The sequence below is a fragment of the Eublepharis macularius genome, chromosome 5, assembly GCF_028583425.1.
Source record: "Eublepharis macularius isolate TG4126 chromosome 5, MPM_Emac_v1.0, whole genome shotgun sequence".
NCBI lineage: Eukaryota > Metazoa > Chordata > Lepidosauria > Squamata > Eublepharidae > Eublepharis > Eublepharis macularius.
Window position 1 is genome coordinate 3,546,059 of NC_072794.1, and position 206,595 is coordinate 3,752,653.

General features: G+C 47.7%; 4 protein-coding genes across 10 annotated transcripts; 3 read left to right on the forward strand and 1 right to left on the reverse strand.

Annotated features, from left to right (window-relative positions):
- The first annotated feature begins 72,453 nt into the window (after positions 1–72,453).
- Positions 72,454–158,199, forward strand: PDE4C (phosphodiesterase 4C). Of its 4 annotated transcripts, none has more exons than XM_054979651.1 (15): positions 72,454–72,620; positions 108,313–108,504; positions 109,932–109,968; positions 110,821–110,894; positions 111,144–111,196; positions 124,179–124,291; positions 128,448–128,541; positions 131,355–131,533; positions 132,039–132,137; positions 139,224–139,388; positions 139,833–139,932; positions 149,070–149,224; positions 151,312–151,434; positions 152,275–152,457; positions 153,326–158,199. In XM_054979651.1, the coding sequence occupies exons 1-15, from the start codon at positions 72,592–72,594 to the stop codon at positions 153,869–153,871; spliced, it is 2,142 nt and encodes a 713-aa protein (XP_054835626.1). In that variant the 5' UTR covers positions 72,454–72,591; the 3' UTR covers positions 153,872–158,199. The 4 variants fall into 4 exon arrangements, with proteins under 4 accessions (XP_054835626.1, XP_054835624.1, XP_054835625.1 ...); XM_054979649.1 differs by lacking the exon at positions 72,454–72,620 and adding an exon at positions 101,897–102,365; XM_054979650.1 differs by lacking the exons at positions 72,454–72,620; positions 132,039–132,137 and adding an exon at positions 101,897–102,365.
- Positions 158,200–161,259: 3,060 nt separating this feature from the next.
- Positions 161,260–174,671, forward strand: RAB3A (RAB3A, member RAS oncogene family). Of its 3 annotated transcripts, XM_054979655.1 has the most exons (6): positions 161,296–161,341; positions 168,707–168,800; positions 169,932–170,159; positions 170,375–170,493; positions 171,749–171,873; positions 172,668–174,671. In XM_054979655.1, the coding sequence occupies exons 3-6, from the start codon at positions 169,932–169,934 to the stop codon at positions 172,856–172,858; spliced, it is 663 nt and encodes a 220-aa protein (XP_054835630.1). In that variant the 5' UTR covers positions 161,296–161,341; positions 168,707–168,800; the 3' UTR covers positions 172,859–174,671. The 3 variants fall into 3 exon arrangements, with proteins under 3 accessions (XP_054835631.1, XP_054835630.1, XP_054835632.1); XM_054979656.1 differs by lacking the exon at positions 168,707–168,800 and having other exon boundaries at positions 161,260–161,341; XM_054979657.1 differs by lacking the exons at positions 161,296–161,341; positions 168,707–168,800 and adding an exon at positions 166,661–166,740.
- Positions 174,672–174,890: 219 nt separating this feature from the next.
- Positions 174,891–179,577, reverse strand: MPV17L2 (MPV17 mitochondrial inner membrane protein like 2). The gene is made up of 6 exons (XM_054979659.1): positions 179,361–179,577; positions 178,957–179,175; positions 178,356–178,526; positions 176,301–176,377; positions 176,093–176,221; positions 174,891–175,297 (listed from the first exon to the last, which is right to left on the reverse strand). Exons 2-6 carry the CDS (start codon positions 179,141–179,143, stop codon positions 175,226–175,228), a joined length of 636 nt encoding a protein of 211 aa, XP_054835634.1. The 5' UTR covers positions 179,144–179,175; positions 179,361–179,577; the 3' UTR covers positions 174,891–175,225.
- LOC129329911 (HAUS augmin-like complex subunit 8) lies at positions 179,487–197,794 on the forward strand. 2 transcript variants are annotated; one of them, XM_054979653.1, is made up of 10 exons: positions 179,487–179,864; positions 180,059–180,114; positions 184,530–184,626; positions 185,906–185,980; positions 186,950–187,035; positions 192,439–192,513; positions 192,633–192,791; positions 193,140–193,281; positions 195,269–195,410; positions 197,470–197,794. In XM_054979653.1, exons 1-10 carry the CDS (start codon positions 179,552–179,554, stop codon positions 197,600–197,602), a joined length of 1,278 nt encoding a protein of 425 aa, XP_054835628.1. In that variant the 5' UTR covers positions 179,487–179,551; the 3' UTR covers positions 197,603–197,794. The 2 variants fall into 2 exon arrangements, with proteins under 2 accessions (XP_054835628.1, XP_054835629.1); XM_054979654.1 differs by having other exon boundaries at positions 184,533–184,626.
- The last annotated feature ends 8,801 nt before the right edge of the window (positions 197,795–206,595 follow it).

Below are 206,595 nucleotides of genomic sequence, written 5' to 3' on the forward strand. Positions count from 1 at the left end.
TAGTCACGATTTGAGAATGCTCCAGTTCAGACAATGTATACATGCAATAAGCAATGCGTCATAAAGGGAGGGGGAAGAAAGCTGCCTGAAAACTTTCCAGGCAATTAAAGGAAAAATTATCTGAAACTGCAAGTCCCTCCCTACAGAACTGTTCTAGTGTGTCTGTTCCTTTTATGAAAATGCCCACCTGAGTGTTTTTCAGCAGTTTTGGGAGGCTTTTATACCTTGTTATACTATGTGGGGGCCACAGCAGGAAACTCAGCTATAGGCAGCTGCTGCTATTGCCCCTTTAAGAAGCTCCTTTGCTCTGGAGAGTAAAGCGATCAGTCCAGGGCTTTTTTTCTGGGAAAAGAGGTGGTGGAACTCAGGTGGGTTGCCAGCACAGGGGGCAACTCCTGGCGGGAGGTGGTGCCCCTGGTACCACATGTGCGCGCACAAAGTGCACGCATGCTGCCAGGGCCAATGACGTTACTTTGGGTAAGCTGGAACAAGGGGGGAGTTTTTTTTAAAGTTTAAATCACCAACAGCCTGGAAGGCAATCTCAACTCCCCTCTGTCTGGAGATCAGGGGGCGGGGCCACCAGCCATGGGACCATTTTCAAGAGGTGCTGGAACTCCGTCCCACTGTGTTCCAGCTGAAAAAAAGCCCTGGCTATCACAATGGAACACATTGAAAAAGGCAACGCTGTAAAGGAGCGGGTCTGGAATGCTAAGGTCTCAGCAGGGTCTCATGCCCCCCCCCCACCATTCAATGGGCTTCAGCTGGCTCAAGAGCCTAGGAGTTATACTGCATGCAGTATTGTTGCTGGAGAACCATGTTAATTTCTGCTGTGAAAAATGCTTCCTTCCATCTTCAGTTAGCGTAGATGGTCTCCCCCTAATCTGCCCCTGTGGATCCAGGCCATCGCAAAACTTGAGGCTGGACTGCTGTAATGTGCTCCCTTGGTCTGCCCCTGAAAACCATGTGACAACTCTACTTGGTAAAGAATGCCACAGCTCATTTACTCCTGGAAGCTCAGTGGGGTGCCCCAGTCAGGAGGCGCGGCTTCCCTGGGATTCAGGTTCGCTGCTCTGCAGCTTCTCTGTACCTTGCATGTCTGCATTGTCCCGATCTGCAGCACAAAAGCGTGTTTGGAACTCGGTAGGGGGGGGGGGGCTGAATAATTATTGTACTAACTTGAATAATGATGGTGCACAAGCAAAGAGGTCAATTAAAACCAGATGGGGAATTTGAGCCTGTTCCTCCAGGAGGGCAAAACATTTCCTGAACGTTTGCCAAATAGGGTGTGTGTGAGAGAGAGAGGATGGCCCAAGAAATACATTGGTTGCTATGGGCGTCAGGGCACTATTGTTTAAAACACACACAAAAGCCGAGTATTATAATTCTGAGGAGCCAAAATGCCATAAAAGCAAAGCAAAACCCACCTTCCAGGCCCTGGTTTTCATTCCCCTTTGTTTGCATCCAGCCGGGTGTCAGTCGCAGGCTCAGGTGGCTTCAACGGCCACTCGGTGTGGCTGCTTGATCATCCCTGCCTTGCTGGAAGAAAAAAGACTGATTACTTATTTTAGATACTTATCATTTATATTCAATGAGGATGCAATGTCATTTTCCCCTCTTCCATTTTATCCTCCCAAGAACCCTCCAGGGTAGGCTAGGCTGAGTTCGTGACTGGCCCAAAGTCACTCAGGGAGTTTCCATGGCAGAACAGAGATTTGAACCCGCGTCTACCGGATCCTAGATCCTGAGGAGTTAGCCGTGTTAGTCTGTAGTAGCAAAATCAAAAAGAGTCCAGTAGCACCTTTAAGACTAACCAATTTTATTGTAGCATAAGCTTTCGAGAATCAAGTTCTTGAGAACTTGATTCTCGAAAGCTTATGCTATAATAAAATTGGTTAGTCTTAAAGGTGCTACTGGACTCTTTTTGATTTTACCAGATCCTAGTTAGATATACCACACTGACTCTAGAAACCCAGCGATTGGTCAAATGTGTCTCTTCATTGTGAATTTAAAATGTGTTCAGCTGGGCGGAGAAGAGCCAGCACTGACTGCCCCCGGTCTATGCGAAACAGCAAAATTTGCACATTCTGGGGATTGAAAATCCAAGTTTTTCATTTTGGGAGGGGGGATTTCAACACAATTTTTCTTGCATTTACAGCTCATTTTAAATAATAGTAAAATAGCAAAAGTAAGCAGGAAAGATGTATTCCAGCAAAGAGCTTTTTAAAATCTAGAGCAAAAGCTCAAAGCTAAGAGCTCAAGCCTGGGGGCTGAGCAAGGAGGCCCAAAACTGCTTGCTGAAAGCTGGAGACTTAACCATGAGAAGGGTTTTTTTTTTTAGACGTAAGCCTGCAAAGAGAGGTAGAGAAGGGGTGCCCTCCAGTGCCCAGTCTTGTCTCTGCATCATACTGAGTGTAGGAAGCTGTGCAACACCCACTCAAAGCTTGATGACGTTCGCTCTGTCTGGCCTCCCACTGGAATGGCTGTCTAGGGTCTCAGACAAAGAGGGGCTTTCCCCCAAACCTCCTGTCTGAGCGCTTGGAGCAGGAGGTGCCAGGGGCTGGATCCATGACCGAGGCTCTGCCGTTGAGCTTTGCCTTCTTCCCCAAATAAATGAAGCTTCCTTGTGCAGAGTCAGACCCTGACTCCCCCTGGGTCGGCATCATCTCCTCTGACCAGCAGTGGCTCTCCAGGGTCTCAGACAGAGGAAGGTCTTTCCCAGCACCGGAGAGCCTGTGATTTGTAGGCTCCAGAGGCTGAGCCAAGGGCTGCATGCTTGCCTAGCAGCGCTCTGCCGTGGAGCTCCTGGCCAGAACAGGAGTCCCAGTGGTGTGCACCTATACAAAGAGTCGGGCCCTTGGTCCTTCTGGCTGAGTCTGGTCTCCTCTGGCCACAACTCTCTGGACTTTTAGGCAAAGAAAGGGCTTTCCTAGCACCTGCCAGGAGAGATCTCTCCACTGGAGAAGGCAGAAGTTGGACCTCCCCCAAGCCAAGCAGGTGTTCATTCGCCAGTGAATATTGTTTGTTTTGACCAGATCTGGGCCCCTTTGCCTGAGGTCAAAGAAAAAAAAGGGGTCCCGAGTGTGTGTTGACTAGAGGAAGGCAGATTTCCTCAGAAGTAAATCCTACTCTACCCCTCCCCCATTCCTGCAATTCCTCTTCAATCTCTGTTGCCTCCACAAAGTCCATAGTCAGACTCGGGGCCGGATCTAGGGTTGCCGGCACCCGGGGCAACCCTAGTCCGACCTCCCGGCGCGGCGTGATGGTGATGTCATCACGCAGGGTGGCAGAAGCAGCATGCGGGGCTGGGAAGCCGCCTGCGCCATTCGCCTCCCTGCAGGCGAATGGCATGGGTGGCCTTGCAGCCCCCGCGCTGCCTTTCGCCTGCCCCGCAGGACAGGGGGCGGCTGGCTTGCCACACACACCCTGTCCTGCAGGGCAGGCAAAAGGCAGCGTGGGGGGCTGCGAGGCCGCCCGCGCCATGCGCCTGCCCTGCAGGACAAGGGGCGGCCAGCTGCCCCCTCTCCTGCGGGGCAGGCGAATGGCATGGGTGGCTTTGCCTGCCCTGCAGGATGGGGTGCACAGCAAGCCGGCCGCCCCCTGTCCCGCGGGGCAGGTGAAAGGCAGCACGGGGGGCTGCAAGGCTACCTGCGCTGCTGCCCGCGCGCTCCGGCAGCTGGCAGCTGCTCCCAGCGCCCCCTCCCTGGCGGTGCCGGGGCAGACTACCCCCCATGCCCCCCCTCCATCCGGCCCTGGTCAGACTGCAAGCTTGGGGGGGGCAGGGATTTCTCTCCTTCTCACTTACACGATCCTGCAAAGTGCTCTGTGTTTTGAAGGCACTCTGGGAATGATCTTTTCTGCATGTCTGGACCCACCTTCCAAAATGCCTATGTGTGCTACAGATCTGACATTGTTGTTTTACACATATTAACAGTTAGATTATTATTTGGTCATTTTCCAAGCTTTTGGATGGCAATCTTGGACCTCATGAATATGGCCTTGATGATTTAGCTCTTGGTTGTGAACTTCTGTTCTGGGTTTTTAAAGCTTTGGCTCTGTACCTGACCAGACCCTCTTCAGACCCATCTCTCCTCAAATGCCACAGATTTTCTGAGAAGTTCATCCGTAGCCACTCCAGTCTTCAGTCCCAGTGGCAATGAAGTCTCAAGCCATCCCTTGGTCATATATGCTCCTTCAAGCACGGTTGCCAAATGACCAGAAACAAATGGCCAGTTTAGTAGCAGCTTGAAATTAGCAGCTTATATTTTGCATAGCATGGAGATCAGACATCACTCGAGCTGTGGTTCAGGAGCACGCCAGCTCTAAAGTGGTTTGGAAGAATTGGAGGGGTCACTTTGCAATTGTAAGGCTCAAGCTTTTTGCATTCTCTGCACAGGTCTAGAGGTGCTGCAATACCTATTTGCATTCCCGAACTGCCAAAAAGACCCACATGCCATCTTATCCCGGGGGGAGCTTAGTTCTGGCATTCCTTCGCCTGACCAGCAGAGGGAGCTGCTCTGGGTTGTTCTCTTCCAGGTAGAGTCAAGCTGGCTTCGGAAGGTAACTGCCAAGGCTGCTGCCTTTCGGAGTTGGCAAGGCAGTGGAGACATGGACCTCGTGGGGTCCACAGCGGCTTTTCCCCCTAAACCCATCAGGAGAAGAGGAGCTCCCCAGCATGGCCTTGTTGCTGGTAGCACTTGAGCAAAGTACGCATCTGTGGGTGGAGTGGCTCCTAGTGGTGGCAAGCAGCAGCAACTTCCTGCCGAGTACAGCCAGTGCAGAAGGGTGGTAAGGCTTCTGTGTCAGCCTTTGGAGGACACCCAAAGTGCCCTGAATGTCTAAAGGAGCAAGCGGCCCGCTTCTCATGTGGCTTCTATAGCTTGTGAGCATTCGCAGCTGGTTCTGTCTAATCTCGTGCCTGCTGTGAATCCTTGAGAGGCTTTTACACACGGGATCAAAACACAAAGCAAAACTCCGGGAGCTTTTAAAACGGACAGTGTGTGGTGAGTGTCCTGTAGGTAAATCAATCTCCACCTTGCAGGCAGCTGGGGAAGGTGCAAGAGCCGGCCTGGCAGAGGTTCACTTCTCAGCTGGCCTCAAAGCACAGCGGATGGTCTCCCTCTTTGGTCAGGGAACACAAGGCAGTAACCTCCAGGCAAGGGGAAGCAGTTTGCTGGCATTTTTATGAATTGACATATTTAATAAGAACGATCCGTACATCCTGAGGCTATGAACAACAGAAAAGATCTCTATCTCTGTTACCTTTGCCCATTTCTGGTGAAGTAAGCCCTCTTCCTTAACTGCCTCTCCCAGCAACCCTGTGATGCTCTGATTGGTCATTTGTGGGTCCTGGGCAGCACTCCAGTGGGGCAATGCTATCGAGCATTTTATTGGCAGGGGAAACAGCTGGTGGGGCACTCTGTCTCCTTTGGGGAAGATCTGCGGTCGGAGGCAGAGCTCCTGATTTGAGTGCAGGTTGGTCCTGCTCCAAAGGGTCTCAGGTACCAGGTGCTGGGGTCAGAGGTCCCGGAGAGCCAGTGCCAGGCTTAGATGAACCGAGGCCGTTTCAGTGCTGCCTTTCGGTTCTGGTCTTTGCAGCCAGGATCTTGCTCCCTGGTGCTTTGTGTGGGAATGGATGCAATGGTCAACTAACGTAAAATGTTGCTACCTGGGAGACCCCCTGCCTTTCTTTACAAGTCCAACTGCCAATGCCAGAGGAGAGGACCCAATCAGAAGGAAAAACAGTTGGTCTGCAGATTTTTATAATCTGTTGTACTTCGCCCTGAGCCCATTTGTGGGAAGGGCGAGTTAGAAATGTAATAAATAGAAATGCAAACAGTTGGTTTGCAGATTTTTATAATCAGTTGTACCTCACCCTGAGCCCGCTTGCGGGAAGGGTGAATTAGAAATGTAATAAATAATCTTACTATATAATTGAGTTAAGCGTATTTCAGACAACTCACTTTATACCCTGGTGCACCACCAGAGGGCGCTGCCACGGAGGGAAACCTAGGCAAGGTACCATGTCCCTCCAGACGACGTGCCATGGTGGGAAGCCCAGGCCGGGAGCAGGATGGGAGCAGGTGGCAATGCCCACCTCCCGCTTTCACCCAGCTGGTATTAGGAGTGAGGCAGGTGGCAATGCCCACCACCCAACTTAACCCAGCCGATATTAGGAGTGGAGCAGGTGGCAATGCCCACCCCCTGCTTTCACCCAGCTGGTATTAGGAGCAGAGCAGGTGGCAATCCCCCCCCCACCTTACCCAATTGGTATTAGGAGGGAAGCAGGTGGAAATGTCCTCTTCCCGCCTTAACCCAGCTGGTATTAGGAGCGGAGCAGGAGGCAATGCCCACCCCCCACCTTAATTCGGTATCAGCAGTGCAGCAGGTGGCAATGTCCACCCCCTCAATCCAGCTGGTATTGGGAGTGGAGCAGGTGGCAATGCCCACCCCCTGCCTTAACCCAGCTGGTATTAGGAGTGGAGGTGGCAATGCCCATCCCCCCCTTCAGCTAGCTGAGATCAAGAGTGGAGCAAGTGGCAATGCCTGCCCCCTGCCATAACCCAGCTGATATTAGGAGCGGAGAAGATGGCAATGCCCATCCCGGACTGTAACCCAGCTGGTATTAGGAGTGGAGCAGATGGCAATGCAGTCCCCTGCCTTAACTCAGCTGGTATTAGTAGCAGAGCATTTGGCAATGCCCACCCCCACCTTAACCCAGCTGATATTAGGAGCAGAGTAGGTGGCAACGCTCTCCCTCTGCCTTAATCCAGCTGGTATTAGGAGCAGAACAGATGGCAATGCCCACTCACTGCCTGCCTTAATGCAGCTGGTATTAGGAGTGGAGCAGGTGGAATTTCCCCTCTCACTTTAATACAGCTGTTATTAGGAGCAGAGTAGGTGGCAATGCCACTCCTGACCTTAACCCAGCTGGTATTAGGAATGGAGCACTTGGCAATGCCCACCCCACCCCCATCATCTAGCTGGGATCAGAAGCAGAGAAGGTGGCTTTGCCCACCCACTGCCTTAACCCAGCAGGTATTAGGAGCGGAGCAGGTGGCAATGCCCACCCCCCACCATCACCCATTTGGGATCAGGAGTGGAGCAGGTGGCAATGCCCATCTCATGTCTTCACCTGGCTGCGATCAGGTGCAGAGCAGGAGGCAACGCCCTTCTTCCCTTCACCTAGCTGGGATAAGGAGCAGAGAAGGTGGCAATGCCCACCGTCTTCAAACTACTGGACTAAACCACTGAGCAGGTGGCAATGCCCACCCCATCTTCACCCTGCTGGAGTAAGGAGCCAAGCATGCAGCAATGCCTGCCCCCCCTTCCACCTGCCAGAATCAGGAGCAGAGCAGGTGGCAATGCCCACACCCCCTTCACCCAGCTGGGATCAGGAGCAGAGCAGGTAGTAAAGCCCGCCACCCACATTCACCTGTCAGGATCAAGTGCGGAGTGGGAGGCAATGCCTGTTCCTCCCTTCACCCGGCTGGCGTCAGGCACAGAGCTGGCGGCAATGCCCCCCCTTTACCTGGAATGCATCACACATGGAGCAGGTGGCAAAGCCCACCACACCTTCACATGGTCAAGGTCAGGCAAATCAGGTGTGGAGCAGATGACAATGCCCACCCCCTCCTTCACCAGCTGGAATCAGTGACGGAGGAGGAGCGAATGCCTGCCTGCCCGCCCTCCCCTTTCTAGAGCCCATTGTATTTTTTCCCCCACAACGGGCTTTGTTGCTAGTAAATAATAATAATAATAATAATAATAATAATAATAATAATAATAATAATAATAATGTGGCAGCCAAGACAGCGAATGGCCCTTCTGTTCAGAAATGGCCCTTCCGTTCAGAACCTTGTTCTGAACGGCATCCCCCTTGCATGGTCAGATCAGCCTTTCTGTGAGGCTCAATCCAGAGGCTCATCAACTGAGACCTGTTTAGTGCACCCAAACCCTGCCAGGTAACAATTGGTGACTTCAAGGTTGACAAAGAAATAAATACTGCGGTACTGTTGAGACCTTGGGACAGTAGAAGTTCAAATGGGTTTTGAACCTGGACCGAGTGATTTCTGTGCCTCTGGCTTCCCTCAAGCAGAGCCTGGGCTCTGTTTCCTGAAAGCATCTTCCACAGTCAACTGCACTGCAATGGACGGCAGGATTTGGGCGAAAATATTTGTGCAAATTGGCCCTGACCTGCCACGTCCAGAGAAATGTGGGTCCTTCTTTTGGAATTACAGCATTCTTCTGTCTGTTGGCAAATCAGTCCTGTAAGGAGCTGCCCAGAGAAGGCAACTTGCCAAGAGGCCGACCCAGAGAGGCCACGGATGCTCCAAGGACCCTGCAGTGCTGTTGCCTCGCCCCTAATGCCCAGGCTAGCTTTGTAAGCTCACCAGGTCTGCCTGCCTGGTTTTGGCAAGGCTTCGGGCAACGCTCAGGCGTGGGAAACTGAGTAGAGGAGCCTCTCTCTGGGCCTTGGTGGGCGAGGCGGGGCACTCTGATCTCTGGGGCAGGCACTGCTTTTCTCAGGCAAGGAAGAGACCACAGCAGGAGAAACAGCCCTCCAGTTCAGGCCTCTGAATAGCCTTCGGGACTGGCAGTGCCTGCACTACGGACCTCAGCCAGGTATGCTCCGTTCACTACCCTGGCTTCCACCTAAGGAACCCTCCCCCAGTGACTACGATTGCCGAGTTCTTTGGGGGAAGCCAAGGGCACAGAGGTATTTCGGTCAGATTTGCAAGTGGAACCCAAGCAAGGATTCTCTTGCCTTTATTCAGCCCAGGCAGCTCCCAAGGAGCCTGCTTCAGTGGTCAGGAGGGATGACTCTGATGTTCTCCCCATTGCTGGCTCAAAGGGCAGCATTCTGTGAGCATGCACAGAGTTTGTTTTTTCACAGGGACACCAAGAATGCATCAGCCTCGAAGAAAATCCATGCTTTGAAGGGGGGAGGTCTACAAATGGATCCCACACCCAAACGCTCGGCAAGGCAGGGTGGGTGGGAGCCCGAGCACGGCTGGGACTGCGCCTGTTCCTGCTCCCCCCAGGCACTTCCTCGCTCCACGGGCAAAACCGCTGCCCAAGGCCGCCCCTCGAGTGGTGAGAGTTGCCATGGCGGTCCGGAGGGAGTGAGGGCGGCTGGACCCACTTGGCAGCACTGTGGCCCGGGACAGTGGATGGCACCTTAGAGCAGGCTGGGAGAGCTTCTCATTCCAGTGCTGGCGCAGCAGCTTATTCAAGCAGGAGGACAGCCAATGGCGCAAGTGGAGCCTCCCTGCCCAGCAGCAGTGTATCTTTGAATACTTCCTGTGCCGGGGGAGGGCTTGGATTCACTCCAGTGGGGCTCTTCTGAGGTTCAAAACCTGTTCTTAGCGCCAGCTTTCAGCCTCGGAAAATGCAAAGCAATAGCGAAGGCCATAGCACCCCTGAGCACGTACAGAGTGCCTTATGCAATCTCCCTCAGGCAGCCCACAGCTTCACTTCACATGAGCCATCAGAGGGCACTGAGGCCAGGGAAAATGCCCCCATGGCCTCCTGTTTTAAGAAACCGTAACTCGGACTTATGCATGTTTACTCAGAAGAAAGTTCCACTGTATTCAAATGCTTAGAGTTGCAGACAAAAGCTGAACTCTTAAGGCAGCTCCTGCCTGTCTACTTGCCCCTACACTCCACGCTAACAATGCAGTCCTCAGGAGACTCACAGCCTTCGAAGCCCACCGAAGTCAATGGGTTTGGAAGGGTGAAACTAAGATTGCACTATAGGAAACCAGTGAACTCATTCCTCTCTCACTTGGGACTAGAAGTTTGCTTTTTTCGCCAGATGAGATTCACAGGGAGTAGAATTCTGTGCCTGCCGTGCTCCTGAAGCACATATTAGCACAATTTCCGATTTGCATAACTTTTCCTGATTTTTAGTCATGGGAGAGGCGGCAGGCACTGAAGCCCGTCCTTGGAAATCTTTATGCTGTCCTTCCTCTCACTACGTATCACATGCATTCCCCAAGTGTATCTCAGGAGCCCAGAGAAGCAGAAACTGGTTCTTGAAAGAAAGAAAAATTCTCAATCGTGTCCCAATAGGACCTGCCGTCCTCTTGCAATGCAGGAGGTGGATTCGGACCATCTGCTTCCCCCCCCCCCCAGCTGTTTCTCTCTCTCCCACCACCTGGACCCCTGAAGAGCCTGAAGACCCCATGGAGGTATTCATGTTCACTTGTACCAGACAATTTCCTGATCAGATCAAGTTCAAAAGAAAAACCTCACCACAACATTCAGTTCACCACTCGGTTTCTACAAAGCTGGAACACTTGGGTGTACGATCACCAAAAGAGTGTTGTCTGTCCCTCGCCAAAGAAAAGGTCAGGAAGACCAAACAGCTGGCCGAGACTGTCATCAGAGTGCAAAATCACTTCTCACGACACTACCCAAACGGATGGGTTTGCTACTGGCCAGCAACAAGGCGATACCTTGGGGTCGTCTACATGCAAGACCATTTCAGACCTTTCTCAGATCTTACTAACAACAGATCATGGAGAAGACAGATCTTCCCATTCAGGTACCACTTCAGATCAAAACCTGTCTGAGCCAAGGTCACCAACCCAATGCAAAGCAAAAGATTCATGCCTCTTGAGAACAACAAATATTTACAGATGCAAGCATCACAGGTTAGGCATGTCTTCTATCAATGTCTTGGAACTGTGAGCTATTTGTCTGGCCCTGCTCCAGTTCAGAAATCAAAGAGTGAAATCACACATCCTGATTTGTATGGACAAGGTTGCAGACAAGACATATGTAAACAAGCGGGGGGATCCAAGACCTCAAGGCAGCACAAGGAGGCGGCAAGGATACTTACCTGGGAGGAAGGTCACTTAGCCTCGATCAGAACTGAACACATCAAGGGCATATTTAATGTCCAGGCAGATTGGCTGAGCAGGCAGACCATTCAACAAGGGGAATAGTCCCTTAAGAAAGATCTCATCCAATGGATAACATCGCACTTCACAACATCTCTCATGGACCTGTTTGCATCCTAACACAACCATTAACTACCAGGGTACATGACAAGGTTTGTTCCACTCACAAGCAGATGCCCTGACATCGCAGTGGCCATTAGGCCTCCTCTACACATTACCTCCCTTACCAGTAATACCCAAACTCCTGAGAAAGGTCAAGGAACAGGGAGAGAAATGCTAGTGGTTGCCTCTTGGTGGCCCCACAGACTGTGCTTTTCCACACTCCAACAGAAGGTGATATCTCCACCTCTCATCCTTCCCACCTCTCCGGTCATGCTACAGCAGGGACCGATTTGGCACTCTCATTTAGACTCACTCTGCTTAACTGTGTGGAAATAGAAAGGAACACCTTCCTAAGATGGGGATATTCCCGAGAGATGGTCAACAATCTCCTAGCATCCAGAGGAAAGGAGGACATCTTGCCCTCCACGGATCTTCGTCCTCCTCTCCCCTGCTGCTTCATTCTTCTATCTTCTCTGGGTTATGTTTTATTTACAGTACCTGTTAATGCAACAGATGTTTTTCTCTCTCAGTACTTGCTGAATGATAAATTCAGTGTTCAGGTGACAATGTGGAGTCACCTGACCTGAAGAGAGGGAAGACAGGAAGAGGAAGAAAATTACTTCCTGCCTCCCAAATTGAACAGTGAGAATCATTCTCTGCATTTTTGTCTCCATCCTGGTGATTGGTACAGTAGTGGTACTAGATCAAATCAAGCTGGAATTCTCCATAGAACCTAAAATGACAAAACTGAGGCTATCGTACTTTGGTCACATTATGAGAAGACAAAACTCTCTGGAAAAGTCAACAATGCTAGGAAAAGTAGGAGGCAGTAAGAAAAGAGGAGGACCTAAAACGAGATGGCTTGACTCAATAAAATAAGCCACGTCCTCCAGTTTGCAAGATCTGAGCAAGTCTGTTAATGATAGAGCGTTTGGGAGGTCTTTCCTTCATAGGGTCGTCATAGGTCGGAGCTGACTTGATAGCACACAACGCACATCATCCAGGATACCAATTATACCACACCAAAGTGCCTTCTTTGCAGTGACTGTGTGCACACTTGTGTGAATAAAATGGCTGCCAGATTTGTCCCCCTTTTCTCTCCCACTTCTTTGTCCCCTCTTCCCCTTTTTTCTCCCACATTTGTATCAATGGCAGGATTAATGTGTCCCTTCTGGGTTCTTGCAAAGTTGTTCCTCTTTGTTGTTGCTCCGTGGTTGCAAGGGATATCTGGATGGTCACGTGGGCCTGATGTCCTGGCAAAGAAAATTCATTTACTTTATTTATACCTGCCTTTCTCCCCAGCAGGAATTCAAAGCAGCTTACATCATACTTCCTTCCTCCCAGCAACTCTGTGAGATAGGTTAGGCGGAGAGAGTGTGACTGGCCCAAGGTCATCCAGAAAGCTTCCATGGCAGTCGGGATTTGAACCCGGGTCTTCCAGATCCTAGTCCAACACACTTTAATTTTAAAAAAAAATATTTGTACAAGCGACAACAAAAAAAAAGGAAAGAAAACAGCAGAAGCTAAAACCCAAAACAATACTGGTGAATCTATCCATAAGCATCTATAAAAGCAGCCAAATATCTAAAAGTAAGTCCATACATAATTGTCATCTATATGTGATACATTCAAATGTTGATAAATTTATAAGGTCCTCAATCCAATGAGTTGTGGGAAGTGGGCTTTTGTCTTTCCAATGCTGTAGTAAAAGACTTTTGGCTACAGTAAGGGAATAGAGGGTCAATTTCCATTGACCATTGATTAGGTTCCATGAGACAGGCAAATAGTTTAAAAGTACATAAACATCCTCAAAAATAAATGGGTCTTCTAATACAAAATTAGTATGAGTAATTGCTTCCTTCCAAAAGGACCAAATAATTGGACACGTCCAAAGGATATTCTTAAGAGACCCAGCTTGTAAATTACAACGCCAAGAATTGGACACTGTACTTAGTCCTTTACGAGAAAGGCGCAGTGGTGTCCAGTATACCCTAAACATTATTTTATTGCTGAATAAGTCCCAGCTTGATAAGCATAGCAGCAACAGGTGTAATGCTTAAAGCCGTGTCCCATTGCTTTGGCAGAAATGGACAATTTAGCTCACTATTCCAGTCATCTCTGAGACTCTGCATATCATATTTATTAATCAATATCAAATATTTATCAACAAATATTTTAGGTTTCATTTTCTTTATTGATTCAATAAGACGTTCTGAAAGTGGGGGAGATTGTGAAGCACTCAAAACTGCTGGGTCGTATTTCAACAACAATAAATGTTGCAATTGTAAATATAGTAATTCAGTAGAAGTTGGCAAATCGTATCTAGACTAGACATGGGCACGAACAGCATTACGAATGGAAAAAACCAATGAACAGGCCGCTTGGCTGCTTGCCAGGTGGTTCGTGAGGCACCATTCCAGCCGAACAGGTGGTCGTCGCAAGCCTTGTTCGTTGTGCTCGGCCGCCATTTGGGAAGCTAGACACTCAGGCGCCTTCAATCAATTGCCTCGGCAATGGAGGGAGGGACTGCCTGAACTCTGTCTGCACTCCCTCTGTCGCCCCGGACACCCCAATCAAAGCCCAACTTAGCTTGATGGGCAGGTCTTCCTTCCAAGCGTGGAGTTGCAAAATCAGTTACAATCGGTAACGTGGGAGCAGACACCTGGGGAAGGGAGGGAGGAGGGGGTGTTCTGTGACCATGGGAACTCCAATCTCATCCCTACAAACCCTGTTAGGCAGTTCTGACTGCCAACCACAGGCCTCCGGTGTTTCTCAATGAGACCTCTGCCTATAAAAGGGCACTGCACTCCCAGTTCTGGCTTTCACTTTCAGCAAACAGTGCAGTGGGACAGAGCTCTTGATAGCCTTTTGGGAGAGAGCGAGGATGCATTGGAGGTGGGCTTTTTTCTGTGTGTGGTGGGTGGGATAGGGAGCTATCCCCTCTGGATCCAGGGTTGCTGCCAGGCCCTGGGGCCAAGCTCAGTGGGCACCTTGGCTGAGGGCTCACAGTGTTCTCTCCTTTTCTGTCCTGCTTAATTCTACTTTGGTGGCACAATGAGTCTTCATGTTGTGGTGGCAGCCACGGGTGGTCGTGGGGTGAAGTGCAAAGGCAGTCCTCCTGGTTTCCTCGTGGCAAGCAGTACTGGGCGTGGCTCGGCAGCAGAGAGTACTCCCCCTCCCCCAGATTCACCTGTGGGGGCTGTGGAGGAGGCCAAAGAGGTCTTTCCGCTGGGGGGAGAGGATCTCTCTCAACATTTTGAGGAGGGGGTGGGTGACGGATCCCTGGAGGAATGGTTGGTGTTTTATGAAACATCCCTCCCATCCCAAACTCTTGGTGGTGTCCCCACCTGCAGTCCACCCCTCACTCCATCGTCCGTGGCCAGCTCTGCCGCACAGCCTGTAACCGTTTGTCCTCCTTCCCCTGGGACAGTTAGTGGTCCACATTTCAACGCCTCTGTATGGAGGCACTTTTGGGCCCTTCCTAATGACCCCCGTGTAGTGTGGTGCCGTGCCTCTGATGTCCTGGTGCGCAGGGGCAAAAACCCGAAGTACTTGTCGTCAACGGCCCTGAATCGGTACCTGAAGACGCACCACCCGAGCCTGTGGTCTCCGTCCTCGCCCAGCAAAACATCCGTTGGGGGGAGAAAGGGGGTGACCAGCTCTTCTGAGTGGGGATCAGTGGGAGGGTCACCAGAATCCACCCCAAGCAAGAATCCTTGCCCTGAGGGTGATGCTGGTGGGAGCGGAGCGCTCAGGCAGGCCGTGCTCATGGAGGTTGTCCCCTCGGGGCCTGGGACAGCGCCGCTTAGAACGGCAAAGTTGAGAGCTCAGGAGGCGGGCCTTCACATCTTGGCAGAGACGATTGCCCTACATGGCTTGCCCATCTCCATCGTGGAGTGCTTGGGGTTCCGCAGGCTACTAAAGCATCTTGCCCCTTGGTTCGCCATGCCGTCACCACGCACCCTTGCCCGTCGAGTCCTGCGGGTATCTCGAATGAGGACTGGCATGTTTGGGTCAGGTTTAGCCAGGCCCACTCCCACTGCTAACAGGCTTCTGAGGCTTTGCTAGGCCTTCCTGGCACAGCCAGATCATCACGACATCTCCTTTCTGCGAAGGCAGGGAAGTGGGTGATGCTGGCGGCAGCCTCCTTTGGGCACTTTGCTAAGGAGCTGTTGCACATGTAGTTGAGCCGCACAGTGGCCCTATCCATTGCAAACGCTGTGCCCTCTGAGCAGGGGGGAATGGGTCCCTTGACTCATGGGCCCTCTTTCTACCTCTCCCTCTGTGGAACCATTCTGACCCTTATGAACGACCTCTCCTGTCCTGCCCATCCCCTTCTTTCCGCGAAGGCAGGACGGCAGGTCATGTCAGCCGCCGCTTCACGAGGGACTATCATGTTACTGCTCCCTCCTTGGTTATGAGGGACAGCTCGGCTGCGATTGCACAGCCGATTGTACTGTACAGGGATACAGCATGGTTGCACAGCATGGTGGCTCCCCTGTCAATGGGACTCACTGGAACCCTTTGAGCCAGGTGGGAATGTGTCTCGCGACTCCCGTCCTTTCCACGAAGGCAGGAAGTTGGGTGATGGCAGCTGCTGCTGTCAGGATCTAATATGTTGTGAGATTCCTTGGCCAGAGTTACGCCATGTTTAATACTGTAGTCGTTAGCCTTTCTCTCCCTCCAGGTCCAGGTGTTATTTTGACCGCGTTTTCCATGGGAGAGAATATTCTTATCTCTTTCTACCGCCAGAGACCTTGACAGGCCGAGCCTTCCCACAGCAAAGTTCCCATCGCCCTGGAAGATGGGGGGAGGCTGGGAGTGAAGGGTTTGATGTATCACCAGTTTCGTTTTCTTCTCTCATTCTCAACAATGTATGTTTTCAGCCAAGATCCTTTCTAGGCCTTGGAATATGGATACTTGTGTCAGAGCCTAGTCTTTCAATAAACCTTTTGAAACCAAGACATTGTGCTTCTTGCAGAAGGGGGAGACGAACTCTAGATAACAGGGATTCCATAGTCTGACATTTTGTTGAGAACCTCGTTTTACTCCCCCGACCCCTCACCCAGGGAGGATGGATACCAGCGGGAACCTGATTGATCCATCTGTGCCTGGACAGGAGGGTGCCGGGACTAAAGAATTGCCTGCCGGTGGTACCGGGCAGGACAGAGCGATCCTTGAGGGAGCTCGACCAAAAATGAGTAGGATCTGTGGACGTGAACAGCTGATATCATTGCCAACTCCTTGGCAGTGGGGCTCTAGACCCCAGGAAACCAAAGGCGAGTTGGCACCATGTTTTCCCGCTCGATGATTGATCTAAGTAGGATTGTCGGGTCGACGGAGCAGGAAGCAACGGGAGGACCTGGTTGGGAAATGGGTCACTTGTCCACGCTCTCGGCAGGCGCTACTCGGACCAGCTCCCAACAGTGGTTCAGATGGGATGTGGAGGCTGGGCGCCTGGTGGAGGATGTCCACTGAGGGGAAGCCAGCGGGCCTCAGAACTGGGAGACTGCGCGTAATGAACTCTTATGTTGGGATTATACCGATGTGGATTCAACTGGAACTTGGGACATTGGTGCAGGAGCCCAAGCCTCAGACCCACATTGGAACTGATTACAAAATCAAGCCCACGTGGTGCAGTATGGAATACTTGCAGTTACGGGAATGGCTAAGGGTTGGATGGTGAGTGCTGCGGAAGAGGAAGAAAGCCCCACCATCCCCAGAGCGATGGACAGTCCGAAAGAACTAATCAAGTGCTGGAGCAATTCCTCTGATGCTATATTAATTTCCAACAGGATAATTGGACCCAGCTCTTGCATCTTGCCAAGTACGCTTACAACAACGCGGTACACAGCTCAATAGGAGAGACTCCCTTTAAAATTGTCCATGGCTACGAGGGAGTAGCATTCCCCTTTGAGGTGCAACCTCCCAGCACACGTTCGGGGGACTTGAGCGAATGGTGGACCGCCCTGGCAAAACAGTGGGCGGAAATCCAAAAAACTTTGAACAAAGCCAAAGCTGACTACAAGAAGTATGCAGATTGCCATCGTGTGGCATAGTGGAAATTACAACCCGGAGATAAAGTGTATGTCTCCACCAAAAACTTCAGAACAGAACAACCTAGTAAAAAGTTGGGCCTGAAATACTTGGGACCCTTCCCAATAAAGAAAGTAATCAATGATGTGACTGTAGAACTGGAATGACCAAAGAATCTACGCCAGGTCCACCCAACTTTCCACGTCAGCCTGCTCAAGAAGGCCCCCCCCCAGATGAGTGGCATCCCAGCAGATTGGTGCCACACCCAACCATGATAGAAGATCAAGTTCACTATGAAATTGAAGAAGTCTTGGATTCCAAACGCAGACACAACAAGCTCTTTTACCTGTTTAGGTGGAAGGACTTTGAGGAGGGGTTTCGTGAGTGGGTAGAAGCTTCTCATGTAAATGCTCCTAGACTGATTGCTAAGTTCCATAAAAAGTACCCAGAGAAAGCAGGAGCAGAAGGGTGAGGGGAGAGGTCTTAAGGGGGGCAGAATGTCAGAGTGTCAGTTTACTAGTCAGTTCTCAAGACAAAGCTACGCCATGTTCTCATGTTATAATCTGTAGTTGTTTAGTTCTCTCCCTCCAGGCCCAGGTGTTGCCCAGGCCGCCTATATCCATGGGAGCGAAGAATTCTTATCACCCCGTTCCGGCCGACCTTGACGTCCTCGCCTTCCCAGGCCTTCTAGACAGGACTAAGGGGGGAGGATGGGAAGGGGTGTTTGAAGTGTTGTTACTTTCATTTTGTGTGTCATTCTCAACAAAGCTTTCGTTCAGCCAAGGCTTTCCTAATCCTTGGAATATGGACACTTGTATCCTGAGCATTGTCTTTCAATAAACCTTTTGGAATCAAGAAACTTTGTGCTTTTTGCAGGAAGGGGTGGGGGAGACGAACTCTAGATAACTGGGATTCCACAGTCTGACACTCTTGCTACTTTGCCCAGATGCTGGGAATGTATGATTGTATACTGAATATCTAGCCGTAACTAAAAAGGGTTCTCACAGGACCCGTGTAGACTGCACACCAAAACCTTAACAGTTATTTGAGTGTGGGAAAATCAAGTATAACATAGAATTGCTTGCCTTGCCTTATCACTTCTACCAAGCTCCATGATGGAGTGCAGACCTGAACTGTCAAATCCTAAATAAAGTTTTTCTACTGGAACCAATGCATGTTCACTGGAGAGGGTCTGAGGGATCGACCTGCCAGGAACTGACATCCACACCATGCCAACAGCTCTGCTTGCTGGCTTTTTTCTGGAAAACTGATTGACTCACCCTTATGGATCTGTGGAGCTCGAGCTCTGGAGAAAGTCAATAGCCTCAGGAGTGCTCCTGGATTCCACACTTTCTACGGAGGCCCAGGTTGCAGCCACAGCCAGACCTCCATTTTTTCATCTTCAACAGGTCAGGCAATTGGCACCCTCTCTCTCCTCCCAGCACCTAGCTTCAATAATCCATGCAACAGTCGCCTCTAGACTAGACTACTGTAACTCCCTCCACGCTGGGCTGCCTGTGGGCTTGACCTGGAAGTTACAGCTGGTCCAGAATGCAGCAGCACACGTCCTCAGGGGCGCATATCCGCCCTGCGTTGTGCTGGCTGCACTGGCTTCCAGTTGAGTTCCGGATCCAGTTCAAGGTACTGGTTCTAGTATCCAAACCCTTTCATGGACTGGGACCTGCATACCTACAGGACCACCTCTCCTGTTATGTCCTCTGCAGGGCCTTGCACTCTGCAGATAAGCAGCTCCTGGGGGTCCCTGGCCTGAGGGACATTCAGCTGGCCTTGACTAGGGCCAGGGCCTTTTCTGCCCTGGCCCCAGCCTGGTGGAACACTCTCCCACTGGAGATCCGGGCCCTACGGAACCTATTAGAGTTCAGCAGGGCCTGCAAGAGGGAGATGTTCCGCAGGGCCTTTGATTAGGGGCCAGCTTCGTATCCCCCCTTTCTGACCGCCTTGCCCTCCTTTTGCAGCTGCCCTGGATTTACATCATAGTGGTCCCTGCAGCTTGTAGTGATTTTATAGTAGCCTGGATTGATCAGTGGTGCCTGAATCTTTTTATCTGGATTAAGTGCTTTTAATGTTTTTATTGTATTTATTGAAATATTGTTGGAAGCCGTCCTGAGCCTACTTGCAGGAAGAGGGGGGCATCAAACAAACAAGCAAGCAAGCAAGCGAGCGAGCGAGCGAACGAACAAACAAACGAACAAACGAACAAACGAACTCCTTCCTTTCTGTTTTGCACCCTTTCCTTAGAGCCTAAAACCAAATTTCTAGGCTCTAAGTTTAAGCCAAAGGCTTTTCTTTAGAATCAGACAAGTAAATTTTCCTCTTGGATACTGACCTGTCTCATACAGAATGTTGTTTGCCTTGCAGCCAAGAAAATATGGGTTGCAACTCAAAATAGTTAAAGGTTGATAACTATTACACAGTCTTTGCTAAATCAAAAAGAGTCCAGTAGCACCTTTAAGACTAACCAATTTTATTGTAGCATAAGCTTTCGAGAATCACGTTCTCTTCGTCAGATGCATGGAGGGCAGAAGGAAACCGGTCAAATATAGAGGAGGAGAGGGGGGGAGGGGGAGGAGGAGAGGGGGATGTAAACAACTCCTTTGATATGGAGGTGCAGACAGCTCCTTTTGGTGTGGGGATCAGTTTGCTTGTGTAAAGGTTCAAAGGAGTTGGCCATGTTAGTCTGTAGTAGCAAAATCAAAAAGAGTTTAGCAGCAGCACCTAGACTATCGAATTCCTCTGGATCTACGGTCTTTGCTGCCATCAAGTGGCCAAAAGGAAAAACAGCACAATTTACTAACTGTTTAATTACTGGACTGTTAACAGCTTGATCAATCTTATATGTATAATATATATATTGAGATCAAACACACTAACAAGTCAACATTAACATCCACATTTTCCCTTCTTTTTGCCATTTCTTTTTTTCTTCTTTTATTTTATATTTTTCTTGCTTGTTCCTGTGTTAAATTAATATTTTTACTTTGTTTTTTTAAATTAACACCTTTCTCTCATTTTTTATTTTTAAAATCTTTAAGAGCCAATTGAAATAAGATTATAGTATTTATAGCAATTAAGTAATCAAAAATATTAGAACTGCTAATGTTTAGTATTTGTTGCAAAAAATGTTTCTTCAAAGTAAATGAGATGCTTATATGAGATATTTGTAGAAAGGAGATCACACAGATTAGAGAAAATGACCTTGAGAAGAAAGAAAGATAAGGACAACCTCTCCTGGACTTTCTTACAAAAAATAGTACAGAATTGTGGACCAAGATTTAAGAATTGGATACAAGGAATCTATACAAAGCAAAAGGTTAAGATTTTAATCAATGGGGTATTAACTTCTGGATCTCAGTGGGTCTATCCCCCCCCCAATTATCTTTTACGTGCCCACCACATATGAAAAAAGGGACTGTCTGCTTCCTTACATTTCCAACATGGCCCTACATATTTCTTATCCAGGGCTTTTTTTCAGGGGGAACGCGGGGGAACTGAGTTCCGGCACCTCTTAAAAATGGTCACATGGCTGGTGGCCCCGCCCCCTGATCTCCAGACAGAGGGGAGTTGAGATTGCCCTCTGCGCCGCAATTTAAACTTTAAAAAACTCCCCCCTTGTTCCAGCTGACCCAAAGTGACGTCATTTTGCAGTCTTGAGTTCCACCACTGAGTTCCACCACTTCTTCTCCCAGAAAAAAGCCCTGTTCTTATCCATTTGTTCCACACCTTTTGGTGTGATGTACCATTGAAAAAACATCTTGTACCAATTTTCTCTCAATGTTTGGCTTGCTGTAAATTTGATGCCCTCAGTCCATAAATTTGCCCACTGTTGAAATGTTATTTCTTCTCTCAAATTTTGCATCCATTTTATCATACAGGTTTTAACTTGTTCTGTTTCTGTATCATATTGAAGTAGAAGTTTGTAAATTTGGCCCAAGATGTGATTCTTTTTCTACATAATTATCTTCTCAAAATCAGTCAGATCCCTCAATTGGCTTCTGTAATCCTTCAGAGCTCTCTTTAATCTGGAGACCGCCTGAAGATATATCAGCCATTGTATTTCCTTTCCTTCGTCACAGATTTTTTGCCATGATTTTATCTTCCCTTGTGAGTTTATCATATCTTGATAAGTTATAAAGTCTGGTTCTTATCACAAAAGGCATAAATTGGTGACAATATTAGGGATATTGGAGAACTTGCCCTCATTCTTACCGAGTCCCAGATTTGGATCAAGCTGTTTCTTATCACATGGCTTTTATGTTGTGTCCATGTTCTTCTCTTCACCCAAAGGTAATTATGTAGCCCTTCAGACAAATCAGCCACTTCCAGGGCTTTTTTTCAGGGGGAACGCGGGGGAACTGAGTTCCGGAACCTCTTGAAAATGGTCACGTGGCTGGTGGCCCCGCCCCCTGATCTCCAGACAGAAGGGAGCTTAGATTGCCCTCCGCACCGCTGAGTTATCTCAACTCCCCTCTGTCTGGAGATCAGGGGGCGGGGCCACCAGCCATGTGACCATTTTCTCTGAGGGCAACCCACTGAGTTCCACCACCTCTTTTCCCAGAAAAAAAGCCCTGGCCACTTCTAATGGTAGTAATCTATCCCTTGGATTTTTAATCCAATCTGTAATCCAAACCAAACCAGCTGCTTCATAGTATAACTTTGGTACCGCCAATCCTTCTTTTTTCATCTTGTAGTACCTTAAATCTTATTCTTGTTTTTTTGCCATTCCAAATGAATTGATTTATCTGTCTTTGCCAGCTTCTCAGTGTCTTATCTTTTATACTGATTTGTAACATTTGAAATAAAAAGTTAATTTTTGGTAAAATATTAGTTTTGAAATTCTTCCTATCCAGGACAACTTTAACTTAGACCATCTTTCAAGATCTTTTTGAATTCTCTGCCAAAGTACTTCATAATTATCTTTAAATAATGTTTCCTTTTGTCCTGTTAAATTTATGCCCAAATATTTCACTGGATTTGTTCCCATTTCACATGCTGACAGTTCCTCAATTTCTTCTTCTTGCCTTGTCAAAAACTTGGAGATATTTTAGGGTTTTTTCCTATTCAAATCCTGAAAAAGTTCCAAATCTTGTACGGTGTTTCATAACATGTTGTAGTGTCTCGTGTGGGTTCAAAATCATCAAAACAACATCATCTACATTGCATTTCAGTTCAAATTCTTCATTGTCCTTTTTCAAACCTTAACTTTAGAGTCTTGTCTTAATTTTGAAGCAAAAAATTCCTTTGTTAAAATAAATAGTTGTGGTGACAGTGGACAGCCTTGCCTAGTCCCCTTTTCAATTCGTAATCCTTTTGATTTTCAAAATTGATTTTGCCATGAAACCCCAGACTATATTGTTGGGAATAATACCGGATAATGTTGACAGAACGCTTCATGAACTATTTAGGTATTTGTTGATGGCGGCAAGAGCAGTAATGGCAAGTAAATGAAAGAAGAAGAATGTCCAACCAGGGAAATTTGGAAAGACAAAATGTCAGAATATGCGGTGATGGCAAAACTGATAAGTTATATAAACAGAAGGCCAATTAAAATTTTTGAAGAGAAATGGGGAAACTATTATGCTTACAATGGATAAAACTAATAAGATGTTTTAGCTCTGTAAATTTGAATATGATTGTACATGTATGTGTTTCATAATTTGACTGTAAGATAATGTTAGGTAAAGATAACTGGTAGAATAGAATGTATGATTTATAATTTTGAAATACTGGTAAAAAGTCAACATTGTCATTGTTAATAAATATATAAGTAAAAGGTAATGACAAAATAGGGGAAATAAGTACTTTTTATTTTCTAAGATAAGGAGTAGAAATAGGTTTGAATTCCCAAAATTATTTTAGTATTCTTAAAGATTGTGATAATTAGTTGTATTAAGAGATCAGCATTGTTATTGTTAAGAAAAGGTAATGATAAGATAGGAGTAATAATGGAATAATGAGTTTTTTATTTTTTTAAGATAAGGATTAGAAATAGGTGTGAATTCTGCATGTGTTGTTTATTTGAAAATATATACACTAAACAGTTTTAATTATTATTCTAACACCTTTAAAGGTTATGATTTTTGTATTATGTACTTTAATAATCCTTGTAGCACACAGCTTTATATTTGATTTTCTTGTCCTCCTCCTTTATCCCTCTTTTTCTGTATTCTCTTTTTGTTATAATAAAATAAAATATTTTTTAAAAAAGGAAATATGGGCTGAAGTTGTATATATAGGATGTGGTTTCCCTTTTTAACATGATATGCACTCTAAGGTTTTGTTGTTCTAACAGTTATTTATACTTTATGTTTTATGCTTTTATGTTTGATTGTAACCGCCTTTGTCCACATACAACCCAGGTCTCTCCTCTGCTCTGAGGAATTACTTAAATCCTTTTTCCTTGAAGTCATGTTAGCCAGTGGCCACCAAAACATCTTGTGATAGCGAGTTCTTTGGATTAATTAATGTGGCTAGAAAAATGGAATCCCTCAAAGTGTACCCTCTCTTGCTTGTTTGCCCCCCAGTAACTTCTATTCCAAGTTAGATTGCTTCTGAATTTGGAGGTTCCATGTAGCTATCATGGCTAACAGCCACTGAGAAACAACTTCTCTGTAAATTGGTTCAGATCTCACCCCAGCTACAAACTTAATCTGTGGCTGCTTCAGGGGACTTGCTGTTCCTTCCTCACACCCCCACTCCGCAATTTGAGTGAGCCGTACAGGTAGGGTTGCCAGCCTCCAGGGGGTGGCTGGAGATCTCCCGGAATTACAACTGATCTCCAGGTGACAGAGATCAGTTCCCCTGGAGAAAATGGCTGCTTTGGAGGGTGGCCTCTATGGCATTATACCATTCTGATGGCCCCTCCCCTCCCCAAAGCCCACCCTCTCCATGCTCCAACCCCAAAATCTCCAGGAATTTCCCAACCTGGACCTGGCAACCCTACTTACAGGGCTATTGTAAGGATTTCTGAGATAATATGCGTGAAGCATTATTAAAAAGAGTCCAGTAGCACCTTTAAGACTAACCAATTTTATTGTTGCTACTGAACTCTTTTTGATTTTGCTACTACAGACTAACACGGCTAACTCCTCTGGATCTATGAAGCATTATTGTTGTTGTTACAAAAACGGTACGATTTCGAGCCACGTGTAAGCCGCAAGCCCATTTTAGAGGCATGGAGAGGATGCCTTTTCACAGGTGGCCCCTCCTGGCAGTTGTTTCATGTGAGATTATCGGGATGACGGGTGGGCAGAAGGAGAGCTCATCTGCCCAGCATCCTTCAGTCCCACTCTGTAGCTGGGGATGTTTGTCACTTTGAGAGTGTCTCACCTCGTTGCTTCCAAGCGGGAAGCCTTGCTCGCTCACGGAAAATTTGCAGGGGCCTACCTACACTGCCCTGCAGTGTTTGCCTCATGCCTTCCCCACAATCCAATCACTCTGCCCCCTGAGGAAACACAATTCCTAGGCATGCAGGGAAGTCTCTATTTGGTGCAGGAAGAAGAGGCTTTAGGTTTTCCCTTCCTGCTGTTTTCCTGACTGGAAACTGCCCCTGGGGGTGCTGTTGGGCTCGTTGGGGAGACCGAAGTGTAGCCCACCAGTCCACACGGAGCAGCCCCCAAGGAGACAAAGGGCAACTGTTTCAGGTCAGGAAAATGGCACACACCTGGAACTGATTTACTGTAATGCGCACGTGCACGCATCACACAGGCCACGAAGCTGAAGTTAGTTCCCAGTTCCTTAGTTCCTAGTTCCTTATTTGGAAATCCAAACACACATGTTGAAGAAAATTTAAAAGCTTCATATACAGGACCTCAAGGTGGCCATCGCACCAGTCCTTATATCCTCTTGTGGCAGCCTTTTTTGGTGGGTCTTTCCCCTCATAACCCCTCACGGCGGCCATTTTTCCATGGGCTGTCTCTCTCCACACACCCCTTAAGTCCTCCGTTTCCCCTCATAACCCCTCACAGCGGCCATTTTTCTATGGGCTGTCTCTCTCCACAGACCCCTTAAGTCCTCCGTTTCCCCTCATAACCTCTCATGGCCGCCGTTTTCTGCAGACCAACACGATCCCTCTCCCCTTCACGCTTGACAGTTGTAAAACCTCAGCGTGAGGCTCTCACCTCCCAATAGGCAGCCACCAGGCTAATGTGTAACGGCCTCCAACAGTTAATTAGTTACACTAATTGCCAGGCCCTCAGCAATGTTAGTGTTTGTGGGATTTGCCCGATATTGCTGGCATGACGAGGGAAGGAGAGTGGCTGACTCGGTTAAGAGCCTAAAGGTCAGGGCATTTTTTCTGGGAAAAGAGGTGGTGGAACTCAGTGGGTTGCCCTCAGAGAAAATGGTCACATGGCTGGTGGCCCCGCCCCCTGATCTCCAGACAGAGGGGAGTTTATATTGCCCTCTGCGCCGCTCAACGGTGCGGAGGGCAATCTCAACTCCCCTCTGTCTGGAGATCAGGGGGCGGGGCCACCAGCCATGTGACCATTTTCAAGAGGTTCCGGAACTCCGTTCCCCCGCGTTCCCCCTGAATAAAAGCCCTGCTAAAGGTTATACTAGACCCAGCACTGGTGCTATAGAAGCAAGTAAATGCAGCTGCAAAAAAGGCCTTCTAGCCTGAAAGAAGCCCCCTCCCCCCCACACACCTTTACATGGCTGATTTGGCTTCCTGGATTCATGGCACAGTAACATCGCAACTAGGGTCGAATCCACATTACTCATTCTAAGTCGCATGTTCCCCGCATTCCCCACGCAATCCTGAGTGCCGGTCACATTACCTCATTAAACAGACGCATTTCATTCGCGTTTCTCCCGAATATGTGGTCACAGGTTTTCAACGGGAGTTTCACGGTGGCCGTGAACAGGCCAACGCGCAATTTACGTGTTTTTTTTAAAAACCACCCCCCTTCCTGTCTCTCCGGCCGTTCCGAGAGTTCCTATTGGCTGATTCAACTTGCAAGTGCTCCGTAGTCTGCAAAAGACTGTTTTTGACTTCATAGCATTGGATTTATTGATTATGCTGTTTCTGAATCAAATCTGGTAGTTTGAAAATCATTTTGGGGTGAATCCATCCTCAGAACGGACTCGCAAAACTTCCTTTTTAACTGTTTTTTATTTTTTTTATTTTATATTACTGTAATATCGAAATTACGAAATATCGAAATAATGACACTCCAAGGAAGTGAAACTTCAGTAAAATTCAGGCACTGAACTGTCCTGCATAGGAAATGCCCACAAAAGCTTCCCACATGCTTCCAAATTTCCAAAAAAGAAACAGGAGAGAGCCATCAGTGCTGTCAGTGGGGGAAAGAGAGGCATCATTATCTTCAATGATGTTTCTTTATAAGGCAAGATCGAAATAACGGAAAAGTGTGCTCAAAAAATTTTTAAAAAATGGGCGGGGAAAAAAGGTCCCGCCCAAAAAAGCGGTTTTCGAGCGGCTGTGTGACCAGAGGGACGCGCGAGAAAGATGGATTGGAAGCAGGAATGTGAATGAAGAGGAAAAAATCGCGGATTGGAGGCAAACGGAAGATATCCGATAAACATGCGGGTAATGGGTGAATGTGGATTTGACCTAGGCTACTGTAATACATTCTACATAAGTCTCCTCTTAAAAGCTGACTCAGAGACTCCAGCTGGTGGCAGAACACTGCAGCTCGTTTACTCTCAGGAGCTAGACGCAGCATGCCTCCATCAGCTACCAGGCTATCAGATTCAAAGCCCTTCGTGGCCTCGACTTCTCATACTTGTGCGACTGCCTCTCCCCCTATGATCTGCCATAGCAGCTGTCACTCATCTGGTCAGGGCCTTCTGCAGATGCTAATCAACAAGTGCCCACACACGTGCCTTCTCTGTGGTGGCCCCCACTTTATGGAGCAGCCTGCCTGAAAAGGTCTGGAAAGCTCCCAGTCTTCTGGCTTTGCGCAAATTATCTGAATTATCCAGAAGGGCTTTCTGCTCAGATAATATGGAGAAGAAGTCGCTCAGAAAGATGCATTGGTAGGGACAGGGACTATACGCTACTCTGTTGGGTAGTGTCTGCTGATGTAGACATGTGCCTGCTAGGGAGTTTCTACATTGCTAAACGTGCCGTCTTTCAGGCTTGATTTGATCTAGTACCCGCTTATTTGTCTTGCTGGCCGTCCGTGGTATCCGCATAACTCTCCTCCAGCACCACATTTCAAATGAATCCATTTTCTTCTTGTCAGCTTTCTTCACTGTCCAGCTTTCACATCCATACATCGTAATGGGGAATATACACACACACAACCCACACATGCTTGTTTTCAGACAGATTTTATCTTTGCTTGGCATTATGCTTGTTTTTTCAAATTTTCTGCTATCATACCCTATTGTCATAGATCCAGAGGAGTTAGCCGTTTTAGTCTGTAGTAGCAAAATAATCTTTACTATACCCTATTGTATCTTTTTCATTGACTATCCTAACTGTTGTTCATTTTTGTAGCTGCTCAATGGATGTCCTAGCTGTTAAGTATATTGTATTTTCACTCATACTGTGTAATTCACCTTGGATCTCAGTGAGAACGGCAGACTATAAAGACATATATAAAATAAAAATAAAGCAACATCCAACCCAGCTGGTTTTTTCCCAGTGAAGTGGGGAAGATGGTGGCTGAAATTAATATTTTGTGAGCCTCAAGACAACCAGCTGGACACCGTCTGTGTCCTGCCCATAGGAAGGAGTCTGTTTTTAATAAACTAAAGCATGTCCTCCTCTCCATTTCCATCTTTCCCCCCCTCTCTGCTGGTGAAACTCTGGAGGTACCTTGCACAAATCCCTCTTTGTTCAATACTTGGTGCATATGCTGTCCCTCAGTGGTGCAAATAATGCCACCAGAGCCATTTTGTGTCAGGAAAATAGTGCTAAAGCCCTTTCCATGCCAGTCCCGATCAAATCAAACCCAGCAGCACTTGGGGAAGTCTGACTGCAGAACATTTGCTCTTCTCTAGTCTGAGACTCTGGTTTATTAAATGAGTTCCATACAAAGTTGTCCACTGACTATTAAAAATGTTGTCCTGTTCTTGTGCCTTTAATATGTATAGAAACTAGGAATAAAACTTTTAACGTTCTGATGAAGATATAAACATGATCTCAGGCTATGCAGAGGAAATTGCTATTGATTGCTATTAAAACTGGTCCCAACGGTGGTGATTTGATTCCATGTCTAGAAGAGGAGATATTCTTTCGGCTTTTTCCATTTCAATACAAAAATGTCTAAGGCTGGCAATGCCATGAAGTAGACAGTGATCCGCTTGAAATGCCACATGGATGTGTTCAGAGGTGCCTGGAGAGGTATGCCGACAGCATACCCCTCATGCCTTTTCAAGCCAAAAGATTCCTTTGCACCAGACCGCTGGTCTTGCACAGATGGAGACTCCCTCTCTGTGTACAGTTTGTGAGCCTGCTGCCCAGGGCACTGCAGAGCACGCTGGGAACATACGATTTAAAAAATAAATGATTAATTGTTGTGTCGGAAAATTTACCTCCTGCCCCGATGTCCTGTGACTCTAGCTACTCACATGTAAAGTGTGTGGGGAAGGGAGGAGGGAGTAATATACCCAGGGCCAGCGTTGCTCAGCCATTGCATTGTTGGGTTTGAAACTTTCTGTCTACCCCAGGAACGTCTGGGCTGGCCAGGGCTCCCTGATGGCGAGGGAGATCTATCTATTTATTTAATTAAAATGCTTTACAGTAAGATTTTGATGTCACAATAAACTATAAATGCACTCTGCAGGTGCTTGGACCTTCCCAAGTGCCTGGTTTGGCCATGGTGACCCAAGCCAAGGGAGATCTGCCTGTCAGTGTACTGGGGGGGGGCGGGAATCGGTCCCCTCCTCTTTCCACCCGGCACTGTTAGGAGGAGAAGCAGTCTGGCATTTGTTTTTCTTGGAGGGGCTCCTGAAGATTAAACTCAAGGCAAAAATCCAGCAGGGGGGAAGCTTTCCTTTCCTTCCCTTTCCTTTGCATCTCCCTGAAGGAGCCCTGAGCAGAAAGGAAGAAGGGCTCTTCCAGAAGCAAATGTGAGCAAATCTGCCTTTGGAGAGCCTGTGTGGTGAGGGCGGTGGTCGAAGTGCTTAGCCTAGGCTGTTGGAGACGCGCTCTGGGAGTTCACGGGATAACCTTGCACAGGTCACTCTCCGCCTAAACTTATCTCAAAGGGTTGGTGTGAGGATAAAACGGAGAAGGGGGGGGGGAACGTTGTCAGCCACTCTGGGTCCACACTGGGGAGAAAAGTGGTGTACGAATGAAGCAGACTCCATAAAGGAAAGCAAGGCAGCGCCGCGCCTGGACTACAGCCGCCCGCCCGCCCGCCCCCAGATCAGGGCTCCGGAGCAGTCAGCGCTCGTGCGGCGGGGCCGCTGTCCTCTTCCAGGGCGGGAAGGCAAGCATGTGGGCAGCCGCGCGGCGCCTTGCGGGGCGCGGGAGCCGGCAGGCCTGGGGCACCCCCCCCCCGCGCCCGCGCCGCTCGCCCCGCGCAGCAGCCTGCTCTCCCCCCCCCCCCAGGAGCCGGCACGTGCCGCCGGACGCGGAGCGAGGCGCGGGGAGAAGGGCCGCGCCTGGACGGTCGGCCGTCGGACGAAAGGGCCTCCCAGGCAGGGCGAGCGGGCGGGGCGCATTTCGGCCAGGGCAGGGCAGGGCAGGGCGGGCAAGGTCCGCCGCCTGCTCCGCACGCAGCTCTCCCGGGCGGCCACGACGGGGCTCTCGGCCCCGCACCTCCCGCGTAAGTCCGCGGGAAGCCAGCGGGGCGTGCGGGCCCGGGGCCAGGCGGGCTTCTCTCCCAACCGCCCGCGCTTCGGCCCTGGACGGCAGGCACGCCGGGTCGTCGGAGGCTCCAGGCGGGTGGCTCCAGGCAGTCGAGCGGGGCCGGGGGGGGGGGTCGGCACCTGGGCGGGCTGCTCCGAGGGAGCGGGCGGGCGCCGGCCCCCTCTGCCGAGAGCCTCGCGCCCTGCCTTCGCGCCCCGCCGGCCGCCGGGCTTCTCTGCGGAGGGCGCGCGGCGAGGATGGCCAGCGGCTGCCCCCCGGCCGCCGCCTCCGGTCCCGGCGGGCGCTAGGCTGTCGCCCGTCGGTCGCGTTGCTGGTGTTGACCGAGGAACCGGCGTCGGGCCGCAGAAGGAAAGGTGTGTGGGTTTTCAGAGGGGCGTCTGGCCCCGGCGCGATTCTTCCCCCGCCGCTCTGCGGATGCGGCATTTGGGGCTTGGCAGAGGGGCAGCCCATCACCCGAAAAAGCCCAAAAGAGCCGAGGGGGAAGTATGAAGGAAAGACAGATCTACTATGCGGTGGGGGGGGGGGTCAGTAGGAGTTAAACACAGTGAATATCCTTGGATAAATGGACAGAAAGGGCCGTCAAATAGTTATACCACCCCACCAGCAGCCACAAAACCCCGAACCCAATGCATCACAACATACTTAATCATTGCTCCAATATACAATTCAAAACCCAAACCAGCAACTTACTCCTGTGTCAAAAATATGTGGAAACCATAAAATTCAGACATGCTATAAATATATGGATGATGGTCCTTATTTCCATAAATGTTTTGTCCCATATTCCTTCGCACCTCTCAAAAGGGGGTTCTAAGGTTTTCATTACAATCCCCTGCGAATCCATTAAGCCCTGCTTAGTTGAGCAGAGATGGCTCACAACTAGGTAGTGCTTTAAGCCTAGTGTTTAATTTTTTAGGCTTCTCCCTTGAATTTGTGAACAGGGCCTCTGAACATGTGATGAATGTCTTTTTCTTGCCTCTGGTTTTAAAGTGTAAAAGTCTTTAAAACAAGTGCAGGTTGGTGAGCTTTGGTGGTTCATTTCTGGGCACCAATAGCCAAAGTTCAGTGGAGCCCGCAGCCTCTGCTCCAGAGGGCTTGACTCTCCTTTGCTGGTGGTGAATCTACCCTTGGCTCATGCCCAGATGCACTCTGTCATCTTGTATTTCATGCATTCCCGGGTACAAAGAAAAGTAAAATTAGGCATAGTCTGTACCTGTGGGATAAATGAGATCATGATGCACTGCGTGCATTTTTAAAAAGGGTCAGGTTTAATGACGGTAATAACATTCCAGAGGGATAACTGGGTGAGGACATAGCAGAAAAAATAAAAGGGCCTTGTGGCATTTCATAAATACATATTACATGGATTGAGACCAAAGGTTTTGTGGGCTACAGGCCACGTAGTGAGAGACCTGGCAGATATTGTTTACGTTGTAAATCTGTTGAGCCAGATCCAGGTCCAATAGCATCATAAAGACCCACTAGATTTCCAAGGGATGAACTTTTAATGACAGTTTTGACAGGTATCAGTATATAAAAATAATAATCAGTATTCACCATTAATGCTGTAATCTTCTATTGACTGCTAAAGGCACTTCCTTGCCAATGAGAAGGCAACCTCTGGGGGATGCTTTTGGCTTAGTTCACAAGATTGTCTCACAGAAGCAGAAGCCACCCTGTAGGGTTTTGGTATGCTTTGAGTTCACATTGGGAGCCAAATCTGTGTTAAAGAGCCAAAGATCCAGAGGAGTTAGCCGTGTTAGTCTGTAGTTGCAAAAGAGTAAAGAGTCCAGTAGCACCTTTAAGACTAACCGACTGTATTGGAGCATAAGCTTTCGAGAACCACAGCTCTCTTCATCAGATGCAACTTTATTGGAGCATAAGCTTTCACAAACCAGAGCTCTCTTCATCAGATGCAACTTTATTGGAGCATAAGCTTTCACAAAGCACAGCTCTCCTCGTCAGATGCAACTGACGAAGAGAGCCATGGCTCTCGAAAGCTTATGCTCCAATAAAGTAGGTTAGTCTTAAAGGTGATACTGGACTCTTTACTATTTAAAAAGCCAAAGTTGCTTTTGAAACTGGCCCTTCCAAAAGTTATGTCCTCACTGGACAACTTGTCTGTGTGAAAGAAACCCTTGCAGATCAGCATCCATGGACAGAATTCCCACATCGCCTGGGAGGCCTTATTTCTGTCCACGGAGTAAGAATAGGGTGCCTGGAAAGGAGGACTCTCTGCATACGTGTGACTGTCTGCTCCTGGTCTCTCTGCTGCAGGGTGAGGGACCGTGCCCCTCCGGAGGTCTTGCCATGATGCGTCGCAGTCGGACTACCATGTCCTTTCTAAGCATGGAGGTAAGAAAAGGCTGGGGATGGGGGTGCCTCTGGGTACAAAGAGAGAAGAAGGGGGTGCCTTGCGCCATCCTGCTTGCAAGATGAAGCCAGATATCTGGTGGGACGTCAGGGTTAGAAGCCTTCAGATCTTGCAGGGGGACTTTTTGTGTGTTGCTCTCTCTCAGCCTTCCCACCTGCAGTAGGGAGAGAAGGCTTACAGGGATGTGAAGCAGTCAGGGTAAGAGGCCGGGAGCAGTTACTGAGAACCTGCATGCACGGCCAGCAAGATCTGGATTTGAATTCTTACCAAGTTATGAAGTTCACTCTGTGATCCAATGGGCAAAGGAGACCTTGGAAGACGGATCATAGATCCAGAGGAGTTAGCCGATTTAGTCTGTAGTTGCGAAATAGTAAAGCGTCCAGTAGCACCTTTAAGACTAACCTACTTTATTATTGCATAAGCTTTCGAGAACCACAGCTCTCTTCGTCAGATGCATCTAACGAAGAGAGCTGTGGCTCTCAAAAGCTTATGCTACAAATAAGTTGGTTAGTCTTAAAGAAGCTACTGGACTCTTTCCCATTTTGGAAGATGGGTGTTTTTTAAAAATAAATTACTGCCTTGGACCTCTACCCTGCACAGAAGTGATTCATTAGCCCCGATCTCTTCCTCCCTCTCAGCACATATTGGAACCTCCTACCTTGGCTCACAGTGGACAAGCCCCAGCCTGCTCAGTTGGTGCTTCAGCAAATTGGTGTTGGGGCCACTTCTGTTTCAGGCCCATGGTTCCATGGTTACGGCTGAACTGCTCCGGTTCTTTGCTCTTCAGTAGCGGAGGCCTGGTTGAAACTTGATGCTGGGCGAGCAAGGAGGTCTGGCCCATGTTGCATTTTGCTGTGAGTGTGCCGGAACGGAGCCTGCCTGGACTCTGGGTCCTCAGCAGGCCAATGCTGCCTGCACAGGCAAACACAGAAACATGGAACTGTCCTAAGAAGATAGTAAAGAGTCCAGTAGCACCTTTTAAGACTAAGCAACTTTATTGCAGCATACACTTCTGAGAACCACAGCTCTCTTTGTCAGATGCATCAGAGCTGTGGTTCTCGAAAGTGTATGCTCCAAGAAAGTAGGTTAGTCTTAAAGGTGCTACTGGACTCTTTACTATTTTGCAACTACAGACTAACGTGGCTAACTCCTCTAAGAAGAGTTACTCCGGTCTAAGCCCATTGATTTCAGTGGGCTTAGACTGGAGTAACTCTTGTTAGGATTTCACTGTTAGTCCAGGAAATTCATAGCTGCCCCCCACCCACTACCTCAATGACCCCTGCTCAGTGCCTAGAGGAAAAGAAAAACCCCTCCCAGATCCCTGCCCCTCTGCCTTGGAGAAAAATTCCTTCCATGGGCATTACTCTGGCCACATGAGAAAGGGCCATGAGAGCTCAGCTCTGGCTCATCCCTTCCTGCCTCCCTTTCACAACTGATCTGCCCAAATTCGTACTGAGTCACAGAATCAGTATTGCTGATTGTCAACCATCTTGCCTCTGCTTAAAAACCTCCAAACCACCACATCCCCAGGAAGTCTGTTCCAGTGAGGAACCGCTCTAACCGTAAGGAAGTTCTTCTTAATGTTGGTTTAATTTTAACCCTTTGTTTTTAGTCCATCCCTCTGGAGCAACAGAAAACAATTCTGTTCCTCTCTGTGACATCTCTTCAAATACCTGAAGAGGGCTCTCATATCGCCTCTCAGTTGCCTCCTCTCCAGGCCAAACATACCCGACTCCTTCAGTCTTTCTTCTTAGAACTTGGTCTCCAGACCCCTCGCCGTCTTCGTTGCCCTCTTTAGGATGCGGCCCAGCTTGTCAACATCCTTCTTAAACTGTGGAGTCCAAAACTGAACACAGTGCTCCAAGTGAGATCTAACCAGAGCAGAATACTACCATCGCTTCACATGATTTGGGCACCATACTTATGTCGAGGCAGCCCAAAATTGCATTTGCCTTTTTAGCTACCACATCACACTGCTGACTCATGTTCAGTGTATGGTCTACTAAGACCCCTAGATCCTTTTCACACATACTACTGCCAAGACATGTCTCACCCATCCTATAATTATACTTTTGATTTTTTCCTACCTAAATGCAGAACTTTACATTTATCTCTGTTGAAACTCATTTTGTGAGTTTTAGCCTAGTTTTCCAGCCTGTATTAGCTACCCTTCCCAATTTACTACCACCTGCAAATTGAGCATCCCCTCTATTCCTTCACCGTCATTTACAAAAATGTTGAACAACACAGGGCCCAGGACAGATCCCTGAGGCTCTCCAGTTGTCATCTCTCTCTGAGGGGATGAGAAACCATTTATAAGCACTCTTGAGGTGTGATCTGTCAATCAGTTACAAATCCACCTAACAACAGTAGCATCCAAATCATATTTTACCAACTTGTCAACAAGAATATCATATGGAACCTTATCAAAAAGCCTTACTGAAATCAAGATAAATTACGACCGCAGCACTCCCCTGATCCAACAAAGTAGTAACTCTCTCAAAAAAGGAGATACAGCTAGTCTGACGTGATGTTCTTAAGGAACCCATGCTGGCTCTTTGAACCACAGCCGCCTTTTCTAAATGATCAAGGACTGATCGCTTGAGGATTTGTTCTAGAAGCTTTCCAGATATGGACATCAAGCTGACAAATAGGTAGTTACCTGGATCCTTCTTGAAGATAAGGACAACATTTGCACACCTGCAGTTTTCTAGCACCTCACTTGTTCTCCAAGAATTCTCAAATATTATAAAGAGAGGCTCCAAAATTACATCAGCAAGTTCCTTTAGTACCTTAGGATGCAATTCATCTGGCCCTGAGGACTTGGTCAAAGTACCGCCCTGTGCCTGTTCTCGGCTGCAACTCCCTTCCTTCGTCATGTACTCATTTTTTGCCATGTTGAACACAGTTTCCCTTGTAAAAGAAGACCAAGGCAAAGTAGGTGTTGAACCTACTCTCTTTCCCACTTTCCTCTCCCTGCAGTGAGCCTACCACTTCCTTGTTCTTTTTTTGCTCCGAACATAACCAAAGAACCCCTTTTTTGTTGTGTTTAGTGCCTCTTGCTAGTCTAAACTCATACTGAGCTTTAGTCTAACACTTTCCCTACAAGCACTGGCTATTAGTTTATCTTCAACATCAGCTCTTTGGAAAGCTGTTGATGGAGTCACCCTGGCTTCTATAGGTGCCTCCCATTTTTCTTTCTTACTGGGATCATTTGTGATTGTGCCTTTAGTGTCTCATTTTTAAGAAATTTCTACCTCTCTTGAACTCCCTTTGAACAAGAGGTTAGGCACATGATGTAGCACGGCGGTTAAGTAGATGGGCTGTGACTCCCACGCCTGCCATGAGCTCAGCAGGTGGCCGTGGGTGAGCCCCCCCTCTCAGCCCAGCTCCCCACCTGTAATGTGGGGATAATGATAACACTGACTTAGTTCACCGCTCTGGGTGTGGCATTAATTGTCCAGAAGGTCAGTATATAAGCACATTATTATCGTTATCGTTGTTATTATTATTAGTCATAAATCTGTTTTATCTCATGCAGCAGCTTAAAATGAGCCTCTCAGTCACCCCCAAAGAGGTGCGATATTCAGGTTATACATGTGGAGGGGCTGGATCCTGAACTGACCTCTGGCTGGTCAGTTTGGGCCACAGTTTTCAGGAGCTCATTCAGAGAGAGGCCTTCCTAGCTTTCGGGCAAAGAGTGAGCCTGGGACCCCCCTGTATGCTAATTGGTGCTCTGCCCTTAAAGGAAGGAGGCAGTTTCCAGCAGCCCCTACCTCTTGTGTTCTTGCAAATTGTTTCCCCAGTAAGATTTCTTGCGATTATGAAAACTGCCAGTGAGGGGCAGCCAAGCAAGCTGGACCTTTTGCTGGGGAAACCGTGTCTCAAAGCAAAGTTTGCCAAAATCCAGTATAGTAGCTTGCAAATGTATGCCTGGTCCTGGTGGGGATGCCAAGGCAGCAGAGAGCTGGTCCAGGTGGCTCGGTGAAGGATGCTGGTCCTGATCCCTCCGCCGCTTTGCTAGCCCTTCCTTTCTGCTGGCTGGAACTAGGCTTTGCTCCCCTGGGAAATGAACCTGTAAGGTGACACCTGCTTTGAGAATTGTGCCCAGACGGTGAGGCTGCCAATGAGCAAAGAAGCAAGGTTAATTGCCACACACCAGGCTGCCAGTCTGAACGCCCTGGCAGAAGCAAGCTGGCTGCCTCCTGAAGATGTGCTGGTTATTGAACCCCTTCCCAATCTTTGGTGATGGGGAATGGTTTTAGGGAGTTTGTAAAACGCAGATGCTCATCCAGCAGACATGAGTAGTCCTCCTGGGGCTCGCGTGCTCTATGGTGTGTGCTCTCTTTCTCTCTGAAATCTCAGCAGTGCCTGGCATCAGTCCCCATGAAGACAGCTTGCCCGTGGTCATGAGACAAGTCCCTCATCCTTTTAATGTGAAACATGAGCTTGCTTTCTTACATGCTCTGTGTTCAGTATGATTTTTGGTCTCTCAAGCCCAGGCTGCTCAAGCAGATTCCTTTCTACACTCTTTTCTACACTCCTTGTTACATCACAAATTTGATACCAAATGGTATGTTTCCTTTTCTAACACTTGAAGCAAGACTTGGTGCTTGGAGGTATAATCAACCTCTTGTGGCTCTGACATAACAATCCCGGGACTAGCTGCTGACACAACCCAGACCTTATAACCTCCCCAGACCTTTTGTGTTGTGAGTCAAAAGAGGGGAGGCATGCTTTGCAGGTGCATATCTGGTCCATATTCTCCTGCTAACAAACACGGTAGGCCATGGGCTTTAGAGCTGCACCTGGGACCTGTTTTCTGTTTTTAAATAGTACAGGGGTGTAGGGTTTTTTTCCCCTAAAAGGAGGGGAATAAAATTTCAGACTAGAATTTTCTCTGCCCTGGCAAATACCAAAAGTCACACCTCATAGTGCCTTTCTTGAATGAAATTGCACGTTCGCAAATACTCTTAATGCAGGATAGAAAGTGGAGGACAAGCCACCGGGCTGCAAGAACAGAGGACGCGCTCTCTGCTGGGGTGATTTAACCAGGAAAGAGACTAGCACATGCCTCTGGGAGAGCCACAAGCCAGGTATAACAGCAATGTTTTCCCTCTGTGTGGTTTCACCTGGAAAACTTCATAGGTGTACTGTAGCTGTCTGTGGAGGTTCCATTTAGCTGTGTTAAATTCTGGCTTGTTGGGTTATATTACAAATCAAGGAAATGCAGAAGCTACTCTAGGATCCCCTTCTGGGCCCTTCTGGTGTCCTTGCTCTGGATGACCCCCCCCCCCTGTTTTCTTGCAGGTGTGTAGCAATTGGATTCTTTACTCTCATACACACACCTCCAGCCCCCCACAGCCGCCGGACTTTCCCTCTGTCTGTCACTCTCTTTCATTCTGGACCTGTGAGATCTTGCTCCCCCATCCTTTCTTCCCTCGCGGACTAAACCCTTTTTTCTCCACTTGGTGCCCCCCCACACCAATGTTCCTTGGAGGTGAGTCATTGAAGGGTGAGTGCCGGAGGGAGGAAGGCTGTGGCGCAGTTGGACAGAATGATTGACTGGCCAAGCACAAGGGCCATTAGCTGCATACATGAAGCCTAAATAGCCCCATTATTTTACACTGCTGCCCAGTAACGTGGGGGGTGGGTGGGTGACAGATGTTCTCCATTTAGCTGGAGCAAATACACCAAATCTGCCCCCCCTCCTGCAACTACAGAAGCAGTGAAGCTCAAATCCTGTGTCACGGTGTCAGTGACTCTGTTTTGCATGCATAAGGTCTGGGTTCAAACATCTCCTGTTGTTGTTTTGTTGTTGTTGTTATGTATTTATAGTCCACTTTTCTCACTGGGGTCTAAGGTGGATTATGCACTGCAAGCAAATACAACATTATCAATAGCAGGGATATTCACAGAGCAAAAATAAAATAAGATGAACAGGACATTCAATGAAAACACATGCAATAGGATATGATAGCCACAAAAATGAAAAACCAGCAGAAAGCCGAACTGATAGATGAAGCCTTTCTGAAGTAAAGCGTAAGTAATTAAAATGACATCTTTAGCAATGTTGAACTACCTAGTAGGAATGTATCTACATCAACAGACAGCACCCAATGGTCTAGTTTATAGTCTCTGTCCCTTCCCAAGGTATCTCTTTGAGCTATTTGTTGTGACACAGCCTTATAATTTGAGCAGAAAGCCTTCTTGAATAATTCAGTTAGAAGAGCTCAGGCTGGGAAGGACTTTACTTTATCTGAGACTCTGTAGAGCTGCTTCCAGTTTGTACTTTTAGTAGTTTTTAGTTTGTTTGCAGAAGTTTTGCTGATAAAATATGGATATGCTCTGAGCTGGATGCTGGTTGTACCATGGGTCAGTCAGAAGAAATGCCTAATACACCACCTGGTCTGTTTATTGATCATTTCGACCTAAGCTCTAAGATGGATGTTGACCAGATCCTGAAATGTGTGAAGGTCACCACTTGTACCCTAGATTTTTGCCCCTTCTGGCTGCTAAAATAATAGAAGGATTGCATCAATGAGCCCTTGCATCATAAATCAATCACTAACTCAGAGCACTTTCCCTCAGCCACTCAGAGGCAATTATCCATTCACTAGTCTAGTTGTTAAGAGTGGCAGGACTCTAATCTGGAGAACCGGGTTTGATTCCCCACTCCTCCGCTTGAAGCAAGCTGGGTGACCTTGGGTCAGTCACAGCTTCTTGGAGCTCTCTCAGCCCCACCCACCTCACAGGGTGATTGTCGTAAGGATAATAATAACACACTTTGTAAACCGCTCTGAGTGTGGCATTAAGTTGTCCTGAAGGGTGGTATATAAATGGAATGTTGTTGTTATTTTAAAAAAATCCCTACAGAGAAACGATTTGTGCAATTATCAACAAGCCTCTAATTTCTCCTTTCTGGGCAAAATGATTGATAGAGCAGTTTCTGACCAGCTCCAGGTCTTCTTAATAATTCATCTGCTCTAAACCCTTTTCAATCTGGCTTCATGCCTAGCTATGGGATGGAGATGGCTCTGGTGGCTTTAGTTGATGATCTCCGCCTGAATGCAGACAAGGGACCTACTTTTTTGTTGCTCCTCCTGGATATATCTGCAGCCTTTGATACAGAAAACTGTGCCATCTTGTTGAGGCATTTGAGGGCAGAAATGGGTATCAAAGAATGTGCCTTGAACTGGTTTAAATAATTCCTTATGAACCTGTCTTCGAGGGTTACTGTTAGAAACTTGTCACCGGCAGGGCTTTTTTTCAGCTGGAACGCGGCGGAACGGAGTTCCGGAACCTCTTGAAAATGGTCACATGGCTGGTGGCCCCGCCCCCTGATCTCCAGATAGAGGGGAGTTGAGATTGCCCTCCACGCCAGCGGAGATTGCCCTCCCCGCTGTCTGGAGATCAGGGGGCGGGGCCACCAGCCATGTGACCATTTTCTCCAAGGTCAACCCACTGAGTTCCACCACCTCTTTTCCCAGAAAAAAAGCCCTGGTCATCAGTATGGGACTTGTCCTGTGGGGTTTCACAGGGCGCAATCCTGTCCCTCATGCTATTCAACCTCTATGTAAAGCCCTTAGGACAAATCGTTTGTAGTTTGGGGGTTGTCTGTTATCGATATGCTGACACTCAGCTCTATATTTCCTTTTCCAAATCTCCTGGTGATAAGATAGAAGTCTTGAATAGCTTCCCTGGCTGCTGTGGTTAATTGGCTAAGAGTGAACAAATTGAAACTAAATCCTGACAAGACAGAAGTAATGCTGGTTGGGAATCCAGGGATCTTGAAGGAAAATGTGCTTCCTATTTTTGGCAAGATTCAGCTGATTCTTGCTGAGCCTAGGGGTTATGCTGGATCCAGAATTACTGTTGGAAAAGCAAGTTAATGCAGTGGTGAAAACACTCTTTCTTCAAACTCTTTGCTTTTCTGCACGCTTGACTTATTCCTGATTTACTTAGCAGTTGATCCACAAGGATTGTACTCGGCTTGCGTACAGGTCTTCTGCCCACCTGCCCTTCCTCTGCATTTTTACAGTCTCACTGCTAGTCTTGCATAGGGAAGCCTGAAAGGGAAGAAGCGGCACCACCCATATCTAAGCACCCCCCCCCATCATTCAAATTGGAGAGCTCCGTCCAGGCTGACCCAGAGCCAGGAGGCAGAGATGGGCACCGGTGGAGCAAACTGACATCTCTTAGGTCGGAGCCTGAAGCAGCAGCTGCTGTGTGCTTTTCAAACCACGGCTTTCGGCCTACCATTGTAATAATAGGAGCAGCAGGTTCTCTGAATCCCTGGCTTTCATTTTTTTTAAAAGTTAGAGCCAAGCTACAAGTGACGCCTTACACAGGTTGGACACTTGTTAGCTTCCCTCAAGTTTTGATGGGAAATGTAGGCGTCCTGGTTTTACAGCTTGGCTCTCCATTACAGCTGCAAGACCAGGATGCCTACATTTCCCATCAAACCTTGAGGGAAGCTGACAAGTGTCCAACCTGTGTCAGGCGTCACTGGAAGGGGCTGGGCACTTTTTTAAAAAAACTAAAGCTGGGAATTCAGAGAACCCATTGCACCTATTATCACAATGGTTGGTCAATATATCAATAAGAAACTGATGTGTTTATTTTTAAAAGGATGAAAAACAAAACCAGGAGGGGTGAAAGGAAGGTCTGAGGAGGAGTGGTTCAATGCAGACAAACGTCCCTTCATTGGAAACTGGGTTGGAGGTTGATGGGAGTGGGCAGGACAAACAGAACTGAAAGAAACATTACACACGAGGGAAAACCTAACTCAAAATTGGCTTCCAGAAAAAGATCTGGGTAAAAGTGGTCCCCAAAAGACTGGAAAATAACCTGGGGGTAGGGGTGGGAGCAAAAACTAAAGGCAAAAAAATGTGTGCAGAAATCAGGAGATAAACCGAAGCAGTATGGGGCCAGAATTGACCAAAAAAGAGCACAAAATCCCTCAGTCTAGCCTGGAAGATGGCTCCCTGCATTGACACAGCCACTCTGGCCACCTGGATCCATGTCATGGTAACATTAATATTAGACTAGTGCACTCTACATATGTCACCCCTCACAGTCAACTTGGATACTCCATTTGATGCAGAATGCCACAGTTCGGTTATTAGCAGGAACCAGGCCAAGCATGCATACTACTCCCACTCTGCAGTCACTCCATAAGGTACTGGGTTCAGTTCAAGGTATTTCCAGTCCCATATAAATCCCTTCATAGCCTTGATCCCTCGTATCTGCAGGACCTCCTCTCCTCCTCTGGTCTGCCCTGACAGCTTTGCTCACCTGAACAGGATCTGCTGCCGGTATCACCTGGTAAATGGGCAAAATCAACAGCTGTCCATACATAAGCAAACACTCTCATGGCCCCCACCTTCTAGAATGGCCTGTGCAAAACTGAATTATTTAGGAGGGTATTTTTGCACAGATAATAGGTATATTATAACGGAACGGTTCAGAAAGATGCTTTTATAAAGGGGTGGGGACTGTGGACTACACCACTGTGTATAGTACATACTATTTGTTGCTGTATGCGTGGTCCTGCATCGTTTCACATGTCATGTTAATACTTCTACTTTGGACCATTACAGATCATATGCCCTCTGGAGACTGTGCCCTGTGAAGGGAAATAGAGTTTGTAATGATTTTCTTATTGTTTGTTTTTAAACCTCTGCCTTTGGATCTTTAATTCAGGCTTATATCTTAGGAACACCTTCCCTTTGGGGTTTGAACCCCACTGCTAACATCACCTGGGGTTGTGTGACCTACGTATTGCTGCCTCCCTGACTCCCTCGAAAGGTTTTCACTGGCATGAAAGGCTTTTGCCTTAGGCCTCCTCAGTTTAACTGATATTATAGGAAGGCCTGTTATAGATGCTAATTCGACAGAACAGTCAGCGTGTGAGAGTGGTCGTGAGGTAAAAAAGGGATCCTCAGAGGCCTGCATTTAAACCCTCAGTAACAATATATCAAAAATCCCACATTAACCAGCAAAAATAAAATATTCAAACTGAATTACATGCAAAATATTGCAGTATTCCCCAGTTCAAAGCCTGGTTTTGGCACTGAGAGTTTAAAAGTGGGGTGCCCTCTGGAGTCCCATAAGATTCTGTTGCAAAGATGTGCTAAATAAATAGCTGGAGCAGCTCCGTCCTTTTCTGCTCTCCCATACAAGCTTTTGACCACCTGAAATCATATACCCCGGATCCCGTGAGCAGACATAGGCTTCATCCTGCTCCAGACCCATGTTTTTAGCAAAGATCCAGAGGAGTTAGTCATGTTAGTCTGTAGTAGCAAGATAGTAAAGAGTCCAGTAGCACCTTTAAGACTAACCAACTTTATTGTAGCATAAGCTTTCGAGAGCCACAGCTCTCTTCGTCAGATGCATGAAGGGCATGAAGAAACTACCAGAGATATATAGGTGGTGAGGGGAGAGGAGAGAGGGTGCTCTTTACTATCTTGTTTTTGGCAAAGTGATCCAAAGTATGGTGCACCTGGGAATCCAGGAGGTTTGCATTGTTAAGAAAGGAAGCACGACTCATTCTGGGCACCTGTTCCATAAAATGAGCACCTTCCTGCACTGTAACATTGTTGCTTTCTGGAAAATGGTCTTTTTAGTTTGTTTATTTTTTGTTTCTCTAAAAATTACTATACATACAATATGAGTTCTGGATCACACTTTAGAAGAAGCATTGATATTTTGTTCCTGGGTGATGCACAACAACAGTGTGGTTGGGATAACAAGGATCCTTCCATGTGGGTGCAGGATACATTCCTTACAATTGGCGGGGGGGGGGGAGGAAATCAGATTCAGAGCGGGAGTGCAGAATGCATGCAGCTGCCCCACTTCAGCACATCTTAGCAAAAGAACTGTGTGGGATTCTGGGGGAGCCCCATGTTCCAGCTCTTAGAGCCCAAGTCCTAATTTTCTCCCCGAGACGCTTAAAAATTGACACACAGCTAATAGGAGTCCAGGCTAGCACTGACGGGGCCGTCAGGAGAAAGGCTCTCTCACTGAGCCAGAGATGATGATGCTGCCTTACCAGGATGGAGAGATACTTTGATATCCTGCTGCTTTGCCTGGGGAGGAGATTTGGTCGTCCTGAGGCTACGTACTACTTGGGCAACAATGGGTTAAAGGTCGAGTGCCCCTCTGGAGAGAATTCTGTACATGGATTTTGCATTGAGTGAAGGATACCTCACCAGTCTGTAATCTCCTTCCAGTTAATTTCACTGCCCCCCCCCCATTTTAGTGTTAGAGGAAAAAAATGTCTGTTTCCTTGCTGTACGCCATGCATAATTTTATTTTTTTTAAAACCCTCTGGTATTGCTCACACAGTTATCACCTTAAGCCAGGTCTTTTTTTCAGGGGGAATGCGGGGGAACGGAGTTCTGGAACCTCTTGAAAATGGTCACATGGCTGGTGGCCCCGCCCCCTGATCTCCAGACAGAGGGGAGTTGAGATTGCCCGCATGGCGGGCAATCTCAACCCCCCTCTGTCTGGAGATCAGGGGGCAGGGCCATCAGCCATGTGACCATTTTCTCCAAGGGCAACCCACTGAGTTCCACCACCTCTTTTCCCAGAAAAAAAGCCCTGCCTTAAGCAGAGATTAAAATGGGAAAATTTTTACTCAGTAATATTTCTCTGATATTTAATTATTGCATCTGTATATTTTGCCATGGAAAGGGCAACGGAATCATTTGTATCTGATAATAATCACGTCACCTGGGCTCTCATATTAGGTAGTTCCATATTTTTAAATAGAGGGGCGATTAAGCCAATCCTCAACTCATTAAATGTGGGACACTCTATAATAATATGTTCAGTGGTTTCAACTTTATCATATGGGCATTTGCATGTTCTGTTAGTATATGGTACTTTCTTGTACCTACCCTCCAGAACTGCTGAGGGAAGAGCATTCATTCTTGCCTGAGTTAAAGCTTTTCTGAGCTTTGGTACTCTCAAATAATAAAAATACTTTGACAGTTGCATTGGGAGAGCAGATACTTAAATAAAGAGTTGAACACACCCTCCGTGCTCTAACAGATGTACTCATAATATCCAACTTCCTAACATGCATTTTTATTTACCCGATTATATCTTCAGTCTCAGTAATCTTGACCATGTTATTCCTAGGCATTTCATTTTCTTTCCCAGTGGTGTTCCCATTGACTGTTATGTTTATCTCTCTGGATGAGTTCAAGTAAAGTAGATCCTCACTCAGATTTTAAAATCTTTACTTTAAAAAGAAATACTTTTTACCATGCCTTAGCGACCATTGATAATTCGCCCAATTCAGCTCTTAGCGCCAAAGCTTTTTTTCAGCTGGAACGTGGTGGAACGGAGTTCCAGAACCTCTTGAAAATGGTCACATGGCTGGTGGCCCCGCCCCCTGATCTCCAGACAGAGGGGAGTTGAGATTGCCCTCCACACCATGCGGCACGGAGGGCAACCTAAACTCCCCTCTGTCTGGAGATCAGGGGGCGGGGCCACCAGCCATGTGACCATTCTCAAGAGGTTCCGGAACTCCGTTCCACCGCGTTCCAGCTGAAAAAAAGCCCTGGGTATTCTGCTAGTCTACCAACCACCTAGCTCCCCAGTAAGCAACCTTTCTGAGCTGGCTGAGGTGCTCTTGGCCATGGTGTGGGAGACTCCTAGACTGATTGTTCTCAAAGACTTCAACATCCATGCCGAATGTCCCATGACAGGGCTGGCCCAGGACTTCATAGTTTCCTTGACGGCCTTAGGCCTCTCAAATAGTGATGGGCCCCATACGTGAAAAAGGCCACACTTTGGAATTAAGTTTTTGCTCTGAACCTTTGAGAGGGGATCGGAATTGGGGATACAGCCTGAACCATGGACTGACCATTACCTGCTTAAGTCAAGACTGAATGTGGCCCTCATATTCCACAAAATGGGAGCCCCAGCTAAAATGGTACGCTCATGAAGGCTCATGGATCCTGGATTTCAAAAAGCGCTGGGGGATCTTAGAATTCCAAACTGAAGCTATATTGAGGCTGCCGTGGAAGTGTGGAACCTGAAGCTCCTAGAAGATATTGACAAGATTGCTCCTTGCCAACCTCTTCCTCCCTTGCAGTCAAAACTAGCCCCATGGTTCACCACAGAGCTGGGTGATCTTAAAATGACTGGAAGACGTCTGGAAAGATGCTGCTGGAAAATTTGTGCTGAAGCTGATAGAGCATGTTGTAGAGCCCGTTGGAAGACTTATGAAGCAGCGGGGATAGCAGCAACGAAATGTTACTTTTCTGCAACCGTTGTAATGGCAAATTCATGTCTATCCCAACTGTTCAAAGTATTTCAGCATCTTTTGAACCCTAACTCTGAACCTTCACTGGTTCAAGGACAGACAGTTAGCTGTGACACCTTTGCAACGTTCTTTGCTAATAAGATAGCTCGAATACGCTTTGATCTGGAGGCCACCTGTAATATAGGCAAGCCAGAAGCAATGCTTAACACACCGTCTGGTCCATTTCTGAATCATTTTAGTGTGGTCTTCGTGACGGATACTGACAGAATTCTTGCATCTGTGAAGGCCAATAATTGTAATTTGGATCCTTGCCCATCCTGGTTACTAAAATCTTGTAAAGACCACATAAAGGAGCCCTTGATGTCCATCATAAATCAGTCACTAACTCAGGGCACCTTCCCTCAGCCTCTCAAAGAGGCTGTCATCCACCTGGCTACTTTAAAAAACCATCCTTAGACAAAAATGATGTAGCCAATTAGCGCCCAGTCTCTAATCTGCCCTTTCTGGGCAAAGCAGTTGAGAGAACAGTAGCTGACCAACTCCAAGGCTTCCTGGATAACTCTGGTGCATTGGTTCCTTTTCAGTCTGGTTTTAGGCCAGGCTATGGGATGGAGACAGCTCTGGTGGCTCTAGTTGATGACCTCTGCCTAAATGAAGATAAAGGTCACCCTTCATTGTTTTTCCTCCTAGATCTATATGCAGCCTTCAGCACAGGAGACCATGCCATCCTGTTGAAGTGTTTGGAGGCAGAAGTAGGTATCAGGTGATAGGCCTTCAACTGGTTTAAATCGTTCGTCCTGGGACGAATTCCAAGGGTTGCTATTGGAGACCAGCTGTCTTATCCTCCAATGTTACCCAACCTCTATGTAAAGCCTTTCAGAGAACTCATCCATAGCTATGGAATTGGATGCCAGTTTGGTGTAGTGGTTAACAGCAGCAGGACTCTAATCTGGAGAACGGTTTGATTCCCTACTCCTCCACTTGAAGCCAGCTGGGTGATTTTGGGTCAATCACAGCTTCTTGGAGTTCTCTCAGCCCCATGCACCTCACAGCCGTGGTGAGGATAATAATCATAAACCGCTCTGAGTGGGCGTTAAGTTGTCTTGAAGGGTGGTATATAAATCAAATGATATTATTATTGTTATTATTATGTAGATGATACCCAGTTTCTAAATCTTTTTATCCAAATCCCCTGGTGATGCAGTAGAGGTCCTGAGTTGGTGCTTGACAGATGTTGTCAATTGGCTGAAAGCAAACAAATTGAAATTAAACCCAAACAAGACGGCAGTGGTGCTGGTTGGAAAAGAAGAGATCTTGAAGGACATTGTGCTTCCGATTGTTAATGGGGTTTAGTTGACCCTGGTGGACTCAGTTAAGAGCCTATGGGCCATACTAGACCCAGCACTGGTGCCAGAGAAGCAAGTAAGTGCAGCTGCAAAGAAGGCCTTCTCCCAGGTCAGACTAGCCTGGAAGATGGCCCCCTCCCTTGACATGGCTCACCTGGATTCATGACACAGTGACAACCAGACTACTGAAGTGCACCCTACATAGGCCTCCCCCCCTCAAAGTCAACTCGGAGACTCCAGCTGGTGCAGAATGCTGCAGCTCCTTTACTCTCAGGAGTTAGACAGAGCATAAGAACATAAGAGAAGCCATGTTGGATCAAGCCAATGGCCCATCCAGCCCAGCACTCTGAGTCACACACTGGCCAAAAACCAGGCGTCCTCAGGAGGTCTGCCAGTGGGGAAGGGACACTAGAAGCCCTCCCACTGATTGTCCCCACCCCCAAACACCAAGAATACAGAGCATCACTGCCCTAGACAGAGAGTTCCATCTGTACCTTATGTCTAATAGCCACTGATGGACCTCTGCTCCATGTGTTTATCCAATCCCCTCTTGAAGCTGTCTATGCTTGAGTGAGCATGTGTATCACTCCCATTCTGCGGTCTCTCCATTGGCTTCCCCTCAGTTACCGGGCACAATTCAAGTTCATGGCTATCACATTCAAAGCTCTTCATGGCCTTGGCCCCTCAAATCTGTGAGACTGCCTCTCCCCCTATGTTCTGCCACGGCAGAATCACAAATTGTTGATTTCAAAAGGTTTATTGCAAGACTAGGCTCTGATACAAGTATCCATATTCCAAGGTCTAGAAAGGATCTTGGCTGAACACAGTCATTGTCGAGAATGGGGAAAGAAAGCATAACATGTGATGTTATGTGCTTTTTTCAGTAGGCTGATGTGAAACGTGGGGTGTATATGGCGTAGATTCTTTGGGAGTTCAAGTTCTGCAGTCACCCCGTTTATGACTTTTTTGATTGCAAAGGGACCCAGATATTTTAATCCTAATTTTTTGCTGGCTTGCTCTGTTCTAAAGTTTTTGGTGGAAACGTAGACTTTTCCCCCAGGCTGCAATTCCCACTGCTCCACACGATGGTGATCAGCATACTTTTTATAATCCGCTTTCGCTTTGGCCAGAGTCTTTTGAATTAATGTCCATTGCTTGGAGATGGAGGTCCACCAATCTCCCAAGTCTCCAGCTTGTTCGCTTTCTGGTTGTAAGTCAAATGGAAACGCCACTCCTTCATATCAATGCACAATTTTAAAAGGTGTTTCTCCCATGGAACTGTGGACCGAATTGTTATCAGAATATTCTGCTAAATGGATCAGGTTGGTCCAGTTATCCTGCTGGAAATTAATGTAACACCTGAGGAATTGTTCTAACACCTGATTTAATCTTTCAGACTGCCCATCGCTCTCGGGATGGTGGGCGGAGCTTAATCCTTGTTCAATGCCCGCCAGTTGTAAAAGCTCCTGCCAAAAGTTGGCAACGAACTGTCCACCGCGATCCGAAATCACCTTGGAAGGAAAAGAGTGCAGTTTTATAATATGTTTCATGAACAAACTGGCCAGCTTTCTAGCTGTAGGCACGGTGGTGCACGGAATGAAATGAGCTTGTTTGGAAAACAAATCCACCACTATTAGAATACAAGTACAACCTTTAGAGGGGGGTAGATCAGTGATAAAGTCCATAGAGATCACCTCCCAAGGCCGATTGGGAACTTCCAGGGGCTGTAGCAGTCCAGGAGGCTTCCCCCTTCTAGGCTTGGCCATAATGCAAGTAGGACAGGAAGACACATATTGTGACACATCCCTTCTCATTCCTGGCCACCAAAATTGCCTTTGAACCGAGTGTAGAGTCTTTAGATAACCGAAATGGCCTGCGGTGCGGGCATCATGACATTGCTGTAACACCTCTTTCCTGAGGCTAGCGGGAATATAAAGTTTGTTTTCCTTAATCCAGTCTCCCGCTGCCGTTTAAGACATTTTTCCTGTGGGCGCTCGCTCCCCCTCCTTTTCCACCTCGTTTTTCACTTTAGCTCTCCACCCACTTGGCTCACTCTGCTGTTTGGTTGCTTGGCTACGAGTGGCGACCACACCTCCCAACTGACAGGGAGAGAAGACAGTATCAATAGTCTCCTCCCTTCTGCTTTGCAACTGGGGCATGCACGAGAGAGCATCCGCTAAGAAGTTGGATTTGCCTGGAAGAAACTTTAGGGTGAAATCAAACTTTGAGAAGAATTCGGCCCACCAAAGTTGTTTAGCATTAAGCCTTCGGGGGGTGCGTAAAGCTTCTAAGTTTTTGTGGTCCATCCACACCTCGAACCGATGATGTGCCCCCTCCAGCCAGTGCCTCCGTGTAGAAAGGGCTACCTTGACTGCGAAAGCTTCCTTCTCCCAGACATTCCAATTACGTTCAGCTTCAGTGAATTTTCTAGACAAGTATGCACAGGGCCGTACTTTTCCATCCTCCCCCCTCTGCAAGAGGACTCCTCCTACTGCCGCATCGCTCGCATCGACTTGCACTATGAAGGTTTGGTTTTCGTCTGGGTGCTGGAGGACCGGTTCGGAAGTAAATTGGTCCTTTAGTTTTTCAAATGCCGCCTGCCACTCTGGCCCCCAGCTAAGCTTGCTTGTGGGTTTAGCTGTTTGCTCTCCCCTCCCTTTCGTCTTTAGTAAATCTGTTAATGGGAGGGCGATCTGGGCAAACCCTTTAATGAATTGTCTGTAAAAGTTGGCAAAGCCTAAGAAAGATTGTAGTTGCTTTTGGGTAGTAGGGGCTTGCCATTCTTGCACGGCTTTGATTTTAGCCGGATCCATTTTTAAACCTTGCCCTGAAATGCGATAGCCCAGGTAGTCCAACTCAGTCTACCATGAAATTCACATTTGGATAATTTGATGGGGAGTTTATGCTGTATCAGGGTGGTCAAAACTTCTCTGACCAACTTAACATGTTCCTCTTTGGTTTTTGTAAAAATTAACACGTCATCCAGGTAAACAACCACTCCCTTATATAAAAATTTATGTAGCACCTCATTGATCATGGACATGTAAACAGCAGGTGCTCCAGATAAGCCAAAAGGCATGACAAGGTATTCATATTGGCCTAATGGCATATTGAACGCGGTTTTCCATTCATCCCCTTCCCTGATTCTAACATGGAAATAAGCATCTTTTAAGTCCAACTTTGAAAAGATCTTACCCTGCGCCACCACACTTAGCAGGTCCCGAATCAGGGGAATTGGGTAGGCATTGGTCATGGACACCGCGTTGATGCCTCTGAAGTCCGTGCAAAGCCTCAAGCCCCCATCCTTTTTCTTTACGAATAACACCGGTGCGGCATGGGGGGAGCTGGCTGGGCGGATGAAACCTCTTTCCAGGTTTTTATCTGTGAATTTTCGGAGCTCCTCTCTCTCAGCTGGACTCATGGAATAAAGTTTCCCTTTTGGCAGACATTCTCCTGGGATCAGTTCAAATGCGGTGGTAAGCTGTCCGCCTCTTCCTGACTAAAAGCTTGTGCTAAGTCTCTGTATTCCACTGGAATCAGGTTGAGTTCTTCCGCTGAGAGCAACGCTACTTCTAAGTTCAACAAGGACTCTTCCTCCCAGTCCTTTTGCCAATGATGATTGCTGCAATATTCCCGATCGAACACAATCATGCCTTTGGCCCAGTTAATGTAAGGGTTATGGTCCCACAGCCACCGACTGCCCAGGATGAGGGGATATTTGGCCACTTGGCTAACGATATAAGACCGGCTCTCCCAATGTTCGCCCATTCCCGTGGGTACCAGCTCCGTTTCTCGGACAGCTGGGTTCATATTTGAACCGTCCATTTGTTCAAAGATAATTGGACTTTTAAGCTCCCAGGTTTATAGACCCAAGCCATTTACTAGGGCGGGTGCAATAATGTCTCTTGAGCAACCTGAATTGATTAAGGCTTGCACCCGGATATGAGTTCCCCTCCTTGGATTAGTTAACATTACTGGAACGAATAAAATGGCCCCTCTCTCACCTCCGCTGGGATGGACTCCTTTGTGATCTGCCATTGGGGCCTCTTCACGACAGATCCATCTCGTTTCCCGATTGCGGACTGGGCGCATCTGCCTCTGCCAAATGGACATCAAGTTCCATCTGCACTTCTTTGGCTTCTAGCCCTTTGTCTAGGCGGCCCCGTCTTGGCATTCCTCTACCTCGACTTGTTCTCGGGGCTGGAACTGGGTGAGTAGTTGAGGGAGGTGGTTGGGCTTGCGCTCGAAGAGGGCACTGGGCTGCGAAATGCCCGCTGTTTCCACACTGCAAACAAAGGCCCTGCCTCCATCTGGTTTCTGGAGCTCCCCTAACCAGTGGTGCTCCATGAGCCCCTCTCACTACGGGCGGTGGTCTTCTGTATCCCATTGCCTGCTGCTGCTCCACAAGGCGGACTACTTGGGTACAGTTTTCCACCTCACACGCCAGTTGTATCCATCCCATCAGAGTCGGGGGATCATCTTGCATTAAAGCTCGATCGAGCAACCTGGGATTCATTCCATTGTGGAACATCACGATTTTTGTCCCTTCCTCACAATGGGGGCACTTGGCTGCAAGTTGATGAAACTTGGCTGCATACTCTCTCACAGGTTGAGACCCTTGTCTGAGGGTCTGTAGCTCGGTACGTGCTCTCTCCTCCTCTAAGGGATCTTCATATTGGGCCCTTAGTGCTGCAATAAAGTCCTGTGTCCAGTTCCGGAGCCCCCGAGTAATATAGAGTCACGTACCATTCTGCTGCTCTGCCTTCTAGTCTGGACACTAAATGAGTGACCTGGCTCTCCTCGTCTGGGAACAAATAGCCCCACCGATTGAAAAACTGGAGGGCTTGTACTACGAAAAATCCCAGTTTGTGGATATCTCCGTCAAAGGTGGCCTCCAACTTAATCCACCCCATAGGTAACTCCGCTCCACCTTGCCGTCCCTGGGCTAGTGGCGGAGGTCCGAACGGTGGTGGCTGTTGCGGCTGTGGTCGGAGGGGAGCTGGCACTCGACCTGGGATCTGCTGAGGCCTAGGCGCTGGTCCCGCTGGCCCCCCCAGCGCCTGCCCGCCTGGTCTAGCCGGTCTCCTTGGAGGCCCCAATTGCCCTGCTGGCGGTTGCGGTAGCGAGCCCGGGGTGGGTAACTGTGGCAGCGGCAGAGGCTGCGGGGCTGGCGTGGGTTTTGCTGGTGGTGGCGGCAGCAGAGGCCGCGGGTCTGGTGCGGGTTGCACCGGCGCCAGCAGCGGCAGAGGCGGTGGGGCTGGTGCAGGTTGCACCGGCGGTGGTGGTGGCAGAGGCTGTGGGGCTGGCGTGGGTTGCACTGGCGGTGGTGGCGGCAAAGGTTGAGGGGCTGGCGCAGGTTGCACCGGCGGCTGCTGAGGTAGCAGTTGTGGGATCGGGGCCTGAGGTGGTGGTGGCGGTTGCTGTGGTTACGGAACCTGAGGAGCTGGTGGCGGTACTGGTTGGTGAGGCCCTGGCTGGGCTTGCACCGGTGACTGGGGTCCTGGAGCAGGCAGTGCCAGGGGCGGCTGAGCTCGAGCACATGCCCCTCCTGCCTCCTGGACTTGAGAGCCCTCACCTTGCACCAGCAGGCCTATCAGATAGATAGCTTGTGCCAGGTCTCCTTCCATCGCATCTAACCGGCCTTCCAGCCGCTGGTAATGGGCAGGAGTGCCGTAATCCACCTCCTCCCCCTTGGCTGGCCCAGTCTGATCTGGCCGGAGCAGGATCTCTTCCCAGTCGCGCTGCTGTCTATTCGCTTCTTCCGCAGCATCACCTGAAATCCCCGGTACCCAATCTTCACCGGCCGAGGTCACCTCCGAGGTTTCCCTTGGGCGTTCCTGCCCTTCCACAGCACTAGCCATCCAGCCCTTTGCCATTCCCGTAATGGCCAGTATTCCATACTGTACCACATGAGCTTGATTTTGTAATCGATTCCAACGTGGGTCTGCCGCTGGGGCTCCTGCGCCAGCATCCCAAGTTCCAGTTGAGCCCACATCAGTGTAATCCCAACTTAAAAGTTCATTGCGCGCAGTCTCCCAGTTCTGAGGCCCACTGGCCTCCCCCCATTCGACATCCTCCACCAGGTGCCCGGTCTGCGCATCCCATCTAAACCACTGTTGGGGGCTGGTCCGCGTAGTGCCCGCTGAGAGCGTGGATAGGCAACCCGTTTCCCAAACAGGTCCTCTCGTTGCTCCTTGTTCCATCGAACCGACGGTCCGACTTAGATCAATCATCGAGCGGGAGAACATGGTGCCAGCTCGCCTCTCCCTGGATTCCTGGGGTCTGGAGCCCCACTGCCGAGGGGTTGGCAACGATAGCAGCTGTTCATGTTCACAAATCCCACTCGTTCTAGGGCAAGCTCCCTCACGAGCCGCTCGATCCTGCCCGGTGCCACCGGCTGGCAGTTCAGTAGTCCCGGCACCCTCCTGTCCAGGCACAGACGGATCAGTCAGATTCCCGCTGGTATCCATCTTCCCTGGGTGAGGGGTCGGGGGAGTAAAAGTAAGATTCTCGACAAAATGTCAGACTATGGAATCCCTGTTATCTAGAGTTCGTCTCTCCCTTCTGCAAGAATCACAAATTCTTGATTTCAAAAGGTTTATTGCAAGACTAGGCTCTGATACAAGTATCCATATTCCAAGGCCTAGAAAGGATCTTGGCTGAACACAGTCATTGTTGAGAATGGGGAAAGAAAGCATAACATGTGATACATCAAACCCTTCAATCCCAGCCTCTCCCCCATCTTCCACGGTGATGAGAACTTTGCTGTGGGAAGGCTCGGCTCGTCAAGGTCTCTGGCTGTAGAAACACATAAGAGTATTCTCTCCCATGGAAAACGTGGTCAAAACAACACCTGGACCTGGAGGGAGAGAAAGGCTAACGACTACAGTATTAAACATGGCGTAACTCTGACCAAAGAAAATGTTAGATCCTGACAAGCTTTACTCATCTGAACGGGGCCTTCTGCAGATACCCTCTTGCACTTGGGCAAAACCAACAGCTGCCTGCACACGTGCTCCCTCTGTAGTAGCCCCCACTTGTGGAATGGCCTGCCTGAAGTGTGCAGGAAAGCCCCTACTCTCTTGGATTTCTGTAAACTATGCAAAACTGTATTTTTCAGAAGGGCTTTCTACCCAGATTACAGGACTGAGTCATAAGAAATAGCTCACTGAGATGCCTTGGTAGGGACGAGGACTGAAGGCTTCGCTATTGGGCACTGTCTGCTGATGTAGATATGGGCCTATTAGCAAGTATCCATGCTGCTAAACATGCCATGGGAATGAGTTATGCTTTGTTTCAGATTGATTTCATCTCTGTGCTCTGCTTTATGCTTGTTTAAAATTTTTCTGCTGCCCTTCCCTATTGTATCTGTTTCCCAGAATGTCCTAACTATAATAAGTATAATAGTTATTATACTTTGCTCAGTGAATGTCCTAGCTGTTGATTATATTGTATTGTGGCTTGCACTATTGTGACCCACCTTGGATTTCAGTGAGAAAGGCAAACTATAAATAAATATATATTTTTTAAATGGCAGTCTCAGAGGGTGGTTCCTCCCCTCCTCAAAACCCACCACCCCCAAACTCCCAACTCCCTTATCTCCAGGAATTTCCTAACCCAGAGCTGGCAGCCTTAGGTTCATTCCATGGGGCCAGACCTACAAAAACTCCTTCTTTTGGCTCTTATTTTCCTATGAAAAGCGCCATGTAAGCTGTGTTATGCACATGGGCCAGTCCATGCATCTGTATATCTCAGCCCTGATCGGGAGCAACTTTCAAAGCCGTGAGCTGGCAAAGATTCAGCTTGTCTCCAGAGCGCTGCCCCCTCCCCTCCAGCGTCTATAGTTACTGGCTCATGTCGCCCAGCCTTCTCTCCTCTGAGTGGCAGCAGCTCCCCAGAGTCTCGGGCAGGAAAAGGGGTTTCCCCCACTGCCTGTGACCAGCCTTGATGGAACAGCAAGGCTGGAATCTGAGACCTTCTGCAGGCAGAGCAGGTGCTCTGACACTGAGCTATGATCCCTTCCCCACGGCATGGCAATGATGCTACATGAATTATAAATAACAATTAATAAGTAAGTATAGCTTCAGGGCTGTCTGTTCTGCTGTGCAATTGATGGATGTGGTCAGTAGAGGGGGCTATAATTCATCCTTGATTCCTAGTTCTCTGCTCTGCATGTGCATACCAGCTCTCTCCCTCTCTCCAAATCCAGTACTGTTTGCAAGCTAAAGGTTGAAAGTTCTTTTCCCTTTCCCCAACATCCATTCTCAGACTGGTGTTTGAGAGAGGCCTTTGGGAACTGTGCAATGATTATTCACCCTATAAAAGTGGTGAGGACTAGAATCTTAAAGCTGGCTTTGGAAGAGCATGACCAGGAGAACAGATGTATGTAACGCCATGTGCTCCCATCTCCCCCTGAGTGGCAAGAAGTTTCAGGGGGAAGCCCTCACGAGTTCCTCTTCCTTTGGATGAGATGGCGGGTGTGTGTGTGTGTGCTGGGGGCCTCCTTCTGGGATTCATTTGCTTTGCCACCTTGCAAGGAGAGCACAGGTGGAGGCAAAGAGGCAGGAGACACATGAAGCTGCCTTAAACGGATCAGACTTTTGGTCCGTCAAGGTTGGCATACCACCTGCCAGGCCACCCAAACTTTCTCTTCCCCAGCCTAATGGGGACACCTCCCCATTATAGTGCGCCTGGCCCCCCCCGTGGTAGCCAATCCCCTGTGTACCTCCCAAATTCGCTGGCCCAGCCAGGGTGGTGGCAGCAGAGGGCTTTGGCCAGGGCAGGAGGGTGGTGACCACCCCAAGTCCGATGCTGCTTGCAGCTGCCTCGAACATCTAACATATGATTTATGTATAAATTAAAAAGTAATGGGGCTAAAAATCAACTTGTCATGCCCCTTTTGAGGTTTTAACTGACTTAATTGGCCATTGGCCATGGACCACCTAATCTGATTGTCACGTGCTCTCCCAGGTCCTCCTCACAGTAGTGGGAGCCTCTCTCTACTCATTGGTCCTCTTCTCTCTTCCTGCTCCACAGGTGCTGCCGTGCTTAGCTTTTGCCCTATATTCCCTCGTCCCACCTCCTGCTCTTCCCCCCCCCTTTCCTTAGTGCCCAGCGGCAGCCTTCTGTGTGGGTCCACTACCCGCAGGTGCAGGCTCTGGCCTCCCCCCTCCTGACAAGGCCCCTCTTCATCGGGACTCCTCGTCTCAGCAGTGCTGCCCTGGGTGTCCTCTGCCTGGTAGCCCTCCGGCTGACACACACACACACACACACACCCCGCGTCCCATTGCTTGTCATCAGGAGGGGTCTCGGCCTTGCTCTCCTCCTCAGCATGGGTGCTGCTGCCACTGCCGCTGCTATGTGTTCTGGCTTCTGCTGCCTCCGCCGGCGTGGAGCTGGCCCCCGGCCACTTTCCTGCATGTCCCTCCCCAGTAGCCTTTCATGGCCCCTTTAAGTGTTGCACCACCTGGTCTTGGCTCCAGCCCACCATCAGCATCCTGTCACTCCTTCCGGCCCGCCCCTGTTTACCTCCAGTCAGGCCTTTGGGGGCTGGGGAAGCCGTGCAGCCTCCACGGAGCCAGCCAGGATGTTGGGGTTGCCACACTGACCTTTAAGTGGTGTCTGTGTACAGGCCTTTAGTATGCTCTAGCAATCTCTGTTCATATTAATTAATTTTCTCCACAAATGATAGCTTGTGATGGAATCAAACATGGCTTTGAGATTGATAAATGACCTGTATAATTGCCTAAATAATCCATTTGAATATTTATTAATAAGATGTTGCAAAAAGGGACAATAGTCCAAGGTTGAAAGCCCCTGTCTAAATCAGATTTGCTCTGGCACTAACAAGTCATTGTCTCTTACCCGTGCCTCCACCTATAGTAGAAGATACCTTGCACAGAGATTCCCTGTCATGCCCAGCAGACTTCCTGACCTATAGTTAGCTGGACTGGCACATCCTCGCAAATTAGCACAATAAGAGAATGGGCCCATTCCCAGGTGGACTTACTAGACCTCTCTGTGCAAGTAAATAGGGTGGCCAAAGCAGGCCCCTCCCCAGGCCTGAGAAGCTTTAAGCAGGTAGCAGGGGATGCAATTTTTGCCCGAGGCTTTATTATTCCTGATTGCAGAATTTAATTCTTTTATTTCACTAGAAGATACAAGTGGCCACTCAGGTAGATCGACTGATGGATTATAATGGGAAGTTCAGCTATGTCATCCTGGGCCGATTCCACACGACTTACCTGAACCCGGGACGTTGCGCTACGTTGCGGATCATGCTGGGGAAAACGCGATATTTCGCGTTTTCCCCGGCATGATCCGCAACGTAGCGCAACGTCCCGGGTTCAGGTAAGTCGTGTGGAATCGGCCTTGCTGAGTTTAATCATTAAATAGTTTTAAAAGTATTCTTTACAGCTATCCTTAGATATAAGAGTCTAATTAATGGCCTACTCTACCTTCTGAAGTTGCATGTGTGCACCAAAACTTCATTAGCCTTTCTGAGTTAAGGCCAAACTGAGCTCTTGCCATGATTTTCTTACTGAGGCAAGTTTCCCCCCCGAACTACGTGTTTATATTTATCACGAAGCTTGAAGGTGTACTTAGGCAAGCAGTTAATTTGGGTCTGCTTATACACTCTTAAGAGAGCATGCCTTCGTGGTTTGGTATCTGGAAAGAGGCATGCTGCCTTTGAACATGGAGGACCCACTTATGCGGTGGTGGAAAGTGGCTGACTTATGTGACCCCAGTGGGGTTTTCTTGACACAGATGTGGTTTGCCGTTGCCTGCCTCTGTAAGCCTGGTCTTCCTTGGAAGTCTCCCATCCAACTACTGACCAAGGCCAACCCTGCTTAGCTTCTGAGATTTGATGAGATCAGGCTGGCCTGGACTATGCAGGTCAGGGCCCCACTTGCCTAAAGAAATGGATAGTTGTAAGGGTCAGGGCTTTTTTTCTGGGAAAAGAGGTGGTGGAACTCAGTGGGTTGCCCTTGGAGAAAATGGTCACATGGCTGTTGGCCCCACCCCCTGATCTCCAGGCAGAGGGGAGTTTCGATTGCCCTCTGCACCGCTCAGCAGTGTGGAAGGCAATCTAAGCTCCCCTCTGTCTGGAGATCAGGGGGCGGGGCCACCGGCCATGTGACCATTTTCAAGAGGTTCTAGAACTCCGTTCCACCGTGTTCCAGCTGAAAAAAAGCCCTGGTAAGGGTAGAGATGGTGCAGTCGAGGCAGCCTCCCCTGGGAGTGTTCCATTTATCTCCTCTGTCCTATTTTCCTAGAGATCCCGAGAGCCTCTTGAGTTGGGGCCATGTATTGGGGCATCCTCGAGCAGTGAAGTCAAACGGCGCTTTTCTGGTACTCCTCTGCTCCCACCCCTGGCATACAGACACGCAGCCACTGAGGATCTTAGCCGAGAAGCAGAGCGTGGCAGGGTCGTTTTTACCATTGAAGAGAACACTTCCAGAGTCACTGAAAACTACAATGTTACCAGGTATGTTTTGCTTAATGAAATGCGGAGAGGTGGTGATTCTGGGGCGAGTTCATGTTTATAGTCTGTATCACGTGGCAGTGAGTTTCACAAGTTTGTTACATGCTTTTTGTCTTTCTTGAATCTTCCAAATACCGTTTTCATTAGATGAAAGGGGAAAAAACTCTTTTTTTCACAAGCTGCAGAAGAATGCATGGCAGAATTAGCACCCCTCAGCAGTGTGGGAGGGGGTTAGCCTAGAACAGTGACTCATGCAGAGATCCTATGGGGAAACCTCCTCTGTGTTTGTGCTCTGGAAGCAACTGGGCCACTCAGTCAAAGGTGTTATGGAGAGATGCAACAGGATTGCCTGATCTTAAAGAAGCCTGATTCGAAAATATGAATCATACAGAGATGCAACACGGGGCCTTTCTCTGTTGGGAGATACTTGGGGTGATTGTTTCCCCCAACTTAAGTTTGTTCAGTACTCCAGCAGCTGACTCGCAAAACAATTTGGGGATTGCTGTAGAATCAGAGATGAGATGGCCAGGCAGCTTTGCCTGTCCGGCTGGCGAGTCTCTTTCGGGGGGCTGGTTAACTGAGCCTTGTGGAGGGACAGAGCTGGCCTCTGACCTGAAGAGCTTTGCAAGGCATCTCCCCCCGCCCCATTTCACACTGCTCATGACCACCTGGTATCCCCTACCTGTGGGTGCCACCACCCTGCTTTGCATTCATTCCTGGCAACTGCTGGTCCCAAAATCTGTCACGGGGCAGGGTGTGTGTGCTTGCAGCTGATAGGAGTACCTTTGAGAGCCAAATCTAGAGCCTTTGAGAGCAGCCCAGAGTTTGGAGTGAGAGGGCAGGAGTGGCTTGGAGGCTGTGTGAGTGAGTAAGTAATGGGGAAACAGCGCTTGTTTCCAGGGCCAGGGCTCAACTCTTCCAACAGGCAGTAGTATATCAAATTATGATGAGAAAGAGCCCTGTGAGATCAGGCCAAAGGACTGTCTACTACACCCTCCTGCTTCCCACAAAGATCACCTAGGTGCCCACAAGTAAAGGCAAGGGAGCAAAGCTGCCCCCAGTCCCCTGCCCTGCCCCACAACTGGCATGAAGAAGTACACTGCTTCTGACCACTGAGGTTCCATTTGGCCATTTATATACTTTTCCTCCTCTATGAATTTGTCTATTCACTTTTTAAAATCCAATTAATTTATTGCCCATCACTTCACCCTGTGGCAGTGACAGCCATAAGTCAGTTTTGTATTAGTGAGCGAAAAATCTCTCTGAAAATATGCAGAGTATCCCTAGTCTCTGCCAGATGCTGCCTCTGCATCTGGGATTAAGAATCTGCAGTGTGGGGGCATCAACCTTCCCTTCATAATGGGGGGGGGGAACTCCTGGTTTATTTAGAGGGCAGCTTTGAGGAATGCTGAAATCATGAGTTTGAACCTCTCTCAGTACAGGAATGGATGCTTCTTTCAATATAAGAGGGAATGCTTCTTCTAAGGTGTTATGTTCCCCCCTTTTCTCTTACGATGCAGGAGGAATTGCCGCTTCAAAGACAGCAATCCCTGACTGCCATTTTTATAATACTTTAAAAAAATATTTTAAAATCCACTGCTTTGTTAATGGGGGTGGGGGTTGCACCTTTTTTAGTGAACCCAGGGCTTTTTTTCTGGGAAAAGAGGTGGTGGAACTCAGGACTGCACAATGACGTCACTTTGGGTCAGCTGGAACAAGGGGGGAGTTTTTTAAAGTTTAAATCACCCGCAGTGAAAATGGTCACATGGCTGGTGGCCCCGCCCCAGTCTCCAGACAGAGGGGAGGGTAATCTCCGCTGGCGCGGAGGGCAATCTCAACTCCCCTCTGTCTGGAGATCAGGGGGCGGGGCCACCGGCCATGTGACCATTTTCAAGAGGTTCCGGAACTCCGTTCCAGCTGAAAAAAAGCCCTGAGTGAACCAAAATATATCAAGGTTGCAATCTTGTGCACACATACATGAAAGTAAGCACTGTTGAAATTAGTGGAACTAACTTCCAAGTAAAATTGGGCTTGGGTTATGCTATACATCAAGAAATTCAATGCATAGGGGGGCGCTATGTATAAGAAAGCTGCTTGTAACCCCCACTCCTTTTGATTATGCTGAGCTTACCTGTTCAAAACAGCCTCTGCGTCCATTTGTCTCAGCTGAACATTTTTCTCTTTCCTTGCACACCTTTTTGCATGTGCTGGGGCAGTGGGGGGAGGAGAGAAAAATTAATTGTTCCTCCTTCTCTAGCTCTGAAGCCAGTTCCCCCATCTGGTTTCCTATCCTCTGGTGCAGTTTTGATGTCTGGCCTCTTTGAAGCAGGAAGATGAATAATCCAATTTTTATTGTGGTTGTTGATGCTGATGGTGTTTTGCCAGTGTCTGGTGCGGAAGGAAATAACATTGCAGGAGGTTTGTGCAAAGACTTCTCTCCTGTATTTATGAATGTTTGAGGGACGGGAGAGTAATGGAATAGGCTGAGCCTGTCACTAGCTGGTAAGGGAAGGCAAAGAGGAGGCCAGAGATAGCCCAGTGAGCTTTTAGGGCTGGGGGCAGGGCGGCCCTGGGCCCCTGCCATGCTTTGACTACAACTCTTACTGGTTCTGGTTTGGGGAGGGGAGCATCAAAGGCACAGTTGGTCAAAGGCCCAAGAAGATTGGGTCAAAATGGGCACTCAAGCTTTCGGTTTCCAACAACTATTACAACAACAAAAACAACAGAACGATAGAATGCCACTGGTGGTCACATACAGCTCTCCGCTCAAACCAGTTCAACATCATTAACGACTTGCAACCTATGCTGGACAATGATACTTTTCTCTCACAAGCATTATGTGACAAACCTTTTCTTCCTACAGATATCCCCCTAATCATAAACAACTTTGCACTCACAATAATGTACTTCCTAACACGGAAACAGATTCTGGGACCAGGTCCTGCAGTAAACATAGATGCCAACTATGTCCCCATATTCACTCCAACAACTTGATCACTGGACCTAACAACACCAATTATACCATCTCAGGTTCATTCACTTGTTCATCTTCCAGAGCTATATCCTACTATATAAAAGGCAAGGCGTATTGGTGACAACTCACTTTTAATTGTCCTGCAGGCGCATTGCCAGTGACTCTGCTCTTGAGGCCCCTGCAAAATTCCTGCTTGCTGCCGGGACTGGGGCCACTGAATCGATGGCCCAAGCACTCCTCCCTGCACCTCCCCTCAGCGCCCTCCTGCTCTGGCCTCCAGGCCTCTGCAAAGTGCCTGCTTGCTGCCGGAAGGAGTGCTCAAGCTGTCGATTTGCTGGGCCCCCTCGCAGTGGCAAGTGGGCACTTTGCAGCACCTCCAGGTCACCACAGGAAGGCGTTGAGGGGAAGAAGAGCAGGTGCGTTTCTGGAAGGTGCGTTGCTGGAAGGTGACCCGCTGATTTGACGGCCTAAGCACTCCTCCCCGTGGTTCACCTGAGGGTCGCTCTGGAGAAGGCAGAAGCCCTGGCAGTGCTGGATGCCTGTCCGCGCTTGCCTGGGTCCTTATGCGCAGGCAAGCCCGCGCTTGCCTGGATCCAGTGGAACTTATTCTCCCCTCTCTAAAGAAGCCTGGCTGCAACCTTGAAGGCAGTTTCCTCGGAGTAAGTTTTGTTGTCCATGGACCAGAGCTTGGTAAGTTACTTCCTAATTCCAACAAAAGCCTAAAGAATAACATTCAATTTATATACTGCCCTTCAGGACAATTTAACACCCGCTCAAAGCAGTTTACAAAGTATGTTATTATTATTCCTACAACAATCACCCTGTGAGGTGGTTGGGGCTGAGAGAGCTCTGGAAGAGCTGTGACTAGCCCAAGGTCACCCAAGTGGAGGAGTGGAGAATCAGATCCGGTTCTCCCGATTAGAGTCCTGCTGCTCTTCTTAACCACCACACCAAGCTGCTCTTAACTACTACACCAAACTAGTTTACAAAAAACACTGTATACAAAGAAATCTTTCACCCTTGATGACTGGTTGTTATATTTCATGAAACATTAAAAAAATGACCAGCAACAGTTTTCTAGAGCCTGTTGTATTTTTTCACACAATGGGCTTTGTTGCAAGTATGCTATAAAGTGTCAGTAATGCCCATCCGCTCCCTACATTAGACAAGCAGGTCAGTCCCTATGTAAAAGGATAAGTAGACATACACCTGAGATTAAAAATCACAGCACTTAAAAACCACTGGAAAAACTTAAGAATTTTCCAGGACATTCCATTCCTGACCTAAAAGTGGGCTGCCCTCCAACAAAGAAACTTAAAGGAGAGATTACAGTGTGAGATTGCTGACCTTGAGTTCATTGGCAATCTCAGAACAATGGACCCCCCCTCCCCCGGAGAGGGCTGAATAGAGCCCTAAGAGTCTTATCTCATGACAGATGCTAATTTCTGCTCTAATCGAGCTGCACTGGACCTCTGCATCCTGATTCCCTTCTTTGCTTCACCCCTCCCACCTCCTGACTGGGATATAAATGCTCAGGGATCTCCGCTCCTCCTCATATCTGAAGAAGGGAGATTTTGACTCCTGAAAAAAATTATACCCTGAAATCTTATTGGTCTCTAAGGTGCCACTGAATTCAAATCCTGCTGTTTCCAGCAGTGGCCAGGATGCTCATGAAGAACTAGCCAGTAGATACCAAAGCAGAGACCAAAGACTCCTTCTACCAGAAACTGTGGTTAGCAGCCTCACTCCAATCCCCCACCCCCAGAACTCCTCCTCCATGCATACATTTATCAAATGGGTCAGGAAATGTTGGAGCAAACTTTTTATTCAATAGCAATTTGACTTGCTGTGTCTCCGTGGCAGTTCAGGTGTTGGTCAGCTGATGCTCTGCCTGTTGCACCGCTGTGTGAAAGACACAGGAGTCCTTCCATAAAAGTTGGTTGGCAGCTCTTTGCACTTCCTCCTTTCTCTATTCCATTTCCCCATACAGTAGCCAAACGCCCTGCTCTCTGCCTTGAACTGCCAGCCAAGGCGCAGAAATCCAGCAGCCAGTGCTGTTTTTGTGGCAGGATGGAGGTGCGGCCTGCTAAATACCCATGTGGCATGGGCTGCTTTTAAAGACCAAAGGCAGGAACCAGCATCAAATGTGTTCTGTGTTTATCCAATCTCTCAGTTGATGCGATGTGGAAGAGAGTGGGGTTCACTTTCTGGCTCCCCAACTTTTCTTACTGAAGAGGAGGTTAAATTTGGGGGGAGGGGTTGACAAACAGTAGTTCCATTGTCAGTCTTCTGTGCTGTCCCACATGGGACTGCGCATGCGCAGGCCTGCCGATCGGAGGGGTTTTTGGTAGCTTTTGACCACTAGAGGGTGTCTGCTCCCTCCCAGAGCACAGGTGCGGCTCTTTTCCTGCTGAAACAGCCCTCTTCTGGGAGGTGTGGCGCCCTCTACCCTCAGTTCCTGAGAGCCAAGCTACAAGCGACGCCTTACACAGGTTGGACACTTGTCAGCTTCCCTCAAGTTTTGATGGGAAAATGTAGGCATCCTGGTCTTGCAGCTGTTATGGAGAGCCAAGCTGTAAAACCAGGATGCCTACATTTCCCGTCAAAACTTGAGGGAAGCTGACAAGTGTCCAACCTGTGTCAGGCGTCACTTGTAGCTTGGCTCTGAGTCTTTTGCTGCTGGTCGAAGAGGTTCAGTAGCATTCTTTCTTCAATAACGGCAGTGGCCTTCACTTTGCCTATGGGACAGAGAGATCAGTGAGTTGAATATGGCCGAGAAAGCTCTTTTTAAATGATGCACTCAGTGCAATTTGGAAATGACCAAGACTGATGGAGATGCACTTTGTTTGCTCTGTCTTGTTGAAGTGCATAACGTCAGTGCCCATAAGTATTGCGAAAGATTCACACCGAAAGCTCAGGTAGAGAGAGCTACCCAACTTAAGGCCACCTGGTGGGAGGGCCCTCTCGGCTACAACCAGCCCTACCACCGTGGCTGCTAAATCATCTGCGATCGCAGAACTGGCTAAGCGTTCAGAACCAACCACTCCCCCGGCTCCGACAATCAGATCCGAGCCCATCAGATTCGATGACATCTCGGACCGGACAACCCTCACTAACATGCGAGACATCAAGTCTATCCAATCCAACATGGAGCAGACAACACCATTCGGTGCCGAGATCGTCATCTCACTCAGATCCAACTCAGCCTTATCGGATTCAACGCTTAAAGTCGAGGGAATTTGGTCTCAGCTACTCATTTGTATTAGAGTATGCATGAAATTCCAGCTGTAGAGGAGGCAATTATGGAACCCCCTAGTAAGAAAGCATTTTCCAAATCTAAACATATGTCTAAGGGAAAGGACACCACTAAGAAAGTGCCCAGAGAGCCACTCATATCAGACATGGAAATAATTAAATCTCCCCACATGCCTTCGATATGCTCGAGATCTCCTATCTACTCTTCAGAGGAGGAGGGAAAGATTAACAGAGAACATGATGTGCACCCGAGTCACATACAGGGCGCTCAGCACAAACAGTGGTGCTCTCACAGGTGCTCTTCATGGTTTCACCAAGAGATGCCCATTGACTACGGAATAGATCTGGGAGAACCCCATCAGATGGAGTCGATTGATTCTACCAGGGAATTCTCTGATAGACAACAACACCATAGGCCGGCTTCCCTCTCGGTTTCGGTTTCCGGAACCGGAGCCTGACACCTACCAGGCCAAAGGGAGCCCCAGTGTTCCATCAGATCCATCCCTGGACGAAGCAATGGGTGGTACAGGTTCAGTCTTCCCTACTGATGATTTCAGAGTGGACTCTGAGCAAATGCTTCGAATGGCCAGTCACTGGACACTGATGTTTTGTCCACGGAACCGAAGCCTAAAGACAAAATTTTACAACTCTATTTGGGGACTCCCACAAATACAGCCTTTTGTATAATAGAAGGCTTTGTAGACCTTATGAACTCTCTCTGTGCGAAACTAGCATCCAACCCACCAACATCCAAGAAGGCGGAGGGTCTATATAGGACCAAAGAAGACACATGTCTGTTTCTCTTTACGCACCTGCCGCCCTTGTTATGGAGGAGATGCAAGCCAGGCAGAGACAGGGCCCACACTCAGCCCCGGCAGATAGAGAGGGGAAAAACCTGGACGGCATTGGGAGAAAAATCTATTCATCTGTGGTGCTCAGCATAAAAATAGCAAACTATGTGGCCATAATGGGCGCATACCAATTTTTTGTGTGGAACAAAGTAGCCGCCTTCAATGAACGCTTACCTGATGAACAAAGATCCTTAGTTAAGATCAGGGCTTTTTTTCTGGGAAAAGAGGTGGTGGAACTCAGTGGGTTGCCCTCGGAGAAAATGGTCACATGGCCGGTGGCCCCGCCCCCTGATCTCCGCGCTCAGCGGCGCGGAGGGCAAACTCAACTCTCCTCTGTCTGGAGATCAGGGGGCAGGGCCACCGGCCATGTGACCATTTTCAAGAGGTTCCGGAACTCCGTTCCCCCGCGTTCCCGCTGAAAAAAAGCCCTGGTTAAGATGATACAGGAGGAGGCATTAAGGTTGTCAAAACAGCAGATGAACGCAGGGAGAAACGCTGCAGACGCTTCTACCAGAACCCTGGTGTCAGCTATTGTGTTGAGGAGACATGCATGGCTTAAGTCAACAGCATTACCAGTGGAGACCGCTAATAGGGCAGAAGACCTTCCATTTGAAGGACACTCTTCTCTTAAAAAACAAATGAGTATTTATCACAGAAAAGAAAGGACAGACAAATGGCACAATCGTATAGAATCCTGCCATCAAACCAGCAAGATCCAGCAAGCCTCAGGAATTGTTCCTATAGGTACCAACTTTATCAGAGCTACCAGTATCTTCACAATTGCCCCCCTCAGGGCAATCAGGGGAATTTTCAGAGGAGAAAGCAGGCGCACAGATCCAGACATTACATATTTCGGGTCTTGGCAATGTCACTGCAGACAGTTTGAGCAGGATGGATATGGACACCCAGAAATGGGAGATAAAACAACTCATACATCTTACCCATGTTCCAAATGTGGGGATTCCCAGACATGGACCTTTCTGCCACAAGGGCCAATTGGAAGGCACCCCTATTCTGTTCAAGGGGCGGAATGGACCCAGAATCTTTGGGAGATGCCTTTCAGCTAACTTATTTTACGCTCCCCCTCCTCAATAGCACTGATAGCCAGGGTAATAAGATGCAAGCAGAAGAGACAAAAGCTATAGTGGTTACTCACTTTTGGCCTTGACAACCATGGTTTCACCAACTATACCAGATGGCCAGCACAGAATTCATCAGCTACCCAGGGAACCAAATCTATTAACCTTTCACGGGATGTAGTACCGTGATACAAGCAGGCTCAAACTGATGGCCTGGCTGGTGGAGTAGTGGGAGATTGGTCCGCAGGGGTGGCAGAAGTCATTCTGAATAATAACAATAATAACAACATTCAATTTATATACCACCCTCCAGGACAACTTAATGCTCACTCTGAGTGGTTCACAATGTACATTATTATTATCCCCACAACAAAACACCCTGTGAGGTGGGTGGGGCTGAGAGAGCTCTGAGAGAGCTGTGACTAGCCCAAGTCACCCAGCTGGCTTCAAGCGGAGGAGGGGGGAATCAATCCCAGCTCTCTAGATTAGAGTCCCATGGCTCTTAACCACTATACCAAACTGGCTCTCATGCTGAGTACCAGAAAATCTTATGCCCTTAAATGGGAGAAGTTTGTAAAATGGGCGAGGAATAAGGATCTCAATGCCTGTAACTGTCCTCTAGCTCAAATCCTTGAGTATTTATTGAATCTGAGACGGGCTCTCTAACTCGCCAATAAAAGTACCTGGCTGCCATTTCAGTCTTTCACACCCTAATTGATGTCAAGACATTGTTCTCTCATTACACACCCAAGTTGTTCCTTAAGGGTTTGCAGAATATGTTCCCACCTGCTGCAGAAATTGTATTGTCAGCAGACACCTTTGTCAGGCACTATGCTTTGGATGTCCTCAACAAGAGAGAAGCAGTGGTGGGCTTGGCGGTTCTACAGTCACTATTCCAGTACCCACCTCCTTGGTAAGTGGACTGCACAGAAGACCGACTATGAAAAGAGGGTTGCACTTACCTGTAACTGTTGTTCATCAAGGTCTTCTGTGCAGGCACACATGCCTTCCTCCTGCCCTGCTGGATGTCCTTCGCTACTTACCTGGAAAGTGTGGTGGCGAATTATGTACGGAGGGTAGGGGGCCCCACACCTCCCAGAAGAGGGCTGTTTCAGGGCCAAGCTGCAAGTGACGAATGACACTTGAACGGCAAGTGAACAGACTCACGTGTATCCTTCCCCATTCACTTGCGCTCCGCTTGATCACATCAAGTGGAGCGCAAGTGAACAGGGAGGAATACACGCGAGTCTGTTCACTTGCCGTTCAAGTGTCATTCGTCACTTGCAGCTTGGCCCTCAGTGGGAAAACAGCTGCGCCTGTGCTCTGGGAGGGAGCGGACACCCACTACTGGTCAAAAGCTACAAAAAAATCCCCATTGGCAGGCCTGCGCATGCACAGTCTCATGTGTGCCTGCACAGAAGACCTTAATGAACAACAGTTACAGGTAAGTGCAACCCTGTTTTATTTTCATGTCCATTAGAGAATGAAGACCATGGCAAGTGAAGAGACATTTTCACAGGACTAACCAGTACCCCAGATTATGCAGGCTTTCAGGTCACATAGCACCATTTGTCTTCCCACGAAGATGCCCTAGCTAGAAACGCAAAGGCGAAGGTGCTGTGTTCCTTGGCTGATGTCGTCTGAGTGAAGCCTGTTCTTTCAAAGAGCCAAGGAGTGAGAACAGTTTGCTTGTGTTGGCAGTGAAAAAGCAAATTAAATGCTAGCAGTTTATTAGAAAAATAATTGAAAATAAACAGCCAGTTCCAAGTATAGTGCTATAAACATTTACAGTCTGGTCACGTTTCAAACACTGTATGTCTTAATCTCTGAAGTTTTCCAGGTTCAACAGATCTAGGGAAGGTGACTGAAATTAAATGTGTACTATGTGGACTGGCGGAGAACTTGGAAGGGCTGGAAATTAGGGGGAATGATGGAAAAAACCAAGGAAAGTAGGGAACCAGGAACCTGGAGGAGTATGTGAGGGTTTTGCTTTTCGCAACACTAAATCAGTAAGAAGACTGGACTACGGGCCTCGTACAGTGCAATCCTGAGGCCTGCTGTGCTGCCGGCCCGTGTGTACCTTCAGTGTTGCTCATCCACTCTTTAAGGACTTTCTCAGGAGAGCTAAGCCGACTACCAAGCCTGGCAAGCTGCAGCAAGGCCTCTGCTGAGAGCGCACACACCCTGCCATTCCTCTGACAACCCTGTCAGCATCCCCCAATGGCCGGACTGCCCCCATGACAGGCGCAGGAGTGCCAAGCAAAGAGGCAGACAATGCCACTTCCCTGGCGTGCCAAGGCCGAGGACTATCCCCAGGGATGTCCCGAGGGACTGCCCCAGGAGGGAGTGGGGGGAGCTACTGTGGTCAAGCAATGAGGCAGGGAGGGACTAGTTGTTCGACACGCTTTATTGAACTGACAGCAGCGAAGAGAATGTCTGCCTGCATGTTACCAATTCCCCTTGGCCGGGATGGGAGCTGCACCTGTTTGCGCAGTGGTGGCAGCCACGAGGGCTGTTCCTCATGCTGCCTTCTCAGTAGTGGGGTCGAGTCGTGGGCTGCCCTGGGAATGGCTCCGTGGGTAGGGCTCAGATGGCAGCTAGGAAGTATCTCCGGGGGGCTGAAACAGCCACACTGTCTAGTCCCACTAACATGTCGTGACCTGCCTGAAAGAGAAACAGAGACATGTGTTGTGAGTGGCTGGGCTTTGCGCAGTCCATGGCCAGGTCTACCACATGGTCGGGGGTGGCAGCAGTAGCTCCATCGACACAGGTGTTACTGGCAGCCAGGTGATGGTGGCCCCATACCCCTCTGGCAAGACAGTGCTCCTTGCCTGCATCTGGATGTTCTACTTCCAGGTGGCTGCTTGGAGCTCTGATTCTAAGAGGGAGACAGTCATGGGGATGGACACCCACCCTAGCAGGGGAGTTATGAGAGCAAGTACCCAGTCACCCCGACCCTGCAGCCATGCTCTCTTCTTTGCCCAAGGGCAAGGGAGCCCGGCCAAGGGAGTCTGAACGGAGCCCCGACGTGGGCTGCTGGAGGCCTCCCTGGAAACAGCTGTGTTGAATGTGGCTCCCTGGGCAACTGCCTCTGTGGCAGGCATGGTCTTCACCAGCTCACAGGCAGGGGCCGTGCCCCCCCCCCCGCGAGCCTTAACCGTAGAGGCCAGTGTTTGGGGATGTTTCTCATACAATGGGCACTTATGGGCTATGCTGTCCATTTTTTTTTGGCATAACTTTCTGCCGCTGCTGGGGGCATTCCCGTGCCTGGAACAGTTTAGGGAGTTGACTAACTCATGCCCTGTCCCCCGCGCTGCTTACACCCGTTATGCCCACACCCAGCCACTGTGGCAAGACTTGGGCAGAATGGCACCAAGATGCGGTGCCATTGTACGGTGTGTGTGTGTGCTTGCGTGCATGCGCGTGCCATTGTAAGTCCAGGATACGCTAGCATAACTCCTAGCTGGCTTCCAGGGCGCTTTCGGGGGGGCCCCACCCCAGGATTGTACTGCAAACCGTATAAAACAGGAATCCCCAGTTAACAGGTTAACATATTAAAATTTATCAATATATTTTCAATACAAAGTGTCAAGTGCCATCCTTCTCTCTTGGGCTCCGTCTTGGAAGAGGCTTCCCGCACGGCCACTTTCTTACCCAGGAGGGAATGGTACAATGAAGCATCCTCTTTCTCTCACAACACATGAGGCAATGCCTTTTCTAGAATTCTGCCTGTATGACCCATGTATGCATCGTCTAAAAATATAGGAACTATATTGTAGTTTCTTCAGAACTGGTTTACTCATGTGCAAATGTATGTGATAATTAATGCACTTTTTTTTAACTGGGCGGCAGCCCTGATTTTTTTTTAAAGAAAAATATATGTATATACACACACACACTGTGTATATGGTGTTTAGATAACTCACATATATTGTCTTACGATAGCCCTATAGGCTAGTGTTTGAGGGGGGCTGTGAGTGCTATCCGACGTTGCCAGAGGCGGCGTCTTTGCCTTGCAGTGATAGACTTCCTTTTCACAATTTGTGAGTATGTGTTTGTGTGTGCGTGGGTGTTTCCCGAGGCCAAAGTGAAGTAAAAGTCATTTCTGGTTTCCCTGCCTTTTAATGTTCCCAACTGCTCAATGTTTCTAGCTGCAGGTCTGTAAATAGTTTTCTCCGGAAAGCTTGAAAAGAGGGACTGAGGGGATGTGTATATATCCATTTGAATCCTTTCTTCTTTTTTATACAGATGAAGAATAGATTGCAGTTAAGATGACTCAGCCAGAGGCAGTTGCCACCCCCCCCCCCGAAGAACAAGCGTGGGGGGGGGTTTTGCTTGAGGAACTGGGTGGGAAGACCTGATGGGGAGATTCAGTCTGGGCATGCCCAGATTTCTATCCAAGCGGCTGTAGAAGGGTAATGAAGGGGGGTGTGGCACAGCAGAAGAGTTTTTTCTTGGCATGTAGAACGTCCCTGGTTTGAAGCCCGGACAACCCTCTGAGGGAAAAACTCTTTGCCTGAGACGGCCAGTCAGAGGAGTCGTGCTGGACTCTGATGGCAAGAGGGGATGCCAAAGAGCAGGGGGCTCTGGTTCTCTCACATCCATTAAGGCCCTGATAGAGGCAGCAATCATTACGAGAGCCTACAAAGAGAGGGTCTGAGACATCCAGAGAGAAGACCATTACTGGGGGCCTCATGGAAATCTTGCATTCACCCCTCGTTTCCAGAATGTAGCATCTGCAAAGTGGTGTCCCAGGCCATCGAGGACTAACAGGCCAGCTACTCTTAAAACTGCCCCAGCTTGGTTGTCACCAAGGGATACGAGTGGGCATGCAACAGCTACAACTGCTGCAAAATGCTGTGGTTGTACACCATTTTCAGTCAGTGTGGTTTGTGGCTGTCAGGGTCCCATCAGTTCCCTTGCTGAGGTGCCCACTTTTGTATCTGGCTAATGAAAACTTTGAATGTGGAGATCTGGGGGGGGGGGAAGGCATGTGTGAAGGAAGCTGGCTAGGATTTGGGGCCTCTGACAATATCTCCCTCTCCTCCTTGCCTTTACCCTTCTTGATGGACCCTGCAGCTGGGTGGCTTTTACCCGCATATGCTGTCCTTGCCCACAGTCGAGGCCAGAATGAAAAATCTGCTGCTGCTGAGCTAAATTTGGAGAAAGAATCCTGTTTTCTGAGCAGGAAGCAGAGAGAGACACATTTGGATGTATTTGTTGGGCATTAGAAACATTTGTCTGATATTTCCTGTTGTTGACTTCCGATATTAATGGCCTGGCTTTTATTTTATTTAACTTTTTGTTTCTGCAAAATATTTTTGCTTCAATGTACAATGCATCTTGGGATTTGTAGTCTTAAAAGCTGCACAGTCTTAATTTCATTATAAGAATGTTTGCTCAGAGCACCGCCTCATGTTATCCAGTGGCATTTACTTCTTGATGAGAAGATAAAAGTACGCCTGCTGGAACAGACTAAAGTCCATCGTCTGTGCCCATTACTGTGTTGTGGCTAAGAGACACGCACAGGAGTTTAGTTCACCGCAGAGCCTCGCTCACCGACTCCTCTGCGCTAGAAGCCGTCGAGGCATCTTGGGGCGGGCCGTTCCGCAGGTTGAGGGGCGCGAAGAAGGGCGCTCCTTTCGGCCCTCCTGAAGGCGTGCTTGTCAGCCTCCCCCGAGAGGGAACGTCGCGGAGCTTGGGGTGCCTCCGGCTGCTTGAGGAGGGGAGCTGCCCCGGGCGGCCCTCGCTTGACTCCGCGCGAAGCCGTGCCGGGCGAGGCGAGCGGCGGTCTGGTCCGGTCCGGTCCGCCTCTCCTCCTGCCCCCGCCCGCAGCCGGCTCACGAGCCACCAATCCCGGCAGCGGCGCGCTATATAAGCCAGCGCCAGCGACTGGGGACCGCGGGCAGCCTGGACTCCAGCCTTGCGACGGCCGCGCCATGGAGCGGAGCCGCCGAGGGGCCGGTGCCGCCAAGGCGCCCAAGCACCTGTGGCGCCAGCCGCGGCCCCGCATCCGCATCCAGCGCCGCTTCCACTCCGACACCGAGAAGTACTTGCGCGGCGGCGAGGGCGCGGCCCGGCCCGCCCTGCGGACCCCCCGGATGTCCTGGCCCTCCTCGCTCCACCGCCGGTAAGGGGCTGCGGGGCGGGCTCCGCTGCGGCCGGAGGGCCCCTGCCTGGTCGCGCTTTGCCTGCTCTGCGCGCGTCTGTTGCGTGACCCGCCTGAAGCGCGCGCACGCACTTTGGCGGACCCTTCTCGCTTTCAAGCTCTTGCTTGGCACATGCTCTGCAGAGCAGAAGGGGGTGCCTAAATGGCAGCTTTGGGGGGGGGGATGGGGATCACTTCCAGGGCTCTCCGCTCTCGACACAGGGTTAGGTCTGCATCCCATAAGCTGCTGATGCTCCAGCAGACCCACACGTATTCTTCGTGGGGGAAGGGGGTGGGAGGTAATGGTACTGAAAGGCAACTCTGCGCATGTATAGAGTGCTTTTCCTTCACCCCTGAGCACAAGCAGCCCGCTGAAGAAAGGAACGGGACCGACTGCAAGCCGTGGAGCCCAGCAGGCCACTCTCTCTGCTCCCCCCTCCCAACTTTGGCAATGGCAGCACAGGCTCCCCCCGCCCCCCTTTTAGAGGCCTGAGGGGTGCGGGACTTTGCACCCCCCCCCCCTTTTCAGCCCTCCCTGCTCTGTGGAGCGCTTAGGAGTCTGGAGGCCCTTCCGAGCCTTCCAGAGGCGAGTTCTTTTCTCCACTCAATCCGGTGAGTTGCTTTTCAGGTAGGCTTTGTTACCAGATTACAATGGGGCTCAGATGTTCCAATCTGAGCCTGGTAGGAAGTACAAGAATAATGGAGGTGATTCTGTTGCTTTTTGTAAGGAGAATAAAGGTGCTGCTGCTGCTGCGTCCTGAAAGAGGGGTGGGGGTGGGGGTGGGGGTGGGGAAGAAACTTGCAGGCAGAGCTGTGAGAATGGGCAAAGCAGCAGGAAAAGGCTGGCCTGTTCCTCCCCTCCGCAATCCAGAGGTGGGGAGGAGATTCCACCCCCACCCCTGCCTGCCGCTGCTCAACTCTACCAGCTGAGCTGGATTTGAAAGCCCAAGAAGCAGAAGAGGGCTTTGAAATGGGGAGCAGCAAAGGCACCCACTCTCTGGATCCAAGCTTAGCCGCCCGAAGGGATGCCTGCTTGTTTCTGGAGCTGAATCCTGGAAGCCGCCTTCTGCAGATTCCACCCGTCCTTGCAGCCCAGGACTGTCTCCTCCAAGGGGGAGGGGCTCTTTAGGGTTTTCCCCAGCACCTGAGATCCTTTAGCCAGAGGAGCCAGGGATCAAACCAGGGAGGTTCTGTGTGCAAAGCAAGAGAGGCGGTGGAAGGAAGCCCCTAACGGGGGTTGCTGTTGCCTGGTGTGGAGGTCTCCAGGTGTCCCAGGCTCCTTTGCAGCTTTGCAAGCAATAATGTTTGTCCGAAGGGCCACTGAACTGCCAGAGGTGAATCTCCTCCTCCCCCCCTCCCCACTTGCCATCTGCATAACAAGCATGTGCCCACCAAGAATCCCCTCCTCACCCGGCTTCTATTTGACCTGGGCCTGCACCACCTCTCAGCAAGCCAAGGGAGTTCTCCGTGGCTGGCTGGCATTTGCCGCCTCCATGGGAGGGTTTCACTTGCCTTGTTGACAGTGCTGAGCCCCACCCCCCATTTCTTTTTAGGAGAGCAGCGCTTGACTGGTGCCTTCTGCTCCCGGCTCTGGTGATGCCCACAGATGGCAGAGCAGTTCATATTTTTTCTGGGCAACAAGTCCTGAATTTAGAATGAGTAGGCAGGCACTTCCTGGCTTCTTACAAAGAGTAACCCTTGTCAGGGGAGCCCACAGCACCTTTCTGCACATCTTTCAGTGCTTTTTCCGTGGAGTGGAAGGTGCCAGAAGAGGGCTGAAGGTGTCCTCCCATCGTGCTTCTGTGCTTGGCCCCCCTGCTTGGGACCCCTTGTAAGCCCGGGCCCCTGACTGTCCCACTGGCCTGAGCACTAGGGAGTGCTATTCCATTGCTCCACCTCACCACGCCCTACAGTCGCATGCCCCATCATCTGGCCTTGCCGGACACTCTGCCTCTGAACATGGCCGCTCTAGGGGGCCATCACAGTCAGCCAGTCCCAGCAGACCCCCACTTTAGGAGTGGTGTCTGTTCTTAATGGGGATATAATGTTCTTGCTAGGTTTGACCCAGGAGTCATCTAGTCCAGTTACCAGTTCCCAAAAATGGCCAACCAGGTGCTGCTAGAGAAAGCTCACAACTTCCCAGAGGTAAACTGCCTCCAAAAATGGAAGTACTATTGAGCTGTCCTGGTTAATTGTAGAGGTGTACAATATTACAAGTTTAAATGACTTAATTATAAGGATTTTTTAACCTTTTAATATATTGCTTTAAACGCTGAGCTGAGCAGACCTCTGTGTGTGGGCACAAGTGGGCAGGCAGAGCTGGCAAGGGGAAGATTGATGGTATCCCCGCTGTGGCTCTGCCAGCGGGCAATTCCTTGTCTTCCCTCAGTGGCCTGGCACCAAACTCCTCTGAGGCTTCTCAGAGTAGATCCCCTTTTTTCTAGGTCCTTACTCCCTGACTTTTCACAACCCACCTCCCAATCAGATGGAGCCTGTAAAAAGGAGTTAGGTCTGGAAGCTCTTTGCAAAGGATAGATTTTGAGTTTGTTAATGTTTAAACGATAACGTTTCGTAATAGTTTAAAATGGCTGCTTTTGAAAATGAAATTCACATGCCTATTCAATCGCTTTCTATACACCTTTGCTCCGTGAATCTATCTAAACCACCTTGAAGGTTATGTTTGTCTCCACATCTTGTGGCAGTAAGTTCCACAAGGTAGTTATGTGTTAAGCTGGAGAATGCTTGCTTTTTTCTTGCTCTAAACCTGGTGCTAAACAGTGATGAAGATTGTTTCTTTTCGTACCTCAGTTTTAGAAATGTCTGTCGGGGCACTGGCTTGTCTGTACGTCCTGGATGGATTGTCCTTAGAATATGACTTTCTCCCCCCCCCCGCCCCCCCCCCACTCACCCATGGCTCCATTGACAAGCCTCTGCTGGCCATCACCACAGACCAAACCTCTTAGCCCCAATCCCGTTGGCACTCAGTGCCTCCTGCTCCTGAGAAGACCAGCCGTCCTCAGCCAAACTCAGAGCAGATGGTCTCTGCAGCATGTCCCAACTGCTGCTCCAAAGCAAAACCATCTATTTTTAAGACCAAAGTCTACGTGATTGATGCTGGCAAGGGCTAGGTGGAGAGCTGGCAAGGGCTAGGTGGAGAGCGGCATGTGTGTGTGTGTATTCCCAGTCTGAGCAGCGTTATTTTCTCTTGGAACGAGCTGTTTTTATACCATCTGAAACTATAAAAGCAGGCCTGGCTCGGCTGATACCAGGGAGTAAGAACTGTTAATTTTTTTAAATTGTTCTTTTGACCTGGAACTGGAGAGAAGGAGAAAAAGAGCTCATGCGATACATCTGGCGATACATCTGACAAGTGGCCACCCCACCCTATGGGATCTTTTGATGTTGAGGGATCTGTGCGATATGTGCGCTGCTGTGTTTTATTGATTGTATTGTTGTAGATTTTATTGTTATGCTACCTGTTTTTATTTTTGTACTGTATTTACTGAAGTGATCTGCTTTGAGCCTGTTCGTGAGGAAAGCAGGCTATAAATATAATTAAATAAATAAATGCATGATGGGTGTGTGTGGTGTATGTGTGTGAATTTCAGCACCCCAAGATGCTCTCAGGCGTGAGAGCATTTTGAGCGGTTGGCTATGTGGTGCTGCAGAATGAGGATCTGGTGGCTTGTCTCAGTTGCCCAGAGGAAAAAATTCTGATCTGGTATCGTAATGCCCCCCCCTCCAAAAGGCATGCCTCTAACCCTAAGGCCAGGAGGATTATGAGCTATGAATTTCTCTGGCTGGAGCCCCCCCTCAACCGGCAAACACTGCCAGAGCTTGTAACTGATCCTGATTTGAACCCTCAGGCGCTGAGAATTGCAAAGCTAAATTTGAGCTAGGATAAAACCTTCGGAACTTCCTGCCACAGGAAATCCATCTGGTTTCTTTCTTCTTGGTCTTCCAGAGATCTATAAAATCTGTAGCTGTTTTTAGATGACATTTGTTAGAGTCTGAACCCATCCTTTCTCCTGCTGACGGATCTTCATTTTGTTCTGAAAGAGGTGCTTTGAATAAGTTCTTTTTACTGTTTTTAGTATTTATGCTGATTGTTTTTTTAATTGCTGCTTTTGTATTTCTAATTTTGTTCTGTGATGCTGGTTATGGGGCAGTGTGTGTGTTTTTTAAAAAATAAAACGTCTGTATATTCTAATTTTGTGAGCTTCACTGAGTGCCATTTTCGGTAAATGAGCAGCCCGATCCTGAGGGCGGCTGTCGTGGTGGCGCCCAGCAGCAGCCACAGCTGTGATGCTGGTGGCCTGTTCCCTGTGGGCATTCCACAGGCTGCATAGAGAGCACACCGGAGTACCTGGCAGCCCTCACAACACCCACCATTCAGGCTGTGGAGCACACTGACATCCTTCTGAGCAGCAAGCACAGGCACAGCCAACCCACTGCCTTCCACGACCACCACACACCTCCCCAACACCATGCCCACTCCAGCAGAGGGATGGAGGGAAGGGAGGAAAGGCCTAGAGACAGCGCTACCCCACCACAGGCTCCTGGTGAGAGCGGCCAGTGCCCCAGAGCCAATGCACCCCAGGGAGCACCCACAGACGAGCGCCTGAGTTCCAGCTCCTAACCAGCCTGCTGTGTGCCAGGCAGGAGGATGGCAAGCCAAGCATTGAGGCACCAAGAGCACCCCCCCCCTCCACTAGGGAGGGACACTTGAATGTCAGAGGGAACGCATGGGCCTGAGCTGGAGGGGACTGGGGATGGCAGCCAGAAGACAAAGTGCACCCATTCTCCTGGCAACAGCCCGACCGGTGCCCTAAGCATTGAGCCAAGCAGGAGGAGCCCCATCAGGCATTAGGCATCCCACTGCAGCACTGATGTCGCCACCAGTCGTGGAGCTCCGGGCAGGAAACATTGTAGAGACAGGCATGGCCCAGTGGAAAGGCACTGGGAAAGCACAGGCAGGAACCCTGCTCCAGTTCCCACAGGGGGAGAGGCCAGAGGCAGGCCAGCAGTGCGTAGCCATTTTGCCTCCCAAGGGGAGTGGGTGGGACAGCCGAGCCACTGGGCTGTCCTGGACACCCATTTGGCTTACACGCACCCTCGCACCCCACACGGAATGCTCCCATTACTGCCATTGGCCTCCTTGGGCCCCTGCGCAACCCCTACCCTGAGACATTCCCCCCACACATACATGCCCTACCAAGCTGCACGGCTTGTCAGATACCAGCAGTGTTGTGGGGGACAGTGAGACCCTGAGACCTTCTGCCCCTTGCTCCCTCGGAACACCCCCCAGCCCACTTCCCATGTGAGTTGCACACATCCGCCAGTGGACTGTGTGAATGGGAAGGGGGGTGGGCTGCAGGGGGCGGCCGTGTCAGCCTGTTGCAGCAAGAGGTGGGCCACAACTCGCAAAAGCTCATCTTGAAAAACAGACTGTGCAAGGGATACTTGGATCTTTATTATATATATATGTGCAGCACTGTGAAGACAGCATCATTGATCCCAGCATGGGCTTTGAAAATGTGAAGGGCAGATCGTTCTGGGAAGCTCCCCTGGGCTGGGGCAGAGAGTGGCTTGGTGGGAGGGGGTTAGGGTTAGGGGCCAGGGAGCAAGCCTGACCCATGCAACAGGTGGGGCCACAGCACTCAATAGCTCCAGACTTTACTGAACGGCAGCAGCAAAATAGTGCCAAGAGAGGAGGGGGGCGCTGGGTCAGCGGAAGAGCCCCTGCTTTGCCTGCAGAAGGCCCCAGGTTCAGTCCCCAGCATCTCCAACAAGGATCAGAACGGAGGGGATGGGAAAGAGCTCTGCTTGAGACCTGGAAGGAGGGTTACAAACAGAAGATGCAGAATTGCAGTAAAGGGGGGGTGAGCATTGTAAGCATTGTAATCTACTATGATACTATTCCTTATAGAGGCAATTCCTGAGCTGATCAGTTATACTGTAGTAAATAATAACTGAGTTTATATTCCGCTCTTCCACACAAATTAGTGCCCATTCAGAGTAGTGAACCAAGTGTTATTTTTATCCCCACAGTGCAGCTGGGGCTGAGAGGCGTGGCTTTCTGTCTCAAGGCCACCCGCTGAGCTCATGACAGGAGGGGGATTCGCAACCCAACCACTTAACCCCTATGCTACAGATCCCTCTACAAGAATGCCTTCTGGAACAATTCTGTTTTGCGCAGAGAAGTGAGGAGGGGGGCTTTTCTAATATCCTCAGGGAGTCTGTTTTACATTGTAGAAACTACCACAGAGAATGCACGTGAACAGGCAAGTTCCTTTGGAAGGTTTTGCTCAGATGAATTTAGCTGTTGTGGTGAACCTCATTTTAAAAATCCCTAGATGCAAAAAACTAACATGTAAGGAGAGGGACTCCACCCCAGCCTTGGAGTGCTAGATTTCTATGTGCATTTTTTTTTTTTGCATTCATTCCTGTGAGCTCCCCTCTGCAGTCTGGAGTACAGCTCAGATGCAGGTGAATTTTCTCTGTTATAAACAGGGGTACACAGAGGCTGTTTTCATGGGGGTGATGAGGAAGAACCAAAGCCTCCCATTGCGGTCTCCTCTGAGGCCTCTACTTTGACATCTATCCAATTAAGCCCAACCTGTTCAGCGTAGGATCCAATTTCCAGGTTCCCTTGGCAGGCACTCTTAACCTGTCTATGGACTCTCCACAAAAGAGAATTCATTTACATTGGTTTCTGTTGCTGTATCACACTGAATCCTGCATAGATCTGGGGAAATGAATGCTTTCTACCACAGGCAAACTTCTGTGGTAATACTGAACTCGTGGCCTTTTGTACCTTGCTCAGTGTCTGCTGATCAGAATACGATCTCATATAGCTCCCTCAGCCATTCCCAATCATAATGAACATCAGCTGGTTACCTGAAAATCAGAATTGTACATGTAACTTAGTGCCACCCCCAGAATTTACAGCTTGCTCCTAAGTAGTCAGGCTGATGCTCAGAATAAATTAGATGCCGGGATAACAGTATGGTGTTTGGTCCAGAACCACAGCAGAGAAAAGGGAATTCTGCCAGCTTCACCGGTCATAGGCATAAGCTTGTGTGTGTGTGTGTGTGTGGTGTGTGTGTGTGTGTGTGAGGGACAGTTACACAATGGCAGCTGAAGCACAGGACTGCTCACCCTTCCTGTTGTAAAATCAAAAAGAGTCTAGTAGCACCTTTAAGACTAACCAATTTTATTGTCGCATAAGCTTTCGAGAATCAAGTTCTCTTCGTCTGACGAAGAGAACTTGATTCTCGAAAGCTTATGCGACAATAAAATTGGTTAGTCTTAAAGGTGCTACTGGACTCTTTGATTTTACTACTACAGACTAACATGGCTAACTCCTCTGGATCCTTCCTGTTGTATCATATTACAATTTCGATGATTCTTTGGGGCTTTGTTCCTGTTTGTTAGTATGCATTTGTGTGTTTATTAAGAATTTATAATAACAATTTACAAATAAATATTACAGAAGAATTAAAAGACTCTGAAGGAAGATACATGGTTTTGAAAATCAGGTTCCCAGAAGGCAAGATTTACGGTCTAGCAACAATATATGTCCCAAACGATACAAGAGGAAAATTTTATGAAAATGTTTTCCAATCCATTTTAGATTTTCAAGAAGGAAAGATAATGATCTTCAGATACATGAATGGGGTAATGGATGTAAAAAAAGATAGGTTAGAAAAAACCCAAAGAAGGCAAACTTCTCAAAAATGTGTTTAATTATATGGAAATGTTACAATTGGAAGAAGCTTGGAAGATCAAAAATCTGAATACTGGAGGCTGTACTTTCTTTTCTGACAGACACCAAACATATTCAAGGATTGATGTGTGCTAGATGTAAAAAACCTTAGTTATTAGTCTAGAGAGTGCAAAGATACTCCCCAAAACCTTTGCAGATCACAATCAGTTAGTAGCAGGGCTTTTTTTCAGGGGGAATGCGGGGGAACGGAGTTCTGGAACCTCTTGAAAATGGTCACATGGCTGGTGGCCCCGCCCCCTGATCTCCAGACAGAGGGAAGCCAAGCGGCACGGAGGGCAATCTCAACTCCCCTCTGTCTGGAGATCAGGGGGCGGGGCCATATTTGCTTGGCTTCAGTTTACATTTGGAACATATTTGCTTGGCTTCAGTTTAAATTTGGGGAACGTTAGAAGAGGAGGACTTAACACTGTCCCTTCCCTCAGGTTTCGGAGGGGGACAAACGAGAGGGTTAGAAGGATAAACAGGTTAGGGCATCTGTTTGCGCCTTTATTGCCCTGATCCATCCTCTGATGTGTAGATTGCTAATCTTAGGATTTCCTCCATGTGACAACCTTCTCTTTCTCCCTTCTTGCACCATGGATGCAGGACGTGTTCTGCCATCCATATCCATCTTTAGACTAGATAAGTAAATAAGAATCTCTCCACTTTCCTGTCAAAGTATGGAGTGCCTATAAGAACTCCATACACTTGCCTTAGGTTCTTTTCTAAACCTAAGGCAAGTGCAAGTTTGTTATTTTCTTTCTCACAGCACGTTACAACCACCCATCACGTTTTCTCTGCAATCAATACTACTCTGTTAAGGACCAGTTTCTGTTCCTTTTAATGGGGGAAAAGTGAATATTTTATTTTAGTTTGCAGTTGCGTTGTCATTACATTATATTTTGAGAATGTAACACGGGGAGGGTAGAGCCTATATTTCCTTGATGAAATAGGTTTTTTTGTTTACTTGCTTTTTTGCTTGCTTGCTGCTGCAGTTGATTTTTGCTGGGTATGGGGTGGGTCTATATATCTTTGATTGAGAACAATAATTTTTTCGTGGTAGTGAGAGGAGGGCTGCTTCAGCCACTCCTAAGCTCTGCTTTCAATTTCCATTTCATTTTTCAATGGTGATGTGGTATCTATTGAAGAAAAGGACAATTCCTAAAATGACAGCCTGGGTGCTGTCTCCCTGAAGCAATGAGAAAACCCATCTGCATTGACAAGATTGCGGGGGGAGGGGGGGATACAGATCAGAGGCATTTTTAAAATTTCCTTTTGCCCTGGGTGCAGCCTGGAGAGAACATTGGCAACGAAGGTGTGCTCTGTACATGTTCATGCTCTTTATATTGCTGTTATGTAAATTGATGTGGTACAGTTTCAAACTGGTAGTACGGGGGCAATCAACTAATTAACTAATGCTTAGAGAAGAAATTGAAAAACACAGTTGAGTAGCACTTTCAAAGCTGCAGCGAATGTATTGCTATAGGATTTCAGGATTCTTTTGGTAGATAGATATTTTGTGTCTTTTTCAAACCTGTGATTTCCTGTTTTTGCTGAAGTGGATGCTGAACCAGTTCCTTTTTAAAGTTAATTAATGGCCCCAGCAAGCCTGTTCAGCATTCTTTTAAAAATGTCTTCACTCTAAAGAGTTGGTCAAGTGGGTTGTAGGTGTGTATTGACAATTGTTCGCCACTTAGGCAGCTACAGCTAACATGAATTGGTTTCAAGCATATAATAGTATTATTGCACTGTGGCTTACTTTGCCTGGTGGTCGTTTGGATAAAAACCTATAAAACACTTTGGCAACTTTGACATGCTATGACAAACAGTTTGAAGATGAAGGGATTACAAGCTGCTTGCACAACCCAGGCATGCCTGTCCCAGCAGACATTCACACACATTTGCCAAGGACCTAAATATCTGATGTGTACTGGCCAGAATATTCAGACTGTCCAAGATTCCTTTTTATTTTATTTCAAAATAAAATAATATAGTATATCTATTATTTGAAAATGTGCTTGTACTTACTTATAGGATATGAGTTTGAAGTAAGAAGATTGCTACTACTCTGTACATTGCTCAAAAACTGAGTGCACAGCAACTGTTTTGTATTCTGCCCTGGATCAGAGACTTCAACCATGCATTTCCCAAATGAAGGCATCTGTGATGCCATAATTTAGTAAATTAGGAATAAGGCAGAAACAAGACTCCTGCAAATGAATGCCCACGAAAACTTAAAAAATGCTATCTTACAGGCTTTTCTGTGTTGCCTTTCTTAGTGTCAGATTTGGGATCATTAGTTTGTTCTATGCACATGGTATGTATATTTGTAGATAAGTGACTATCCTGAGAGTAAATTTCAAAAACAGGACACAGGAGATTGCTGAGATACCACTATAAACGCTGGCCAACTCTCACCTTTTCCTAGCAGCCCAGAAGCGTTGTTAGGGATGCCCAGGGTTGCCCAGGCCCCCCAAAATTTCTGGTGAGTCCCTCCCTAAATCCCCCATCACCCCACCTCCAGACATCCTCCTCCCTATGATGTCACTTATAGACCCAACCACTCCCCCGAGGAAATTGGAAAGTCTACATCCTTGTCACCAGTTGTATTTGAAGAATACCTTGTCAGATATGCAAGGCTCAGTCTTACGTATATATCTGCTTCTGGTGTGCCTCATGTCATATCTGCTTCTGGTGTGCCTCATTGTTGTGAACATGAAAATAAGTGATGAAGCACATTTTCTTAATTGCTCTGCATGTCGGAGGTGACTTGATGGCACATAATGCACACATGTTTTCATGCAGTTATCTTTACAAGGAGGACTGGAATATTTGCACAAGGCAGGGCAGAACGGTCGCCCCCTAAAGCTGGAAAGCTGGTGGCAAGGAGTTCCACTTCCAGCTCCCCTCCTTCAGAGGGTAATGCCAGCCTACCTTACAGGGTTGTAGAACACAAACATTGACAGCTAAATGTTTTCAGTGTCTTGGTGGGGATGGACAGACAGACTGCCTTGCCACGCCACACCACTACTGCAGCAAATGCTGCCATAGTGACAGTGAGCATTTTGCTGGTATAGACAGAAAACACAAGGCTGCACAAGTGCAACGGGTGTCAGAGTCCTCTGGAACATATAATGGTGCCTCATGCCAAGTCCAAGCAGCCCAGTATTGTCTAGGGTTGCCAGGTCCAGGTTGGGAAATTCCTGAGATTTGGGGGATGGGGCCTGAGGAGGGCAGGGGTTGGGCAAGGGAGGGACCTCAGTGGGAATATGATGCCACAGAGTCCACCCTCTGAAGCTCCCATTTCCTCCAGGGGACCTGATCAGTTGTAACTCCAGGAGATCTCAGGGCCAAGCACGTAGTGATCGAGTGCAGCGCAGGTGAACAGGGAGGAATACATGTGAGTCTGTTCACTTGCCATTCAAGTGTAACTTGTCACTTCTAGCTTTGCCCTAACTAGCAGCAGCTCTCTAGGGTCTTGGACGGAGCGAAGTCTCTGCTCTTCAGGACCTGCTGCTTGTGATCGAACTTCAGCCTCTGGTTAAGACATGCAAAGCAGGTAGTCTGCTTGGTTCCAGGTCCCCTTAGCCCAGCCTTGGCTCTGCCATCTGACTGGGCCTCCTGGGTCTGAGTCCAGCACCTTTTCCAGTGGAAATGGATCTTCTTTAAGGAAAGAGCTTCTTTGGGGCCAGCTTTTCAACTGCCATGGGAAGTTAGCTTGCACCAGCTCCTCCTCTCTGCTCCCACACAACCTTGGCTGCCGGCTTCATATCTGGGGGCACAGCTGCAGAATTTAATTCAAAAGCACTAAATTGCAAAGGAGCCAGAATGCACTGGAGGGGAAATAAAGCTCTTGGAGAATGAGGTTTGAAGCAATATTTCCCTATTCATCCACAAAAATGGCTTTCCTCCTGTTTGTTTGGTCTGTGACTCACTGACTAATAGATCTGCAGTCACTTTTTAAAGAAGACTGTGTGTGTGTTTTTCAGCAAAACTCCCATTTGGCAGTCCTCACTGACTCAGCTCCCACGGTTGGCTGGAAAGGGCTGCCTTGGGCCAAGAGGGAGCCCATCCTGCACTTCCCAGAATCCTAAGAAAGGCTATCCCAGTTTCTTTTCCATTTGCCCTGATTTGGACGTGTGTACTTTGAGAAGAACAAACAATGGCATTGTCAAGGGGGGGGGGGCGGGGAAATCACCCCTCCATCCTCATAGTAGCTTCTCTGTTTTGTTTTAACTTTTATATAAGCAAGAGTTGAAAAAAAATGGCTGTTTATTATTGATTTATTTAGTACATTTTATCTCACCATTTCTCCAGGGGACTCAGGAGAACATATTTATTTACTCTGTTTATTTACTTCATTGATACCCTGCCTTTCTCCTCAATGGGGACCCAAGGTGGCATATGTCTCCTCCATTTTGTCCTCAGAACAGCCCTGTAAGGTAGGTTAGGTAATATGTGTATCATGACTGGCCCAAAATCACCCAGTGAGCTTCCATGGCAGATGGGAGTTTGAACTCGGGTCTCCTAGTGTGAGAGCCAGTTTGGTGTAGTGGTTAAGAGCGGCAGGACTCTAATCTGGAGAACTGGGTTTGATTCCCTGTTCCTTCACTTGAAGCCAGCTGGATGACCTTGGGTCAGTCACAGTTTCTAGGAGCTCCCTCAGCCCCAACCTCCTCACAGGGTGATTGTTGTGGGGATAATAATAACATACTTTGTAAACTGCTCTGCGTGGGCGTTAAGTTGTCCTCAAGGGCAGTATATAAATCGAATTGTATGCCATTAAAGGTATTTGAATTGAATTGAAATATAAATCAAATGTTGTTGTTATTTAGAGCCTAGACCAACACTCTATCCCCTAAATCATACTGGTTCTTAAAGTCTGAGCGTGAGCTGAGGTTTGGAACTCGACAGGGAGTGGAATTCTTACTGCCTTTTGAAAGCTTTGAGGGGCAATGAGTTATATAACAATCCAAGAGGCCATTGGAAGACCTCTGCACTTTTTAAGGGAGATGCATTTGCTAATTCAAGGCATGAGGATGAGAGAGAAATGAGCTCTTTGAAGCTTGCAGCTGTGCCAGTGGGGGCTGGATCAAGGCTGCTTGTGGCTGGAGAGGCTGTGTGGATTGGCTGTTTTGTTGACTTTTTGCTGCCTGTTGTTGGCTTTTCTTTCCTGGTGGACCTCAAGGTGACAGATGGGGAAGGGTCCCCAGGGAGTTCCTCCCAGCCAGGCATTGACCGTTCCCAGACCAACTGAGCTTCAACTAAAATGGCATTTCCATTTGGAGCTGTCAGACTGTTGGCCAGTCTGGCCCAGCCTTCTCTGTTATCCACGGTCCCAGGCAGAGAAAGCTCTTGCAGCCAAAGGGGCTGGGGATCCAGATTTGGATTTCTGCTTGCAAAGCATGTGCTTCACCACTGTGCTGTGGGCTGCCCAAGAAATTGCACTATAAATCTGCCTTCTGCTTCCTTGCAGCACAATTTTTCTTCCTGGCAGTTGATGGATGACTGCCAGGAAGCTCCATTAGGTGTTTCTCTGGCTGGCTCGGCTTCCTGGCTCAGAGGAGTAGGACCAGGTTTTCCTTCTCATGGCATGGTGGTGGTGGTGGAGAGTGCCCTCAAGTCATAGCTGGAGATGGGCTCCTCAAAGGTGGGCTGACATTTGCCATCCCAGCCCTGCTCTTGCCATGCTGTGGCTATTACTGGGAAATTAGGTTATCTTAGGGAAACTTTCCCAGTTTGTGACCAAAGAGAACTAAAATTACCCTTTGGTGGGAGGGGGTGAAATGGCTTGGAAATTAGCACCACCCTGTTCGCAAAAGCCACAGTTGTACATTAACCTCCTAGCTTTGTTATTGAGCACTGGCACAAGAGATGCAAATCGGGCTCTTCCTGGTTGGATTTTAAGCAGGTGTTAGAAAATTGCAGGAGCAAACTTGACTCGGGGGAGTTTTCAATTTACCTTTTCCAAGTTACCAAATGCCCATCGCCTCCTCCACTTGTGCAAAGCTTTTGCCAGCTATGCGGCAGGATTTGAATCCAGCGGCACCTTAGAGACCAACAAGATTTTCAGAGTGTAAACTATTGAGACCCAGAGCTCCCTTCTTTAGACATGAGTAGGAATGGAGATCCCTGAGCCCCTATATCCCAGCCAAAGGTGGGCGAGGTGCTATAAGGAAGGGCATCAGGATGCAAAGGTCCAGTGCAGCTTGATTAGAGCAGAAATTAGCATCCACAGTGAGATAAGAATCCTAAGTCTCTGTTCAGCCCGGGGGGGGGTAGCATTTTTCTGGATCTTACCTGGATCAAATGGATCTGCTGGATCAAATCAGTAGCCCAGCTAGCCTAGAATCCAGCCAACCAGTTGCCCTCTGATGTTGCCTCTTAGGGCTGGGATTCAAAGGCTTACTGCCTTGGTGTCTGACAAAGGGAATTTTCACCCTTGTAAGTTTATACCCTGAAAATCTTGTTGGTCTTTAAGGTATTAATGGACTTGAATCTTCCTGCCTCTGTAAGTTTTCTTTAATCAAAAAAGCCACCAAATGGTTGAAGGAAAAGGGGAATAAGCAAATCTACTTTTTAAAAGCAATGATACATCAACTTTAATAACAAATTGTAATATCAGAAAGTCAACAAAATATATAAACACGTTCTGTGTTAGAATAAAACCAAGAGCCAAACACAGTTTCAGAATTCATTCGTGGTTCATTATCTCTAAATAACAATGCAATATATTTCTGTGTTAAAGAATGTGCAAATTCACAAATATACAACAATGATCTTTACTATCAATAAATCCTTAAAGTGGTAACCACAAAATAAAGGCTGTTTTCACATGTCTTATCGGCCATACAAATTGCGCACAACTCCCAGATTGACAGCATCTTCCTGGAGCAAGTTTCCATCATGACAGAAAATCGCGCCAGGAAGACGCTGTCGTTCCGGGAGTTTTGCATGATTTTTCACGACTGGTAAAACGTGTGAAAACGGCCAAAGTGAAATTCCAAAACTTCTGTTTCAAAACTAAATATTCTAGCTGAGTTACTTACTCAGGTAACATAAAGGAATAAAAATATCTCTTGACAAACTGGTGACACTGTTTTGCTATCACTTAAAAAACAGAAGACCAACAGAACATCAAGGCCAAGGCATGCCCTAGTGCTGATTTCTGCCTCTGACATTCTGCCTTTGAGTGTGGAGGATCGGCTCTGATAGACTCGACCTCCATGAATCTGTCCAACTCCCTTTTAAAGCCCTCTATGCCCATGGCCATCACTACAGCCAATGGCAATAAGAACATGGCAGTAAGTTCCGCATGTTAATCACAAAGAAGTACTTCCTCTTCTCTGTCCTAAATTCATTGCCCATCAGTTTCATTGGGTACTTCCTATTTTGGAACGTGGAGAAGCAGCTGCCTCTATCCGCTTTCAATACTTGGTGCATTATTGAAAAACTTCTGTCCTTTCCCTTTTTAGTATTTTTTTTCCTAGACTGAAAAGACTTAATGCCTTTCCTCACAGGGGAGATGCTCCAACACCTTGATCAATTTGGTTGCCCTCTTCTGGAAAGCTCTGCAATGTTGTCTTTGAGATACATTTGCCAGATATACAATTCTCCCAATGAACCTCACCATAGATCTGCACCAGAGCATTACAGTATTGGCTGTTTTATTTTAAATTCCTTTCTTAATAATGCCCAACCTTTTTCAACCCTGCTGCACACTGGATTAACATTTCCATTGAACTATTCACTTACAATCTCAAAATCCCTAACCCTCGTGGGAGCCCGTTGCAGAAATTGTCCATGTTTCCTATCATGTAATCCATTTTGAATCCGTAAGGAGACCCATCCTCTTATTCTCGGACTGCTAAACTTACTCAGGAGGAACCTTGTCAAAAGCCTTTTGAAGTGCAGGTATGAGATGGCTACTGGATCTCCCTTATCTACATGCCTGATAACCTGCTCAAAAATCTCCGGAAGATTGATGAGGCAGGATTTCCCTTCATAAAAGCTGTGCTGAATTTTCCCTCAGCAGGCTTTGTTCCTCAATGTGCTTCATAATTTTCTCTTTTAATGACAGTTTTTATTAATTTATCTGGAACAGATGTTAGGCTAATTGTCCTGAAATTTCCTGGACACCTGGGTTCCTTTTTCAAAATTGGTGTAACATTGGCTCTTTTCCAGTTTTAGCAACAAGTTACTAATACTGGTTAGTAGTTCAACAAATTGCCATTTGCTTAAGAACCCTTAGGTTCTTAATAATGACCCTCTGAACCCAGAGATTTATTAGTTTTCAATTTGCCTATTAGTCTTGGAACTTCATCTTTATTTGACTTACAGCCAAGCCACAAGTGATGCCTGACACAGGTTGGACACTTGTCAGCTTCCCTCAAGTTTTGATGGGAAATGTAGGCATCCTGGTCTTGCAGCTGTAATGGAGAGCCAAGCTGTAAAACCAGGACGCCTACATTTCCCATCAAAACTTGAAGGAAGCTGACAAGTGTCCAACCTGTGTTAGGCATCACTTGTGGCTTGGCTCTTAATTTCTCAGACACCCTTCTCCAAAACTACGGCCTCAGCATGCCTACATGGCACACATTTTCTTCAGTTAAAACAGAGGTAAAAAATTAATTAATTTTCTTTGCCATCTCTCTGTCCTCCCAAAGTAATCCTTTAATCCCAGCAGCCAAACTACCTCCTTGGTTGATTTCATGCTCCTGAGATACTTAAAGAAATATTTCTCTTAAAAGTTTTTTTCCCCAATCTTCTCCTCAAATTCTTGTTTTTCTCAATTTAGTGTTAACTTACATTTGTTTTGTCAAAACCTGAGCTTTTTTTTGTTCATCTGATTTGGGCAGACTTTCCCACATTTAAAAGGAAACCCTTTTGCCTTTTATGGCTTCCAAGACACGGGTTCTTAACCACACAGGCATCTTTTTACACTTTTACTGTTGGTGGTGCCTTTTCTGACCTGAGGGATGCATCCTTTAGTGTGCTTTTAAATCACTTCCAAGCATCCTGTGGGGATCTGAGTCTCTCCCTTTCAGCTTCCTTCTGACTGATCCTGTTTTTTTTTTTATAACATCCCCTCTTTTGAAATCAGATGAAATTGTTTTGAACTTTGAAGGCAACTTTCCATTGACAGGAATGCTGAACTTAAGAGATACCACATATATTTTCTTTTTAAAGGAAAAAAATCAAATGGTAATACGATGCTTACATCCGGATAGAAGTGTGTTTCCTTCTTCACAAAAATGGACTAGACAAATGCATGAAGATATTCACCATGACGGTTAAAATGGAGCCTCCCTGTTCAGAGGCAGTCTACCAGTGCTTGCTAGCAGGCAAGAATAGGGTGATGCATTGCTTGTTGGCTTCATAAAACATCTGGTTGGCTTCTGTGGGAACCAGGATGCTGGTCGAGAGGGATTCTCCTTGGACTGATTCAGCAGGCCTCTTCCGAGGTTCTTGTGCCAGGTCCAAACCATGGCATTGATTTAACTTGTTTTATTTGTATAAGTCAAAACAAAGTTGTGTGTGATACTTTGGATCAGATCCATCCCATTTTTAAAACAAGCAGGAGCTTTATGTTACTTTAAACCTGAACATCTGTTGGTTTTGAAGGTGCCACAAGAATACTGTTTGTTTTTGTTGCAGTTAGTGAAGCTCAGGACCTTTAACAGTTCGACCCATTCCTTCTCTGCCCTGTCTAGCAGGATTGTAACCCCAGTACAAAGCGTCAGGCTAGTTTTTTGGTTTTTAATTTCAGATGCTGGCAGAGTAATGGGCTTATTTGTATTAAATCCATTGATGATCCTCCAGCCTCCCCTGGCTAAAGAAGACTTGAGGTTATTGGAAACCAATGGATTGCCCTCAGGAGTTTAATTGTTCCATGAAACCAGGGAGGTGAAACAATTAAATGCCGCTAAATGAGCTATTCAGTCTGCCCCCGCCCCTTTTCTGTGCTGAGTTTCCAATAGTCTTTCTTGGCCAACTTCATGGTGCTTCAAATCTGAGTTTAAAAAAAGAAGAAGAACCCCTAACATTGGTTTATGGAGGTGGCTTATGCTTTTTATCAAAGTCCCAGAAGACGGCTGCATTCAGTTTTGCTCAATGTTGGACTTTTGCTGATAGCAGAATTCTGACAAAACCTTAGTTTTGAGGCAACTGAGAAATAACAGATACGGGTTAAAATTTATCTCCGTGGTTATCCATATCTCGCTGTGTGTGTGTTTAAACAGTTCAGGTTTAGCAGATCTGTCTCAGAAATATTTCAAACTGGAATTAATGATAAAGCCCCTGTCTCTGTGTGCACGTTGATGGCCCTGTGTGAACAAGGGGGTCTGTACAAATCCCCCACCCCCTTTTCGTAAAAACATACGTGCAGCGGCACTTGGTCAGATGTGGGAGGGGGTCCTTCTAGTCCAATCTCTTGTTTCCCACAGTAGCCATGGACCGTCAGAAGCTTCCAGGAAGCCCACCAGCCAGGCGCGGAGGGTGTGTTTCACTTCAGCTTTTGAGAGTCTTTTTGTTTGGCCCATTTCTGCTGCTGCTGTTTCTGACTGGATTGTTTCTTTTATAGTATTACATACAACTAGGCTTGCCAGGTCTCCAGTTTTCGCCTGGACAGTCCAGTATTTTAGAGTATTGTCAGGGGGAGATGAAGTGAAAATACCAGACACCTGGCAACCCTGGCCCGGGGGGATGGGGGAAGAAACTGGCACAGGAAAGATGTGGGCCTAGCTGCCCTGGACTCTGCAGCAGAGGGGGCAGGCTCAACTTTCCCCACCACCTCACGAGCTGCCCCTTTCCTGCAGCTCCCCCATTTGTTGGCTGGTGCCTCCTCTGGTCTGTGACTGAAGGAGCAAACAAGGGAAGAGGGGTTGAAGGAGAGCTATCCTCTGCCATGGCGACGTGGATTATTTGTGGGCTTTTCAGGCAAGGGGCCATGTCAGAGCAGCCCCTTTGGCCTTGTCAGGGCTTGGCTCAGACAGCCTAGCCCCTTGCAGTACCGGGCAGGTAGGCATTTTCCGCCCAGGATTGCCAACTCCAGGTTAGGAAATCTCTGGCGATTTAGGGGTGGCGCCTGGGGAGAGACCTCCGTAGAGCCCAATGCCTTACAGTCCAGGCTGTGAAGCGGCCATTTCCTGTTCTCTGTTGTATGAAGATCAGGTGTATTTCTGGAAGATCTCCAGGCCACATCTGGAGTTTGGCAATCCTTTCCCACCAGTCAAGCTCAGACAAGCAGAGCACCAGCAGGACTGTATTTCTGCACAATGCAGGCAGGGAGGGCTGGGGTGGAGGCTAGCTCCTGGTATTGCTTCGAGAGTTGAAGCAAAATCTCATCTCATCCCCCTCCGGCTATCTCCTTTTAATCAACTTAGCTCTCACCGGAGATGAAGTTTCTTTTCACACAAAGGAAAATAGTAAGCTGTGTGTGTGTGTGTGTCTGTGGCGGGGGAGAGCTCTGTAAAGCAGACCCTTCCACTGGGGTGCCACCGCCATGCTGGAATCAGGGTCCCTAGCCCCTGCCCCCCATCTCCACTCACCTGCTGACGGGGGAAGGCACGTATGCAGAACTCTTGTGTGAGTCCCTGTCATGCCGAAAAATGACATCATTTTCCAGTGTGACAGGGAACCCCCCAAATTTAGTATTACATTTTAAAATTAAAACTAAAACTTTTCATTAAAACTTTGTAAAAACAATTTCAAATGATTTTTAATGAATCCTCACCCCCATCATGACCCATAGCTTCCCTGTCATGCCAGTAAAAGATGTCATTTTCTGGTGTGACGGGGAGTGTGCCCACATAAAGTGCATGCACCCCACTGTCTCCCCCTCCCCCCGCCTTTTGGCTCCAGGGGACCTGGCGACCCCAACGTCCCCTGATTCCATGAGAGGTTGGGAGAGCTTGAGCTGGGCTGTCCAGGCCTAACAGTTGAAACTAGGGTGACCTCTCTGGGCTAGGGGACCTTGCCACAGGGCAGGTGTGATTTCTTGTTGGGAAAGCAACACCACCACCCCTGCTGGACGTGCAGGCGGTCCCATGTTCTATCCCCGGCAGCATTGCCAGTGAAAAGGCCCAGGTCGTAGGTGACATGAAAGGTCTGGAGCTGAAAGGTGCTGCCCACCAGTAATTCAGGACCCTTTTCAGCTTGGATGCCGGGGGGGGGGGGCGTCTCTTGCAGCCAGCCCCGTTAACATCTCAGCTTTTGGCCCTGATTGCTTGGAAGCGTACCCAGGACGTCTCCAGGGCTAAATGGGCAGCTGGTAACAGGCTCCTTCATTAGGCCAGAATGGAGAGGCAAGTGGGTAACCCAATTAGGCCAAGCACCACCCGCTGATGTGATTTGCAAGGTGGCGAGAGGACAGAGTGGACGCTGCGTTGTCGGCCAGGCATTTTGAGATGACTATTAATAACAGGGCCCTTAACCTCCCTGCTGGCCACACTGTGAGCCCTGCCAACCAAACAAAGGAGTCTCATCTGTTGGAAAGAGCTTTGGGCCTGCCACCCAAGAGACATGGGTTCAACTCCTGACTTCTGGGCTGGCCAGTCACTGCATCCAATCTTAATGCCCTGGGATTTATTGATAAAGAAGAAGGCACGTGCAGAGGGTTTTTCTGTCTCCCCTGAATAACTGGAAACAACCTATCTTTGCCATCCCTTCTTATAATCTTTTGCAGCTGCCCAGAGAAGCCGAAATCACCAATCAATAGTGTTTCCTCCAGGTTTGGGGGGGGTGGCATTGGGGTTTGGGAACCATTCTCCCTTAAACTCTGTCATGCCCTACCTCTGAATTGGCAGATTTCATAAAAATACTCCATAGTCCTTTTCAATGCAGATATGTAAGGGATATAAGCAAGGAGCTTTGTCTAAGGAGGTAAGATCCTAGGGCTGGGGGTGGGGGGTAGGGAGCAGAAAAGTCAGCACCCAGTTTCACTCAGCCTGATTTTAGTCATTGACTGCAAAACCATCTTCTTGTAAGTTGCTCTTGTAAAGGAATGCACACCTCTGAGCACGTACAGAATGCTTTTTACTCACCAGTGAATAACCACAGTCAAGGTATCACCCCTCCTGCCAAGTTGAGGATAAGGGCTAGAGAGGCATAATGCTGAGGCAGGTGTAAACCCAAGAACTGTTCTCAGCACAGTCAAAATGCTTTACCACAGGAGGCAAAAGGGCTGAGCGGGCATAATATCCAGGCAGTTTTAAACCCTTTCACCTCTTGCAACAGAGAAATACAGTCTTTGGAAGGGTCTAAATAAATCTGTGCCAGGAAAAAGAAATTATCTTCATGCTGAGACTGCAAATACTTACCCCACATGTGTATGTAGCATGCATGTGCTCCCACCGCTGTCTTACGTGCCAAAAAATGTCATTTTCAGCAAAATGTGAAAGTGACAGGTCATGATGGGGGCTGATTCTCTAAAAGCTGGCCCAAAACTTTGTGCTTGGGGGTGATTTTTAGAGAATTGGCACCTGTTGCTTCCTCATTGTTCTGGAATGACATCATTTTCTGGCATGACAGGTGAGCACGTGTGCATTTCCTGCACATGCCTCAGTCCTGCTTCTGGTCTTTCCAGGTTTCTTCCCGCCTGCCAGCCAGGTGAGCAGCAGCCTGTGGCAGAGGTTGGAGGAAGCTGGGGGGATGATGATGATGATGACGACGACGATGATGATGATGATAACTGTACTTATATGCCACCCTTCTGGACAGATTCATGCCCACTCAGAGTGGTGAACAAGTTAGTGTTATTATACCTGCAATATAGCTGGGAGCTGGGGCTGAGAGGAGTGGCTTACTCAAGGGCACCTGCTGAGTTCATGGCAATAGTGGGAATTTAACCAGCAGAGTTCTGCTTCTCATCCCAACCACTTAACCACTATGCTACAGCAGCTCTTGAGAACCTGGCAAGCCTGCAAGTTGACGGCACCTTCCTCATTTCCTCTTTGCTTGCCCCCTTTTTTCAATCTGCTTTCAGTCAGGTTCTAACCAAGTGTGTTCCCAGGCTCCACGATGCCCGGCCTGTGTGTGATGTATTTTTAGCAAGAGCAAACAGGCTGTGCTGACGCCTCCAAAATGACCTGCTGCCATCTGGTGGGGCCCATTGGAATGACAATCCAGCAGCAAAACCAACAGGGGTGGAGAATAGATCATTTTTTCCCTCCTGACAGACATCCTGACAATGGAGGGCTGTTGTCCAGCAAGAGAGAGGAGGATGTTATTCTGATTGAACAAGAGGACCTGTGAGCTCTGAACTACCTCAAGTCTGGTTTTGTTTTCTTTTTCCAATTTAAATTTATAGGGAGTTTTTCCTGCCGGAGTCTGTGAAGGGCAGAAAAGCTAAACAAGCCAACTCCCTAAGGCAGCTGAACTAAGGACCCTCCTTTAAATATGTGTGTGTGTGTGTGGGGGGGGGGTTAATCCATATCTAGTCGTTCATCATCGGTCTTCCTGTGCAGGCCCACATGGGACTGCGCACGTGCAGGCCTGCCAATTCGGAGGTTTTTCTAGCTGAAAGCCACCAGGGGGCAGTCCCACTTCTATCTGTGCATGCATGGCTATTTTCCTGCCAAAATGGCCCCTATAGAGGCGGGGTGGCCCCAGATACCCCCAGTTCCTCTCTTGCCACTGTCGCAGGAGGTTCTAGCTCTTCTCTTCTACGGATAAGTAGCTCTTTTTTTCTCCTTTGTGATTGATCATATAAGCCACTATAATGTCAGAAAAGGCCCTGTTTAAACACTGGTCTGCATGTAATGACCCAGACTGATGGGCATTCACATTGTTTGTTGTGCTTGGGTGAGACTCACAAAACTCCGTCTTGCAAGCATTGCCGAAGTTTCACTCTGAAGGCCAGGGCTGAGAGATCAGGCCACTTAAAGGCGTCACTTTGGCAAAGGGCCATGGAAGCAGCTGAGACTCCGGCAAAGGTACAAACACCTACCTCGTCCGGTACTCCAGGAGCATCGGATCCGAAGCCTGTGCCGACTTCGAGACTGCTGTCAATCCCGCACTCAACTACAGGCTCCAAGACTTCTTGGAGCCAATCGTCACCAGCTCCTTGAGTTTTGGATCCAGTGACTGAAGACCCAAGCACCTCTCGGATCCAAACACCCATACCCAAGAGGTCTACTCCTGATTCAAATTGATCTGGCTCGAAAACTCCTCGGAGCTGAATGCGTTCTGTTGCACCTGGTCAAACCCCTCTGCTTCCTGATCTACCAAGCTCGAAGATTCCTCGGAGTTGGATGGCCTCGACGTTTGAGCCACCAATGCCTCAGCAATCCATGTCTAATCCGAGATCGCCTCCTAGATCTGATCCAACTACTAAAAAGCACCATCCTTCTAAAAAATCTAAGCCTGTGACCTTGACAGGTCCTCTGTTGGACCCTTCATCTATACCTACGACTTCCGCTTCCGAGGGTGAGCCATCTAGGAAAAAGCAGAGGAAATCTAAACATCTCTTGTTGGATCAATGTGCATCACCATCCTCCAAAGAAGGGTGGCTTGAGGAAGAAGTCATTATACTGGACCTGCCTCCTACACCCACTGGGCATCCTAGGTCCCCATCAGCGAGACAATTCCATCACCATGTTTTATACCAACAAGCAAGAGGGCACCATGTCCAAGGTCCTTTGCAGAGAAGCCATAAAAATTTGGAATTGGGCAATAGACCATGCAGCTTGGCTTCAGGCCGTGCATATCCCTGCGGAAGACTGTGTTAGCAGATCACCTCAGCATGTTGGGAGGAGACTCCCGTGAATTGGTCCCTAAAAGACTTTTACTTAGATCTCATCCTCACAAAGTGGGGTCTCCCAAAGATAGACATATTTGCCTCAGAAGAGAATTGAAAAAACGATCTTTATTGTTCAAGAGGTGGTATAGTCCCATGGGTCTTTAGGAGATGCATTCCAGCTCCACTGGTCGGGGCATCTTTACTACCTGCTCCCACCTATCCTGTTGTTGACTAGGGTCGTGAGCAAGCTTCAGTCAGACAAGACAACAGCAATCGTGATAGCTCCCTTCTGGCCCAGGCAACTCTGGTTTCATGGGCTAATGAGGTTACAGACCTAGATCCATCACTTACCAAAGGAACCAGATCTCCTCTTGTGGAGAGGGGTTCTCTATCACGACATTCAGAGACTCAACCTGACGGCTTGGTTGGTGGTTCAGGAGACAGTTTCTCTAAGGAGATAGCGGATGTCCTGCTAAATAACTAGACGTTTGCCAACACGACAATCCTATGCCCTAAAATGGGAAAAATTCAGTGCTTGGGCACAGGATAAAGGTTTAAACCCTGTTAACTGTTCTCTGCCTATGATATTAAAGTTTTTGTTAGGCCTCAAACAAAGAGGGTTGTCTAATTCCTCAGGTAAGGTTTATTTGGCAGCCATTTCAGCCTTTCTTCCCCCCATTGATAAGAAAATGGTCTTTTCTCATTATACTTCTACGTTGTTTTTGAAGGGTTTGAATAACTTATTTCCACCGATTACTACAGTGGTTCCACAATGGTTCTTACCCTTGGTTCTGACGAAACTAATGGCAAAGCCGTTTGAACCGTTGGCTACCTGCCATTTAAGACTGCTTTCAATGACAGTTGCTCAGCTAGTGGCTGTTACTTCAGCTAGACGTGTAAGCGAGCTAGCCACCTTAAGTGTTGATCTTCCCTTTTTAAAAATCCACCCGGAAAAGGTGGTACTTCGTAGGAAGGTTGAGTTCCTGCCCAAGGTCATGTCCAAGTTTCATATATCCCAAGAAATTGTATTACCAGTGTTTTTTTGTAATTAAACACCGAGGCAGAGAGGCCCTTGCAGACTTTGGAAGTCCACGCTCATTCCACTAGATTGCAGACTTCTTCCACAGCATTGATGAAAGATGTCCCACTTCATGATCAGGGCCGGCGCATCAATGGAGGCAGGTCCGGCAATCGCCTCCAGTGCAGAGACGCCAGAGGGGGTGCGGCGGCATGCACCATGGAGCAACTGAGCGGGAGGGCTGGGAGGACGCACGCATGCCAAGCATTCCCCCCCATCTCCTGCCTGTTGCCTCACAAACTGGAAAGGAGCGGAGGAAAAGTGATAAGTTTGTTTTGGGGGACTGGGGGTGGGGGTGGGGATGGGACGGAATAATGACAGAAGAAAGCAAAGGGGAAGGGAAAGAAGAAAGCGGGAAGGACCTAGAGAAACAGCTGCGCCTCAGGGTGTGCTTTGAATTAGCTGCTGAAGACTCAAATCCTTCTTCCAGGCACAATCCTGCTGGACACGAGGGCACCCAAAGACCATTCTGGGGTGGGCTGCTGCTGCTCTCTTCCAGGATGCTCTCGCGTCAGGGGTGGGGAGGGGGGGATTGTTCCTGGAAGAAGGATTTGCGGCTTCAGCAGCTCATTCAAAGCGTACACCCTGAGATGCAGCTGTTTCTCTAGGACCTTCCCGCTTTCTCCTTTTCCTTCCCCTTTGCTTTCTTCTGTCATTATTCAGTCCTATCCCTCCAAGAAAACTTGCACGACCCACGTCTCGTTTGGTCCGGCTCTAAGTTGCCCCGTGCCGCTGCCACTGCTGCTGCCACACAGATGCAAGCCAGGCGCAGCAGGCGGCCAGGGCGGTGCGGGGCAACTAAGCAGTCTGGGTGTTCGTATGTACGCAGCACAGGGGCGGCAACAGCCCTGAAGCTGCCCTCGGCCTCAGGCACCAGAAACTCTGGCTCCGTCTCTGTTCGTGATATTTGTGAAGCTGCTACATGGACTTCGCCCAACACGTTCATTAAAACACTATGCATTGGACGTCCTTGACAGGAAAGAAACAACAGTGGGCACAACAGTCTTGCAGTCGATCTTCCTGTGAAAGAGAATGGACTCCGCCACCCAGGTAAATAGCTTGTTAATCTCCCATGTGGGACTACACAGGAAGACCAACAATGAAAAACAGTGTTTCACTTACCTGTAACTGTTGTTCATCGAGGTCTTCCGTGCAGGCACACGTACCCTCCCTCCTTCTCTGCCTGGACTTCTTTACTTACCTGAGAGTATGGTGGCGAAAGAGGACTGAAGGTGTCCGAGGGTGTCCCGCCTCTGTTGGGGCTGTTTCAGCAGGAAAATGGCCGTGCATGTGCAGATAGAGGAGAAAGCGCCCCCTGGTGGCTTTCAGCTAGAGAAACCTCCAAATTGGAAGGCCTGCATGTGCACAGTCCTGTGTGTGCCTGCACAGAAGACCTCGATGAACAACAGTTACAGTTAAGTGCAACACTGTTTTTCTAGACCTTTCTAGGAGGTTCTAGGGCTGAGAAACAAATTAAAACTAATAAATCTCTGAGCCTGGATGGCATTCACCCAAGAGTGCTCATATGTGAAAATTGTTGACCTGCTAACCAGTATATGTAACTGGCTGTTAAAATCAGCCTCCGTATCAGAGGGCTGGAAAATAGCAATGGGTTTGAAAAAGGTGTCCAGGGGGAATCTTGAAAGTTATGAGCCAGTTAGCCGATCAACTATTCTGGGTAAATTTCTTTTAAGGAAGGGCTAAAAAGTTGGGGGCATTGGGACATAATAGACCACTGGCATCCACACAGCCCACTGGCCAAATGTGGACTGCCCGCTCCAGGGTGTAGCCCACCTGTGGGTCTAACTAGACATGATGATGTTCGCATGGCTGCCACAAGGACCACAATGCCATCTAACCATGCTGCAAGGGCAGCATGGTGCTCTTGTTTGCCACCCCAGAGCAGCTGGAGGAGGGGTGCAACTGTTTTGGCACTTTATAATGGGGTGTGTGTGTGCAAGAGCACCTCAATCCTCTGAGCTGTGGGCACGATCAGAATTGGACCCTCACAGAATTTTAAAATGACTTTAAAATAGTGGTTGTGTCTTCGTGGCAGCCACGTGGATGCCGTCACATCTGATTTAGCCCTGAGATTTTTAGGGAATTCTACTACACTTACATCATGAACTTGGGCATTATGAAGAATTACCAGCAAAGGGAAAACAGGTGTGAATAAAGCCTCCAATGCACTTAATTTACATTTGAATCATGTCTCGTGTTTGTATGAAAAATGTGTATCCTCTCACTTCTGGTGTTCAGTGTTGGTGTTCCATATTGGAGTTATTGGGGTGGACTCATAGAGCATGCAGCCCGCTGTTGAAAAACTCGGGTGTCGCTGTAATAGAGGTTTCTAAAATGACAAACAGGATGGAGAAAATACCCAGTTTATCCACTAGAGAAAACTTCCTCTCCCTCCCCCATAATATTAGCACTCAGGGCCCCTAATGAAGTTGATGCGCAATAGATCCAGGATGGACAAAAGGGAACATTTCCTTATTTAACAAGTAATTGAATTGTGGAGGTCACTGACTGGGCAGGAGCAGGAGCAGGGATGGCTTTAAATGGCAGATTCATGGGGGAGAGGTCCATCAATGGCTGTTGCTAGTCATGGTGACTAAACCTCCATCTTCAGAGGCAGTAAACTTCTGAATAACTCTGCTGCAAGGCATCATCAAAGAAAGGCCTCCCATTTCTACACCCTGGTTGTTGGCCTTCTCTCCACCATGCTGGACTAGCTGGACCCTCATTGGTCTGATCCAGAAGAGTTGCGCTTATTTTGAGTGGCACTTCTAGCCCCAGGGCTGTCTCTCTGACTGGTTCTCCAGGGAACAGGCAAAGAACCTTTCTCTGGCCTGCTATTTGTATTCCTCTTAGCTGGGGACTAAATCCGCGGACTTCTTCATGCAAAACGGGTGCTTCAGCACTGGACTCTTTTTAGTGCCAGTGATTTAAGTTTCCAACTTCAGTCTGTTTACATCTTGTGTTCTCTTCTTTAACCCCACACTTCTAAAATCAGTGTGGATACTAACTGAAAACAGAAGTCTCTCTCCATCCTTCTCTGGTGACTTCTTGTGCTGTCCCTGCCAGACTCTCTAGTTCTACCTGATTTGTAGGCACTTTTCAGCAGGTGACTCCCTTCCATCTATTCAGGGTTTCTGGGATGGGGCGTTGGCCACTGTTCCAAGCAACGCGGAGGCCAATCTAAGCTCCCCCCTTGTCTGGAGAGCAGGGGGCGGGGCCACCAGCCATGTGACCATTTTCAAGAGGTTCCGGAACTCCGTTCCACCGTGTTCCAGCTGAAAAAAAGCCCTGGTTCTCTCCCACGTCTCTGTGCTTGTGTCTGCATATTAATTCCAAAAGGGCCCAGCACGGGACAGATTGCTTACAGGAGTTGGATTTCAGGCACATGTCCCGCTGCTTTGCCTCTGCAACCCCTGGCAATGGACAATGTGACCGGTGGTTAAGGGGAGTCGGGTTGAGACACCCTCAGACCTGCGTTTGAATCCCTCGATTGTTTCTCATCCTGGAAAAGCCTTTTTCCTGCTTCAGTCTATTAGACTCCGGCCAAAGGACTGCTAGATTCACATTGAATTATTTTGATGGCCACTGATGTTGTTGAGGAGAACAGCAAGCGTGTTTTAGTATGCTTGAGACCATGTTTCCCTATTTGTAACAGTGCGGCATCCCTAGCCTTGAGTAAATAAAAGAACCCCACCAGCACCACCCCAGATACTGTCCCGTTCATTCTCCAGAGGTGAAGTGCAGAGTGAGTGCCCCCCGAAGCCTCCCTCCCAGACCCCAGGTGGGCTTTTGGGCATTCTGCACTTGTTCAGAGATCCTCCGTTTGCCATTGGTTTTTCAAGCCTTGTGGGGAGCATCACAGCCCCTGTTGTGGGGCTTTGTGTGCTGAAATGCCCCCATTGCATCTTCATCCAGGTGGGCGGGGAAAGGAGCTTGGGGAGGTGTTGCCCCCTGTGGGGGCAGACAGGCCACGTCCAAGGCCAGTGGGCCTTGGGCAAATGAGGTCTCCTCCTCTGGCAAGCAGCTGCTGAAGCTCACAGGTTAGGAGTTGGTCTGCCCCAGCTCTGCCACTAGGAAGCATTTTTTGCCTGCTTGCTGTCCCCTTGGCCTGTGACAGATATTTGCCAGCGGCCCAGAGCAATGAAAGGTCAGAGCAAATGTTCACATTTACCGAGGAAGGCTTGCAGCATAGATATTGCTGGTCTAATCTGGCTGTCGGTGGAACTGGACCTGCTGCCTCGCCATGCCGTAGGTGCAGTCTTTGCCAAATGAGACCAGCCCCACCCTGGGGGGCCTCTGGCCTTTGTGTTGACTGAGGTGAAGCCTGGCCCTTTAAATTCCCTTGTCAGGTTGGGGTGCATTGTGTGCTGGAACATAACAAATGTGAGTGGACTTGGGTGCAGGGGGGCGGTGGGGGGGGACTGATCGGCACAAGGCCAGTTGCTCTGTTGTTCCCCCAGCTCACCTCTAACAGACACGGTGAAGAGACAGGAACTTGGCCCGGGAGTCAGTTGACAGTTGGGTCTGAGCCAAGCTGTTTGTTTGGCTTCCCAGTGAGGGGTGGGCTGTGCAGCAGAAAGTTTCCTGGGAGCAGCTGGGCTGGGCGGGCCAGTGACATGTGCTTCTCACAAGAGCCGCAGCTCAGCCTCTGGAAAGGGCCGCGATCCGGCTGGTGTCCTAAGGTATCCTTGCGGTAAGCGCCTTTGGACCCGAAGAGCTGCCCTCAAGAAGCAGCTGAGAATCAGAGGTAGGCAAGCGAGAGCAGGAGTGGACCAAGAGCTGATGCAAGGCTAATGGTGATTACCGGCGGGCAACGGTGCTGGGCCAGGCCATGTCCTCCAGTGGGGCAGTGACTGTGGCTGCCAGGCTCCAAGGGGCTGCAAGAAGCAACATCTGCGTTGTGACATTCGTGCTGCGAGAGCTTTTATCCCTGCTGCCACACCTGGGCTTCTGCCCAGGGGGAGGTGGCCAGGGCCTTGGGATGCTGCCCTCTAAGCAGTGCAGCTCCCCAGCAGTCTCACCCAGCGCCTCGCCTCGCAACTCTCCCGTCCTCTTCAGGAAGCTGATGATGAACCAAAGAATCCGGCTCCAGCGGCGCTTCACCGTGGCCCACCCTCTTTGGTAAGCACTTGCAAGGGAGGGGATCAGGGGCTTCTGCAGAGATATGGAAGGCCCCTTTTTTCTGCCAGTCCCACCAAAGCTGGCTGGTTCATAAAAATGGTCTGTCTAGATCAAACACACTCTTGGGGTCTTGAGCGTTCTAGCCTGTTCTCCACCTGAGAACAGGGGGCCGCGGGCAATCTTGCACCCCACTAGCCTCACAAACAGCAGCTCGGACAGCCGAGCTCCCTGAGCTGCGTCAGACCACCATGATCCCAAACCAGAAGTAAGATCTTGGGGTGGGGGAGGGTTCTCCCCACCACTGCACTTTGTTAATTTGTTTTATTATTTGTATATTGATTTTAGTTCTTGTTTTTATCGATTTTAACTGTTCACCGCCCAGAGCCCCTGGGGATGGGCGGTATATAAATTGAAAAAATAAATAAATAAATAAAGATGCCTTCGGGTAGCATGTAAGTGATGCTTGGAGCTGGAAGCTCTTATGTTTTGCCTACAGCATTGGGTAGACTGCTTTTGAACATGGAGTTTCCATCTTGTGGCAGTCTAGCATCTGTTCTGTGAATTGATTGCCGATCAGTTTAATTGGCTTCTATGGTTATGAGAGAGGGAGAAAAAATGTCCGTCCTGTGTTTTTATAATTTTATAAACTGCTTGTACGAAAGGTCTGATGGAGCGTGTTTGGTGGCCATTGGTCTCCTGCCTCTGCTCAGAGGCTTCTTTGAGGCATCCGGTTGGTTGCTGTGGGACAGCCTTTGGGGTGATCCTGTGTAGGGACTTTTACATCTCTGCTGATGCCTCCAATGTCAAGAGATTAATTTCATGCATGGATTATGTTGGCTGTTAGCCAAAAGGGAAACCTCCATGTTCAAAGCAAGTCTACCTCTGGCTACCAGATGCTGAGGACAAGCAACAGGGAACAGTTGCTGCTCACTTTTGGAAACAGGGTTCTGGGCTACATGGCCCTATTTTAGTCTGATCCAGCAGGCCGCTTCACACCTGAAACTGGAGAAGCGGTTTAGGGGCTTAGGAATGGCAAGAGAATTGCATCCACTGAAGTTCTGGATGTCAGTCTTTTTCCTCTTCCTCCTTCCAGCCGTGTCTGAAGTGACAAATTACACTTGAATGGCAAGTGAACAGACTCACATGTATTGCTCCCTGTTCTGGTGATGCTTCTTTGTGATCGAGTGGAGTGCAAGTGGAGTGCAAGCGAACAGGGAGGAATACATGTGAGTCTGTTCATTTGCCATTCAAGTATAATTCGTCACTTCTAGCTTGGCCCTCATTTGAGGTGTGTGTTTTGGGGGGCATGTCTCAGTCACCTTCCACAAACATACAGCCCCCCCACCCCCCATTACTGCTTCTCTGTCTCAGCCTCTTCCAGCAGCAGCTGCTGCTATTTATAGGCAAGCGTCAGATTCCCAGCTCAGTCCCCCTGACAGGGTCAGGAACTTTTAGAGCAAACAAGAAATGGAATGAGATTTTTTTAAAAAAAAAATCTGCAGGGGATCTCTTGCCAAGGGCTGCTTGCTCTCCCCCTTTCCTTGGGGAATGCTTCTTAAACCCAAATGTGTTTTGGATACCCCCTCGACACCCTAAATTTGCTGCAGCCATCTTGGGAGCTTCTCTTTTCCAGCATGGCCAGGCATGCCAGTGAGACCCACAGACGACAGTGTTTGTGCAGCCCAGGCAAAGATGACACTGCCAGATTAGCAGCAGCCCCCACCCTCTAGGGCAACAGAGGGGGCTTCCCATGCAGCTTCCCGTGGGACCCCCAACCACCCCCTTCGTCTCTGTCCTCAGCAGCTTGAGAGGGGCCCTCTGCTCTTGGGGTTGTGGAGCACTGTGTGCCTGTCCTTTGTACAAGGGGCTGGATAATGGAGGCAGCCCCATCTTGCCCGCTGACTTATGGAAGCAGCCCTGCTGGAGGGTGCCCCAGCCAGAAACATGCCAGGGTTTGGGAGGGACCACGTTTTTGAAAGCCAAGAGTATTATCATTTCTGGAATTAATTTTTTTCCCGTCTGTCCTTCATGGCATGCTTCACCCCCATTTTATCCTCACAATAACCCTGTGTGGTAGTTTAGGCTTAAAGAAAGAGCAAGTACCTGGTCTGAAGCCCCCTGGTGAGCTTTCTGGACATGTGGATTTTAACCGCAATTCGAACAGGGCAAACCTGGTTGATGCCTAAGGGGTCTCCTGCGCTACAAACAGCAGTGGGTCCACAAAGAGGCCCCACTAGGAAGGTTTCTTGCGGGCCAGTTTCATAACATCATCTTCAGTGTCTGGTTGAACCTTTCCATGAGGCTTTCAGTCTGGGTGTGCTAAATAGTGGTAAAGATCTGGTGGATGCCCAGAGTTTGGCACAACTGTCTTGTGATGGAGGCTGTGAACGGGGCCTCACAGTCTTTTAGTAGCTCTTGTGGGAGACCAACTTGGGCGAAAAAGGAGAGCAGAACCCAGGCCACTCCTGTGGCCTATATCTTGTGGAAGGGAACAGCTTCAGGGTACCAGGTGGCATAATCCACTAGGACGAGCAAGTACCAAAACCTCCTGAGGGTCCACAGAAGAGGTCCTACGAAGTCCATGGCCACCCTCTCAAAAGGTGTCTGGATCATCTCCTTTTTTAAAGGGGAGGATGCGGCGATTCAGATGGTAGGTCTCAGGCGTTACCTTAGATCTGTCCAGAATTGTGGCCTTTAGCTTCTCATAGTCCAGCCCCTCCTCCTTGGGCAGGGCCTTAAGAACTGCTTGGGCTTCCCCAGTGAAAAAAAGATCCTACGATGAACACCCACTGGTCCTGAGGCCAGACGGCTGCTTTGGCGGTGCGCTCAAAGGCCTCCAGGATGGGGCCCACATCATCCACCACCTTGAACTTCGTGAGGTGCAACATGGGGGCACCTACCATCTTTGCAGGTCCAGTGCTGGTGGCTGCCTCTTTGGCCGTCTGGCTCTCTCCCAAGATGCGGCAGACATCCCGCACAAGTAACACCTGGGATTTCTGATGCCTCTAAGTGACGTCCCGCACTATGCGTACTTGAGCTTCCAGTTGGCCCTGTGTCACTTCTTGCAGCAGACGGTCTTGGTGTTCCGCCAGCCATTGCCCAAACTGGGTGAAATGCACGGTCATCTCAAGCGCCCCACCAGTGGTATCATCAGCAAGCACTGATGTAGCACTGTGATGGACCCTTCCATCACAGTCAGGGGATCGCAGTGGGAAGGAGGAGAAAACCTGAGGGGCTGATGTACAGGCTGACGGCTACTCCATCCTGTGCAGGCGGAAACACGCAGCAAGGGCTGTGTTACTGTGGGTCGAGTCCCTGCATTCTCCACCATGTCTAAGCACTCTGGATGGGCACGGGCCGGCTTCCGGCTGTCTGCTGTCCTGCTTCCTGGGTCCCCAAGGGCTCCTCACAGGCCTCAGATGTGGGAGAGTGGGGGTCCCTTGGCCCTACTGACTCTCTGGGAGATTCGCCTCAGGTGCTCGCTTGTCTGCTTGCTCGCTCTCTCACTGGCTGGCTGGCTCCCCTCTTCTCCTCCCCGGCCTGCTTTCAGAGCCCTCCTTTTATCCCCGTCCATCATCCCCAGCCTCAAACCCCCCCCCCAATTCTCATCTCCAGGACCTGAGCCAGTCCCATGCCAAGATGCTGGGCAGCCAGTCGGTAGCTGGGCTTCAGTGGTGGCCTGCCCCCCACCCTCGACGTGGGAGCCAGGCCACGGGAAGAGGCGGAGGCTGTGCCCCTCTCGTCGTCCAGCCGAGGCCTCCTGGGGCTGTTGCCCTTGTTCCCCCATTGTTGGGACTGGCCACAGTGCAGCTGTGAGGGGGCGGGGGGGAGCGAGGAGACTGCCCAGCTGGGCAGAGGCGCAGTGCCAGGCTGTGCTGGGGCAGAATGCCTGAACCATGCTGGAGCCACCTGCCTGTGTTGAGGAGAGGCTGCATGTCCCGGCAGCAGGCATGCTGGGTGTCTGGGTGGTGTGGGGGCCTTTTGCCTGGGTGTGGGGGATGCTGCATCCCCCAGCGGTGAGAGGGCGACTCGGCCTGGCTGGGCATAGTCGGCCTACCTCTGCCATGGGGGAGTTGTCTGACCAGCCCCTAACCTGGAGCCGCTGAGGCAAGGGCCAGCTTTGCATGGCTGGTGAGGGCAGCCGCACTCCGCGGGTTCCAAAGCTGTTGGTGAATGTTGCCCCTCCTGGGGCTGTGAGAGGGCAGCAACATCTACCCTGGAGGGACCGATGCCAAGTTTGGGGCGCCAGTGCCTGGCATTCCTGGACAACGGCATAATTAACCTAGGATTGAGTTTGTTTATTTCTTTGTTTATACCCTGCCTTTCTCCCCATCGAGGACCCAAACTGCTCACATTCGTCTCCTCTCCTCACAATACCCCTGTGAGGTTGGTCCGGCTGAGAGTGGGTGCCTGGCAAGGCCCAAGGTCACGTGGCGTGCTTGCAGGCCAGAGTAGGGGTCTGAGCTGAGACCGCACAGGTCCTAGCCCCCACACTCAGCCACCATGTCATGCTGGCTGTCAGCTGGGGACTTTTCAGTTTAGAAAAAAAATCGCTGTGGGGAATGAGATGAAGCTTATAAAATTGTGTCTGGGGTGGTGAAAATGGTGGGGAAAGGAGGGTTTTTTCCTTCTCCCATAATCCTTGGATTCAGGGGCACTTGATGGAGCTGTAAGTCCAGGACAGAAAATTCATATCCAAAATAGGGGTCTGCACTGTTCAGCCTTGCGAGAATTTCCCTCATTAACCCGAGCAGCAGTAGAATATCTCTCTGATCTGTGTGAGATAAAATCTTGGAGAGAGACTTCTATAGTACAATATGATACGAGAGGTCGAGGCGTCTGATCTTCAGCCGACAGAGAACTTCTTTGAGTTAAGGGTTTTATTTAAAAGGAGACAATTCTTTTTAATAGATGAGAACTTGACAGATGCTAATTGATCCTCAGAAAAAACTCAAGCAATCAGATCTAACATTTCTCAAACTGAGCTAAATACATGAATTAAAGCAAATCAGGTTTTAGCTCATGAGCAAGATGTTTTGAAGCCTCCCAGAGAGAGAGAGAGAGAGAGAGAGAGAGAGAGAGAGAGAGAGAGAGAGATTTCTTACCTGAAATCTTCTCTGACTGGAAGCCACCAGTTGAAGCCTGATTCGGCTCTTCACATGACACTTTTTATAGAGATGGTGACAGTTAGAAACAGAGATCGATCTTTCTATCTTTAACACTTGATTGCCCACCAAATAAAATGATTGGTCCCCAGAGTGTTCATAAAGGTATGCAACAGGGGCATCCAGTATACATCTAGATAAAGCTCTTAATTTCTCAAAGCAAAGTTATAAGGCTAAAACATGGCACATGTTAAAAATCAATAAATCTACTATTTCTTCAGCTATAATGATGAACTACTGTCAGGTTTAAAGGTGGCCCTTGTACTTTAACCAGTTGCTGAATGCTACAGAGATTATGAAAAATAGATAGGAATACATATGATTAGTATGAATACCTGTAATTAAAATCATAGATATGCAACAAAAGGGACCAGACAAATTCATGAACTGTCAACAGCTGCTAGCTGTGATGGCTAAATGAAGCCTCCATGCTCAGAGGCAGTGTATCTTTGAATGCCAGTTCTTGTGGGACAATGGCAGGGGAGACTTGTTACCTTCATGTGCTACTTTTGGGTTTACAACAGAGGGGAGTTCTTCATACAGCACATGCAATTAACTTACGAAATTTCCTGCCACAGGTTTGGGGTGATGTCCTCTGGTTTAGATGGATGTAAAGAACCAGATTTGACAGCTTCACTAATAGATCTGTTATGAGCCATGATGGCTAAACAGAACCTCCGTATTCAGAGGCAGTATACCTCAAAGCACCAGATGTTCAAAGGTAGGCAGTAGAGTGAGGCAGTTTTGTGTCACATACCACTCACCGTTTTCTCCCTCCACAGCTTTGACATCGAGAATGGCTTTTCTCCAGGCCGGAGCCCCTTGGATTCCCCAGCAAACCCAGGTCTGGGGCTCATGCTACAAGGAAACACCCCACATAGCCAACGCCGGGAGTCCTTCCTCTACCGCTCAGACAGCGATTATGACCTCTCACCCAAAGCCATGTCACGTAATTCTTCTGTTGCCAGCGACATGTAAGTGGGGTCTTTGGGAAGGGTGCAGATTGCCCCCCAGTCTCTTGCCAGTTGGCCCCCAGTCCCATCCCTTCACCTTTTCTCTGTTTCTGTTGGTTTTTTTATAGCATTTATACATGAGTGACAGATAAATAGGCAGTGCTTTTATCAAATGTCATATTTTGCAGTGTCCCTCCTGTTTGTATTCTTGGTGGGACAGGCCACCACTTCCCTGGGGGGGTGGGGGGTGGAGGGAAGGATATTGCATTGGTTCTTGTGGCCGAGTAGTTTTATCCAGGAAGGTTCCATGTTTGCAGTCTGGTTTTTGTAAGGGATGGGGAAATCGTCAGCTTGGGATTAAAACACACTCATGCCCTCTAGCTTTTGAGGGTCCAGGAAGATATCTAGGAAGAAACTCCAACTAGCAGGGGAGCTAAGAGAGAAGGGGCCCTGAGACAAGGGGGCTGATAAGGGGGTACAAAATTGGGCATGGACAGAGACAGGGGGACTTGGCCAGAAATGTCACATATCCTTGAAATAGCTGGCCAATTTTATTTTTTCTATTTTTTATTTTATGGCTGCTGCTTTGAGGGTAAGGAGGCCATCAGAGAATGTGATCAAGGTTCAAAACCCAGTGCAGACAACAAATGGGAAGAAGATAATTTTTGCAGTGTTTCCCTCCCACATCTTATGTTGGAGATCGACCGTTATTTTCTTGAGATAGTCAGTCTGCAAAGAGGATCACTGTCCAGTATGTGTGTAGAGTGTTGGACTAGGGTCTGGGAGTCCCAGGTTTGAATCCCCACTTTGTCATGGAAGCTTTCTGGGTAATCTTTCACCAGTCACGCCCTCTCAGCCTGGCCTATCTCACAGGATTGTCATCATGAGGATAAAATGAAGGACTCCATCCTGGATGATCAATACATGTAAGGGGGAATCTGTCAGACAGTTCTCACGCCATCAAGTTCTTGTGTCTCTGTTCTGATGTGGTCTGGGGTTTGCGTGTTGGGAGCTAAATTCAGATTGAGGCTGTGGCTGTTAGAAGTTGGGAAAACATTGAGGGGAGGAGGATTAAGCCCCTTCTCTCCCTTCATGTCATAGTCCCAGTCTGAATCAGGGCCGTGCAGTCCTAGGCATTCAGTTCTGAGCAGGGAGCTCCAGGAGCATGTCTGATTGACAGGGCCACCCATGGCAGTGACGTGGGGACTGGCCCTGAGTGCTAGCATCTTGAATAGGCTGACAGTGGGACTGGGCAGGAGGCACTTCCGAAATGGCAGTTTTCTCTCTCCCTAGCCATTAAGCCAAACTAGCTCTCAAGCAAGATGATTGTGCTAGATGATAATCTCAAGATACCCCCCACCCCACAGGTGGGGCCCCACCCTCTGAGGCCTGTGGCAATCCAGCACTGGACTTAATATCTCTCACCTGCTTTCCTTCTTCCCTTGCAGGCATGGAGAAGACCTGATAGTAACCCCATTTGCTCAGGTAAGCAACCAGGACTTGGAGACTGGAGAGGCTGGTGAGTCTGTCTGCATACTTGATCCAGGATGCTGTGAACGCCCCCCCCCCCCTTCCTATGACAATACCCATCTTGCATCAGCCTTTTTGTCCACCTCTAAGAAGGCAAACCGGTTCTCATCTGTGAAAAGTGGCACCCCTTTTTGCATAGACTGATCTCAGAGTTGATGGGGGAGGGGGTGGAATCTACAGTGAAATGCTCCTTAGATTAGAAGCAGGGCCTTTTCAGTGATGGCTCCAGTGTTGTTTGGTGCCTTCCTGCAGTTCCATGGCAGAGCACTTACTTGGCATGCAAAAGATCAGAGGTTCACTCTTCTGCTACAGGTGTTGGGGGAAGCCTTTCTCTGCCAGAAACCCTGGAGAGGCTCTGGGAACTGAATGGGTCAGTAGAACAACTTCATGATGTATAGTGCTCGAAACATAAGACCGTTAGAAGAGCTCTGCTGGATCAGACCAGAGGTCCATCTAGTTCAACATCCTGTCTTATACAGCAGCCAGTCGCTTGTCTGGAGGGCCAACAATGGGGCATAAACGTTGAGGCCTTCCCCTGATGCTGCCTCCTGGCACTGGGATTCGGAGGTTGACTGCCTCTGAATGTGGAGGTTCCCTTTAGTCACTGTGGCTCGTAGCCACTGATAGACCTATCCCTGAATTTGTCTAATCCCCTTTTGAAGCTAGCAGTACCTGTGGTTGTTGCTACATCCTCTGGCATCCTCAGATTTATTGGTAGTCAGATTTATTGGTACCAGGGTGCATGTGCAGGTGGTGGGAACACAAGTGCGGGGCCGATTCTCAGGGGCAACTTCCTCCCCAAACCAGGTCCTGGCCAGCCTACGGACAGTGCGCAGCAATTTTGCCATTTTGACCCACCTGCAAGAGCGCATCTCCAGCAAGTGAGTGAATGACAGAGTGTGGGCTGAGGGATGCCAGGGTGGATCAGAGGCTCAGCTGGATTATACTCACCCACTGGGAAATCCCAGTGCAAATGCGGCTGCAAAGAAGTCTTTTGCCTTCCTTCAGCTCCCATTTTTCATGCTCATGTAGGAAGTCAGGGCTGGGCTGAGGAAGGAGCAGAGTTGGGAGGGAGGAACTCAGTGCCTCTGACTGGGCCCATAACTGCCCCCTTTCCCTGTATTTTGCAGGCGAATGTCCAGCATCGCCATGCCTTCGTCCACATGCAAAGGAAATCTGTCAGGTGAGTGTCTCTGCCTTGGCAGGCACACCAGAGGAGTACAACAGTCCTAACAACACCCCTGTGCAGTAGGTCAGTGTCTTTGTGCCTATACTACAGTCTGGGGCTTACTCCCAAGGGATTTCAGTGAGCTTGCTGAAGTCAGTTGGCAGCAGGAGTAAAATTTGAACAAGAAACACTGAGATTGTTTTTCCAACAGGGAGAAAGGTGCAGTATTTTGTTAGCAAAAACATACACCGTCTCTTTTTGGAAAACGATAAAGAGGATTTCTTTTAACTTATGCAGAGCAGGAGGGAGATTTTTTCCAGGTTTGTCCTTGCAAAACCAGGGCTGCCCATCCACAGAACATCAAAAACAAATCGTGGAAACCCACAGCTGGGAGTGGATACTATAACACAATTCTCAAAATTGTTATAATTAAATAAGTGCAAAGTGCTATGTGTTAAGCACGTATAAATACAGTATAAATACATTTGCAATAAATATCTAAAAGACGTACGAAATATCCACAATCCAACTTCATCAGGGTGTGCCGAATGCTGACATACAAGAGTCTCCATGTATGTCAGTGAATGCAGGGTGGACTTTATGAATATCCCCTGGTGAAGTTGGTCCAATGAAACAAGGCACATTAGCCGGCCCTTGTTGGGACTGTGGAACTTGTTTCCTGTGATTCTGGTTCCACCTGCAGCAAAAAAAAAAAGAAAAAAGAATTAATAGGAATATGTAAGATTAATGACCATCCACAACGCTTACCTGCAGGGCTTTTTTTCTGGGAAAAGAGGTGGTGGAACTCAGTGGGTTGCCCTCAGAGAAAATGGTCACATGGCCGGTAGCCCCGCCCCCTGATCTCCAGACAGAGGGGAGTTGAGATTGCCCTCTGCACCGCCAAGCGGCGCGGAGGGCAATCTAAACTCCCCTCTGTCTGGAGATCAGGGGGCGGGGCCACCAGCCATGTGACCATTTTCAAGAGGTTCCGGAACTCCGTTCCACTGCGTTCCAGCTGAAAAAAAGCCCTGAGTACAAGCAATATGTAATACATTCTGTTGTCAAAATAAGAAGGCGGACAAGTTGACATATCTGGGGATTGTGTGAAAGGGAAAGAGAGAAAGAACCAACTGCGAACTCTCTGCTGGATGCCAGTTTCATATTACATATTCTACAGGCTTTATTGCATATTTAGAAAGGAAGAGAGAAAGAATGAACCACAAACTCTCTGATGGATGTTAGTTTCATATTACCATCTATGGAGTTAGTTGGGCTGTAATATTGTATTTATTGGATTGTGGATGTTTTGTATGTCTTTCAGATATTTATTGTAAATGTATTTATACTGTACTTAATATAGGAAAATATAGCAGAGTTTGTGCAAAGATTGTGCATTGGAAGTAATGAGAATAGATTCACACACACACTCCAGTGTAGCTCTGTAAGAATACTTTACTAAAAGATAAAAATAGGGTTACATCTGGAGAAAATAATAAATTGCTAAGCTGACTACATCGTGCTAGAAAAATAACTTAGAGAAGACTAGAGACTAGTAGGACAAAGAGCAACAAAACTTCAGTATATAGCATCACTTAATTGCCCCCCCCCAATAAACAAGCTGCCCAATAGAAAATCCTAATTCTACTTCATTATGTTTAGTGACTCCCCTTTCTGGCGGGAAATTTACTGGAAGCCCTAATGGTAACATTCAAAGTAAGTTTACTAATTAAGTAGATAACAGAAACAGTTTTAACTCTTTCATGACTGAAATGAAAACACTTGCGAAAATCCCAACAATCCCCTTCTCAGGTGTTGGAGTGGAAGTCACGAAGGTTCATCTTCTTGCGTAGGTGTTCAAGCTTTGCTTTGGTGAGCGGCTTGGTCAGTATGTCAGCAACCATCTCATCAGAAGGGCAGTATTTAATGTCTATTAGTCCTTGCTGTTGCAGCTGTCTTACTTTGAGATGTTTCACTACTACATGTTTGGTTTTTCCTTTGATGTTTTCACTCTTGGCTAATGCAATACAAGCTAGGTTGTCCTCAAATAGACTGATGGGTCTTGGTTCTTCTATTCCAAAGTCTTTCAGTAGGTTGATAATCCATCCAAGCTCATCACAGTCTTGTGCAGAAGATACATATTCAGCTTCAGTGGTTGATGTGGCGATGAGAGTTTGTTTCTGGCTTGTCCAGCTGATCAAGTTGTTTCCATAGAAGAAAAGGTATCCATTGGTTGATTGGTAGTCGTCTATCTCCCCAGCAAAATTGGCATCCATGTATCCCACTAGGATTGGGTGATCACATGGTGAAAATACTTGTTTCAGGTTTGCTGTCCTAGTCAGGTATCTGACCACCCTTTTGACTGCTTCCCAATCAGCCTGATTGGGTGCACTTGTTTTTCTGCTCAGGATCCCAACCTCTGCACATATATCTGGTCTTGACACTTTACTCAGATAGTGAAGCTTTCCAATTATTTCTCTGTATTGGACATTGTCTCTTAGTGGCACTCCATCATGGTATTTGATGTAATTTTGATCCAATGGTGTTCCTTTTGGTCTGGTATCTTGCATCTCTAATGATTCCATGAGTTCCATGATCTTGTGTCTTTGGCTTAGAAGAAAACTTCCATTCTGGGTTCTCTCGATAAGCATTCCCAAATAACTGCAGGGTTCACCCAGCTGCTTAATCTCAATGTCCTTATTTAGTTGATTAACAATTTCTTTGGCTTGTTCACTGCTGTTACAACAGAGTATCAAATCATCCACAAAAGAAAGCAAATATTGATATTGTCCATTTATAATCCTTGTAAATAGGCAGGGTTCAGCGTCACCTTGTTTAAAATTCAGTTGTGATAGTAGCTTTCTTAATTTCTCATTCCAAGATCTGGCAGATTGACGCAGTCCGTAGATGCTTTTGTTGAGTTTACAAACTAAAGTCTTTTTGCCTTTTTCTTTAAACCCTTCTGGTTGAGTCATGTAGATTTCTTCATCCAGTTCTCCATTGAGAAAGGCTGTTTTAACATCAAGGTGTTCAATATGTAGACCTCTGGAAGCTGCTATGCTTAGTAGGATTCTTATTGTTGAATGCTTTGTAACTGGAGCAAAAGTTTCAGAAAAGTCGATTCCAGGTTTTTGTGTATATCCTTTGGTAACGAGGCATGTTTTGTACTTGTCAATGCTTCCGTCTGCATTGTGTTTCACTTTGAATACCCATTTGCACCCAATGGGTTTCCTTCCAGCTGGCAGTCTTGTAAGAGTCCAGGTTTGGTTTCTGTGAAGTGAGTTGAACTCTTCCTTTGCAGCCTTAATCCATTTGCCTTTTTCATGTTCAGGCAGTTCAAGCATCTCAGCCCAGTCTGCTGGTTCACATGCAGTTTGCACTTTAGCACAAGATTCGTGTCTCACTGATGGCACCCCTTTGTTTTCTCTTGCTGAATGCCTCACCTTGGTTTCTGTGTCATCTGGCCAGGTTTCACTTGTCTCCTCTTCTGGTGGCAGGACTCCTGCCTCTGCTCCTTCTGATGGTGAGGCTTCTTTGGGTTCCTCCTGGAGATTCGCATCAGCATCAGCAACAGGCAACCTCGAAACCAGATCACAGAAGAATGGACCTTCTATTTCATGGCTTGGTGGTGCTGCTGAGTTAGGTTCTTTGTTCCCTGTGAACACACACTTCTCATCAAAACAAACAGTGTTAGCAACTTTTATTTCAAAGGTTTTGGGGTTTTAGGATTCTGTACCCTCGTGGTGCATACCCCACAAGGATTCCCAGTTCTGCTCTGGGTTCCAAATTTCTCCTTCTTTCCCTAGGGATGAATGCATAAGCCTTAGCACCAAATGATTTAATATGCTTTAATCCTGGATTTTTCCCATACCAGTGAAAAAATGGAGTTTGTCCAGTTACTTTGTGTAGCATTCTGTTACACAAGTAAGCTGCAGTCATTACTGCTTCTGACCAGCATGAGTCAGGGAGCTGTGATTGAAACAAAAGGCTTCTGGCCATGTCCTGTAAGGTTCTATTGAATCTCTCTATTGCCCTGTTTTGGTAAGGGCTAAATGGAACAGTTCTCTCATGATTTATTCCTTCTTGCTCAAGAAATTTCTGGAATTCAGTGTTACAGTATTCACCCCCATTATCAGTATGCAAGATTTCTGGAGCTTTCCCAAACTGATTTCTCACAGTAGCCACAAAGTTCTTAAATTTATCTATTGTTTGATCTTTAGTCTTTAACAGGTAAACGTTTGCAAAACGACTGTGGTCATCCAAAAAGGTTAAAATATATCTATGTCCATCTATTGAACTCTTAAATGGACCGATTAAGTCTGAATCAACTCTTTGCAGGAGTCTGGTAGTCTCAACTGTCTGATGCGGCTTGCCCTTTGGCTTGGTAGCCTTTGCCTGTAGGGAAATCTCTCAGGCTTCCTCAATAGCCTTGCAGTCATCATATACAATTTCATTGTTATTTAACAGCTTTTGAACAGAGTTAACATTCTTATGAGCGTAACGATGATGCCAACCAAAAATGCAGTTTTTATGCTGACAATCTTTCTTTCAGGCTTGCAACTTTATCAACTTCTGTTCTCAAGTACAAACAATTTTTCAACTTCACGATAGGAATTTCAGCATCATGTCCCTTTAAAATAACCTTTGAGGTTCCGGTACTGCTCATTTCCATCTGAATTCCAGCACTGAGCATCTTGCCAAACGAGATGATTTTCTCTGTGGCCTGGGGCACATATACACAGTCTTTGAGAGTTAGGAAATGAACATGTCCATTAAGATCAGTTAGTCATACATGATGAAAGAACTTAAGGACACGAAATTGGAGCTTATTAAAGAGGTCAAAGAAGTTACACAGACAGTAAAGTCGGAGCTGTCAGAAGTGAAAAAAGGCGTGGAAACGATTAGCAGTGAATTACAAGGAACGAAACAGAGAGTCAAAACAGTAGAAGACGCGATGGAGAATTTAATAGAAACGCAACAAACAGAGATGAGATTGGTAAAGGGGAGGATGTCAGTTGCAGAAACTAAACACATGGAGAAGCAGCTTCGTTTTCGTGGTCTGCCAGAAGTTGAAGGGAAGTCAGCGCAAGAACAGATGACTGAGGTGTTGGCTGAATACCTGGGGAAGGAGGAGGAGGAAATTATGGCTATCCTAGATGTGGCGTATCGTGTGAACTCGAGAATTGCAACCCAGAGGAAACTACCAAGGGATGTGATCGTGCAGTTTACAACTAGAAATATGAAAGAGAGGATTGTGACAAAACAATTTCAAGATCCATTGGAGATTGATGGCAAGACGATTATCATAATGAAGGAATTGCCCAGATCAGTGTTACTGGACAGGAAAAAATATAGAGTGATAATTCAGATTTTGAAGGACATGAACATTAGGTACAGATGGGAGTTACCGGAAGGAGTGTCCTTTGAGTTTGGAGGGGCAAAAAAGCGTATCAGATCTGAGCGGGAGATGGAGAGATTTATTAAGGACAATGAAAAAGACTTACCAACAAAACCATGAATATGGAGTGTAAAGTATTATCTTGGAATGTAAATGGACTAAACTCACCGAATAAGAGAAAAAATATTTTTCATTGGCTACTAAAACAAAAATGTGATATTGTTTGTTTGCAGGAGACCCATATTAGAAAACAGGATGTAAAATATTTAAAATCTGGAAAATTGGGCAAAGAATTTGTAGCGGCTTCCAACAAGAAAAAAAGAGGAGTGGTGTTGTATATAAAAGAGGAGCTGCAGCCAAAATTTGTTATGAGAGATGTGGAAGCTAGATTTGTAGCAGTGGAATGTAATTGGAACTTAAAGAGAGTGTTGGTAGTCGGACTTTATGCACCTAACGGTGCAAAGGAAAGCTTCTTTGAGGACTTAAGGAAGCACTTAGACGATTTTGTATATGACCAGATAATTCTTGCTGGAGATTTCAATGGAGTGACAGATTTGGAACTAGACAAAAAGACTACAAAAGCACAAAAGAAAAGAGGACTATTGCCAAAGCTTTTTTTTGAGTTGATTCAACAAGAGACTCTCGAAGACGTATGGAGGAGAGAATATCCTAAAACCAGACAGTTTACTTTTTATTCTGCAAGGCATCTTACATTATCAAGAATTGATATGATCTGGGCCTCAAAGGACTTAGCGTTATGGACTAAGGAGGTAGAAATAATGCCGATGGTAGGCTCAGATCACAACCCAATTATGTGGAAATTTGGAAAAAGGAGAAAAAGGAAAGCCTGGAGAATAAATGAGGACTTGTTACAGGAAAGTGAGAATATGGAAACATTGAGAAGAGAGACTAAGTTTTTTATACAATACAACGTGAATAAAGAAGTACCAACCAGTAAAGTTTGGGACGCGTATAAGGCGGTTGTAAGGGGCATACTAATGGACTTAAATGGTAGAGCAAGGAAAAAGAAAGAGGAGAAAAGACAAGAGATTGAGGAGAAAATAAAGGCCAAAGAACTACAGTTAAAAAAGAGACCAGGGAAAAAGAAAATACATCAGGAAATCAAAATTCTTCAAGAACAGTTAACAGCAATGAGTAATAAAGAATTGGAGTGGAACCTTAAAAGACTGAATCAAAAAGCTTTTGAGGGTGCTAATAAACCTGGGAAATATTTGGCATGGCAATTGAAGAAGAAAAGGGAAAAGAAAATAATACATAAAATCTGTGAAGAAAATAAAACGTACCTGGAGCAGACTACCATTAGTAGAGCCTTTTATAAATTTTACGCTAAGCTGTATAATAAAAAAGAAGTAAACAAAGAATCAATAGCATCATATTTGGAGAAAACCAAACTTCCAGAGATCTCGGAAGCTTGGAGAAATAAGTTGAACAGTGAAGTAACTGACGAGGAAATAAGTATGGCAATACAATCCGCAAATCTAGGAAAGGCGCCAGGGCCAGATGGACTTACGGCTAAATTTTATAAGACAATGGCCAACGAACTGGCACCATTCCTAAAAGAGGTGATGAACGGAGTTTTTAGGGATCAAAGAATTCCAGACACTTGGAGCGAAGCGAATATATCATTGATCCCAAAAGAGGGCCAAGATCTGACTAGCGTGAAAAATTACAGGCCTATATCATTACTTAACAATGATTATAAAATTTTTGCAAAGATATTGGCGGAGAGACTGAAGGGGTGGCTCTCGGAAGTTATAGAGGAAGAACAAGCAGGTTTTTTGCCGGACAGACAAATAAGAGACAATTTAAGGACAGTGATCAATGCTATTGAATACTATGACAAGCGTTGCGATAAAGAGGTTGGTTTCTTCTTTGTAGACGCTGAAAAAGCGTTTGACAATTTAAACTGGGATTTTTTGTTTGCCACTATGGAAAAGCTACAATTGGGAGAAAGATTCATCAGAGCAATTAAAGAAATATATAGGGACCAGACTGCAGCAATTGTAGTGAATGATGAACTGACCAAGAAATTGACGATTAGTAAAGGAACAAGACAAGGTTGCCCGTTATCTCCATTGTTGTTCATATTAGTATTGGAGATTCTGATGATACAAATACGACAAGACGAGGAAATACGAGGAATAAAAATAAAGGACTATTCATACAAGGTTAGAGCATTTGCAGATGACATAATGTTAATTGTAGAAGATCCATTGGAGAACATGCCAAAAGTGATAGATAAGATTAAGGAGTTTGGTGACTTGGCAGGTTTCTTCATTAATAAAAAGAAGTCAAAGATACTATGTAAAAACATGACTAAGCAGAAACAACAATTGTTAATGGAAACAACGGACTGTGAAGTAACTAGTAAGGTGAAATATTTGGGAGTTGAGCTGACTGCAAAAAATATAGATTTGTTCAAGAATAATTATGAAAAATTATGGACTCAGATAGAGAGAGACTTGATCAAATGGAATAGACTGAATTTGTCATGGTTGGGCAGGATTGCAGCAGTTAAGATGAATGTGTTACTAAGAGTAATGTTTTTGTTACAGACAATACCAATCATCAGAGACTCTAAACAATTTGAAAAATGGCAGAGGAAAATATCAGATTTTGTCTGGGCAGGCAAGAAGCCTCGAGTGAAAGTAAAAGTTCTACAAGATGCAAAGGAGAGAGGCGGAATGCAACTGCCCAATCTGAGACTTTACCATGATGCAATCTGCCTAGTTTGGCTAAAAGAGTGGATGACATTAAAGAATAAGAAACTATTAGCCCTAGAGGGATATAAAAAAATTTTTGGATGGCACGCATACCTATGGCATGACAAAGTAAAGGTCAACTCGATGTTCCTGCATCATTTTGTAAGGAGAAGTCTATATACAATCTGGAAGAAGTACAGAACTTACCTACAAGAAGGAACCCCCTTGTGGGTGGTTCCATATGAGGTGATAGATCCGAGAGCTGTGGATAATGAACAACAATGTTTAACGTACAAAGAAATAACTAAGATTGAAGTATCTAAACTTAGAATAAAGACGCAAGAGGAACTATCACCTAACTATGATTGGTTCCAGTATAGACAGATTAGAGACTTATATAACTCGGACTTTGCAAAAGGGGGCATACGAACAGAGAACTCGGAACTAGAGCAGACCCTTCTTAAAGAAGACAAGAAAAGAATATCCAAGGTATACCAAGTACTGTTGAAATGGTATACTGAGGATGAGATAGTTAAAACACAGATGGTGAAATGGGCTATAAATTTCAATAAAGAAATAACAATGGAGGCATGGGAATACTTGTGGAAAACTACAATGAAGACAACGACATGCATTAATATTAAAGAGAACATTTTCAAAATGATCTATCGTTGGTACATGACACCAAAGAAGATTGCGCTAGGGAACTTGAATACTTCTAATAAATGCTGGAAATGTAAGAAACATGAGGGCTCCCTCTATCATATGTGGTGGTCGTGTGAGGTAGCTAGGCAGTTCTGGGGGGAAATAATAAGAGAAATGAGTGAAATTTTACAGTTTCAAATCAATAAGAACCCAGAACTCCTGCTGCTAAACTTGGGAATGGAGGGAATTCCAGCCCATCATAGGACGTTGATTTTTTATATGACTGCAGCAGCTAGACTTTTGTATGCGCAGAAATGGAAAGTACAAGAAGTGCCAACTATTGAAGATTGGATCTACAAATTGCTGTATATGGCTGAAATGGACAAGATGACAAGAAAACTGAGAGATCTGGACTCAGGGCAGTTTAACACAGACTGGGAGAAGCTGAAACAATATCTGGAGAAGAAATGGGAGGTGGGAGGAAAACTGTGGCAGTTTGAGAACTACTGAAGTATAATAAAAGTATAAAAGAGAGGGGTGACTTTACCGGGGGAGGAAGAGAAATGTGAATTTATAAGCAGTTAGATTAATTGATTGAGATATATATAGATATGTATAGGTTAACTGATAGAACATTGATAGAGAATAATTAATGATAAGGTTTAAACATGAGGATTGAGTAAATAACAATATTTTCTTTCTTTGATAAGATTTATATGCACCAAACTGAATGTACAGAAGAGTTAAATTGATTGATTATGCGAGGAGTTATATAGAATTACCATAAAAAGTTGAAATGAGTAATATATAGAGAACAAATCAAATGGTTTGATTTAAATGTGGGAAATTTTTATGGTTTATGATATATAGGTTTATATAGAAATATTCAAAACTGGAAAATGGGATAAATTGTTTATCTAAAGACGTATAGTTTGGGTGTATAATAAGTAAAGGAGTTAAAGATGTACTGCTTAATATAATGGAGAATGTATATCTGTTTTAGACAGAGGAATTTAATAGAAGTAGGGGAAAAGGGACAGAGGGTGGGAAAGCTGTTGGAAGTCAACAAAAGGGGGGGAAAGGGAGGGGGTTAGAAACGAAAAATTAGGGGAAAATTGACTGTAATGTAAAAATAAAAATGTTCTAACCCAATAAAAAAAAATTTCAAAAAAAAAAAAAAGATCAGTTAGTCATAAATTCACAGTACCAGTGGCTTCCACTTTGAGCGCCCTTCCATCAACTTGGTAGAGACTAAGTTTAGGTTGATCATTAAAATTAATAAAGCAATCAAGGTCAGGGCATAAGTGATGGGCGGATCCACAGTCCAGTAACCAAACATTGCTCAAATCAGCATCATATTCATCATTAATCATACAAACATTGTGTCTAGAATTAGAATTCCATCTTTCTTTGCTCACAGAAAAGCTTTCTCTGCTTGACCCTCTGGCTGCATTGTGACTTCTAGCTCTCAATGACACTCGACCACGTGGCTCTTTGTAGTGATAATGGCTATCTCTTTGTTCTCTGGGTGCATCTTGGCCTCTGGGCAAACTGTCTCTCATCCTGCATTCTTTTGCAAAATTTCTCTTGCAGATATTACAAATTACGTAGTCTCTATTTCCTCTCTCTGACATTCTGAAAGCACGAAAACTTTTGTTCAAGCTGCTAGCTTCCTTTTTTCTTGCTGCATCCATCAGACTCTTGGTAAGAGATGGAATGGTCAAATTTGGTATATTTTTGGCTTCCCATTATAGCAGCAATAATTTCAGATTTCGGCACAGTACTGCCTGCCGCCTGAAGTGGACTGACAATCTGGAGCATTCTATTAATATGAGATTCCATGTCTTCTCCATGTCGGTATCTGACTGTGTACAAAGTTAATCTCATGTCTCTAATTTGGTCATCAGTTTTGCCAAGGCTTTTCTCTTGGATTGCTTCATACAGCTCCTTTGCAGTTTCACACTGATCAACTAATGGACTGTAAGTTTCATTTAGGGCGGTAACAATCATAAACATTACTTTTGTATTTTTCACTGAGTATTCCTCAAATTGAGGATCATCTCTGGGAGGCAGATCTTTAGTTAAAAGATCAAGCATTTTGTTTGCCTTGAGGGTGAGCTTTAGACTATTATTCCAAATTGTAAAGTTGGTTTGATTCAAATTAGGTATTTTAAAGGAATTCATCTCCTCACCAGTCTTCAAAGTGGCTGAAGCTCTCGGGGTGATTCCTCAAGTTGGCTCCACAATACTCCACAGCGAGAGGGAGTGAGCGCAAAAAAAGAGGAGACCTTCAAACTTACAAAAGCCAAAAAGGAATAGAATATTTCTTTTAGCTAACACATGGAGTTGTTCTCATTATTATATATGGAGCCCATAACCTTGTAGGAAAATATAGCAGAGTAAATGCAAAGATTGCGCATTGGAAGTAATGAGAATAGACACACACACACACACACTCCAGTGTAGCTCTGTAAGAATACTTTACTAAAGGATAAAAATAGGGTTACATTTGGAGAAAATAATAAATTGCTAAGCTGACTACATCTTGCTAGAAAAGTAACTTAGAGAAGACTAGAGACTAGTAGGACAAAGAGCAATAAAACTTCAGTATATAGCATCACTTAATTGCCCCCCCCCAATAAACAAGTTGCCCAACAGAAAATTCTAATTCTACTTCATTATACTTAGTGACTCCCCTTTCTATGGCGGGAAACTTACTGGAAGCCCTAATGGTTACATTCAAAGTAAGTTTACTAATTAAGTAGATAACACCAACAGTTTAACTCTTTCATGACTGAAATGAAAACACTTGCTAGATTCCCACACTTAACATGTAACACTTTGCACTTATTTAATTATAAAAAACAATTTTGAGAATTGTGTCATAGTATCCACTCCCAGCTGTGGGTTTCCACTATTTGTTTTTCATCCGCAGACCATGGCATTTGATCCAGGCCGGCTTTCTGCCCACTCTACCCTTCTCCAATCCTTTTCATGCCACCTTAGTGGCAGGTGGACCGTCCCTGATGGATGTCAGAGAATCCATTATTCAGAACTCTCCCTGTAGGCAGATTCTGCAGCCTCCAGGCTTTCAGCTGAACTGCTCACTCTCCCTCTGTCTTCTTCTGAACTTGGGCTAAACCTTGAAACCTAACAGGAGCCCAGACAGTTGGTGTGGAATCTCTCCCTCACTGCTGTCACCCTGGGCGCCTTGCATTGGGGAGGGCTGGCATCAGCAGAGGAAGCGGTCTGTTGTGTCAAGGTCTGGATAGGGGCACAGCCTGGGCAGCGACCAAAGGAAGAGCGGCAGAATCAACAGCCCTTTGCTCCATCAGCAGATCCTTTGGAGCAAGATATCCTTGCACATCAACCTGGGATTTCTGAGCTCCCGACTGATGGGGCTGGGCAGGGTTTGTTTGCTTCTGTTTTGACCTTTTTGTCCCTTTCCCCAGCCTACCCCCTGAACTTTTTTTCCCCCTAAACTTTAAAATGTATGCTCTTTTGGGGCCTGGTCTCTCTTCCTCCATCTGGCTACGCTGTTTCTGGGAAGTGTGGTTGCTCATGAGACATGGGGCTTGCCTGTCACTTTCTGGGTTCAGTGTCTTTTGCACGCACATTGGGCTGCATCTGGAATTTCACACAAAGTCATTGCATCCCACCAATATTGTCAGTCTTATGACAGTCTGGTTAGGTTCTCCATATTACAGATTGGGGCAGAGGGGAAGACTTGGCTTGCCAAAGGACGCCATGTAAGTTTGCAGCAGAAGGGAGATACAAACTGGCACCTAATCAGCCACCTGGTTTCCTCTAACTTTTTTTAAAAAGAATTTAGAATTCCTGGCGTGCCTGCTGTGCATCCCCCACCCCCACACAATGGGGCTGCCACACAACAAACATGTCCCTTTCACCCCTTCCCTCCTGATTGCCAGATAGATTGATGCCCATCTCTCCTCATCTTCACAACAGCCCTGGGAGGTAGGCTAGGCCTCTTTCCAATTGCATCTTAAGTTCTGCTGCAGCAGCTTAAATGGCAAGACTTGGCCAGGGAATGAGAGAGGTGGGAAGAAAGTTAGTATGGTAGGAGGAGGGTTTTTTCTCTGCATCAGAGCCATTTTCCGGAGCAAACCCCTGCCTGGATGTGCTCTCCTCCTCTGGTTGCTGCTGACTCTGGCCTGAGCCTTTTGGTGGTCTGGGGGAGTTCTAATGTCCAGTCCTTGCCTGTTGCTCTCTGCAGAGGATGCGTCACAGAAACTGGCCATGGAGACCCTGGAGGAGCTGGACTGGTGCCTGGACCAGCTGGAGACCTTGCAGACCCGCCACTCTGTCAGCGAGATGGCCTCCAATAAGGTACACCAGTGGGAGAGGCAGTGGTTACAGTGCAAGACCAGACTTAGGTTCAAATCTCCCACTCAGGGTCAGTGCCCGCCCGCCCCTGCCTGCCTTGCAGGTTTCTTGTGTTGAAGGCTCATGAGATCGGTCAATGGTACCCGGATCCGACCTGTGTCCTGGCAAGGCTGCTTACCTGTCTATCACAAGATTTTTATCCTTCCCTGCCTGCTAAGAGATCAGGGTGGTCTCCCCTTTCCCCTTTGTCCTCACATCAACCTTGTAAGGTAGGCTAGACTGTGAGAGAATGACTGGTCCAAGGTTACCCTGTGAGCTTCATGGCTAAATGGAAGTTTGGACCCCAGGTCTCCCTGCTCACTGGCTTCAAGCTCTTTTTCAAGAAAAACAAAATATTAAAACATACTCCTGGCAGTCACTGCCCTAAGAAAACATCCCAAAACGTTTTATCAGAGGTTCTGATCGCCATCAGCAAGAGCCCCTTTCGCAATCATCAAGCAAACCAATACGAATTTTTTCCCTGGAGTTGAACACTAGAGAGAGACCACCGGTTGTGCTGTGCAGACTCACCATGCTTTTGCCTCAGAGCAGGTGTTTTACGCTTGCCAAGCCTGCAACCGAAAAGAAGTGTGTGGTACAGACAGGGAAGCCAAGGGTTTCTTGAACCACTTTCAGCCCTCTTGAGAAGCATTGGAGTTTGTCTCCAGTCCAGCATCATTCACAAAGGACCAGCCTTCCCTTTTCTTCACAGGAGGGACGCACAACATTAACAACATCCAATTTATATACCGCCCTTCAGGACAACTTAACACACACTCAGAGCGATTTACAAAAGTATGTTGTTGTTATCCCCACAACAATCACTCTGTAAGGTGAGTGGGGCTGAGAGAGCTCTGAGAGAGCTGTGACTGACCCAAGGTCACCCAGCTGGCTTCAAGCGGAGGAGGGGAGAATCAAACCCGGTTCTCCAGATTAGAGTCCTGCTGCCCTTAGCCACTACACCAAACTGGCTCTCAAGAGGGAGATGGAACATGCCTGAAGTCTGCCTGGCACCAAGCAGAGTATTTAGACAACAACTGCTGTATTGATCCGTAGAAGAATGCCCAACACTGATTTGAAAAATCACCAAACAGCCTTTGAAATCTTCAAGCCCTGGTTTAGGAGAGTTTGGGGGATGTTTTGGGGTCCTCCAGAGTTAAAGCCAGGCTTGCATCCCTGAGGTTTAGCCAGCCAATCCATGGGCAAAACTTGCTCCTGTCCCTGTAGAAGCATCTTCTGATTGAGTAGTTACAGATCGGAGACGTGCCCGATATCAGTGCTGGCATGAGCAGGCATGTGCACCTGTGATGGGGGAGACCCAGCTGCCTCCTCCCCGCCTCCTCTGTTGGCTCTGAGCTTTGCTTGGAGAGGAAGAATACCTTTGCTTGTTGGCACGTCTGATGTTGCAATGCCTGACGCCAACCCCTTGCACTCTGCCTGCCAGGGCTACAAGCCCTCCCCTTCTCCTGGATTCATGGCACCTCAAGAGAGTGCAGTGGTCTGGTCGCCTGAAAGGACAAACTTTTAGAAAGTGAAGTTGGCATGGGGACCATGTCAGTGCTTGCCTGCCTGCCTGCCTTTGCTCAGAGCCCCAGGCTGGGTACTTTGAATGCACCTTTAACATGTTTTCACATCAATGCAAAGTTTTCCAAAGGGCTCACTGAGGCTGTGACTTGGCCAAAGCCATCCAATTAGATTTACAAGTGAGGAGGGATTAATCTTGTGGCTCCCTGCTCTCCAAAGCATGCCATTGCTGCAAAATAACCACTTTCTTAGGACCAAGCAAAGTTCAGCAGGCTTTGGAGTAACACTGAACACTTCTTCACCTGAACAGGATAGAAATGTTTTCACACATGCACGTTCGTATACAGTTTTAGCCGGGTAGCCATGTTGGTCTACAGTCGAAGAGCAAGATCTGGGTCCGATACCACCTTAAAGACCAAGTAGATTTCCAAGGTAGGAGCATTCTGGAGTCAAAGCTGACTCTCGAAAGCTCATACCTTGGAAAGCTAGTTGATCTTACACATATGTATGTGTATATATATATATTTAAGCTTGGGTACAAAAGGTATTTCTAGGAAAGGGCATAGAGCTAACCTCACTTAACAAAACGGGTTGGTTCTGAACACTATGTTCCCTTACAGATTTTCCCTTTTTAAAGTGTAATATCCAGTTCAGGCTCAGTTTCTCTTGGAAGTCCAAGTGCATTTAGGTTCTTCTTGTAAGGATCTGCCAGTTGAATCTGAATAACTTCACTGCAAGAGTCCAAGACTGCATGAGTTAAAGATTTACTGATGATCCCCAGTTCAGCATCCCAAAATATTCTTTGTTAGGAATAAAGTCTGGTTCTCAGTACCCAGAATATATAGACATTTATGCACAGCCCCATTCCCCCCTTCTATCTACAGCGAGTTTATCTACAGCAAATAGGAAGGAATCTAGCTACAGTAGATAGCTACAGGAATGCGAGCTAAGAGAATGTTTTTACGGATCTTTTCTTGGTAAAAGTTCAAGCCAAGTTACAAGTGACAAATGACACTTGAACGGCAAGTGAACAGACTCACATGTATTCCTCCCTGTTCACTTGCACTCCACGTAGTCTAAAGCACGGCAGGGGCTGACTATGAAGCTGGGCTTATGGTGGGGGCCCATGACCCTGACACTTGTTTCCAGAGTCTAAATAGCACTTATTCTTAGCGATGCATTCTGTTCTAAATTTAAAAGCTTTTCAAAGTCTGGTTTTAGTATCTGACTTTTCAGAATACAAGAATTGACCTGGCAAATGCTAACACCTCTCTGTTGTGTGCTTTTTGTCCCCCTAAAACTCCATAAATCCAACCACATTTGCAGTTAGATATCCTCTAGCACAGGGCTTTTTTGGGGGGGAAAGAAGTGGTGGAACTCAGGACCACACAATGATGTCACTTTGGGTCAGCTGGAACAAGAGGGGAGTTTTTAAAAGTTTAAATTGCCCTCGGAGAAAATGGTCACATGGCCAGTGGCCCTGCCCCCTGATCTCCAGACAGAGGGGAGTTTAGATTGCCCTCCGCGCTGCTCAGCGGCGCCGAGGGCAATCTCAACTCCCCTCTGTCTGGAGATCGGGGGGCGGGGCCACCAGCCATGTGACCATTTTCAAGAGGTTCCGGAACTCCGTTCCCCCGAGTTCCTGCTGAAAAAAAGCCCTGTTCTACCATAACTGATTGAGGAGAATATAAAGTTTGAACTTTGGCAGTTAAGTCAGGAAAATATGCCTTCATACAGCATGGTTAATTTGCACCCCTGGAAAACCATTATGGCAGCTGTGTGTGTGTTGGGCGGGGCAGGGGGGGGAGGTGAGGCCTTGTTGGTGAACTGCAGCTATAGGACCACCAGTGTCTCTGGGAGCCTCCCGGATTGTGCATGCCAGTCAGCAGGCCAAAGCTTGCCCGGGCACAGATGCCAACATGCTTCTTTTCTAGGATGTGTTGCTCAGACTATATGACCTGGGGGGCCCTTCCCTCTGACACAGCAGGGGATCAGAGAGAGTCTTCAGAAAATGGAGATGGACTGTACTCTCTACTACTGTGTATTTTCTATTGCTCTAAGGATGCTCCTACTGGGTAGTTTCTATGTAATTTAGTATGTCGTGTCAAATTTCATCTGTTTTGTTTCAGCATTGTTTGTAGCTCTGTATTAGGATTTATACTTGTTTTTCAAATTTCTACTCTACCTATCCTATTGCTTTGTTTATTGAATGTCCCCGCTGTTGATCGTATTGACTTACACTTTGTGATCCACCTTGAGTCTCAGTGAGAAAGGCTGACTACAAATAAATAAATAAAAAGGAAAGGGACGTGGGGCTCCATGCCCATGGGCTCTTTTCCTCTCCCCAGGCACTTTTCTCTGGGATCTTGCAGGCTAAGAACACATTTTTCCTAGCCACCAATCTCCTACAAATCTCCTGCCATGCTTCATGTTTGGCCAGGTTTGGATTCTTCTGCTTGCCAAAAAGTCAGGGCTGACTCCTTATAGGACCCTCGGGTTTATTTATTTATTTTACTTACTTACTTACTATATTCTGCTCTCTCTGCAGAGCAGACTCATTTGAGCTGCCCATCTATTTCCTTTTCTTTGTTACCAGTTCAAGAGGATGCTTAATCGGGAGCTGACCCACCTGTCGGAAACAAGCCGCTCTGGGAACCAGGTGTCTGAATACATCAGCAATACTTTCCTTGGTGAGCCCTTGTTTGCGTGGCCAGGGCTCCCCTTTCCCTGCAGTCATGGACAAACTTGAGCATGTGAGCTCCTTGTGGACAGGGACCCTTTGCATGAAGCACGGCTGAGGCTGTGTCTGCAGTTCAAGGATCTCCTGTAGCAAGTGCTGGGAAGGACTTTTTTTGCTAAGGACCATGGAGAGCCACTCAGTGGAGGACAGACTGCACCAGAGGGACCAAGGACCCGACTCTGCAGATGGCACCTCCAGGTGGCTGCACATTACCGGGACTCTTGTTCTGGCTGGGAGCTGCTGCTCCACTGGAGAGTGCCTCTTTTGCATGCACACAGTCCTTGGTTCAGCCACCGGTGCCTGTGAATAACAGGCTCTCTGGTGCTAGCAAAGACCTTTCTCTGTTTGAGACCCTGGGGAGCCACTGCCAGTTGGAGGAGACAGTGCTGACTTAGAGGGGCCCAGGGTCTGGCTTGACATAAGGCAGCTTCATAAGACTAGAAGCAAAAAAATCTAGTTGGAGGAGCCGTAGCCCATTGACAGAGCACCTGCGTTGCGTGAAAAAGGTCTCTATTCAGCCTGCGGCATCTCCAGATAAAAGGATTCCATGAAGCGGGTGCTGAGAAAGGTCTGTCTCTACTTGAGTGCCTGGACAGCAGTTGGCAGGAAGAGAAGACAGTATTGACCGCAGTAGGCCAAGGGTCTGACTCACCCTAAGTGGTAACAGTGAATGAGGATGGTACCTCATTTGAGATGTACTGATTTTCCTAGGTTAAAAAATGCAGGAACAGAAGCAGTATCTGCCTGTGTGTGGTTGGAATTTGCCTTCCTTTTTTGGAGTTTGCCTTTAGGTGGAAAAGGAAAAACCAGTGCTTCACTAAAAGAAAGCTATAGAGGAACAGCTCTTGACTGTAGGCAGGAGCCCCGGAGGCACATCAAACTCATAAAGAGCACTTGGAGGGTTCAGTAATGTCCTCTCCCCCGCCCTCAGCAGCTCCCTCGCCTGCTGCGCTCCTGTCTGCCCAGCCACCTCTGCCCTGGCCTGCCTCTCCTGGGGGGTGGGGTGGGGGGCTGGATCTCAGGCTGCACCTGCAGCTTTCTTTCCCCCTTCTATTTCCCAGACAAAGCTAAACCAGTGGCAGCAGCTGCCTTGGGCAGGGCCTTAAATGACCCCAGTTGTTGCAGCAGTCCTCCTGGTGGCCATTGTCCTAGTAGGCTTCTCTGTTTTATTTATTTACTTAATTGTTTTAATTCATTTCTACCCTGCCTTTCTCCCCAAAGGGGACCCAAAGTGGCTTGCATTATTCTCCTCTCCTCCATTTCATCCTTTCAACATCCCTGTTAGGCTGTGTGAGTGGCCCAAGGTCACCCAGCAAGCTTCCATGGCAGAGGAGGGGGTGCAAACTTGGGTCTCCCAGATCCTAGCCTGACATGCTAAACATTACAGCATGCTGGCTCTGTTGCCTTCACAGTGGGCTGCTGAGTGACCACCCCATGGCTGCAGGATAAGGCCAAGTGCAGATTGGTGATGGGGGTGGACCCACTCCTAGGAAGCACTATAGAGCCCCTAGAAAAATTGCATCTGACGAGGAGAGCTGTGGTTCTCAAAAGCTTATGCCTTAATAAAGTTGGTTAGTCTTAAAGGTACTACTGTATTTTTTATTACTTAGAAAAATTGGCCCTGACAACTGAACACCCTCCTTAGTCCAAAATTATGGCTTGAACCAATAGCGCCTTCAATCAGTAATTACTCCAGGGATTCCTTCAAATAAAGATCTATTTTAAAATGTTGGAGCAAAGTTGCATAGAGCTCAAAAAGTAATTGGGGGTTTCCACCCTCCTCACAGGTGTGATTTATTTTGTTTGTGCATTATACAACTGTGTATTTCAGATAAACAGGAAGCTGTGTTGGTCTTCAGGAAAAAAGCAGGATTTAAATCCAGTGGCACCTAAGAGACCAACAAGATTTTCAGGGTATAAGCTTTTGAAAGCCAATAGGCAGCTGAAGAAGGGAACTTTGACTCTCAAAAGCTTATACTCTGAAAAATTTGTTGGTCTCTTAGGTGCTGCTGGACTCAAATCCTACAAGTGTGTGTGCATGTTTGTGTGTGTGCATCTGAGAGAGAGGGAGGGAGGGAGGGAGGGAGAGAAGTCTGTTGGACAGAGCAAGAAACCTGATCTGTTCTGTGAAGCATCACTTTTCCTGGGATGGACCAACATTCCACCATGCATGGTCTCCTGTTGCCATGGCTCCAGTAATATTATTAGCCTCTGCTGACGTCAATTCTTGTGTCTCCATCATACTGGGGGGGGGGGTTCCCTTGGAACAGCAGGACACTCGTGTAGGGTTTGCAGGCTTTTTCCCCAGCACATGACTTCAGAGAAGCGGCTCTAAGGAAGAAGATCCACTGCTTCTTTGGGAGCGTTTCCTCCTGGAGGGAACTTTGAGGAAAGGAGTGTGATAGGGCTTTGAAAAGGGTCAATTTGTCACTGTCAGCAGGGAGATGGATTTGGTGAGTCAAATGTTGCTCTTCGGCAGTTTTTATACTCTTTGCCTCCTGAGAACCCCCTTTCCTACTGACTCGGCCTGCAGAGGCACCACTGTATTTTGCCAAGGATTCTCAGGCATGTGCACAGCCTGTTTGCGGAGAGCGTAAGCATGCCCAGTGCTCTCTTGCATCTGTGCTTGGCAAGGGCAGGGCTTGAGCAACCCAAAAGGAAGGGCCTCTTCCAAGGCTCTCCTCTTTGTCAAGGACCGAAGCTTCTTGGGGTTTCCTAGGAGAGGTCTGGCCTCATCACAGGTATGTTCTCTGCCCCCTCCAGACAAGCAACATGAGGTGGAGATTCCAATCCCAGCCTCCCGGGAGAAAGGCAAAGACGAAGCAAAGCATCCGATGTCACAGATCAGCGGTGTGAGGAAGCTGAAGCACACTTCCAGTTTCAGCTGCGCTGTTATCCCACGCTTTGGGGTCAAGACCGACCAGGAGGGGCCCTTGGCCAAGGTGAGCAGGCAGCAAGCCGGGCAATCGATGATATTGTTATTCCTCCAATGCAGAGCATAAATCGTTCTCTCCTCTTGCACTTTATCCTCATGGCGACTTGTGAGACGGTTAGTCTGGGGGAGGCCCAAAGGCCATGTAGAGAGGTTTCTGGAAGGCTCCAGCCTGAGTTTCCGTGCTCTTGTCTAACACTCTTAACAGCTACCCCAGTGACTTCTGATGAGGAAACTGGTATCTCAAGTGTGTGTGTTCTGCTGAATGCATCAGCTTTCATTTTTTCAGACATAAATCCTCATGTTTCTAACCCTCAAGGCTCAGCTGTGTGTGACTATATCTTGTGAAATTTCAGAGGTCAGAGGTAAATAAGATTTCCAGCAGCCAACCCCACCCCAGACCTCCGGAGTGACTTGCTTCATGTTTGGGGTTGTCTGTTACGTGGGAAGGTGTGGTCAGTGTTGAAATGGCCCCCACTGGCCCCAGTGACAGCTTTGCCCTTCCCCCACTCCAGGAACTAGAAGATGTGAACCGGTGGGGTCTTGATGTGTTCAAAATCTCTGAATACTCCGGCCACCGGCCACTAACTGTTGTGATGTACAGCATCTTCCAGGCAAGTCATCTTTTCCTGCAGAATTTTGTAAAGGTGTCGACGAGTTATCTCTGTGCTTTGCGTAGAATTTCAGCCAAGTATTTTGGGGAGGGGGGCAGTTGTGTGTGGTTGAGTCATTCAGGACAATGAGAAAGAGCTATGATTAAGTTTCTTCAACTTAAAAGCACTGTGTGTGTGCTGGGTTGGGGGGTACCTGAATGGGCAGCTACATTGTAGAAGACTAACCCTTGACCCACCCAGTTGCTGTTTTCCTGATCTAAACCACCTCTTCAATGCTGCTATTAGTTCTAAGGGGCAAAATACACAGTTTGGTGTTGGTGGTGGTGGAAATTGAGATCAGAAAAATGACATGAGGAAATGGTTTAAAAACTAGGGCTTTGGAAATCCCTGGAGATTGGGGGGCAGGGGGAGCATGAAGGGGGCGGAGTTTGGGGAGGGAGCTTAGAGGGTATGTGATTCCATAGAGTTCTCCCTCCGAAGCTGCCATTTTCTCCAGGGAACTGATCTCTGATGCCTGGAAATCAGCTGTAATTCCAGGAGAATTGCAGGCCCCACCTGGAGGTCAGTGACCATGTTAAAAACCTTCTTCCCCAGTGATCCAGTTCAGGGTTTCTCTCAGCTGCTTCTCAGAGCAGAACCACAAGTGACAAAAGGCGCAGATTGGACACTTGTCAGCTTCCCTCAAGTTTTGATGGGAAATGTAGGCAGCTTGGTGGAATGTTGGACAAGTGACAGTTGAAAAGTCCATTGGTCAGCAATCGGAGAACCAAGCTGCGAGACCAGGATGCCTACATTTCCCATCAAAACTTGAGGGAAGCAGACAAGTGTCCAATCTGTGCCTTTTGTCACTTGTGGTTCTGCTCTCAGTTACTCTTTTTGCAGCTTTTTGTTGCTTTGCTAGCCTCTATGAGTCTAAGCATATAACAAGAGTATAAATATTTTAAAAACACTTTTGTAAAAAGAAAACATAGAGAGCTCTGACCATGGATCTCCCCCATCACATTTATTTCAGCCATTTGTTCTCAGAGGAAATTGCCCAAATGAGCAGTTTTCTCAGCCCAGGCGGCTGCTGTGCCTCTCCTGGTAATTCTGCAGTACTACTTATCAGCCACCTGCCACCATGGCACTGGGGACAGGAAAGGCGATGGAACCAGAAGTTCATCTACGGTCTTCCTGTGCAGTCCCACATGGGACTGCGCACGCGCAGGCCTGCCAACTTCGGAGATTTTTACAGCTCAAAAACACTAGGGGGCGCCCTCGCCTCTCAATGCGCATGCGCGGCCGTCTTCCCGCCGAAAACGGCTCCTAAGAGGTGGGGTGCCCCTGACGTACCCTCAGTTCCTCTTTTGCCGCCGACTTAAGCGGTTCTTGCTCACTCTATTTCTTCGGAGAATGTTTTGTGATCTGTAAGGATGTCAGAGAAAGCATTATTTAAACGGTTTACTTCTTGTGATCGGAAAATGACAAAATCCGACGGTCACTCCACTTGCCTGTATTGTTTAGGGGAAACCCACAACACACAGGCCTGTAAGTACTGCCTCACCTTCACTCCGAAGGCTAGGGCAGAACGGGCGGGTATACTACAAGCTTATTTGTGGCGGCGTGCCATGGCGGTTACCGACCCTCCTTTACCGGGTAAATCTCCCGCGCAAGGAAAGGCTACCACTCCGACGTCGAGGTCTTCTGAAAAATCACCTTGTCCCCGCCAGTCGCCCGCCTGCCCTAGCTCATGACCGCTAAGCCCGACAATACTGGTTCGGAGTTCTTCAGAACCGACCGCTCCTACCTTGTCGGATCTGATTTCGGAGTCGAGACCAGCCTCGGAACCACCGCAGGTGACTCCGGGTGATCAGTCTCGGAGGGATAGCTCCAGGACACCTAGCCTTTCGGAGCCGAGAACTCCCCGGAGTGGATCTAAGTCGGATCATCACAGTGGCTCTTCACGGAAGGCCTCGGTTCCGACGGGTTCCTCGGAACCATCTGCACCGAATCTGGAAAAGAAAAAGAAGAAGAAATGTCTATCCTCTAAATCTGATAAACAAATTCTGGAGAGTGTCATTGTTCTGCAACAAACTATGGACCAGCAGGTTCTACCCGGATCTGAGCCGCCAGAGAAGAGGCGCCATGGTTCCACAGACAGAGTCTCCCTTTGGGGAACTCCGAGGTCTGACAGGTCTTGTGAGCCGGATGTCATCCTGCTCGAGAAACCCCCAACACCATCAGGGATACCACGCTCGCCCTCTCGTGACTCCTGGTCTTCACATTCTTCTCGCGCTGCAAGGGGTCGTACGGAGCTGACGGATGTCTCACGTCGTGCGGAGGGGTATAGCCCTTACTCTAGACGGAGGCATTCTGCGGTGAGCCCGCCACACCGTTACTACAGAGAGGGTTCCTATGGTTCGGACCATGGAACCAGGAGACAATCGAGGTCGCCTTCTGTGCATGCCGGTTCCTCGGTGGGTTCCAGAAGGACCCCTGGACTGTTGGATACCGAGTATGAATCTTATACTCAATATGAAAAGTCCTACGACTCTCCTTCAGATTCACCCGACGGAGTGATCGGTCCATCAGAGGAGGCTTCCCCAACAGACGATTTCCGCGCCTATAACGAACTCCTTCAACACATGGCGAAGGCGCTCGAGATCGAAGTCGCGTCTACGGAACCACGCTCGACAGATAAAATACTGAAGCACATCTACTCGGGTTCGACTCCAACAGTGGCCTTCCCAATGATCGAGGGTTTCGTGGACGTCTTGTCAGGCCTGAATTTAAAACTAGCCTCGACTCCTGCCACTAATAAAAAAGTGGAAAATTTGTACAGAGTGAAAGATGACCAATGTCCATTCCTATCCCTTCACCCACCTCCGTCTTCACTTGTAACTGAAGACATGCAAGCGAGACCGAAGCAAGGTTCCTTATCGGTTCTGTCGGATAAGTAGAGTAGGAAGATAGACTCCTTAGGAAGGAAAATCTATACTTCGGCAGCATTTGGCATTAAGATTTTGCTGCAATGATGTCTGCCTACCAGTTGTTATTCTGGACGAAAGTAGCAACATTTGTACCTCAGTTATCTGATGAACACAAAGCTTTTCTTAGAGTTATACAAGAGGAGGCGGTTTGTCTATCACGCCACCAAATTAATGTGAGCAGAAACATGGCGGATACTTCAGCCAGAGCTCTTCTGTCAGCCTTAGTTTTACGCAGATTTGCTTGGTTGAGAACCACTGCCTTACCAGCGGAGACTAGAAACAAGGTTGAAGACCTCCCTTTTGAGGGACAGACCCTTTTCTCGGACAGAATGGATGACTACCTGTCCAAGAAACGCAAGGACAGACTTACGGCACGGTCTTAAGGTGTTCTGCATCAGCATCAACCATCTCGACCTCAATATAAGTTGTATGCTAGAGGCCGGCAGCACCGATTCCACCCCTACTATGGGTATGGCTATCAAACACAGCGTTGGTATCAGAGCCCACAGTCTACCTTTTCGAAGAGGAGGCAGGGCAATAAGAACAGACAGGGAAATAATCAGCATCAACCTAAAGATCTGGCGCATTCTCAGAAACAGTTCTGACAATTACAGGGTCCTGATCCCTTGTTTGGGGACAGGCTGTCTGCATTTTTCTCTGAGTGGTGCCGTGTTACTTCAGATGTTTGGGTTTTACAGTTAGTAAAAGTTGGTTATAAAGTTGAGTTTTTTCAGTGGCCTGGTCTCCGGCTCCCAATTTTTTCTTCACAGACACCTCAAAGTGGAGTAGTGCCCGAACTCTCTGCCCTTCTCAAGAAGGGGGCTATTGAGGAGGTGTTGGATACTGCCTCTCCCCTTGGGTTTTACTCAAATCTTTTCGTGGTAGTAAAGAAGGATGGGGGTCTACGCCCTATCTTGGACCTGCGGGAATTAAATAAATCCATAAGGGTCCGGAAATTCAAGATGACCACGTTACAAATGGTCTTAGCTTTACTACCCACTGGTAGTTGGTTTGGGGTTCTTGATCTCAAGGACACATACTTCCATATATCCATCTTTCCGGAACAGAGAAAATTCCTTCGGTTTATTTATGGCACCCGTATTTTCCAATACCGTGTCCTTCCCTTTGGGCTGTCCACAGCCCCTAGGGTATTTACCAAATGCATGGCTGTGGTTATTGCATTTCTTAGAACACAAGGTTGATGTATTTTTCCTTACCTTGATGACTGGCTGATTGTTGGCCAGTCAGAGGAGGACGCGAGCACTCAAATTTCTATCACTCTGTCTACCTGTTTAAAATTGGGGTTATTTGTTAACCAAAAGAAATTGAAACTCCACCCCTCTAGGGTTACCCAGTTTATTGGTGCTATTTTTGATGGTATACGGGATGCTGGCTTTTTACCCATTGATAGGGCGCTTAAGATTAAAGCACTTGTTACAAAGTTTAAGAAGTGCAGATTTCAACCAGCTAGGCTTATTCAGGTGCTTTTAGGATACATGGCTGCTACTACAGCCGTAATCTCCTTAGTGAGACTTCGTATGCGGCCTTTACAACTTTGGTTTTCTAAGTCTTTTTTCCCTGAGAGGGATTCCCAGAACAGGAGACTTAGTATTCCCCGGAGGGTCCTCCCTTCTCTGGACTGGTGGTTGCAGGATTCCAACCTATTTGGAGGGATCACTTTTGGCTACAAACAGCCGGAGATCTCGGTTACAACAGACGCATCTACACTAGGGTGGGGTGCTCATTGTCAGGGATCCTATGCTCATGGCATGTGGGATGAATCGGAGTGCGAAGAACACATCAATCTTCTTGAGTTGAGAGCTGTTTATTATGCCCGGTTTTGTTTTCTGATATGGTTCAGAATAAGACAGTTCAAATTCTAACTGATAACACCGCTACAATGTTTTATCTGAATAAACAGGGGGGTACAATGTCTCAGGTGTTATGTGAGGAATCGGTAAAAATTTGGAATTGGGCTATCAACCATTCGGTTTGGCTCCTGGCAGTTCATATACTGGGCATTGATAATGTCACCATCTTAGTAGACCATCTTAGTAGACTTCAGGGGGACAACCATGAGTGGTCCCTTCATGACGAGTATTTACGTTTTCAGAATGGGGATTCCCAGACTTAGACCTGTTCACATTGGAGGAGAACTGCAACTCCCCGTTATTGTTCCAGAGGAGGCGTCGGCCTCGAGTCTCTTGGGGACACGTTTCAGTTAAACTGGTCCGGTCGGCTTCATTACGTTTTCCCTCCGTTTCCCGTTAGCCAGAGTACTCTCCAAGATTCAGATGGACAGAACGTCGGCCATCCTAGTTGCCCCTTACTGGCCGAGGCAGCCATGGTTTCATGCACTTCTCAGACTCCACAGCCAGATGCACCGTTTCCTGAACCAACCAGATTTACTGTCGTTCCAGGGGGTGCTTCATCACAGTGTGCATACACTCAAACTGACGGCGTGGCTGATACTTCAGGACGGGGTTTCTCTGAAGGAGTAATGCATGTACTTCAAAATGCCCGTCGATTGTCTACTCAACAGTCATACTCTTTGAAGTGGAACAAGTTTACTGAATGGTGGAGGGGACAGGGGAGGGTCGATCCTTTGGCCTCCTCCCTCTCCGATGTCCTGGAATTTTTGTGGGGTCTTAAGCAGTCTGGTTTGTCCAACTCATCTGTTAAGGTTTATATGGCTGCGGTATCGGCGTTTCACCCCCCAGTTGATCGTCGGACAGTGTTTTCCCATTACACGTCAAAACTGTTCTTGAAGGGCCTCAACAATTTATTTCCCCCTGTATGGGTGTTAGTGCCTCAGTGGTCTTTACCCTTAGTATTGACTAAGCTTATTTCCAAGCCTTTTGAACCGCTAGCCACTTGTCCACTGAACTTACTTACCTTTAAAGTGGCGTTTTTAGTTGCTGTCACGTCAGCCAGGAGGGTGGGCGAGTTGGCAGCCCGTTCCTGTGAGGCTCCTTATTTGAGTATCCATCCGGAAAAGGTGGTGCTTAGAACAAAAGTGGAATTTTTGCCCAAGGTGGTGTCCAAATTCCACCTGTCTCAGGAGATTTCCCTGCCTGTATTTTTTAAAGATTACTCGTCAGAGGCAGAGAGGTCCCTTCATGCCCTAGATGTTCGTCGGGCTCTACAGATTCCCACCTTTTCATGAAAGGGATGAGAGCTAATCCTCAGACTTTGGCTCGCTGGGTAGTTCAGGCAATTCTGTTAAGTTATAAATGTGCTAACTTACCTTGTCATCTGGAGGTACATGCTCACTCCACCAGGTCTGAAGCAACTTTTGGCAGCGCTCCTGAGAGGTGTCCCTCTGCAAGACATCTGCAAGGCTGCGACTTGGGCTTCGGCGGACACGTTTGTCAGGCATTATGCCCTGGATGTCCTAGACAGGAAGGAGACGATAGTGGGTACAGCTGTCCTACAATCAGTCTTCCTGCAATGATGCCACAATGCCTACCGCCCAGGTATTTATGCTTTGTAATCTCCCATGTGGGACTGCACAGGAAGACCGTAGATGAAAAACAGTGTTTCTTACCTGTAACTGTTGTTCATCTAGGTCTTCCGTGCAGGCACACATACCCTCCCTCCTTCCCTGCTAATTCTCTTGGCACTTACCTTGTAGTGCGGCAGCGAAAGAGGACTGAGGGTACGTCGGGGGCGCCCCGCCTCTTAGGAGCCATTTTCGGCGGGAAGACGGCCACACATGCGCATTGAGAGGCGAGGGCGCCCCCTAGTGTTTTTGAGCTGTAAAAATCTCCGAAGTCGGCAGGCCTGCGCATGCGCAGTCCCATGTGTGCCTGCACGGAAGACCTAGATGAACAACAGTTACAGGTAACAAACACTGTTTTTTCCTCTGCCACAGGATGAACAGGGTGAGGAGTCCATACCTCACCCCATGCCAGGCAGCTTATACTGTTGTCCATAGCAGGCAACTCTAAATGGAATAAAAAAGAATCCTAGGCTGTTTTCACACGGCTTACTGGCCACGGAACATCGTGCCGAGCTCCTGGAATGACAGCGTCTTCCTGGAGCGATTTCGCACAAGAACAGCTGTAAGCAGTGTGAAAACAGCCTTAGACGCTGATGGTTCTCCCTGCTCTTTCAGGAAAGGGACCTGCTGAAAACTTTCCGCATCCCATCAGACACTTTCATCACTTTCCTGATGACCCTGGAAGACCACTACCATGGTGATGTGGCCTACCACAACAATATCCATGCTGCTGATGTGGCCCAGTCGACACACGTGCTTCTCTCCATGCCAGCTTTAGAGGTGAAGAGGAGTTCTGAGGGAAATTTTAAAAAGCTTTTCTGAGGAGCCCTGGAGGCAGGGGAAAAGGGAGGAAGACCTGGGGATTTGTGCCTTCTGGTTCTGATGTGAATACCAGGATCCAGGGTTGTGTCACCATCACCAACTATTCTTTTGCCAGGATTAAATGGTACTCAGCCCCTTCGCATCATAAAGCATGGCAGAAAAAAGTCTGTTTCATTGTTGAAATATCACAGACTAACCATCTTATGGGCGGTAATGGGCTTGCAGCCAGAAACTGGTTCCCCAAGTCCCAGTAAAGTGTATTTGTTCCCCATTACACACACTTGGATCCTGAGTAGATGCCCCATGGCTCAAAGTGTATATGCCACAACTGATGGACACTGGTTTAGTGGTGACTCTTTCTGCTCCAGTGATTCTCACAACCTCCCTTTCTGTCTCCGCCAGGCTGTCTTCACAGACTTGGAAATCTTGGCTGCCATCTTTGCAGCTGCCATTCATGATGTGGACCACCCAGGAGTCTCCAACCAGTTTCTGATCAGCACCAGTGAGTGCACCACATTTGCCAGCTAACATTGCTGCAGCTGTTTTCTTACTCCAGTGTTGCCCCTCTTCTTCCCCAAGGCTGTGAAGGAGCATCGTGTTTGAAACAAGGCAGCTGCTGAAAGAGAATTCATATAGATCATGGCAGGGCTAGGTTAACTTTACTCTTGCGTAGTCTTCTTTTTTGTTCTGGGGTGTGTTGTTAATTGTTGTAGATTTAAAACATGTAAGTGAACCTTGGGGTTTCTAATCAAAAGAAGTCTGAACAAGGCCTTACATCTACTATGTGGACTAGTAAAAAGTCCAGTAGCACCTTTAAGACTAACCCACTTTATTGAGGCATAAGTTTTCGAGAATTGCAGCTCTCTTCATCAGACGCAGATGTATCTAACGAAGAGAGCTGTGGTTCTTGAAAGCTGACAGTGCATCTGACGAAGAGAGCTGTGGTTCTCAAAAGCTGATGATGCAGCTGACGAAGAGAGCTGTGGTTCTCAAAAACTTATGCCTCAATAAAATTGGTTAGCCTTAAAGGTGCTACTGGACTTTTTAATATTTTGCAACTACATACTAACATGGCTAACTCCTCTGGATTGATGACTATGTGGACTGGCAGTCATGCTCCCTCTGCGAGTTCTTTGGGGGAACTCCATTCAAAAGCACCCGAAACAGCCCCAAGGGTGTCATTTGTCCTGTGTGTGAGGGGGACACATACTGTATTCAGTATTCACAATAAGCTAGACAGCTCTTAAAAGGTAGAGCCAGCTGTGTTGCTTAAGCACCTCTTAGCAGAATCTGACTGAGGGTCGCTTCTAGGCAAGAATCTCAAGAACTGGCAGGCACTGAGGGGTCCTGTAGATCAGTGGTCAAGCCGCAGGCCATGACCTGCCTCCTGTTGTGGGCTGTGGAAGACCAGGAATCTAGGAGAAATGGGGCAGTCTAATCTCGGGAAATGATATCAGCAACGTCAGAAATTAGAGCAAGATTCAGGTCTAGTAGCACCTTAAAGACCAACTAGATTTCCAGGGTATGAGCTTTTGAGTCAGAGCTTGCTTTGTCAGATAGATGGAGTAGGAAAAGGTAGGAGTCTTTTTAATCCAGGCAGAAGGTGGAAGGGGTATTGTAAATTAGAGTGTCAGGAAGCCAGTTGTAATACATGTTGTAGTCACAAAGTTCAAAAACCAGTAGGAGAACATTTCAAGCCGCCAGGACTTTCCATCCCTGACCTAAGAATAGCAGTTCTTAAGCAGAGGAACTTCAAAGGAAAACTACAACGCGAGATTGCTGAAATTGAGTTCATTTGCAAATCTGGAACAATGGATCTTCCAGGACTGAATTGGGAATAGGATTTTCCTCACATTACAGACAGAGCTGGATCTGGGGGGGAGAAGGGGGGGTCACTTGCCCCCAGTGCTGCCAAAGAGGGGGCACCTGCACGGCAGGGCCCCCCAGAAGCGTGCCACTCACACTGCCGCTGCAGGGCAGGGAGTGTACAGCAAGCTGGTTGCCCCAGCACATGGTGCACCACAGAGCTGGCGGCGGCAGCGCAGGTGGCTGAATGGAGGGCTGAGAGGCTGCCCGTGCCGTACGCCTCCCGCACATGCTGTCAGCAGTGCAGGGTGCTCCCCAGAAGCATGCTGCCCATGCTACCTGGAGGACGGAGCATGCGGCAAGCCGGCCGCCCCATCAGTGGGGCAGGCGAATGGCGCGGATGGCCTCTCAGCCCTCCACTCAGCCTCCTGCACTGCCACCACCAGCTCCACGGCTCACCTTGTGCGGGGGCAATCGGCTTGCCGTGCAGTCCCTGCCCTGCAGAGGCAGCACGGGCAGCACACTGCCGAGCCACTGCATGATGACGTCATGGAAATGATGTCATCACGCAGTGTCAGCAGCGCACGTGCGTGCGCCCTTCACACACACACAGGAGTTATGCCAGGCTTGAGTTGATCCAGGCGCTGGCAACCCTAGATCCGGCCCTGATTACAGATGCTAATTTTCTGCACTTCATACCCAGCCTCTATCAAACTAACTACAACATATATTATAGCTAGCTTCCTGACACTCTAATTTGCAATACCACTCCCACCCTCTGCCTGGATTATAAAGACTCCTTCCTTTTTCCACTCCTTGTATCTGATCAAAGGAGCTCTGACTCAAATGCTCACACCCTGGAAATCTAGTTGATTTTGAAGGTGCTACCTGAATCTTGCTCTTCTTCTACAGACGAACATGGAGACCCACCTGAAAATGTCAGAAATTAATCCACACATGACAGAGGACACAGGTTGGATCCTCTACCCTGACAAGAATAGCGGGTTCATCTTTGTGGCTTCTGTGCAGGCACACATTGGAACTATGCATGTGCAGGCCGGCCATGGAGAAGATTTCTAGAGTTTTCTAGAACAGTAGGAGTGCCCTCCTCCATTTGGTGCTTTCCCGCCAAAACCACCACATGACCAGGAGGAATTTTCTCAGTTCTCTTTGTTGCCACAGAGAGAGGATCTCCATTGCTGTTCTCCACTTTTGCCTCACCTCATCCTTGAGGCGGAGGAGAATTATTTCTCTCAAAAAGTTTTTAACTATCAATAGTTATTCTAGTGAGGAATAAAACTACATTTAAAGAAGAAAAGTTTCTGTCTTTCCCTTCGTGGTTACAGCTCAAGAGAGGCCTCTTCAAGATGCTTAAAAACACCAGCCTGATTAAAGACCAGAGAAGATGTGTGCTCCTTCCTTTTTACACCCATGGTAACTGAAGAAATTTAAAATAAGGCAGTGCTAGGGTCCTCACTTGACTCCTTCAGAAAAAGAGAGTAGGAAATTAGATGGCCTGGGAAGGAAAACGTATTCTTCGGCAGCTTTGAACATAAAAAGGGCCAACTATACTGCAATCATAGGAGCATACCAAGTGTTTCAATAGAACAGGGTGAACTCCTTCATAGACCATCTATCAGAGGATCAGAAGGTCTTGGTGAAGGTAATAATGGATGAGGCGTTAAAGCTCTCTAAACAGCAAATTAACACCAGGAGAAACACGGTAGACTCATCCACTAGAGCATTGGGAAAAACTGAAGTCCTACCCTTTGAAGGACAAACTTTATTTTCATCCAAAACTGATGAATACCTGTCACAAAGAAGGAAAGAGGTTGATATCTAGATTGTACGAGGTACTCCCACCCAAACAACAACCCTCTCAAAGATACCAATATTTTCAACAACAATAATACAGGAACAAATTTTATCGTTTTCAACCATATAAGCAACAGTATCCTCCTTACAAACAAAACCAACCATATCAGAGCCAGTACCAACAGAGGCATCCTACTAATAGAACGTGTCATGGGCACCAAACCCCTCCTGGGAAAGACTCACAGAATCAACAGAAACAATTCTGACTATGCCTGGAACAGCCTATAGTGTTTGGAGATAGGCTGACCAATTTTTTTCCCATTTGGGAAAGCATTACTACAGATTCATGAGTTTTAAACGTTATAAAAGTTGGTTATAAATTGAATTTCACTGTTCTCCGACTCAGAGCCCTTCTAATTTATCTCAGCACACTTATTCTGAAGGCTTCAGCTCTTAGCAACCTTACAGAAAAAAGGGGCCTACCAGAAGTACCGAGGTCTGATTCCTTATGAGGATTCTATTCCAGAATGTTTCTGGTAGATAAAAAGGATGGTGGTGTTAGACCCATCCTAGGTTTGAGAGCCCTCAATAAGTTTATATACATTCACAAATTTAGAATGGTAACACTGAATATGGTTTTGCAACTGGTACCCCTTAACACATGGTTTGTGGTACTAGATTCGAAGGATGTGTATTTCTGTATTACGATCCACGCATAACATAAAAAATACTTACGATTCATCTGCAATGGAAAAAATTTCCAATACAAGGTGTTACCCTGTAGTTCAGCCACTGCATCTAGAGTCTTTACTAATTGCATAGCTGTGATAATAGCCTACCTGAGAACTTTAGGATGCTCCATCTACTCTTACCTGGATGATTGACTGATTTCAGCACCATCAAGCAAGTTACTGCAAGAACACGTTAAGTTAGTGATGGACACCTACCAAAAATGAGGCTTGGCAATAAATTTTTAAAAGTCTAATCTTATAACTTCTCGAAGAGTGCAATTCATAGGAGCAGTCCTAGATAGTGGGACGAATAAAGCCTTCCTCCCAATAGAAAGAGCTCATAGAATAAAAAGCACGGTCAGACATTTTACCAGGTGTAGATTCCAATCAGCATTAGCCATCCAAACCCTTTTAGGCTTGATGGCTGCCACCACAGCTGTAATACTTATGGCCTGATTACACATGCACACCCTACAACTGTGGTTTCTTTCTGTACATAATCCAGTTGCTCAGACACAAAGCAAAAGATACTCAATACCTAGACCAGTCATTAAATCCTTGGACTGGTGGACCCAGGACACCTGTTGGCAAATGTAGACTTTGGTATATAGTGGGACAATTTGGATGTTATACCTTTGTTGATACATCTCAAGCTTATATTCTCCTTTTTTGCTGCTACATCACACTGACTGCTGACATGTAGTTTCCCATCCACCTGTACCCCAAGATCTTGTTCACACACGCTGCTACCCAGAAGTGTATCCCTCATCCAGTATGCATGTTTTGCATTTTTGTTACCCAGGTGGAGAATCCAGCACTTATCCACGTTAAATCGCATCTTATTCAAATCTCGTTGAATTCTATCCCTGTCTTCAGGGGTATTTACTACTGCTCCCAGTTTGGTGTCATCTGCAAATTTAAAGAATAATCCCTTCACACCCTCATCTAGATCATTTATAAAAATATTGAAAAGCACTGGGTCCAGAACCGAGCCCTGTGGCACTCCACTGGACACCTCCCTCCAATCAGACGAGATGCCATCAACATCTATGCTTTGGGTGTGGTTATACAGCCAGTTCCCTATCTATCCAACCATCCTAGAGTCCAGTCCGCAGTTCTCTAGTTTACCCATCAGATCATCATGAGGAACCTTATCAAAAACTTTACTGAACTCCAGATAAACTACATTGACAGCATCCCCACGATCCAGTAAGCCTGTCACTGAGTCATAGAAGGAGATGAGGTTGGTCTGGCAGGACCTGTTGGGGACAAATCCATGCTGACTCTAGTGGGATTCCCTAGAAACCCAATTTTGGGTTTCCCAAACTTATTCTTAAAGGTTACACCTACTCAAGGCAACATAAGTGGCAAAATCAAGTATAAGTTTATTATATACGTTTATACTTATTTCACAATCTGGAACATGTCCAAAGGAGGGCAACGAAGATGGTGAGGGGTCTGGAGACCATAGGACCAAGTCCTATGAGGAGAGGTTGAAGGAGCTTGGTATGTTTAGCCTGGAGAGGAGACGACTGAGAGGTGATACGATAACCATGTTCAAACGCTTGAAGGGCTGTCATATAGAGGATGGCGCAGAGTTGTTTTCCGCTGCACCAGAAGGTCGGGCCAGAACCAGTGGCTTGAAATTAAATCAAAAGAGTTTTCGGCTAAACATTTGGAAGAGCTTCCTGACAGTTAGAGCGGTCCCTCAGTGGAACAGGCTTCCTCGGCAGGTGGTAGACTCTCCTACTCTGGAGGTTTTTAAGCAGAGGCTAAATGGCCATCTGACAGCAATGCTTATTCTGTAAACCTGGGCAGATCATGAGAGGGAGGGCAGTAAGTCAATTATAGAAAAGTCGCTGCAACCTGCAGTGTTACCTTTGACACTCTTTCTGCTACACTATGTTATCTTTTGCATACTAAGAGGGGCACATGGTGGAGAGAGACAGGAGAGTACAGGCACCTCAAAATCTAAACATCTGGTTGATCTAGAGGCAGTCTCCTCACTAACACTAGCTAATATGCAGAATCTGCAGGGCCATTATAATCTAGGTAAAACAAAGGACACAGGGAGGGAGTCAGCTAAGACTCATCCCTTCATTCTTTGGGATGAACCAAAGTTTCCAGTTTGAATACTACCACTAGGCCTGAAATTCCTTAACACTGACTTCCCCATATCACCATGTTGTCCATGAGATGCTTGCAGATTGATGCCTTTAATATCTACTCCAGTATCTTCCCTAGGACAGAGGTCAGGCTGACTGGCCTGTAGTTCCCTGTATTATCCCTTTCCCCTTTCTTGAAGATTGAGATGACATTTGCCCTCCTCCAGTCCTCCAGCACATCACCTGTCCTCCAAAGGGCTTGGAAGATGACTGACAAAAAAGAGCCCGGCAGGCTCTTTTGAAAGTTCTTTAAACACTCTCAGGTGTGCCCCATCTTGCCGAGGGGATTTGTACACATCCAGTGCAGCTAGGTGCTTCTCAGCAACTTCTCTGCCCATGTCAACCAGGAGCACCAATGCCTTGCCTTGCCTAATACCACTTCTAGGTGGGCCGATTCTCTTCTTCAGGGAGAAAACTCAGACAAAATGGGCATTGAGCCTTTCTGCCTTCTCTGTTCTCTGTCAGAGTTTCTCCATTTTCACCCAGCAATGGGGGTATTGCCCTCTTCACCTTCCGTTTTCTCCTCACATATCTGAAGAATGTCTTGTTGTGGTGAGCCCCTCTGGCCAGTCTCAGGTCATTCTGATCTTTGGTTTCTCTGACGGTTGCTCTACAGTCCCTAGCTACCCCTAGATACTCTTCTTTAGATGCATTTCCTTCCCTCAGTTTCTTGAACATCTTCTTTTTTCTTCCTTAGCTCATCACAGAGCTCGCTTTTCATCCCTATTGGCTTCTTAGATCCTTGGAAATGTTTCCATCTTACTGGAATGGTGATAGCTTGAGCCTACAAGAGCTTTTCTTTTAGGAGAGTCCACCCTTCGCTCAGTCTTTTCCCTTCCAGCATTTCTATTCATTGAATAACTCTCATCATATCTCTAAGTTCATTAAAGTTTGCATTACTAAAATCTAACTTACATGTTTGGCATAACATACATAAGAGCCCCGTGGCGCAGAGTGGTAAGCTGCAGTACTGCAGCCCAAGCTCTGCTCACGACCTGAGTTCGATCCTGGAGGAAGCCGGGTTTGGGTAGCCGGCTCAAGGTTGACTCAGCCTTCCATCCTTCTGAGGTTGGTAAAATGAGTACCCAGTTTCCTGGGGATAAAGTGTAGATGACTGGGGAAGGCAGTGGCAAACCACCTCGTAACAAAAGTCTGCCAAGAAAACCTTGTGATGTGATGTCCCCCCATAGGTCAGTAATGACTTGGTGTTTGCACAGGGGACTACTTTTACCTTTACATGTTTGGCTACAAACTCCCTTGGTATCCCACAGCAAAAAGAATTCTAGAGGACATGATCACTTCTCCCTAAGGTTCCCACATGCCTTTACCTCATCAACCAACTCTTTCTTGTTGGTTAATATTGAGTCCAGTTAATATCTTGTTGGTTAATATCGAGTCCCTCATTGCGTCCTCCACCATTTAGAAAGGAAGTTGTCAGCCAGATAGGTCAGGAAGTTGCATGACCCTGGACAGTCTCCCAACACACATCAGTGAAGCTGAAGTCTATAATTACAAGCTCATGTTTCTTGGATACCTATTAAGCTGCTCATGGAAGGCAGACTCCACCTCATCTACTTTTAGAGAGCTCCCTGCTTCTTTAGAAGCACCTCTGGATTGATGTCAGTGAGACGCTGAGCATCTGTTGGGAAGGTGGCCCTCCATAGTCTCTTTCTTTGAGAGCTTCACACCCACCTCCTTCAGTGAGTGGGCTTGCTACTCTCCCAATGTGGGACTGCACAGAAGCCACGCAGATGAAAACAGGGTTGCACTTACCTGTAACTGTTGTTCATTGAGTGCTCTTCTCTGCAGGCACGCATCCTTTCCTCCTGCCCCGCCGTGCACTCTCTGGAACCTTAGTTTCCGGGGGGTCTCCAGCAGCAGCAGGGAGATAACTAAGGGAATAGTGTCCCTCCTTTTGGCCCTGTGATGTTTTTGGCAGGAAAGCTCCAAAGGAAGGAAGGGTGCTCCTAGTCTTCTAGAAAGCTCTGGAAGTCTTCTCCATGGCTGGCTTGTGTGTGCACAGCCCCAATCAAAAAGAGTCCAGTAGCACCTTTAAGACTAACCAACTTTATTGTCTTTATTTAACTAACTTTATTGTTAGTCTTAAAGGTGCTACTGGACTCTTTTTGATTTTGCTACTAAAGACTAACACAGCTAACTCCTCTGGATCTATGACCACAGCCCCAATGTGTGCCTGCACAGAAGACTACTTAACAGACAACAGTTACAGGTAAGTGCAACTGTGTTATTTCTTCACATGTGCAGTGCCAGATTTGGCACATAAAGAGGAGGGTCTTAAGCTCCCCCCCCCCTGTCTTTTGTCTGCTATTTGTCCTGTTGCAGTACTCCAGCAGACTAAATAGGGCCCCCGCCCCGCATTGTTCCAAGTCAAGAAAATTGTGCCACGGTCACAGTCTGAATCTGGCACTATACATGTGGGAACTGAGGAAAACCTGCCACTCACATGTGACTGTTACACAGGACACCTGGTGGCCCCTCACTGATGGCCCTGGGAGGGGAGCTAAATTATCAGGCTTTATGTTTCTCATTTTCAGGTGTAGTGATGCTTCTTTATTTGGGAAGGGGAGCAGTTTTAGGTTGTGTGGCTGGGTTTTAGTTAAGATGTGTCAAACCCTTGTGTATCTTTTTTATTTGCTGTTTTCATTTTTTTTTTGCTTTTGATTGTATGGGTTAAAAAGTATTATATTTCATGCAAATGGTATTTTTTTCTTACTATAAGCCACCCAAAGTGTTCTTTTTAGTAGAAGGGCAGCATATCTTATCAATAAATAAAGAAGACTCCCTGCACGAAAGGAAGATGTCACCAGTGACATAACAGATCTATAGGATCTTGAGAAGGGGCTGTGGCTCAGGTGTACAGCCTCTGCTTGATGTGCAGAAGGTCCCAGGTTTAATCCCCACCATCTCCAGTTGGAAAGACCAGGCGATAGGTGATGGAAAAGGCCTCCACCTGAGACCCAGGGTCTGCACCTGAGTCCCTGCCAGTCTGCCTTTGATGCAGTGTCATGTGTCCACCTGTTAATCCGTTTCCATGCTAGGCACAATGCTGAACTGTCACACCAGTGATACTTCTTCTGTTCCCACCTTGTTTGGTGCCCCAGACTCAGAACTGGCTCTGATGTACAATGATGCTTCCGTGCTAGAGAACCACCACTTGGCCGTGGGCTTCAAACTCTTGCAAGAGGAAAACTGTGACATCTTTCAGAACCTCTCCAAGAAACAGCGGCAGCTGCTTCGCAAGATGGCAATCGACATGGTGAGCGCCTGGGTTTGGAGTTTGGGGGAGGAGGCAGGTTCCCCAAGGGATTTGGAAAGCCTACTGATTCCAGTGGAGGGCAGGCCCAGATACAAAATGAGAAATTTTTAACCAGCACAATTGATTTTTCTTTAGAGAGCAAGAGGCAGTTCCAGAGAGGAGCCCCTGTTTGTAGTCTACATACTCAAACTACTTTTACTGCTGGCCAAACAGGTTTATGTGTACTTGTTTGAAAACCTACACTACCTATTCAACCAGGGTTGAAACTGAGACAAAAGGAAATGTAGGTATTCCATGAGAATGCCGGGCCACAAACCACTTTCAGCTCTCTCAAAAGAAATGTACTGCATGAGATTGAGAGCAGACATAGAGATTGGATATACTAAATAAAACAAAAGTAGTGAATGGAGCCAGGGAGGAGTGGGGAGGCAAGGTTTTCCTAAAAATCTGGCCAAACCCTTCCTGATTCAAATATGCAACAAGTTACAAAATATCTGTTCTGTTCATGGTGGATTACAGAATACAGAAGGTTGAAAAAATGTAATCATACCATGTAGTACATTGAATGAATAATGCAACAGGGCTAGGAGGACAAAACTGAATAATAATGCGAGCAGTTATGTGAACATATATCCATATAAAATATATACAATGACAATGCAAATAAACAATGCACCAGGACTAGGCATACAAAATTAAAGGACAATGTGAACAGCCAACTTCCCTGGCTGGCATAGTGCAAGCAGTGCAGAATGTGGGATTACAAAGGCACGAGGTAATGCCCGCTGTTGCAGGTGGGCATCCTTCTGGACTGTTCTGCCCTGTTACAGATCAATTTCATTACAAGAATGCCCCCTTGAGCATTTCCATTTTGCACATTGTGAGGAATGATAGTACTGTGAGAGCCTTCTGGGGGACTCCTCGGGGAGGCCATTCCCCAAGGTGGATGCCATCACAGAGAATGTGTGTGCGTGGGCAGTTGCCAACCTTACCAGTTTGAATGGAGGAACCTTCAAAACTTTCTGTTCAGGCAACTGAAGCTGCTGCAGTGGAGCATTGTAGAAGAGGCCGTCCTGTAGGTCTGTGGGTCCTAGACCATGAAGGGCCATGTAGGAGATCACAAGTACCCAGGGCTTTTTTTCAGCTGGACTGTGGTGGAACAGCGTTCCGGAACCTCTTGAAAATGGTCACATGGCTGGTGGCCCCGCCCCCTGATCTCCAGACAGAGGGGAGTTGAGGTTGCCCTCCGTGCCACATGGTGCGGAGGGCAATCTCAACTCCCCTCTGTCTGGAGATCAGGGGGCAGGGCCACCAGCCATGTGACCATTTTCTCCGAGGGCAACCCACTGAGTTCCACCACCTCTTTTCCCAAAAAAGCCCTGCAAGTACCTTAAACTGTGCCTGGTAGCTAATTGGTAGCCAGTGGAGTGACCCCAGTGAAGCCTAGGATGCCCCTTCCAACTCCTAGGACTCCATGAGAAGTCATAAAATATTTTCCAGTGAAAGTGCGATCCTAAGGCAATACATGGGAAACACAATCACCAGGTACTGCTGCTTTCTGCATGTTGAGCTCCAGACAGAAATGTCCCAGGCCTATGACAGCCCTTTGCATTGCCTGTCCTCCACCATCCCAGGTTTTTCTCTGTCCTCATATACATTCCAACTGAGACCCATCGCGTATGTGGGCTCTAGTCCATAAAAGGTTTTGTCACAAAATGCTTTTTATTTTTTAATATCCATGGTACCGCAGGACTGGTGGTTGCCATGCTATGATTAATGCAGGTACCTCCATTTTTTCTTTTTTTTAAAATTATTTTTATTTTATTACAACAAACAAAAATTAACATGGACAACAGATATTAAAAAAATAGGAAGGGAGGGAAGTGGGGAGGAAGACATACCAATTAACACACTTTATAGAACTTGGTTAAACTCGTTACTTAGTCAATAGTTCTTTTGTATTACTGCCATTTTTTCTTTTGTCAGACCATCTGACTCCATTTGAAATCCTGTCTGTTGTTCATCAGACTTCATCAGTTATGACAACATTCAAAACAGTAGGAATTTTTTTTTGTGGGTTCTGACAGGTCCTGGCAACAGACATGTCCAAACACATGAACCTTCTTGCTGATCTGAAGACGATGGTGGAGACCAAGAAAGTGACTAGCCTGGGCGTCCTCCTCTTGGACAATTACTCAGACCGCATTCAGGTGACTTTTGTTAGGGAGAAGATGAGAAAGTGAATTCTGAATAAGAGCAGAAATTTTATTTTGGAGGGGACAGGAGAAGAGAAGTACAGTTGAGCTAAGCCCCCAAATCTGTATTTGGGCATCACATTTTTGCCATCAAAATCTGAAACAGACCAGTAGTGTTCAGAGAAAGGGATGAGTGAGACAGCTATAGATGTTGACTGTATACATAGTTTTTCTTGGGCTTGATTCTGGACCAATTTCTGGGCTAAGCAATGGATGAACGGAGAAAAGACAGAAGGCAGATGAGCGACAGGGTCAGCAGGGACTGATTCTGATTAGACCAGCTGGAGTGCAGGCCAGAGCAGGACCAGAGGCAGAAGGCACAGTGGAGGACAGGCCAGAGATATACTCTGAGAAGCAAGCTGTGGGGCCAGAGGCAAAGGGGCAAACAAGGGCACGGTGGAGGCTGAGAAGGGCCAGAGGGTGGAGGGGCAGTTGAGCATAGGCCAGCGGTCAAGTTTGAGAAGGAAGTAGTGGGGCCAGAGGCAGGAGGGGCAATTGAGGGCCAGCTGGAGGTTGAGCATGGCCAGAGGGCGATGGCACAGTTGAGAATGGCCAGAGGTTGAGTCTGAGAAAAAGCAGTGGGGCCTGTATATGCACTCCTGTGAAAGCCAATGTGAATATTTGCCCACCTTTTCACATATTGAATAAATGCACTTTTACATTTTTGAAAACCATATCAAAACTGCTCTAGATATGGGAGGAGGGGAGAAGATATTGGGACGTCACCCCTGACCAGTTGCAGTCTGCAGCATCAGCCTCTAAAGGTGCACCCTTGCCCCTGTCTGCACCCCTCAGGTCCTGCAGAACATTGTCCACTGCGCAGACCTGAGCAACCCCACCAAGCCGCTAGAGCTCTACCGTCAGTGGACAGACCGCATCATGGTGGAATTCTTCCACCAGGGAGACAGAGAGAGAGAAAAGGGGATGGAGATCAGCCCGATGTGTGACAAGCACAATGCTTCAGTCGAGAAGTCCCAGGTAAGTGCAGTGAGCTGTTGTCTGGGCTTCTAGGCCGAAAGGAGGGGGGGGGGTTGTTGAAGAGGGGTGCAGTAATCAGGTACAAGAGTCTGAAATAAACCCATACTTTCAGGGGCAGCCTGACCTCTTAGGTGTTTGCCTAGGATGCCAGCCTAGGCAGGGGGAATCCTGCTCCCTCCTCCTCTCAAAGGGGGGGGGGGGTTAGCAGAGCAGGGGCCGAAGATGGCATGTGCCATCTGTCACATCTCCCCCTGCCCTTCCATGGCACGGAGGGAGGTGTGGGAGATGGGCGCTGCCTTCCTGCCTCCTATGGGGGAGCCTTGGGCACCCTGTGTGCCCCCTTGCCTAGGATGCCCAGAGTTCTTGGCCTGGGTCTGCATTCTTTATGAAGAGGGAGAGCACAGTGGTGGCAGGAAGAGAAGCAGCAGCAAGGATTCCTGGGACGGGGAAGCACTCTGGAGCTATGGTTTCTATTTTAAAGGGTCTCTGGACCAAGTGTTCCAGCACAGAGGGATCTACTGTGGGCATAGGAATGGCTGGTTTTTCTTGGAAATGAAAAGCTAGGTAGGAGGTTCACAAATGGTACAGGACCCAATAGTTGGAGGCAGAATATTTAGGCAAATCCAGCAGATGGAATCAATTGGCTCAGTTACACAAATGTATGTTTCCTCTAGCATATAGGTTGTGTTTTGCAAGTACATGTCGGGAAGAATAGACCCAGAGGAGGGATAATTTGTGGTTGTCCCTCAGAGGGGAACAAGAGACACCTTTGGAGGCAGAAGAGTGTTGGTTGTGTGTATGTATGCTTTCACAAGGCCTGCCCAGGCACCATCGCATTACAGCCTCCTTTGACTTTTTGTTCTCCCAGGTGGGATTCATTGACTACATTGCACATCCACTGTGGGAAACCTGGGCCGATCTGGTGCACCCAGATGCCCAGGAAATCCTGGACACCCTGGAAGATAACCGGGAATGGTACCAAAGCATGATTCCCCATAGCCCCTTGCCCCCCGCTGAGGAGCCAGGGTCCAAGAACAGTGGTGGAGGCCCCGACAAGTTCCACTTTCAGCTGACCCTGGAGGAGGAGGAAGGAGAGGAGTCAGACACTGGGCCTGAGACTGAGAGCCCCCTGGAGGGGGAGAGCAGCCAGCCCCAGTCCATGGGCACCACCGAGGACTCAGGATCCGCCAGTGAGCAGCCGTCCCCCCTCATGGACCGACCAGGCAGCCCCTGCAGGGACACCCTGGGGCCGCAGAAGGAGACTTCGGAGGTTGATAACCAAAGGACACTCCCAGGAGGCAATGAGGGCTCAACAGCAGCCCACAGCGGACTCACAAGGAGGGGGGGCACGAAGGTCACAGAGCCAAGTCTGGATGCAGAAGGAAACGTCCCCTTTTTACCCCTTGGGACATAGTGAGGGCAGGCGCTGCTGTTGCTCCGTGCTGGCAGAGCCAGGGGGCGTTAAGAGAGCCCCCCAGATCTCGCTGACCCCCACTGCAAGAAGCTGGGACTGTGAATCCTTCTTCCTGCAACAAAATATGTGGGAGAATGTCAAGTCTGAGTGGTGGGAGAATTAAGGGGCAAATGACCAGGCTGTGCCTCCTCATGTGACGTCTTCCCTCCAGTGCTCATGGCAACTGTCTTGTGCCAAGCCCAGCCTAGCAGAGAGAGACTCTTTCTCTCCCCCTCCTGTCAGCTTCACAACATGGCTACTTCCCAATCTGGCTTCCAGTTGAGAAGAACTGACTTTTTGCTTTTTGACTGTTTGGGGGACAAGAGCTCTCTGCTGTCTTTCTGGAGGGGTAGATGTGGTTTTCTTGACGTAGCCAGTGGCTATCAGTGGCCCCCACCAACAGTGTTCACCCTAGAAGTCACCTGCTGGTTGCCTGGCTTAGGCAGGAAACTAAAGGCCCCTGGCCTGCTGTATTTTGCTGTGCTCGTCTTCAGGGCCCTTCTGTCAGATTCAGGTTACCTGCGTGTGGCAGCTGAATTGGGGCGGGGGGAGGGGAGGCTCCATACCGTCTTTTCTTCCCCTATGGAAATATTTATAGAAAGCTACAAAAATTACTTCTCTGTCTCTGTTTCGAGGTAAACATTTTCCACTGAGGGAAAAATTCCAGTATTTTTCAAAAGATTGCGAAAGCTTTATAGAAGACGGCCACTTATCTTTGAGTATCCAGGATGGGGGAGACTTTCTTCATAACTAAAGGGAATCAGTGTGTTGTAAGGTTTAATTAATTGGATCCTAGTACAAAGTGGCTTTAATAACAGCACATAACCCATCAATCAATTATTTATTGGAAATAAACCACAGACAATTTGGCCCTTCTGAAAATAACAATTTTCTGGACTTTTAAATCCTTGATTAAATCATTTCCCCTTTTCAGTGATGTCTCGTAGGTGTCCAGGATTTCCCTGCTGGCCACTGTGAAGAAGTGGCAGGGACTGCGTGTACATCAGATGGCCTGTGGGCGAGGTTGTGATTTTTTTTTTTTTAAGGAAACTGAACATTTTCCTCCCCAAATGGCAAATGTTTTAAAGCCAAGTGTTTTAATTTTGTTTTCTAAACACAGTATTTACTTTTAAAAATTCTGCCTGAGGTTCTGAAATACTGGCTTCCCAGTACAGAGAAGAAGGGTTGTTGCCAGGCTGGGCCACTTTCAGGATCCTCCCCTACCCGGTTCTTTTCATGCCACTAATGCTACTTTCTTGCTTCAGTGGAAGACTGCCTGTGCCTTCTGCCTTATGAGTTTCCACTTTGTGTGACTTGCCTCTTTTACAAATTGAGACTCGCTGCTACAAATGGGATTTGTGGTGCCACTGATTCTTGCCAAGCCAGGGGTTCACTCAGTTCCCTTTGTTCCATATCACTGTGCAGTGCATTTTCCACAGAGATGTCCCGCAACGAAAAGTCGGGTTCTTCCTAGAGCACTTCACAGCACCATGGGATGAGGCAGCCCATCTCTCGACTTGCTTTTCTCGCATAGTTGCTGCTGGGGGTGTCTTAGAGCACCAGTTTTGTAGAGCATCCTAAGGAGACTAGCTGGATGGAACTGATGGTTCAGGACCCCTGAAAGGAGCAGAGAGAAATGCAGGTACAGCAGCAGAAGAACGGGAAGGGAAGACTGAGGCCTAGAGGTCGGACAGGCTTACTTGGGGGCACAGCTCGTGATCCAAGAAAGCTCATGCCTGAGGGATGGGGCAGGTAGCCTTGCACCTCCTTTGCAATTGAAGCGCCAGAAGTATGGAGGGCATCACTTCACCCTATGTATCTCTTGTTCAAAAATCCAAATGTCCCACCACTGTCCTTCCATATGGAAGAGGATCCCCAGATCCCTGCTAGCAAGATTATCTATGATTTATTGTGGAGAAGGGGGACAGAGCTGTGTCATTTTAAAGAAATGTTTATAGTTTGATGTGTAATAATAAGCAGATTGACAAGTCATGACCTTGGCACCAGTTTGCTCACACTCACGTTTCATTGTTAGAAAGTGGCATCACTGTGAATTGCACTAGGAAATGGTGCCTACATTTTTCACTTTGCACTTTGAGTTTGCTGCTCTGTTGCTGGGGGGCAGGCCCAACAAGTTGGGTTACCATGTCTTTGTGGAATAAGCACCATCATTGTTATAGGGGGGAAAGAGTTTTGTTTTCTCTAGTGTTTAAATTTCCTTCCAGTATTAACCCTTTTCTCACCACCATTTCTTCACTCTTTTGCAGTGTGATTCAGTGTATAAACATGCACATTTCAATCATCATATAAAAGATCTGGGACTGAAATGGAAACGCTGACCTCAGGCATTTTCAAAACAATAAAATTTACAGTGGAGGGAGAAAGCGGACAAAGAAGGAAGGGATAACTTTTTAATGTCATCAAATGCAATTATATTAGACTTTTGTTACAGTTCAGAAGGAAGAGTGGTGTGTGTATGTGTGCACATACTTGTACATGCAGGTGTGTGTCATGGGAAGGTTTTGAGGAGAAATTGAAAACTGAGCTAGCATTGTGTATGTTTACTGAGAAGGAGGCTGATGGGCAAAACTGGGCTGGAAAAATGGAGACAGAAAGAACGAGTCACAACTAAGGAGAGATTTGAGGTAAGGAAATTGTGCTAGATTCTTAAAAACCTTGAAACTCTTGTTAAAGGCCATTGGCCAATTGGAGTAAAAGCTCCACTAATCTTGTTGGCCCATATTTTTTGTTCTACTGTCTAGTGCAAGTCCTGAAGCTGGTTAAACCTTGTATGGTGTACATCCCATGCACATCTGCCATGTGTGAAGTGTGACACGATAGTGCTGCCAAACAATGCATTTGTGCAAAGATTCACTTGCATTTCTTCATGCAGAGGCCTCTTTATCTGGTGTGCCCTCTCCTCCAAAATGTATGCAGCTTGGCTTTGCCATCTTTTGAGTACCCTGAGTTATATCGGGAGGGTTAGGGTTGGCTGGCTGACTCTCTGGGGTATGAAATGTTCAGGCAGTTCTCCTGAACTGGTATTGCCTTGGCTGTCACTTGGCTGGTGTTGCCTTTCCTCCCTAGAAACGTATCACTGACACACTAGACTCCAAAACAATGTAAATATTTAATTCAAAGGCATGCAGCTGTCTCTCACTTCTGTTCCTGTCTGTTTCCTGCTTGTCCCTCAACTTTACATAAACATCTATCTGGTCTGGCAGAGAACTCTTGTATCCTCCAGGATTTATTGCAAGCTCCGGGCACTACCTGCCAGCAACAATTCCTCGTCTAGTTCCTGCACCATTTCTAGATGGTGTGCTTGATTCCCACACTGTGTTTCTAGTCCTTGCCACAGGTTCCCAAATCCATCTTGAGAAATGTTTGGAGATTTGGGGGCGTGTCTACGAGAGGGGGAAATTTAGAAAGGATTTAACCTAGAATTTATGGTATACTACAGAGTCTGCCGGGAACTGATCTCTGTAGTCGGGAGATCCGTTGTAATTCTGGGCCCCATCTGGAAGTTGGCAACGCAACATATTGCAGAGAAGCCAAGACATCGGCAACACCCTAAAGGGAAAGGCCAAAAGTCCAGCCTTTGGGCTGCACCTGTCAGGAGTTTGGGTGTGGCAGAAGAGATGAGAAAGATGATTTAACACAGTCTGTCCAAGACTGTTGGGTCAGCAGACTAGTTGAACTAAAGATCTGACACAGTCTAACGGATGTGCAGATGAGATAGCAATATCGGAGTCCAGTACCTAGATCCAGTCATGTGTTTGGTGTCTAACAGAGCCTGAAACAAATCTGTTTGTTGATTTATTTTACATTAGGTGGCCAAAGGGGGAGGCAGGGGCCTCAGATTGAGTGGTAAAGACGGGGAGAGCCCAGTGGCGATGGATTTACAGGTCAGCTGAGATAAAGGCTAGGTCAGCTCTGGAACATAAAATAAGGAACAGAAGTGAATCTGAGCAGCTGCAGACCACCTTTCCCCTTCCAGCTGCCTTTTGCTGTCATCATCACAGCCAGTCTGCCCATGATAGAATCGGAGGCCATGGCAAGCCAGCCACATTTCCTTTTTGTTTTTTCAGCATCAACTCTAATTTTCTTCTGCTGTCCAAAATCTTGCAGGAAGGGCCTGTAGATTTGAACTGTGATGTTGTGTTGCCATCTAGTGGCAACAAAGAAGCCCTTGAACTATAAGATTTTACTCCCATCAAGTGCATGATGCTAGCTCCCAAAGATCTGTTGATATGTCTGATATGAATAAAATGAAAATGATTTTAACTCAATGTCTATAATTCAGGGTTTTTCCCCCCCTCTTGCTTTCCAAACCCCACCCCCCACAACAAGATCTAACTACTACTTTGGGTATTCTATGCTATGGACATCATTGGATGATCTTGGGCCAGTCACACTCTCTTGGCGTAAGCTACCTCACAAGATTGTTGTGAGAAGAAAATGGACAAGAGAAAAATGATATACACTCCCCATTGGGGAGAAATGGCAGAGTATAAATGAAGTAAAATAAAATTATTCTTCCCATTGAACTCCCAAAGGCCTTCCCCCTTGCTTCTTTTAACACGTTGCCTGGCGGGAATTTTAGATTAAGGCCAGTTGCCAGGTATTTAGAGTTCTGCTTGCATTTCAATCACTGCCATTTTCGTTGTGCTATAGAAAGGTTGCAGGTGGGACAGCTGCAGCGCCATGCCTGTGAGTGAAGAGAAGGCAGCTTTTGTGGCCAGAGAATGTACATTGGCAGGCAGTGAAGTTCCCCTACCCACTAGCTGGTCTCCCCACCCCTTTTCAAATAACTCTGGGGAGTCTTGAGAGTGTTCAGCCCCCACACCTCAGTTGTTCAAAGGCGTTTTTCTCCCCTTTTGAGTAGCCTGTATGGAGGACCAATTTAATTCGACTTGCCCACAGGTACTCCTTTTGAGTAGCATGAGTGCAAGCAAGCTGATCTGGATTGGCCCTACAGGAAACCTTTTACACGGTGGCTGCCCTCCCCCTCAGCAAGAATTTCGCCTTCCCTAAAGTCAGCAACCCTATTTCAGAGTCACAAGGAGAAAGGCCAGTGTGACCAGAGCTGGCGCTGCTGGTGGTTTGAAGCCCTTTCTAAGGTGGCTACATTGGCAAAGTGCCTCCCTGATCCCTTGCCTGCACTGCCTGGTTGATGCTAAACATCCTCTGTGGGGTTCTAAGCCAGGCCTCTCTGTCTGATCATTGCAAGAAAGTGTCCGGGTGGCTTCATATGGGCAATCTTTCAGGGATGGTGTTGCTTTCTGGGAACATGGACCCATAATGCACTTCCCCTTTCAGGGTCCTGAAACAACAGTGTTCTTTTTACCTTAATATTTTAATATGTGCAAAATGCTGGAGAACCATTCTGTCCTGACCTGCTGCTATGTTAACAGTGAAAACATATTCCAAATTGCCTTAAATCAACAGCTGTGTCCACAGAAGATGTTGGTGTTGGATTCTTCCTGCCAATGTAGAAAATACATCATCTGGTGTCATAAATGAACTGGAATGAGGAGTGAGACAAGTTTGCAGATGACTTAAAAGTGCCCAGGATGATGAAAAGCAAGGCCAACTGTGAAGAGCTCCAGGAGGATCTCCACAAATTGGGTGAGCGGACAACAATGTGGCAAATAAGCCTAACCTACCTCACAGCGGAAAAGAGCAAGAGTCCAGTAGCACCTATAAGACTAACAAAATTTGTGGTAGGGTATGAGCTTTCATGAGCCACAGCTCACTTCTTCAAATGACTCACAAAAGCTCATACCCTACCACAAATTTTGTTAGTCTTATAGGTACTAATGAACTCTAACTCTTTTCCACTGCTACAGACAGGTTAACATGGCTACCCATCTTGATCTACCTCGCAGGGTTATTGTGAGGATAAAATGGAGAATGATGTAAGCTGCTTTAGGTCCCTATTAGGAAGAAAGGTGGGGAATAAATAAAATAAAAATAAATGAAGTTCAATGTAGGTAACTCTACAATCTTAAAATATACAATCTTAAAGTGTTGCAATCTTAAAGTATACAGTCATAGGGTCTGACCTTTCTGAGATTGAGGGAAATACACATTGCAGTCATAGTGAATAGCCCAATGAAAGTGTCAACAGCTGTGAAAAAGGCAAACTCTGTGTTAGGGATTATTAAGAAAGGGGTTGGAAACAAAAGAACCAATGTTGTAATAGCCCTGCAGAGATGAAGGGTGCGGCCTCACTTGGAATCCTGCGTGCAGTTCTGACTGCCCTCTCTCCAAAAGGCCATTGCGGAGCTGGGAAAAGTACAGAAGGGGGCAGCCAAGATGACGAGGGCATTGGAAAAGCTGTCCTACCAGGAAAGGCTGGAGAAAGTCTGGGACTTTTTAATTTCGAAAAGAGCTGGCATGATAGAGATGTATAAAATTATGTGCAGACTAGAGGGTAGATGGAAAGAATTTTTTTCCCATTCAGAGGCAGCCAACCGCTGAGGCCCAAAGCTCTGAGACGTTCTGGGTAGGCCTCCGCCACTGGGCCCTCCACAGCAAGTGCTGCCCACTGTGCCAGACAGGAGGCTGGCTCTCACCCAGCCTCAGCTGTTTCAGTGCCTGAGGCAGAAAATGCTTCTCTAGCCCCTTTACAGAAATGGTCATAGATCTAGAGGAGTTAGCCCTGTTCTACTGTAGCAGCAAAATAGTAAAGAGTCCAGTATCACCTTAAAAACTTTATTGTAGCATAAGCTTTCGAGGGCCACAGCTGTCTCTGTTGGATGCAACTTTATTGTAGCATAAGCTTCTTCGAACCACAGCTCTCTTCATCAGATGCAACGTTATTGTAGCATAAGCTTTCGAGAACCACAGGTCTCTTCGTCAGATGTGGTTCTCGAAAGCTTATGTTACAATAACGTTGGTTAGTCTTAAAGGTGCTACTGGACTCTTCTATTTTACAGAACGGAATACCCTATCACTGAGAACACACACCCCTCCCGCGAGCCTCTGTGAAGACGGCCTTTGCCTGCGTGGCCCTCCGGGAGAACGCTGGGAGTCCTCGCCGTCGCTTTCCTCTCCTCGGTCCATTCAGAACCAGCCCCGGCGGAGGGATCGCGGGCCCCTTCGCTGTCACGTGACCGCGCTTCCAAGCGGCAGCAGGCTCCGAGAGCCTTCAGAACGAGGCGCGGCTGAAACCAAAACGCTGATTGGCCGGGACTGAAATGTCCCCTAAAGCTTCGGTCTTGGCCAATGGCGGGGCGAGACGGAACTTCGAGAGCCCGCCCCCTGGCTTCGGGAGCAGGCGGTACGTGTCTTCTGGCGTCACGACAGATTTGCATTCTCCCCGCCCCTTCGGAGCGCCGGTGACGTCAGCCCGGGTTCTGCAGGCAGGTGCTGTTGCCTCGCGCGCTGCGGCTGCATTTGCTGCGAGACCGGGAGCGCGGCCCCGAGGTGAGTGCGCGCCGGCCCGCTGCAGCCCCCTCCCCCCCCCGGCCCGTGCATCGCGTCGCCTGCCGGGGCTCGCCCGGGAGACGAGAAAGTGCGCGGCGGGGGGGGAGGGGTAACCTTCATTTGACACACGCGAAAGACGCGCGGGGAAGGGGCTCGGTTGCGCCGGGGGGGGGGGGACCTGCGCTGCCTTGTAAAGGAGGGGATGCGAGCCCCCTCTCGGAAAAAACCTGCCAAGGAAAAGGCGTCCGGGGGCTGCGCGTTCCTGGCCGGCCGTGCAAAGCCGCCGTCGCGCTGCGGCTGGTAAACAGGCGGCGGGGATGCGGAGCTGATGGGGTTGGGGCGGGGGAGCAGCGCGCCCGCAGCATTACAAGCCGGGGGTGGGGGAGCGGCACTCACTCGGCCCCGCTTCCCCGGCCCCGCTCTGGCGCCCGCGGCCCTCCTCCGCCGGCCAGCCGCATTGGCCACCCGAGCACCCGCCTGCGCCGCTGCGCCCGCCGGCTTCGCAGCTGCGGACGCGTGATGGCCGGCCTGCCTTGGGGCGGGGGTGGAGAGGAGGCCGGTGCCCGCCTGGCTCAGCCCCGCCTGGGTTGGAGCTGGACCCGGAGGCATCCCGGAGGTATTCGGGAGCCCGTCCTCCGCTCCCCTCCCCGGTTCGTGGCGTGCCCGGGCGACCCCGGGATGGTGGGGTCCACCGGTCCGCCCAGGTCGTGGGAACGGCAAGGCCCTGCCAGGAGGCGAAGGAAGCCGCGGCCTGCAGGGCTCTGCTCGCGGGATTCTCTGGGGTGTCTTCGGGGCGGAATCTCGCCCGGGAGGGCGCTTAAAAGAGACCAGCCGGATCCACAGGAGGGGAGTCCATGATCTGCGATGGATTGGAGCCTCCATGTGCCGAGGCAATAAAATATCCCCTGGTGGTGCTGCCACCTGCATGCCCGTCATGCCCGAGGGCATCTAGCTGTGCTGTTTGAACCCGGGTGCTGAACTAGATGATCCAGCAAGCGATGTTTTGGCTGATGATATAACCTTGTTAGCCACAATAACGAAATGAGCTTCTGCACAGAGGGGCAGTCTACCTCTGGAGACACACCAGGACTGTAACTTCCATGCAGGCATCTGAGCTTTGGGGTTGGTTTTTATGTTCTTTCCATCAGGAGCTGTATGTGCTTTAGGGCTCTACATCACTATCCTTTTTGGGAAAGAATTGAGCCACCCCAGGGTGGCTAGCTGTGTCTTGGTGCCCTTGGGTTTCCAGAAGGGGCTCTAAATACGTGTTCCTGCAGGTGTGGATTTAAAAGGTTTTCTCAGTTGCCCTTCTCTCACCATCCCCACATCCAAATTCTGACCTCAGAATAAATGAGGAAAATACATAATTCCGCTTACGGAGATAAACAGAATAAAAACACTGTCTGTGCTATATAGCCTGAGATTCTGAAGGCGTTTGGGGAGGGGGAAAGACTGCCAATATTATTTCAGGAATGAGTATGCAGGGGGGGCGCTGTCTGTAACAGGACTTTGAAGCTCTGTTCATGGAGCTTCTTGCAAGCCCTTAGTGGATGCTTTCAAGAGGGCCCCCACAATGAGGTCTAGAGACTTGATTGGTTGTTAATGTGGATTTTAAAGGGGATAAGACTGAGATAGATATGTCAGGTCACAAACCATTTTGAAGCATGTGCAAATCTATAGCTTTCTTTCTCAGTAGAGTGGATGTCTTCTGTGCGGAGGGGCGGGAGAAAGGAAAAGATAGGCCATGCGTGGGTGCCTCTGTGTTGGAAAGGACAGAAGAGAGCTGTTTTTTAAGATTTAGGGGTCTGGGTGCTGCTTACACCACTGAGGGGTCCCCCCCTTATGAAGACAGAGTTTACATGTTACAGGCAAAGCTTGTTTAGAATTATTTATCGCAGAGAATACTAAGAAAGCTTGACACCAGCGCTACAGCCATGGCCTGCCAACATGTCACAGATTCACACACACATTCAGATCCTGCAGGCCTTTGGATTCATGGCTGAACAAATGTGGATTAGTTTCAGGGGGATAGCTATGTTAGTCTAGCATAGAAAAAAATGGAGTTTTGTGTGCCTTCTAGAGGGACGAGTTTTAATTGTCGACAACAGCCCGTGCTGACCCTGTGGCCCAGATTTCTAAAATCCTGATTCCTCGCTCCCAGAAGCTGTTTTTCTTTAGCTTGAAGCTGACGGAGGCTGCTGTTGAACTAAGACTGAGTTGACAATTTTTTGTTCAAAAACCCACGGCTGCTTAGAATGCTCTGCTGTAGGGCATATACTTGAACTTTATTTCTAGTTCACCTTTCTCACTGAGACTCAAGGCGGATTACACAGTCTAAACCGTACAAGAGGGTGAGACCAGAAATTTGGAAACAAGCAGAAATCTGAAACAGCCTGGAACAAATGCTGAAACAAGGCATAAGCAGATGGATATGATGTATTAAAAAATGTAGAACTATCCAGTAGGAGCATACTTACAGCAACAGGCAGTACCCAGTGCTATGCTACATCTCTGAACCATTTGCTAAGAGCGCGGCGCTATTACCTGTTTAAGAAGTCCTTCCTGTGTGTGTGTGTATAAACACACCCACACACCATTTTTACTTGGTTACCAAATAAAATGGCTTACGTTTTATAAATTGGTATGAGATCATTTTGGAGGCTTTGAGGCCATACTCCTATATTGAGTGTTGCAGGATTTTATTTCTAAATTATATACAAAAATGATATGCAAACTACCAGTGTCCAGCTGGGACCGTTTAACTAATTAAATGGCCTGCTGCTTGCTTCGGCTGCACCAAATGATGGCCGTATTGCGCGGTTCCAGTAGGACCAACAGCCTCCCCAGGATTTAGTTGGCAGAAATCACACCCCCTCCATGCCCATGAGGTGGGTTTCCTAAACAGCTTCCAGCTCTGGACAACTGGACTGTGTAGCTAGGACTTGCCGTTCTGAGTTTTATTAGTCAGGATTGTGGCCTCCGTTCCCATGGAAACACTGAATGTGTTGCACTGCCAGCTGCCAGGAGTTCCACTGGATACAGCCCACCTAGCCAGTCTGCTTTGAACAGCTCCAGCCTTGAGTCTAAAACCAGAAAGACAAATGAGAAAACAAGGTTAGACTGATTAAACCAGAGATGGCTGAGGTCTGGATGCACATCTGCGATGTTTTCTTTCTAGAACTTAAGGAGCGATCTGAAGTAGTTCTACTCAGAAGCAAGTCCAATTTTCATCAGTGGGCCTTAATCCTGTTAGGATCGCACTGCCCTTTAATGTTAAAGGAGGGAAATTATGAAGGGGTTAGGCCTTGAGGGCTGGGCCTGGCTCAGCTTGCCAACATGTTCCGCCCCTTATCTGATCACCTCTGCTGAGCTCAATGACTTCCAGGTGACGAGGCAAGGGTGGTTTGGTGTTTATTCATTATTCATTCGCCTTTCCCCTGACCGAGTCGGGACCCAAGGCGCCACCACAACATGGCTCATTTGAGCAGGGCCTTCTGCCGGTGCCACCCTGCACATGGGTAAAATCAACCACTGCCCCTGCGTACACACTCTCTGTGGCAGCCCCCACCTTACGGAACGGCCTGCCTGCGGAGGTCAGGAAGGGTCCCGCTCTCCCGGCTTTCCCCAAATTATGCAGAACGGAATTATTCAAGAAGGCTTTCCTGGGCAGATAAAACTGTGCAGAATGCTTTTGAAAGCTATTTGGGAAAAGGTTTAGGAACTGTGGTTTGTACTATTGTGTACAATTCGTTGCTGTAAGTAGGACCCTCCTGTGGCATTCTCCTGTGTTGTTTAACATGTCATGTAAATATTTTTCACTTCAGTTCTATTTTCAGATTTCTACTTGATTCCACATTTCTAAAATACATTTCCTATTGCATTGTCTGTTGGATGTCTCACCTTTTTACTGGGTAGACTTTGTGTAATCTACCTTGAGTCCCAGTACGTAAGTAAATAAATTAAACATGGTAAAATCATATAACAACAATTAAAAACATTAAGTGTTTAAAAATACATTTAAAACATTAACCACAACAACTTTTAAAACACCGTGTGCACCTCTGTCTAGTGGCCAAGGTGCAGACTGTTTCAGATGCTCTGTGGAATAGTTCTGTTCTATGGCTTTTCCAGAAAGCCGAGAAAGGGGAAGCTCCTCCGCCCCAGGAATGGAGCAGTCACGGAAAAAGCCAGAGCCTGGCCCATTGCAGAGCATGCTCCAGGGAGAGGCAGCCCTTCCGATATATGGGTCCTGGTCCAGGAAGGGCTTTCAGGCTGAACATCAGCACCTTGAATCGGATCTGGAAATGAATAGGAAGCCAGTAAAGGGACTTTAAAATAGGAATGATACGGTCCTGTTGGATAGCCCCTATTAACTGCATTTTGCTTCAACTGAAGTTTTTCAGTTGTCTTCAAGACCAGCCTCATGTAGATTGTTCGACAGTAATCTAGCCTCAAAGTTACTGAATCATAGATCAGTTTGGCCAAACTGGGCGTCTGCCAACAGGGATCCAGCTTCCTAATTAACTGAAGCTCAAAGAAAGAATTTTCACTGTCCTGGTAGTCTGACCCCAAAGGACTCCCAGGCTCTTTCGAGTCTTTCAGGAGAAGTTGTCCTCCCCTGGCCAGCAGCTGCCCTTCCAGCCTGCATCGGCTCTGTCTGTTCACCTTCAGTCTGTTCTTCCTCAACCTCTGGACAACCACATAGAGACACCAGGTCAGGACAGAGACAACCGCAGTTCAGAATAATGTATAGCAGAGTGTCATCAGCATAGCAATGACACGGCCCACTGCAGAGCTCATTTCAGAAATCTCATTTTGGTGACTTGCGTAGATCTTTAATGACATGGGAGATAATGCAGAACCTCTTTTGTGATCGGTCTGATACGAGAAGAACAAGGACCACCTGCTTTACCCAGACCTACCCCACATTTTAGGCATCTTAGCAGTATGTCACGGTCCACTATACCAAAGGCTGCTGACAGATCAGATCCCACAACAGCAATAGAGAAGGGAAAGGTTACCTACCAGCAGGGCTTTTTTTCAGGGGGAACACGGGGGAACGGCGTTCCGGAACCTCTTGAAAATGGTCACATGGCTGGTGGCCCCGCCCCCTGATCTCCAGACAGAGGGGAGTTTAGATTGCCCTCCGCGCCAGGGCAATCTCAACTCCCCTCTGTCTGGAGATCAGGGGGCGGGGCCACCAGCCATGTGACCATTTTCTCTGAGGGCAACCCACTGAGTTCCACCACCTCTTTTCCCAGAAAAAAAGCCCTGCCTACCAGCACCACTAATGCCACCTCTCTCCCAAATCCAGGTCTGCAGCCAGATTGAAAAGGATCGAGCGCAGATGTCTCTGCCATTGCCTGTTTGATAACCATTCCAAAAATGCAAGGTTCGAGGTCTGTAATTAATCAAGACCTGCTGATCTAAAAAAATTGCTGAATTAGGAGTCCAATTATGCCTTTTTCGGGAGTTTCCCTTCTACCAGAGAGGCATTAACAATCCTCTGCAAAAAATTTGCGGGGGGGGGGGCATCCCTGCAAGACTTGACAAGCTGGGAGGACACAGATCTGAACTGCCCATAATGGCCTTCACAAGGAGACTAAACTGAAACGATACAAGCATCAGTGACAAGAGGTTGCTACAGAGACCTCTGCCATCAATTAAATGGGCATCAGATCATTTCATTTCATTTGTTAAACTCTCCACCAGCAGGCTCAGGGAGGGTTACCATTTCAGTAGACTTTATAGGTCAGGAACAAAACCTTGATTCTGATCCGGAAGTCCATGGGGAGCCAGGGTAGCTGCTGCAAGACGGGAGTGATATGCGCCCTATATGGGTGTATATGTAAGAGCGCGTGTGGCAGTGTTCTGGACCCTTTGTCATTTCCAGATCAGATCGAGGGGAAGCCCTGCGTAGAGCACGTTACAGTAGTCCAACTTGGAGGTGACAGTTGCATGGATCACAGTCGTCAGATCATGGGTTGAAAGGGAGTGGGGGCAGCAGCCTGACCTGCCGAAGATGAAAAAAAGCAGACTGGGGAACTGCTGTGACCTGGGCCTCCATTGGCAAGGTATCCAATGTCACTCTCAAACTCCTGACTGCCGGAGCAGGCACAAGCTGTGCCGCATCAGAAGCCGGGGACCGGATCCTTGATCCCTGCTGCCCGCTGTCCAAGTACAGGCCCTCTATCTTCATGGGATTCAGCTTCTGTTGACTCTGCTTCACCCATCCAGACGTGGCCTGCAAAACTCTAGCTAGGTCATCTGTAGCAGACCCAGGCTGGCTGTCCATCTACAGATACAACTGGGTGTCACCAGTGTACTGATGACAACCCAGTCCGAAGCTTCATACCAGCTGGGCAAGGGGGCGCATATAAAGATTAAACAGCAAAGGGGGGGGGTATTGCCCCTTGCAGGATGCCGCATACCAATGGATGGTGTGATGATAACTTCTCCCCAAGCACCACCCTCTGTCCCCAACCGTGGAGAAAGGAGACAAGCCTCAAATGAGAGCAGCAAAGAAATGTTATTACTCTGCGGTCGTTGCATCTGCTAGTTCACAACCATCCCAGCTGTTCAAGGTACCAGGGCAAGTTCTGACTCCTAAAATTTAATCTTTACAGTCTCAAGAACTGACAATTAGCTGTGAGGCCTTTGCAAAGTTCTTTTGCTGATAACATGAACATGATCCCGATGCCAGCTGTAATATAGGCAATGTGGAAGAAATGCTTAATACACTGTCTTGTACATGTATGGACCACTTTGAATCAGTTACAACAAATGTTACTGATAGGATCCTGGCATTTGTGAAGGCAACTACCGGGGCCCTGGATCCTTGCCCATTTTGGTTGTTAAAGGACCACATAACATTACCAATTGCTGCCAATCTATTCTGCGCTTTCTGAGCAAAATGGTTGAGAGAGCGGTAGCTGATCAGGCCGTCTGGGACATCTCTGGTGCTCTGGACGCTTTTCTGTCTGGTTTTAGGCCTGGCTATGGGACAGAGTCGCTTTTGTTGATGACCTCCACTTGATTGTAGACAAAGGCCATGCTTCACTGTTGCTCCTCCTGGAACTATCTGCAGCCTTCAACACAGTAGACCATGCCATCCTGTTGAGGCATTTGGAGTCAGAAGTGGGCATCAAGGGAAGTGCCCTAGATTGGTTCAAATTGTTTCTCATCAAACGGTCTGAAAGGGTTGCTATTGGAGACCAGCTGTCTCCAGAGTTGCGTATGTTGCAGTTCCACATGTTGCAGTCTTACTCCCTGTGTTATTCAACCTCTTAAAGTCTTTTGGAGAAGTCATTTGTAGGTACGGATGCCATCAATAAGCAAATGATACCCAGCTCTATATCTCAACAGCCAAAACACTGCAGGATGCAGTAGAGAGCTTGGGTCGCTGCCTGATGGCTGTGGTCAAATTGCCTGAAAGTGAACAAATTGAAGCTGAACCCAGGTAAGACAGAAGTGATGCTGGTTGGAAAGGCAGGTTTTGAAGGACATCATACTCCCCACTTTGGATGGAGTTAATCAGACCTTACAGACTCAAGAACATAGGAGTTAAGGCAGCTGCAACAATGACATGGACCATGGCCGATCTGGCCACCTGGATCCATGTCATGGTAACATCAAGACTGGACTACTGTAATACACTGTACATAGGTCTCCCCTCTAAGTTAACTCAGAGACTTCAGTTGGTGCAGAACGCTGCAACTTTGCTATAATCCGGAGCTAGGAGGAGCATGAATATTACTCCCCCCTCTCCCCATTCTGCAGTCACTCCATTGGCTAACTATCAGTTACTGGGCTCAAGGTATTGGCTGTCACCTACAAAGCCATGGCCTTGGTCCGTCATATCTATGAGACCATCCCTCTCCCTATATTCCCCCACAGCAGCTTTGCTCATCTGAACAGGACTGTCTGCAGGTGCCACCTTGCCCTTGGGCAAAATCTACAGCTGCCTTCACATATGCACTCCCTCTGGTGGCCCCCACTTTATGGAATAGCCTCTCCAAAGAGGTTAGGAGAGCTCCTACTATCCTGGTTTCCCACAAACTATGCAAAACTGAATTATTCAAGGGGGCTTTTTTAACTGAGATAGAGTTGTAAGATAAGGAAGCAGTCCCAAAGCGTTGCATCAGTAGAGGGATTGGGAGTGACTATGGACTTTACGACTGTTACTGTAGGTATGATCCCACAGGGTAGTAGTTCCTACGTTATGTCCTGTGTGCTAAGGTAGTGTAGAGTCCAGAAGTTTGTCTTTCTTAAGTATTATATATACCTGCAATTTTTCTTATAGAAAACAGTTATTTATACTTCTAAATTCTGTAAATATGCCAAATAGCAAAATGTTATCTGCCGAATAGGTTCTAAATGATGCATTTTATGTTGTTAAATCAGTAAAATAAGTTTAGGTTTGATAGGAAAATAAGTATTGCATATATTTCATTTCCCCCTAGAATTTCTGTTTTTCCTGGAGTTGGTGGTGCAAGGAACCCCCCCCCCCCCCGTCATGGCTTCAAAACGTCCAGATATTTTCCAGTTACAGTCCCACCAGCTAATGACTGTCTGCCTCTCCCATTCCTAGATGGCTTCTGCGACAGACGCTCGCTATGGTCAGAAAGAATCCTCAGACCAGAACTTTGACTATATGTTCAAAATCCTCATCATTGGCAACAGCAGTGTGGGCAAGACATCCTTCCTCTTTCGGTATGCCGACGACTCCTTCACCCCGGCCTTTGTCAGCACTGTCGGCATTGACTTCAAAGTAAAGACGATCTACCGCAACGACAAGCGCATTAAACTGCAGATCTGGGTGAGATGGGCATCCTACCTCGGAGGGCGGCTTTGTAAGGATTGGGGAGACAGAGAGAGAGAGAGGCAGGAGGATCTTTGTTTTTAGTCTGACCATCAGAACAAAAATCTGAGCCAGCCTGGACCATTTGTTAAATTATGGATTTGACAGACAGTGCCCTGGGCTAAAAAGCAGGCTTTATAAATAAATGAAGACAAATCTCTCTCCTTTTCCAGGACACGGCAGGTCAGGAACGATACCGGACCATCACCACTGCCTACTACCGGGGCGCTATGGGCTTCATCCTGATGTATGACATCACCAATGAAGAATCATTCAATGCTGTCCAGGATTGGTCAGTTCCATTGGGTGTTCTTTGGGGTGGGGGGGCAGAAGTTGCCCTGGGGTGCAAAGGAGAAACAGGCACGTGAGCTTAGAAATAGCCAGTGTGTTCATGCTGTTTGTTGGGCTGGTCAGGTGCTTCGAAAGGAAAAAGCCCCCCAAAACTTTTAATGTCTCATCCTCAGATGTGATACTGAACTGACAAAACAAACAATTGAATCTCACTAGTTCACAAGCGCTAGCTGTTTTTTAAAACAAGGGTTTCCACTGAGGGGCAGTCAGGGCAAGTGGTCAATGAGAGAAGGGTATAGCCAGGAGTTTTTTCAGGGGGAACGCGGGGGAACGGAGTTCCGGAACTTCTTGAAAATGGTCACATGGCTGGTGGCCCGGCCCCCTGATCTCCAGACAGAGGGGAGTTGAGATTGCCCGCATGGCGGGCAATCTCAACTCCCCTCTGTCTGGAGATCAGGGGGCGGGGCCACCAGCCATGTGACTATTTTCTTTAAGGGCAACCCACTGAGTTCCATCACCTCTTTTCCCAGAAAAAAAGCCCTGGGTATAGCCATTCCACTTTTACATGCTGGCACCCAGCATGGCATCTGTGTATGGGGGCGGGGGAGGAAGACCCCCCAGGCAGGCATTGCATGGCTTTAGCAAGGGGGCTGCATCCTCCACTCTTCTGCAGCCGTTGGTTCTAGAATAAGCCTTGAGAATGGGTGGCTGCCCCCTCCACAGCGACAGCCATGGAATAGCTGACCCCAGACTCCTAAGAGGGTCACAGCTGGTGCTGTTGGACTGGTTGACTGACCTTCCTGGGAGCCTGGAAACCTTCTTCTGGGCTACTGTGAATTTAATAAAACGTACTTGGGTATTTGAATGGGCAATAAATAAAACTCTGCATGCTGCAAATCAATTTGATGGGGAGACTCCTCTAAGGTCTTTGGTCCTCTCTGTTAAATCAGGGTTTTTTTTGTTGCACGTGTGGATTGTTTTGCCCGCTTCTTGCAGGCACCCCCCCCCCTTTTATCTCCCTTTGGAAGATAGCCTGGATGAATGGATGGGGGTTCACCCCTCTTTCCTGGCCAGGTCCACCCGATGCAGTCGGTCCAGGAAAGTTGGCCTCATTGTGGAACTCAGGCACTTTTCCTGGACTGACAATGCCTGTAATGAGATGCCCACCAGGGGCTGGCGGTGCTGAGCGCAGCTGGCATGTGTGCTTGCGCTGACTGGCAGAGTCTCCCACATCTCCCCACAATGTCTCCCGTTAGGTCAACCCAGATCAAGACCTACTCATGGGACAATGCCCAGGTGCTGCTGGTGGGCAACAAGTGCGACATGGAAGACGAAAGGGTGGTGTCTTCGGAGAGAGGTCGCCAGCTCGCTGAACATCTGGGTGAGTGGGGAGAGAGTCTGGGAAGGGGATTTCCCTAGCTGGGGGGCAGGGGGGGGTGCCTTGCCTCTGCAGCAACTTGCTTCTCCCTATAAGGTGCAAGATGAGAACAAATGATGCAAGTGAAGCCAATTTGTATCATTGTACAAGTCACAGAATTCCCTTTTTTTGTTGACAAAGAATTATTAAAAATGACTTTTAAAGCAAATGGTCCCCTAGAGAGCAGCTCAGCTACAGAAAAGGACCTGCAGAGCTAACAAGCAAAATCCCTGCGATGGTTGAGTAAAAAGACATCCCAGCACTAGAGAGGCGTATCAGGTTATGCATAGAGAACTTTTCTTCCTCAGCCATACTTCAGGGTCCCCTGCAAAGTGGGTGAGCAGCAAGTCTAGGGGAAAACAGAAGTGGAACTCACTGCCATGGGCTGATGCCCCTTAACTTAGATAGCTTTATAAGGGGATGAGGAAAAAAATTAAGGCGACGAGGTGAAGTTTATCATGACTGATGGTTTATTCATAGGCCAATCAGATTAAACCTCCATGTTCATAGGCAGCACACGTCTGAATGTTGGTTGCTGGAAAGACAAACGGGAAGGGGTGGGGTAGGGTGGGCAGCTAGGCTGCAGCGAAGCAAGGTGCTGGTCTCCCCCTGGCTGTGATCCCCCAAGTCAGTTCTTGTGAGTTGCCCCTTGGAACCACCCACCACTGTCTGCTGGGCTGGGTCCCTTGCCCCAAGCCTCGAGTTTCACACTTTCCCCTCTTCTTCCTGTCTCTGTCTCCCCTTCCTTCCTGTGCCAGGATTTGAGTTCTTTGAGGCCAGCGCTAAGGACAACATCAACGTGAAGCAGACCTTTGAGCGGCTGGTGGACATCATTTGTGAAAAGATGTCCGAGTCCTTAGATGCGGCTGACCCAGCAGTGACCGGGGCCAAGCCAGGTCCCCAGCTGACTGACCAACCGGCCCCCCCACACCAGGATTGTGCCTGTTAAGAGACTTTGGTGTGGTACCCCCAGCCCCTCCCCCGCCCAGAGCCCATGGCACTTGAACTCCCCCCCCCCCCATGTAGTCGCCCCAGTGCTTATCCTTTTATCAAGCCAGAGTGAGGCTGACCTGTTGTTTGGGTCTTGTGGCTCTGTCCTTGTATTGAGGGGGAGGGAAATGACTTGTGTGTGGGGATGCCCCCTTCCTTTCTCTTGTGGGCCCAGCAGAGCAATCTCGTTACGGAGAGGAAGATCTTTTAACTGTTAGACTGATTTAGTTTATTTATAGGGTTTTTTTTAAAAAAAAAAACCTCCCCACACTTACCAGTTGACTCTTCTTCCCTGCAGTTTTTCTTTGTACTGCCCCCCATGGGTTGGTATTGGCAAAGGGTGACTTGACCTCTGATTATCATACTGTTGTTTATGTCTAGCACAGGAAGAGGATTTTCTTGGGAATGGTGTCCCCTCCCCCCCCTCCCCCATCTAAAGGGGAAGATATCCATAGCTGAGGCTTCTCAAGCGGGAGACAAGCCAGGTTTCCGAAGCGAGGCACATTTGGGCAAGCAAGGTTATCTTCCAGCTCTGGCCAGTAGCTCTGGCCCTTCCTCTTGCTGCCTTCTCTGTGCGTGCAGCCTCCCTCCCCCTTGCACCCCTCTGCCAGTAGTCAGCTGTGGGCTCCATCTGGTGTTGCAGTGACTCCCCAGGGGGACCCTGGCAGTTGTTAGCTCTGCTCGTTGAGGGTTCTGCCATGCAGACTGTTAGCCCGGCTTGGTCAGGCTCTACCACTCCAGCCTGCAGCTGACAGCTTGTGCGGCTGAATGTCCTTCAAAGTGTCCGTGGGATAAGGTTAAATTTCAGCATTCTCCACACCGCCTGGTGGTCTTGTTTCAATCAAGGGTTTCCCCTCTTACTTTTTGAGGGGAAATGTTGCTGGCTGCCCAGTTGGCAACTACACAGCCTGCTCTTTCACCCTGGCTTACTGAACCTGGCAGGGAACAGACCTATGCCTTGTTCTTTGCTTTCCAGGCCAATTATGTTCTCCCCAATGGAGGCTAGCTCTGCTCTTGCCCCTTCTTGGCCTGTCTTCCTGTGTTTACAGAAGGGGGGGAGGAAACAATCTCTCTATATTCCCTGTAAATAAGATTCTGTGTGTGTGTGTGTATTTTTTTGGTGTGTGTATGTGTGGAAGTCCTCATTGCTGTGCTGTGGCCGTGCTGTGCTGGTGGTGTTTATTTATGATTTTTTAAAAAGACTGCTGGTTTTTAAGTTGCTTGTGAGTTGTCATAAAATATATAATATAGGAAATATATTTAACAGGGAAACTGTTGGGGGGGCACTATTGGCCACAGCGGCGCAGATGGACAAGGGCCCACTTCTTTTTTGACAATGACCCCACCCCCAACCATTTGTGCTGTTCCTGGAGGAGGGGGCTGCTGCTTGTCCCTAGCCCCCCTGTCCTGCCCCCTCCCCATGCCTGCATACATTTTTCTTGCCTAGAAGTGTGCATTCAGTGGCTGAATCCTCTTGATGACCAACCCCACTGTTACAGACTCCTTGCCCTATTGTGCCCCCCCCCCAATATTTTATTCCTACAGGGTTTTGTTTGTTTTGTTTTAACAGATACTCCAACACAAATTGTATCCTTCCCTGCATACACACCCCGTTTGGGGGCAAGTTTACTTCTATGGAATTAAAAAAAACAGCTGTACTGTATTTAAGAAACTGTCAGAAGTGTCAAAATCAATTTCCTAAAAAACAATATGACAAAAAAAAATCACTGTACTAAGGCGATATTGTGGAGAAATAAAACAGCTGATTACAAGAGTTTGGCATTAAAATCCTTGCAAAAAGTTGGGGCAAGAGGAAGTTAAGAAGTCCCTCGCTCCAAACCTGACTTTATTACAGGCTAGTATATAGTGGTGGGGTGTGTTTCTTCCCCCTGAGATAAAATAATCTGCAATGGCTCAAAAACACATAAGGTGCAACCTGAAAGCTGGAGGGAGCTGCCCTTGCAATTAAAAGTCTGTCAACAGATGAAGAATAAGGAATCACATTTGTCTTTTAATTGAGAAAAACAAAGACATGGCACATCTGGTCACCTCCTGAATAAATTAAGCCACAACAGGCAGGATTAGTTGGACCACACCTCAGAGAGGCCACTCGTAGGCCTGAGCGGGACAGTTTTTGCTGACCGGCAGGCTGGAAGGGGGCATCCCCCCATGCTGCTCCCCAGCAACAGTTGTTGGTTTAGGGCTGCTCCCCCAAGCACCACGGCCAGTTGGCTTGAGTCCTGTGTTTCCTTCATGCGTCCTTTGACGCCTGTCCCCACGGAAGCACAAACCAAACCTCTTCCTAGCCACAAGAGTCATGATGGGTTCAGCTGGTAGTTTGGATCTCAATGGCACAGGGTTTGGAATCTTCTTCCGTGCTGAGGGTTGGCTGTTTGGGCTGAAGAAAGAGAGAGAGAAAAAAGCTGACCATCACAGCCATCTGAGACCATTTGCTTTCCTGCCTGCTTTCAAGAACCCTTGTTTATGGATGAAGTGAGGGCAGAGTTGAATCTTGCTGAGGGTGAGGGGAACTTCCTTGCTGAGGGTTAGAGGCAACTTCCTCACATACTGGGCACAAGCCCACCACAGGAGGCAGGGCCTGTTTGTGGACTCCAAGGAAGCCCGTGGCTGGCCACAGCTGAAACCAGGAAGTTGGGCTGTGGCCTTTTTCTCCAAGGAAGAACTTTTGTCTAGACTGCAAGGGGTCATAACAACATTCGATTTATATACTACCTTCAGGACAACCTAACGCCCACTTAGAGCAGTTTACAAAGCATGCTGCTATCCCTACAATAATAATCACCCTATGAGGTAGGTGGGCTGAGAGCTCTGAGAGAACTGTGACTAGCCCAAGGTCACCCAGCTGGCTACAAGCCAAGGAGTGGGGAATCAAACCTGATTCTTCAGATTAGAGGCCAGCCGCCCTTAATAACTACACCAGACTAGCTCTCGACTGGCATGGGGTGGGGGAATTGACAGAGAGGATTTATTTCCTTTATATGCAGCTTCGGCCAGGAGAAAGGGATTTCTTTAACCTAGGGCTTGCCTTTGGCCCAATCTACCTGGCGGGTCAATTTCACGTTATCTGGAATTCATCTGGGAAGAGGAGGAGGAGGTAGGACATCCAGTTCTCCCTCTGCAGAACAATTCTTCATCCTCCCCACCTCCACAGCTTACAACAGGCCCCACTTACGCGATGCTTAAGGTAGGAGAGGTATGTATCCCATCCAAGTGTAATGACATTCATATATATCACACGGTACTTTGGGGGAAGGTACAGGAAGTTGATCAGCTGTGCTGGTGGCCAGATACACCAGTCCATCTACAGAGGGAAAGAGGAGAGATCAGTTATCCTACCAGCAGAAGAAAAAGGGGGAGGGCTGAGGGGGAGCCAGGCTGACCTTGTAGAACGCCCAGAAGTTGTCCTCTAGATCCTGCCAGCTGCGAGCCAGAGTCTGTCCCTCCAAGGACCCCATTCCTTCAAGAGAGAGAGGGAAGGGTCAGGGCCAGGGCAGAGATGTCTCCTTACCTAAAAGGATCTCAAGAGCCTTTGCCTCCAGGTCATAAATATTGAAGACCTGCACACAGAAGAAACTGTGTGTGTGTGTGATGAAAATCAAGCATCAGGTGGCTACGCTATGATGAAAACAGAAGGGAGAGCTTTCGGGGCGGGGGAGTGTATATGCCATTGCTCAGTAGTATTCTGATTAAAAGGACCTTGGGATCTCCCAGGACTTGACAGAGATCTTATTGCCAGTCAGAGTGGACAATTCCAAGCTAGACAAATCAACAGCATGGTTTAGTATATAAAGCTGCACCCAGGATTTGGGGGATATCCCACAAGAAGAGCACCTGCCTTGTAAGCGAAGTCCCCATGTCTAATCCCTGGTACTTCCAACTAAAGGATCATAGCAGGTGAAATTGAGGAAGACATCTTGGCTGAAAACCTGGAAAGGCCCCTGCCCATCCAAGATGACAACACGAAGTCACATGGGATTTAATGGGGCTTAAGAACATCAGAAGAGGCCTGCTGGATAAGACCAGTGGTCCACCTAGGCCAGCATCCTGTTTTATACAGCCTTCCAATATGTGTCACCTTATACTACTGAAATTCATTTGCTATGCTGTTGCCCACTTACTGAATTCACAAAGATTTTCCTCTTCAGTTGGCCCTGGTTTTCACTATCCACTACAATGCTCATCCCCAAGTTCAAATCATTTCTAAATTAAACAGTACCAGTCCAAATACCAATCATTGTGGGATCCACTACTAACTTCCTTCCACTGCAAGAACTGTCCACTTACTCCTATCCTCTGTTTCTTGTCATTTAATTTTAACTGTCAATTTTTCATCTATAACAGAACTATTTCTCTTATCCCAACTGCTAAGTTTATTCAGAAGTCAGCATCAGCAACCTTTATTGGCATTACATCCATGTTAATATTCAGAAGTCTTTGATGACTTCAAGAACCTTTGGGAAGTCCAAGTGCGTGATGCCTACCAGATCACTCTTAACTACATGCTTAAATCTCTGAAAAAGAACTCCAAAGGTTAGTGAATCAGAGCTTCCTGTTGCAGAACCCATGGCGACCCCCACCCCCAGCTTTTATTAATTTACTCAGATGTTACACTAACTGGCTTTTAGCTTCCTAAATCCCCTCCAAAAATGGTGTAATGTTTGCTACTCTTCAGCCCTCAGATACATAGGCTAATATTAGCAACAAGTTACCGAATCTGGTTAGTAGGTCAACAATTTGACATTTGACCTGTGTGCCATCCATACTAATTAGTTTTTAATCGGCCCATCAGTTAGAACTTCATCTCTTGTCACCTCAGTCTGACTCACTTCTTCTGACTCCCTTCCTGAAAACAACATCTCCAGCATGTATTATACCGCCCAGTATTTCCATGGTGAAAAGAAGCTCAAAAATGTAATAATCTTCTCTGCCTTAAGTAACCCTTTTGTTCCTTTGTTGTCAAACAGTCCAATAGTTTCCCTAGCTGGTTTCCCATTCCTGATACTTTTGAAGAAGGGTTTACTGTTTGTCTTAATGTTTTTAGCAATCTGCTCTTCACTTTTTCTATTCATAGTATTTTCCACTTACAGTTGTTTTGCCAGAACCTGACCTTTCTAAGCACCTGATTTGGGCAAACCTTCTACTTTTAAAAGGAAGCCTTTTTGCTTTTTACAGCTTCTATGATGTGGGCTGTTAACTACGCAGGCTTCCTTTTAGACTTGGAGGTACTTTCCTAATCTGAGGGATGCATTCTAACTGGCACTTTCCTTTCCTTTGCCTAAGACCCTGGAGAGCTGCTGTTAGAGCGAGAAAACCACAACCAAGATTTTACATAAAACAACTTCAATTTTTTTCTACTGCCCCCATAAAAGATACCTCTTTTTGTCTTGAGCAACAGGTCACTGAGGGTGGTGACAGTGGCTTGTGGCTAATCTTACCTAAGAAATACCAAACCCCCAGAACGGGAGAGGCCACTATCTGGTCAATGAAGACCTTTTTCAGGACAGATCTGATCCCACTGAACCCAGCAGCAGGGAAGGCACGGTCCAGCCAGAGGTACCAGTAGTGCATCAGGGGGCCCATGCTGCAGCCGATGGCAAACATCCGAGCTGTAAGAGAAGCAGCCTCAGTTAGCGGCACACAAAAAGAACAGAAGGCCCTGAGGCACGGAGAAAGCAGCAGGAGCCATGACCAAGACTCCCCCCCCCCCCACACCAGTTAAGTCTGGCCAGTTGCAGGTTTCCTTGAGGCCAGGAAGAACTGATGCCACGTCATGCTGCCAAGAGACCAGAGGAGTGTGTGAACTTTGGCCTCGGAGGCAGCCTGGCAGACAGAATGGAGGTGCAAGGATTGTTCACCTTGACACCTGACTCTCCCGAGGCTGGCTCAAACAAGAGTCTGTCGGCTTGGGAAGCCGGAACAGTGCTAGGGACTCATGCAGTCGGTGATGAGGCACCCGTCCCACGGGAACAACACCACACAGCCTCACGCTGACACAAAAGAGGCACAGGGGAGGTCTGCCTGGCTGACGCCGCTCACCTGTGCGGGCCAGGTCCCGCTTGCGCCGCGGTTCCTGCTTCCTCTCCCAGGCTTGCTGCAGCGTGTCCCCAGCCGCCAGCAGCGACCCGCAGCTGAAGGTGTTGGTGACTAGCAGGAGGCGGCCTCTGAACAGCGGCTTCCAGTACACAGCGACGCCCGCCACCAGGGCTCGGCCACGAGACAGCATCGTCCACCCCAGGGACGCCACAGCCTCAACGACTGGAGGGAAGGAGCGAGAAGACGCAAAGAGCTTGGCAAGGCGCACGGGCTTTAAACGTCTAGCAAAGCCGGGGCGGAACTCTGCCCGTGCTCAGAGAAGCTCCCGCCACCCTCTCTCCGCCCCGGGGCGGAATGCCCTAAGCGCCCCCCCCCCCCGGGGTCTCCCGCGTGATCTTTGGCCTCACCTCTCCAGTGGCCCTTCAGGGAGCCCAAGGGGGCCACCCCCACCGGCTTCTCGGGGCTTCTCCCGCAGCGCTCGGCGCGGCGGAGAGCAGGAAGGACCGGCCGCGCCAAAGGTGGGGGCGGAGAGGGTCACGTGGGCGGCGGAGGGCGGCCATGATAGCTACTGAGGCAACCCTACACCGGAAGGGCCGCCATGACTGTTACTAGGGGAAACTCTCCCACGCCTCGCAAAGGGCGAACAAAGCCAAAGGCGCGGCCCAGGCTCGGCGCCGGAGACACGAGGCCGCCGCCGCCACCGCCTCTCCACATCCCCCGTCCGGAAGGCGTAACGGGCGAAGCCGGAAGCGGAGACTTTCTAGCGCATCACTTCCGCCCTCCGCGACATCTCGCTGTCTCCCCGGCCGGGCCAGTGCGCATGCGCTTTCCTTCAAAGTGCGGCGGGGCGGGAACCGGGCGCTGGTCGGGGGCGGCCATGGCGGAGGCGGCTCCGAGCCCCAAGCCCAAGGGTGAGGGCGCAGCGCTGCGCACGCCCTGTGGGGGGGGGCTTGTTTTCTGGCTCTGCCTTGGAGCGCTTCGCAGCGCGCCGCTTTGCGCTGACGTGCTCCCAAGGAGGCCCTGCCCGCCGTGGAATCACTCTGCACGCGCTCGGGGGCATTCCCGCGCAACGCCCACCTCCTTACTTCTTGCTTCTTTTTTTTAGGAGGAAGAATTGTGCCATCCCGTTACTTGCAGTATGACAGAAAAGTTGCTGGGAAGGTGAATTTTGGGCTAAAAACCAATTCCGCATGCAAATGACAGTATTATCGATTAAGGACTCAATAAGTTTTTTAGGCTGTGGTGAAGAATATGGTTTAGTATCAGACTATTGGGTTAATAACTCCAGAATAGAAACGTCAAGGTTAAATGTGGATTACGAAACTAAACATATTTAAATGAGCTGAAATAGAAGTATTATTATTATGATAGAACATTTGGTGGTTTTGTGCCCCTGAAATCTGGCAAACTCATAAACGAATATGTTTCATATCTCACAAGTAGGAAGAACAGCAAGCTTGAAGATAGTATTTATATTGTAGAGCGTTCCAAACTTTGAGAGTTTAAAAAAACAAAGGATAAAAAGCAACGTCTAGTGTACTTTTTTGGTCAAGTAAGGAAAAACAAGAATATTGCTTTCTATTCTTAAAAGGCAAAATTCAAAAGAGGTCTGATGTACCCAGACTTCAGGAAAGATGATGATAACTTTGCACTTTTTTTTACAGATGGTTGTGTATCGCTAGAGACATACCTTGGTTTGTAAGTTCCATTAGGAAACTGGTAGTGGTCTTGTGATAATTATAAAAAGATATGCAAAGGCTGTTTGATATACCTGAATAGTTTAACTGAGGAAATTTCTGTTGCTGTGGGTCAGAGATGGCACTGGTTGCTTTAGTTGATGATCTTTGAATGTAGTCAAGGGCGAGGAGAAGGGAGTGGTATACAGCTACTGTAAAACCACAGCTGCTGCAGAGGATGTACTAAAACGAATGACAGGATTGCCCATTGAAAATAATGAGAGAGGCTTGAATGCCTATTGGAAATAATGGGAACCTGGAATGCCCATTGACTTGCATGGGCTCCATTGAAACACATTAGAGCAAAAAAAAAGGTGCAAAGAAAACGTGGAATGGATTTTGAAGGAAAGTGTCTGGGCCCAGATAGACTGTTCTGGGACTGGATTGACAGGCCTCTACCTGGAATCGCATCCCCTGGTGTGCCAGACTATGTCTTGGATCCTTACTAATGCTATGTCTTTAAAAATGTATATATTAGCCTTATGGTATTCTCAGGGAACCATTTGTAGAAAAAGAACTGCGGGAACTCATTAGCATAACTCATTAACATATGGCACACCCCTTGATCGGGCAAAAATGGCCAGGATTCGGCTGCTGCCAGATGGAGAAGTGTTCCCCAACCTGGCTGTGGCCCAATTGGGGCCGTTTTGCCCACAATCCAGGCCAAAACAGGGCCAAAATGGGCATTTGGGGCATGTTTTGGCCTGGATCAGGCCCAAAACGGCCCAGATTGGGTTGGTGCTGGGAGGGGAGGGGTCCCCCACCAGGCACCAACCCAATCCTGGCAGATTTGGTCCTGACCCCAGCCAAAAAGGGCCCCAAAGGGCCGGAAATGGCCGTTTGGGCTCCGTATGGGCCCAGATCACGGCAGAAACAGCCTGGACCAGATCAGTGCTCCACCTCGCCCTGACCAGATCCCGTCAGTTCTGGCCCCGATCCCAGCAAAAAATAGCCCAAATGGCTGAAAGTGTCCATTTTGGGCCTTTTGGACCAGGATTGGGGCCAGAAAGGACAGAATCTGGTTAGAGCCAAGCGGGGGAACCCTCCCCTGCCCAGCACTGACCCAGTCCAGGCCCCCTTGGCCCCAATCTCGGGCCAAAACAAGCCCAGAACATCCAAAAATGGTCATTTTGAGCCCGTTTTGGCCAGGACTGGGGCCGAAACAGCCAGGACCATGTCCGTGCCGGGTGTAAGAAACTTCCTCCACCTGGCAATGACCCGATCCGGGCCATTTTTGCCCCGATCTAGGCTGTTCTGGCCCCAATCCAGGCCGAAACGGCCCCAAATGGCCGACAGTTGCCATTTTGAGCCCGGATTGGGGCTGAAACAACTGGGGCCGGGTTGGTGCCAGCCGGGGGAGGCTTCCCTTGCCTGGCACGGACCCAATCCAGGCCGTTTCGGCCCCGATCCGGGCTGAAATGGGCAAAAAATGGCCATTTTTTACCCATTCCAGCCCGAATTGGGGCCGTAATGGCTCGGACTGGGTTGGTGCCGGGCGGGGGAGACTTCCCCCGCCCGGCTCCAACCCAATCCTGGCCATTTTGGCCCCGATCCGGGCCGGAATGGACCCAATCCAGGCCAAACTGCCCCAAATGGCTGACAATGGCCATTTTGGGCGTTTCAGCCCGTTTCGGGACTGAAACGTCCCAGACTGGGTCGGTGCTGGGTGGGGGATGCTTCCTCCACCTGGCACCGACCCGATCAAGGCTGTTTTGGCCCCCATTTTGGCTCCAATCAAGGCCTAAATTGCCCCAAACCTTTTAAAGTCAGGTGGGCAAGGTCACTTGACTTGGGGGAACTAACGGAATGGCCTTCCGGTGCATTCCCCCTCAAAATGAGCCCTGAGTATTGTATTGAAATGTACTTACTTGATACTGATTGTATTAACCTCATACTGTGTAATCCGCCTTGAGCCTCAGTGAGATCATTTATAAAGTAGCTTACATGTGGCGCCCTATGCCAGATAAATGAAAGAGAACAGGAGACCACTACTGATGCCAGAAATACGGGGTTTGTTGTCTCAGAGGCCCCATGTGGTGGTTGGGTCCTTGTAGTTTGGAGGAAAGTCATAATTGAAATTGACAGTATCACTGGTTGCAAAATTCCCAATTCTTTGGTTGGGCAAGTTCCTGCTGTAAAGAGAAATATGACCTGACTGCTTTAGCACTGCAAAAAAGAAAGCAAAGAACCTGCATAACACCAAAAATTTTGAATATTAAAATGCAGTTCAGAAAGTGTAGTGGCTAATGAAACTGCCTAGATGAATGGAACTTGTGGGGCTTTGAGTGCTTTTTTTGATTTTTAATAGTGGACATTTAACATTGGACTTTAATATTGGACATCGGACATTTGACTTAATTTTTTTAAATAATTGTCTATCTGATATGATAAGTAGTGTTATGTTGACGAATTTATAAAAATGAATTCTTGTTATTTCTTGACTTTTGACTGTGGTTTGGTCTCTGGTGTAATAGAAGCCAAATTCCCTTTAAAAGGGAACAGCTGTTACTCGAATTGGTCACCTTGCAAGTAGGGGAAATTAACAGCAAGGAGAAGGCTATGCGAGAGGGGTAACAAGCGAGATCTCCACCAATTTTTACAGGGTTCCCTCCCCAAGGCAACTGATGAGACTAGTTTTCTTCAAAACAAAAGAGTAATTTTTATTTAAAGGGGAAAACTCACACATACAAGAAGTAACTCACAACCACACATGATTCCTAGGAAAGCAGTGATGAAAATTGGAATAGGTTTCAGGGATTTTCAGGAGACAATTACCTATCCGATGAGCAGAGTAGTCCATTGAGGAAGAGGTCTTCAAATGGCCCACATTCTGGCCCAAGAGAGGCTCAGAGAGGGAGACTCTGAGGGTACAGTGCTCAGATCCGAATAAGTGTACACAATTTGAATGGGGCGAATCTCGGATTCTTACAGGGCAGATCAGGCCCTGGGGTTGGAGAATACTTTAGCCATTAAGACAAAGGACCTTAAAGGTCACCTCCTGGGAATGACAAAGGTTTGAGTATATCTTTGATTGGTTCTACCGGGGTTTGACAAAGGATTTAGATTAATTACTCCTGGTGCCTTACAAAGAAACAGCAGTTAATTAAATGTTTCCGAAGCTTGGCTGACAAATTTAGAGTTTTGATTAAATGTTCCCAAGAAGATTTTTAAACTTTTCAGAGCTGATTGATGGCCCTCAATTGCAGGACAGGATTTAATCAATGGGAAGAGGGGAGTTTGGAATGCTCAGGGTGGTGACTCACGAGCACCTCTGTTGTCAAAGATAGCACGTTCCGCAGCATGGGGAGGCAGGAGCCAATCATGCCTAATTTCTCGGCTTGTATTCACATTCATTCATGTCTCATTCTCCCAGTGTGGGATCCAGCAACATTTTGCTCAGCTAGTTTGCTAATGCGAATTAAAGCACATCAGATTCACTGGGTTATGATTTTTATACCTTAAGCAGCTATTAAACAGTGAAGGCTGGGCTGACTGCTCACACAGCCACTTGGCAGACTTCCTGGTAGGTTTAAGAGTATCAAGTTAAATTAATCAAACTTCCAACATGTATCATCCAATCACCTTGCCTTGATGGTGATCTCTTTGATCTGTGTTTGTTATTCTGAACATGGCTATTTAGAAGTTAAGCCCTTTTAATATGGGTGTGGCTTTCTGCCATGTAAAGATGTTTAGGATCTCCCGTATAAGGATTGGGGTGCAAACCTTGGTTTGGCTGGGCAAGTTACTGGAGCGTATCATTCCCCACTCCAGTCTCTCTTTAATGACCATCTTGGAGGAACAGTGTGGGGATTGCTAACTTCATTCCTGTTCTTTCATTAGCAGGTGGAGAGTTGCCTGTCTGGCACTAAAGGGTTTGAGAGGGCAGCCTCTGCAAAGAGACCCCCTGTTCAGTTACAGAAGCAGAAAGCTACCTCTGGTGAGTTTAGGATTTTGTGCAGTCCTTGGCAATCAGTCTGTGTTTCTTAGCATGGATGATTTGTCCTCTCTGTATTAACTTGTCTGTCTTAAATGCCATGCACATTGCAAGAAATTCTGCAAGTTGTTTAAGGGTGTGCACACATAGTCCCTGTATGAAGACGGTGTGCTTCAGCATGTATCCAGTGTTCCCTTGTAACTGCATACTGGTCGGTACCAATGCAGCAGTGAGCAAGATTAATTGGTTAGATTTCTTCCACCTGTACAAGGTGGCATTAGTACTCTCTACCTGTCCTAGCAGTGGTCCTTGAGAGAGTGACTGGTAGTCGTAATTTGAACCCATGTCTCCCTGTGTCTCATCTAGCCCTACACCACAGTGGCTTTAAAAATGTTGATATTTTTGCTGGTGGAGCCCTGGATGCTATCTTCTTGATGAGCTTCTCAGAAGGTTGCATTTTCACCTTAATTTTTCAGCAGAAATTGTATTATAGAAATTACAAGCCAATATTTTTATTTATTTTTTATTTATTTTGGATTTTTATTCCGCCCTCCCTGCAAAGCAGGCCCAGGGCAGATTCCATTAAGTAAAAAAAAAATCCATATAATTTACATCCTAAAAACAATTTAAAACAACAGTATCAAAACAGTACAGTATAAATAAAAATATAAAACAGTTGATATACAAGATAGCAGCCGTCAAATTCACCACTTGGAGGCAGTTGGTCTGGCAATCGGGAAAACTGGATGGTGGACGATTCTAATAGGGAGGGCTCAGATCTTCACTTTTCCTCTGACAGGTCCGCCGAAGACTGGCATAACCTCAACCATATGCCTGGCAGAACATCTGTGTCTTACAGGCCCGGTGGAAGGATAGTAGACCCTGCTGGGCCCTGGTCTCACTAGACAGAGAGTTCCACCAGGTCGGAGCCAGGACCGAAAAGGCCCTGGCTCTGGTCAAGGTCAGGCGGGCCTCCCTGGGGCTGGGGACCACCAATAATTTCTTATCTCCTGATCGGAGTGTCCTCCCGGGTACATACGGGGAGAGGCAGTCCCGCGGGAACGCTGGTCCCAGTTCACATAGGGTTTTATAGGTCAATACCAATACCAATGTGAATAGAAATACAAATATAAATGTTCTTGGGAAGGGAATGTTCAGTGATGTCTTGGTCTAGGAATGGTGCCTGGAGGTTGCCTCTTCTCTCCCACGTCTTCAACTAGACCATACTGAGTTTTGGTAGGGAGATCAATGCCGGTTTGTCTCTCAATTTCCCCTCCTCCAGAAACGATGCTACAGTCAACTCTGCTGGAAAATCATGGGAATGCTCGACTTGACCTGGAGTTCTCTGCGATTGATGGTAGGTGCCCTTTTCTGTCTGGGATCCGATTGACCTCGTAGTTACTTCTATTTAACTGGTGGAGAGGGCTAGCATCTTGGCTGGGTGCGTCTACCTAATGACAAATCCCCCTTTGCCAGATAGGTACAATTGAAGGGAGGCTGCAGTTCAAAGAAGAGAAGACTGAGTGTGCATTCCTTGGGTACACTAATCTTTTCCGCCAGGTCCCAGAAAATTATCCTTCCTAATCTGACTTTCTGCCTTGCAAAACTTTCAGATGGTCCAGTATGAGTATCGAGTTATTCCTAAAATCTTGCTCTGTTTCATTCTTCATTGCAGTTAATGTTGTCTCTCCCCCTGCTCCCCCCGCATCCTTGAGAATACCACCCAGTTTAGGGGCCAGTTTACCAAATATGATAATCTTGTATCGCCATTTCCAAGGTTTGTAAATTCTTCCCCCCTGGCTTACCTGGTGCTTTGCATCACTTCATAGCTCTTATCCCCTGAACCTGACTACTTGCATAAATAATCCCATATACCACCAAAGGTGAGGTGGGTGAGAGACTTACATCTTCCTTCCCCTTGTTTGTACGTTCTGTGTCTCTTGGAGAATGCCTGGTTCTCATCAGGTCATTGCTTCTCTTGTTAGAAGTCTAGAGCCGTATTTTCTGCCTATCTGAAAAAATGCCTGCCTTGCCTCAGATTGGGGGGAAGGGATTTGTGGAGAAGGGCCTCCAGAAAGGATCTCCATGAACAGGTTCTGTGATCAAAATGTAGGACCTGCGTGTTCTGTTTCAGGACTTGTGCATCCACGTGCCACTCTGTACGCGGAATGTAACCCTCAGGGCTCTTTGCTCTTGAAAGTGAGAGTCCTCTTACGTTGGCCTGCCAAAGCCCTGTATTATGTCAAATGAAATGGGTTCTTGAGCCATATTGTTTTCCCTGTTGTTGTGCTGAGTAAACCCTGTCTTCTGTGTCATATTGCTTGAGGCCGTCCAGACAAAACCCGCCTTCAGACACCACTCTCAAAGGCAAATGCTGCCGTGAAAGGCGCCTCCAGGAGAGAGCAGACCCTGGTGAGTGAAGCAGTGTCAACTGAACAGAGGGGACTTTGGGGCTGGGGGGGGGGGGGCCATGAATGAGTGAGTTCTGTGCATGCAGCAATATGCCCCATTGCCTGACTGCCAAATGCACCGACCGAGACCTCCAAGTGCTGCCGAGGATTTCCCCTTCACGTCTGACTTGGCTGTGTGGGGGTGTGATGGCCGCCCCTGCTAGAGAGATCCTGCAGGTGGTCATGTTCCCCGCTGCCTTCTCCCAGCTCCCAGAGGCCTCCTGCAGTCTGAACAAGGGGATCGTCCGGGATGGCCTGGGAACCCAGTCAGTGGGGGCCCCCAGCCCTCCGGCTAACGCGCCCTGCCTTGTGAGCCGCCTCCGGGTTCTGGTTTTGTCAGTGATGCTCTTTATATTTATATGAGTATTTAAGGGACCACTGAAAGAGTGTTCAGAGCTTTGGGTAGAGACGTTAAAGCCCAGGAAAGGACTTCTCCATTTTTCCTGCGGAGAGAGGGAAAACTTTGGGAATACTGGGAGAAAAATAACCTCCTTTGCAGTATTTTCTTTTTGAGAAAGTATTTTACACTTTTACAAGACTGAGGACTTCTTCAGTTTTTCCAGTTGGAAAACTGACAAACAGTGCAATCCTGAGTTGGGGGAGGACTAAGGGGAGGTCTGCTTAGGGAGCAGACTAAGGGGTCCGCCACCATAGCTCGCACTTGCCCAAGTTTAACCCTCCGCCGCCGCCAGCAACCAGGTGAGGCACACCTGCGGTGGCCAGGACAGGCAACCGGATAGAGGTGTGAGCAAGGCGTAAGTCCTGGCGCTGGGGGGCGGACCACAACTTACTTGACTCCCAAAGCCGCTCCAGGCCCAGGCACGCCCACTGCAGCAGTGGAAAGTTATACTTCAAAAAACAGTGGTGTAGTCCATTGGCAACCATTGTACCGGGAAAACTCGCTCGCGTACCCAATGCCCGGCCCTGCCCAAGCAGCTCGACAGAACACAGGATGTACCGCCAGGACCAGTCCACGTGCGCCCTTGTCCGGCTGAGCCCCCTCCCTCCCACATGCCCAGTCAGCTCACCGTGCACCCTATATATCTTCCGGACGGCGTGCCCATGAACCCAGGTAAGTAGGGAGGTGGCTGGAGGCCCTGCTCAGCAGCCCCCAGGCATGGCAACTTAGAGTGCGAGGCGGGAGAGGGTGCTCACGGTGGTGGTGCGCAAGTTCACTTGGGGGACTTTGAGGAATCAGGGAGTAATCTGCACTCAAAGGAAGAAGAACTAAGTCTGGAATGTCTGATTAACAACTACCACCCAAGTTTCTTTGCAGGTTATCTGACACCTGAGTCCCGGCTCGTGATGGGGTAATGGAGCACTGACAGGTAAGAAAGAGCTGGGGCAGCGTTGCGCTGGCTCGCTGGTTTGCACCGGCTCCTTCCCTCCCCTCACCTGCTCTCTTCTGAAGACCAGCCTCTGCAGGTGAGGCTCGCCACTGGGGGGCAGCAGCAGCCCCTGCCTGCCATTGAAGCATTTGCCCAGGGGACCGCCCTCGACACAGCTTCCCATTTGGGGGCTCTGTTCAGATCCCCTCAGTTGGTGCCCCCCCCGCCCCCCGGAGAGAAGGAAATGGGGCTGCAGGTTGGGTTGACTGGGTGTTCGTAGCTCCCTGTTGGTGGTGGGTGCACAGCCCCTCTTCTATCACAGGGCCAGACATTATCTGCCTGTGGGCTGCACTGTGACAATGGAGCTGCCGCCGCTGCTCCCACCCGTGGACACCCTCCCAGAATGTGGCAGCCTGGGCTGGGGCTTGCACAGCACCAGGTCCCTTGCCTCACATGTGTCTGTTTCCCTTTCAGATAGGTCACGGCCCAACAGGGAGGCCAAGGAGCACGGTTGTTCCAGCCCCCACCCCGTGATCCTCCTCACCTGCCATTCAAGGCCGGCCCAAGGAGTGGTTCTCCAGGCAGCCTGCATTTCTACCTTGCTCCTGTGAGGGCAGCACGAAGAATGGATTCCGCAGCCTTGACAGTTGTGCAGGCTGGCTTTGCTCCCATCCTGGCCGGTCGACATTGGGAAGACGTGTGTCCAGATACCCTCTTCCCTTTTCACAGTTCAATAAAATTTGTTTTGAACACCAACCCCTCTCCAGTCTATTTGCTTGCCTTTGGATTTCAGTAGGCCCTCTCCACTTCCCCAAAAGACTGCCATTCCACACCTCGAAGCGAATGCTCTCTTACTCTGGGTTGGGACAGGTGGGGTGGCTCTAGGTGGCTCTCTGTCTTTGTATGGCTCTGCAGGCCAAAAGAGCAGGTGTCCAGTTGCACCTTGGAGTCTTTGGCCCTGGCCAAAGTCCACTCTCCCAGCAGTGCAGGCTCAGAGTGGATCACAACCCAATTAAAACAGTATAATATACAATAACATATAGCTAAAAACAATTTAAAACTGGCAGCAAAATTTAAACAGACAGGGGATTTCACAGTCCTGCAAGATCACTGGGTCTATGGAGGCTAATACACAGCAATGAGCTAAAAACCATGGGGGGGGTCTGGTCCCCCCCCCGGTAGGAGGCCAAGAGAAGGTCTGCTCGCCTCAACCACCAAAAGCCTGGTGGAACATCTCTGTCTTACAGGCCCAGCGGAATGCTAAAAGATTCCGCTGGGACTGAGTTGTCTCAGACAGAGTTCCACCAGGTTGGGGCCAGGGCCAAGAAGGCCTGTGCCCTGGTTGAGGCAAGATGGATCTCTTTAATAATAACAATAATAATAATATTTGATTTATATACCACCCTTCAGGACAACTTAATGCCCACTCAGAGCGGTTTACAAAGTATGCTATTATTATCCCCACAACAAAACACCCTGAGAGGTGGGTGGGACTGAGAGAGCTCTGAGAGAGCTGCGACTGTCCCAAGGTCACCCAGCTGGCTTCCAAGTGGAGGAGGGGGGAATCAAACCCAGTTCTCCAGATTAGAGTCCCACGCTTTTAACCACTACAACAAACTTGGGCCAGGGATCTTAAGAAGATGTTTGTCTTTTGAGTGAAGTGCCCTCCGGGGTATATAGGGTGAGAAGCGGTCGTGAAGGTATGCTGGTCCCAGTCTGCTAAGGGCCTTAAAGGTCAAGACCAGCACCTTGAACCTGATCTGGAACTCCACTGGGAGCCAGTGCAGCTGGAGCAAGACGGGTCATATGAGCCTGGAGCAATGGCCTGGTCAAGAGCCGCTGGGAGTGCTGGGGAGTGGGATAACGGCCCCCAGAGCAGATTCTCTGGTCCCGCAGGCCGTCATTCTATTCGGGGGGTGGGCAGCATCCCAGGACTGGAGCATGGCTCGTGAGGTCCACCCCACATTCTTAAAACTTTTCAATGTGGTAATGTGTAATGGAGCCACTGCAAGTCAATGAGCATTGCTTACGCCCATCACATTCAGTGGTCCTTCCAGTCTCCCCGACGGTCTCCAGTGGGCAGCAGTGTTGGTTGTTGCAGCACCTACTGCCCTGCTCGCCTCTACATAGCTGCCTCTCCTGGACTTTGGGGAAGTGGGGGCTGATCCTGGGTCCCTCTTCACTCTTTTCATCCTTTCTGGCCCCACTTTTCTCGTGGAAGGGGGCGGGATTTGCAAGTGGGCGAGGCTGCAGCCACCAATCTGGCCCTCATCAGAAATGGGGGTTGGACAAGCAAGAGGGTGGATGCCCTGTCTGCACCTTTAGTGTTACCTCTGCCCCCCTCCCCTGGGCAGGTATGTGTGTTGCTGGGCAACAGAGATTGCAGCCTCCCCATTGGCTGTGCCGCTGCTTGCCCCTTGCATGCCTGTCGGGAGTGGTGCGACCATTGGCTGGTGCAGGTGGGATTGTCGGGAACTGTGGGTGGGTGCTGTTGGCGACGGCTGCACCTCGGCTTGTTGAGCTTGGGCACTGGTGTGGCTCTCCCACTAAAGTCCATAGGAAGTAGCAGAGCGGCACCACTTTTACGTTGATGTGCGGGAGTTGGCATCAGGGAAGCCCTTAGAATTGGGCTGAAAAACTCCTATGATTTCTCCCCATTTTGGAATGAGTGAAATAAAAACAATATTTTACTCAAAACGTATGAACATTTTAATGTAAGGATCTACAGCTTTAAGTAATGATAATTGCTATGCATGCTGTACACTTGCACCTCATTTTCAAGGATTTTTTCGTTTAAATATAAGCAATTTGTGCAACAATATGCCACGAGGTATTTAGTTCAGTGTTTCCATTTTTTTAGAGTTTAATATACAAATATACTATTAGTCCTACTTGTTGTGACTGTGTGAGAATGTCTCTGCCCAAATAATACTTTTTTTGTTTACAGCTGGTTCATGCTTTTGTAAGATCATAACTGGTCTACTGTAGCACACTCTACATTGGGACACCCTTGATGACAACCTGGAAATTGCAGCCGGATCAGAATGTGATAGCCCAGTTGTTGTCATGTGCTGACTATTGGAAAAGCTGTTGCCTGTTTTAGAATGGCTTCATTGGCTGCCAGTTTGTTTCCAAGTTCATTTCAGGGTGTTGGTTATGACCTTCAAAGCCCTTCCTGGCCTGGGTCCCGCATATCAGAAGCACTCCCTCTCCCCGTTTGTCCTTGTGCACAAGCTCCATTGCTACCTTCTGGCTGTTCTCTCATTAAGGGTCGCCTGCCTGGTGTTGATGAAGGTTCATTCTTGTTCTGTTGGTGCTCCTGCTTTGTAAAGCAGGCACTGCAAGGAGATGTGAGGGGAACGTCCTCTTTGGAAACTGCAAGGTGTTCTCTTCACCAGAGCTTTTAAGAGAGTGAAGATTGCAAGCATTTGATAAGGCTGGGTGTAGTTGTGTGTGTGTGTGGGGGGGGTTATTTCTTTAACTGTGTATTGTGTATCTCCTTGAGCTGTAGGCAAAGGCAGGGTATAAATGTTTTAATAAATACAGGATTGGCCAAAGGCTTCATGGAAAAGGTGGAAGGTGGGTGGGCTCATACAGGTATTTGGGGGGGGGGGGATTATCCAGGCATAAAGTGCAGTGAGGGAGCCTGGATGCCTTTGCGTACCTGGGACAGGTAGAGTTGGAAAGAAAAAAGGTTCCAGGCAGAGATGTGCCAGGATATCTCACAGCATAAGAGGCTAAAGAAAGCTCAGACAATACAAATGACGAGTTTGTACTTGACCTGGGCATGAAAGGAACCCTCAGTTGGCATTTAGAGAGGAGCAGGCGTGAAAGAATTCCAGCCATTAAGAGCAGGAAGGGAGAAAGGGATCTGTTGACCGTGAGGGTCGTTTGAGGAAAGAGCTTGCAGTTCCTTAGCAGACCAGCAGTGAGAGACCTGCTGGGAGGAGGGCAGAGAGTCTCCTCCGCTGAATGCTTTAGAGACACGACCGTGTTCATTTTTAAGGGCCTCTCACTCCCTTTTTGGTTTCTTCCAGATATCCACTGATCCAGACGATTTGACTGGAGTGCTGGGATCTCACGCACTGCTTTTAACGTATGCCTTAATAAAGGTAAGAGATCGTAGGGAAAATGCAATCTTTTTGTTTTGTTTCTGCTTTTAAAGGCCCAAACTTGCAAGATGCTCATTCACCAGTTTTTGGGCCCATTTATTGTGCTGCTGGTGTAACAGATGGAGAAAAACCTTGCCCTTCTGGAGCGGGAAGCGGAAAGGAACTTGCTAGCGCTCTCCGAGGAACGGGGGAAGCTTCAGGAGGAGGCACACAGGAAGAAGCGTAGACTTCTGCGGCTGAAGAAAGAACAGGAGCTCTTGGATACCCTGGACAGACAGGTTGGGGCCAGTCAGGGTATGGTGCAAATGCATCCTCCCAGCCTTTCCCTATTCTTGCCCATGGCAAGGGATGCCACCCAAATGTCCTTGGTTTGGCCATCCTCAGGCAGGGCATAGCTGGCAGAAGGTCCCGGTTTCAGCCCCAGCTTCTCTACTTGGGTGGCTGTGTGCTGCTTGAGGCCAGCAGAGTTAGACGCTGCTGCGGTACAGGGCCCAACAGTTCAGGCTCAGGCGCCTGTTGAATAGGGAATATGGTCAAATAGAGGAGGAATTGTCGGGGAAAGTGTTTACGGTGTGAGTTGTGACTTTTCGCTGATATCTCTCTGTCTTCGTCTTCCCTCCTTTCAGCTTGAAGTGCTTGTTCCTGTTTCTGAGCAATGTGTCAGGTTCCAGGAGGAGTACAGCAACTTCGCCACAGCCCTGGACTCAACGCGGCACGAGCTGCCCATTAAGGGGATCCATATGGGAGAGAACCAGAGTCAGTTCCTAGGTAGGGAAAGGCTGAGTTGAGACCTTCATAAATCAAACCATTGCCTGCAGGCTTATTTCTCTTTATTGTGATTTTACTCGCTAGAGAGAAGGGCATGAAAGCCTTCCCACCCCCTTGATAACTTTAAAATAGTGTTTCTTTTAGTGCTCATAGAATTTGGCAGAGCTGTAGGGTAGGTCAGAACGAGCCCCATATTGCAGAAAGGGGGAAGCTGAGACAATGACCCTTGCCAAAGGCCTGTTTCTGTCAAGTGTTAGTCTCCTGATGAGGTTTCAGAAGGCTTGGCCTGCATACTTCCAGGCCCTGTGCTTGTGGCCTGCCTTGCAGGGTTGGTCGTGTTTCAAAGTGTCCACTTATTCCCTGAGGGCTCAAGGCAGCTAACAGCAAATTGTGTGTAAAGCGCTGTCAAGTCGCAGCCAATTTATGGCCATTCCTGCTGGAGTTTTCAAGGCAAGAGGCGGTTTGCTGTTCCCTGCCTCACAACCCTGATCTTTCTTGGTGGTCTTCCATCCAGTTACTAATCAGCACCAACACTCAACTTTCAAGATCTAATAAGATCAGGCTAGCCCGGGCCATCCGGGTCAAGGAAAAGTGGGAGACACCGATGCCACCAAGCCTATTAAGAGATTTTTTTTTTTGAAAGACAAAAGTGATGTGGTTTGTCCTTGCCATTAAAGGAGGAGGATGACTTCATGTGTGCCTTGGAGGCATGGGGTGTAAAAGCTTCTGTGTGAGTAGCCTGCAGCTAGGAAGATGTGGTGTGATAGGCCCTGTCTTTCTTTGAAACCAAGGGGATTCACACTGCCGCTTATGCATTTGGGGGACCTGCTTGGTTTTGAGATATAAACGTTCCCCTCGTTTACAAGATGTTCTTAGGGTAGGAAGGGTAAAGGCTTTTGGTTGCTGCTGTGAGGTAAGTTTTGTACTGAGCCCAAGAGTGCAGAGGCCATTGAAGCAGGAGGCTTAATAAAACAAGAAGAAGGATTTATTTAAGTGCAGGTTATGTGCTGAATTCTCCGTTACCAGAAACAGACCTTACAACTCTATCCTCTCCCAGAGGTGGAGTTAAAACCTTGAGGCAGAACATGGGCTCTGAAAGGTCACTGGATGCTAGGGCTGAGGTTCCGATGTGAGTGGCTATTCTGCATCTGGGGCAGGACCACTTCCTGACCACCACAGCCAGCTGTTTGTAAAATTTCCAGCGTGCTCATTGGGAAGTGAACCTTCCCTTTCTGTGGTGTGGCCTCCCTGCTTTACAGGCTGCCAGTTAGCATCCGGCAGGACTATGAGGCTCTCCCTCTGGGGCTGACCCAGGCCTGCTTTGACCAAGGTGGCTGCATCGCCTCTCCTTCAAGCCACGCTTACTTAGATCTGCTGTGTTGGCCTGATTTGACTGATCAGTGCTTAGCTTGGGCTGATGCTGAAGTGCATCATTTGTGCTAGTTGTGTGCCGCCTTTTAGGTCAATTTTCAGATTTAGTAAATAAAACCTTGCTTGCTGTTGCCCGTGGGGAGAACCCTCTTTTCAAGAGCTTCACAGGCACAAGGGTGATCATGGGCTTAGCTACAGATTGCTGTTGGTTGCATGAATCTCTTCCACACATGCAGGAGGATGAAGCAGCAGGTGAGACTGAACATCCAGGAATGTTCTTTTGCATTAACAAAAATCTTCCAGTTAATATGAAAAAGCTTGTATCCTTCTTTGCTTGCTGTGCTGGCTTCTGGGGAGGGCTGTTTATAATAGAGGGGGGCATTTCCAAAATGCTGCCTTCCCCATTGCAGTCAAAAGTAGTGTAGTCTCTTCTACCACCTCATTCTCCTGCATGTGACTTACACTGAGTAATCCACCTTGAGAAAGGAAGACTATAAATAATGTACATTTTAAAAAATACTCAAATGTGTGAACCAGCAGACTTCAGACAAATGCTACCATATAAAATCTCGACTAACCTCGGCGTCTTTTGTTCCCGCTTCCTCTTCTCGGGCAGCTGACTTGCAAGAACAGCTGACTGCCACTCAGAGCATCCTGGAGGGGAATCTACAGGAACACTCTGAGCACAACACCAAAGTTTTGGATGTTGTGAAAGAGCTGGAGGAGGCATCTCTGAAGCTGAACGATGAACTCCAGAGGTATTTTTATGAAGTTAAGAACCCAAATCCTCTGACTTTTGGGGGGGGGGGGCTGTGGGTAGGAGAGCCTCAACACATTCACGGCATTTGGTGAATAGTCCTTCAGCCTGCCCCGGATCACTCAGTGGATGACCTGCAGGGAGGCGTGGCAGTGCTGGCACCTGTCCTGGCTTTTGTGTGTGCAGGGCTGCATTTCTCTCTGCCCTTCCTTCCAGGCTGGTAAGAGTCTGTAGGAGGTTTCCCACCCAGTCACTGACCAGGTACAACATTGCTTAGCTTCAATCAGGCTTTTTTTATCATGTGCCCTTCTGTCCACACGCTTGCGCTGAGACGGCTAATTCTCAGAGGAGAGAGTGAGAAGAATACTAAAGCTATTTCCCATTTTCCTTCCTTCTCTGTTGGTCATTGCATTAATTCTCTTAACTGGTGGTTTGCATGTAGACACTAACAGCAGCCAGTGGATGCGATCCTCCAGTTGATGTTCTTTTTTTTTAATAGTACATTTTTGTCTTATTAATAAAAGCCCAATAAAAAGGGCAGAGAGAAAAAAAGAAAATAAGGGGGGAAAGAAGAGAAAAAGAGAAAGAAGAACAAAAATTAAAGAAAAAAAAGAAAAATAATACATATTTCATTTTCCATTTTTCTCTACAACACCTATCATATCTTACAAACAATGTCGTTATAGTTCTGATACCTCCAAAATTTACCTTTTCATTAATTCCCCCCTTCTGTTTATTTTCCCTAAATTTATATTCTTAGAAATCAAATCCACAAATCATCAGTTCAGTTCTTTTCATTGTCACTCAGGAAGGGAAGTCAATAAAGGGTTTCCACTTAACCATAAAAGTAACTAATGTTTTATCTCTGATCAAAGATTTAAGTTTAGCCATGTTCAGTAACTCCTTCATTTTCACAATCCAGTCATCCATTGAAGGCAACGTTGTACTTTTCCATTTTTCCACATATAAAAGTCTATCCGCCATTGTCATCTATAGAAATAAGATACTATGTCTATTTTCCAGCTGTTTGTCCATTAGGGTTCTGATTTAAATTGTATATTGATCTTCAGAATTTTCTGTATTATCATACGAGTTTGTGACCAAAAATTTTTTGCTTTAGGACAAGTCCACCAAAGATGATAAAATGTTCGTTCATGTTGCTCACATTTCCAACATTTGTTTGACATACCTGTACTCATTTTTGCTAATTTATCAGGAGGCATATTCTACCGATACATCATTTTATAAAAAATTTCTTTAACTCAAAGTGAATTTGAGTCACTTTACCCACATATTTTCCCACTGGTCCATTAGTATATCATACCCAAATTTTTTAGCCCATTTTACCATACAGTCTTTCACACATTCTTCTTCTGTTTCAAATTTCAACAAAAAAATGTACATTTTGGAAATAACATGTTCATCACTTATACAAAACTCTTTTTCAAACTCTGTCTTTTCATATTCAAAACCCCATAGTTTTTAAAATCTAATTTAAACCTTTCTAGTAATTGTTCATAGAAAAACCATTGACATTTATAACCTTTAGCTATGAGATCTTCCCTTGTCTTCAATTTACAATCTTGTGAGAACTCTTAATAAATCTCCATAAGTCAAATGTTCTGTCAAATGTGAAAAGCGCAATATTGGAAGCATCCTGTCTGACCGTTCATCAGTTCATCTAGAGCAGACCTCTCCTCTTGTTGGCAGCAGCCCTCCAGGAGCACAGGCAGAGAGCAAGAGACCTTTCCGGACACTTGCTGCCTGCGTCCCTGGATGGGGTGGGGATAGACTGTGGGAACTTTGGCCAGCCAAGCAAGTGCTCTGCCAGTGATCTATGGCCTTTCCCTATCCACTGCCTTATACAGAGTTAGGCCTTGGCTCCATTGTCTGCACTGACGGATAGCAGCCCTCAAGGGTCTTGGTCTTTACTTACTAGTTCCTCCTCCCCAGTGTGTTGTAATTGGATGCATGCCCTGTTTTCTGTCTTTGTGGACCTTCTGGAAGAAGCTTTCTGCAGGCACTAGTTAATTTGCTCTAACCTTTTTCTTCTTTCATAGGAGCTTTGCTGGTGTTCTGAACCTTTCTGTTGATGTGAGCAAGGAGGTCTCGCTGCATTACCAAAAAACATGCGAAGATACCTTGGGGCTGGAGGCCATGAGGCAGTTGTACTTCCCCCAGAGCAGTTCTTGAACCGCTGGCCACAATAGGAGGTTGGACTTCAAGCCTCTTCACCTTGTGACGGATTGAGTGGTGAAGCTGCAGTGCATTGGCTGGAATTGTTCACCTCCCTCCTCCATAAATGACTCCTCTCAGCTACCACTTCAGCCAAGAAAGCAAAGTTCCTATACTGTCTTTTCCATTAAATACTTTTTGTCTGCTTCAGTGAGTGTCCTTTCTTGTTCCTGCATGAAAAGATCCAAACCAGCTGAGGTCCCCATTCTCCTTGTATGAAATACTTCCCTCCACACAGCGTGGTGGTCTGCCTCTGAGCACTAGATACTCAGGGGAAACACTGGGGGGAGGGACATTGTGGCGGAATAGCCCTGCTGAACTGTGGGCACTGCTGTGTCTTGTCCACTGAGATATCTGGGCACCAGTGACTTTCCAAGCCCCCACCTGGCAATGTGCCACTCCCAACTTTCCATCCCTTGCTGACAGTTTCTTTCCCTCTTTTGGTACATAATTGTCACCTCCTGGCCTTTGTAGGAATTGCCTGCGCAGAGGACCAGGGCTCTCCTCCCCTGCGTTGCTGTTCTAAGGCCCGGTCTCATGCGTTCATGTCCTGCTACCCAGTGTTTGGTTATGAGGGGGACACCTTACTGCTCTTATGCGTCACTGAAGGATTAGCCATTTGCCAATACACCACCACCTCCTCTGGGCACCCATTTCAATAGTGTTTGAACATTGGACAGGACAGCTACCAGTATTAAAAATCATAAACCATTTATTAAGAAGAGCATGTCCACGTGCATACTCTCAGCACAGCAACAGATTGATCAATGGATCCCAAAAGAAAGGTGTAAAACATGCAGTTCTCCACCCTTCACTCTTTTCATGACCTAGCCCGCTTATTCTAAGGCAAGCGCCTTCATTTAGAAGGTACAGCATTTTAAAAGCTTCCCCGTTACCTTGTAGTCTCTGTCCAGGCCTGAAGCCTTCCCTATGGCAATGGTGGCCTCAGTGGGGCTCCAGGTGTGAGATTTCCTTCTCCCTAGGTGGAATCAGCCCCAAAGCACTTCCCCCTCTATACCAAGGGGTTTTTATTATCTCTGTTTGCTTACCCATCTCTTGGCCAAAGAAGCCTTTCCTGAAATCTCCAAGAAGAAACCTTCTAGCCTCTTTTACTCCCAAATCCTTGCCCCCTCCTCCACGTCAACTTCTAGTAGGAAGTGTGAGCTGACTATTGTCTCCAGCCAGGCCATTAGCATTTCTAGAGCATAGCTGGATGAGGCTATCTGGCTTCCCTCTGCTCTTGCCTGTTGTCTGCTAAGAGAAAGAGGAAAACTTTTAATATAGGGGGAGGTTTTGCACAGACCAAACCTTCACATTAAAATACATTTCTCTAGTCATGCTTTAGTAGTTGGCATGACTACTGGCAAAGAAGGACCCGCTTGTGGGGGGGGGGGGTGGCATCACGTGCGGTCATGGTGGACACCTGAAAATGGAGCTCCCAAAACCATTCCCCTGAACTGGCAATTTTCTTAAAGCTTGACTCAGCCGTTACAGTTAAAAGACATGGAGAAGGAGGTAAAAACAACACACATACAACCCGGTGATTGACTCTCCATTGGTATAACTTCTCTACTGGCGAGGCTAAAAATGGAATGGGCCCAGAGCTAGAGAAGAGGCCCAATATGGCAGCCAAAAGTCCCCATGCAACTTAACAAAAAATGACCCCTTTGAATCAATTGGAAGAACTAGAAGACAGGATTGTGGAAAAACTTACATACTTAAACCTATAACTCAACAACTTGCGGAAATAAGACTAATTGCACCAAGTTTCTCAAACAGTTGATACAGCAATGGAATTTATCCTTACTACGTCACTTAAAAGCCAGTGAAATCTGGATGAAAGAGAAGCTCGGGGATCTTGAGAACAAGTCCAATTGTAGTCATCTGAAATTTAGAGGGTTTGAAAAGTCGGTGGAAGTTCTACTGATTTGGCTCTCTTCCTGGCATCATGGCTTGCAAATGTGCTGGACCTTGAAGAAGTTATTGCCCCTAATATAAAAACAGCTCACCAACTGGGCCCCCCCAAACAATCCACGCTTCAAAGATTCAAGAGAGAGCATAGCTAAATTTTTGGAATTTTTGCAAGAAGCCAGAACCAAAGGCTCCCTAGTACAGCAAGACAAAAAAATCCAAGTCCTCTCTGCTGAGACCTTACAAAAACGCCACAAATTAAAACACCGTGAATTAAACAAAGCGAATAGAAGCTTAACATCAGGTAACCTTCAAGCAACAGACCAGGACAATGGAAGCAAATTACTGAAGCTTTTAAATCTGGAAGTCCAACAAGATCCCACAAAGACATCGCGAAGAGAAAAGTGCACCAACCCATCTATACATCTTAAATGGAGCAAGATTCCAATTAGACAACCACCATTCTTAAGTGCTAAATTTCATTTTTTATAAATTTACTTTATAGCTAACAAGCTGAGCATTAATCGGCTACTTTCTGATGCTTTAACATAGCAGTCCAATGAGGGAAGGAGGGAGTTTTTGTCTTTCTTGCTTCCTTGCCGTTAGGAAATCCCAGAAGTAGGGCATTGTAGAAGTAGTGCCTTATTAGCCTGGATTGTTTTATTCAGGATTCTGGTGAGATACCTCTGTTGAGAGGTCTAGTAATTTAGTTTACAAATTCAGTTTTGTTCTCATGTTGTATATGGTGAGGAAGGAGGGTGGAAGGGGAAGGGGAGTTATATATAAGCATATCCCTCATAATGCCTTCGAAACCAGTATTTGGAGCTATACTGAAGAGAGACCTGCCTTAGGTGAAAAAACAGGAATTCCCAAAAACATTTGTTTTTAATCATGTTAAGCGATTCTTCAACTCTAAGAAGTTACTACATTATGAGTGATACCATTAAGATTTTTTCTTTGAACTGTAGAGGCCTGAATAATAAAATAAAGGCAAAATGGGTCACCTCATCCATGATCAAACAGCATCCAGGCATCTTGCTATTACATAACTAACCTCTAAAAATTCACAGGTATTGGAAACTCATTGGTTTGCACAACAATATCAGGCTCCAGGCAACTCGAAATCTAGAGGTGTAGCCATATTAATCTCAAAAAACGTAAGATTCCTTTATGAAGCAAGTGATATCGATTCTAAAGGTTGTTATATTTTCATAAAGGGTCAGCTTAATAATAATAAACTAACTTTGGCATCTATATATGCTCCCAACAAGAATCAACTTCAATTTATTAATGAACCTTTATCTAAACTCAATGCTTTTTGTGAAGAGAAATTCTTATTGGCAGAGACTTAACTATATAGCTGATCTGTATCTTGATTGATCCTCTCTAAAAATGCAGAGAAGAGAACTTGATTCTCGAAAGCTTATGCTAAAATGAAATTGGTTAGTCTTAAAGGTGCTACTGGACTCTTTTTGATTTTCCTCTCTAAAAATGTTGATCTAAAAAAATGGGAAAACATTCAGTTCTTACAAAAAATTCTTGGTTATTTTAACGTATGTGATGTCTGGTGCTTCCAACATCTGAGTGAACGTGATTACACTTATTTTTCTTCAAGGCACAATATTCATACTCATACATTCTTTGAATGTAATGTGCCATCAAGTTGCCTCCAACCTATGGTGACCCTATGAATGAAAGACCTCCAAAATATCTTCAACAGACTTGTTCAGATCTTGCAAACTAGAGGATGTGGCTTTTTTTATTGAGTCAAGCCATCTTGTTTCTTACTGCTTTCCACTTTTCCTAGTTTATTGACTTTTCCAGAGAATCTTGTCTTCTCATTATGTGACCGAAGTATGATAGCCTCAGTTTTGTCATTTTAGCTTCTAGGGAGAATTCAGTCTTGATTTCATTTAGTACCCTCTTATTTGTCTTTTTGGCTGTCCATGGTATCCGCAGAACTCTCCTCCAGCACCACATTTCAAATGAATCCATTTTCTTCCTGTCAGCTTTCTTCACTGTCCACTTTTCACATCCATACATAGTAACGGGGAATACCATAGTTTGGGTGATCTTGATCTTGATCCCCAGAGATCTTTTCTAGTTTCCTCACAGCAACTCTTCCAAGACTCAGTCTTCAAGATTGAGACACTTCTTTGTGTATAGGTTATAAATTATGGTCTAATCATGCATGGGTAGAATGCTTGTTACACAACAAAGATACTGTAGATAAAGACACAAGATGTGTTCCTAATCTCTTTTATTAGACCACAATATATTTACAGAAACCAAAACAGATTTACAAAACTATTTTGAATTTAATGCAGAATGTGGAGTTTCTCAAGATATAGTTTGGGACGCAATAAAGGCAGTAATCGGGGAAATTTATTTCCTTAGCTTCAAACTATAAAAGAAAGAACAATTCAGACTTGAATTATTAACTAAAATTAAAAATCTAGAATCTGAACACAAAAGATATAATAGTTTTTAAAAAGCTTATAACACACTATTAATAGAAAGGGGGAAAACTGAAGCTTTAGAAACAACGAAAATCCAAAAAACTCAGCTCCTGGAAGCTTCACCTCTGCCTCGTACCCTGCCCTCGCTTGGCTAGACCTCCTGTGTCCTGACTTCGGCTTTGTCCCCGACCACCCCTTGCTTGTCTCTGTGTTTGACTGACGACTCGGCTTTCTGACCTCGGCTCGGCTTTCTGATTCTCATTTGCTCGCTCCGCTGACAGACTGACTTTCTGGCTCTCAACCCCGGTGTGTCTTGGACTCTCGCTTGCTCTCTCCCTCACCCAGCCCTGCTCGTGACAGTAACGCCCTCAGAGTCTCCCTCTCTGAGCCCTCTTCCCGGGCCAAAGGCACATGATGTTTTGAAGCTCTCTTCCTCTGTGGTCTGCTCTACTCTCTTGGGTAAGTATACACCCCCCCACACACACATTCTATTCCAATCTCTGGCTAATTTCCTAGGACTCTGTATGTTCCAACAGTTTATTACTTCTTGTGTGTGGATTTTCTCCTTTAAATAAAGTTCTTTGTGTTGAAGAACACCTATCTCGAAAGTTTCCTTGGGGAGAGGACTCCATAAACATTGATGGAGGGTCCTGCTTGTTACTCTTCTCGCATAGCTTTACTCCTTGCTGCTAATTCCCCTCGCTTACTCACAAAGAGTCTCATTCCAGTAACACCAAGACTTTGAATTGTGCCCAGTAACTGAGGGGAAGCCAATAGAGAGACTGCAGAATGGGAGTGATACACATGCTCCGTCTAACTCCTGAGAGTAAACGAGCTGCAGCATTCTGCACCAGCTGGAGTCACCGAGCTGACTTTGAGGTAGCATTGCCAGCCTCCAGGCGGTGGCTGGAAATCTCCTGGAATTACAACTAATCTCCAGGCCACGGAAATCAGTTCCCCTGGAGAAAATGGCTGCTTTGGAAGGTGGACTTTATGACACTATACCCTGCTGATATCTCATCCGTCCCCAAACTTTGTCCTCGGTCTTTAACAATAGTGCTGGGTTTTGCTCTGTGGTCACTATGGGGCCAAGTCAGCAAGGACCAACTGAAATCTATCAGAGGTGGGAAGTACAATTTCCCTCGGCCTTCCCAACCAACATTACCTCCATCTTGACAGGATTCAGTGTCACCTTATTCCCCTTTAGCCATTTAACCCCAGCAGTCAGGCACTCGTTTAGGACCTCCACAGTATCAAGAGGTGATTCTTGCCGAGCCTAGGCTTGCATGGCATGATAGGTGAAAAGAGGAACTATTCTGAATATATTTTTTAAAAGCCACAACCTGTGTTTCATGCAGCATGGTCTAAAGGTCGTAATCCAGTGCTCATAGATTCAGGGAGGTTGGGAGGAGAGTTTGCTTGCTTGTGTGCCTGTTAGCTATATTGAATATATGCAAAAAAAGAATTAAACGGCACTTCCATGGCACCTTAACATTTTAATATCTATTCCAGCAAACGCTTCTTAGTCTTTACAGGGCCACCAGTCTTCCATTACATTTTTTACAACAGACTAACAGAACTACCCCTGCTTTGTATATGACAAAGTGCACTTTGACTCAGGAATGCTCACACCCTAGAAAATGTTGGTCTTTAAGGTGCTACTGGACTTAAATTTTGTTCTGCTGCTACAGAGCAACCCATCTAAAAGGAAAGGGCCTTCTCAACTGTGGCACCAAAGCTCTGGACAGGGCTCATTTTGAGGGGGAACGTGCCGGAACGCAGTTCCGGCAGTTCCCCAAAGAGGTCACGTCAGGTGGCCCCCCACACCTGACTCTTGGCCATTTTGGGCCCGTTTCAGCCTGGATTGGGGCCGAAACGGCCCAGATCGGGCCTCTGACGGGTGGTGGATCACTCTCCAACTCAGCAGTGGCCTGATCCTCACCATTTTGGGCCCCTTTTCGGCCATTTTCAGCCCCTTTTTGCCATTTTGGGCCCAATTTTGGCCCTGAATGGCCAGGATTGGGTCCAAAACAGCCAGGACAGGTGATGCCAGGGGGCGTGGCATATGCAAATCAGTTATGCTGATTACACACTTCTGACGATGTCAAAGGGTGTGGCATATGCTAATGATTTATGCTAATGAGTTCCTCCAGCTCTTTTTCTACAAAATGACCCCTGCCCAGGGAGATTCTCCCGTCCCCTTTTGTTGCCATCTTCCCCCAACAGGTTGAGTCTTCGTTGTTCCATTTGATACCTCCTTCAGTGATATCTCCTTCCTACCCAGTATTTTAATTGTTGCTTTTATGTTGTTGTATGTGTTAGCCTTGATTTTAATTGATTTAGGAGTGGTTTTGCTTGGCTTTAATGTTTTTAAGAGGTGTTTTTACTATGTTTCTAATCTGTAAAAGCAGGATATAAATTCTGTAAATAAATGTACTCTACTGGTGCACTGGATCCTTCCTCATCTTGGCGATTAAAATCATGTAAGGTCCACATAAGTGAACTCTTGATGTCTATCATAAACCAGTAACCAAGAGTTTCTCTACACAAGACATCTTACACAGGGACGCTCAAGTGACTTACTTTCTGTGTTTACTCTGTCTCCATAGCAGTGCATCTGTATCCACCAGGGCTTTTTTTCTGGGAAAAGAGGTGGTGGAACTCAGTGGGGTGCTGTAATGATTCCAAGTAAATGTGTGCATGTGTCTTTAAATGCTTGGTTTGAGCTAGGTGAAGAGTGGGGGTGAAAGAGAGGAATGAGTGAGCGATATGATTGGTTGACTGAGATTGTGGGCGGAGTGAATGCAGTTGAGACTGACAGTGCCGGGAGAAAGGTTTTTCAGTCAGAAGAAAGAGAGGCTAGCTGTGTGCTGCCTGAGGAGTTTTCTGTGAGAGAAATATAGAGCCTAGAGAAAGAGGCTAACTGTGTGTGAAGCCTTACAAGAGATCTGTGTGAATGAGTTTAAATGAAGTAACTTTAAGAACTAAGAACTACTTTTATGAAACCAATACGCTTCTTGAAAAATAAACATTTATTTTGTTTTGTTATATCCCAGTGTAGCTGTCATTGCTATATCCCATTCATATCCTCAGGGCCACATAGAACCACGAAGGAGCCTGACGCTTAAACACGTTTCCAAAGGGGAAATTTGAATAAAATATTTTGGAATAATATATTCCTGGTGGCAGCAAACTACCCAGAGGGTGTAAGGGGAAGATTAAAAGAAAAATCTACCCCAAAGAAAGTACAGGTCATAACAGGTGCCCCTGGAGAAAATGGTCACATGGCTGGTGGCCCCGCCCCCTGATCTCCAGACAGAGGGGAATTTAGATTGCCCTCCGCGCTGCTCAGCAGCACGGAGGGCAATCTAAACTCCCCTCTGTCTGGAGATCAGGGGGCGGGGCCACCAGCCATGTGACCATTTTCAAGAGGTTCCGGAACTCCGTACCACCATGTTCCTGCTGAAAAAAAGCCCTGGTATCCACAATGGGAGAACAAGAGTAAGATCTTTCATTTGAGCATCCCTGTGTAAGATGTTTTGTTTAGAGAGACTCTAACCCAAGGTGCCTTCTGTCAACTACTCAAAGAGATGGTTATATCAGCCCGCCAAGAAAAAAACCCTCATCCATAGACAAAAATGATGTGGCCAATTATCGCATAGTCTCTAATTTACCCTTTCTAGGCAAAGTGACTGAAAGAGCCATAGCAGACCAAGTCCAGGTCTTCTTGGATAAATCTTTGTGCTGTGTCTGGCCAGCTGACAGACAGCTCTGGTGGCTTTAGCTGATTACCTCCACTTGAATGCAGATGAAGGGCCAAGGCCATGTTTCTTTGTTGCTCCACCTGTAGCCTTTGATATAGTAGATCATGCCATCCTGTTGAGGCATTTGGAGACAGAAGTAGGAATCAGGGATATGCCTTGTACTGGTTTAAATTATTCCTCATGGAATGGACTCAAAGACTTGCTGATGAAGACCAGCTATCTTCAGTATAATTATGTTGCAGGGTTCCACATGGGGTTCCCCATGTTATTTATCCTCTATGGAAAGCCTTTAAGAGAAATCATTCATAGCTATGGAATTTGATGGCATCAGTATGCTCTATATCTTTCTGTCCAGATCCTCTGCTGATGCAGTTGAAGTCCTGAGTTGCAGCCTGATAGCTGTGGTCAAAGGGCTGAAAGCAAACACATTGAAACTGAACTGAAAAAAGATGGAAGTGTTGCTGGTTGGGAAGGCAGAGATACTGAAGGACATTGTGCTCCCCACTTTCAATGGGGTTCAGTTGACCCTTGCTAATTTCGTTAAGAGCCTAAGGGTTATACTGGATCCATCACTACTGCTAGAAAAGCAGGTTAAGGCAGCTGCAAAAAATGCCTTCTATGAACTCAGTAAAGGGAGCTGGAATGTGGTTCTCTACCTGGACAGGGCTAATCTGCCCACCTGGATTCATACCGTGGTAACATTGAAGCTAGACTACCATAACATTCTCTGCATGTCTCCGATAGAAATCAACTCTGAGACTTCAGTTGGTGCAGAACGCCACAGCTGTATTATGATCAGGAGCTAGGCAGAGCATGC

Bases quoted from the DNA above. Each gene is read 5' to 3' on its own strand.
- PDE4C (XM_054979649.1), top strand. From the start codon at position 102,076: ATGTCCTCCAGTGGGGCAGTGACTGTGGCTGCCAGGCTCCAAGGGGCT. The intron at 149,225-151,311 runs GTGAGCGCCTGG...GGGTTCTGACAG, and splicing joins GCAAGATGGCAATCGACATG to GTCCTGGCAACAGACATGTC. The intron at 152,458-153,325 runs GTAAGTGCAGTG...TTGTTCTCCCAG, and splicing joins CTTCAGTCGAGAAGTCCCAG to GTGGGATTCATTGACTACAT.
- RAB3A (XM_054979656.1), top strand. From the start codon at position 169,932: ATGGCTTCTGCGACAGACGCTCGCTATGGTCAGAAAGAATCCTCAGAC. The intron at 170,494-171,748 runs GTCAGTTCCATT...GTCTCCCGTTAG, and splicing joins TTCAATGCTGTCCAGGATTG to GTCAACCCAGATCAAGACCT. The intron at 171,874-172,667 runs GTGAGTGGGGAG...TTCCTGTGCCAG, and splicing joins CCAGCTCGCTGAACATCTGG to GATTTGAGTTCTTTGAGGCC.
- MPV17L2 (XM_054979659.1), bottom strand. From the start codon at position 179,143: ATGCTGTCTCGTGGCCGAGCCCTGGTGGCGGGCGTCGCTGTGTACTGG. The intron at 178,527-178,956 runs GTGAGCGGCGTC...CTTCTCTTACAG, and splicing joins GCGGGACCTGGCCCGCACAG to CTCGGATGTTTGCCATCGGC. The intron at 175,298-176,092 runs GTAAGTGGGGCC...CTCTTTCTTCAG, and splicing joins TCTCCTACCTTAAGCATCGC to CCCAAACAGCCAACCCTCAG.
- LOC129329911 (XM_054979653.1), top strand. From the start codon at position 179,552: ATGACTGTTACTAGGGGAAACTCTCCCACGCCTCGCAAAGGGCGAACA. The intron at 187,036-192,438 runs GTGAGTGAAGCA...GGTTTCTTCCAG, and splicing joins CCAGGAGAGAGCAGACCCTG to ATATCCACTGATCCAGACGA. The intron at 195,411-197,469 runs GTATTTTTATGA...CTTCTTTCATAG, and splicing joins CTGAACGATGAACTCCAGAG to GAGCTTTGCTGGTGTTCTGA.